At 40.2% G+C, this 203,565-nt stretch overlaps 9 protein-coding genes across 19 annotated transcripts; 6 read left to right on the top strand and 3 right to left on the bottom strand.

Moving 5' to 3' along the window:
• Positions 1–29,617: 29,617 nt before the first annotated feature.
• Positions 29,618–31,317, bottom strand: LOC130561618 (uncharacterized). Its single transcript, XM_057346061.1, has 3 exons — positions 31,157–31,317; positions 30,976–31,078; positions 29,618–30,383 (listed from the first exon to the last, which is right to left on the bottom strand). The coding sequence occupies exons 1-3, from the start codon at positions 31,315–31,317 to the stop codon at positions 29,856–29,858; spliced, it is 792 nt and encodes a 263-aa protein (XP_057202044.1). The 3' UTR covers positions 29,618–29,855.
• Positions 31,318–48,770: 17,453 nt separating this feature from the next.
• Positions 48,771–101,403, top strand: baiap2l1b (BAR/IMD domain containing adaptor protein 2 like 1b). 2 transcript variants are annotated; one of them, XM_057345422.1, is made up of 15 exons: positions 48,771–49,047; positions 53,427–53,502; positions 53,986–54,072; positions 72,823–72,884; positions 75,671–75,742; positions 82,581–82,715; positions 87,309–87,461; positions 87,565–87,720; positions 87,810–87,906; positions 88,225–88,266; positions 90,406–90,619; positions 93,084–93,143; positions 94,625–94,793; positions 99,730–99,770; positions 100,167–101,403. In XM_057345422.1, the coding sequence occupies exons 1-15, from the start codon at positions 48,997–48,999 to the stop codon at positions 100,237–100,239; spliced, it is 1,488 nt and encodes a 495-aa protein (XP_057201405.1). In that variant the 5' UTR covers positions 48,771–48,996; the 3' UTR covers positions 100,240–101,403. The 2 variants fall into 2 exon arrangements, with proteins under 2 accessions (XP_057201405.1, XP_057201406.1); XM_057345423.1 differs by lacking the exon at positions 88,225–88,266.
• A 1,113-nt stretch (positions 101,404–102,516) lies between these two features.
• Positions 102,517–108,123, bottom strand: bri3 (brain protein I3). The gene is made up of 3 exons (XM_057345425.1): positions 107,650–108,123; positions 106,723–106,891; positions 102,517–103,702 (listed from the first exon to the last, which is right to left on the bottom strand). The coding sequence occupies exons 1-3, from the start codon at positions 107,786–107,788 to the stop codon at positions 103,570–103,572; spliced, it is 441 nt and encodes a 146-aa protein (XP_057201408.1). The 5' UTR covers positions 107,789–108,123; the 3' UTR covers positions 102,517–103,569.
• A 1,641-nt stretch (positions 108,124–109,764) lies between these two features.
• Positions 109,765–166,545, top strand: tecpr1b (tectonin beta-propeller repeat containing 1b). 8 transcript variants are annotated; one of them, XM_057345100.1, is made up of 26 exons: positions 109,765–109,879; positions 110,348–110,569; positions 111,157–111,342; positions 111,832–111,954; positions 112,343–112,465; positions 112,889–113,063; positions 113,521–113,618; positions 114,605–114,706; positions 117,159–117,289; positions 117,394–117,824; positions 119,441–119,538; positions 120,272–120,427; positions 121,139–121,288; positions 121,454–121,611; positions 129,593–129,720; positions 129,848–129,941; positions 130,009–130,105; positions 130,188–130,267; positions 130,351–130,407; positions 131,082–131,256; positions 131,436–131,571; positions 131,916–132,008; positions 134,256–134,362; positions 137,080–137,199; positions 137,517–137,672; positions 166,289–166,545. In XM_057345100.1, exons 2-25 carry the CDS (start codon positions 110,354–110,356, stop codon positions 137,634–137,636), a joined length of 3,354 nt encoding a protein of 1,117 aa, XP_057201083.1. In that variant the 5' UTR covers positions 109,765–109,879; positions 110,348–110,353; the 3' UTR covers positions 137,637–137,672; positions 166,289–166,545. The 8 variants fall into 8 exon arrangements, 6 of the variants coding, with proteins under 6 accessions (XP_057201083.1, XP_057201082.1, XP_057201081.1 ...); XM_057345099.1 differs by lacking the exon at positions 166,289–166,545 and adding an exon at positions 146,003–147,203; XM_057345098.1 differs by lacking the exon at positions 166,289–166,545 and adding an exon at positions 145,800–147,203.
• On the bottom strand, positions 138,338–178,862 carry lmtk2 (lemur tyrosine kinase 2). Of its 2 annotated transcripts, none has more exons than XM_057345094.1 (14): positions 178,350–178,862; positions 157,243–157,373; positions 157,005–157,155; positions 153,435–153,511; positions 152,813–152,931; positions 152,414–152,501; positions 147,212–147,342; positions 144,570–144,654; positions 144,213–144,334; positions 143,952–144,101; positions 141,143–143,864; positions 140,901–141,033; positions 140,402–140,653; positions 138,338–140,311 (listed from the first exon to the last, which is right to left on the bottom strand). In XM_057345094.1, exons 1-14 carry the CDS (start codon positions 178,435–178,437, stop codon positions 140,283–140,285), a joined length of 4,278 nt encoding a protein of 1,425 aa, XP_057201077.1. In that variant the 5' UTR covers positions 178,438–178,862; the 3' UTR covers positions 138,338–140,282. The 2 variants fall into 2 exon arrangements, with proteins under 2 accessions (XP_057201077.1, XP_057201079.1); XM_057345096.1 differs by having other exon boundaries at positions 140,402–140,524.
• A 1,713-nt stretch (positions 178,863–180,575) lies between these two features.
• pvalb5 (parvalbumin 5) lies at positions 180,576–182,965 on the top strand. Of its 2 annotated transcripts, XM_057346904.1 has the most exons (5): positions 180,576–180,674; positions 181,002–181,083; positions 182,027–182,159; positions 182,315–182,424; positions 182,758–182,965. In XM_057346904.1, the coding sequence occupies exons 2-5, from the start codon at positions 181,023–181,025 to the stop codon at positions 182,778–182,780; spliced, it is 327 nt and encodes a 108-aa protein (XP_057202887.1). In that variant the 5' UTR covers positions 180,576–180,674; positions 181,002–181,022; the 3' UTR covers positions 182,781–182,965. The 2 variants fall into 2 exon arrangements, with proteins under 2 accessions (XP_057202887.1, XP_057202888.1); XM_057346905.1 differs by lacking the exon at positions 180,576–180,674 and having other exon boundaries at positions 180,933–181,083.
• A 1,240-nt stretch (positions 182,966–184,205) lies between these two features.
• LOC130562087 (parvalbumin beta-like) lies at positions 184,206–187,153 on the top strand. The gene is made up of 5 exons (XM_057346902.1): positions 184,206–184,317; positions 184,796–184,876; positions 185,778–185,910; positions 185,999–186,108; positions 186,873–187,153. Exons 2-5 carry the CDS (start codon positions 184,816–184,818, stop codon positions 186,896–186,898), a joined length of 330 nt encoding a protein of 109 aa, XP_057202885.1. The 5' UTR covers positions 184,206–184,317; positions 184,796–184,815; the 3' UTR covers positions 186,899–187,153.
• Positions 187,154–188,184: 1,031 nt separating this feature from the next.
• pvalb4 (parvalbumin 4) lies at positions 188,185–190,644 on the top strand. Its single transcript, XM_057347124.1, has 5 exons — positions 188,185–188,297; positions 188,787–188,853; positions 188,948–189,080; positions 190,106–190,215; positions 190,360–190,644. Exons 2-5 carry the CDS (start codon positions 188,793–188,795, stop codon positions 190,383–190,385), a joined length of 330 nt encoding a protein of 109 aa, XP_057203107.1. The 5' UTR covers positions 188,185–188,297; positions 188,787–188,792; the 3' UTR covers positions 190,386–190,644.
• Positions 190,645–194,045: 3,401 nt separating this feature from the next.
• On the top strand, positions 194,046–195,985 carry pvalb8 (parvalbumin 8). Its single transcript, XM_057345999.1, has 5 exons — positions 194,046–194,272; positions 194,673–194,737; positions 194,918–195,050; positions 195,214–195,323; positions 195,710–195,985. The coding sequence occupies exons 2-5, from the start codon at positions 194,677–194,679 to the stop codon at positions 195,733–195,735; spliced, it is 330 nt and encodes a 109-aa protein (XP_057201982.1). The 5' UTR covers positions 194,046–194,272; positions 194,673–194,676; the 3' UTR covers positions 195,736–195,985.
• Positions 195,986–203,565: the final 7,580 nt, after the last annotated feature.

Below are 203,565 nucleotides of genomic sequence, written 5' to 3'. Positions count from 1 at the left end.
TACATAACAATATATTGTATCGTGACCCATCTATCATGATACTGTATGTATCGCATCGGGAGGCACTTGCCAATACACAGTCCTATTGAAGAGGTGGTCTCGGTACGCTTTAAAAACGAACCCTGGAGCATTTTTCCTGAACACTCTTTTGTGCTGTGCTGTGCTGTACAGTATCAAAGATAATGTTGATTTTCAGTTAAGGCACACTTTCTTGGAAACACTTCAGCGACTTCGAAGTTGTCATCTGATTGGTTTAATTTCACAGGATTTCTGGGAGACGTGCGTGTCGCGTTCTTTAACGGTCTGCCTGGAAACAACACGAAGCCATCTGATCTAAGAAGTAAGCTGTCGTCTTTACATCGGATGCTAAATTCTTAAAAGTATGCGAGGTTCTCGGCATAAACCCATAATCGTACATCGGTCTGTTACTGCGGGGACATTTCCACGCCTCTAAACATGACAAGGCACAAAACAAACGTGATTGGTTGCTTTACCTGTGAGTCTAATGCCCTTTTGGGCGCGCCTTGGCCAACAAAAGCGGCCAAAGTTTCCTTCAGTATTGGAGGTCTGGCTACTTGAGACTTATTTTTAAGTACCTTAGCCCACCAAGGCCTATCTGAGTCTCCATAGGCGATATAGGGTTGCTTGTTGCATACATTTATACACAATACTATCCAAAATGCAAAAAAAAAACATAATTTTACTGTGCAACTTGTGAACCTTACATTAAATTCTCCATTTTGTTATGAAATTTCTTACCTTTGTATTTGCTGATTAATTGCTCTTGAAGCCCGTGCTTGTGTAACACAGAGTTCGTGATGCACACCTCACAGCTAACAGCGACACCAGTGGAACACTATTACCTATGGGAGAGTACTTGGACCAGAATCAGAAGGTAAGATTTGTCTCACTAGAGCAAAACGTTAGCAAAGTTAACAAGCAACATATAATGACTACTCAGACCACAGATATGAATTTAACCAGAGAGAGGGAATTTGTATTGTTCTGACATTGAGTTCTTTTAGATAAACTGGAATCAATATAAAAATGAAAGTTATAAGCAAATAAACCCAGATAAGTAAAATACAATGTTTTATAGAAAGGATTTAACAATAAGGACAAAATAAGAGAAAATTCAATTCAAAATCCCAAAATCAGTTCACCAGTGTTCTAAAACACAAAATGAGTTTTTAAATGCTGCTAATTTTCAATAGCAGATTTCAAATGAAATCAATGTTCAATGTCCCACTCCAAGAAAGCATAGATTCCAAGGAGAAAGTATATAGATAATCGTATTGTCTCTTAGTGGTGAAGGGAAAAAACGTCCGTTCATGTCCAGAGAAATCCAGGAAACTTGAGAAAAAAAACCTCAAGATATAAGCAACTTTTTTTCCTACCAGATCCTAAAATGTGTTTTCTCTGTTCCAGGTACTAACTGATGGGATGGCTCGCCAGTCCGAAACAGGAAGTAAATCCACAGCACGGACAAATTTCGGGATCACAGCGGCAGGGATGATTCAATCACACATGGAAAGAACACAACAACAACAACAAAAAACCCCGGCCTTGCAAAAACAAAGCCAAAACAATCATCAGTATTTGTTGCAATAAACCATTTTAAATGAAATAAAACGTCATTTTCTTCCATCAATCTGCACATATGCAACTCACAATGCTATTAACCATGCGCTCAATTTAGCAGATCTAGGCATAGCGCTAGCAAAGCTAGCATCACATGGTGCACGTTTTTTCAGCAAAAAAAATATTACATCCGATGAAATTATACATCTTTTAAACATTCTCAACTATATACACACACAGTGATAGTATTAGGATGTAAATAAAGCATTTTCTGTCATCCACTATAACTGTTTAAACTCACTATTTCCGCATTCACTCCTAAATAGTGACATCCAGCTCTCAGATAAAATAAAACATTCCTTATAAAGAAAATGGTACTCACCAAGGAGAAATGTAATACAAAAATTAAAAGAAATGAGGTATTTTCCGCGCAAAACTCAGGTTAGATTCTATTCCTTCGGTTTGTAAGCGCTAAATTTCTTCAACGTCATTTCCACCTATATCGTTTTTACAGCTGTCCATCTTTACCCGGAACTACTTTAGCAGGGGGCGGAGCTAACTTTTCACTTTCTCAGCACCTTCTTCCTTCGTTTAAATTAGTTATAATTAAAACAACAAACATTAATGTTCTTTTCTGACTTAGTGGTTTTTAGCAACACCCATAAAAATAATAAAATAAAAGTAATTACAATTATCTATGAACTAGGCTATTGACCTGTGCTACACTCCTCCTGCCTGAATGTATGCAGGTCCCTCTGCATGCTGGAAGTTAAATGATTTCAGTGGGACGGCATCTGCAAGGGGGGCTCGGATCTTCTAATGAGGTAGTAAATGCTGCGCTCAGACTTGAGAACAAGGATTGAACAACAAAACTAAGAGGATTTCCCAGTTGTGGGTAATGAAGTCTTTTGGGGGGTTCACATGGTCTTTCTGAACGTCGAATACCTCTTCCAACTTCAGTTATATCATTCTGGCTCCCTTGAGAGTCTCTGGCACTGGCACATTCTCTCGCTTCCTTACTTCCTTCATCTTCTTTGTGTTCAATCTCAGATAATTGTCCACTACTAGCATCAGGATTTTCATCATCTCTTATCTGTGCAATTTCTTTTCCAGACTGAACAGGTGAGCATACATCAAGGACTTCAACTTCAGACAGATCTGATTGACTCCTTTCTACTAACTCTCCAGAAGTAGTGTGGTCAGCTTCCTGCGGTTTAGTTGGTTCCACATCAGGTGAGTTTTCATTGTCAGCAAGTTCTTCCTGGATATAATCTTCAGCTTCATCCCTAACAGGTTCAACACCAGCTAAATGAGCTGTTCTTCCACTTCTGTCAGAAGGAATGGGTTTCGAAATGATTCTGCTTTCAACTTCAAAGGATCTTCCAGGGACATAATACTCAACTGGATCATCTTCAGATTCTGAATGTTCCCCCACACTTTCTGACTGAAGTTCCTGTGCAGCTCTGGCTCTGGTTCTCGGTTTCCGAGGAACTTCTCTGGAAACTGATTCATCAGGTATGCTCATCGGCAGGAACCCACAGGGCAGCAACAAATCCCTATGCAGCGTACGTAGGGGTCCTTCCTTTGCTTCGGGTTTAACCGTGTAGACGGGTAAGTCACCTGCCTTCTTGGTCACCACGTAAACATCAATTTCCCATTTATCAGCGAGTTTGTGCTTACCTCTTAAATGAACATTCCTCACTAGCACACGGTCACCAATTTCAAGAGGGGAGGCAATAACGTGTTTGTCAAACCTCTTCTTGTTCCGTGCAGCTACCTTTTCTGCATTTCCAATAGCAACCTTGTAGCTTTCTTCCAGTCTGTGCTTGAGATCTTGTACATATTTAGAGTGGGATCCTGACTGACCATCAACAGATAAACCAAAGGCAAGGTCGATTGGTAATCGAGGCTGTCTCCCAAACATTAGCACGTATGGTGAGTATCCAGTTACATCACTCTTTGTACAATTGTATGCGTGGACTAAAGGTTTGACGTAATCTTTCCAACTAGATTTAGCCTTGTCGCTTAGAGTTCCCAACATCTGAAGGAGTGTCCGGTTGAAACGTTCTACCGGATTGCCTCTTGGGTGATATGGGGTGGTTCTGACCTTGGATATTCCAGTGACTTTGCACAGCTCCTTAATGGTGTGCGACTCGAAGTCTGTACCTCGATCGCTATGGAGTCTTTCTGGAAATCCATAATGTACTAGAAAATTGTCCCATAGGCACTTGGCTACTGTCTTGGCTTTCTGATTCCGCGTCGGTACAGCCACAGCATATTTAGTGAAATGATCGGTTATCACCAATATGTCCTTTGTGTTACTCTGGTCAGGCTCTAGGGACAAAAAATCCATGCAGACTAACTCCAGTGGTCTGCTGGTTCGGATGTTCACCAATGGGGCAGCTTTATCTGGCAAAGTTTTTCGTCGAACACAACGCTCGCAGGTTTTAACCTTCTTTTCGACTGACAAAGACATCTTAGGCCAGAAAAATCTTGATCGAACAAGGTCGAGAGTTCGCTCGATGCCTAAGTGACCCATGTCATCATGAAGCTCTTTCAGAATCATAGCACGGAGATCAGCAGGCAATGCCAATTGGTAAGACAGGTTTCCTTGTTCTTGTCGCCTTCTAAACAACACTCCATTCCTCAGTTCTAGACGATTCCATTCTCTTAACCACAGTGTTAAGTCTCAGGGTGCAGAGTTTGAAAAACATGGCTTCCCATCAGATTCCAGGTGTCTAATGACTGTTCCAATTTCTGGATCGGCTCTCTGTATTCTTTGTAGGTCTTCCTCAGAGAAGTTGGAAATTTCTGTAGGCTGGTAAGTGTTTTCCTGTTGGAAAGCTTGAGGTAAAGCTTCTACACTGACAGCGAGAGATTCCACTAACGTCACTGAGGTAGGCAAGGGATCATGATCTTCACACAACTGATATATTTGATGGCGTTCACAGATAGCTCTTACTGCTTCAGAGGAAACAATTGCTGGTTGTGTGTCTGTCAAATGCTGGTGAGTAAACTGCCTAATCCGCTCTCTCTCTTTTTGTGTCTCCAGGTCATCTGGGATCTCATCTTGCGGCCGTCTAGACAGTCCGTCAGCATCCTGATTCCTACTTCCAGCTCGGTACTGTATCTTGAATGTGAATGTTGACAAACTTGATAACCACCTATAGCTGGTTGCATCCAGTTTTGCTGAGGTCAAGACATACGTCAATGGGTTACTATCAGTTACTACGGTGAAATCAGCCCCATACAAGTAGTCGTTGAACTTTGTGGTGACGGCCCATTTCAACGCCAAGAATTCTAACTTGTGGGCGGGGTACTTTGCTTCACTCCTGGTAAGTCCTCTACTTGCAAAGGCGATGACCCTCATCTGTCCGTCTTGCTCTTGGTATAAAGCTGCACCAAGACCGGTGGTACTGGCATCTGTGTGCAGCACATACGCAAGCTTGGGGTCGGCGAATCCCAATACTGGAGCAGAGGTTATTTTCTCGATGACAGTATCAAATGCACATTGACAATCATGTGTCCATCTTTCGCCAAACTGTTCTCTTGGGTCATAATACTGCTTTGTCTCATCAGTTTTCTTCTTGCGACCTTTATGCAGTGGAGGATACCCGGCAGTAAGATCATTAAGGGGCTTCACAGTTTTTGAATAATCTTGTACAAACCTTCGATAGTACCCAGAAAAACCGAGGAAAGATCTAAGCTCCTTAAGGTTCTTCGGCCTTGGCCAGGTTTTTAGGGCTTCAATTTTCGCTGGATCCGTTTCAACTCCGTTCTGGGATACTATATGACCCAAGTATCTAACAGACGTTTGACAAAACTTACACTTTTCAGGCGAAAGCTTAAATCCAAACTCCCTTAGTCTCTTGAGTACTTGCGTCAGGCGTATCTCATGCTCTTCCAGAGTTTTTGAAAAAATGATCAGATCGTCAATGAATACAAGCACTTCTTAATCATGTGCATCATGTTAAATTCCCAGAACCCTAATGGGCATACAAAGGCAGTTTTCTGCTTATCAGACTCTTCCATTTCAATTTGATAGTAGCCCGACTTCAGGTCGAGGACTGAAAACCATTTTGATCCGGTCAAGACTGAAAAGGTTTCTTCCAAGTTAGGAAGGGCATATGCGTCCTTGATTGTCTGGGAGTTTAATTTTCGGAAATCAATACACAAGCGCACAGAATTGTTCTTCTTGCGCACCACAACTATCGGAGATGAGAATGGAGATTCTGACTCTCTGATGACTCCAGTTTTAAGAAGCTCTTGTAGGTGCTTCCTGACAGCATCCACATCTTGAGGGTGAATCGGTCGAGCTCGATGCTTGAATGGCGTCTCATCACGGAGCTTTATCCGGTGTTTCACTTTGTCAGTGTGGCCATAATCAAGATCATGCAATGAGAACACATCGGGCATGGAATTCAACAAGGATGTTATTCTCTTCTTCCAATCTGGCGATAGAGGATAATCTCCAAAGTCAACTGGAATCTTTGCCGGAATCAGACCTTTTCCACTTTCGGCAGTTATGGAAAACTCTTTTTCCATCACTCTCTGGACTGAATGGACTTCTGCGATCATGGTCTTTGGGGGAATAACTAGGTCAGTCTGAGTGTCATTTCTTAACACAACTGGTAACTGCACATAGCGTTTCCTTGAGGGCAGACTATGCAGACAGCTTGCTACTAAAAGACCACCAGGTAAGGAAGACTCTGTAGGTGCCTCCACTGACACCCAATGCTCAGAGAGGGAGCCCTTCAGTTGAACAAGTCCATCAAGGACTACAGTGCAACCTGCAGGTACAACCTCTTGCTGGTTTCCTTTCAGCCTTACACATCCCACAGTTCCAACAGAAGCTTGCTGTTCCTTTTCTCCAGTACATTTATTACAGCTTGATAACCGTAGCAAAGTGACTTGAGAGGAGTTCCATTCCCTTGAGTACAGATGGAATACAACACATCAAGTGAATTGGTACCAATCAGGATTTGTGGTATGTTTGTCAGATCAGGGACTACTAAAGCTAAGGTAGGTACTTTTGCTTCCATACCCAGAAAGTCTTTGGGAAACTTCAAACTAAGCTCGACGTAGCCCAAATAGGGTACTGCCTGATCGTTGGCTCCTTCAACTTCTAGAAGATGCTCCAAAGATTTCATGGGGTGCTTGGACAAATATTTCTGATAGTAGGAGTCTTGAATTGTGGTTACTTGCGATCCTGTATCTAGGAGGCAGTTCACTTCTCTTCCTTCAATTTGGATTCTGGCAGTACATCTGGTTCCTACTAATCCAGTAGGTAATCCACAACAAGGAGATTTGGGGACATGCTGATGAAGCATATGGCCACTCTTCTTAGGGCATTGTTCTCTTCCTGTCTCTATCCGCCCTGCGACAGAAACAGATGTCAGTTTAAAAGCGTTGAATTGGATGTGTTCTGAAGGTCCCATTTGGCTTGTCGTTCTCTTAACTCACGACGTTTCTCTTCAACCTTGCGAGGGTTTGGAGCATTCTTACATGTAACAGCAAGATGTCCATCCTCTCCACAATGGAAACAATATCCTGGACGGTGTCTGGTAGGTAATGACGGGGTTCCTCTGGGACACCTATTCATGTCAGGGTCAGTCATCTTGGCTTGGTATTTGGCAGTGAAATCGCTCGAAGCTGGAGACTTCTCTTGAGGTTCTCTTTGAAATCTTGGGACAAGATGGGCTTGGAGCTCAGCTATCTGCTGCCTCAATTTAGAAAAATCATCTACACTAGGGCTGTTTTGTTTTTTACGAACAGGCTCTGTCTTCATCATGCTAATCTGAGCTTGAAGTTTTGCAATTTCATTTTTCAGACTTTCCACTTGAGACTTTTCATCTCTGCTTTTAGACTTTGCTGATTTCTGCTTTGCACTTGACTGACTTCGCACATCATCAGTGGACTCATCTGGTACATCGCTGAAGTGTACAGACTGTTGGTGAGTANCTCTGTAGGTGCCTCCACTGACACCCAATGCTCAGAGAGGGAGCCCTTCAGTTGAACAAGTCCATCAAGGACTACAGTGCAACCTGCAGGTACAACCTCTTGCTGGTTTCCTTTCAGCCTTACACATCCCACAGTTCCAACAGAAGCTTGCTGTTCCTTTTCTCCAGTACATTTATTACAGCTTGATAACCGTAGCAAAGTGACTTGAGAGGAGTTCCATTCCCTTGAGTACAGATGGAATACAACACATCAAGTGAATTGGTACCAATCAGGATTTGTGGTATGTTTGTCAGATCAGGGACTACTAAAGCTAAGGTAGGTACTTTTGCTTCCATACCCAGAAAGTCTTTGGGAAACTTCAAACTAAGCTCGACGTAGCCCAAATAGGGTACTGCCTGATCGTTGGCTCCTTCAACTTCTAGAAGATGCTCCAAAGATTTCATGGGGTGCTTGGACAAATATTTCTGATAGTAGGAGTCTTGAATTGTGGTTACTTGCGATCCTGTATCTAGGAGGCAGTTCACTTCTCTTCCTTCAATTTGGATTCTGGCAGTACATCTGGTTCCTACTAATCCAGTAGGTAATCCACAACAAGGAGATTTGGGGACACGCTGATGAAGCATATGGCCACTCTTCTTAGGGCATTGTTCTCTTCCTGTCTCTATCCGCCCTGCGACAGAAACAGATGTCAGTTTAAAAGCGTTGAATTGGATGTGTTCTGAAGGTCCCATTTGGCTTGTCGTTCTCTTAACTCACGACGTTTCTCTTCAACCTTGCGAGGGTTTGGAGCATTCTCACATGTAACAGCAAGATGTCCATCCTCTCCACAATGGAAACAATATCCTGGACGGAGTCTGGTAGGTAATGACGGGGTTCCTCTGGGACACCTATTCATGTCAGGGTCAGTCATCTTGGCTTGGTATTTGGCAGTGAAATCGCTCGAAGCTGGAGACTTCTCTTGAGGTTCTCTTTGAAATCTTGGGACAAGATGGGCTTGGAGCTCAGCTATCTGCTGCCTCAATTTAGAAAAATCATCTACACTAGGGCTGTTTTGTTTTTTACGAACAGGCTCTGTCTTCATCATGCTAATCTGAGCTTGAAGTTTTGCAATTTCATTTTTCAGACTTTCCACTTGAGACTTTTCATCTCTGCTTTTAGACTTTGCTGATTTCTGCTTTGCACTTGACTGACTTCGCACATCATCAGTGGACTCATCTGGTACATCGCTGAAGTGTACAGACTGTTGGTGAGTATCTGTCCTTAGCTTAGGTGGTACATGAGTATATTTATTTAATCCAAGATGTTTACTCATCCTTTCTTCTTTTAGAGACAGTTTGTCCTCTGCTGTGCGGACGAGCACCACAAGTTCAGCATAAGCAGGGGGTGTGGTTACTTTTCCTTCCAGCTGCAAATCAGCAATCAAGCCATTGTTCCAGCAACCTCTGCAGAATTGCTTGAGAAGACAACGATTCCGTTCAGCTTCAGCAACATCACCTCGTCTGATCGCGGCAGTTAGCATCACATGAAGACGGTGAAGGTAGGTGGAAGGTTTTTCTCCTTGATTTTGTAGAGCACCAATGAACTTTGCAAACAATTCATCTCCATCCTCTACTGAGCCATAAACCGACTCCAACAGCTTCAAACACTGTGCTGACGATGCATATGGATCAATGTGATTGACAATGTCTGAGGCTGGCGGCAGAAGGCTGTCGAGGATCTTTCCAGTCTTGTGTAAATCCGAGAGGGACTGATCGTTCAATAGGAAGTCAACACTAGCTCGCCAAGTGTCAAAATCAGGTTCATTACTTTGACGAGGGCTTCTTCCCGAAAAGGCTTTGAGATGAAAGGTAACATGTGAAGAGGATATGGAGTCACTAGTTCTTACTACGTGCTCCATCACTACTCGTTGTACTCCAGGTGGATTCAAAGCACTGGTAGGTATGTTTAAAGACATAGTCTCAGCAACACTGGAATCAGAGCTCACACGGTAATGCGACTTTGCCAATATGCTCTCCTTGACTGGGTTTTCAGGTTCTCGGATCGGTTCATTCGACAATGGTGAGGACAACACAGCTCTTCCTACTGGCCTCTGTTGTGCTGCACTGTCATACTCGGGCTGTACCAATCCTGACTCAGGACTTGTGGGTTCATTTTCTGAGAAAATTAGCACAGAAACCTTTTGCAGCTCCATCTGAAGCACCTCTTGTAGTGTCTTTCCGCTCTCTTGGGCAATGGTCTGCAGCATCTCCAGGTACCCTTCAGTAACACTGCTACTTGTTGCAGGTGTGTACACACTTCCCAAGCTGCGCACATAGAAGACAACATCAGCATCTAGAGTGCTCTTGATTCTCATTGGCAAAGAAGACTGCAAATTGTGCATAGCAGACTCATTAGAGAATTCCACAATGGCACTGCGATGATACTCTGAGCTAGGATCATCAATAATGAAGTTGTGGCTGATGGATCCATACTTCAACAAGCAGGCTTCTAATTCTTGATCTGGGTCAGAGGAGGTTAGGCCACTGACAATGACTGCTTTCTCAACATTAATATTCTCACGTTTCACTAGTTCCATATCTGATCAATTAATCGGGTGTCTTATGTTTTAACTACTTTGAGAGCGAAGGGTTAAACCTTTGTCAATTAAAATCTTTAGCTCCAGTAGTTATCAACTTTTGTATATGTCTATTGCACTTTGCTGCTATTTTTCTCCTGACTGGCTCGCCACTTTTTGTAACACAGAGTTCGTGATGCACACCTCACAGCTAACAGCGACACCAGTGGAACACTATTACCTATGGGAGAGTACTTGGACCAGAATCAGAAGGTAAGATTTGTCTCGCTAGAGCAAAACGTTAGCAAAGTTAACAAGCAACATATAATGACTACTCAGACCACAGATATGAATTTAACCAGGGAGAGGGAATATGTATCGTTCTGACATTTTGAGTTCTTTTAGATAAACTGGAATCAATATAAAAATGAAAGTTATAAGCAAATAAACCCAGATAAGTAAAATACAATGCTTTATAGAAAGGATTTAACAATAAGGACAAAATAAGAGAAAATTCCGAATGAAAAAAAAACAATTCAAAATCCCAAAATCAGTTCACCAGTGTTCTAAAACACAAAATGAGTTTCTAAATGCTGCTAATTTTCAATAGCAGATTTCAAATGAAATCAATGTTCAATGTCCCATTTCAAGAAAGCATAGATTCCAAGGAGAAAATATATAGATAATCGTATTGTCTCTTAGTGGTGAAGGGAAAAAAATTCCGTTCATGTCCAGAGAAATCCAGGAAACTTGAGAAAAAAAACTCAAGATATAAGCAACTTTTTTGTCCTAGCAGATCATAAAATGTGTTTTCTCTGTTCCAGGTACTAACTGATGGGATGGCTCGCCAGTCCGAAACAGGAAATAAATCCACAGCACGGACAAATTTCAGGATCACAGCAGCAGGGATAATTCAATCACACATGGAAAGAACACAACAACAACAACAACAAAAAACCCGGCCAAGGAGAAATGTAATACAAAAATTAAAAGAAATGAGGTATTTTCCCCGCAAAACTCAGGTTAGATTCTATTCCTTCGGTTTGTAAGCGCTAAATTTCTTCAACGTCATTTCCACCTATATCTACATGACACATTAACGTCCAAGTGGTAATACTTTTAATCTGATTAGTTTGTTAATAACTAAGATCAATAAATACTTTAGATCGCGCTAAAAATAACTCGCTGAGTACATTTTCTTCGGTTACATTTTCATACCATTTTTACAGCTGTCCATCTTTACCCGGAACTACTTTAGCAGGGGGCGGAGCTAACTTTTCACTTTCTCAGCACCGTCTTCCTTCGTTTAAATTAGTTATAATTAAAACAACAAACATTAATGTTCTTTTCTGACTTAGTGGTTTTTAGCAACACCCATAAACATAATAAAATAAAATTAATTACAATTATCTATGAACTAGGCTATTGACCTGTGCTACACCTCCCTTACCCTGAACTTAGTTAAATGCAAGTTCGCAAAAGCCGAGGTAACGTACCTAGGAAAGAAAGTAGGTAGAGGGTCTGTGAAACCGGTTGAAGCAAAGGTGTCTGCAATTCTAGACTTTCCTGCGCCAACGAATAAAAGAGAGTTAAGGCGATTTTTGGGAATGTGTGGTTACTATCGTGGCTTTTGCAGAAATTTCTCCACTATTGTTACTCCATTAACAGATCTTCTCAGTGATAAGAGATGCTTTGAATGGTCTGATTGTTGTGCAATTGCCTTTGTGGCAGCGAAAGATCTTCTTGCACATGCGCCCGTTTTGGCGGCCCCTGATTTTTCTCAACCTTTTAATTTAGAGGTAGATGCTAGCTTTTACTACGGGTAACGACTGAGGTGCCCTTGAGCAAGGCACCTTTCCCCCACTTGCTCCCCAGGTGCTGCAGTGATAGCTGCCCACTGCTCCGGGTGTACGTGTGTTCACGACTTGCTGTGCGTGTGTTCACTACTCTCTGGATGGGTTAAATGCAGAGGTCACATTTCAGGTATGGGTCACCATATCTGAAAAATAGGTCACTTTCACATCAGTGTAGAAAGAGAAAGAGGTCAGTAGGGTCTTTTGATTAGTGCCACCAGGGGGAGAAAGGGGCAGCACAGGCTGGTCTAGATGTAAGAGTGCATAAGCTGTCTAAGCATGATTTAAGTGTGGAACATAGAGTGTAGGTGGAGCTGTTAGTATTCAACAACGAGAGCTGCTCAGGGGGAGGGAGGGTTGAGAAGACCGCAGAGGATAAGCGGGAGGGAGACAGTATACCTATGTTACGCCGGAATGTGGCCAGTGGGGAAGCATGTGTAGTGTTTGGAGAAGTTGAGATCAAGTGTGATGAGGAAATGATAAGACGTGTGCAGCGGGGTGACCTGGGTGTGATGAGTGGAGCAAATGAGGTCAAATGACGCAGTCAGGTTGTTGAAGTCGACAGCCTGTGATTTTTCAAGATGGATGTTAAAGTCACCAAGTACCACCAGAGGAGTACCAAGTACATCCAACTCGACTTAATTAGATGACTACAGCTTATTGTTAAACATACTTTATTTAGTTCGCATAGACTACGAACACTTAATTTCAGTAATAGTAATGACCACTCCATAGAGATGAACTGACCAACATTACTTTTTGTAATGGCAGCTTTATATACAGTAAACATGCCATGGTTTCCTATGTAAACTTGGATAGAATAATCAGAGGATAAGGCTCACCCTATTTAGATTGATAAAACAAGACTTTGTTGCTCTAAACTGAAATTATTATCCTTCACAGTCTAAGTACACTTAAACTAATACCAAGTTTTATCCTCCAAAATTCTCAGCTGGCATGCTCCAATGCTGCACCTAGACAGGATTTTAGTCTGTCACTAACCTGTAAGTATATTTGCGGTAACATGGACTTAATGCAGTCTACCAAAGGTGATCATTTCAGAGGAATAAATTCAACCATAGCAATTTATTAGTCAGGGTAAATGTTTCATGGCAATTGCATAACACACACACACACAAATATATATATTTATATATACATGTATATATAAACAAAACATCAAACACTCAAAGATTTGTCTGAGAGTCTCATATGCATATGACCATAGAGAAATACTGGATTTAGACATTCTGATGGAATGTGGGCCTATCAAAGTGGAATGTGGTTTATCAGAGGTCTTCAAGGTCTTCAACCCTGCTCCTGGAGGCCCACTGTCCTGCAGAGGTTAGCTCCAACCCTAATCAAACACACCTGAACCAGCTGGTCAAGGTCTTCAGGATGATTAGAAAATTATAGACAGGTGTGTTGGAGAAAGTTGGACTTTGCAGGACAGGGAGCCTCTAGGACAGGAGTCTTCAACTAAAATCACTTGAGGTCAGGTAAACGAACCCTCCTTACCAGCCGAGGTCCAGACAATTAAATACCTAAAAACATGAATTGATGGTTTTTGGCAGACCAAAGAAATAAACATGTCTTTTTATATCTATACGATGGCATAACAATGTCTGACAACAATATAATGAAGGAAAATGTGCAAAATGCCCTAATCTCTAAACCTGAACTGAACACACATTCATTTCAACATTAACTACTTTAGAAGAAGACTAAAGTGTTGTTTTTGCTGAAATGAGATTAACAAATAGCAGATATAACATCCTCTGATAACATTTCAGCTCTTCTTGAGGCTGTTGCAGCTGAAAGGGGGGTTTGTTCAATATTTTATTTTAGTTCATATCTTTATTTTCCTTCTAAATGTGTTTCACACGCAGCCTTCATGCACTCTTTTACTATTTTCCCATCAGTAAAGGGCTTGTTATTTTTTCCTAACATCCACTGTATTCTTAGTGAACGTTCATTTATGCTGGTTGTTGGGCGGTAAGTGAGTGAGGGAGGACCTGTGTAGATCGCTACTACTGCGCTTTGAGCTAATATATTTTCCGCGTCCTTACCTCGCACTGCTGCGGGTAAGTTTCTTCATAGTGTCTATCTCTAGTTTCATAATGCCGTTTAATGTTTCCACTTTTGACAACCGCAACAGACTCCGAGCAAATGAGACAAACCGGCCTCATGCATGTCGATGCAGGAAGAATAAATGCAAATCTCTCGACCCATTCATCTCGGAAAACATGGTTTTCACCGTCAACTTTTCTAACTTTTGAAAAGGACATTGTTTTTCAGTCACTGACAGTTACATCTGTCTGCGCGCTGTGCAGCGAGTCTGTCTGAGCTCTCTTCACTCATCGACGTCGATGTCTGTACGTAGCAACAGTGCGCATATGTTAACTGTCCGTGGCGCCGTAGGACCCAGACTGCTACTGAGCGGACCTTGATGTGCCTGGTATAAATTTGATTGCATTAGAAAATAATGTTAGGCGTTCATTTATTTATTACGTCAAAAGGCTTTGGGTCCGGACGGACGCATCTCGCGGTCCGCATTCGGACCGGAATCCGCTAGTTGGTGACCCCTACTCTAGTAGCAGGGTTGAAGACCTAGGGCCTACATAATCCCACAGTAAGGGGAGAAAAACTAGTCAAAGAGACTAAGGGGTTAATCTGTATACAGAATGTCCTTAAACCCTTTGCCAGCTTCCCTTAAAATAGCCAGGCCAAAATACACTGTCTCCACATGGTGACATATTTTACATTAAAAATGACTCTGTCCTGGATCTGATCAGGTCACAAATGGTAATTTACATGAAAACCCCAGGAAGGACACCCACTCAGCAATGATCTGAATATCCTTCACACTTTGGAGTCATAAACATATTTATGCCTAAAGTCTCATTTCACTATATTGAGCACAAAGTGTGCTACAATTATATGAAGCCAATATGAGGCCAGTCAGGAGAGCATTTCAATAGTCCAGTCTGGATAGGACTAGACCTTGTACCAGGACTTGTGTAGCATGCTCTGATAGGAAACGTCTATTTTTCCTAATGTTGTACAGGACAAATCAACATTTAGTCATTTAGTGCTGTCATGTTGGCAACCGTGAAGCTTAGCTGATCATCAATTAATGTTGTGTGTAATGGTTGATGAACCTGGTTGAATGGAGAGGTTGTGATGAAACTTTGGATCAGCCGAGATCACAAGCAGTTCAGTCTTTGCAAGGTTCAGTTGCAAGTGATGGTCTTTCATCCAGAGTGAAATATCACGCAGGCATGCAGAGATGCGAGCAGATACTAATGGATCATCTGAATGCTGAAATGAAAAGTGAAGTTGTGTGTGTGCAGTGCAGTGATAGGAGAAGCCATGTTTCCAAATGACCGATCCTAGGGATGCCATATATAAGGAAAAGAGCAGTGGTGCCAAGCACCATGCCCTGGGGTACCCCAGTAGTGAGATGTTGAGGCTCAGAGACCTCACCCCTCCAGGATACCCTGAATGACCTACCTGAAAGGTAAGAGTCGAACCATTGGAGCGCAGTTCCCGAGACACCCATAGCCCTGAGGTTCAACAGGAGGATGTTGTGATTAACAGTATCAAATGCAGCAGATAGATCCAGCAGGATGAGTACCGATGATTAAGTGGCTGCCCTTGCCAGTCTCAGAGCTTTAATGACCGAAAGTAGGCAATGCTCACGGAGAACATCAGATAACCAGGGGACGGAAGGGCTGGTCTAGTTGTAAGAGGGCATAAGCTGTCTAAGCAAGATGTTAGAGTGGAGCATAGAGTGTCAGTAGCACTGTTAGCATCCAGTAATGAACTGTCACGAACCCGCCAACCACATCTCCCTCAGACACCAGATTTCCAGTTTCACGCATCCGTTCCAAGTCACCTGAATTCTAATTAACGACACCTGTTCCTCATCAGCCTACAAACATAAATATCTCGCCTCCAGGCTCACAGTCATCCGGTCTCAATGTGACATACCTCGCGTTCCTTGGACACTTGCTTCGTGGACTCGAAGGATTTTCTATGCGGATTACATTCTGGGATTCCTCCTCGGCAACCAGCTCTATGGATACGAGCTACCTAAAGATAAGACTGTTCGTTTTTGCCTTCTCTTGTCTGAGATTTTCCTGTGTTTATGCACCTATTGACCTTCCCGTGAAATCCTGAATAAACCTCTTGTTTTGTGAAATTTCCTGTTCTCGTTCTTCCGTGAGTCCGTGACAGAAGACCGGATCACCAAGAAAAATTTTCAGAGGATGGAATCCCAGGCCCCAGAAAATCTCGGACCGTTCTAGGAATTGGTCGACCTCCTCCGCTCATCGCTACAACCGCCATCACTGCTGTCTGCCCCTGTTTGTCCCATGGCCAAACCTACTACTTTCTCCGGTGATGTATCAGAATGTAGTGGCTTCCTGCTCCAATGCTCCTTATATTTCGAAATTCTTCCTCAACAATTTGCTAACGATCGCACTAAAATAGCGTTCATCATCTCGTTGCTGACCGGAAGGGCTCGCCAATGGGCACAGTCAGTATGGAACGCCGACAGTCCCATCACCCGATCCCTCGACAGGTTTCTTGCACATTTCAAGGAAGTGTTTGATACTTGTACCACATCCTTGTCGGTGCACGACGAACTTTTCAGAATACGCCAAGCTCAGCACACCGTTCACGAGTACACCCTACAGTTTCGCATGCTGGCGGCCACCAGTGTATGGAATGAGGCTGCGCTTCTCTCGGCATATCGACGAGGTCTCAATCCACGCATTCAACAGCAGATGGCCATTTATGATACCACCGTGGGATTGGAGAATTTTATGCAGAAAGCCCTACATATATCACAGAACCTCAATGCTGCACACCTGGAGTTTCAACCCGCGTTCCTTGCAGTATCAGATCCGATGTTCCCCGCACCTGAACCTATGCAGACGGACAGGTACCATCTTTCACGAGCGGAGAAGGACAGACGCAAATGGCTCAACCTGTGTCTATATTGTGGTGGTCAAGGACATGTCGTCAGCACCTGCCCTGTACGTCCTCCAACATCTGCGGTGAGTCCCATACATATACACAATATAGCCATGAATATTCCGCATAACGATGGTTTGTTGATTCTTGCTCAAAAATCTGTTCCAGTCAAGATTCTCCTGGATTCGGGATCCTCAGGCAACTTTATCTCCTCACGTATACTCAAGCCCCATAGTATCCCCAGTCTCAAAAGTCACACGACCTACCAAATCATCAATATTCAAGGAGAACCGCTAGCCCGGGGCATGGTAACTTCCTGTACTCCTCCATTAAAACTACGACTGCCTCATAATCATGAAGAGGAGATATCCTTTCTCGTGTTAGAGGCTGCCACCGTGGATATCGTCCTGGGACGTCCGTGGTTAGCTCAACATCAGCCGGTGATTGCATGGGGGACGAGCGACATCCAACAGTGGAGTGACTATTGCTTGAATCATTGCCAAAGGACGTTGCAGGAGAAGTTCACTCTCCTGGGATCTACTACATTGGAAAGTCCTCCTTCCTCGATATCTGTGGAGCTTCCACCTATCTACTGGGAGTTCCAGGACGTGTTCAGTAAGTCTGCGGCTACCAAACTACCTCCCCATCGGCCATGGGATTGTGCAATCAACCTGCTACCTGGAGCCTCACTGCCCAAAGGTCGTATATACCCCCTCTCAATCCCGGAGACGCGAGCTATGGAGGAGTACATCTCAGAAGCTCTCTCACAGGGGTTTATTCGCCCTTCGACCTCACCAGCCGCATCCAGTTTCTTTTTTGTAGGTAAGAAGGATGGAGGACTTCGACCCTGTATCGATTATCGCCATCTCAACTCGCAAACCGTAAAATTCGCCTATCCCCTTCCCCTGGTACCCGCCGCCTTAGAGGAGCTTCGAGGAGCTAAAATATTCTCCAAACTAGACCTCAGAAGTGCCTACAACCTGATCCGAATCCAGAAAGGTGACGAATGGAAGACGGCCTTCATTACTCCTACCGGTCACTATGAATACTACGTCATGCCTTATGGTCTAGCCAACAGCCCTTCTGTGTTCCAGAATTGCATGAACGAGATCTTCCGTTCGTAATAATATACATAGATGACTTCCTTATATACTCCCCGGATCTCGAGACTCACCAACATCATGTTCGGCAAGTACTCCAACGCCTCCGCAAGTATCACCTCTACCTAAAGAAGGAGAAGTGTGAGTTCCATCTAACATCTGTGCATTTCCTGGGTTATGTCATCACACCACAGGGGGTGTGCATGGACAGGGGAAAAGTAGAGGCAGTTCGCAACTGGCCACAACCTCAGACCCTCAAACAGCTCCAACAGTTCCTCGGTTTTGCAAATTTCTGCTGTCGTTTCATCGCTCAGTACAGCCAAATCGCAGCACCTCTCACATCCTTACTTAAGAAGAAACCCAGTAAACTCACCTGGAACCCCGCGGCAATCAAAGCGTTCCATTTTCTGAAAGAGGCCTTCTGTGTTGCTCCCACGCTTACCCATCCAGACCCCGATCTTCCGTTTGTGGTGGAGGTGGACGCCTCCATGGTGGGGGTAGGAGCGATTCTGTCGCAATATAGGGGAGAACCACCTGCACTCCATCCCTGTGCCTATTACTCCAAGAAGTTATCCCCGGCAGAACAGAATTATGATATTGGTAACCGTGAACTGCTTGCCATAAAATTAGCACTAGAAGAATGGCGGCACTGGTTGGAGGGAGCCAGACACCCCTTCAAGGTCATCACCGATCATAAGAACCTACAATACCTAAGAGAGGCCAAACGTTTAAACCCAAGACAAGCTCGCTGGTCATTATTTTTCACCCGTTTCAACTTTACCCTCACGTACAGACCAGGATTTAAGAACACCAAGGCCTACGCCCTATCCAGAATTCACTCACCCGATCCGCTCACGGAAGTCCCTGAGCCCGTCCTTCCTCCAGCTGTATTCGTTTGTCCTATCCTATGGGCCTTGGATGACGAGATCCACCAAGCTACCCTAAAGGAACCTGCTCCACCAGGAGGTCCGGAGGGAAAGGTATATGTGCCCACCTCTCTCCGACTCACCCTCCTGGACTCTGTACACACGTCCCCGGGATCTGGTCATCCAGGTCGTCAACGAACTATCTCCCTGCTTCAAGGTAAATACTGGTGGCCGCACATGCACCAGGATGTTCAATTTGTGCGATGTCCACCACACCGCGTCACCTCCTAGAGGGTAAGCTAATGCCTCTCTCGATACCACGAAGACCATGGTCACACGTAGGCATAGACTTTGCCACAGACCTACCCGGCTCCAAAGGTTTTACCACGATCCTAGTAGTCGTCGACCGGTTCTCGAAGGCATGTAAACTTATTCCTTTGAATGGTTTGCCCACAGCCCTGGAGACCGCCGAAGCTTTGTTTCATCAGGTATTCCGCAACTTTGGTTTCCCCGAGGACATAGTCTCCGACAGAGGTTCCCAGTTCACCTCACATGTGTGGAAAGCCTTCTTCCGACTGCTAGGAGTGTCTATTAGCCTCTCCTCGGGCTACCACCCTCAGACAAACGGCCAAACAGAACGCAAGATCCAAGAGATCGGACGTTATCTGCGTGCGTACTGTCATGACCATCAAGACCGCTGGAGTCAGTATCTGCCTTGGGCCGAATACGCCCAGAATTCACTCCGCCAGGAGGCCACGGGTCTTACGCCATTCCAGTGCGTGCTCGGCTTCCAACCACCACTGTTCCCCTGGACAGGAGACTCGTCGGAAGTTCCGGCCGTGGATGCCTGGTTTTGAGAGAGTGAGAGAGTCTGGGATTCTGCCCACTTTCATCTGCAACGAGCCAGACAAAGGCATAAGAAGAACGCTGATACTCGTCGACAGGACAACCCCACCTACCATCCAGGGGATCGAGTTTGGCTCTCTACCCGTAATATCCGTCTCCGTCTGCCTAGCAAGAAATTGAGCCCTCGCTATATTGGACCATTTACTATTGTGAGACAGATCAATGATGTGACCATGAGCTCCAACTACCCGCCCGATACTGTATCTCACCTTCCTTCCACATCTCACTGTTAAAACCATACACTGACCCTGTTCTTCCTCCTTCCACAGAACCTGAAGCACTCCCTCCTCCAGAGATCGACCCCGGAGGATCCATCTACATCGTCAACCAAATTCTAGACTCCCGGCGACGAGGCGGTCGGCTACAATACCTGATCGACTGGGAGGGGTATGGCCCAGAGGAGAGGTCATGGGTTGATCACCGTGACGTACTAGACCCAACCCTGTTATCTGACTTCCACCGTCTACACCCTGATCGTCCTGCCTCCCGAGGTCGTGGCCGTCCTCGTCATCAGTTGAGTGCGTCAGGAGACGCCCGTGGAGGAGGGGGTAATGTCACGAACCCGCCAACCACATCTCCCTCAGACACCAGATTTCCAGTTTCACGCACCCGTTCCAAGTCACCTGAATTCTAATTAACGACACCTGTTCCTCATCAGCCTACAAACATAAATATCTCGCCTCCAGGCTCACAGTCATCCGGTCTCAATGTGACATACCTCGCGTTCCTTGGACACTTGCTTCGTGGACTCGAAGGATTTTCTATGCGGATTACATTCTGGGATTCCTCCTCGGCAACCAGCTCTACGGATACGAGCTACCTAAAGATAAGACTGTTCGTTTTTGCCTTCTCTTGTTGGAGATTTCCGGTCCGGATGGGAGACGGGCGCTCTAACGAGGAGGCTAAAGACCGCAGTCTCTAGCTTCTGTCGCTAGAGCGTCTCTGTTGGTCGGGGAGTGAGGTTTACACACTGCACAGCTCTTCACTAGCTGGCCTCTGTTACACTCACCCCCCTAAACCTCACTCCCATCCGGGTCACGGCACCAATGTAACCGGCTCCACTTGCACCGCTCTGCACGGGCCTCGAACCGGCGACGGTCCGGATGGGAGACGGGCGCTCTAATGAGGAGGCTAAAGACCGCAGTCTCTAGCGTCTGTCCCTAGAGCGTCTCTGTTGGTCGGGGAGTGAGGTTTACACACTGCACAGCTCTTCACTAGCTGGCCTCCCTTACAGAAGTACATCCAACTCCTCTACAAAGTGTCCAAGCTGACCTGGGGGACGATAGATAAATATGTATACAGTATATAGTTCAGGCATGAAACTCTAAACTAATCGTTAATTGACTCATTTAAACGCGTCCCAAGCCAATCAGAAATACTTCCCTATTTACGTAACCATATTATAGCATTCTTACCTGTGCTCAGCATGCTGTGCGAATATGAAAACCTATTTTATCCCTCCTCCTCCCCAGCTCCACGGGTAGAGATCTGCTACGGGGTTCTACATTCTTGCAGCAGCCTTCCTTTGTTATTTTTTGACTAAGCTGAACTATTTTTGTATTATCGCAGATCTCGTCCACCAAAATCATGCTTATGTACATTTCATGTCTATGCTAATAAATGCTGGTTGAAATCATCACTCCGAGAGTTGTCATGACTGAACTATAAAGTGTATTTTTGCGGGGTGTATTATCGTAACGGCATGTGATTCAAATGAGGAGTTGTCGCACAAAGGTGGTAACACCTTGAATTTCCAGTTATTTGAGATAAGTAGGCCGGTTCCCCCACCTCTTCCTGATGTGCAAGGGGTGAGGGAGAAAACATAATTATTGTAAAGGGCAGAGGGTGTGACACTGTCCTGGTTTATTCCAGGTTTCAGTAAAGGCTAGAAGCTTAAGTCCGTAATGATTAGCAGTATCCATAATGAAATATGCTTTGTTTACAGCATAAGCCAATAGGAAAAGTAAGTGCTGCAATTTGGGACATGGAAAGAGAGCACAGATTTTCAGAGTTGATATATTAGATATTAGATTTACGAGATGTGGTGACAGGTGGGACTTGAAAACACATAGTCAAGAGTGGACAATAGGAGAGATAAGGGAAAATATAAAATAATCTAATAGTAATAGTAGAAAAAAAATAATAATAAAAGTGCAATAGTTAAGTGCCTCATCGGTGTCCTTGCTCGGTGGAGTCGCGCAGGTAGAGTCGCAGGTTTTTACACTCTTCGGTCTTTATGCAATGAGGGCTGCACACGATAAGGCTGCCACAGTGGACAAACTAATTACAAATGCTCTTGGTTGCGAGTGAATTCAGCAGGACCTGCCTTCTAGTTTAGCACAACAAATAGGCTAAGCTACCAGAACAAACGCGTAAAACAACGCGAGAATGCACGGACACAAACGCGACTTCAGTACGTGTTACAACAGTACACAAAAAACAGTGCTAACTAGAAACGATAGCTGCCCTAAAACAAACGAGACAGAAATAAAACACTTACCAGCTTCTGTTGACTTACGTTGTCAGACTGCTTGCCTCTTCAAACTCTTCATACAGTCTACATTATCAACATGAATGTTGGCCAAACTATTAATCTCGCATTCAAATCTCACTTAGTCTAACAAAACACTTTATCAACAATTCTATTTCAGAAAACATTTCATTCATAACACACTGACCTAAAAAAACACAAACAATTATACAGAATTATACAGTGTTTGAAAAGCATTATTTGTTTTTAAGTACAGATAAAATGGTTTTGAGGAGATTTTGCAAGATGAGTCAGAGGTGTCAGAGGTTTTGTAATAGTTTAAATATTTGGTTTTGTGTTTAAGGTTTTGAGAAAGTGGATAATGGTTTGAGGAAATTTGTTTTACCAAATGTGAAACCATCACTCACTTTCTGGATATGTTGTAGGCCATTAGACATTTGGTTTTTCAGAATTCAGAAAAAAACTGTATTTAACATTTAGCACAAGAATCTATGCAGTTCACTGACAAGCAGGCATGTAGGAGATGCATTACAGACCAGTTAAACTAGTTAAACAACATTTAGGTGTTCATGTCAGTGCAGTTTGGAAGATTTTTTTTACTTGGGGACTGAGCAAATGATTTCATCTCAGTTAGTTATTTTGCATAATTTGGGCTTTAACTGGTGCTCAAGTAGTTACTTTGAGTCATTTGGGCTAATGGTTTGCACTAAAATTAACTGTGTTAATTCGCTATTTGCTTCCATCCACTCACCTAATAATCATGCTCTCCACGTTTTGCTGTGTTTGCTAAGTGCAAGACTAGCTATACAAATAAATAACAAAACTAATCTGCCACATCTGAAAAAGTCAACAGGCATAGGATACTTACATTGTTTGGTTTTTGAAAAAACGAGGTGATTGTTTTTTGTCTCTTCATTGCCTTATGTGGCAGTTATGCAGAACATTTATTTCAGTTCACCAACTCATTAAAATCCCCAGCTCAGTCATAGACGATGGCATATGATCACTATGGTTACCGCTACTACAGGCACAATTGAGGCAGCTAACAGCTTATGGCGTTATTTTAATGACAAATGTCGTGAGCGCATTATTACAAGGCGAGAGCGCATTCTTGTCATACGAGCGCGCAAATCTCTCTGCTCGCACGCCGATTTCCTTTGCTCATGCACAAAACTGGACGCGTGCTTTCAATTATACGCTGCTCTCTTATGAATTTTCTCTCCTCTCGCTCAGTGAGCATGTGCGCAATCAAAATGCGTGCCGTGCATCCACGAATCCTTTGGTACTCTTGCTCTCGAGAGGTCCTCCTGTGTGTTCCAGGCATTATAGGCTGTCAAAAGTAGTCAACCAATCAGGGATAGGCTTCCACTGCGGGCCAATGAAAATGCGACCTCTTAACTACAGTAGGCCTAATTGTTAAAAATGCTTGATGAAAAGAGTTGTTTTTTGTGTTCTTTTCTACAAAAGTGTCATGTTAATGTGTAATTCTTGTAAAATAGTATATTGTAAATTGCTGAGTTTCATTCTTATAAAATCTTTTAATATATAAATCTTTTAATGAGTGGATTCTTGCATGTGGGTAGGTGGGTGGATGGGGGGCACCTCTGGGGCTGTTGCCCAGGGGCACCATGAGGTCTTAATACGCCTCTGGATCCACACGTTCTCAGGTAACAATTTTAATATATGTGACCCTGGATCACAAAACCAGTCTTAAGTAGCACGGGAACATTTTTAGTAAAAGACAAAAATACATTGTGTGGGTCAAAATTATCGATTTTTCTTTTATGCCAAAAATCATTAGGATATTAAGTAAAGATCATGTTCCATGAAGATATTTTGTAAATTTCCTACCTTAAATATATAAAAACTTTATTTTTGTGAGTGGATGGTCTGCCACAGTGCCCCTGATTAAAACTTCAAAGGCAATTTTCTCAATATTTTGATTTTTTGCGCTCTCAGATTCCGAGTTTTAAACGGTTGTATCTCAGCAGATATTGTCCTATTCTAACAACTCATATATCTATAGAAAGTTTATTTATTCAGCTTTCAGATTATGTAAAAATCTCAATTTCGAAAAATTGACCCATAAGACTGGTTTTGTTGTCCAGGGTCACATATTATTATCAACATTATTAATCAAGTATATTAAAATGAACGGTAAAGCCTGGCTCAGATTACAGGATTCTCGGCCAGATTTTACCCCGATTTCCCCTCCCGAGAATCTTTGAAAAAATCGGGTCCAGAACCTCGATCGGGTCCGAGGTTCGGCCCAGATTATCACGTAATGTGAGGCGTTCACAGATCGAATCTTACACCTCCCGATCTGCTCCGAGAGAAATCGGGGCCGCCCCGATCATATCAAACATGTTTGATATTTAGGATTTTAAATCGGGGTGATGACGTTGGTACTTTCGCAACAGCCAATGAGAGGCACATCTGCAAGGTGACGGAGGTGACTGACAGACCTTTAAAAATGTCGACCGCGAAAGCTCCTGCAAGGGAATGTTGGACAGCGGAGATGGAGGAACAACTTGTGGCAACAACATGATTGTCTATATAATGTATCCTCCAAAACATACCACAACCGCACAGATAAGGAAAAGAGCTGGGGAGAAGTCGCGTCGGTTTTAAATGTACCGGGTAAGTTAACTGCTAACGCGCAGCTTGTAGTTTCGTTCAACAGATTGTTATTTGGCTATAGGCATACAGATAACATGCGTTTATGTGTTTGTTTTTATGCTGTATCTTATAATCACATTGGCATTCATCTTTATTCTCGGCAGCAACTATTTTTTTTCTTCCGTTATTTATTAACATTAAACTTAAGCGGCTCGCCCAAAGCACAGTCATAACTTCAGCCCTAGCAAAAAGCATTATAGCACCCCCTGCTCAAAATACGTTCCCGCGGCTTTGGACAGACAGACAGAGAATCATTCAGAGAGCGACAAAGACGTTACACAACCGTTGCCAGGTGAGATCACGTGAAATTAACTTTGCGATGTCCCTTTGTTTACTTCTGTTTCCCGGTGAGATGACGTAAGAGGCGTCCTCTGGTATGATAATCTTAATATTATCCTGTAGTTTGGGTGTCTTAGGATGTCTTTTGATGTGCAATTATGAAATAAAAAAACTTCCAATCAAACTTTCTAAATTTTTATTTTTGCACTTGCTACCTTTAGTCTTATTTATAAACACAACTTTACCCCCCAACGTTTTCTTATCTGGACATTTCACATTCATAAATGCAAGTTTACAAAGGGCAAACCTATTTTTGTAGTGCTTGAAAAAGAGATTCAAATGTAGATGTGATGTCAACATCTAAAAATAGTAAACCCATTAAAACGGTTACTATTAGCTCCTTTTACAAAACTGCATATCCTATGGATATGTAAAATATGTGTAATTTAGTTGTACACTGATGAGTGTGAGCTTGTTTAAGATTTTAAATAAGAGAATCTGTCAAGATTCTCCTTATGTGTGTGCTGCAACCAGAATTTTTAATCTTTCCGGATTTTAAAACTCCTGTAGTCTGAGCCAGGTTTAAGATTTTAAATAAGAGAATCTGTTAAGATTCTCCTTATGTGTGTGCTGCAACCAGAATTTGAAATCTGTCAGGATTTTAAAGCTCCTGTAGTCTGAGCCAGGCTTAAGGGAGCGTTTGGTATATTGCATAGAAGATCAGTTTTATGCCCTGAACTTCTGGAACACTGAATGCAGAACACTTACAGTGTCTGTCTGCAAATGCATTAAATGCATAACCAAATAGGTATAGAATATTATATGATATTTCCAAATGCATTCCAAATCTGTTACTATAAAATAAAATGCTAAAATAATCTAAAATCGTCACCATGATAATTAAAGAGTGTGAAGCTGACGTCATGCCCTATGTTTCATGTTGCGCTGCCATCTTGGGAGGATCATACTCCACTGCTATTATTGTTTGATATGTACCGTTACTTGTAGTAAATATTATTTTAGAATAAAGCTAACTTAAGACACCAATCTAAATTGTTCGGTAATCAATTTAGTACTGTTTTGACAATACTATGTTTAGTGTACGACATGCATGAGGACCACATGAACTTGATGGTGTTGGCCTGTTTTGTCTGAATAACATGGTAGTTAAACTGACTAGGAAGTAGCCTACAAAGCATCCTAATGCCCCGTTCATTTCTAATATATATTTGATTAATAATGTTTCATCAAATATATTAATATTGTTACCTGAGAACGTGGTGGATCCATCTTGCTTCGTTGAATATGTCGAGTCACTTTCAACCAATAAGATGCCATGTAAGAGTTCGCATTTTCATTGGCCCGCCGGGAAGCCTATCCCTGATTGGCTGACTACTTTTGACAGCCTATAATGCCTGGAACACACAGGAGGACCTCTCGAGAGCAAGAGTACCAAAGGATTCGTGGACGCACGGCACGCATTTTGAGTGCGCACATGCTCACTGAGCGAGAGGAGAGAAAATTCATAAGAGAGCAGCGTATAATTGAAAGCTCGTATGACAAGAATGCGCTCTCGCCTTGTAATAATGCGTTCGCGACATTTGTCATTAAAATAACGCCATAACAGCTCATCATAGTACTATCTGCTGGGGTCAGGAGTCGTAGCAGGCTAGCAGCAGAGCACAGAGAGAGAACGTAAACGTCGGTGGCAGCACCATCGTGTGTTTTTACTGACAACAGAACAATGTGTAGTGAGAGATGCGTGGATCAACTTGAATGTCATCCGAATCCGCTGCTTTAAACAAATCATCCACCCGCACCTATAATTTTCTCTGATCTAGATATCCGCACCCGATCGTCACATTATTCATTCCAATTCTAATCCTTTGTTTTTAAGCGTGATGTCAGTGGATCATTTGTTTTTAACAGCAACTTCCGTGATGTTAGCGCAAATTTTCACATCTCTGATAAATAATACGCTGATCTTAGGCTGCTTTAAAAAAAAAACACTTTTATTTATTAAACAAAAGTTTGGCTTTGCCCAGATTTGCCTACATTTTTTTATAAAATAAACACTTTATTACTCCCTTCAGACTTTAATGAGAATATCGCTGTTTCTGTCGTTGCAGCACAGACACACAAAACAATGTTCAGCCCAAGCAATGACTGGATAAACTAATAAACATCGGAGCCAAGTACGGTGCAGTTGACACTGATTTTATTTAATCCTCCTTTTTTAAATTTCTCTCTGATCTGTTTCGCCTCCATTTCTTTAAAAGGATCCCTGGGTATAGAGCGATGGCTTAATATATGAACAATGGTATTGACTTTATAATTGTGAAATAAAAAAACAGTGTAACTGTCACAGTATTCATAAACTTTGAAAAAATATTTTTACTTGGAGGCCGCCATTTTTTTTGCGTCAGAATCGTGATGTCAAATGGTTGCGACCTAAACCTGTTCTCTTTCGCAATAGCGAAGCACACACGTTTTCCATCAGATCAGATATATAAATACACAGGGACAGTAGGTGGCGGTATGTCCTCTTGACACAAGCCAGCCTGCCAGCCATAAAAGAAGAACGCGTTCAGTAGACGTCTGTTCAAGGTGAGCGTGCATTAAATCATAGCTTTAAACTACCGCCTTTGAGACATTTAAGACTATTTAAGACATCAGCATCCACCATAATCGTATACTTTATACATTATGAGAATATACTGATAACACAATAATAATGCTTGCGGTTTGGTTATTTATTCTGTATTAGAGCACACGTGAATATTAGCCCCCGTCAGTTAATGACAGAGAGAGAGAGAAGACAATAACGTTAGGCTACTGATGTTGATAAATCAACATCAAATAGTCAAAATCTGGATAAAATGCATTGTATATTGGCTAAAACATCGTGTATATGATCAATTCGAAATGATTTTGGTTATTAATATGCATGTTTGTGTTGTTTCTGACAAACAATATTAAAATGTAGGAAAATACACCAAATAGCGTCTTTATTTTCTTTCTTTCCTCTTTTAGCATTATATAAAAGGATTAGTGACAACAGTAAAGGACGAGAGAGATCCAGGCCTGGACTTTATGTTATGTGTTATTATGTGTGACTGGCAGTCGACCGTGAGGGAGCTGCCGGCATTTTACTTTTGTTTTGTTGTTTGTTTATTTTATTAATATTATCCTACAGAACCTTATATTTACTGAAGAACTGATTAGTGTGTCGGTGTTTAGTTTGGCTGCCTAGCTGTGCGTGCAACCAGTTTACGTCATCGAAAAAGAACATGGCGGTTCTTATCCTTAGGTTAAAATGAGTAATACATTCAGGGTTTTTTTAAGAGTTGAAAACATTTGATGTGTTTCTAACAACAATTGCTAGTAGTGTAAGGCTATTACAACGCATTAAGCCATACATCTCTCTGTACACCGGGTTCCCTTTAAGAATGGACCTCCGTCCTCCTCGCGACGCACGTTTTTTTTAACTGAGGTCTGCAAATTAGTGCCTGTCTGCCTGATGAAAATGCATTTAAAACACGTTCATATTTTAGAGAATGTAGTTAATGTTTGCATAATTACTGACCGATCTTATCCACCCGCAATTAATCAGAATGTACTTTTTTACTACCTTATGAAGGTCAATTTATTCTTTTTTTTTAATTGTATTTTAAAATGTTTTATGGCATAGTTGTTTTTTATGAATGACTCAATCATTGGTGAGGAGGTAGAGTATGAGGAGGAAAAGTGCAAGGAATTTACATCATCTTCCTTTACGCTCTTCCTCCTCATCTCCCGTCTCTGTCACGTGTAGAGTATATAGAGAAGCGCACAACAACCGAGTATAATCCAACGGGTATCTTTTATTAGATCCTCGGGGAGACAGGAACAGAAAAACATGTTAACAAACAATACCAGAGACAGAACAAAGGAACAGATTGAATATATATAGTCCATGGGTGATGAGACTGATGACGGGCAGGTGCGGGAATTACAGACAGGAAACAGGTGCGGGGATTACAGACACGAAACAGGTGCGGGAGCGTGGAAAATCGTGGGTAATGAAGTCCGAGGGGGAACCACGGGGAGAAACAGAGGGAACCATGACACCATCATACACTTCCTTATGATCCTTCCTGCTTTCGCGTACTCTTCGTCTTCACCCCCAACTCTTCCTCGTACTCTTTTACGTTCTTTACAAATACTAAAGTCAGTGGTTGACAATCAAGAGGGTCTGGACTTGGAAGCACCTGATTTAGGAGCACCAGACTTGGCATGGCGGCCATGACAACTGGAGACTCAGGTGAGACAGCATGAACAGAAATTTGATTTAACTTTAAATACAGAACCTGATGGACAGTGGAGGCTGGTGCTAAAAATATTTGGGGGGGCGCAAACAACAACTGTCAGTAATGCAGGACTATAAATAGCCATTAATCAGGTGATGTATCATTATTACAGTCAATGTTAATACATGCAAATAAATGTACTATGAATCAGTGAATTTGAATTGAATGTGGGTTTATTATCAGTAATGAAGTAATCAAGGTAATCATTCAAAAAAAACACAACACACTATAGTTACCTAATCATTGGCCATTAACACTATTTGAAAATAAATTTTGCTCTCCTTTCTTTCTGACTTGCAAATTTCTCAATGACCTTCTGGTTAAAGTCAATGATCTCAGTCACCATTCTCTTCTCCATTGACAGCATGGCCAATGCATTTAGTCTCTCCTGGGTCATGCTATTTCTCAGAAAAGTCTTAACTCTTTTCAAAGTTGAGAAACACCTCTCAGCCTCTGCTGTGGTCATGGGTGTGGTGATGAGGATCTTTAGGAGAGTGACAGTCTCTGAAAAGACTTCTTCAAGATTGTTCTCCTTAAACAGCTGCAGTAGGTCCACAGCACCACAACAGGTTCTGAACTCTTCCTTGCAGTAGATGAGACTAAGCTCTGTCTTTAGCTTACTCCCATTGAGCACTGGATAGGCCTTCAAAGTCCTACTCAGTGCATCTTCAGGAAACGCCACTGTGTACTGTTCAAACCTGTCTGCTTGCAGCAGGGTGGCACTAACGAGGTGGCTTGTGAAGCAGAACCGTTCCATGGTGTGTTGGAGTATGGTGTCACAGACCTACAGAGTGAAGGACAAAAACAAAAATGATGTAGTGATGACAAAATGTCAATTTCAACTGCAACATGATCAGTTGTAAGTCATAGAGAGACGGAGACCAGTTTCAGTGTTTGAATCCCTGATTTATCCAAACTTCATACATATGGACTAGACAAACATGCCAAGTTTCATGAACTTCTGATGCTTAGGGCGCTAATAGCATTTTTTTATTATCAGCCATTTTCATATCAATCAGATAAAAAGGGCACACCACTAGAGGAAACCTAAGAATAACAAATCTATTTAGATCACTATTTAAAGACTATGAAAATGGTTAAATAGATTGACTTGTAGTAAAATATGCATTGCAAATAAATGTAGTATAGTTTCATAAAGTTTAATAAAGCCCAATATCAAAGGATCTACTCTTTGCTACAATATTTAAGCAAAAAAATTATAAACTCAAAGACATGAGAACACATTTAGTACCCAAAGAGGGTAAATGAAACCATGCCGTTTAACTTGTTGTTAATATTTACTTTCTTTTTGATAGCTTCCTTTGATAGCTTTTCTATGAAAAACTGCAGAGTAACAAGGACTACAATAAACTTACCTCTGTTGCAATCCGTTCATGGACGTCTGGACTAAGCAACCGCCGCCTCTTTGGTTGAGAAGCTCCTTCACTGCTTTGGTTAACCAGAGAATGGAGAGAATTTCTGCAAAGGATTAAGAAAATGTATGACTAATAACAATAATAATGATAACAAATTCAAAAGAAGGAATACAGCTGCTACCTGATCTTCTGTATGTCCTGCTGGAACTGCTGGATGCTCCCCTTAATGTGGACTGAATCTATGTCCTTCTTCTGGAGTTTGGCATAGAGGATGTCCACGTGTGGCATGATGTTGTGGAAAAGTTGCAGAAAAAAATTAAAATCCTGATCCTCCAGCAGCATGGCAAAGCCTCCTGCCTCTCTGGTGGTAACAGGGTCAAAGTCACCTGAGTCTCGAATAGTTTCAAAACAGCGAATGAGGCCCTCTCTGTGCTCAAACACTGTATTGATGGCACGGCTGTGGAAGTTCCATCTAACACTGCTTGATGTTGGTAGTCTATGGGCAACTACTTTATCAAGAACATCTGTGCGCTTGGGTGATCTTGAAAAAAAGCTGGCAAATCCTCCAAGGTTAGAAAAAAAATTCTAACTTTGGGTATGTGAGAAGTGGCCTTTTGCATTATTAGATTGAGCTGATGAGCATAGCAGTGGATGTAATGGGCATTTGGGTACACATCTTGAATCTTCCTTTGAACACCTGCAGTGGCACCTCTCATCACGCTGGCTCCATCATACGCTTGGGAGATGAGTTTACTCTTCTGATCTTCTGGAAGGATGACAGTAAGATGCTCTTTTAGTGCTGTAGCGATGGAATCAGCTGTAGTTGAATGCAGATGAATAAAAGCAAAAAACCTCTCCTGTACGTTGCTTTTGCCATCAATGTAGCGCAGCACAAGCACAAGTTGGCACTGTGTGGCAATATCGGTGGTCTCGTCGGCCTGGATTGATAGAAAATCGCTGTTTTGTGCTTCTTGGATTATGTGTTCCCTCATAACAGACAACATACAGTCCAACAGCTCGTTCTGCACGGTTTTCGAAGTTCCCTTAAACACAGAGGCATTCTCGAGGTGCTCTTTCAAAACTCCATCAAGAGAAGCAACAAAGTCGACCAAGCCACGGAATATCCCGGGGTTATCTGAGCTCTCGCTCTCATTGTGGCCACGCAAAGCCAGCTCAAATGCGCCACAAAATTTTACACAGTCTATTATTCTAGACAGGATGTGTCGATTTTTTGTGACCTCTTCATTGTGCCTTCTAATGCCAATCCTGTAGCCTTCATCTAGCTGTTCAGCAATGCTAAGCTTCCCAAAAAACTGGAGCCTCATAGCGTTGTCAAGATGGCTGCGGCTACTTTCATGTCGCTTGCACTTATCAGAGAGATGTTTTAAATCGCAAACCCCTGTTGTTGTCCACAACGTTTCGGTGCCAAGACTTTGAAACAGCAAACAGGGAAAACAATAAAAGGCATGACTTACATCGCATCCAGCTAGCCAACTCCGTTTTCCATAAGAAGTGCCGGAAAAGCACCGAGTGTAAGATCGACCGCGATCACTTGACTGCTGCTGAATTTGCAAGTTGGGTCGATCTGGTCCAAGCTCCTTGATCCGTTTTTTTTCTTCATCTGAACGCCTTTGGAACGGGTATTCTTGTAAAGATAAAACCGAATTTTCTTTCATCTCGAGATAATTTCGCTTGCTTCCACGTTAATCAGTACCTGTCAGTCAAATGACAATCTGCTGAGCGGTAATGAGAGGCGTTAAGAACGTTCCAATCACATAAGGCCAAAAATATAAAAACAATATTGATTCGCTTACAACAAAAGTGTGAGGGTTTGGGGCGCAGCACGATTTGAAACAAGCCAATTAGAGCTCAGCCTCAAATCACATGCTTTTCAAAAATGTTCGTGCCTACATACACACTCGTTTGTCCGGCGCCCCGCACACGTATGAACAAAATACAATTTTGATTTTTTGATTTTTTAATAAATTATAATATGACTAATGGTGGAATAGTACGACTAAATTATTTTATTACGTTATTAATTTGCGATATATATTAAACTTATTGTTGGCATATTAAAGTAGCTTTCTTCTCTGGATAACTTTAAGGGGGCGGCACCCCAGCGCCCCCTATTGACCGGCCGCCACTGCTGATGGATGATGCTGCTGTTGCAATAAGGAAAGCACACAATCATTTTTACTATTGTTCCAGTCTGTACAATCCTGAATTATATAATAATATAATTTCTGGGAGGATTCTGAAAGGTTTTGTCTGTACCTGCTGAAGTGTAGTTCTCACCCTATGATCAGACATCAAGAAGAGAGAACCTAAAATTAACACGCGCCAATTGGGAGTAAAAATTTGCGTTGGCAAGTATATGTAAAAGTGTCAATCGCCAGTTGAGGGGAATTTTTTTAATGAATTATAACAATACCATGTAGTGAGAATGACAGCCGGTTTTTATAGAGACTCACTATTTCTGAAGTAAGCTAATCAAATGATCATTTCAGAAGACGAGATTGTCATGATTGGTTAGCTGTTTTGTCATAAGCCAGCAGCCATATCACCCTGTAGATCAAGACTTGTTGCCCACTGAAGCTAAGCAGGGCTGAGCCCGGTCAGTGCCTGGATGGGAGACCTCCTGGAAAAGCTAGGTTGCTGCTGGAAGAGGTGTTAGTGAGACCAGCAGAGAGTGCTCACCCTGTGGTCTGTATGGGTCCTAATGCCCCAGTATTGTGATGGGGACACTATACTGTTAAAAGCACCGCCTTTCGGATTAGATGTTAAACTGAGGTCCTGAATCCCTGTGGTCATTAAAGATCCCATGGTACTTCTCGTAAAGAGTAGGGGTGTAACCCTGGTGTCCTGGCCAGATTTCCTCCACTGGCCCTTGTCAATCATGGCCTCTTAATAATCCCTAACACAATGTCGTTTGCCGGAATCATGCAACATTTACATAGTCATTTAGCAGACACTTTTATCCAAAGTGACTTACAGAGAGTTTAGGGAGCAATAAGCGATATGTCATACAGGAGCAATGATACAAAGTGCTAATACAAAGTTACTAGTTTCAACAAAAGCTAGACCACTACCTGTTGAGAGAAAGAGAGAGGGTTAGTGTATTTTTTTCTCTCATTTTTCTGTCAAGTATTCACAGAAGAGATGGGTTTTAAGTAGTTTTTTGAATGTTGTGAGAGATGTGGTTGACCGGACAGAGTTAGGAAGAATATTCCATAAGGAAGGAGTTGTGAAGGAGAATCCTTATATCAAAACAACTGCACTAAACATAACCATTTCAGTGTCCTTTTGGCACTGAGTAACTGTCAAAATTTATCGGGTTAAGGCACATTAACTTGCTCTTTATAGTTTATTTATAAGATTCTATATTTCTTTGAGTTATAGGGAAATTTGCATGAAAGAATGTTGTTAATAATGGCCCAAGCACCGAGTATGTGAGGAATTGCTCAGTTTGTTATAATCTTCAAATTTAATCACATTTTTGAGAGCCTAAACATGCTTGAAAACTCATGAAAGTTTGCATACATGTTAGAGGTGGTGAAAATTTATCTGATATGGGTTTCAGAAAAAAGTGTGGCAAAATGGCTCTATAGCGGCACCTACAATATTTGGTAAAAAATGTATGAAATTTGGTAGGCTCATGTAGCATTCGAAAAGCTACGAAAAGTCTCTTACAACAGTATCCTAAACCCAACAGGGGGTCTGCTATTTTAAAATTTATCTGCAATTTTTTGTAGTTTTTACGTTTTCTCTGCATCATACAACTCCTAGAGATTTCATTATATGAACCTCATATTTGTTCAGTCTAATCTACAGGCATTTGCCATGTTTAATTGCAATGCCTTAGGGTTTTTGGTCAATTGTGTGTCCATAGTGGCCCTAAAAAAAATTGATATTTTGCCATAAAACATGAAGAACTTGTTGTGAGGGTAGGGATGTTCAAACTTCACATCAGCATCCTCAATGTGCACCAAGATGTGAGGGCCTGATAAATGCTTTTTGCAGCTATAATTTAAATTGCTTCTGAAGCTACAATGAGTCTAAATATTTAGTATCATAACTAAGTTTCATGCCTGTTAGGGCAGTGTGGTAGGTCTCTTTATAAAAGCGTATTTGATAAACAAAGATTTGCCTGTTTAATTACATTTACATTAGTCATTTAGCAGACGCTTTTATCCAAATACGACTTACAGAGAGTTCAGGGAGCAATAAGCGATATGTCATACAGGAGCAATAATACAATAGCTGCTAATACAGAGTTACTAGTTTCAACAAAAGCTAGACCTGTTGTCGGAGCCAGGTGATCGAGTGGTTTGTATGGAGGACTAAACCTGCAAAAATTATAAATAAATTAATGTATAAATAAATAAATATATAAACGAATAAATGTAATAATATGAAAATAAATACAGGAATGAATGGTTTGATAAAACAAAATAATTCGTTTTAGCTATTATTGATCTTAGCTTTAACTTTTCTTTTCATTTTTTAAATTGATTTATTATTTTTTGTGTCCATTTTTAATTATTTTTAATTATTATTATTATTTATTTTTAGATTATTTTATTTATCATTTCCTTTTATTTTTACATTTATTTATTTATACGTTTATTTATTTTTATATTTATTTATTATCGCATGTATTTATTTCCACTTTTATTTATTTATTCTTGTATTTATTCTTACTTTTCTGTGTCTTGTATGATAATTAGATGGGTTGGTCTTGCCTACTATTGGTTCAGCGTAGATTGAAGCGTTTGATCGATTACTCTTGACTTGTTTTGGACTAACGTCACGTCACTCACTGATCGTTTGCTTCGTGTATAACGTTAAGTAACTATGGCGGGCGCACAATTAGCTAGAGAGTTACAGCATTTAGCCAATGAAGTCGATAACCATGCATCAAATGACTATGTGTCATTCAGATTAGATGCACTTATTGAGGATTTATTACAGATTGACGGAGAGATAAATGACAAAGTTCTTCAAAATCTGTGCGAGTCAGGGGGTGCTAAGGTGGTGACCAAGTTCCGGTTACAGGTCCTCTGCCAAAGAGGTGCATGAACGACCTCAGCAGATTCGTCGATTCTGAAAGCACAAGACGACTTGATATTAAGATGTCTAATAAACACAGACTTTCTTGTTACATGATTTTGACATTCTTGTTAAGATTGCAAATTATTGGTATGATCGCCCGTAACGGCTGAAGCGAGGTGAAAAAATAAATAAAGCGATTTGACACGGGATTCGTACCCATACAATAAAGCGAGGCAGCGTGTCACTACGGTAACAATCACACTAAGCTATTTCGCAATGCTAGCTGCTGCGGATCTTTGCAATAATATCAAGATGTCACACAACAATATGCAGCTGGATGAATCAAGGGAATATGCCCGTTTTAACTTGTGACCTCTGTGTTATTTATCTCTTATGGAATGTAGTTTACGAGTACCGTTTAGTAACCACGTCTTTTTAGAAGGAATGGTTTCCATTTGATGGCCCCTGTAGTGAAAGAACGATGCTCATTACTACCGTGTTAACTTGTGACTTAAGTTCACTATGTCTCAATTCATTTACATTATGTTACATCATGTTACATTAAATCTTTACGCTTTTTCTAACCGAAAGGCTGCTTATAACTATCACTTTGACAAAGCGTTAGCTTGCGACTTCGGTTTACAAGCTCATCTGTGTAGTTAAACCTTATTACATTTTGTGCTTTATGATTTTCACCAGTTGAACTGTAACACCACCATAGCACCCTCTGACTCGCACAGACTTTGAATGTGCTGCAAAGAGGCTAACAACCGAGGGAGAACTTTGTCATTTATCTCGCCGTCAATCTGTAATAAATCATCAATAAATGCATCTAATCTGAATGACACATAGTCATTTGATGCATGGTTATCGACTTCATTGGCTAAATGCTGTAACTCTCTAGCTAATTGTGCGCCCGCCATAGTTACTTAACGTTATACACGAAGCAAACGATCAGTGAGTGACGTGACGTTAGTCCAAAACAAGTCAAGAGTAATCGATCAAACGCTTCAATCTACGCTGAACCAATAGTAGGCAAGACCAACCCATCTAATTATCATACAAGACACAGAAAAGTAAGAATAAATACAAGAATAAATAAATAAAAGTGGAAATAAATACATGCGATAATAAATAAATATAAAAATAAATAAACGTATAAATAAATAAATGTAAAAATAAAAGGAAATGATAAATAAAATAATCTAAAAATAAAAAATTAAAATAATTAAAAATAATTAAAAATGGACACAAAAAATAATAAATCAATTTAAAAAATGAAAAGAAAAGTTAAAGCTAAGATCAATAATAGCTAAAACGAATTATTTTGTTTTATCAAACCATTCATTCCTGTATTTATTTTCATATTATTACATTTATTCGTTTATATATTTATTTATTTATACATTCATTTATTTATAATTTTTGCAGGTTTAGTCCTCCATAGGTTTGTGCTCCGACATGTGGCGCCGGTGCGTCCTGGGCGACCCGAGTTCGAGTCCCGGCTCGTGGTCCTTTCCCGACCCTACCCCCTCTCTCTCATCCACTTTGCTTCCTGTCCTCTCTGAAAAGAGTCTCTCTCTGTCAAATAAAGGCAAAACGCCAAAAAAATAAATCTTTAAAAGCTAGACCTGTTGTTAGGAAGAATGTTCGACCAGGAAGGAGTTGTGAAGGAGAATGAGCGGGAAAGCGATTTACTGCCCTTTTGAGAAGGCAATACAAGACGCCTGTCGTTTGCTGAAAGCAGGGTTCTTGATGGGGTGTAGGAGTGTAGGAGGGTGTGAAAGTATGCCGGTGCAGATCCAGTGATAGTCCTGTAGGCAAGCATTAGTGACTTGAATCTGATACGGGCTTCAACTGGTAGCCAGTGGAGAGAGATGAAAAGGGTTGTCACATGAGCCCTTTTGGGCTGTTGGAAGATGAGGCGTGCTGCTGCATTCTGAACGAGCTGGAGTGTTTTGATAGCCTTTGCAGGAAGACCAGCAAGGAGAGCATTGCAGTAGTCCAACCTTGACATTATCAGGGCCTGGACAAGGAGTTGTGCCGCATGCTCAGTGATATAGGGTCAGTAGTATATATGAGGGTCATTGTGTCAAAATGATTGATGGTGACCTTTGCCCTTTGCGGGGGGGTTGAATTACTTCCGGACCACCCACGTAGTGAGGGACCGCCCACATCGCGTTGACCTTTTGACCGTATCCGCCCACATCGCGTTGACCTTTTGACCGTATCCGCCCCAGTAGTGAGGGACCGCTCACGTCGCGTTGACCTTTTGACCGCATCCACCCCATAGTGAGGGACCGCCCACATTGCGTTGAACTTTTGACCGTATCCTCAAATATTGTAGGGACAGCCCATTTGTCTTTATTTTTCCGGGGGGCATGTCTGAGCATGATTTTATGAGGTTTTGACACGTATCATATGCATGAATAAATAAATACGGGTATTAAAGGAAATTATGAATAAATATAGCAATGATTAAATAAATAAAGCAGCGAATAAATAAGTGATTAAATAAATAAATTATTAATTAAATAAATAAGTAATTAAATAAAGCATTCGATATGTATATATACTGTATAGGATGTGATAAAACTTACGTTTTCGAGAGAGGAAAGACAGCATTCCTGACGTTATACTGAGAAGCCTCTGTTTCAGGGAGACATTCCTGAGCTGACCCAACCTGACATCTGTAAATCACCTCACACAATGCATGACGAATTGAGCTGTGGGGATCCATTGTGTGTTGCAAGAGTGTCCAATGCAGTCTAGGGTAAATGACAAGCTATAATCTCACTATATCTCACTAACTCATCAGAAAACAACTTATGCTTCTAATTTCCACAAACATTCAACATATCCAAGTGTAAAATGAAATACAAAGACACGCTTTATTCCTCATTATCTGTTAGTATCTTTTAGTATCTGATACTAACAGATACTAAAAAAGTATCACAATAATGGTGATTTTTGCAGGTACAAAAGTGATACCAATTCAATGCAATGAACATTGACAAATCATCAATTTTAACCTTGATTCATTGGTTGCTTGCTATCTTACTGCAGTCAAATCATTCAGCTCAGTTTATTTCAAAGAGTCTCACTTAATTTATTTCCATGTGTAAACTCAAAATTTCAACCAGTTTTTACTTTGTACAGACTGGACATCAATATTAGACAATCAGGAGACGCCATGAAAAGCTATAGAAACAACTTTCATTTTTGGCCCATAAAGGGACGTCTTTTCAATGTATTTAATATTTTTGCTGGGACTCGAGTGGACTCGGGCATAAGTCCAATTCCGAACATGTTCGAATACGAGTCGAGACCGAGTCAAAATGCACATAAGTCCATGACAAGACCAAGACCATTAAAATAGGGTCCCGAGTTCAAGACCGAGTCTGAGTCTCGAGACTTCAACACTGATTCATGCATATGATACGTGTCAAAACCTCATAAAATCATGCTCATACATGCCCCCCGGAAAAATGGAGACAAATGGGCTGTCCCTACAATATGGGAGGATACGGTGAAAAGTTCAACGCGACGTGGGCGGTCCCTCACTACGGGGCGGATGCGGTCAAAAGGTCAACGCGACGTGGGCGGTCCCTCACTACGGGGGCGGATACGGTCAAAAGGTCAACGCGATGTGGGCGGATACGGTCAAAAGGTCAACGCGATGTGGGCTGTCCCTCACTACATGGGTGGTCCGGAAGTAATTCAACCCCCCCCGCAAAGGTCAAAGGTCACCATCAATCATTTTGACACAATGACCCTCATATATACTACTAGGGTCTAACCTTTCTAATGTTGAATAAGGCATATCGGCATGACCATGCTGTCTTTGCAATGTGATCATTGAAGGTCAGCTGTTCATCAAATATGACACCGAGGTTCCTGGCTTTTTTGGAAGGAGTGATTGTGGTATTGTCAAGTTGGATGGTGATTATTTGAACTTTCCCTGCTTTCAAAATGTGAAGCCCAGCCAGACATACTAGATCAAACAGTATCCACTGCTATGGGTTATATTCATCAATATCACCTCAATCTTGAAAGATGATTTTCAACACTATTTTTCCAAATTATTCAAGTGGCCAGGACATGCTAATGAGTGCTGTATACCAGTCAGTCACATTCTATGTCAACCACCACTGGCCCACACAGCACGAGCGCTGCTTTATTGAAATTTTGTAGGTGGCGCTATACAGTCATTTTGCCACACTTCATTCTGACCCGTATCAGATATACATGACCCACACAGCATGAGCTCAGTGGTTAGAGCATGGCGCTAGCACACCAAGGTAATGGGTTCGATCCCAGGATTGCACATACTCAGAAACAAAGTCACTTTGGATAAAAGCGTCTGCCAAATGCATGAATGTAAATTTACATTTTCACCACTCTGACATGTATGTAAACTTTCATGAGTTTTCTCGAGCATGTTTAGGCTCTCAAAAATGTGATTATTTTGAAGAATATAAGTGTTACGGTCATCAGAAGGAGTGCCCTCAAGCTCAATAAGAAACGCAGCAATTTCTCACATCATTGGTGCTCGGGCCATAATTAACAACATCCCTTTATGCAAATTTCCCTGTAACTCAAAGAAATATAGAATCTTATAAACTATTCAGAGCAAGTTAATGTGCCTCAACCCCGATCATTTTTAACAGTAACTCAGTGCCAAAATGACACAGAAATGGTTATGTTTAGGGCAGTTGTTTTGATAGAAGGTAAAAAGATAAATTCCTAGTTTCAACATTATTTGTTCTCCAGACATTCCTCTTTAAAGAAATGAAGTACCAGATTTTTGAAAAATGACCCACATTTGGTTTTTGCTGTCTGAAATGTGTACATTTTAAGTTCTCATGAAGCCACATTTAGAGCCTTGTATTTGAAGACTGAAATTTGTAGGGCTTTAAAAATGTAGTGCCCAAAAGAAAGGTTGGTCAAGTACAAGAATCTAAAAGGATATTAACGGTTCTGGAGTTAAAAGGGCAATGCAAATTTAGTTTAAAAAAAAAGCCCCTTCTTCATTTGAGCTGTCACCATTGGCATAAAATGCATCAAGGATTGCTAAAATTAACAGCTATACCTAAAAAATAATACATTTTTACCCCCTCAAATATGGCTCCTAATTTCAGATGAAAATTGCCATTTTTATCTCCCTCTACAAATTAATTGATTACTTAACTTGTCATCGGTGGCATTTAATATTTTGGCTTTCATCACAACTGATGTTGGTCTTGCTTCTGTAAAATAGGAAAAAAAATTGAGTTGATTGACACAGAATGGCCCAACAGGGTTTCATCCCCTTTAGTTGAGCATCAACACATGTTTCTTTGGTCTTGAAACGTCACAGCACTAAAACCGCTGAAACTTCCGTTTCACGTTTCGGTTACAAAGTGGACTGCAGACTCCACATGGGCCCTGAAGAGGTTTTGTAAATACTTGAACTGGCCACCTGCGTTTCCCTGCCTTTGGCACATCCTGCAATCAATGGCACATATAAGATAACCCATATGTAACAGAACACTCCGAAGGCAGATGGTAAGTTTGCAACACTTTATTTATACATCACAGACTGAGTGCAGGTGAGTAATACTTGTATGACTATGAAGGATGAGGCTGATAGTTAAAACTGTCCTTGATGGTTGCAGGAGATTGTGAACGCAGGGCTGTTGAATCCGGGAGTGAAGGTGACGATGGTGACTTGAGGTGAGGATGGCTGGATCAGACGAACACACTAAAGACAACACAGATGAAGGAGGAAGACGATCAGGCTGAAGTCTTTCAACAAGGAATAATTCAGGTAGGTAACAAGGTGAGTATCACAGGTTTGAATCTATATACACAAGCAAGACCAGACGATGAGTGAGTGTTCGTGGAGTGTCTTTATGCTGGTGCTGATGAGTGGGGTAATGAGAGCCTGGTGGAGGTGTGGTGAGAGAGCCTGACGTCTCCGTCACACCATAAAGTTATCAAATGACAGTGTAATGATAATGAGATTTTAATATAATGATTTGCCTTTGGACTTGAGAGGTGCTTAACTGCCAAAAAAGAAATGTCATAATGGCCCATGAAGATGTGTTTATTGTTTTTGAGCAAAATATTTATGTTTATTTGATTTGGACAGCTTTACAATTCACACAAAAATTAAAATTTTCTCTAAAAAAAACGAATTTCTCTTTGTTCATGGGTACTGCTATTAGAGAATAGGCTTTGATACACACTATACACACAAACAGGAAAGCACATTAATTCCATGAATGGTTTTGAAATTTGTGAAAGGATTACAGCATCTACAATATGGTTAATATATAGATGTACATTTGAAGTGACTAACTGGTTGATTTGATGAACTCCATGTAAAGAGAGTGAGATGCCGCTCATATTTTGTTCACTGGCACTGGCTTATCATAGTTTGGATTTGGGTCCCCTCTAGTGGTAGACAAGGGAAACGCAAGTCCACAAACCGGCCCTATATCTCCTTGGCGTTGCTGTTGAAGGAAGGTGTATCCTCAGCAAGCAATTTCGCGTCTAAAAGACGTCTATAAACCGTCCAAACACAGCCCTGATGTCTAATCTAAAACAAGGTAAAATTTGGGCTGTCAGTGAAAATCTAATAGACGTCTAACTATAAACCAAGAATAGACTAGTCATCAATTAGACGGCTATTGAATGACTATGTCTACATGCATACGTCTAATAGACAGTGAATATGGGTCTAGGCTAAAACAAGACTGAATTTGGGCTGTCAGTGAAAATCTAATAGACGTCTAGCCCGGTGCGGTGTAGTCTGGGTCATACGCACGTATAGGCCTTATGCTTACTTTTTCTACAGCGCTGTTTGCGTATAATGACTTCTAAAGATCTATGTTAGCGTATACCCACTTGTTCTCCTGCTTAACGTCTCCCAGCTGCTTTGTGGTTGCTTTCCCTACTGTAGCCCTACTGAGACTTCTGGCAACGCAAGATTTGAAAGTTAGTAGGGATCACTGTTGCCAGATCTCGTGAAATGACAAGACGAAAGGGGGGGCACTACTGCATTGTTGCTGCTTTTAAATTTGATTTTTATAGCGTTAAAGCTAAGGGAATGAATAGACAGGTACAGTATATACAGTATCAACCCACAAAAGCCTGAACGTTCTACGATAACAGCAAAACTGATCAGCTGTTGCCCCTCAAGCCATCCTTATATAAATTCAGACAAAATCCCACTGCCTCAAGATTTCTATAGTTATTGGCTCTACATCATGTTGCCAAACAAATGAAATGACCGTCAAAAATGAAAACAAACCACAACCAATGCACACCTGTTTGCCATTTCACAACATACAAGTCGGTGCTAACCACAAAATAAATATTTCTTACCTTGACTCCACATTTACCAGTCGGACACCATACATAGTAACCCCCAAACGTTATCTCCAATTACACAACCGTTCCTGCCACACAACGTTACTTTAATTCTCTTGCATTTCGTGCAAACAAGTTTTGACCAACTTTACTGTTGTTGTTTTGAAGTATTTCTTCCGCCTACTAAATCAGCCCGCTATTCCCTTAAAAAACATTGTTTTAGTTCCAGTCCTTGATTCTGATTGGTCAATGACCACTGCACCCAAAGATTCTGTGCATCACTGCACAACACCCTTACTGATGTTACATTGTATAACCAGTTGAACTAGTAATATTTGCAGACAAAAAATGTGGTATTTACATCATGATTTGGTTCATTTTGTTTAATGTCCATCAAAAACACAACAAACACTCCTAGTGGTTACACATCATTCTTATATTAATAAAATAACATTTTCAGAATACCACAACAAAAAGGTGTACTATTTTAATATGCTATACTATTCGGGATGTAAGGACAGTCTTTTATGCAATCAGCATCATTTGGGTGAATACAAACATCAGATTTTGTTACAGGTTAGGCAGACATGCATGCAGCTAGTGGCCAGCAGCAAGTTCCCAGAAGTCGACATCGGTGAGGAGATCAGGAGACAGGCAGTGTTGGCACACAGACTGATGCATCTGATGACATACTTTGTAAAAAAGAATGACCATTTATATTGTACATCTGCGGAGGACCCCTCCTCAACTAGGGCATCATCATCTCTTCATCTTGACATTAGTGAGGGCTGTGAAGATTCTGAGGAAGAAAAATCAATGAGCGAGAGTGATGAAAGTATCAGTGATATTGAGGAACCAAAAGTCTCACAAGATAGGTAAAGTATTGTCTCTACAGAGGAATTACTGAAGCTGTTTTGTGTGTGCCATTGGAAAGGTTGTGGAAAATGTTTGGTGAGGCCACCAAGAGTCTTTGGATGTGGATTTGGCCTTAGGGTAACCACAGAATGTATTGATGGCCATAATTATATGTGGCATTCTCTGATATTAGTCGGAGGAATAATGGAATGGAATGTTTCTGTCCCTGCTGCTGTATTTGTCACTGGAAACGAGTGCAGTCCATTTATGGAGGTGTGTGAAACCATTGGTCTGACAAACATCTCTTAAAATACAGAAGACGTATGTCATCCCAGAGGTCAACAATGCCTGGACATTACACAACGAGGCAGTACTGAGCACTTTATCTGACGAGTCGATAGTTGTGTCAGGAGACTGCAGATATGACAGCCCAGGTCATAATGCTTCTTTTGGAACCTGCTCACTCATGGACGTTAACTCAAAGTTGGTGGTGGCCCAGGAAACTGTAAAAGTGACAGAGGTGAAGAACAGTTACTGGCTGGAGGTGAAGTCTTCACTCCCTCTACACAAAGTATTCCACAAAGAGGAAGAAATTTCTGTGGGGAAGTTTGGAGGCTATAGAAAAACCAAATAAAGCAGAGACTGTTGCCAAGCATCTAGGCAGATTTGCATCCTCGCAGCCCTGTTACACAGCTCACTGTGGATAAGCAAAAAGAACACAGATGATGATGAGTTGATAAACTGACAGAAAAGTTAAAGTGACAATTGATGAAACCATACATGGTTTCTTTACAGTTCCAAAAATTAAATTTCATGATTGTTCTATGACCATATAACATAATTTTGAATTCTCTGGATTCCATTACTGTAAGAACACTGTAGTATGTTCTTTCTAATAAGCATTCTTTTTTTGAGATCCACTCATCCTCTTTTTATTGTATAAAGCCCCCATGACCATTTAATTTATATTCTTGGGTAGTTTAGTCTCTCTCTCTCTGCCAACAGGAATTGCTTTATCTATTTATTAGTGTTCCTTATAATACTAGTACAACAGTTCTTTGTCAGAGAGTCTCATTACAGTAAAAACAATAAAAGTAATAATTGATTGATAGTAAACCTTCAAATGTACATTACACTTGATGAAATATTAAAGTTAATTACTGTAATAGCAAACTTTGTATGCTTAAAAAGCATCATACAGGTATGCATACTCAAATCCATGATAATCCACAGCCCTAATAGAGTTGACAGCACAGGCTGGAATAGGGATCCTGTTCTTCTTCCCCAAATGCCCTCTTGTCCAAAGTGTAAACTGTCTATATGCAGTCAACCTAAAGAGACTAATGAAAAAGCAATTTATTGGTTATTGCATTTATTATATTTGTATCACAATAGATAGTTTAAAACAGGTGATGTACATAATATCAAATAATATCGTAAATCTAATGTTTACTGTATACTGTATGGCTGTTTAATGTTTTACTTGATGACTGCTTTTTAATGTACTTCATTAAGTCAAATAAATATTTTTGGTGTTCGCCATAAGTAGATAAATCCTATCTGTATGTCTGTATGTATTTCACCATAGTGTAGAAAAACACCACACGAAATGATCCCAAACATTGATTTCATAACGTAAGGCACAACGTGGTGTAAACAACGCTTCATACAATTAGCGTTTATGTGGCATTATGACAGAATTTTCATACATATGTGCATTACACTGTGTCACTGGTTCAAAGCTACGAAACATATTTTATATTATGACAAACCAGCCATTATAGCGAACCAACCCGGTGATGTCACATGCCATGGCGCTGCAAGATGGCGGCGCCCTTGCTTCAAAAGGCATAACAAACCATCACGTTTTTTCTTAAATGCTTACATGTATCGAATCTGTTACTGTATGGGTTTTTTTATTTAAGTGAAAGTAAGTTTACTAAGTGATGTACATTTGGTTGAATGGTTCATTTCCCCTTTAAACTGTGTGCCCTTAAACTCTAATTACCTGAATTCAACATGTGCAACATTACAATTTGTTATGAAAGCCATCAATATATTTTGTTTAGATCATTATGAAATGAAAAAATTAGCTTTGATTTGGCAAGGTAAGTTTTGACAACAAGATGATCCAAAGTGCTTTGGATAAAACATAAAGCAATTTATGGCATTGCAGAAAAACAATATAGTAAGATTATTATTATAAGGAAGTTTTAAAAAGTTATATGTTGTACAGCCCTAGTGTGCCTCCAAGCTAAAGAGAATGACTCTAGTTTTGATTAGTGTTATTAAAGTGAAAAAGTCAAAAATAGTTTTCTCATGCATTTTTTTTCTTATGTGGCAGATGATGTGATGATCAACTTCCCAGCAAGCACCAGACAGAAGATGGGAGGCGATGTAGAAATAAACCAACTATTCATATTTTCCTTAAAGTTATTTCCATATTCCCCCCCAATCCCCCCCCCCCTCGTGGGTGTTTGTTTTGTATTTTGTATTTATATTTTATTAAATGTCTTGTTAACCCCTTAACCCGCTGTCTGCACCTGGGTCCTCTGTCCTTGTTCTCACCACCCACGTTCATGACAGAGATTGATTGAAAATTCCATTAAATATTCATTTTTGAACGGTTTCCAAAATACATGTATAAACACTAGTATTTAAGAGTGTGAATCTTTGGGCAGACAGTGGACCATTCAAAAAGTTTTCGATTTCATTCAAATCTAATTTCTGCAAACTCGGAATGATTCAACTGGGGTTCATTTAACAATGAAATTCTGTTAGATTTTATTATTTTGTAAAATATCGTTTGGATAAAATGACAACTGTATTGGAGAAACTAACATACAAGTTTTCCTGTAGCTCAGTGGTTAGAGCATGGCGCTAGCAACGCCAAGGTCATGGGTTTGATCCCAGGGATTGCACTCTGATACAAATGTATAGTATAATGCAATGTAAGTCGTGTTGGATAAAAGCATCTGCAAAATGCATAAATGTACATAAAACTGAAAATTTGGAATGATCTCTTGATTTTGTGTCTGTAGAAACATGCACTTTCTGTACAGTTGCTATGAAATTATATTAAATGATAAAATTAACTTTCATTTGGAGTTGTTGCTTTATTGCCTTTAACTCCAGTATTTTAGTTTTCTTGTGTAGGTCAGAACGCAGCTGAAATACTGAGGTAAAATCAAAACAGCGCATGCAAGTATACAGTACATAAGGGCACAACAGGGGGCCCAGGCAGCAGAACAGTTTCCTTTATGATTTTACTGAAATGGCTATTAAGTCTATTAAGAAGCAATAATGTATGCTCACAGACTTTTATATTAGTATTTAAATGAGTTCATTCAGTTCAGTGAATTTGACTATGTTGTTGATAAACTAGTCTGAATTTAACGCACTGATTCAATGATCCTTATATACATGTTTCTTTTAGAGCTGACCATCTAACTTGCTATTCACTCACTGAATAATTATTTACTGAATAGACCTAAAGTTTATAACTATTTGTGTACAGTTATAAATGCACAATTTTATTTCCTTTAATAAACTGTACAAATGTATTTCTTGTCTTTTACTGAATATGCAATAATTGCTATGCTGATTCATAATGGCACAGGTGGGATGTAACATTTGACTGGCGTACAAATTAGCAGCGCCCACCCGAGTGATCTGCCTTTTTTACATTAAAGGGATAGTTCATCCAAACATCTGTCTATCATTTACTCACCCTCAGGTTGTTTCAAACCTGTATCAATGTCTTTGTTCCAATCAACACAGAGAAAGATATTTGGAAGAATGTTAGCAATTTTCAGTTCTGGGACATCATCCACTACCATAGTAGGAAAAAAAATGTTTTTGTTCTGTTGAACACATAATGAGATAGTAGTCAATGATGTCCCGGAACTGAAAATGACTAACATTCTTCCAAATATATTTCTTTGTGTTCATCGGAACAAAGTAATTTATACAGGTATAAAATGGCATGAGAGTGAGTAAACGATGACAGAAATTTTCATTTTTGGATGAACTATCCCTTTAATTCCATGAACAGGTTTAATACAATAAGGAACATTTAAAGAAATACAATGAGGAAAATGTTGGTTTAGAGTCAGACACTTCAGTTTCCTCCTGATGAATCAATACCCTGTGTTATTAATAAAACATCAGCATTGTTTATTAGCTCACCATCTATTATACTATATATATTCCATTGATAAAAATTATTTTCTTGTACACAATGTTCTAGGGATAACTTTAACATTTGCTTAAATCATTGGAAAATTAGGTCGAAATAAAGTCTTTATTCTTTAAATATTGAATAATCCATTATTAAAAACATGGCATTGGCAAGTAAACCGACTTGCATTGAAAGGGACTTTGGTAGATGATTGCATTAACGACAATGAACAGTAGATGGCGTCGTTTATGCTCGTTCTGCCTGAATTCCACCTGTCAGCGCTGCCCGTGTGTGACGTCGATCACCTCACCTATCTTACAAGCACACACACTCACGCGCACTCATGAGCTCTCTCACACGCTCTTTTCTGAGCTCAGTTCCACCTGCCAGTTATTGAGGAACACCGCCCGGAGCCACTTTCCAACACCGGCAGTCCTGCTATGCGGATTTATTGGAGGCGATAAGCGTGCCGTCCTGCGCGAGGCGTTTTGGACTAATCGATCGGTCGGAGAATTTTGACAAATCTTGATTATTTGCTTTTGAGTGCGTGCTCTCGTCACGAGAAGGGCTGAAGAATGTCGCGCGACCCAGAGGAGGTGACTAAACTCACAGAGAGCACTTACAAGGTGAGAGAACGGACACTTTTAAGACATTCAAAACTAATGTATACCACCTGTTGAGTCCAGAACGGTCAGGTTAAGCGTACAATCACCAAATATGTGGCGGAATCCCAAACATAGGGCCGCTGGTTGACAGATGGGAGGTCGTTGTGTTGGTTGATGATCTTCTGATCTGGTCAGGAAACTTTATCTGAGGTCAAATGTTTGTGGATTTGGCTCATTTGATGTTTGAGGTGGTGAAGTTGGAAAGAAATTGAGTTCTCTTCACTTTATTTGGATGTCATTGAGTGTAAGGGTCGATCTTCACCACATTATTTGATTTATTGACACACCCAGAAGATTTTTTTTAGAAAAGATTTTTCTTTTCTTTTGCCTCATGGCAAGGTACTCAGTCCTTGTGTAAAATCACGTTTTATATGTTTAAAATTTGCCAAAAAGCAGACTTTTAAAGGGGTACTTAACACAAAAATGAAAATTCTGTCAACGTTGACTCACCTGCCAGTTGTTCCATATCTGTATAAATGTCTTTGTTCTGATGAACACTGAGAAAGATATTTGGAAGAATGCGTATAACCAGACAGATTTTGCCCCCCATTGAGACCCACAACGTTAGTAGGAAAAATTACTTAATATTTTGTTTTGTTTTGTTGAACACAAAAGAAAACATTTTGATGAATGTAGGACAGCAAACAGTTCTGGGGCACTTTTGACTATCATTGTATTTTTTCCTGGGAGTCAATGGGGTGCAAAATCTGTCTGGTTATAAGCATTCTTTGAAATATCCTTCTCTGTATTCATCAGAACAAAGACATTTATACAGATTTGGAACAACTCGAAGGTGGGTAAACCATGACAGAATTTTCATTTTTGGGTGAAGTATCCCTTTAATATTACCACAACCAGGTCTGGAAAAGTAGACACGTAGGAATCACAACATTTGTTTTTACCCCAAGATCCTAAATTCATTACTGTAACGCGTCTAAAGGTTATTTTAGGAAGTTTATACAGTCAGTGTTCAATCAGTAATAATGAAAATAATAATAAAAATACTAATGAGGCAAGTTCCTCATTTTGGTTATCTCAAATGAGATCCTACACTCCTGGTTGTACTGTGAGATGTTTTCAATGGAAGAGGGTTTACAGTATTATGAGAGAGACCTGCTCCCACGCCCTTTCTCACCATGAGAACGTCATTCCTGTACTTCCATTCCAGTGTAATATCAGTTGCTTCCGTCTCTGATGGTTCATTATTACGTGTTGGGGAGTGGAGAGGATGAGTGGGCTATCTTCATGGTTTGAGGATTAGTAAGCATTAAGCACATGTATGCAGACAAAGTAAATATAACCAAGCCCAAGTGTTTTCTAGTGACTCATTCAAATCTCCGCTTCTTGCTTCAAAGTTCAAAGTGCAGAGAAAAGAAACCGGAAACTAGCGGAGAGTGTTGCCAACTATTATACACACGCATCATATGTTTGGTAGAGTTTCTGAGTTTTCCTTTAAACTTTCTTAGTTCGAGTGTTTCTGAATACTGACACGGAGAGATGCGCATATGAATTTTAACATAAGATATTGTTATTCCACACACTTCTTGATGGTGGAAAAACAGGCACCCATAACCTCTGAAATGTGTGACCTGTGCTAAGATCTAGTTTGATGCTGGAGACTGACAGATGTCACATGTTTGTGTTGGAGTACAGTATATAAATGAAGGTATCTCTGTTTCACCCTATAGCAGAATGTGTCTGTAATATGGATCTTATGAGACAAGATTCTGCTTTTTAGAAAAAGTAATTGTATAATAACTGAGTTTGACCCATATGGAAATAGCTGCTACGATATTTTTATAACACCATGATTAATAGCTCAGTAGGAGTGTTATGTTAAAGGGATAGTTCACCCAAAAATGAAAATTCTGTCATCATTTGCTCACCCTCAGATTGTGCCAAACCTACATCAATTTATTTGTTTTGCTAAACACAAAGGAAGATTTTGAGAAGAATGTCAATAACCAAACAAATCTCATCTCCCATTGACTCCCATAGTGTTTACTGTATTTTCCCTACTATGGCAGTAAATGGGGGATGAGATCTGTTTGCTTACTGACATTTTTCCAAATACCTTCTTTTGTGTTTAGCAGAATGAAGAAACTTATATAGGTTTGAAACAACCCGAGTGTGTCTCTTTAATAAAGTATTTTTTTATTATGACATGGAACACATTACAAGAAAATAGTAATTTATGGCAATTGATGTACTTTATTTATGGCAATTTATGTACAGTCGTGGCCAAAAGTTTTGAGAATGACACATATATTAATTTTCACAAAGTCAGTTTTTATGATGGCGAATTGCATATACTCCAGAATGTTATGAAGAGTGATCAGATTAATTAAATTTTATTGTGAAGTACCTCTTTGCCATGAAAATGAACTTAGTCCAAAAAAAACATGTACATTCCATTTCAACCCTGCCACAAAAAGACCAGCTGACATCATGTCAGTGATTCTCTGGTTAGCACAGGTGAGAGTGTTGAGGAGGACAAGGCTGGAGATCACTCTGTAATGCTGATTGAATTACTGTAGAGTAACAGACTGGAAGCTTTAAAAGGAGGGTGGTGCTGGAAATCATTCTTCTTCCTCTGTTAACCATGCTTATCTGCAAGGAAACACGGGCAGTCATCATTGCTTTGCACAAAAAATGGATTCACAGGCAAGGCTATTGCTGCTAGTAAGACTGCACCTACATCAACCATTTATTGGATCATCAAAAACTTTAAGGAGAGAGGTTCAATTGTTGTGAAGAAGGCTTCAGGGCGCCCAAGAAAGTCCAGCAAGAGCCAGGATGGTCTTCTACAGTTGATTCAGATGTGAGATCGGGGCACCACCAGTGCAGAGCTTGCTCAGGAATGGCAGCAGGCTGGTGTGAGTGCATCTGCACGCACAGTGAGGCCAAGACTTTTTGAGGATGGCCTGGTGTCAAGAAGGGCAGCAAAGAAGCCACTTCTCTCTAGGAAAAACATCAGGGACAGACTGATATTCTGCAAAAGGTACAGGGATTGGACTGCTGAGGACTGGGGTAAAGTCGTTTTCTCTGATGAATCCCCTTTCCCATTGTTTGGGGCATCCAGAAAAAAGATTGTCCGGAGAAGAAAAGGTGAGCACTACAATCAGTCCTGTGTCATGCCAACAGTAAAGCATCCTGAGACCATTCATGTGTGGGGTTGCTTCTCAGCCAAGGGAGAGGGCTCACTCACAATTTTGCCTAAGAACACAGCCATGAACAAAGAATTGTACAAAAACATCCTCAGAGAGCAACTTCTCCCAACCATCCAAGAACAGTTTGGTGATGAACAATGCCTTTTCCAGCATGATGGAGCACCTTGCCATAAGGCAAAAGTAATAACTAAGTGGCTCGGGGACCAAAACATCAACATTTTGGGTCCATGGCAAAGAAACTCCCCAGAATGGGCTGCCATCAGTGAGGATGTGGCCCAGAAATTGATTGACAGCATGCCCGGGCAAATTGCAGAGGTCTTGAAAAAGAAGGGTCAACACTGCAAATATTGAGTCTTCTCGTAAACTTAATGTAATTGTCAATAAAGGCCTCTCACACTTATGAAATGCTTGTAATTATACTTCAGTATACCATAGTAACATCTGACAAAAACATATAAAAATCACTGAAGCAGTAGACTTGGTGAAAATTAATATTTGTGTCATTCTCAAAACTTTTGGCCACAGCTGTACTTTATGTACATATGTTTATGTTATTTATGTACACATACACTGTATACTTCATAGCTAAATAAAAGTTTCATCTAGAGATCTGCACAGGCATTAAGTTGAAGCCAAAACCTTGACTGCAGATTCCTGACCCAAGCGAAACTCGTAGATTTTAAGAACAAACCTGAAATGGCTTGCAAACAGCTTTCTTAGGTCAGACTCAAAGATAGAAGAATGAGTGTGTGCCTGTGCACACAATAAATAAGACTTCATTAAGTACATATACTATTTATTAGGGGTGTAAATCGGACGTCTTGTCACCATAAGATCTAATATTGATTCTCTGATACAAGACACTCACAGCATCTCTGAAGGTGCTCAGACTGCCGTCCGCTTGTAATACGTGTTGTTGAGTGTTGTCCACTAAGCACACATTTAGATTACTAATAATAGGTCATTTTTTAATAGGTAGTCTTTGTAATCATCAGATGGATGTATTTGGCTGTCGTGTCTAGTTTCAGGTTTTTTTATTTACATCACTGTTAGTTGGATTTGAGATTATGTGCACATTTACTTAGAAGAAACTGAAAAGTTTATTTCAAGGAAGGAAGTATGTCTTTTTCACAAACATCCACTAATACTCACATTTGATTTCTTTTTCAGAATGTTATGGAACAGTTTAACCCGGGGCTGCGTAACCTCGTAAACCTGGGGAAGAGCTATGAGAAAGCTGTTTCAGGTGAGCGTCGCATTTCCATGTTCTGACATTTGCGCATGCAGAATTAATTCATATTTACATGTTTAAAATTTGCATTTATTTTTATTTTGTTGTATCTCTTTGCATTTGTCTTACCGGTTTAACTAAAAACAAGAATCATTATGGTTACATAAATCCCAAAAAAGAATAATCATTAAGTACATTTACACACATTTCTTGGTTTGATATTTAAGACTGAATTTAGGCTTCTTGTGGCCTTTGATTTAAAGATTTATGCTACAATGTAGATAGTAGTGAATGGCCAATAATAGTGTTTTTTGAATGAATGTCTTCACAAAATATTTATAATGTGTATTACGTACTATAGAACTGAACTATATTAACTAGTTTGGTTAATATATTAGCACTCCTGTTTATTGTACACCACGTTCTAATTTAGATAAATCACATTTACAGAATACTGCACCTTGCTAAATCTTCCATGTTCTTATCACTGTCTTGCAGCCATGGCCCTGGCTGGGAAGCAGTACTTTGATGCTGTATCGAAGATCGGAGAGAACGCAGCCGTATCTCCAGTGTCCAGAGAACTGGGTGAGTCACAGATAATGTACCCGCTGTCCTTTTCAATCAGACCTGCGTGCACATTTTTCCATTTACACTTCCCGTAGCGTCGATATATTAAAGTGAGTACTGCATGCTCTCTGCAATCGCAAAGACAAAGAGCTTTGTAGAGTTCACAAAGGACATCTGCAAAAAAAAATTTAACTTATCAGTAATAAGATTTTATTCCCAGCAAATTGCAGTTTGGTCGTCATTAGCACGAAACGAATACACTTTTAATCTTTCATTATCATCATTTTCTATATCGCGTTTAAGATATCATGAGTTATAATCTTTGATGATATGATAAATGTGTCATAAAAACACAGTACTGTTTAAGGTTGGTCATAGAGAGCGTGTTCAAAAATGTGCGACGCAGCGCTCGGAACAGAGCAGGAGAGAAACGGAGAGGACGCTTTTATGGGATTTGCTTTATTAAAAGGCATGACTGAAATAAGCAAACAGCAATCTTGAAGCCATCTGTTTTTTAAAAAAGAGAAATATAAATGCTTCAGCTATTCGACCAGTCGCTTTTGTAAACACCCGCCCCTGGCTTCTGATTGGTTCACTGTTGAGATGGACATACAGCTGTGCTCATGCGTGATAAGTTAAAAAGAAACGAGACACAGGTGTGACGTCCAAAACATCCATTTAGTGCTTGTGTACATAGAAAAACAATTGAAAAGCAGCACTGTGGAATGCAAAACGTGTTATGCGTGAAATGGCCCTTGTGCAGTCATAGTTGTCACAAAAAAGGATCGCAGACAGAAGCAAAAAAAAGTGTATTCATTAATCGAGAAAAACAAATTATTTTACAAATAAAATTACATGAAAACAGGAAACGTATTCAATATTTTTGTGGTCAAGTCAAATGGTGTACGCTCAATCAAACCTACTGGCTTGAAAACGGAATAAATGAATGTAGCGAGGAAGGCGGGATGAGAGCCGTGGGGCAGGAAGACAGGGCCGGTGGCGTGAGTGATTATGAGTATCAGCTGTACGCGCACCGGTCCCGCATGCCTCACGGGGAGCTATAAGAGGACGAGCGACGGGACTGCCGACGAGAGAGGACCGGGCCCGGAAATGTTAAGTTTTATTTATGTTTGTGTGGCCGGCAGTCGACCGTGAGGTGGCTGCCGGCCTTTTACTTCCGTGTTTTTGTTTGTTTATTTTTGATTAAAGTTTATTGTTTAAATGTTAAAAAAAAAAAAAAATAATAGTCCGGTTCCCCGACACGCCGTCGCTCGAACCTCAGCCAGCCGAGAGGCTCTTCCTCGCGGTGCTATGCTGTGGTGCTGGACGTTCGGTGGACGGCCCGATCCGCCTCCTGGCGGCCTGCGATGGCTCCTGGCTGAGGGCAGCCGGCATTCCCGAGCTCCCTCCATGGCCGCCATCCCACCTCCGTCCCCACCGAATCCCATCGTTCCAGCACCACGATCTCGGGCAGCCGCTGGCGGACGCCCTCGTCCGCGCTGCCCGAACTCCTCAGCACCGCGAGGCCGCTCGGCTGCGAGGGCTCTTTGACAGCATGTCCCTCCTTCCTCCCGCCTTCCTGCCCCACGGCTCTCGTCCCGCCTTCCTCGCTACAATGAAATTTACGTTTAAACACCTTTAAACTTTCAGTCAGTTCATGGTTTTTATGTGTGCTACTAAACGTGAACTATACTGTATGTAATTTTTGTCCTGTGGAGCTTTTGATGCTTTCATTGTTTCACATCTATTGGACAAATGCTGCTTTTCTTTTCTTAATAAAGAAAATGTATTTAGAGTAATTGATTGACTTGTTCCTTTCCTCTGAATTTTTTAGCAAAGCCGTATTTTCCCTGTAAGGGTGTGTGCTTGAAGATTAAGTAGCATTCATACTTCAAAGTGATGGATTTGATTTTCTTCACGTTTAAGTATTGTAGCGTGGGTGACCTTTCCTTGACCTTTTCTTTGGAGGGCCGTAACATTTGGCATCGCCTCAGAGGTTAACACAATGCCCTTCCTATCCATAGGCGATAAAAGCAGAAACCTGCCTCTGTTTGGGCAGATAACGTCCGAGCACAACCCTTGCGTTCCACATCACTGGCCGTTCCTCAGCGAGTGGAGCCTCTTGAGTTCTGGGTGCTCAGCTTGACTGAAACCAGAGCCGATCTCAGGCGGATGAGCCGACATCGGATAGTCTTGAGAGTCACGGACAGATTGACACACCTGAACCCCCCTCCCCTTTTATGAGGTCAGGTATCAGTGTGACGGAGATCCTTTCATTTTTAACCTGACCCACCAAAGACAACGCATTAAGTTAAGCCCACACGGTTGTCCCCTGTGTTTAAATTCCAGCAAGGTTTTCTTGTTTCACGCTGATGTGACGTTGCACGTTTCAAGAATGTGAATGCAGTCTTGATTACAGTAAAAGAATTCACTGGAATATCATTCAAATACGTGCGACTGCCATAGAGGCGTTCTGGTACCGTGGAAGAGCGGAGTAATGCATGAATGCACATGTGCAACTGGAAAATTCCTCCCCCTCTGAAAGGAACTGTGCACCTTATTGAATAACACACACGTCCTCATCTCACAAAGTCAGATAAGAGTAGGTCATTTGGTTGTGATTGTGATTGTTATCCCGTCACCATGTCAATTCAGGTACGAACTAAAAATGTGGGCAAAGGTGGATTACACAGTGGCTTGCAAAAGTATTCATCCCCTTCATTTTATTCACATTTTGTTATGCTGCTGCCTTATCTTAAACTACTTTAAATGATTATTTTTTTACATTAATCTACACTCCATGCACAATAATGACAAAACAAAAAACTGATTTTTGACAGCTTTGCAAATTTATTAAAAATAAAAAACAAAAATAAGTACATTGCATAAGTATTCACACCCTTTTCTGGGACACTTGAAATTTAGCTCAGAAGCATTAGTTTTGCTTGTTGATGTTTATACACTTCGAGTGGAGTTAACCTGTGCCAAATTCAATTGAATAAGTATGATTTGGAGCGGCACATACCTCTCTATAAAGGGTGCAACAGCTGAAAATGCATATCAAAGTAAAAACCAAGACATGAGGTCAAAAGAACTGCCAGTAGAGCTTTGAGACAGGATTGTATCAAGGCACAGATCTGGGGAAGACTTCTGAAAAAAATCTGCTGTATTGAAGGTTCACAGAAGCATGTAGCCTCCATTTATCCTCAATGAAAGAGGTTTGGAACCACCAGATCTCTTACTTGAGCTGACCTCCTGTCCAAACTGAGCCATCGATGGAGAAGGTCTTGGTAGAAGCGAACAAGAAGCTGAATGGAGATGGGAGAAACTTACACAAGGACAAACATCACTGCAACACTCCACCAATCTGGGCTTTATGGCTTAGTGGCCAGACTCAAACCTTTGCTCAGTGAAGACACATGGAAACTTGAAATATGCAAAAACGTACTTCAGCTAATCTTTCAAACCGTCAGAAACAAGATACTCTGGTCTGATGAATCTCAGATTCATGCATCATGTCTGGAGAAAAACAAGCACTGCTCGGATCTGCCTCAGGATCTGAGGAGAAGAATGACAGAAAATTGCCAAATGCAGATGTGTAAAGCTTTTCACATCATACCCAAAAAGATTTGAGTCTGTAAAGGCGCTATAACCATTTTCTGAGTTGAGGGTATGAATACTTATGCAATGTACTTATTTTTGTTTTTTATTTTTAATAAATTTGCAAAGCTATCAAAAATCAGTTTTTTGTTTTGTGCATGGAGTGTAGATTAATGTAAAAAAAATAATCATTTAAAGTAGTTTAAGATAAGGCAGTATCATAACAAAATGTGAATAAAATGAAGGGGGATGAATACTTTTGCAAGCCACTGTAGACGTTACTTTGACATGGGTTTGAATGAAACCTATTAGTGCAACCGATACCTAACAAGTAATTGCATAAGAAGAAATATTTGTCACCTCAAATCGCCAGCTTCTCGTTGAAAAGCGTCTTTGGTGGCTTTGTTGCTGTTGTTAACGTGTGTTTAGCGCTCAGGTCGCAGTCAGTCCCAGCCAAATACCATTTGACCACAATAATAGCCAGATGTAAATGCACCTAGGAAGTATTGTGATCCAACACTTGAAACCATGTTCTATCACATTGCAAGATAAATCATCACACTGCAGGATTCAAGATCTTAGGATAGATAAAGAATGCTATCCTATGTAAGGGATAATGTACAGGCAGCCGGTTGTTATCGCAGAAATAAGGCCCGAAAGTGTGATCGGGACCCTACGAGAAGCGGAGGGTCTTGTATCACACTGAAGGGGCTTATTTCTGCGATAACAATCGGTTGCCTGTACATTATCCCGCTTATTACACGCCTACTTGCCACATGAGAAAAAAACTGGACATTTATAAGCTCATTTTTTACCGAATGCAGACCTTCCACGAGGAAAAGCCGCTTACTTTCAGTTTTAAGGTAAGAAATGGCGTTCAAGTGTCACGAACAGGTAATTTGGTTGAATCACTTGTAAATATAATGTCATACATGTTATTAAAAGACATATTTATTTATTTTTTGTGTAATATTAAACTGTACCTATCAAAAGGATATACGAAATATCCAAAATGAATAACGAACCTGCAAATGTCGCGACTGGCCAATCAGAACCGGGCATTCCAACGAGCCGTGTAATAACTAGATATAAAGCATATATGAGTGCATCCGACCAAATTGAGTTCCTTCTGTGCTTCCCATCTGGCTTTGATGTCTGGACACGTCATCCAAGCATGTTTGTTGGAATATGATTCCACCTGTCCCTTTTTTAGTGACTTAGAGAGTCTCTGTGAGCGTGAGAGACAGAGATGTGAATTTGTATACTTGTCTGCTGTGGTTTCTGAATTGCCTCTGGCAGCTCCCTGAAAACTTCCTCGAGACGTAGCGTGACATAACTCAGCTCGCTCCTGTTGCACTCTTAAATGATAGTTTACAGCACGAAAAAACTCTCTTTGCATTATATTTCTCATTTTCATTATTTACAGGGTATATCTCCCCTCATTCATCTATGCCAGTGGTGGTATTGTCAGACATTCTTCACTTTGTTAGGAGCGTTCGGTTTAGTTTATCTCACCTGTTGCCAGGTATCATGTTGTTCTGTGGGAAGAACACATAAACAAAGCAGGATTGAACCGCAGCAAGAGAAGATGCAAATCAGCCGCTGTGTTTCTGGTGTGACGTGTCCATCTGCTTATCCTGGTGCATCAGGGCACTAGACTTCAAGTCAGTTCAGTTTATCATTGGTGATCTCTATAACTGTGGTTGGGGAAAAAATGTGTGATTCATATGAAGAAGTTTGATTTTATTATGTTTCTTACTCGTCTATTGGCATAATAGAGCTTCCCAGGCGATACAAAATATATGCATTCCAATGTTATTGTTAGGGATGCACCGATACCATTTTTAAAGACAGAGTACGAGTACCGATATTTTTTATTTATTTTTTTGGACTCGCCGATACCTATAACCGATGCCTGTATAATGTACAATAATGTTAATAAACCAGTATCTTACTGGTACATTTTCTTTTTTTCTTTTGTTTTTAGGTCTACTTAAATTTAAGTACTACTTTTTAATCAAGTTCTATTTTTTATGATAAGTAGCACAATTTTACTAGCACATTTACTTCAGTTTACTAAAGTAAACAATATACTCTGTGGTCAAATTATAAAAAATTTAAGGGGGGTGGTGTGGTAAAATGTGAGTGTATTATAACTTGTTCAAGTCAACCGGACTTTTATTTTGACGGGACGCCGCAAAGAGCGTTAACCGGACTTTTATTTTGACGGATCGCCTCAAATGGTGTTTGTTTATGTGTTCGTGTCCTCGTGCAGTGAAACGCTGGCACTGAAAGCTCCACAAGCACAATGCGTTCAGTACACGCAACCGCACCACTCTTTCACACACAGTCATGCAAAACAAGCAGAATACATATTTAAACAGTATCTGAATTGCGTTAGCTGTTAGCTGTTCAGCGCTAATTTCTTGTTAGGAAATGCCTGGATTCTGTCCGCGTTTTGCGCATTGCGGAAATCATAGGGCTCTATGTATGTCACGTGAGGTATCGGTCTTTGGTATCGGTGTGTCATTACGAGTACATGAGCTTGGTATGGCGTTTATTTAACAGTAAGCAAACCCTAGAAGAAGAAGAGACTCCCAGTGGCTCACAATCAGGCAGGCGAAACAAAATATTACATTTTTTTGAAATCCTCTATATCCTACTAAAGTATAAACAATGTCAAGTAAATACTGTTACATAGCAAGTATGATAAGTATGTACAGGCAGCTGGTTGTTATCGCAGAAATAAGGCCAGACAGTATCACACTGAAGGGGCTTATTTCGCAATAACAGCCGGCTGCTTGTACATTATTCCGACTATTACATGGCTTCTTGCCACATGTGAAAAAAACTGGACATGAAATGTGAATTTGAAATATTTTATTAGCTCATTTTTACCAAATGCAGAGGAAAAGCCTTTTACTTTTGGTTTTAAGTTCAGAAACGACGTTCAAATGTCACAAACAGGCAATTTGGTTTAATCATTTGTAAATATAATCTCATATATGTTATTAAAAGACATATTTACATTTAATTTGTAAAAAAAAACTGACAAAAAACATTTGCTGCATCCGGGTTACCGTGTGTTATTTGTTTTGAGCGGTTGTTATCTGGGAATAACGAACCTGCAAGTGTCGCGACTGGCCAATCAGAATCAAGCATTACAACGAGCCATGTAATAAGAGCATTTATTCATCAACAGTTGCTCGTCATAAATGTCAAGTCCAGGATTTGTATTAAAACAGATTTTTCCCTTTTCTCTAGTGACAGTATCAGATAAAGTCAACATGAAGTCAACAAACAATAAGGCTTATATAAACAGACTTCAGATAATGGCCAAACTCCTCATGCAAGCATGCACTGCTATTAATATCAGTCAATAAACAGTGAACAAAAGTAAGTGAGTATAACTCACTGTTGTAGTTATTTGTATTCAACGTTTGAGACACATATGCGCATGTTTTTATATGCTAGCATTTTTCCGGGCATGCTGTCAGTGAAGAAATATCTAATCAAAGCATCATAAGCTTGGAAGTGATGGTTAAAATAAGTTTATACTTTCAATAACAACAGACTTCAACCCAGCAAGCTTTTACGAAAAGCTGTTGTTTGTGTTCATACTCCAGAACCCTCTAGCACCACCTACAGGGAGAAAAAAATGCATTATTTTAGACAATAAACACTGTTTTCGGCATAAGTAAATCTCTTACTTTCTGTCTAAATGCTTGCATGATTACATTGAATACAAATTGTCACACATTTAAGAGTGCCATAAAAAGAATATGTTCTTATTTGATCTTGTTTATTTGACACGTGCTGTCGTGTCACCTGCTTTAGTGTCTACCCCCCTCTGGCCTGATTTGTGTAACTGTGGCTGTCCAACACACATACACAAACACACACACTCCCTCGCTGGTGCCACAAAGGAAGCTTTTTACCAGAGCGTTCTGGTGACCTTTATCTTCATGTGTTGTTTGAACTGTGCTTAGCAAGGCTGTCCACAGAGCAGCAGTCAAAACACACACACATTAACAGCCATATCAGCCTTGGGTTAGAGAGTGGATTGTGGAGGAGGTCAGTTGCTGTCAGTGATCTCTAATACGCACATCCATACGTTCATCATCTTTGACGTCTTTTGTTTATAAAATGGTTAGTTCAGACTAAATTCTGATTCTGAATGATTTCTTGAATAGCTGAGTCTCAGGAACCTACCCATATTGCAGTGCGCATTGAGATGAATCTGTGAGATTCAATGCATTGTGATGAATCGCAATGGCACTGATTGTATAATATCTGTTGCATACTAGCTAGTATAGATATGATGAAGATGCACAACTACCATTACTATGAATGGTGAGAGAATGCAACGCTCCGGGTGGCCGCTCTTGCGAAGGAACTCCCACATTATAGTTAAAAGAGCCAATCATCAGTCGATAAAGACTTCAGGTTTCAGGTTCGATGTCAGGTTTGTTTGTTGGTTAAAGATATGCTATTTTATTGTGATTTTAGAAATACCTGTCAGGGCTATACGTTAACTTTTTTTTACAGAGGTTTAAAGTTTTGTAGCACAGGCAAAAAGTATAAAACTGCTGTTATATTAGAAAAAATATACACATAAAAATATTTATGCGTAGTTTATCACATAAATAGTCAGGTAACGGATGAAGGACATTAATGTTACAGTTGGGCAAATTAGGGCTGTTTTTCCCAAGTTCCTTTTTTCCGTTTAAATTTTTCGGAGTTCTATGTTTTCCATTCTTTTACTATACAGTAGGGCTGCAGCTATCGATTATTTTAGTAATCAAGTATTCTACTGATTTTCCATCGATTAATCGGGTATTCGGATAATAAGTACTTTTTCTTTATTAAAGAGCAATACTAAATATACAAGAGAAAATAAGACGGGTCTCTTAAAATGAACAACTAATTTGATTCCTTTTTAGAAAAATGTACATTTATTGCTGAAATTGCATACATTAATATCTGTGAAAACTAAACCCATTTAGTACATTCCATTGCCATATTACATTCAAAATGCAATATAGGCCTAATACAAATGTATAAATAAGAAACATTAATAAAAATAGAAAGAATAATTTCAAAGGTAAACAACTAATTTCAGTTTATGCATCATGCATTTAGTTTATCTAAATTAGTAATATATTTGTCCACATAAAAATACAGAGTTAACCAGACTTTTATTTTGGCAGGTCGTCGGAAGACGCTTATTTTTTAGTGTGTTAGCTTCACTCAGCAAAATGTTCTGAAATAAACTCTCAGAGCAACTCTGGAGATGAAGTTCATGTGTTCATGTCCTCATAAAGTGCAGACGCAGACAAATGTATGAGCATCACTCGTGTAGCACGTTAAACTGTGCAGTTCATTCACTCAGACACGCAGAACAGCCAGATGACATGTGTAAATAACAGGATTTGGCATCCACTAGTCTGAATCTAGTTTTATGGACTCAATGCAGCCTGAAAACAAGTTTCACTCGCAAAATAGACTAAAACCAAGTAAAATAGCAGTTCACCATTTCAATAAGCTATCACTTATATATCAGCATGAGAAATACGTGTGAATGTGTGAACAGACTAAAATGCGTGTGTCTCACGGTGAATGCGTGAGACTTGAGAGCCCTGTAACATGAATAGAGTTTAGCGGGCTGTGCGTTAGTAATAATGGTCCATGGGGAAACGCAGTGCTCCGTGTGTATTGTAGTTAAATGGATTAAACGCCTCGATGATTTTTTGTATTCGAATTACTCGAGTTACTCGAGGAATCGTTTCAGCCCTACTATACAGTAATTATATATTTGTCCACATACTGTAGTATGCAGTATTTTATTTACTATGCTAAACTGCAGTAAAATTCGGTGTTTTTTTATATATTATTTTATACTATATACTGTATATTAAATATTACTTTAGTAAATATAAATATAAATATACTCTTATATATAGTGTTTATAGTTTATCAATTTACTGCTAGAATACTATTTATTATAGTAAATATTATAATACAATATAGTGTTTTTAATCTGGATGTTCAAGTTTATCAGACTTTTATTTTGACGAGTCGTCGCAAAGTTTGTGTGGTTGATGATATCTTTTCTCTAACAGTGAAATGCTTATGAAATAAACTCTCAGATCAGCTCGAGGAGTTCATGTGTTCATATCCTCACACAGAGAAGCAGACAAATGCATGCAGCTCATTCAAGCAAAACAAGCAGGTGACATCACAGGGATCTAAATATGGACTCAGTGCAGCAGGAAAACGCAAGTTGTAAACGCAAAAACCAGTGAAAAAATAGAGGTGCACCATTGATTTACACCTCACACAAACAAGCGGCTCTGTCTAAAACATGTGCAAAACTGTATCGCACGCATGCTACACTGGCACAGACAGATTTTTTGTTGCATGTGCAGCACTGTACAGTCCTGCCTGTCTTTCCCAATTCAATGAGACATGACTGTGGTCTTGCTATGACAAATAAATGCCCAGAGGCGTTGCAAACATGGCCGCTAAGTGGCACAACATCCATAAAACAGACTTTGGTGTACCTTGTGTGTATAAACTATGGTATACTATGCATGTTTTTTGTCAGATTTAATTCAAGTATCGGAATCCCCCAATAGTTTATATTAATATATACAGTGTTTCCCACTGAATTTTTTGAGACTATGGGGGCTAAACATATTTTCCTCTAGGGGGGTCCGGGGACATGCTCCCCCGTAAGAAAATGTAGCATATTTTAAAGGTAAATGCTGCAATCTGGTGCATTTTAAGAGCAAAATTAAGTGACTCAATCTATAAGAATACAATAGCTGTAGTAGTAATTTAATCATTGGCACCATAGATATAAATAGGGACAACACATGGTAAAATGAGAGTTCACAAACAAAAAAAGTCAAAAACATGTAGAGCATGAGCCATCAAAAAATGAAGCAAAAAAGTGTTTAACAGTTGAACTAATTTATATATTGCCATATATTAAAACGCAGGCTGGGCATCAGGCCTTTTTCACAGTGCCATTGTCCCACTCCCCCGCATGGCAGTAGGCCTATCACTTTACTATCCGGACCAGAGCATTCATACATTATTATGATGCGGCGACTGTTTAGCGTTAACCCGTAAGAAAAGCGCACACTCTCTCAGCACAACAGAGTAATGTTAAGTTTGTGATTTATTATGTTTTCAACTTTATGCGTGCATTGCGCAGACCTAACACGAGAGCAATTAATGACAGACGCTTTCTCCTGCGGTACACGCCTACCGGTCTGAGCAGCGCTGCTTGATGTCCGACAAACCAAATATATTGACAAGTTTTGGACACGGTGACACACAGGGCAGCAGTAATCGTGTGTGGCGCGCCCCCGTATAATTTATTTTTCTTACGGCGACAGCCGAAGCTAAAGGAGGAATTTAAGCAGACTCATGCCCATCATGCATTCAAATCATTAAAATTGGCGGTTGGCAATCAAACTACGTTCTGTGCCTGAGCAACGAACAAATATACTCAAAACATTTTTCTAACCTAATAAAGCAACGAAACGAAATATAACTTTTTAACTGTTTATTTATTCTAAACTATTTTAACAATTTAAACAGTGTCATTCACATCATTAATTCAAATTCGTGCTCCAGCACATTTGGCTATCAAACTATGCATTCTGCACGTGAGCCACAAACAAAAAATACTCCAAACATTTTTCTAAATTAACTTAATATCGAAATGAAACGAAACCTGAATAATTTGCCATTAAAAACAAAACGGAACTATTTTGGCGATTTGGAAAAGGTTAAACGAAGTGCTTTTGGCGCTAAATAAGGACGGATATTAGAGATATAGCGGCAAAAGATGCGCGTGCTGCGTACAGCTCCGTTGTGTAGACGCGCTGCTCATTTTAAATGACAGAAATGGTGTATGTCAAATGTCCCTATATGCAGACTGCTATTTTAGCTGGAAATAATATGATGCTGAAGCTAAACATAATGATGTTAACGCCATGAGGTAATGCTATCTGTTTGCTCTGTCGTACACTGATAAAATCATGTTTGTACTGTGGATAACTGCAGTGAATACTGAAACATTAGATTTTAATTCCCTCAAACGATGTTGTATTCCGTATGGCTTGGCGACGTCTTAAATCCTGGCCAGTTCACGTGTCTGTGTTTCAACCGCGAAAGCTGAAACAGTAGCGAGCGAGCGTGCGTTCGTGTGTACAGTATGTGTCTGTGTGTGTGCTGCGCACATTGCGCTGAAGCAACAGAGAGGGGGACGCATTTTTAGAAGTGAACAATGGCACAACAACGAAACAGCGGTGCAGAATTCAACGTTACAAAATTATGTTGTTGTAAGAAAAACAATTTGGCTCGTTTTAAGACTGTGGCGGAACAAAATAGTCTATGGCGGGTCGCCATAGTCTCGTCAATGATTGGGAAACACTGATATAGCATGTAGAATATGGCTTTGCACATTCAATTATCACTAGTAGCAGTTTAATACAATTACTTTCTTTTAATGTCATTTTTTAAAACGTTGCTGTTAATGCATTCTAGGTCAGTCTCTCATGGCTCATGCTACTGTATATTGTCCTAGTACTCTGTGCTGATTCTGTGCTATGAAAATCAACGTAGAAGTGGTGTGGCTGAAGGCAGTGACTTTTGATTCATTGCAGACGCACCAGTTTTCTGTTTCATGCTCATTGTATAGTTGGAATGTTTGCTGTTGTTGTCTTTGATAATAGCGAAGCGTTGGGTGATCTATTGTATCACAGAGTAACTGAGTACTGTAAAGCTTTGCTCATGTCACTGTAATATCTCTGTAGTCATTGTCCACCGCACCCTGCCTGCAGCTTTTGTTCTTAGCAGTGGACGTTTCTGTGACTGACTGGGTGGCACCTACAGCAGCTCCGCGATCAAACACTGTCCTCCCATCACATCACATCCCATCACAGCTTCAACTCAGCTTCTACTGCCACAGCTGAATGCAAAAACAGCTAAACAAAGTTTAGAGGACTGTATATTAGGGATGCAGGGCTCAATGCTATGGATTTTTTTTACTGGCCCTGCTAAAATTTTCACTGTCCCCACCTGAAAAGTAATAAATAAATAATATTGTCTAGTTATTTGTTTGTTTGTTGTTTTTTCTCAATAAATAAGATAATGATATAAAAACTATTAGCCTAACTGAAATTTCAAATACTGTTGAAGACTAATCAGTAAGTATTCAAATAAAAAAGTTTTATGTGAAAAAATGTTTAGGTCATTTGACCCATCTCATACTAGAACTCATACCTCTAAGCAACAGTTATGATTAGAGGATAAAGAAAAGAGGATGCTTATGGCACGTTTCCAAGTCATCATTTGTAATCTCAAATATCGCAATAAACATTCGTACCGTGAGCTTTATACCGAGGTATTATCGTACAGTGAGATTTTTATATTGTTACATCCCTAATCTATATTATACTAAATAAAGGATTTGTGGAGTAATTATTTGCGGTTGTGTCAGCTGGTGTTTGATCAAATAAAAAAACATTGGCACATTGGATATACAGTAGCATGAAAAAGGCAGATAAAACAAATCAACAGTTTATTTATTAACTAAGTGAGGCACCGAGTCATATAATGTGTGTAATTTTTTTATCTGGGATAATTAAATCAGTATCTTACTTATCCTTTTGACTTGAATGTTTAATGGCTCCAATTCATGTTCAGTGAATATGATTTGATGATGCAGGAATAAACTAGCTATTATACCTTAAAGCGATACTTCAGCCATGAATCAAAATTGCCCCATGTTTTACTCACCCTCAAGGCATCCTAAGTTAATAATCTTCTGAAGCGAATCGAAGCGAAGCCTCTCGTTGGCGTGTAGCTGAAGAATACTGAATGTTAGACATTATCGTTAATAGCGCTGTCAATATGGATATTTCTCTTAAACAAACGCATGGATTCGCTTCAGAAGACCTTTGATAAGACCACGGAGCCGCGTCGAGCCGTTCTTTGATCGATGGATGCACTTTTTGTAGCTTCAAAAAATTGCCCCCCATTCACTCCCATTCTACCGTTTGGAAGTAAAAGGATACGTGGTATTATAACTCCGACTGCATTATTCTTCAAGAAGAAAGTCACATTCACTTAGGATGCCTTGAGGGTGAGTAAAACATGGGGAAATTTAGATTCATGGCTGAAGTATCGCTTTAATGAATGCGTTATTGAACTTTAATCGATCATTTAAAACATGGCAAAATATTTATAGTTTATTGGCAAAAACAGCTTTTTATTAAAGAGTAAATATTATAATGTCCTTAAAAAGACATTTCATGCAGTGTGTAATGTTGCTGTGTGTGAATGTAAGCAGTCTGCCAAGTTGTAAAGCCGAAAGTGAACGAATAACTTGGGAAAAATGGAGTCGACTCAAAAATGGACAGATTTGCGTCACTCAGTGTAATGTCCACCTACGTTCCATTTGCGACACTGCACGCGGTAGACCAATCACAGCAGACTAGACCATCTGACCAATCAGATCAGAGTAGGCTGACAGAAAGGAGGGGATTAGACAGATGATTCCTTGAACGAATCACTTGAGAGTCAGTCAAGAAATAAGGTAATAATAACTGCCTATTATTAGAAAACGAAAGTGTTTTTACACCATGTATGTACGTAAACTTGTTGTTGGGCACTCCATAAACCAAAGTTGAAAAATCACAAATTATTTACTCTAAGGCAAACGCTGAAAATCCTTATCCTGTAAGATTTTTTTTCAAAAATAGAATAGAATTAGGATGATGCAAGCAGGTTTATTGAACCCTCCACGTGAGCGTCACCATAAGGCAATAACCCGGCCCAAAATAGCGTTTTTATTAGTAGGAAAATGTTGGATGGACAGGGCTCAGTGCTTCATGCTTCACATGCCCTAATCTTTCTTTTATGGCATTGCTATAAAGACACGTAAACAAAAGTCCTTTAAACATGCCTGAACTGAAGCTGTGGATAAGACTGAATCAGGGTCAGAGAGCAGATAATATTCAAGTACTGTAGGTCCGCTCAGGTAGAGAACTCACATCTGCTGTTCTCATTTAACCTTGTGACTTGTGATCAGAAGTTTACTTTTATTTATAAACATACTATATTTGCCCTCTTGAGTTTATTTTGAAGGGCATTTATCTTAATAAACACTTTTACGTTAAAAACTCTTGTAAGCGCACGAACACCATTTTTTACATTTGTATTTATTTTCATTTATTTATCAAATGACAGCTTGGTGCTCCCTGCCTGTTTCTCCATGCCTCAGAACCAGTTGTAAATTCACTTTTCTGTGAGATTTAAAGAAAAGGTTTAACTAAAAAGAGCTATGTGGCCTTCTACTAACTTATCAGAAACATCTCTAAGTAGCATAGGATCGAATTGAAATATAGCTGGGGCATTTTTGGTGGATTGACTGGGTTCTTGTTATCTGTAAAAAAGCAAGGTCCCAGTTCCCCAGTCATTTTATTTTGTCAGAATCATAATTTCCCAATACAGTATGTTTAGCACAACCAGTTCCTAAACTCTGATAGACATGAAGAGTCAGTCAGTCAGTAAGGTAGTAGATTGCTTTTGTTTATTTAATATACATATCTTGTTTTAACATGCAACTTCACAGCTTTTGCGTGCTATTGGCATGCCATGCTTCAGTGCCTAAAACTAACCATCTTCCAAAACTGCACACATAAATAAATACCATTTATAGCTTCGCTACAGCAAAAATAGCACTTTTATAACAAATTCACTGCCATTAACCATAAACGTTTACTTTTACTGTCAGACTTGTCAGAATTGCTGAGCAATTTCGGTTTTTATGCATAATCTATGAGTCTGTGTGTGTGAGTGTTATTCATGTGATAAAAGGTTTTGTTAAAGCGGCAGTCCGTAGGATTGGCCTCTTTGTCGCCATCTCAGTTTGTAATTTCTACTGCAGGTGATGTGCGGAGATATTTCTTTACGTGAGTTGTGATTCGGCACTGCTCAACTGCGCGGATGAGTCTGATGTTTTGAGTCGTGGCCTGTGACAGTGCAGCGGTGAGAATCTTCACTGTACATCAGTAGGGCATAATAAACACAGATAACATGGCAGATGAATGATATAACACGAAACAAATAAGAACATAAACGGACACAAATAGCGCAAATGGAGGCTGTGTTGAAGTGTTTTGATATTATTTCGGGTGCTGGGTCATTTTGTTATTTCTCATGGAAACTCCTGTAACGCGAACCTGACAGAAGATCCCCGAACGCGGGTCTCAAATGCTGGTCATAAATCATTGTACATGATACAACTATATATACTATATGCAAAGTCATCTTTATCCGGGATATAAGTCCGTAAATTTGAGTAAAATCACAGGCTTCACTTGTCCGTGCTAATGAAATACAGATGTGGGGAGGTAATTTCTAAATCACACCAGATAACACTAATCCCGGGCGAATAGGGCTTAAATTACATTTATCATAATGAACATAAAGAGAGAAAGAACAACCGATGAAACTGTACCCGTCTATATTAACACAACAAGTGCACTACGGTTTTTGTGTTATCTATTGAAATATTAAAAATGTGTCTTACCTGTTCAGAAGAAATAAAGCCATGTCTGCATCCGTTTACAATCCTTTCAGATCACGGAGTTCACGCCACCTTTGAAATGCCTTGCCAATATTAATTTTCGCACGAGTCCGATCACATTCCCTGTTTCTTTGTAAACCGTCTTCAGTTCATTCTTTCTTGTTTTTCACAAATGATGAATTCCCAGATGTCAACACTGCTTGGCGTTTAAAAGTAAAAGTACTAAACGCCACCATAAATAATACTAAACGTTGTATGAAATCCTACCCAACAGTTGTGAGTACACGCTATAAACCGCCTGTCACTTGCAGCATCCACGCGCGGGCTAGCAGCCGGATTCTCTTCGTTCTGTGTACGAATGTGACCAAATGACGCACAGACGAAAGACACCATATAAGGATCTCCGGAAAAGTCGACCCGACAGGGCAAATTACAAACCATTATTACAAGCGTTCCGTGGTGAATCCAGCAAGGGTAGTGACACAGTTTTAAACACTGTTCTTTCATGTACTTGCTCAACAATTGGTTTTAGCTAATTTTTACTCCAAATAACTTGCGGACTGCCGCTTTAAAGGGTTACTCCTCGCAAAAATGAAAATTCTGTCATCGTTTACTCACCCTCAAGTTGTTCCAAACATATACTGTATATATAATTTGTTATTCTGCTAAACACAAAGAAAGTTATTTGGAGGAATGCTTGTACCCCAACAGTTCTGGGGCACTGTTGACTACTACAGTAGGAAAATACTATGGTAGTCAATGGTGACCCAGAACTGTTTGGTTACAAACAGTCTTCTAAATATCTCTCTTTGTGTTCAACAGAACAAAGAAAAATAATACAGATTTGGAACAACTCGAGAGTAAATGTGGAGCATCTGGAACAAAGTAAATCTGAAACAATGGTGAGATTTTCATTTTTGGGCGAACTATCCCTACAAAAATCATATAAGTTACGTATCATTTCTGTATGTGCGCCCACTTACCCTGCTAACCAGTGGGGCTGGGGCGTTCTGATTAAATGAATAGTTAATCCTTATCATTTACTTAACCTCATGTCTAAAATTCCCACATACCAGATGCATATGACACGTGCCCTGTATATGTGAAAACAATCATCATATACATCTGTGAAGGCATTACTTTTCATTTGAACCTATTCATTTAAGTTACAGAAATATAACCAAAGCTTTCAAAAACATTAAAAAAAATTATGTGAAGGGAGCGGTACTGTCTGGACCGATTATAGAGACAAAGGTTAGTGAGTCAGGGAGAGACTGTACTATTGTTTTTATGGAAAATGTTGTTATTTTCTTCCATATCCACGCTCAGTTTTTCCCCAGGGCAGAGCTAAGATCTTTCCGCAGATGTCAGAGTAATTGGTCTCTTGAACAGGAACTCGTTGTCTGTCTCTTTATCTATCTACATTTACATTCATGCATTTGACAAACGTATTTTATCCAAAGCAACTTATATTGCATTCAAGGTATACTGTACACTTCATGACTTGTGTGTTTCTTGGGGAATCGAATCCGCACCTTTGCTCTGCTAACACAATGCATTCCATATTAATTTATTAAAGCATGTCTGAGAATCATTTCTCAGAAAATCACAGTGTCGACTATGGGCAGATTCTTTATATAAGGCCCTGCTGTAATCCCTGTTTGATTGTGGTGGGTAGGTGCATGCTGGGAGATATATCACCGAGCGTGTTTTAATTACAGTAGATGCTCTTAGGGACGATTGTTCTTGGAAAACAAGTCTGTGGGGGTTCGGTAGTCCGGGGAATTCTGCGCACTAATATAATAAAAACAACACGTGTGTTAATGCCCTTCGTGTTGGTGTGAGATGTTGATAATAGGGATGCACTGATATGTAAATTTTGGCTGATAATGATAACCGATAATTATTTATCACTGGAAGCCGATAATCGATATATTGGCCGATATATAGTATCTAAATATTAATATAACATTTTCTGAGACCGAAACAAAAGGCTAAAAGTGGACAACTGCTTTTATTTGAAAACATTCACCATGGAAAACAAGGTAACCATTAGTTCTCTTTTTTCCCAGAAAATCATGTACCAAGCCTACTTTACACTAGTTAAAGATTCTTTAACTTTCAAACTTTTCTGGTATGTTTATTTAATAATTTAATTATAGATGTTCTTCCAGAGCAACCCAGAAAAGTGTTCTTAATAGCCACATGTCTAACTGGTAATCGGCTTTAAAAAATGTGCTTTTGTTCCTATAACTTACACATTCATAAATATGTACACACTGTACCTACATTAACAATGTTTTGCTAATAACAGTAAGTGAATGATCATGACAGAAAGACAGTACTGTACTGGGTTTTAACTGTGAGCAGCGTGCAGCTGAGGTGGTTTAACCAGATAAAATGATTTATCATTTATCGGCTTCAATTTATCGGCCTAAATTTTATTATCGGCCGATACCGATAACACTAAAAATGACCATTTATCGGCCGATACCGATATGGCCGATAATTTATCGTGCATCCCTAGTTGATAAGTGTTTCTCTCTCTCTCTCCTCAGGGGTTGTTCTGATGGAGATCTCAGACGTCCACCGAAAAGTCAATCTGGAGCTGGAAGAAAATGTGAGTTTGTCCCTGTTAAGAAAGAACAGTGTGTGTGTTTCCTTCTGTAAACATAAACCTCAGGCTGCCTAAAAACACAGACTCGCACACACCCAAACAAGTTATCCCCATCCACATAATCTCATAATTGTATATCAAACGTATCTCATTTGCCGTAAACCTGACGGATGCAGATCTCATTCCTGGCAGTTCTATTGGAGTACACAGAGAAATGAGCTGGACACACATACTGTGTGTTGGACTGTATTTTTGACGGGCGCAGGTTTGAACATGCCCGCTCCTGCACCTGAGCCCTGCGCCTAATGATGACACGGCCGTTCCTGCTAATGCAACACTCGCATGCACATCCAACGCTGCAGACTGCTGGCCTGTACATTCAAAAAAGACTGCATGACAGAAAACCCTCTCTTTCAAGAAATAGTAAGGGATAATGTACAGTAGGCTTGTGCCGGTGTCGGGTAATACGGTACACCACGGTAGTGAAAATGCACGGTATAGTGTTATCGCGGGCACGTCAAATCACCATGAAGTGGATACAGGGGCGGACTTACCCATTAGGCAAAGGTAGGCAATCGCCTGGGGCCCGAGCTACAAGGGGCCTCCAAAAGGAAGGGGTGGACTTAACCAATAAGCCATTTCAGCAGCCACGTAGAGCCCCAAGGAATCATCAGAATAGTCGGGATATCCCTGTTAACGTTTTAGGTTGTTACATCTGTACGAAGGCACTCCCCCCCCCCCCTTATAGATTACAGTAGACCATTCCATTAGCACCATATATGCATTAGCACCGTTTTTTTTCACCTAAGGTGAAATATGAGTTATGTCACGCCACTTCTCATATTTACGTGTTTCTGAATACCACATAGAAACAAATAGCCGAACTAAAGCGCCAAAATTGCATGGATTATATTTCCATTTGCATTCCTGACAGTTGAAGAGTAAGCTTGGTCTGCTAGCTACGCTGAAGTTTGCATCTCGTAATTTAACAAATAAAATACAGTAATTCGCTAATCGTAGTTATCTAGTTAATAATGGCAGTGTGGCAGAACAATTATTTTGATTTGAAGTTGAAGATGAAACGCAACACAATCGTATCTTGCCACAGAGGCAAGATATAAACTATATAAGCTAACCTACTGCTTGCTATCCAGACAAAAAACATGAATTAGCACTATTGTTGTACTGACACTGACAAGTAATTATTTATAATGAATTGATGTGTCAGTAAAAATGACCATTTAAATATTAAGCCATGAATATTATGTTACATATGTATTTGACTATGTGTGTTAAATACACTATTGTACAGCAAGTAAAGTGAGCATCTTTAGCTTAATCATCACCATTACATGAGTTCACTTACTAAAATCTAGTATGGAGTAAAATATGTTTTTATCATATTTAATTAAACACCTGACAAATTAGCAATAAGCTGTACTTTTTTATTTCTTATTATTGGTTGATATTTGAAAAAGTTTTTAAACTTGTTTTTAACACTATAAAACTGATATTGGCTTATGTTTTTGACCGGTTTTTGTAATGCATTTCATCACCGTGATACTACCGTCTACCGTTATAAAAGCTTTATCAATTACGCCACATAAAAATGTGCTACCGGCACAAGCCTAATGTACAGGCAGCCAGTGTGACCAGGGTCTTGTTTCACACTGAAGGGGCTTATTTTGGCTGCGTGTACATTATCCTGCTTATTACACGACTACTTGCCACATGAGAAAAAACTGGACATGAAATCAGATCATTTTTACCGAATGCAGACCTTCCGCGAGGAAAAGCCGTTTACTTTCGGTTTTAAGGTAAGAAACGATGTTCAAATGTCACGAACAGGCAATTTGGTTTATTCATTTGTAAATATAATGTCATATATTTACATTTACCTTTACATGTATGCATTTGGCAGACGCTTTTATCCAAAGCGACTTACAATGCATTATACTACACATTTGTTTCTAAGTATCTGCAATCCCAGGGATCGTACCCATGACCTTGGTGTTGCTAACGCCATGCTCTAACCACTGAGCTACAGGAAAGCTAATATATATATATATATGTTAAAATGATTTGCTGCATCCGGGTTACCGTGTGTTATTTGTTTTGAGAGGTTGTTATCTTAGAATAACGAACCTGCAAATGTCACGACTGGCCAATCAGAATCAAGCATTTCTACGAGCCATATAATAAACAACACTTAAACGCTTTCGGTTGCAGAACTTCAGAGTACCATGTTGCACTAAAATATTCTTGAAGATCAATGCAGCCATTAAACAAAAAACCTGTAATATCTGCGAGTCGCATCTGAACCAGCATCTCCATTCCTGCGGATTTATCCAGCAATGTGAGTTTTCTCTTTAGGAATAAATCAGGAGTTTCTGAATGAATAAACGCATTACTGAAGATGTCAGGACGTGTAGGCGAACACTGCGAGTGTGGGATCTCATTCTAAAAACAGATGACTGGCCCATAAAGACAGAGAAAGGGGTGTGTGGGGGCACTTGTGTTTTGATGTAGGCACTCTCGTTCATTAGGTTGATGGGTTAGCGTGTGTGGGTATCCCTGGGTTTCTCTCTGACTCATCTCCTCGATATAAGCACTTAAGCTTACACAACAACAGTAAACAACCTGTCGACTCTTCAAGGGCTTTATTTCTGCCTTTCTTTATGTACAGTATGTGTGTTGTTATGTATATGTGGGCCAACGGCTTCACTTATTATTTATTTATATGTTGAGGAGTTACAGTTTTCATTTTTGATCTCTTTCTGTCTGTACAGTTTAAACGCTTTCATCGGGAGGTTATAGCGGAGTTGGAGAAGAAAACGGACATGGATGTGAAATACATGACGGTGAGCTTCATCACTGGTGGAGAATACAGTAGGGATGTAACAATATTATGGATATCGTGTTATCGCAATAGCAAAATTGTCTCAATATTATTGGGGTCACATGACTGTATGAACCGATAGGTCTTCCGGCAGGGCTCTATGGTAACTTATTTTTTTGGGAGCACTTGTGCTCTTTGGAGCGCAGTCAAAAATGTAGGCGCACAGACACGTTTTTTTAAGAAACATTCATTTGGCACCATATAGACCCCTTTTGCGCCGACGTCACGGCCTTAGCTGGAGGCAAAACAAAGGGAAAATTGGAGGCGGCCAATACAAACCAGCACAGATTCGGCTACATAAGGAGTTTAAAATATCATCTTGTTGTGTTGTTTAGTGCCACAATCGACAGAACACAGTCTCCAATTTTATATTTTAACATGTACCTGCTGCCATTGCCAAACAAAACCACTGACGACAGCTGTAGTTAAACAACAAAACGAGCGGACTGAACAGAAACAATCATCAAAAATGCTTGCGTTTCATTTCATAACACTTGAGATTAAAAAACTACTGTCTTTTGTTGTTGTGGATTATGATTTGGGTATGTGTCTAAAAATATCTCACGTACGTTATGCCCAAATCAGAAACTGGGGAACAAAGTTATTTTTCACGTAGCGTTAACTTTTGAACACATAGGGTATGCTAGCTAACTTTGTTAGTTATACAACTAGCAGTTAAAGGTACAGTGCGGGATGTTTTGTATGATCTATTAACAGAAATGCAATATAACATACAAAACTGTGTCTTTACATGTGTATAAAAACCTTACGTAATGAAAAGTTATGTTTTTATTACCTTAGAATAAACCAGTTGTATCTACATAGGGAGCGGGCCTATCTACATCGAATTTGTTATGTTGCTCAGCCATGTTTTGTACAGTAAGCTCTAACGGACAAGCAGCTCTACAGAGCGCGTTTCGTATATGTTGGTCTTCGTGTGTGTTTTTAGACGCAGCTTGCTTCATCACTGAGTTGAAGACGCACAAAGTAGTAAGTCGTAGTACGGAGAGGAGGAGGAGTAGTCGTCGTCTAGCTGAAGCAATTGATTGTTCTGTCTTAGAAGTTTTGATAAAATGGAGGACCATGCGTATTGTGCACAAGCGCCGACAGAGCGTGAATCTCCGTCATCAAAGACGCGCAAACGTGATGCTGCCAGATGAATTAGAGACAAACGGCGGCAGAAATCCAGGATAAACATCGGTGTATCTATTACCAGATGGAAGGCACTGTTGAAAGACAAATGTTTTCAAGGCGATGCCGAAGTTGCCTGTTTTCTGCTAGACTGGTAAGATAATTCAACATTTTCAATGTTTCCACTTTTTCAATGTTTACCAAACAAAAGTTTTGTTGAAATGGTAACGTTAGCATTTTATACAAATGGCCATATAACCTCCGAATAATAATGTTTTTCCGTCCCTGCGGTACGTACTCCGGTTGTTCCTGACTTTACAAAGGGGGAGACAAACGTCTACTAACTTACACCTAACTGCCTATGTCGCTGTCAGATCAAACGCTTTGAACAGCGTTGCTATTTACGATTAGCTAACTTTAGTTACTTCACTACTCTCAGCGTGTACTAGATAGCACGCAAGAAATATATCTACTTATAGAATTGTAACAGTAACTTTCGCAATAGAATACATGTTAAATGATTAATTACGTTCATATATTGCCTTACCTGCTTGTATCACTACTATCCGCTGTCTCAGTAGACGACATCTTTTTTTACTGTTGCGGCCACCGTCGTAATTCGAAAGGGGGGGTGGGCAAATGACTCAGAGATTCGTTGCAAAACTATAATACAAAGCTAGTGGCCGCTGATTTTCAAGAACTGCGCCTTTAACTACTGGCCAGAAACTAAACATAATGGAAACGGTTTGTCATCTCTTTTTCTTTAGTCATCACAAGTGCATTAGTATAAAGGGAGAGGATGTTATGTGTCAGGTTTGTGTTCAAGTAAATGCATTTGCTAACGTTTGCCACTGTTAGTACACGCAGACATGTATAGATGTATACGCTCTCAGTTTATCTAATATGCATATGCCTAATTAATAACATTTGATTTGAGATTTACAAACGATGAAATTGCACAATAGTCTCGTGTGAACTTTGTGTCTTGCCTTGGATACAGTCAGCTCTCAAACTGCGACAAAAGAGGGAGATCAGACGCAGCACTTTAATAAATTGTTTCTGTAATAACTCGTTGGGAATATTTATCATATATAGTGGGCGGTCCATTGGCTACTCCGCTTTTCGACTCCAGCTCTCACAGTTGGGTCATTTGGGGAAGGTCACTTGGCTGTTGCGGTGCATTACACTTAAAAAAAGTTTATTCCAATGACTAAAAATGTCATGTGCGGATGATGCACGCATCCGGAGTCTCGGCTCTCTGTCTTCCGCAAATATATCTCGAGTGTGAGCAACAGGACATGGTGAGAAAGTGGCGCATCCTGCATTTTCTATGTTAATGGCCCCTAAACAATACACACCTTCTGCAAGCATTTGTTAATTTCTTCCAAAAAGTGGTGGGGACATGTTCCATTACGCCAACGCAACCAAACATTTATTTATTAGCACCAAAAGCAACATCATATAACTAAAAAAAGTGTGTTGGGCTCAGCTGGCGTTCGCTCAAAGAAACGCCACACAGAAACATAATAAAACATAATGATAAAACACTCACGCACACTCACACAGCCACAGACTGAGGACATCAGCTCAGAACCGAAAGTAGAAAGCAAAGCAGTAAATGGCGCGTAAGCGTATTATCCTTTCTCACAACGGGAAAAGCCGCTCAGTTGACTAGCATGAAATGCAGACGATCACAATGCATAATGTCATGTAATATAAATGGAGGCACATTTGGGAGTCGTAGTTTCATAATTTGATTGTATTTAAATGGGTTATGAATTTAGATCGGGTCAGTCGCACCAATATTTTTTCACGGTCACACAGACTAATTTCCAGCCGCAAATGCGACTGAAATGGTCGCAGTGTAGAGCCCTGTCTGGGCCTAACATAGACAATGTTAAAAAAAAGAATAGATGTTAGCTTTGTCAAGGTCCATCTGGTGCAGTTATTTTATTTTATAAAAGGGATTTTTAGGTCATTTGACCCATCTCATACTATAACTCATACCTCTAAGCAACAGTTATGATTGGAGGATAAAGAAAAGAGGATGCTTATGGCACGTTTCCAAGTCATCATTTGTCACTTTAAATATTGCAATAAATATTGTACCGTGGACTTTATACAGAGGTATTATCATACAGTAAGATTTATATATTTTTACATCCCTAGTTGAGAAGCTACTTTATAATTGAAATCTAGCTTGAAATCAACATGACATTGAACCTTAAAGCTTTCTTAATGCATGTTGTTGTTGTTGTGGGTGAATTATCAGTGCATGTTATTTTTAAGACAACAACTTTTGTTTGTTTTGGTAATGTCTGATTGATTATGAGGGATGAGAAGATGTCTCACAACCTGTCCATGTTGGCATTTGCTTACTATAATTTGGCTAGGTTTAACCGAGTAACAGATAAATCTGCCAAAATATCATGGACACACGTCAACATTAAAGAAGCAAGGAGTGTTTTCTCCTCTTTTTTACAAGGCTTCTTATTTATATAAAAGCTTACTTATTTCCCTATCTTAACTATGCAATGCTTTATGGTTGTTTACAAGCAAACTGTTTACATTACTGTACACATCAACATTACATAAAAATAAAAATAAATGAGAATTTTTTTTCAAAAAATGCTGTTAAAAACAGGCTGGTCTGGAAGAACTCAAACGAATGACTTTTGTCATTCATTGTTTATTTTATACAATTTATTGCACACCTTTCTGTTCAAATGAGTCAAACTTTACACGGAATGTTTGCTAATTGCTTGGTTATACGGCTGCGTGTGTAGTTTGCGATAGAGCATAAAACACACCTATATAGAGTTGAATCACGCTGCATTGCTGTTTGTTTGCAAACATGTTGCAAATGCAGACAATGCATTTTCATCACAAATGAATTAGGGGTGACCCCGAATAGTCGAAGATTCGAAGCTTCGATAGGAGGAGCCTGATTTGACTAGCAATGTCACAGTCAAACCTCCGCAGGGGTGTTATGCAATGGGCATCATGCCATTTTGGTTATATGGACAGTGGCGTAGCAGACGGGCACGCACTGCGCTACCAAACATATTATTTATGATGTAAAGAAATGGGACGTTTTTTGGGGTTTGGTACCGAAACCCCCGGCGCATATGAGCGCGAGGTCTGGCTATGACCCAGCGCAGGATCGCATCTCTCCGCATCTTCTGTGCTGTGAGACCGGTAAAGAGAAGCAGCACGTTCCGCACGCACCCGCAGATGACTCGCAAATGAATGTGTACACCGTTTTCAAACATTTGTCACTTACTGAATGTCTGGGCATATAAATATGACTGAACACTTTGTCTGTACACTGCGTTCCAAATTATTATGCAAATTGGATTTAAGTGTCGTAAACATTTAATTTTATATTGTTCAATTAAACTTATGGATGGTATTGTGTCTCAGTGCTCTTTGGATCACTGAAATCAATCTCAGACACCTGTGATAAGTAGTTTGCCAGGTGAGCCCAATTAAAGGAAAACTACTTAAGAAGGACGTTCCACATTATTAAGCAGGCCACAGGTTTCAAGCAATATGGGAAAGAAAAAGGATCTGTCTGCTGCCGAAAAGCGTCAAATAGAGCAATGTCTTGGACAAGGTATGAAAACATTAGATATTTCACGAAAACTTAAGCGAGATCATCGTACTGTGAAGACATTTGTGGCTGATTCAGAGCACAGAAGGGTTCGTGCAGATAAAGGCAGAATGAGGAAGGTTTCTTCCAGACAAATTCATCGGATTAAGAGAGCAGCTGCAAAAATGCCATTGCAAAGCAGCAAACAGGTATTTGAAGCTGCTGGTGCCTCGGGAGTCCCGAAAACCTCAAGGTGTAGGATCCTCCAGATGCTTGCAGTTGTGCATAAACCTACTATTCGGCCACCCCTAACCAATGCTCACAAGCAGAAACGGTTGCAGTGGGCCCACACATACATGAAGACTAATTTTCAAACAGTCTTGTTTACTGATGAGTGCCGTGCAACCCTGGATGGTCCAGATGGATGGAGTAGTGGATGGTTGGTGGATGGCCACCATGTCCCAACAAGGCTGCGACGTCAGCAAGGAGGTGGCGGAGTCATGTTTTGGGCTGGAATCATGGGGAGACAGCTGGTGGGCCCCTTTAGGGTCCCTGAAGGTGTGAAAATGAACTCTGCAAGGTATGTAGAGTTTCTGACTGAGCACTTTCTTCCATGGTACAAAAAGAAGAACCATGCCTTCCGTAGCAAAATCATCTTCATGCATGACAATGCACCATCTCATGCTGCAAAGAATACCTCTGTGTCATTGGCTGCTATGGGCATAAAAGGAGAGAAACTCATGGTGTGGCCACCATCCTCCCCTGACCTCAACCCTATTGAGAACCTTTGGAGCATCCTCAAGCGAAAGATCTATGATGGTGGGAGGCAGTTAGCATCAAAACAGCAGCTCTGGGAGGCTATTCTGACATCCTGCAAAGAAATTCAATCAGAAACTATCCAAAAACTCACAAGTTCAATGGATGCAAGAATTGTGAAGGTGATATCAAAGAAGGGGTCCTATGTTAACATGTAACTTGCCCTGTTAGGATGTTTTTGATTGAAATAGCTTTTGATTTCAGTAAATATGACCTCCTAATGCTGCAAATTCAACAAATGACCATTTTCAGTTTTTTACAACCTATGAAATGTTTTCAAACTCTGTTGTGCATAATAATTTGGAACAGTGCATTTTGAGTTTTTCATTTTTTAAATAAATACTGTTGTCAGTGGGAGGTTTGTTCAATAAAATTCCAAATGTACCCTAACTGTTGATTACTTGAAAATTATACTGACTGTCATTTGCATCGACAAATTAGGAAAACCAGAGAAAGATATCATTTGCATAATAATTTGGAACCCAGTGTAAATGCACGTAGTTCGTTACTTGGACTGAACTTTGCGCTGCATAGTACAAAAAAATAATAAAGGAACATAACCAAAATCACGTCATATAGCAATCACAGCGCAGACTTTCTGAACTTGTCATTCTCTGCACGGAAAGCATGTCAGGGGGATGGAGAACCTTTACATGCGGTAAATAAAGTGACTTTATTGTGTTGTATTCCCGTTTGTAAAGAATAGTTAATTATTATAGAGTAGTTTTAGAAATAGTTTTGAGGTGAGATCTGGTCTAGTAATGGCACAGCATTGTTATGTGATGTTTAAGGAAAATGTCCATTCATTTTACTATTTGTGGCTTGTGTTTTGAATATACTGTATGTTCCCCTGCATTTCAGACATTTTGCCAAAACGCATTTATTTTTCACATTGTAACTTGAATCATCTGGCTTTTTTCGTTTTTATTTGTATTTATTATAAAGGTATATTCTGTTCTAAACAAATTCTGTAAATGAATGTTTGATTGTTTTTTTGTGTATTAATGTTGCGCTGCACTTTGGTGTTTGGTGGTGTGTTGTCCACACATGCACGCACGCATGCGATTCGACTATCAGTCGAATATATGCAAGACGGTTAAACTATGTAAATCCTTAGTCGAGGACACCCCTAAAATGAATGTCAGACAGGCTCATCATGTCACACTGTCTTGTTTCCCGTCTGCGCCGGCACAGTAAATCAAACTCGCGTAGACACGTCCTTGTCCCCGAGAGGCGCTGATCTAGTGTTGTCTGTCCACAGGCCACGTTCAAGAGATACCAGACAGAGCACAGAATGAAGCAGGACTCGCTGGAGAGATCACAGTCAGACCTGAAGAAACTCAGGAGGAAAAGTCAAGGGAAGAACGCCTCCAAGTACGAGAGCAAAGAGAACGAGGTATGCGTGTTTGTACATTTACAATTCATTACACAGGACCGCACCCTGCCCCAATAGTAAAATATTTCACTTAATAAAATCAGATAGAAGGTTGTTTTTCACATGCAACTCTTTTCTAAGAAGGAACTGTTGCTTATCCTGTAGCAGTGAATGAGGGCGAAACCTGTCGCAGTCACACAGGCATACCTCACAAACATACACATGCATGACCGCCTTCATATGCACCGTACGGTTCAGTGTTGTCCTGCTGGATGATGTCTTAAAATTCACTGTGAAATCTGATCTGGATTTTACAGTGAAAGCAACAAGTCACCTTAAATATCAAGAGTCACATGATGCGCTGTTCATCAGGGTAAAGGCTGAAATATAGACGGTTTCATCTTAACAACATAAACAAACAGTACTGCGCATGCGCACTTTTGTGACCCCAACTGAACTTCCGGTACACATTCACAAACAATAGAGTGCCTGTAGGTTATTTCTGATAACAATCAATAGAAACCGAAATGAACCGTAACTTGGCTAAACTAGTCTCTCCAACATTTTGAATTTAGACTGCAATACCAAGCTCAACCACTAGATGTCAATGTACTAAACGTTTTCTTTAAATGCGACCAAACTGCAGGACGCATTCAACAAATTGTTTATTTAATAAAATTAACAGACAACAAAATTCAACAAATCATTTATTTAAAACAATTATTATTAAGTAAAATAATAATATAAATCAATAGTAACATAAATTCAATAAAATATAAATTGTTATATTATTAGACACTAGCCAAACACAAACCGGAAGTTAACTGGGGGTCAGGCCTGATGAAACAGTCTACAGTTCCATTTTTACGTGTACGCGAGGGACAGCGTACAGTGCACGTGACGCAAATTTAGTCATCACAATAGTATGCACGTACTGTACGCGCACCCCCTGAATTTTGTTACCTCTTGTACAAAGTACGCCCAGGTCGTCGCGTATGTGCATTCCATTTCTTGCAGTAATTAGTTTAACCACCAGGTGGCAACCGCGTCCTGGGAGCATCGATTCAAGGTAGTAGAAGAAAACCTGACCTCTGTAGGCCCGGAGAAGTATTGCAATATGTCGCAATGCGCGCGTGTCAATACCCGTGTGTGCACGCGTACCAGTGGAAAGCAGTGCAGTATACTTTGCGAGGCTGTGCATTCGGCTGTACACGTAAAAAAAGAAGTATGCCACAGGCTTTACTTGCAGTGATTCATTTCTTTTCTCTGCACGTGTCGACGCTAATGGCTAATGTCTCACCTCAGCGTGGAGGTTATTGAAAGAAGGCTCTCGCCGTTGATGGATGGATGTGTCAGCAACAGTGTCGTCTGTGATAAGAAACATAGCTCTTTTCTTTCATCCAGACAGCACACCATTGACACCTTGACATTTAACTGCTCTCGCACTTTTCCTGATCTCACCCCTTTCATCTCCACAAGCCTTCGTTGTGGTTGCACGCTAAAAACTGCCTGTAACATAGAAAACGGCAGGCTTATTGTGATATTTCACGTCACATTATAGATGATTGACCATCTTTCAAAGCAAAACTGTGGGAAGGTAAAACATACGAGGGGCTAGTGCACAGGAAAGAGAAACAAGTAGCATACGTATTAGATAGCAATTCAGTAATTTATCTGCAGTATTCTTGTCTCATCGATATATTGAGGTGGCATGATGATGAAGATGTGGTCTCGAAAGGCAGCTCCATGTATAGACAGTAGCGTGAGTCTGTCTTTCGGAGGTTTTCCCATTTAGGTGAGAATTGTGTGTTTCTCGTGTCTTCCTCCTCTTTTCTTTTACTTTTCTCCACGGGGGAGAGTGAAGGTGTCCATAGCAACAGGTTTCAGCACTAGCAGGGGTCTGTCATGAGAAACAGGACAAACGACTCTCTCGCACCACTGTCCATCTCTCACGCTTACATCACAGAACACACAGATGTGGACACTGCATACATTGAAAACGGATCAGACAGTAAGGTTTCTGAATCACTGCACACCCCTGTGTAATTAGAATGGATTAAGGTCATGTAACCAACGTTGGAGTTTATTTCGGTATGAGCGTGTGTTTCACGCTGCGTTGGCACACAAAGGAGGAAGTGGATTAAATGGATCCTGGGTCTTTCCCTGACTGCTGATGTAGAGGGACTGCCCCCCAGACCCGCCGTCACCCGGCCCTTCCTGCACCACCAGCCTTTGTTTTCATTTGTCATTTATAGCCGGCACCTGTGCTTATAAACAACAGAATAACAGGCTGGACCTTCCTCTGAATTAACAATCCATGCAGAGGTTCAGCTGGAGATGGGAAATGGGGTGCCAGGTGTGATGTGTAGATTAAAGTCAGCAGCTGTGAGTGAGGACTGGGATGTTTTGTGTTAAATGGGGATCACACGTTTAACCCCGAGCGACTCGAGGGAGGAGCTAGAGGTGTAAGATTTGTTCGGATTGGACAGCTTTAAAGGGATAGTTCACCTAAAATAAAAATCATTTATTCACTCTCATGTCATTCAAAACCTGCTATGACTCATTCGTCAGTGGAACACAAAAGGAGATAGTTTGAGAAATGTCACAGTGGTTTTGTGTTCATACAGTGGAAGTCAATGGGGGATGATGTTGTTTGGTTACCAAAATTCTTCAAAATATCTTTGGCTGAAGAAAGAAAGTCGTACAGGTCTGGAATGACACACACAGTTTGAAACGAGGACGAGGAAATGAAAGAATTACAATTTCTTGGTGAACTGTCCCTTTATTAAAGGAGTAGTTCACTTAAAAATGATCATGTTGTCATCGTTAACACACCTTCTCATCATTTCAAATGTGTATGACTTTCTTTATTCTGCAGAACACAACAGAAGATATTTTGAAGAATGTTGGTTGCAAAAAAAACATTGATTCTCATTGACTTCTATTGAATGCACACACAACCAATGCTAGTCAATGGGCACCAACGGTGCTTGGTAACCAACATTTTTCAAAATATCTTTTGTGTTCTGCAGAAGAAAGTAAGACAGGTTTGACAGTCAGACTCGTTCTCTTTCATTTTGGGGTAATTACTCCTTTAAAAGGAAAATTCTGTCATCATTTACTCACCCTAAACACAAAGGAAGATATTTGGAAGAATGTCAGTAAACAAGCAGATCTCGTCCCCCATTGACTCCCATGGTATTTATTTTCCCTACTATGGCAGTAAACGGGGGACGAGATCTGCTTGGTTCTTCCAAATATCTTCGTTTGTGTTTAGCAGAACAAAGAAATGTATACAGGTTTAGAACAATCTGAGGGTGAGTAAATTCATTTTCATTTTTGGGTGTACTGTCCCTTTGACTTTCCCCAATATTGCCTATCCACACTACCCCGAAAACAAGTGAAGAGGTGTGAAAGAAAAAAGTGGCAGGTAATCATTTTTTTATTTGTATCCTAAAATGAGTACATTTTCTTTTAAAAACACTTGCACTTGCACATAATACAGACTAAAGAGGGTCACGACTCCTAAAAGACTATTAAATAGTACAGTATCAATTGAAGTATTGTGACTTCACCTATGTAAACATTTAAAATATGCATAGTTTCGTTTTGACTACAAGAAATATGTCGCTCATTTGCCTGTAATTCATATGTACTGGAAAATCGTCTTCACACTATTGGGAGAGGCTTTACGCAAGTTGTCCAAACATGATGAACAAAAGGTTTAGTAGGAACTTGAAGTCGATTGAGTCATACTTGTCTCACCAGTCTGTGGGTGGGAGGAGTTCAATCAGAGAGACACACACAGACAGATAGAGACGCAGGAAGCCATAGCACTTTACAGCACCGAACCAGCAAATCTCCTTTTTTCATGACAACCAGTGAGAGGAGGAGGAGGAGGAGGAGGAGGGTAAACAGTGATCAGAGAGATCACAGTCAAGACTATAGACATGATGAAACCGGCTCGCTTACATCACCTGCCAGGCGGGTGTGTCGTGTGAACACACCTGAATGAAACAGCTTCCAATGACCACATGTTTAGCATGATGTGCACCTGCCAGAACTTTCCGAACCTTTTCAAGGGATTGTCATTCCAAAACTTCCTCTTCTGTCGTCGTTTACAGTTCATTTATAACAATCCAAACCCACGTTTTCCTTCTGTGGAACATCAAAGAAATCAAGCAGAAGCTCAAAGTGGTTTTTATCCATACAGAGAAAGTGAACGTGGCTAAAAAGATTCAAATTCAACCATCATATAAAGAAGTTCAATGGGCAGTCTTTTATTTGATGTCAAACTAATCCGAGCCGACTCTTCCAGTGAATGTTTTATCACTGACATCATTTGCTAGTGTTAAATCATGACGAACAGCTGCTTAACTGAACTGATAGAAACCCATCTCCCTTTAACACAATGTGTGACATTTAAGCTGGACTATCTTTACTTGGTCCCGTTGTTTCCTCACAATGCCTTTACATCTTTACTGCGGAGAGCAAGATGATGTCAGCATTCTTCACAATCACATGTTCGTCTGTGGGACAGCTGATAAGACCATTGTGACCTCTCTCTCTCTCTCTCTCTCTCTCTCTCTCTCTCTCTCTCTCTCTCTCTTGCAGTGTATAGAGACTCTCACTCACCGTCAGATGGACATGCAGAAGTTCATCGCTGACGGCTGTCGCGAGGCTCTGTTGGAGGAGAAGAGACGCTTCTGTTTCCTGGTGGACAAACACTGCAACTTCTCGAATCAGCTGGGAGGTTTCCACGACAAGGTTTATGATGTTATTTCAAAAACACAAATGTCTCCGTTTACAATGTTAAGCTGGATTTGTTTAGTTTTTCTATAAATGCGGTCACTTTCTTGTCTTCTCAAAGGCTCGAGAGATTCTCATGGAGAACATTAACAGCTGGCAGGACAAATGCACTGATGCCTCTAATGTTCCAGAGAGCATCATGTCCATGATCGAAGGTCTGCGCACTCCAGTGTCCATCACTCCTCAGGCGTCTCCAGCTCTCCCGCGTCACAGCAGGGTGAAGACACTGCCCTCTTATACCACACAGACCTCAGTGTGCTCATCTGTAGTAGTCCATTCTTATCTGTGTTTTTTGTACCTGTACAGATCAACTCCGAAGCAATGATCCCACCTCCAGCGCCTCCTCAGACGAGTCCACTGGCCAACATGTTCAATCAAGACACCAGACAGCAGAGAGAGTCTGGTGAATAACATTACTTACACAGATGTGTTCTACCTGTCCCTGCAACTCAATAGAGCATTGCATTTACTGCACACGGGTTATGGGTTCAAACCCCTGGGTACACATCTGCTCCTAAAACATATCCCTTGGGTCAAATGTGTAAATGTAGTGTAGACAAATCTGGTGCAACTTAAAGGGGCCGTTCCCCGTGATGCCAATTTTTGAACTTTAGTTAGTGTGTAATGTTGCTGTTAGAGCATAAATAATACCTGCAAAATGATAAAGCTCAAAGTTCAATGCCAAGCGAGATATTGTCTTTAACACAATTTGCTTTTGAAGGACTACAGAGAACGGCTGGAACCGGACTACAGCCCTTCCCGGGTACGTGATGTCACTATTCCGAGTTTTTGAATAACCTCCGCCCGAAGGAATATGCCAAAAAAGGGGCGAGGCCTTCCTTGGAGAAGAGGAAGAGCCGCTGGAGTAGTGTTTGGTCACCATTGTAAACATTTGACTGAGCATGAGACTAAGCGAGTATCTAGCAAACGCGAGTGTCTCTTTTATTAAAAACCCTTTCGACGCGTATTTTGACATGACGCGCCACACACATGATGGGCTAAATACATGTTTTGGCGAGCTTCGCATTACTGCTTCCCCTGAAGAGGAGTCATGGATCGCCACTGATACACCGTTGGTCCCCTCGCATGGAATTCACCGTGTTGTTTCTACAGTAGCCCTAAACGGACAAACTGCTCTACAGAACGTGTTTCATAAATACTTTATCTCCTTCTGCAAAGAAGCGAAAATGTGACGACTGCGAGAGTCCACCGTAGTGCTTCGAAAGGGAGATGGGAGGGGTGGAGTGAGCCGTTGGTTTCAATTCGGTACACCTTCTCCAAAAATATAATTTTCATAATTTATTCAAATGTAATGAATTGCTCAACATCTGAAACTGCTTACTTTTCACCTGCTGTTACTGTAAGTGATAGTTCACCCACAAAAATCAAAACAATACAAATTTTGTAATCATTTATTTACTCTTATGAGGTTGTAAGCCTGTATGTGACTCTTTCTTCCTGGAAACACAAAGAATATATTTTGAGAAATGTTTCAGTGGTTTTGTGTCTGAAAAATGAAAGTTGTTTGGTTACCCACATTCTTCAAAAGATCGTCTTTTGTGTTCTGCAGAAGAAAGAAAGTCATACAGGTTTGACATGACATGAGGGTGATAATTAGGGCTGAACGATTAATCGAAATCGCGATGTGAGACGTTGCGATTTGCTAATCGCAAGAGGCTGCGATGTGGAAGCGATGTGAAAAATAGGAAACGCGTCTGATCCAAGCCCGCTTGAGTCAGATTGATCATTAGGCAAATAAATACTAAAGAACCGTCCAATTCAGAAGACCGCACACACAGCCTGTGTCATACTCGCGCGACTCTTCCCCGCGTTGTGCGTCTCGCGGACGAGCCGTTTAAACTTGACGCGCACACACAGCCTGTTTCGTAATGACGTTTATAGTACTTGAGTCCGGCTCGGGCATCTGGCAATATGGACGAGGCTTGACGCATGCGCGCACCCTGTGTTAACTCACTCCTAGCTCCGCGTTTCAAACAAATGTAAATTCTATCTAACTGTTTTGCTAATTTCACTTGGATGAAATTAAACATTCAGCACATTTTGTACTTGTTTTAATACACAAGTAATACACTTGTTAATAAATTAATACAGTAATACACCACATACTTAAACAATAATAAATCAGCCTATGTAAACTATGAACTATTTTAATAATTCACTAACACAATAGAAAATGTTATGGATTTAAGGGTTACAATGGGAGTTGTATTTGTTTTAATGGAAACTATAATAGTGTACACTGGTATTTGGATTCTATTGGTGTGATGTAATCTGGAAGTTGGGAACTAATTGAACAACAGTAAGCCCTATTTGAATAATGCCCAAAACACACTACAAAAATGAATTTTGTAATGGTTTTAATGGAAACAATTAAATGTTTTTATTTTTGTTGTTTTCTTTCAGGGTAACTATACCCATACTGTGCTCCACACAACAATATTGAATTGAAGCTTGAATTAGAAAAGTTAAAATCGCAAATCAAATCGCAATCGCAATGTCTGTCAAAAATATCGCAATTAGATATTTTCCCCAAATCGCACAGCCCTAGTGATAATGTATTTGGATTTATTTTAATTTGGGGGTAAACTGCCCCTTTAAGTGGTGTGCATAGATTTGACGTGCAGGAAGGCAAATTAAATTAAACTTTGAAAGCTTTCAAAAGATTTAATCAAAATGGAAGTTGCTAAATGAGGATCACAGCTACAGCAAGGGTGTAAGTTTATGTGCTTGACGAGTTGGACTTTCTTTATAAACCTTATCGACCTTATATACTGGGTTAGTCTTTCACTACAAATTGACATCATGACTGCTCATTGCGCCAATATTAGCATTCAAAGAAAGTTTTATATCAGTTGATGAATGTCCGTCTTGTCTTCTCTAGACTACAACAATGAAGACAATGGACTGTCCAGGTCTGTGTCGATGGCCACTGGCCTCAATCACGTCGACAAAAGACCTAAAGTGCGCACCATATTCCCCCACAAATCTGGAAACAACGACACGCTGCTAAGCTTCGAGGAGAGTGATATCATCACACTGCTGATCCCGGAAGAGAGAGACGGCTGGCTGTACGGAGAACTGCAGAAGAACAAACTGTGAGTGCAACTCTTTGAATGATTGAAGCTGAACCGCTGTTGATGGTATTTCATTCAGTTTCATACATAAACACAATTTCCTTTCTCAGTTTCACAATCACAACGCCTAAATTTGAGTTCTTGGAAAGGCCATGTGATCTGTGTAATAAATTGAAACACCTTCGCACACAGATATAGTTTGGCTAGCCGACATAAAAACATCGGTCAGTCAGTTCAGCTGTACAGAAGCAGGAGAGTACTCATGTGTACACAGCTGTTGGTGTTGTTTCTCTATCGCAGCTGCGATGAAGATCTCTCGCATCATTGCGTTGTCAATCAAATCGACATGAAGGCCGGTTAAAGACAACAGCTTATCTGAGATAAAGAACACAAACTCCCCAAGGGCTCGAGGACTTTCAGCAGGTGGAGAAGCTGTCCTCTAACACAGTTATGGTGGTGAAAATGCTCTGAACACGCCGGCGTTCCTGCCAAAAACGGATGATGTTGATTCGAACGAATCCAACCAGATGGCAGAAGCAGACAGAGCGTGTTCTGTGGCTGCATCGCTTCGCCACAAGAGTAAAGTGAGAGCTTGAAGTTAGTTGGAACGGACTGCTGATGTGATGCATCTAAGTGCATCAGATAAGAAGCACGGTTTAAAGTTAAGGTCAACTAAAAATGACTAAACATCTGCCATTTCAAACCCGCTTGACTGACTTTATTTTGTCGAACACTGTTCTGATCCAGAAGTGAGCAAAATATAACTCACACAATTGCAACATACTAAAGCCACGTTCTAGGTTTGTGCGAAAAGCCAAACATTGTATTATTTTCATTTTTTTTCGATTAACTATCCGTTTAATCTCTATTTTCACCGTCTCTCTTATTTGTTGTTATGTTGGTGGTGTTCTGCCTTAAAAAACAACATCAGATGTGTTCAAATCCCATAGGGAACGATTTACGAAGTCAGACCGTCACCTAGCAACCCATTGATATGTGCCAAATAATGTGTGAGCACTATTTGCTACACGGGGTATTTCAGAGCATTACAGCGACCTGTTCAGACACACTGAGTGCTTCTAGTTAAAGGAAATCTCAGACTCATTGACTGTCATTATGAGTAATACATCTCAAGATGAATTAAAGCGATACTTCACCCGAAAATGAAAATTCTGTCATCATTTACTCACCTCCGAGTTGTTCCAAATGTGTATACAGTAAATGTCTTTGTTCTGATGAACACAGAGAAAGATATTTGGAAGAATGCTTATAACCAAACAGATCTTGCCCCCCATTGACTCCCATAGTAGGAAAAATTACTTGATCATTTTGTTTGTTCAGTTGAACACAGAAGACATATTGAAGAATGTATGACAGCAAACTGTTCTGGGGCACTTTTGACTACCTTTGTTTTTTTCCTACTATGGGAGTCAATGGGGGGCAAAATCTGTCTGGTTATAAGCATTCTTCCAAATATCTTTCTCTGTGTTCTTCAGAACAAAGGCATTTACACAGATTTGGAACAACTTGGGGGGAAATGATGACAGAATTTTCCTTTTTGGGTGAAGTATCCCTTTAAAGCATTCTGTTGTGTTCCTGAACGGCAAATCACAGGTGAAACTTTCCAATGTGTACAGATCCTTGTCGCACGACTATCACGACTCCTTCAATGGCTCTTTACGTCGGTTTATGTAAAGTAAATAGTTAAGCACACAAAAGCACAGATAGACAAATATTAACATTTCTTTGGATCGCTTATTATTAAACATGTTCTGGAACAAAGAACAAAGACTTGAGTCGTTTCTTTAACAGCGAGAGATTGGCTGGCAAAATAAAGAGTGCTCTTTTGGCCACTACTGTAGTTTTGCATTACAGATGCGCTAAATGAAACACAAAATGACATGTTTTTTGTCTTTTCATGTTTCTCTTGGGTAGTAATTGTATATGCCATTAATATTTACATTCCTCTGTAGAACAAAACTTTCCTTTTTTTTACAGCTTTCCTGTAGCTCAGTGGTTAGAGTATGGCGTTAGCAACAACAAGGTCATCGATACGATCCCAGGGATTGCACATAGTTAGAAACAAGTGTATAGTATAATGCAATGTAAGTCGCGTTGGATAAAAGCGTCTGCCAAATGCATAAATGTAAATGTAAAATGGCACACCAAGGCACCACTGTCCTGAGGAAAATGCCACACCAAAACAAACACCGGCATTGTGTTTTATGTAATGACAGATCGTCCTGTGTGGATCTGATATAATGTCAACAACAGTGAGCTTACGCCGCTCCACATACAGGTGACGGAAACGGCAGGTGGAACAGATCTCCGTTTGCCATCCGACTCTCCAAAATGCTGTCCCACAGTTTTAGACAGGCCTCGGCAGACGTCGAGTAAACATCAATGCAGACGTTTCTACGAGGCTTTAGCCCTGATAAAAGCTCTTCGTGCCTGTAATTGCCTTGTGCTGTCTGTGTTTTCTCAGGCGGGGCTGGTTTCCATCATCTTACTGCCGTGCATACACAGAGCCAGCGGTAAATAACAGGTAATGAGACACCGCACACACACTAACACGGCTCTTTGTTGCCCTGATGAGCTGTGATACCATCGCCGCACCTCTGAAGGAAACACAAGCTCACTCAGGCCTTATTTTACCACTGTTACCACCCTTATCAAAGCATCCCCCCCTACCGGAACTGCATTTATTGCACTGTTCAAAATCAACAGACGTTGGCAGATGTTGAATTAATGCTGGTTTAATGAAATGATTGAAAGATTAGAGTTGTGATGTTAATAGTCACAGTAGAGTTCAGAGTGCAGACCTGGATACAAGACTTACCTATAGTGACCCAGCCAAATCCCACATGCTGATATACATACGTCTCGTGTTATTCAAAGAATAACCGGCTTCAAATAATGTATGCTTGAGGAACAGTCAAATGCTTTAACAGGACTATAGCATAAGGTACATTCTGTCTTTTTGTGATTATGTCTAAACCTGGGTTCAGCAAGTTCGCGTCTATACGCGTCTTTGCATTGACTTCGTATGTAATTTACTCGCGCAAAACTCTTAATTCGCGTTTGGTGTGAACCCAGTGTAATGCTGGGCTCACACCAAACGCAAACAATCACGTTCCACGCTCTTTATTACTCCTTGGAAAAGTTCGTTATTTTCACGTGGGTGACGCGATCTGACAAATATTTTCAACCTTCGCAGAAGACGAGATTGACGCGCAATCGCGACGCATGATTCCCGTCATTCGCACCGCCTGCTGCGAGTTCGCATCTATACGCCTCTTTGCATTGACTTTGTATGTAATTTACTTGCGCCAAACGCTTAATTCGCGTTTGGTGTGAACCCCGTGTTATACTACATGCCCACATGAGCTGTATGTCCTTTGATCATTTAACATCATTATATAATTTGTATGATATTTATAATTTAATCAAATGGTTCTTAAAATAAATGTAGTAAACTAAATGTTGACTGCATTGTTTTTGTAGAATACTATTAGCTTGCTAATGCTAAATGACAACAAACAGATTTTTAAATCAGTAAGTAATGTCATTCTTATAGCTCATATTTCCTATACGATCTCACAATTCTTTTTTACAATTAGTATGTATGTAAATGTATCCATTTTTATCATTTATTAATGTATAAAAATGTAACAGTCCGATAACAAACCTACAGACTATGATTTTCAAGGCATCACCAACGTACATCTTATGGCAATAAAATTGCAATAAAACCATTTGTTTCATAAAACACATAACAATTCATCATTTCAACACATCAATTCGTAAACTCTGCTGCCTCTGCTAATATTTTTTACTGTAACGCTGCTGGTTTGCATTAATGCAAAATGAAAAGCACTTTAGAAATAAATATAAATACATTTGAATTGAAAAACAAAATCCAGTGGAATCATTTCTGCCATATGTAAAGTCAATATTTCAAATCTAGGTTTGTTGTGCTGAAAAGATGGAGTTGATGTTTAAGGGTGATGTGATTGTGTGTTGTAGTTTTGCTAGCAATCCTCCCATGCGCAGTAAGAGTGTGGTGAACCTCATTCAGCAGAACACAGACGACGACATGATGGCCCTGCCTCCGGCCGACTACAGCGACTCTCCCGTCAGGAGAAACTCCACCAAGAGTCTCAACCAAACATACACAGCGGCATATGAGAAACCGGTCAGTCTCTATCATCAGAACTCTCCTTCTGCCACACTTTAACACTCCTGACTCATGGGGTTTTCATCTTACATTCATGTAAACATTAGGTTATGTCAGCAGCCCTATGGGATAAAATGAACTATTAGTGTATTAACTCATTTTAAAAGTAAAAAATCGTATTAGTAAATGTTGAAGTGAACATGACTTTAGATGAATGAATGCTAGCATTAAAACTAGTTTGTTTTTATATTTGGCTTAATTTATCCTCCTGTATAAGTTCACGTGAGGTCCTTGCACAGGGGTGCGTGTGTGTCAGCGTGCTGTACAGTGACGTGTATGCAGTTGCAGTCCGTGTGTGTGAGTGAATCAGGGTCATTTTAAAGTGGATTGTCAGTTGAGCAATGCTAAATCCAAACAGATAGACGGCAGGCAAGTGTCAGCTATCAAATCTGTTTATTTCAGCTTTTTGCCTAAAAGTTTTGCACATGTATGCTTTTTAGACTTAGTCATTGTTGGTCAAGTGGATTTTTAAAACGTTCTACCCCGTTTCACAACGGAAAGCTTAAAGTAATGGTTTATATGTTGAGGAAATGTCAGTTTGTTGTTTTTTGATTTGAAGCCATGTAAATGTAAGTATTTGAGAAACCTGCAAAACAGGGATGGCGATAATTATAGTTGTTCATAAGTGCTGTTCCAAGAGTGCTAACATTTCTCATAACGTCAGCGTATCGATCAATGCATTCAAGACACAATAATCTTGTGAGCAGAATTGTGGTTTAAAAGCAGCTTTATGCTGAATATCAGTGTGGGCTCGTGCCTCACAGCTTTTCAGAATTATAGATCTATTATAGATGGTATGGTGTTAGTGACATCACTGTATATTGTGAAACATCCCAGCCTTGGTGCTCTCGTCATCTTTATTTACATGCATTCAAAAACACAAGCCAAAACCTATCAATGTATGTAAATGACAGGATTTTGTTTATTCCCAGAAGGGCCCGCCCCGCGTTCTGTTGCACGTACAGAGATTTTCGCCACCGAGCAGGGCGTTTGGTAAAGCCTCTCGTCAGGCAACGCAATACCAAAACTCCGTACCGCTCCACGTCTGCTGTATTGAGCCCATGCTAATGTTTGTGGAAGGGCTAGTCTGATGGGTTACGTGATCTCGATCCCAGCCTTCCTTTTAACATAATGAGCTCTAATTCTGTTTGAATGAACCAACTGGCTATCTAGCATTAGCACAGAGCGCACGTGTTGTTTGCAGGAGCCCTGATTTGTGTTATTTGCGGGGTAGCAGAGCTGAATTGCCGGCCTGTGAAAGAGGATACTCCTCTCTAGGCACAGTGAAATATTCATGGCTCACCAAACACACCGACGAGCCCCCGCCTCCCGTCACACGTACACATCCGGGCCACGGCTCAACCTTTCCGATGGAATTCCACACGGACTTCAACCTGAAACCGGCTCACAGCTCCAGACAGATCGTACCACAAGCACCCGCCCATTTGTTTACGCTGCCGTGCACCGGCGACTGCACCTCCCTGGCGATATCCTGCCCTTCTTATTTTGCACACGACAGAGGCACTCGAGCCAAATTTCTAGGTGTAAAACCCTGTTGTTTGGCACCTGTCTTCCCCACCGAGAGTGGGTTCATGGCTGTGGCGAGCCTGGGACCCGTGCCATTGGATGACTCCAGCAAAGCTTGGCTCTCCGCGTGGACGCTCTTCATAAAACCTGCCTGGCCGTCAGGCAGGAGGGGCTGTACTTTTCCCCGAACAGTGAAGGTCAGGGGTTTTGAGCACTCGCCGTTGAAAGCTTTGGGTGAAAAATGCTCCCTGCCTGGTTTTCTGTTTGCACGATAGCAAAAGGAAGGAAAGAGAAAGCAAGACAGATAACAGATGAGCATTTGCATTCTTTTGAGATTATCATCTGTCAGTTTGAATCGCAGTGTGCAGTCTAAAAGCAAGAATGATAACTCCGTGAAGATAACTTTATTGGGATCCACACCGACGAAAGATGGTTTTATAACAATTGTATAGTTAGCGTTCTTGGTGTGAACGAACCTTAAGTCCAGTTTAGAAAATGACTGATATTTTACATGACAAAGTTACTGTTTAGTTATCTTTGGCACATTTTGAGTAGATGGTTATGTGGGCACGGTGAAAAGTTTTGGGAGTAATGTGCACTGGACAATAGCAGTGCATGTGTCAGCTGACCACTATATGAATGAAAAGTTGTGTTGAGTTACAGTACACTACTGCTCTCTAGTGGACAGACAGAGTCAGTACTCGTGATCTCAGCCTGACAGTGTTCAGTGGCATCACTGTTCATATTGAGTTACGCAACTTACATTTGTCTTGTAAAACATTTGTGCATCTGTACAGATTCATTTCAGTCATAGAATATAATGCCTGTAGGAAAAGGATTGAGCCTAACCTTTACATTTATGCAATGTGGTACCACAAATGACACATGTTGATATGGGGTGTGCTAGTACTTTTTATGTGATCAGACGTTTTAAAGTGGTTGAAAAAGAATGCCAATGATTTGCATTAAAAGAGGGATTGTTAGGGTAAATAGGCAGCCAGTGAGGCATCGAGTCAGGATATAAACTCCGCTGCTGCTTAATCCCAAAGTAAAATGTGGACACCTCTGTGGAAAAAAATGGATATAAATATACAGTATTTACAGTTCACACCATGGCCAACTACAAACTTCGGTTACGTGGAGCCTCCTTTTGTAGTCCTCCCTCCTGAAGAAATACTTGATTTCTTTGCCATGCAGATGTGTATGATTTATGATAATATTTCAAATAATTTGATATAAATAACACTGTTTTTTGTTTTTGTTGAAGCTCGAAAAAGCACACCCATCATCGTTAAAGTAATCCAAATGTCTACAGCGGGTAAATAAACATATTCTGAAGTGAAACGGTTTTATCTGTTTATAACAGAGAGAGCACACATTTTATTCCTTGAAATTGGTACCAAAACAAACACAGTAAATGTGAAATATGGGGGGACGGGAGAAACGTCAAATCTGGTCACTCAAGACTCGAAGGACCCATTGAGAGTCACATTTTTGTGTTATTTTGCTTGCTATGACCACCTGTTATGTGCTATGTGTTTGCATGTGCATATACATATTTATCATGAATCTGAATAAAAAGCATTTTGGTTTGAACTTTTACATGTTAACAGATTAACTGCTTCCTGCTGAAGAAATCAGATGATGTGGGCTGTCATGCATCACAGTGTTCAATGTCTTGAACATATATACTCTGACAAGCATTTCCTGCAGGACTACATTCCACACCTTGACTGCCATCAGACCTGTATGACTGCTGCATGTTAGCAACATTTCACCACAGCTGCAGCTGAACAGCTGAACAGCTGAACAGCTGCTGTCATGTTCTTTCATGTTGAAATGTTTTGAGATCATTTCAACATCTGACTGATGTTTCATGAGACTTTCGAGGTTCAATTCGGTTTTTACTGACTGTGTAGTATGAACTGCGCAGCGGGCAACCAGCGAACAATGGCTCTTCCCAATTATAGCTCTATAGCCCTATTCGGACGGTAATTGTGTCTCATAGGGACGCAGAGATGGGCACAAATACACCAAAAAGCATTTAGTTACAAATTACAAATACTTACTCATAAAATGTATTTAATTAAAATACAAGTAATTTGTCATTTGAAAATACAGAAATACAATCATTTTTACAATCAATCATTTAAAGTGCGAGTTAGATACACAGAAGAAAGAGAGAGGTTTTCTAAACAGAAGTCTATCAAACACTCAGATTTTAGCAACACACTTACATTAACATGTAGGCCTTCACGTCAGGGGCGGACTGGCCATGTGGCGTACCGGGCGTTTTCCCGGTGGGCCGCTAACGTATGGGGCCGTAACGGACATGTTTGCCGCTAACGTATGGGGCCGTAACGGAGGCGTTGGCCACTTAGACGGACGTATTATAAATGCGAATGCATGCAACGCGAATGCAAAAGACACGTACGCATGCATCCCCCACCCAATCCAGCATGAGCGACCGAAGCGAGTGACGTCATCCGCCAGCTCGCTGCCGCCAGGCGCCATACCACTGCCGTATTTATAGTGCCGAATGGCCAAGGCAGTTTCAGTGACGGTATGGTCCAAAATAATTTAATTAAAACTGCGATTTGCGGGTCCAAAACGGTTCATTATACACATTATTGCCCAAATCGGAACTCGTGAGACAATTCTTTTCTGATTGCCTACTAAAAATATCACCAAACAGCACCTCGCCAGACCCAGGAGAGCGCCGCCTCCTTAGCTAGTCAAGCAATGAGCCAATGGGAAGACACCATGGGCAGATCAAGCAATACGATCATAATTTATATATTGTTCGGAGTGTTTTTGCAAACAATCACACAAGAACCTATTTTGACATTACAACGTCAAATGTGGAGGAGTCTGAATGAGCTTGAAGTTTCATAAACATAAGGCAGCGCTGAATTGAATGGGCCGACACTTTGTTCGTTCGTTTGTTTGTTTTTCAGCGCTTTTACTAAACCGTCCAATGGCGTGACTTGGGAATGATTAAGAGAAAAGTGTCTCGATCGAAAATCGTTTTTATTCCATTATAATTATTAAATACGTGCGAATTGCCATGCGACTGAACACGTGAGAAGTGCATTTTCCGGGTTCACGGGATTACAAACTCACACCTACACCGTGAATTTATGTTTGTCCGAATCCATAAGTTTCATCAACAAGGAGCCATGCAGATTTATTTTTACAGACGTCCTTATGAGAAACAATCCGAACTATCCGAATAGGGCTTTAAATGTTTTACTGTGTATTCACCTGCTGAACTGAACACATTTCTGCGATTCCAGACTGTCTGATGAAAGCAGCACTGTCATCTGCTCTGTAGATTTGTAACATTTCTGTTTTTTGTTTCTTGTAGGTGTCTCAGTCAAACGGGCTGCCGAAGCATCCTGTTTTAGGGTGAGTATGAATCAAACAGTTGCTGTAATCGGTGAGTTAAAAAATCAAAGTTTGCTGAACCTGCGAGTACATAAATCCGATCAAAAGAAGTGCACAGTGACACAGATTCTTGACAGACGGTCAGACAAGGACGAATTTTTGATTTGGATAGTTTTACATCAGGAAACATCTTAAGAAGAATACAGACGTCAGAGAGAATCTCAACGGTTTGCAAACTGTAGATGATGATATGTTTTTAAAATGTAGAAGTGGTGCTTGTGCCAAGTCAACCATCACTATTACCATTGGAACAAAATAAGGATTATAAATTGGCACATAACCTGTCCTGTAACGTTTGTGCTGCACATCATGCGACTTGTTTGAGGCGTGTGATTGACATTTTTTTGATGTCTTTAGGGGAGGAAATCCATTTGCTACAGTGAAACTCCGACCCACAGTGACCAATGACAGATCAGCTCCCAACATCTGATCATCACCACAGACGGCCTTCATGCATTCACAGTGCATATTACAGTCAACTGGACGCCCTCATACATGCATCTCTGCAGGGCTGGGACTGGACCACGTCTCCTCTGAGGATGCTGTGTTTATAATGCACACATGCACCATATACTGTTGAACCACTTTATTTATGTTTCTTGCTTTTAGAGCTAGGCCTTTCTCTCTATATATGTGTGTGTGTGCGAGAAAATGTGTACATAGAGATGAAATCAATTGTGAGGATCGCTAGAGTCAGATGTTCCACTTCCAGTTGTTGGAGGTATCATTGGGTAAATAGTAGGAGAGTGAATGTGGTCTTAAAGGGATAGTTCATCCAAAAAACATCTCATCATTTACTCACAAATGTCCAAAATAATGTCCCGACAGTTTTTATCCCATACAGTGAAAGTGAATGGTGACTTTAGATGTTCCTAGTCCCCATCCACTTTCATCGTGTGGGGAAAAATCTGTATGGTGTTACATCAAAGGGTTGGAACGATGTGAGGATGAAGAGAGTTTTGGGTGAGCTAGCCTTTTTTATTTTTTTTAATCATTGTCAAGAGCTTGTACACGACTAGATGGGAATCTACAGAAAATTCCTGATGATAGTGATGTGAACTGAAATCCCGACATGAGTTCTGATGGAAAATGATGCTTATGGTGTATGCTGTCTGAATATTAATCCGGACACTACTCTTTAAACTCTTCGTGAACTTGGGCTTGGCTTGAGCCGATGGATATGTGAGAACGTTGAAGTATTTGGAAGTGAATTAAAGCGCTATGATCCAGATATAATGTAAAGCTTGGGAACAGTAAGTAGAAAAGCACAGCCATGTTTTGAGTAATGCCGTTTACTAGAGTTAGCTGGCTAACTCGGTCAGCTGGCCCTCACTAATACAAGTTTTGCTTCCAAAGAGTTTTTAGCTGAAATTGTCTTTTAGCAAGTGATCAAATTCTTTTAGAAAAAAAACTGCTTTTATCAAGTTTGTCTCAAAACTGAGTTGATTGTTGGTTAATGGACAGCGGTTTATTTCTCTTAATGCTTCGGGGAAACTGTTATTTGGCTTTGATTGTAGCAATGCACCTTCCTGTTGATATTGACCTAATCTTCTACATCACTGCTGTATAAAAATAAAAAATATTTTATGTCTAATTATGTTTTGCTTAGAATCAATGATTTACATAAGTCATTTAAAGTTGGAATTATAGGAATAATAGTGGAATAATAGGTGCAAGTATCACTGTGTGGTTATCAAACCTTGTATCTACAAGGCTTTTATCTGCGAGGTCAATATTTAAATAGGCTGTTTTTTCCTTGTACTTATGCTGAAATTATAAAGCACAAACTAGGTTGTAAAATGATCAAGATTTTGCATAGTTAACGTGTAAAGATAACAATATGTAACAAAAGCTGCAGTCTCAAGTGGGCGCTCGGTGGTGCAATTCCTGTTCTTAATGAACTTTGCATGTTGCGCCTACATTTTGTTTTATTTTACATGTTAATTGTTTACTTAACGCAGCTCCCAATGAAGCATACAGAGCCCAAAAACAGCTACTAGGTAACCATCAGAACCCAAAAATTAATATAGCTTTTTCCATTTTTGAGTTTGAATAGAGCTAGTTTTAAAAATAAGGATGTTTATGCATAATGTTGTTGTGTGGGTTTTCAAAGGAAAAATTTCAGCCATTTTTAATGATATACAGGAACACATGCTTTGAAAAGACTTTACAGTAAGCTCAGCTTTCCCAAACAAACTGCAACTCGCTTACACATTAGACCACACGACACATTACAAAGAATATTTCATAAAGGTTCAGTTAATCCAAATGGAAATTATTTGATCATTTACGCATCCTCTGCAAAACACAAAAGATATTATAAAAACACCATTGACTTCCATTGTATAAACACAAAACCACGGAGACATTTCTCAAAATATCTTCTTTTGTGTTCCACTGAAGAAAGAGTCATACAGGTTTGGAACCACATGAGGGTGAATAAATGATGACTGAACTTTAATTTTGGGTTGAACTGTCCCTTTAAGCCTACTGTTGAATGTTGCTGGAATGATCGTTTTATTTACTGAAAATTGGAATTGAAAAAAATGTCTGTTAGGTTTACCAAAATGGTATTAAAAAAATCAGCATTTGTTGCCGTGGTATTGGCCCTTAAACATATTCCATACGCATGGAAATTCAACACAATTATTGAATTGGCTTTTGAAAGAAATCCATTACTATTATCATCAACACAGAGACAAAGGGCAACACTTGTAGGATTTATTCACAATCTCTTAATGTAAAAAAAGTTAGAAGCGATTATAACAGCATGCCAACTGTGCGGTGCGACTCGACCTACATCATGAAGAAAATCCCACTGGTTTGAACACGGCCGAGACTGATTGTCGGTCACTGGAAGAAAAACAATTCCATTGTCAGAGTAACTCTACGTGTCCTCGGGTGACACGTTATATATTTAGGTGCCACCTTGACTTGTTTATTGCAGGTTTCATTTTTAACTAGACGGAGGACCTCGAGTGAATCTGCACAACTTTCTTTCAATAGACCTCAACTGGTATGACATTGAAAATCAGTGCAGTACAAGAAAAACATGGCCCCCAAAACAACAGACGGCATGAAGAAAGAAATCCAAGATATACAAATACCACAGTGTCTACTGAAAGCACAAAGTACGAATAAAAGAGAAGTTAAATGTGACGTTTTGATCTTATCAAGACTAAGACATGTGATGTGATGTGATGTGATGTGATGTGATGAGACACATGGCTGGAACACTCAACAAAAATATGAGGAAGAAAACGGGTGATGCAAAGTTTGAACATATTCTCGTAAGCCTGAAACATTCAGTGATGAAACTGAAAATCACCCAAGGAAATAAATCATCCGGCTCGGTTTCATTTATGTGACGCACACATTACTGGAAAGCGAGTCTGTTGTGATCCAGAGCTGTGTGGGAATTACTCCCAGCGAGTCCACCTCATTCGCTTCATGGTTTCTCTGCCATCACGAAGGCACTAGTGAATCGATGACTGGCTTTAATATGATCCAAAGTTTTATATAAAGAAAAGAAAAACAAAAATCAGCAAATAGTGCTTGCAAGGCATATTAAAGTTAAAAATGAGGATGAGCAGCGTGTCACATCTTCTTGACAGGCTGCTTACTCTTGTGATGGTTCGATTATCATAGTACGAAAGCGACATTTGGCATTATAGATGTGCGGTGATTACATATACAGTAAATGACGCTGATGCTTAAAACTGAACTCTAAAAAAAGACGAGGACTGGGTTTTTGGTCCCTTCAGCCAAATGTGGCTCCACAGTTTGGACATCTCCTCTGACGCAGGGCCAGACAGAAGAGAATTCCCAGAGGAAAGAAGAATATGGCACACATGATTCCCAGACAGGTGAAATCATCCTCCAGCACACCGACCCTGCACAGACCACACATCACATCAGTCATTTATCAACAACACACTGACAAACAAATCCAGCTTTGATTGGGAAAATGTGAAAAAAAACAGTGAGATGTATTGCCAGACAAGGTCAAAAGTCATTCTCTGTCGAAAAACTCTTCTCCGGATAACTCAGAAATGACTGTCAGCCTGTGGAGTCCTGTTTATGAAGTATCCCTTTAAGACAATTCTGACCATTCAGTTTATTCATGAGATGAGAACATGAAACACTTTGTTAAACCCTAAAATGAGATATTTTAAGAGCACAATGTGTTGTTTTTGCGAAGACGTTTGCTGTAACCGGTCATTACACTGATCTGAAGAATGAGGCAAAGTTCATGGTGAAATCACTGCAGTCATAAGCCTGACCGTGACTCTTGTTATGTGACCGGACTCTCTCTCTCTCTCTCTCTCTCTCTCTCTCTCTCTCTCTCTCTCTCTCTCTCTCTGTGTGCGTCTGTGGTTTGGACAGAATCAGCGTGCTGCTGCTTTTACCTTCCTGTTGTGTTTGTTTATCTCACAAAAGCACAAACACTCTAAAACATCAGCAAAAACACATTTTTTGTCATCAGGACACTTTCTTCTAAAACTCATTACACAAAAAGTCAGTTTACAGAAAGAGTAGAATGCTATAAAGAATGATGTCAATCAAACGTTTGTTCCTCAGCAGTAAGTCTCAATTTGCTCTCCATTCAAACTCTTTCTTAAAGATATAATTGAAATATTAAAGAGGTCTCATATGTGATTCTCTTCTCTGCCAAGCACTCCATGTTTTTCCTCAGAAATTCTGCCAACATCTTTCCACAGAGTCCAGAACAGGCCTTCAATTCTCTCTCTCTCTCTCTCTCTCTCTCTGTCTCTCTCTCTCTCTCTCTCTCTCTCTGTCTCTCTCTCTCTCTCTCTCTCTCACATGCCCAAGCAGGAACTGATTGTATATTAAAACTGTGTCAACATCTCTCAACAGGTCAAAGTCCAGTTTAAGGCCAGAGACATGAACAAACAGCTTCAGTACTTTAAAATACTGTCCTTAAAACACAAGTTACATATATTTATATTAGGGCTGTCAAAATTAACAGCACGTTAACGCAAATTCCTTTTAACGGCACTAATTTTATTAACGTGCGATTAACGCAGCGCGCATTTTCTGTTTGAGCCTTGGCCTTGCCCGTAGTTTGAGAAAGTAAACGATGCAGCAGCAAATAGAAATGGAGAAATAAATAGGTCTTCTGAACGTAAAATTCATATATAAAACGATGTCTGATGGTTCTGTCGACAAGACTAAAGTGATCTGCATTTATTGTCGATGTGAATTAAGTTATCTCCGCAGCACGTCGAGTTTAAAATATCACTTGATGGCGAAGCATACAACTGACGCAGAGAGCTCTCCTCCTCGCGGCAGACCACACTAGATTGTTTTCAGCAGAGACGGATGGACAACTCCACAAGCAACAGACTCACCACATAGATAGCTAAATGGGTGGCTACAGCATGTAGGCCAGTTAATGTAGTGGAGGACGAGGGTCTACTTGAAATTATTCGCATCGCATCTAACGATTACACATATGAACTACCTTCGAGAGCCACTGTTACAAGCAAGATTCACGACTCTTACGAAGAGGAGAAAGCGAAAGTCGCGGAGGCGATAAGACAGACAAACACGGTTGCGCTCACCAGAGATTACTGGACTTCCCTCAGTAACCATAGCTACCTGGGGGTCACGGCTCATTATTTTGACACACACTGGAAACTACGGTCGTACGCTTTGACCGTCATGAAGACAGACGAGAGGCACTATTCAAAATTAGCCCACTGACCACCGATAGTGCACACAACATGATTGCCGCGGCCAGGCAGCTTCCGTTTGAACATATGCCTTGCATTGCACACAGCCTCCACCGAGCTATCACAGTTGCGAAAATGTAAACATGCTTGTGTAAGAAAATAGCTCAGTGCAAAGAAAGAAGTAATGGGAACATGTGTTTCTCCAGTTTTTTTTCATGTGTTTAATAGACATGTACAAGTTCTTTGAAAAACATCTATGACCTTTGAAACATGTCTAGTCTTCATGCTCTATGTTGAGTATGGTTTCACTAATAATAAACAATATACATTTGCATAAAGCATCAATATTTGTCCATGCCCATGTTAATTAGAGTATTAAAAACTTGAAAAGTATTCATTTAAGGTACATTTATAACGGATAAAAATGTGCGATTAAGTTGCGATTAATCACGAGTTAACTCAATACAATCATGCGATTAATCGCGATTGAATATTTTAATCGATTGACAGCCCTAATTTATATACATATTTTGGTTTATACACACCGTACAGTATATAATCCAAATTGTAAATATCACATTGTCATTCTTTTGATTTTAGTCACCTAGGCATCAATAAAGCCTGTCTTTATTTTGTGATATGCCTGCATCTTCCTGAAACTAATGCAAAACAGAGTGTTATTTATGGTTTGGCAGGAAAGAGAAAAAAAGCTTGTGAACTTCCAGGAGCGAGTTAGCAACCGTTATGTCTCAGCCAGTGATCTGTCATGTGCTTAAAGAAGAACAGAGAAGATCAGGCGGAAACTAGCGCGGTCACAGTCAATTCTCTAGAAACGGCTTCTACTGCATTTATGGATTTCCCTGCCTTCACACAAAACATGCATGATGTAAAGTTTCACTGTCAAATACTGTTGACATGTGTCTCTTATAGTAGAAATACTGATTAACAGAGGCACATCCTGTTGAAAAAAACTGCATATGCTGGTTTGTGCTGGTTTAAGCTGGTCATGTGCTGGTCCTCAGCTGGTTTAAACTGGTCAAACCAGCATCAAAACATGCCTAACCCAGCATATGCTGTTTTTTAAAAAAAAATTAGGGCATTTTGACGTATGCCTTGATGGTATTTTAAACAGTCTATCTTAAACTTACACAACACCGGGACAAAGTGAAACAGATTTTGTTTTCATGACGACTTATACTGAATTGTTACAAGCTCACCTGCAGGCCGGACATCCACCCACCACCACCACAGAGGGCTGGACGATGGTGTACGTGCTGGTGTAGGCCGTCTGAGCTGCTACTGCCGCTGGCTGACCCGGAGCTGCCGGATAACCTGCCGCTGGCTGACCCGGAGCTGCAGGAAAACCTGCCGCTGCACCTGGAAAACCTGCGCGAGACAATAATACACCCGTTTTACATGCATCCTCATGAATTCTCACGTCAGGTGCCAGTCACACACCCCAATGTTTTCGAATATGAAATGGATCAAAATTGATGTGAATGTTATTCTGAGTAAAACGTGTCGATTCAATCAAATGTTGAATTTGGAAATGGATTCAATCCATGTTCAGATAAAATAATCTGATTATGCAGCAATAAACTAGCCAGTATAGATGAACACTTTCTTTTACATTTGCATACACCATGGTAATTATCCGACATGAAAAACTTTACTATAGTAAACTGCAAAACGGTGTTTTTGAATCTTGCTATAGTACATTGTATAGTATTTCCACTTTCTATAGTCAATACTACAAGTACAAAATACTAAAGTCTTAGATGTGATTAGTGATTACAATAATAGTATACTACAATTTACAACAGTTTGCTATAGTAAATATTCGCATTATAGTAAAATCATTACGTTACCCAATCAAATTCAGAAATCTCTTCAGTGCAGTGTAACACTATTACGTACACTAATTTATGCAACGCAACAGCTCACTGACATACGTTATAAAATACAGTGCGTGCTCGACTTCATGCAGCGCTGCGCAGACCGATCGACGTATGACTTCGAAGTGCCGCGAGACCGATTAAAAATAAGTGCTTCTGAATCGCTCTCGCGATACTTTAATGTCATTCGCCGATAGGTCTGCGCAGCGCCGTGCGAAGTCCGTCACACCGTATGTGTGCTTCTCTTGCCTTGATAGGGCGGCGGGGGCGCTGGAGGCTGGAAGCCCGCCGCGGGTGGAGCGGCCGCGGGGATCGCGCCGTACGCGTACGCTCCCGGGACTGCGTTATACGCCGGGGGTCTGGCCTGGAGAAGAGGTTTATTATCCATGTCCGATGTCACGTCACCAAACTGACATCAAATCCTCTTCAGCGTTGTTCGCGCGAGCCGTCAGTAAAGTTCACGCACGAAGGAAAACAAATGCGAGATAGAAAAGTTCTCTCTCTCCATGCGACTTCAGCCTACGCCGAAAGCGTGCGTGTCAGGGACCGGAAGGGTTATTTACACGACTGAGTGTCCTAAAAATGCGCCATCGCTGTTTCTTCCCGATCGCTCTCGTTTTTGAGTGAGAATTCTGATGTATTACGCAAGTAAAACTCCTCGAACTCAAAGCGACGATTTTCCTGCCAGTAGCTGGCTGCACTGTCACGAGACTCGTGTCATGTGATTGAGTTGAGTGGGACGCACCTGCGGAGGCGGAGGGGCGGGGTGACGTCTTAAAGAGACAAGTGCTCGTTTTAAAGATATGCGCATACAAATATCTCAAATCAACTAAACACATTAAAATAAAGACTAAAAAGGGGAAACCCAAGATAGAAGTTAGTAGCAGTTGTAACAAAGGTCACAGTGTAGATGAAAATAGAGAGATGTCTGCCTCTCCTTTAGTAAGAGATTCACAGATTCACAATGATCAAAGAAACACGCAAAATCACTCAAGCGAAAACGTTCCCTTTAACCTAATCATTCAGCTGATACTATCATGTTCATTCAATGCTCACATAGCCTACTTTTATACTGGTATTTCACAGCAGGTTATGGGAAAGACAGAGATCAGTTGATAGGAAGAGAAATCGGGAATAGACAATCCAGCAAATGGCAACATATACTGCTGTGTCGTGTATTAACTGCTTTGTCAGTGATGCCCTGGGAGTTAAAATCACCATGAAATCAAAACTGAAAATTTTCTTGCAGTGTATAATAATCTTTAATTGTTGTAAGTTAACACATTTTACTCTACAATGAGGCAGAGATAAAGAGATGGATGGGAAGAAGAGCAGGCAGGAGATAAAGTGCTAAAACAGTGTGTGAAGTAATGACTTTGACTAGAACTAGATTCAACAGGTGTTATTATAACTCATTCATGACCACCTATGCATCTGGATAAAATGTTCCGGCTCTTGTTAAGAAATGATTCGAGTGACTGGAATGAATTGAAATCCTCAATGTGCTGTAGTGCAGCTGATGATTTATTAGAGTTATTGAGTTCTATTTGTTATCACAGATGCTTTCTGGATCATCATACATCATTTTCTTGTTGTTTGGTTACTGTGATAAGTGGTGTGTAACCACTTAAAATGATGAGAGATAAACACTTATGCCCTTGGATGAATGAAAACATGTTATTCAATGCGTAGGCCTATATTGTGTCAAACTGCAAACCCTTGGTAAAATAGATTATGGTTTTATTAAAATAACACTGTTGTAACCATGTTTTAGACATTTGTATTAGCATAGGTTTACGACAAATAGTAAGTGGTAACTATGACTATAAAAAATAGCCTATAGTTATAACATGTGTGATTTCCATAAGAGATGCTCAATACACAGTTATATACCTTCTAACTTTTTAATAAACGAGAAGACATTCTTATAACTTCATATAAAACCACAGATAAATATATGTGAATGCGACAATTACTGACGAAATGTATCATATAACTTTATTATTAAATTCATAACAGGGTTTATTAATATGAAGCGTTAATAATTTATACAAGCGTGAGACATATCAGCTGTTAGATAAACATTGTTAGATAAAAATAAATGTTATATGTATATGTGACATTTTAAGACATCGTCAGTTTGAAGTAACAGGTTAAGAATAAAGTTAGTAGGCTACTCGTGTATCACCCTTGAGTTTTAATAATTGAAAGTGCATTGAATAATTGATCGTGTAAAGTGTATGAGAGCGCCGTCCGACGGAAAAACATACGTGCGCTCGCTGTCTGTCCAATCAGAAGCTTGGGATGCTACACTTCCGTGAGCACTGACCAATCAGAGCGCAAATACCCTGAACTTCCGGCTCTGAGACTCTGAGCCCTTGGGATGTGATAGAATAATGAAGGGAATGATAATAAACGTCTGACTCGTGTTTATAATGCGCGGAATATATGAAGACTCGCATCACACGAGAGTATAAAGGTAGGTTTTCATGGCAAAAGAGGTTAAGTGTCGGAATTTATATTCGTCAGGTCTCTTTTCATATTTGTAAAATTAACATGACATTTAAAAAAGAACAACATGCGTAAATATTTTTACATTTAGTTTACATTTATTAGAGAATAATACAGCTGCAATCAGAAGTCTTTTTAGCAACGTGCAAATAAATGTCCAGTTGCACGTAACACCCGTGAGAAAATTACTAGCCATAGTAATTTAGTAAGCATATTTTTGGCAGATTGATTACCATCAATATGACAATATAGTTTTACTTCACATGTCATGGTTAAACTAGGGTTTATTCAATGAGACCATTGTAAATTATTGGTGGTGTTACTATAGTTGCATATAGTTTTATATACGTATATACATTGCATTTTGTATTTTGTAAGTGTAAATTGTTGCTAGTATTAGGTAAAGATGTGTAGTTCTGCTCTGTGTAATCTACAGGGGTTGATGATGCTGTGTGCAGTGGATGTGTACGGGCGAGTGTTCAGTCTGTCTGCCGTCAGAGGGCGCTGGACACGCGCATCTGATCTGCTGCTCGAGCTGAAGCGCGTGTCAGGCTGCCAGCACTGCTGCTGGGGAGTTGGCTGCGACCATCAGCTTTATCTCAATGTCTACCCCTCTGATGTGCCTATCCGACACCTGCAAGAGACCTATGAAAACCAGGCATGTGCGAAATATGTGAAAATATATTGCAAAGTACTATAATAGCCTCATACGTCAATAAATTAAAAGATTAAAATGAATATTTAACATATTATTGCTAATATTGAACTAAAAAAGGTAAAATAATAGTGGTGCAAAGAAAGACAGTAACAATCAACACATTAAAATACCGTAGTATATTAAAATATTTACTTACTAAATATTTACTTTTATTTAGAAATTCCCAAATAGACAAATTATAGTAAACATTCAGTACACACTACTATAATACAATATTTAATACTTACTACATACTAAATACACCAAATTTAGGATAGTATTATTGGTAACACTTTACAATAAGGTTTATTTGTTAACATTATTTACCTGCATTAGTTAAGAAACCAACAATGAACAACACTCTTTACTAATAATCTGAGTTAATATTCATTTCAGAATTTACTAATATTATTTTAAAGTGTTCTCATAGTAATCAACATAAATGTGGTGATAAACACAAGGTCATGTCAGATCATATGTTGTGCTTCTACTACACTCCAGTATCTACTGTCCTGTTGAGCATCACTTCATGTCTGTCTGTTTTACAGAGATGGAACCCAGTTGAAGGTTACACAGACACACTTCTGCCGACAGATCGCTGGCAGTGGACAGATGAGTCGGGCTTGAATCAACAGCCTCTTCACAGCTTTGTGTTGCCTTCTGCTAACTGGGAGTGGGAGGGTGACTGGTATGTGGATGATGAAAGCTGTGGAAGAGAATCCACTGAGACTGGGGTGAGTGACACAATCCAAAAACTCAACCCATCCCAAACTTGAAGAGATGAAAATTCTGTCATCATTTACTCACCCTCAAGTTGTTCCAAATCTGTATACATTTCTTTGTTGTGATGAACACAGAGAAAGATATTTGGAAGAATGCTTGTAACCACCATTGACTACCACAGTAGGAAAACATTTCTTTGTTCTGTTGAACACAAAAGAAGATATTTTGAAAAATGTAGAAAAGCAACCCTCTTTGAAGCACCTTGGACAACAATGGTCATTTTTCCTATTATGGTAGTCAATAGTGCCCCAGATCTGTTTGGTTACAAGCATTCTTCCAAATATCTTTCTCTCTGTTCATCACAACAAAGACATTTATACAGATTTGGAACAACTTGAGGGTGAGTAAATGATGACAGAATTTTCATTGTTGAGGGCTGTGTTAAACTAGTCCTGTGCTGTCAGAATAAATTTGAGTTTGGTGGATCTAATGCACTGTAGGGATGGCAGTATGCAGTGGACTTTCCTGCCACCTTCACCAAAGAGAAGAAATGGAACTCATGTGTCCGTCGCAGGCGATGGCTTCGCTACAGGAGATATAAAGCGCTGGGATCATGGGCCAAGGTATAACAGCTAAACACCAGCTGACTTGTTGAAGTTCTAAGCAATGAAAATGAAAATTCTGTCATCATTTACTCACCTTCGAGTTGTTCCGAATCTGTATAAATGTCTTTGTTCTGATGAAACACAGAGAGAGATATTTGGAAGAATGCTCATAACCAAACAGATCTTGCCCCCCATTGACTCCCGTAGTAGGAAAAAATACTTTATCATTTTTTTGTTCTGTTGAACACAAAAGACATTTTGAAGAATGTAGGACAGCAAACACATCAATGGGGGGCAAAATCTGCATTCTTCCAAATATCATACATTATATTACTGTAATGTATTTTACACCTGATTTCATTGTCATCTATGTTGGGTCATTCAGAAGGTGTGTTTTTTGGTGCAGGTGCCTTTGGACAGAGGCAGACCCCCTCCAGAACCCTTCATTGACATCAGCTGTGGAGGATGGGACATGAGTGACAGTCCTGAAAAACACATTTATCTGTGGGCCGTGTCCCAACAAGGGAAGGTGAGAGGAAGCATTTCATCTGTTGATCCGCTTGTTCAGCTTACGGGTCCAAACACTCTATCAGATGCCAAAGCCAAACAACAAACACTGTTAATGTACATTGTATATATTTTGTAAGAGAGATTTTGTGAGCCTGGGGGACCTTAGTGTACTACTTTTATGTGTTTTGCTTTTTTAGTTTAAAAGCTAATGATCACAATAAACTTTAAGATGAAATTACAGTTACAGTACACATTTCTGACCACTAGAGTTCAGTGTTGTTCTCCGAAGTGCTCCAGTCCTGCCGTCTTATATTTGGGTTCGACCACCCCCCACCACCTCCTTATGGATCAACCACTTGCTCACAAGAATGTGAGCGCCCATCCCAAAGGTCACTGAATCTGTTTGTGATGTATGTTATACAGATTCAAAGTGTGTTCGCAGGTGTGGTTCTGCAAGGGAATCAGGCACCAGAGCCCTGAGGGTTCCGGCTGGGAGTCTGTCCAGGTGCCCAGAGAGGTGGCTCAGGTCAGCGCGGGGCCAAAAGACCTGCTGTGGGTCGTCCTCTGGGATGGACAACTGCTGGTCAGAACGGGCGTCAGCAAAGACTGCCCTAAAGGTCTGACACCGACAGATTTATTCCTGGACTTGAAATTCCTGCGTTGAATTCACACATACAGTACATGTTTGAAATGTCTCAAAGCTCGATGTTATTTATGGTGAAACCTTCATGCCAATATCATGACAGAGGCATGAACATACAACCTGATTTGGACACCAAAGTCGCACTTGTGAATGCCATTGATTTCACCATGAGTAACTCGACAACTCTAAATGTGTCTATTGATTCATATCATTTCTAAGCATAGTAAACTCTTTTTTGTTGGGTGAAATGTTGTACTTGAGAGCGTGCTTGTACTGGCTTTAGCTAGAAATGCCTCTTGGTTTGATGTTTCATTATATAAAGCAGTAGTGACTTGCACATTTATCGGTGTGGTTTGGGTGTAAAAAGGTGTGTCTTATCTTGTATCTTGTCAAGATTTTCTTTAAGCTTTAAAAGGTTTTGATGTTCTCAGGTTCATCGTGGGAGGTGGTAGAGTCCCCGAATCAGAAAGGAGTTGTTCATGTCGCAGTGGGTGTCAGTGTGGTTTGGGCTGTTACTAAGGACAACAAAGTAAGATGATACATGACAGTTTTGTTTAGTAAGACTTCACAGTAAGGTTATTTTGAATGCATTAACTAACATGATCTAACAGTAATACAGTTTTCTAGCATGTATTAATCTTTGTAAATTTAGTTCATGTCAACACAATTATTCTCGTTAGTTCATGGTGCATTAATTAATGTTAACAGATACAACGTTTGATTTAAAAAATGTATTAGTAAATGTTGAAGTTAACATGAAGTATATACTAAGTAGTATTGGTCACTGTTAGTTCATGTTATACACGGCTGGTTGGAATGCTTGATTCTGATTGGCCAGTCGCGACATTTGCAGGTTCGTTATTCCCAGATAACAACCACTCAAAACTAATAACACACGGTAACCGGGATGCAGCAAATCATTTTGACATGTTTTTCTTTGACAAATTGAATATAAATATGTCTTGTAATAAGATACAGTATATGACATTATATTTACAAATTATTAAACCAAATTGCCTGTTCGTGACATTTGAACGTCGTTTCTCACCTTAAAACCGAAAGTAAACAACTTTTCCTCGCAGAAGGTCTGCATTCGGTAAAAATGAGCTAATAAAATATTCAAATTTCAATCCAGTTTTTTTCTCATGTGGCAAGTAGCCGTGTAATAAGCGAGATAATGTACAAGCAGCTGGTTGAAATAAGCCCCTTCAGTGTGATATAAGACCCTCCAGTTTGCATCGCGTCCTGATCACACTGTTGGGGCTTATTTTTGCAATAACAACCGGCTGCCTGTACATTATCCCTTACTTAGTCAATGTACAGTATTAACTCATGTTAACAAATACAACCTTATTGTGAAGTGTTACCAAAATGTTTTATCAAAACGGTGCTTCTGCATACTAAAACGAGCATACTACTGTTTACAGTATACAGTATGGTGCACTGTGCAGTAACCACTACATGAGTATTCCATTCTGAACATATCCATTTCATGTGTGTATTTGTGTGTGATAGGTTTGGTTCAGGAGGGGAGTGGATTCCCACAATCCCACTGGCTCAGGCTGGATCAGTATTGGTGGAGAGATGGTGATGCTAAGTGTGGGGCCCAATGACCAAGTGAGATCAAATACTTCCCTATGGCATATACTGTATCAGTGTACCGTATTGTTTTCATTCAAGCAATACAAAAATATTTTCTTTGGACTCTCCTTAACAATCCGCTTGGTTTTAGGAATCATTGATTAATTCACAAAAGGTGCAGGACACAGTTACACACCAAAGTTTCTTTCAAATCCTTCAGCCTAAATATTAGCAATAGGGTAGTGCTGCTTGCCTTATAAAACACCACTAACCAGTGATGAATGAACCTGGATAAGTTTATAACATTGACACTATGCTCTAATCGCTCTCGCTGATATCGTATTTCATCTGGAATAATAATTTTCTCCTGCATGGACAACTCTAGTGGCCTTAGTACTGGCCCTTGGGGAACGCCCATCCACAGTAGGGTGGGGACAGACAGTTCTGATTACACTCGCGTTCTCATATGCAACTTTGGGGATTAACCATCATTAGATCCTGAGTCCCACAGACCAATATATTCATCCAGCACCAGAGGCAGTGTATCCACTGTCCATGTTTATGTGCACAAACACCCGCCATCCAATCGCCATCTCCAGCTCACACTGGCCCCTCCCCTCACACCGCCAGGACCGGCATGTACTGTAAGGTCTGGAGGAGTCGGATTGCCGTGGGTGTTGATTTTTAGAGTCTCTGTGTGGAGTTTGCAAGCGGTGCAAACTTCTTCTCTCTCTCTCTCTCTCTCTCTCTCTCTCTCTCTCTCTGCAATTTGACCTCCAACCCCCGTTCTGCCCAACCATATATATACACCTTCAATTCTCACTGTCCAACGCACAGCCATTTGGGAGCACATCTAATTTGAGTTTGGCTGCATTCCATCATTCCATTCTTTACATTTTAGTTCTGACCGCCCGGGCTGTGTGTTGAACTCAGCTGCGCTGCTTATATTTGATCTTCTTTAATTTGGGCTAATCAGAAAGAAAATTCTCTACATGACAACTACACTACCAGTCATTCAACACATTTCAGAATAGTTGTCAATTCATCAAAACTTTAGGATAACTTGCATTAATCTCAAGAATGATGTCGTTACTAAGGAAATTCCAAATCATTAAAACTGTTATATTTGATCTGTTATATTTGTCTCTGTAATAAAGCTCAATAAAACTGAAGGAAGGAGGCGGGAACCGGCGAACATTCAAACACTTTAATCAAAAATAAATAAACAATAAACAGCAGTAAAAACAGGACATAAACAAAACTTAACATTTCCAGGCCCGGTCCTCTCTCGTCGGCAGTCCCGTCGCTCATCCTCTTATGCTCCCTAGCTCCCCGTGAGGCATGCGGGACCGGTGCGCGTACAGCTGATACTCATTATCACTCACGCCACCGGCCCCGCCTTCCTGCCCCATGGCTCTCGTCCCGCCTTCCTCGCTACAGTCTCTTTGTTTACTTGTTTAAATTTTTTTTGTTTCTCTTGTCGTTTTATGAAGCAGCTTCTGAAGGTCTTAGAATTTACAACAATTCCAAGCTGTTATTGGCTGGTTTTTCCTCATTATTTCAATACATGCATTTTAAAAGCAAAAATTGTAGTTTTCTAATTAAAGAAACTAATATGTTTGCACAGTTATAGTTTTGTCTGCAGATGTCTACATTTAAGCAGATGCCTTCAAATAAAAAAATATTTACCCTGAACTTTTAACAGGTGGTGTTACATGATCATTAACAGATGTCAACTTTAATTTCCAAAAGCGTTACTACGATGTCATTGACATCACCTACTTAAAACATATTTCCAAGCAACTGATTTTCTACACAGTTTAATGTATTTGAAGCAATAGAGTTACCCAAAAACAAAAATTCATATATTTATCCTCATGTTGTTCAAAACATGTACAGTACTGTATATGACTCTTTCAGTATATGACATGTCTCATGGTTTTGGTTTTAATATATTCAGAACATCTTCTGAGACATGAGAGTGAATAAATGATGAAAGAATTTTCATTGATCATTCATTTGATCATGTTTATGCTTTTAGTATTCAGAAAAAGTATGTTAGTGGTTTAAAGAGAGTCTATTTCTATCATTCTGACCAATTATATGTGTTTTGTAAGGACTATAAAGAGCAAGAATACTTGGAATAAACAAACATTTTACAACGTTTAAAACAAATCCTCCCAATCACTTCAGTGTAATACAGAAGTTGACGTACGTGAGTACTTTACAGCCCTGGACAGCTGAAGGAAGCTATTTAAAAACATAAATCTAAATACTCATGTGATGCTAGTTTGACCTGCAGTAAATGTCTGTTGTTGTTTATGCTCATAAATCAGTTCACATCAATAAATCTAAAACTAATGACCCAACTGTTCTTTAACACTATTATAAATTATTTTTAACATTTTGTCATTAGAATATGAATAGGCTTATAGTATATGAAAAAAGAAATCGTATAATAGATATGATAAGGTTTGTTGTAACACAGGTATGGGGGGTTGGTAGCGATGACCGGATGGTGTATTTTCGTCATGGTGTGACGGCCACCGAGGTGACGGGCAGGTCATGGGTCGCTATGTCTGCTCAGCTCGACTGCGGTGGAATCACAAGCCAATCCAGGTGTGAAGTTTTCTCATGTGTCTTGCGATATCATCTCGCATTTTCATTTCCAACCAATAGATGGCGTCGTAGTTCTGAAAGCCTCTATTTCACATTACGTTCAGTGCCTGCACGCTCAATGATGCTAGTGAGGTCACGGCTCCTTCCCAGGGTTCAGTTCTGGACACGGACGTTCCAAAGCCACGAGTCCCCAAGATCACAAGTGACAGCTTCATCTCTGCCCTAGTGTCTGATCGCTCAGACTCTACTGTACCTGAGGGAAACCAGTTGACGAGTCAAGGGCCAGATTCCTCTATCATGACACCGACACTTCCGTGCAGCCAGGCGGATGGCGCTGATACACCGTGGAGTAATGTTGACTTGGAGGAGATGAAGGGATCCGTACCCAGCACCGCCCGGAGCTCTGTGGCCACGTACCCCTTTGAGCTGGAGCAGAAGACGGTGGAGCAGGAGGACGTGCCTCCCTGGGCCTGGGTCACCGGAGGAGGATGTGACATCGACTCCAGCTCACCCATCAGCTGGCTGAACACCTCAGGTGTTAATATTGTATAACATCACAGATGTCACACATTACATTTACATTTAGTCATTTAGCAGACGCTTTTATCCAAAGCAACTTACAGAGAATTCAGGGAGCAATAAAGCGACATGTCACACAGGAGCAATAATACAATAAGTGCTAATACCAAGTTACTAGTTTCCACAAAAGCCAGAACAATACCTGCTGAGAGAAAGAGACTCAACAACAACAACTCAAATACATTCCGTTTATAGACGGTTTCAGCGACAACAACATAAACAAATGTTATGTGGCCCAAACTTAACTTCCGGTAGACCTCCGCAAAGAATAACTAATCAGTAATTTTTATTTAATTTAATACAATAAAATATCAATATAATTAATAGCAGTGTAAATTAAATATAAAACAAATTGTTAAATAGCCAGACCGAAGTTAACTTTGGGCAAAGTCCTTTTACGGAAGTCGTGCCACTTGGTGGCCATGTTTGCAATGCTTCTGGGCAGCTATTTACGTCATAGCAAATCCACAGTCCTATCTACTTATATAATATTTTCTACTATAATTTATACTTATATTTTTTAAATTGCTGACAAAAATCACAATTAAATATCAAATAATAATACCTGACATGAACTGTATCATAACTTGGGTTTGCTAAGCTGAAATTGCACTAGAAATTACCTTTTTCAAGATCGCTTCATCTACTCTGCATGTGCACAAGCTGGCAAGCGCCTCACGAGAGCCCCGCTCCAGAGAATTGTCAGTCAATATTGATTGACGATTGGCTCGTTTTACTGGAAGGCGGGACTTCCTTCGCTACAGCGGCCATATTGAGCGTTGCATTCCTCCCTATTCATTGTAATGGCAGAGGCGCATCTTGTTAAAATTGCGATAATTTTTACTTCCGTATTTTGATGCATTTCTGAGTGAAATGGAATTTCTAATTAGAAAAAATTGTGGCCGTGGCTTTCGTCTTTCCCTGCGATTTGATTGGATGTATAAAAACAGCCGTTGCATTTTGAAATGGAACTGGCAGCAGACTGACTGTTGAAGGGGAGGAGTTAACGGATGCTCCGCCCAAGCCGATAGTCATTACAGGGCAGAGGTGCATTTTCAGATTTTAACTGAAGATTATGAGGGCACACGAGAGAATGACCCACATTGATAAACTATTTACAATAAATGCTGCAATATTTCATGAATAAATAGGCATTGTCATTTTTCATTTCACGGGGACTTTAATATTAACATCTTTGCTTTGGGCCAGGCGCTTCCGTTTTACATTTTAGCAGATAGATAAAAGTAAGCAAAAGAACAAAAAATAAGCAAAAGAAGTGAAATAAAACAGGACAGTTATAAAATGCAATATATTAAGATGGCATACTTGCACATTTTCCGTAAGATGATGGACTACTAAATGTAAAAATTAAAATTGCCTACGGGATTGTAATATTCAGTCATTATCATTTTATAAATTAAATGAAGTATTTTTATGTTTTTTTTTAATAAATAACTTTCCAGCAATGTGACAAAGTTAATGATTAGCTCTTTTAGCACACGAACGTGATTGCTTAAGTTCAAGTATTAGATGTTTGTTTCCTCATCGTTTGTATTTGTGTGTGTGATTCAGATGCAGGGCCCATTTCTCCATCCATCACACCTGCTCTCAGTGTTACACACACACCCACAGAGAAAACTTCACAGGACAGAGACTCATCAGGAGACACGGTACTGTTTAACACATCTAATGCATTTACCACACTACAGGAAACAAAAACAATTCATGTGTAAAATGTTTAATACTCCCTTATTCACAAGTTGTTTGCTGAGTGAATAAATGAAGTGTTTATTTCCTAAATGTATTTTATTTTTTGAGTTATTATGGCTTAAATCAAAGCAAACCAACTGCAGTTTGATTGACATTAATTGGAAGGCACAATAAAAAAACATGATTTTGGAAAAAAAAACAGACTGATCTCTTTTTGGAAATAAACTCTTCAAATGTAGAAAAGCACTTTGTTTTACACATAAACTCTGACACTACACTGAAAATATGATATTTCATTTCATGTAACCCTGAAAGCAAATGTAAAAGACTTTAACAAAAAGTTGAAATGAAAAAGAATTTTTCAGAACCGTCATACCCAAAATCACATCACTCATGTTTCTCTTTCAAGTAAAAGGGGGGATTTCATGACTCCCATTAAAGATGGGATGAGATTATTCTCAACACCAGCTCCATACGAACATTAAAACAACTTTAGCAATTCTTCACATTTTAAAATCATTAAATTTATAAATGTTACATTTTCCCTTGTGGTCTTAGACTTTTTATATATATTTGGTAGTTTGAAACCAGATTTTTGTTCATATGTAGAAATGCTTGTGATTAGAGCGTTGTAATTTTAAATACAGTTGCTTGACTCAGGAGGTGAAGGACTTGTATGTGTGTGTGTGTCAGTGTGTGCGTGTGATCAGAGGATGTATGTGTTGGTGGAGAGACTGGTCTCCTCATCAGTGGGAGGATGTGAGTTTGATGCTGGAGCAGGTGAGAGGTGCTGGAGATCAGACAGAGCACATCCTTTACTTCTACTACACTCACAACCACCAGAAGAAGGTAAACATGTGCAATCACACGTTAGCTTCTGGTATATAAGCAGTCCAATGCTTTGTGCGTTCGTTAAATGGGACATATAATGAAAACTGGGTTTCTGGACATACTCCTAACGTCACACCACAAAGCATACTCCTCAAACCACTCTGACACTGTGGTGACCAGTGTTAGGTGTAACTAGTTACTGAGTAATTAGTTACTGTAATTTAATTACTTTTCCCATGAAAAAGTAAAGTAAGGGATTACTCTTATTTTTTCTGTAATTTAATTACAGTTACTTCTGATGTAATTAAACTAAATACTTTGTGTAATATATGTGTGTGTGTAATAGTGGAATTGCAATCAAAATTCAAAGTCTAACTTTAAAATCCATGCTTTAATGTATAATTCTCACATTTGTAATACTTTGATCAGTTAATAATACCACTCTATGTAGTTTTATATTATTCATTTGAATGAATTAAAAGAGCCCTTTCATGCCTATCCTTGAATCACTTAACATATCAAGGTTGATATAGGATATAGAAAGTAATTAGTAATAAGTAATTAAATACTTTTTGGAGAGAGTAATTTGTACAGTAATCTAATTACACTATTGAATATGTAATTAGTAACTAGTAATTAATTACTTTTTCAGAGTAACTTACCCAACACTGGTGGTGACTGACACTAAAAACAAGCAGAAACAGGCTTTTTTTGTATCGTGTGTTTCAGTACGTGCACGCGTTGATAAAGGAAGTGACAGCGCTGGTGCCTGTGTTCAGAGACTCTCTCTACACGACGGCTGTGTACACGGCTGAACGCACTCGACAGAGACGTCCCATTTTACTGGCAACTCACTCTCAACAAGACTTCAATACTTGGGTAAAATAAATTTACACAGTCATTCAATAATCCTTTGTTTTAAAGACAATCACACTGTAAACAAAATGATGTTCAGGAATCAGGAACGTGTCCGTGATTGATGTGTAGATCTACACACTCGGCTGCTACATGTTGTTGGTGTTGTTTTGTTCGTAATGTGTGCAGCTTTCTCTGTTGCATGAGTCGTGCTGTGAATCCAGAGGTCTGGGACATCATCTGTCTAAACAGGCCCTGTGGGCTGTGACCTCTAAAGGTGACATCATGGTCCATGAGCCGTCCCCCAGCCTGGAGGCTTCAGCTCAGTATTTACCCTGTGAACAGATGTAAGAACATCATCATCTCACTTTTCTCGGTGGTCTTATCAGAGCTCTGTTCCATACCCTGGTGAGCTGTTAAAGCAATAAGCCCCACGAAGCAGTGGGTTACAGTGCCTTTTATAACAGCTCAGGTAGGGCTGTCACGATTATTAAATAATCGTCTCATCGCGATTGTTTGACCTCATCGCGATGGTTTCAGATCATCGCAATTATTGCACATCTCTATAGAAGACACTAGGGGGAGCTGTAGTGCATCTGCATATTGCATATTTTAGTGTATGTATTGTAACTGAAGCATGGCAATACTTGTAAAATGTACCACCACAACACAATCACTTAAAAAAAACACTAAAACATATACAAATTACCTGCAGTACAATTTAATATCATTTAAGCAAATCTCAGTGTGAAAACCAGTCTACCAAAATTTCATTAACACACAAGTAAAATTTTATTGTAGTCTTGCAAGTGAGAAAAAAACAGACTAGAAGCTTTTCTATGACTGATAGTATTTTAATGGTGGCTTCAATTTACACCTGATCAATTTACTTAATTTACAAGTATTTGGCGGTTGTATTATTGACAGGTAAAAGCCTAAACCTTAAATATATGATGACCCAATTTTTTCCAAGAAAAAAAACTTGGAAATTCAGAACTTGTATTCAGAACAATATGGTCGTTTCAATCGCTGAGTCAATAATGTATGAGAATTAAATGTCAAAGCTCAAAAACAGACAATTAATCGTCGTAATCGTCAAAGCCCTAAAACAGACAATTAATCGTCATAATCGTAATGATTTATTAGACAATTAATCGTCAGTCAAATTTCATAATCGTGACAGCCCTAAGCTCAGGGCGTTGTGTCACGATAAAATGCACTGTAACCCACTACTTCGCGGAGCTTATTGCTTTTATAAAATGGCTATTCCATATGCGCAGCAAGGTTTCATCAAATAAAATGATATTTAGGCTATGTAATGCAGTCAGCCGTTATAAATCGGGGTATTTTATTACTGCTTTGTAGCAAAGCTCAATAAAACGGAAGGAAGGAGGCGGGAACCGGCATCATTCAAACAATAAACTTTAATCGTGAAAGTAAATAAACAATAATAAAACAGGCCGGCAGCCCCTCGCGGCCGACTGCCGGCCAAACAAACACAAACAAACTCCACTTAACTTCCAGGCCCGGGTCCTCTCTCTCGATGGTCCGGTCGCTCGTCCTCTTATGCTCCCGAGCTCCCCCGTGAGGCATGTGGGGACCGGCCCCGCCTTACCCGCCCCACGGCTCTTGCCCCGCCTTCCTCGCTACATACCCCCATCACCCCTCACAGGCCAGGGGGCAGCACCGAGCCTGTGCTTACTCCCCCCCCGGGGGGCCTTCTCCCATGAGGGCCCCAGTGACTGGGACATGCACGGACGAGGCGAGAGAACGGAGCCGGGAGCATCCCGAGCGACTGGAACGAGAGAGGGGAGAGAGGACAAAACAAAAAACAAAAAAACAAACAAAAAGAAAATGTGGTCCGGTTCCCTGACACACTGCCACTCGGTCCTCAGCCCAGCCGAGGCTCCTCCTCGCGGCGCTAGGTTGTGGTGCTGGACGTCCCGCGGACGGCCCGAACCCCCGGCCGCCTCCATGGTTCTCGTACCGCCTTCCTCGCTACAGGCTTACTCGGCTCAGCCAATCAGAATCAAGGACCAGAACTGACTGGTTTATAATTTAATGTAGACTTCATAGACAGCGCATGTTTTTACTGAGATGTGAGCTCATACCGTACATAACAAACATTTTGTTACTAGTTCACATTCAGAATTTAAAAAGAAAAAGGTGATCATGTATACAGTTGCGGAAAAAATTAGGAGACCATTTGAAAATTGTTTTCAATTTGTCTGACGTTACTCTTTAGAGGTGTGTGTTTAGGTAAAATGATTCTTTTTGTTTCTTTCTGTAAACTACTGACAACATTTCTGCCAAATTTCAAATAAAATTATTGTTTCTATTTGCATTTATTTGCAGAAAATGAAAACTGGAGAAACAGGCGAAAATAACTGAAAAGATGCTCTGTGTATTTTTTCAGACCTCAAATGCTGCAAAGAAAACAAGTCAGACCTCAGATTCACTTTTAAGCAATACAACAGTCAGACACTGAACAAAATTATAAACGCCACACTTTAATTGTTTTTGCCCCCATTTTTCATGAGCTGAACTCAAAGTTCTATGTACACAAAAGGCCTATTCTCTCAAATATTGTTCACAAATCTGTCTAAATCTGTGTTAGTGAGCACTTCTCCTTTGCCGAGAGAATCCATCCACCTCACAGGTGTGGCATATCAAGATGCTGATTAGACAGCATGATTATTGCACAGGTGTGCCTTAGGCTGGCCACAATAAAAGGCCACTCTAAAATGTGCAGTTTTACCACACAGCACAATGCCACAGATGTCGCAAGTTTTGAGGGAGCATGCAATTGGCATGCTGACTGCAGGAATGTCCACCAGAGCGGTTGCCCGTGAATTGAATGTTCATTTTTCTACCATAAGCCGTCTCCAAAGGCGTTTTAGAGAATTTGACAGTACATCCAACCGGTAGGGGTGGACTGGGAGGCGAAAACGGCCTATGGAGTTTTCGGTCCTCATCGGCTCTCCTCCATTACTGTCGACGGGGGGGGGGGGGGTTGATTGCATCGGCCCTCCACCATTTCTGTTCACGGGGGGTGGGGGGTGTATGTAACGTGTGTGCATTTGCGTCTGTCCGGTCCAAGCGTCCATTCTGACCCCTTACATTAGCGGCCCACCGGGAAAAGTTCCGATACTCCAGATGGCCATTCTGTCCCTGGTCACGGCCGTAGGCTGTCGGTGGGATGGCCGTTCTGGACTTTGACAGAATGTCCTACTGGTCAGTCTGCCCCTGCCAACCGGCCTCACAACCGCAGACCACGTGTAACCACACCAGCCCAGGACCTCCACATCCAGCATCTTCACCTCCAGGATCGTCTGAGACCAGCCACCCGGACAGTTGCTGCAACAGTCGGTTTGCATAACCAAAGAATTTCTGAACAAACTGTCAGAAACCGTCTGAGGGAAGCTCATCTGCATGCTCGTCGTCCTCATCGGTGTCTCGACCTGACTGCAGTTCGTCATCGTAACCGACTTGAGTGGGCAAATGCTCACATTCGATGGCGTCTGGCACTTTAGAGAGCTGTTCTCTTCAATCCTGGTTCCCTTTCTATCGGTCTCTCGACGTTGTGTTGAGCCAACAGATGGGGTTTGACTTGAGAACCTATCATCTTCTGATTATTTTGAAAAGGCCAATGAAAATTGGCGAATGAAATTTGCATGCCGGACTCCGCCCCGGACATCCGGGTATAAAAGGAACACGACATGCAGCATTCATTCACCTTTTGGTCTTCAGAGCCTAAGCATCTGATGATCTTCTGCGGATCTTCGTTGATCTACCTGCGATCTCACGATCTACCTTCCTGCTGGAATCTACGACGTGGTGCAGCGGACAGTCCCTTCCTGCAGCTACTCTCCCCTGGGCGTCTCGGCAGTTCCGGAGGTGGCAAAGAGCAAATTTCCTTCTAAAAGAGCAAATTTCTCCAGCGTGGCATGGCCCGCTGCTCTCGTGGGTGCAACGCGCTCATCGAGGAGGGGGACGGACACGATGTCTGCCTCAGGTGTTTGGGTCTCCGTCACGCTGAGGCAGCTTTTGTGGATACGTCCTGCCTGCAGTGCGGGCGGATGGCAATCCAGACATTGCGGTCACGGGTGGCTGTGTTCTTTATGGACACGCGGACTCCGAGGATTCGTCGACACCCCGACGAATCCTCGGAGCTCCCTCCCTCGGGGGGTCGAGCCCAGGAGGAAGCGGACGTCGAGATGTCATCCATGCTATTCCGGGCCACCGCGAGCATTGGGTTGCAGTGTACCACACTGCCTCCTCCCCAGCACTTGCGGCTGGATACGTGGTACCTCGGGTCTGATACGTGGTACCTCGGGGACCTCGGCCCCGGTCCCGTTCTTCCCGGAGGTGCATGAGGAGCTCAGTAAGTCGTGGAACGCCCCCCTCACGGCCCGTTCCCGTCAGACAGGCTCTGTCGCCCTTACCTCCCTCGATGGTGGGTCAGCCAGAGGCTATGTCGAGCTTCCCCAGGTGGAGCGTGCTGTCGCAGTGCACCTGTGCCCGCAGACGGCGGCCACCTGGAGGGCTCGGCCTAGACTCCCTTCCAAGGCGTGTAAGTTTTTGGCATCCCTGGTGTCGAAGGCTTACACTGCTGCAGGACAGGCTGCCTCCTCCCTCCACGCCATGGCCATCCTGCAAGTTCACCAGGCCAAGGCGTTGAAGGAGCTCCACGAGGGTAGGACCGACCCAGTGGCAATGCAGGAACTCCGCACCGCCACTGACCTCGCTCTACGGGTGACTAAGGTGACGGCACGGGCCCTGGGTCGGGCGATGTCCACCATGGTGGTCCAGGAGAGGCACCTCTAGCTAAACCTTGCGCAGATGAGGGACTCTGAGAAAGCTGCCCCCATCTCGCAGGGTGGGCTGTTTGGTGACACCATCGAAGATTTCTCCCAACAGTTTTCGACGGTGAAGAAGCAGACGGAGGCGATCAAACACATCCTGCCCCACCGCGACTCGGCCGCCTCCAGGCCTTCGAGATCCCAAGCGGAATCTGCTTCCCAGCAGCCCCGGTCCTCCTCGACTCCGGGTCCGGTTCCAGGGCCCCCTTCTCAGGCTGCCTCCCGGAAAAGGACATAGAAGAGGAAACCGCCACCCCGCCAGCAGCCGTCGCGGAAGCAGAAGCAGCCTGATGGGGTGGACCCCAGGGAGATCGAGCTACCATCTGGCCCGACCCCAGCAACATCGCTGGGGGATCAGACAGGGACGGTTCCTGCCCCGTCTCACCATCTGCTGGCCTCCTCCGGGGGGCCAGCGCCCACTTTCTCACAAAAAGAGTTTCCTCTCTCTCTAGGTCGTTACAGCCACTCCCACTCTCGACACGACAGTGGACGGCAACTCGACGTTGCGTCATGGCGAAGCGCAATGTTGAGTATAAACACCAGCCCTCAGCACTCTCAGTCAGACAGTTCGTTGAGCTGCACAAACGCCAGGCAGGAAAAACAGCACAGCCGTTCTCCTCCCCGGGGCTCTCCCCCGGCAAGGGATCCGCATTGCTGGCCATCGAACCACCCCCTGCAGGGGCAATGAGGCAGATCGTACCCCTAGTCCCCCGTCTCGGTTCCTGGGAGCCTGGCTTCGGCTTCCCAGGCCGTCAGGTTGGCTGAGGAGGACGAGGACGGCCGCCCAAGTTTCGGCGCATCCTCTCTACCTCAGTCAGAGGCAAGGATGCTCCCGTGCTTCGGGCCGAGGTCGCCACCCTTCTGGCGAAGGGAGCGATCGAGCCCGTCCTACCAGCCGAGATGTCCAACGGGTTCTACAGCCCGTACTTCATTGTCCCCAAGAAAGACGGGGGGGCTGCACCCCATCCTGGATCTGCATGTCCTGAACAAGCACCTACACAAGCTGCCATTCAGGATGTTCACGCAGAAGCGCATCCTGTCATCCGTCAGATGTCAGGATTGGTTCATGGCAATCAACCTGTAGGACGCGTACTTTCATGTCTCGATCCTCCCTCGTCATCGGCCGTTCCTACGGTTCGCTTTCGAGGGGCGGTCATATCAGTACAGTGTCCTCCCCTTCGGTCTGTCCCTGTCTCCACGTGTCTTCACGAAGATCGTGGAAGCCGCCCTCCTTCCCCTCAGGGAAAGAGGTGTGCGGGTACTGAACTATCTCGACGACTGGCTAATCTTGGCACACTCGCGAGATCTGTTGTGTACACACAGGGACCTGGTGCTCCGGCACCTAGATCGGTTGGGGCTACAGGTCAACTGGGAAAAGAGCAAGCTCTCCCCTGTGCAGAGCATCCTCTTTCTCGGTATGGAACTCGACTCTGTCTCCATGACAGCGCGACTGACTACAGAGCGTGCCCAGTCAGTGTTGAATTGCCTGAAGCTTATCAGACAATCAGCGGTCCCCCTGAAACAATTTCAGAGGCTCCTGGGTTACATGGCATCCTCGGCGGGGGTGGTCCCCCTCGGGTTAATGCACATGTGACTGCTCCAGCACTGGCTACAGAGTCGAGTTCCTTGGAGAGCGTGGCACACCGGCAGCAGGCGTATGGTCATCACGCCTTTCTGCCGGCACACCCTAACCCCCTGGTCTTCCATGACCTTTTTGCGGACAGGAGTCCCCCTGGGGCAGGTGTCAAGGCACGTAGTAGTGATGACGGATGCCTCCCTGCAGGGTTGGGGTGCCGTGTGCAAGGGGCACGCAGTGTCGGGGCGATGGACGGGCCCCCGCCTGCGTTGGCATATCAACTGCCTAGAGTTGTTGGCTGTGCTACTTGCACTGAGGAGGCTACAACCTCTCGTGCAGGGCAGGCACGTGCTGGTCCGGTCGGACAGCACAGCTGCCGTGGCGTATATCAATCGTCAGGGTGGCATTTGCTCATGGCAGCTAACACGACTCGCCCGACGCCTCCTCCTCTGGAGTCAGCAGGTGATCAGCTCCCTGCGAGCCACACACATCCCGGGCGTCTTGAACCAGACAGCAGATGCGCTCTCTCGTCAGTCGACGCCTCGCGGAGAGTGGCGACTCCATCCCTGTGCAGTCCAGCTCATTTGGGAGCAGTTCAGATGCTCAGGCTCCTCAGACCAAGAGGTGAATGAATGCTGCATGCTGTGTTCCTTTTATACCTGGATGTCCGGGGCAGAGTCCGGCATGCAAATTTCATTTGCCAATTTTCATTGGCCTTTTCAAAATAATCAGAAGATGATAGGTTCTCAAGTCAAACCCCATCTGTCGGCTCGACACAACGTCTCGTTCCCTCCATCAGGGAACTGAGGTTACATCCGTAACCAAGACGTTTTCACTGTACAGGGCAGATGGCAGAGGCGTCGTGTGGGTGAGCCATAACCCTAACCCAGCCATTGAAGAGGAGTGGACCAACATTCCACAGGCCACAATCAACAACCTGATCAACTCTATGCGAAGGAGATGTGTTGCACTGCGTGAGGCAAATGGTGGTCACACCAGATACTGACTGGTTCTCGGATCCCCCGGACCCGGATCCCCCCAGATCCCCAATACAGTAAAACTGCACATTTTAGAGTGGCCTTTTATTGTGGCCAGCCTAAGGCACACCTGTGCAATAATCATGCTGTCTAATCAGCATCTTGATATGCCACACCTGTGAGGTGGATGCATTCTCTCGGAAAAGGAGAAGTGCTCACTAACACAGATTTAGACAGATTTGTGAACAATATTTGAGAGAAATAGGCCTTTTGTGTACATAGAAAAAGTCTTAGATCTTTGAGTTCAGCTCATGAAAAATGGGTGCTAAAACAAAAGTGTTGCGTTTATAATTTTGTTCAGTGTATTTCTACATGTGTTTAGGAAAAGTTCAAACATTCTTTTTTATGTGATGACCTTGATTTTCATCACGTTCTGTTGGATGAATCCTGATGTTTGTTGAAATTCAACAGACACTGGACTGGACGCAATACATCTAAAATACTGAATAAATGAAACTTTGGAATAGTCTCTTAATTTTTTCCGCGGCTGTGTATTTAGCCGACATCGCATTTGATTCAATCCACGTGCTGCATTGCATTCTGGGATTCGAGGACACACGCAAATCTTCTCGAATCCTACAAAGCAAAATAACGCCTTTCTTCTTTCACACTGCACTGATATCGCATTAAAATGCACTTTAGTTAGACATCTTTCTGGTTGTTGGAACAGAGCTGATCTCTTGCTTATCTCTGATCTTTTAATTCTTTACCCATGTGTTGGCTCGCATGTCCATGGAAGTGCTCTTCGTTTACTTTTCTTCAAAGCTGTGTGTGCATTGGGTTTGTTATTGTAATGTTGTATCATGATTGTGTGTTTGTTATGCGTCATGAGCATCTGTGTGATGGCTGTCAGGTTCTGGCGTCAGGTTGCGGGTCACCTGCTCTGTGTGGAGTCTAACAGTCTGGGTGTGGTGTGGGGTATCGGTCATGATCACACTGCCTGGGTCTACACGGGGGGCTTCAGGGGAGACTCGCCTCAGGGTAAAGTTGATGTTTTTGCATCATGTGGCTCACACTGCATTACTCTCGCCTGCGTCTAGTCCTGCTTTAAGATCACTCGTCACTGTTTCAAACAATAATATCAACGTTTAAAGTTCTCTCATTTCAGGAAATGAAAATATTGACCAGACAATAACGGACGTAAGGGGCGTCTACGTCTATGAGAACCAGCGGTGGAACCCGATGACAGGATACACAGATAAGTGAGTGTCCATTAACTCACGTGTGACCTTCAGACAATGTCTTACAAACGTCCCCTCTCTCTCTCAGGGGTCTTCCAACAGATCGCTACATGTGGAGCGATGCGTCAGGTCTAAGAGAGTGTACCAAAGAGAACACCAACCCTCCCTCACCGCAGTGGATATGGGTACGCTGTTTGTGTAAATGCTAGTTTGTTGTATTTTTCTTTTGCACTGTCTCTGAATGATGGCGGAACGTGATTTTCGCAGGTGTCTGATTGGGCCGTAGACTACGATGTACCCGGAGGGTCAGATAAAGAAGGCTGGCAGTATGCTGCAGATTTCTCTGTGTATGTTGTGTCAGTATGATCATATAAACAGAAGTACTTCTGATCCAAACTGAGAGCTAGATTTCTTTCTCTTGATCGTACAGGACCTTCCACGGTTATAAGACGATGAAGGACTTTGTGCGACGCAGGCGGTGGGTGAGGTCAGTTTTGAGCAAAAACAAACCAAAAAAGGCCAACAACAAGTTTGTTTCCAAAACGAGATAACGAAATGTTTTAAAAAATGTTTTTATGTTATCATGTTTTTATTGTGTTTTATGGTGTTAGTTAGCTGTATTTTTTGAGTTATTACGGTTTAAATCAAAACAAACCAACTGCAATTTGATTGACATTAATTGGAATGATTTTGACATGATTTTTGAAACATTGAGTTGTCTCATTTTGGAAATAAACTCTTCAAATATACATTTTTTTTTTTTTTTAGAAAATAGCAACATCCATATCAAAACTTTAACAATAACAAGAATGATATTGTTGCGATGACTTTTATGCTGGGTTCACACCAAACACGAACAATCGCGTTCCACGCTCTTTATAACTCGAGGGAAAAGTTTGTTATTTCACGTGAGTGACACGAAATGACAAATATTTTCAACCTTCGCGGCAATCGCGCCGCCTGATTCGCGTCGTTCGCACCGCCTGCTGTACGCGTCTTTGCATTGACTTTGTATGTAGTTTACTCGCGCAAAACGCTTAATTCGCATTTGGTGTGAACCCGGTGTTTTTTTTTTCAATTAGAATCCATTTAGATTTAAAGGACTTCAGCTCTACAGCATCTGCACAGGAAATGATGTAGAACACATGTCGTGTCTTACAGGAAGTGTCAGGTCGCTCTCACTGGACCTTGGCAGAAAGTTCCTCCCATCCCTCTGAGTGACATCACCATCCTGCCGTGTCTGACTCAGTGCAGCGTGGAGCAGGTTCCTCTGTGGGCCATCAGTGAGAAGGGAGATGTGCTGTGTCGTCTGGGGGTCACAGCTGATAACCCTGCCGTGAGGATCGAGCTCACACATTCTGTTATTTAGGAATGCACTGTAAAATTGTTTAGAATTGACAAACTGTAAGGCTTACACATTGGGGACCATCAGGGGGGGACGCAGTCAGTTTTTCAAGATTGAGTGTTCAGGGCGTACGGCACGTCCTCTAACCAGAAGTCTCTGTGAAACCACAGGGTAACTCCTGGCTTCATGTAGGGACAGATCAGCCCTGTAAGTCCATCTCCATAGGTGGAGGTCATCAGGTGTGGGCCGTTGCCAGGGATGGTGCCATCTTCTACAGGGGCTCTGTGTCTGCCCACAACCCAGCGGGTGAGAGCACAGAATCCTGCTGATGAAGAGACCTGTTCACACCTAGAATGATACCTATATTAGCTTTCACACCACAGGACGATCATGTTATGTTTATTCTTCTAAGCTCACACCACTTGAATTTGAATGAATTTTGATTGGCTGTTTCATCGTTCAAAAAAAGAAAAACTCTAGTCATATCATTCCTCTGTTTTGTTCCACCTGCTCGCCTCTCTACCCTCGCCCTGCCATGGCGTTAAGTCTCCCGTTCCAACCCTTTTCAAATTAGAAATGTGACCAGGGATTTCATGACTCTTAATGCCATTATACATTAGAAGTCACATTACCCATCATTTTTTTCACAGGTGAATGCTGGTACCACATTCCCTCTCCACCGAGACAAACCCTCAAACAGGTGTGTGTGGGCCGGACCTCTGTTTATGCTGTGGATGAAAACAGTGAGTCCGGTTTTTACTCGAATTACGTTTTATTGTAAAATATATATATATTTAGAATAACATTTGACCATATTGTTTGTATTTATTCTGCAGTATATTGTTTCTATGAAATGCCCTACTACATTTATGTGTGAATGTTAGGGCTGTCACGATGAAGAAATTTGGCTGACGATTGATTGTCTATTAAATAATTGCGATTATGGCGATTAATTGTCTGTTTTAAGGCTTTGACAATACATTTTTTCAATGAAGATCAAATATTTACTTTAGAAATGTGAAAATGTTGTAAATAGGGCTGTCACAGTTATGAAATTTTGCTGACAATTAATTGTCTATTAAATAATTATGGAGTGATTTTAGTCTCATTAATTATTCACGCGTAAAACAGATACACACATGCGTAAACAGTTTCACATCAATAAAACCTTATGATAAAAATTTATGTCCACAAAGTATAAATATACATTTACAAAAAGATATTCACGTCCGTAAAACAAAACTATTTTCTCATAAAGTACGTTTCGCAAACATACGACTGTGCACAAATATTTCGAAAGTTTAAAATGTACATGTTTATCGTGTTATGTGAATGTGCAAATCGTCACTCACGTGTGAATGGCCTTGGATGTGTGTGTGTGTTTTTTGAGACTCTCCTGGCAGCGCATCCCCCTCCCACATGGGTTGTCATACTCTTTAGCCAATCAGATTCAACCTTACCATTCAACCAATCATAAACGCGGAGAGCACAGGACTCAAGGAAAACGGCTCTGCGCACCTTTTGCGCAGTTTGACTCACTTCCTGTGTTGCCAATTTAGTGATTTTTCAGCCCCCTTAAGCGAGATATTTTCCAAAAGGCGGCTAGCTACAAATCTATGCGCCCATACAAAACAATGTTTCCAAGAACTAGTCATTTATTGTCCTTGTTTGCCCTTGTTCATTTAAAACATACATTGTATGGACATACAAACATGACCACATCTCATCTATCAGGAACAGTTTGTTACCCAGACGGATTTTAGCAGTTCAGTGGAAGTGACTGCTGGTTGTGTAGTTTTAAGTGGTCATGTTCACTCACTATTTCATACTTTTTTTCTACAAAATAAGTTAATAAAAACAGATTTATTGTATTATGTTTTAATACAGCATCACAGCTCAGAGAGTAGATTAGGGAAGCTGTACAAACGAGCCTTTAGTGCTAACATTAGTGCTCCTTGAGTTCTGTGCTCTCCACGATTATGATTGGTTGAATGGTAAGGTTGAATCTGATTGGCTAAACAGGATGACAACTCAAGTGGGAGGGACAGCGCTGCCAAGACAGTCACAAAATACACACAAACAAATCCAGGGCGATTCACACGTGAGTGACGATTTGCACATTCACATTCAATGATAAACTTGTACATTTTAAACTTTCTAAATATTTGTGCACAGTTGTACGTCTGTGAATTGTATTAAGCGTTTGTGAAACATATTTTATGAGGATATAATTTTATTTTATGAACGTGAATTGTTTTTTTGTGAATGTATATATATAATTTTTGCACGTGAATTAGGTTTCATTCACGTGAAACTGGCTACGCAAGTGTACATCGTGTTTTATGTGTGAATAATTAATGAGACTAAAATCGCTCCATAAATAATTGCGATTATGGCGATTAATTGTCTGTTTTAAGGCTTTGACAATGTAACTATACATTTTTTATTCAATGAAGAAACTAGATATTTTAAACATGTGATTTAAAAAAACCCCGAATATTATTTACTATAGAGTGACCTTAACGTTGAAGACTGTCATGAGCACTTAAACTAGATATGAGGGTCTTGCTGTGTAGATACAGCAAGTCTGGAAAAAAACTAATAAAAAATACAAAGCTAATACAAGTCAAATGATGGAGTAATGTCATTTGAATGTAACAGTGAGTGCAGATCAAGGACAGTGGATGTAAAATACAGCAGATACTGCAGATCACCCTTGTTTTCTAAAGATTCACAATAATTGCGGTTATCTGAAATAATTGCGATGATTTCAAATAATTGGGATGAGCGATTATTTAATAGTTGTGACAGCCCTAGTGAATGTAGTGCCATGTTTGCATACTGCACAGAACACTGTATCCCACAATGCAATGCGCTCGACTTGACCTCCATTTCCAGTGACAAAAGAACTGAGCAATATCACCTGGGAAGTTTATCACGTGTTTCACTGCGAAGACATTTCGACAGGAGCTGTGGTTGTGTTTGTGCAGGTAATCTGTGGTACAGACAGGGTTTGACACCCAGCTATCCTCAGGGCTCTGCATGGGAACTCATCTCCAGCAATGTGTGTAAGGTGTCTGTTGGACCGCTGGACCAGGTCTGAAAGCTTTTACACTAATATGGCAATAAAATAGTTTCAGGTTTTGTCAGTTTCATATACTCCAGGAGTACCTGCCCATATAGCAAAGATAATTGATGGAATATATGCATTGTATTTTTTAACATTGAATCAACATTAAATCAATACTCTAAAATCAATCAAAATCAATACTCTATACATCATGTCCTCCTAATCCTAATCATCCCCATATGGACTAATTGGCATCGTAACTCTGTCTCCTCTCCACCAATGAGCTGGTGTGGGGTGGGCGTTCTGGCGCATTACTGTAGGTTCACACCGCCACCACCGTTGAGGGCGTCGAGTAGAGTTGAAATCAGGTCAACTTTATGGTTAATGAGCTATGATGCGGTTCGGCGGCAACCAATCGGAACGTAGAAATGCACCGCTTGTGAGGAATTAGAGAACGCAGCCCTGTAAACTTTGGTCTACGTCAGAGCGCCAGAGCGTCCAAGAATATTTCTACAGCGTTGATGGTAGGACGGCCAGAGTGATTTTTGACGCTCTCGACAGCGGCGGTGTGAACGTGCCTTATGGCTGTCGTCGCATCATCCAGGTGGATGCTGCACATTGGTGGTGCTTGAGGAGATTCCCCCTTCCATGTAAAGTGCTTTGAGTACCCAGAGAAGCGCTAGATAAAAATGTAACTAATTAATTAAATCTTTGCTTTCTGGGGTGGCATGGGCTGTTTCCCGACAAGATATTCAAATGCTTCTCATTATGGCCTCATTACCACCTCAAATGTGTTTTTCTTCAGTAATTCAGTGGTTTGTATTGTAAACAAACCCTTTAGACTGTAAAGTGCATGTAAAACAAACTGCTTAATAGAGCTCCGGAGGTTGTCGTCACGCAATCTGATCTCATTCAGGAGAGCTAGAGCGGCCGTAGCATTGATATTGACAGTGGTCAAACAATAATTTAGCTGTTTTGCCTTTACAAATCGGAGTAGGATGATGAAAAGTTGATGAGGTAGTTGTAGATATTAGGATCCTGCAGGTCAGGAAATGTATCCATTTCTTTATTGATACACGTTAAAAGCACCCCGGCCCGGGGGCATTACATGCATCTGTTATGTTTAATCTATTAAGTTTTGCTATGCACAGGCAATGGTGTAACTTTGGTTTGAGAAGTGGGGGGGACACAAAAAGGGGGAAAATGTTTTTGATTTGAATCCCATTTCCTGCATTTACATACGTTTAGGCACTACGGTGATACAAAATCCATGAAATAATGGATTTACTGCATGAAGTGAGGGAAGTATGGATGGAGGGCAGCAAGTGATTTTCTCCATAGGGAATTCACTATCACAAACTCAAAATACCTTTGTTTTGCATCGTTTTTGATTGTTTAAATTGATTAAACCATGAAACCACACAGTGTTTTTATTGTGTAGCAAAACGTTGATGTTTATGAAGGGGGAAAATGCGAATATTGACTGAGAAACGGAGGAAAAAATGGCTTGTAAACCTGAATCTGCAGTCAGGAGGAGACAAGACGAATGACTTTCTAAAACGCTTAACGAGGTTTAACGTAACGTTACCTAAACAACGACCAGAGAAGCCCACGTTTCTGTCAAGCCTTGTCGTAAACACTAACTGCTGTTAAATGAACGAGTCTAATCTTCCATTATAAGAAAACAGCTTAACATTCTACCGAAACAACGACTACACAAAACCAAATTTCTATTAAACCTTAATTGTAACAAACACTAGCTACTGTTAAAATCGACACAGACAGACTGCTCGGTCCTACTTCAATTCAATTCAATTTTTTTCATATAGCGCTTTTCACAATGTGGATTGTTTCAAAGAAGCTTTACAGGAAAAACACAGAAATGTAAAACACAGCAGAGTGCATGGTGTTTATAGAACAAGCAAGATCAAGCCAGCCAACACGGCCTTGTGGCGAGGAACCCAAACTCCGATGATAAATAAATGGAGAAAAAAAACCCTTGTGAGAAACCAGTCTCAGCCGGGAGGGCCAAATCTCCTCTGACGTGTCACAGCTGCACTCAGTGACTTTGATTAAAAGTTACTGAGTAAATGTTTATGAAGAATAGGGAGAGTTTATTGGTTGTGATTTAGGAAGTTTCATTTGTTGAAACTGTTTGGGTCTAATTTGGTCTTATTTTTTATCAATATCAGGCAACAGAGGAATGTTATAAGCAGGGAAAATAATAATGGCATAATGTAACAGCTATAACTTCAGACTGCAGTCATGTGATGTAAGTTTAGCATCATTGTAAATTTAGCATTAATGTGAAAAGTAGTCCATCTTTGCTCTTGGTTGGGGATGGAATTGCCTGAGCGCGTTCATACGTTGATGTCATTATCTACTTCTCCGTGGCGATAACGGCGTGCGGTTAAAAATCATAACAAACCAATTTGAAAGTGGGGGGGACACGAACGGGATTTTGAAAAGTGGAGGGGGGACATGTCCCCCTTGTCCCCAGTGGAAATGACGCCCCTGTGCGCAGGTCTATGTCTTTTGAATTAAAGTACGCAGTGAACTCTGTTGCCTTGAAACACATGCTGGCGCCATTCATTTCATATTCGCTCCCGTCTGTCCTTGCCTGCCAGTATGGCGGTGTAAACAGAATAGGTCACGTGACTGCCGGAGCTCTATACTGTGCCACCATAACGTTTCAGTAAATTAGTTGCTGAATGTAAAGTGGACTTTGTGTTTTATTTGTCCAGGTGTGGGTAATCGCTGATAAAATGCCAGGTTTTCCATCAGAGAGTTCAGGAACTGTGTGCCACAGGCTGGGAGTGAAACCCATGCACCCAAAAGGCCTGAGCTGGGACTTTGGCATAGGAGTAAGTCCTTTCATTTCCCTGTAGTCGATTCATATAGAAACTATTTGTGAAGACAAACATTAATTCACACTGCCCTCTAAAAACTGGTGAATCTACTATCTGCATGCATATCTGTGATTTGCAATATAATAAAAATAAATACACAGATACTGCAGAATGACCATGTATAAGAAATCACGGTTCTTAGAACCAATAACGGTGTAGTGTTGATATCTAACAGCAGGGTTGAACCAGTGAAACATGGCAAACCTTGGACTAAACATTTTTTGGCAACAATTTGTGACTGAGTCACTACTATGTCAAATGTTATTGAACAGGGTGGATGGGAGCACCTGTCCGTGAGGGGAAACCCCACAGAAGCCCAGCGCATGCTTCCCCGCAGTCCACTTCCCTGCCGGACACAGAGCCAGGTGAACGGGAATGCCATGAGCCGCTAGACATCGTGCACACACAGCATCATCTTCACATAGACCGTACGTCCCCGTGTCCTTTAACCACATGTGACTTGTTTCTTTTCTCAGTCCACTTGCCTGCACAACAAACCTTGTTTTTTTGAGTTGTGAATCTGAATGGTGTACATTTATGATTTAAGTAGCCTGGTCAAAGTAAACTGTTGTTTTGTCATTTTTAATGTTATGAGCACGTCACATTTTTCTAGTGGTGTGTCATATTTCTGTTACTGTCATCTGTGTTTGTGATTTTGGTTGCATGAAACAACATTTGCATCCCATTTAACGTTCATACTGTGATGTCATTATTTGCAGTTATGACATTAAGCACTAAGTAAATGTGTTGAGATTTTAGAAACGCTGCATTACCTACAACAGTAGCCTAAAAAGCTACTTGGCCTGGACTGTTTCAATAACCCGATAACTGCCGGTGATATCAGCAAAACATAAAAATTGTGTCAGAGATGCAGAGCGACTTACAAGATTATGGATGAAAATATTACGAGGCAGGGACTCGTGAATCCTGCACAAAACATAAATGTTGGTCAAATTGAATCTAAGTTAACAAACAGGATCTTGCCATTTTGTTTTTGTTTTTCAATAAAGATCTGTTGATGACCACCTGCTAGTTGCTGAATTAAACAAAGCATCCATAAAAACATAGAAATGAATTCATACAAGGAGCCATAGAAGTTGATTTTCATTTAATTCCATAATAAACAGGGTAATTCATTATAAACCATTCCTTCAATGACACCAAGCATGATCATCATCAATATGAAGTAAAAATATCACCATTTTTAAAATGTACAAATTATAACAACATGATGACCTGCATTTCCCCATTTATTTCAATCATCTCACACCCATGATATGTCTCATTTTAGCTTTAAATTACTAAATGAACCCTCGTACCTGTACGTCTTACGTCGTTCCCAATTTACAGACAAAAATTAAACATTTATATACATCAGTACAATTCAACATTAAGTTACACTTTAAAGATGTGCAAGATTAAGCAAAATATACTGTCAAATAAAACCAACAAATTTACTTCCATAAAATCTCAAACTGAAGTGAAATTGCGTGCTGGTAATACAGAGAGTCAACTCCTCTAAAACATACAGCATTAATGTACTGAATTACAACAGGACGCCGATGTATCCCATCATTCCAGAAAGACACAATACAATCTGCTGTTGCACCAAAATCAGTGTTCTTCATTATCGAATCAAGAAAACATCAGTGGTATCAAAAGTTATTCTTGCTCAATCTGTCGTTTTCTCGTGATTTGATGCGTCTATGTACATTGGTTTTGATCTTTTCATCTTTGCTATTATCAAACCAAAAAAGCATCTGAGCAGATTGGCAAATATGATTCACATCACCTAGGAAAATTACCTTTGAGGTTGACTGAAAAAAGACTTCCTATCTCATTTTGAAATCAGGAATTTAAAGAGTTTTGTTTTTCTTTTAGTGGTTTTTCGAAGTAACGCCACAAGCAGCCGTCACCTTTGGATCCTATAAATTTCTGCTTGTTATGAAATATTTGGGTCGTATTTAAATATACCACAAAATAAAAATATATTTCACATAGACATGATTTCTGTATTTCAGTACCATAATGTACAAATACTTGAGAATTTATTATCATTATTTGTTTTTATATTACAGTAATGATAAAGTCATGAAAATTATATCACATAGCAAAAATCCTAATTAATTTTTTTCATGCATTACTACGCTGAAATTCGTAAGATTTACCGTTGTACTGAATCTTTCAGACACACACCTGAAGTTCAGAGAGGATTCAGAGGATGGGTCTGAATCTTTGCTAATGGGAGCATTGGGCGTCCTAATGTGATCTTGATCAAGGGCTCTTGCAGGCACTGATGATAATGATCCATTCACCATACAAGCAGACAATGCATCACATGAACGCTCTGATGTGCTGTTCGTCAGATAAAAATAATCCTTAGAAATAAACTGCCATGAGGAAAAAACCCGCTCGCTTTAAGACTTCTTAGCGTTTCATCTCCCAAATCCTCAGCTGCCCACATGCTGACTTCTACATCTTATATAAAACATTAAAACTATGCATGTTTTTGTTTGGGTAAATGTGACGCAAACACTGTACAAACATATCCATGGAGAGGCATACTGACATGACTATCTAAACCATCACGTGATCATATAAATAAGCATCACACTAGATTTTACCTTAAAAAATTAAAATCCAGTGTGTTAAAGTAAAATGCAAGTGTCTTTTGATTTAAATTGCACGAATGAGCCCGTGGGCTCTGTAGCTTTTAAGAGAGGGTCCTCCGGTTGAACCGTGAACTTCAGCTCCATTGCTCAAGACTAAAATGAACAGCGAGGAGATCTGCGTACAATTACAAACAACAAAAGTGAGGCAGGACACTTGGGAAGCGTGTGAAGCAAAGTTCCTCCAAACAGCACAAATGAAAAACATTGCAAATGAAAGTTGACTTGGCTGGAACTCATCTGCTGAATAAAGGAAGCGGTCATGGACACCGACAGCTCGGTCTGTGCAGTCCCCTTCCTTTTCTCAAATAAATACTCCTCAAAAGCCTTCAAACCACATGTCTATTTCTTCAACATAAAAATGTCCATCTAATCTTTTTCTCCATCTTCACCGCTTCCTAGAAAAGATAAGAGCAGAAATGAAGTTCTTGTGGTCTGGTTTTATTTCATGTAAAGCGTTTGCTTATGTCTTGCTATGTTTGACTCACCTCCTTGTTCAATGTCCGAGTCTGTGAGGTGGGTAAGGGAGAAGCTAGCCATGCTGGCCGGGGAGATGGAGAAGCGGGAGTAGTTGGAGGGGCTGTTCCAGCTCTGTTCCAGGGTGCGGTTCACTGGGGGTGGAGAGAAATACTTTGAAGCTGCAGAGGACGCGCTTGTCTGAACAGAATGATCACTGGTTGACTTTGAGAGGAAATTGGGCTCTGGAGATGGGAAGTCATCATCCCACTCAAATGCACCACCTGTCACACACAGGTTTAAAGCCAGTTTAGTTTAAATGCAGTTGAGGGGGGACGGTTATGAAGACAAAACGTGTTACAGAGAGGACAGGTGGTCGAGGTTTAATGGTACCTTAAGCTAAATTCCATTAACACAATAATCATGGGTTCGGACTAAACAGTATTTCAAATTTGGTACAATCCATTGGACTAAAACGAACAAAATGAAAGAATTTGACTGATTGCATAGTACAATTTCAGAACGTCTCACCTTCTTCGTCTGTGGAGCTCTCGGAGTTTGTAAATCTATTAAGGTAGCTGGAAGAAGCCACTGGACTGCTGAAATCAGACACTTGGCTACTGGGGTCAAGGGCATGTTCGCCAAGTTCCTTTGTTGGGGTTTCCTGTTTGAATAAATGCAGGGATTCTTAAAAAAACAGATTCTCCCAATACACATCAAGGTGTTTAAAAAAAGATGAAATGTTTAATATAGACACAAGGAAAATATCAGACCTGGTCGAAAAGGTAGACCGTTACATCATCAAAGAAAGACACTCCACGTCTGTCACTGCCCTCTTCTGTTGTTGCTTTAGCATTCTGGGAGGATCTGGGCTTCAGCAAGCTTTTGAGGTTGAGGGAACTACTGTCGTCCGAAATGATAACAGGGACCGGGTGCGCGACATCGTCCTCGCTACACTCAGAGCTGGAACTGTGCAACCGGTAAGCACGCACGTCATCATCAGATTCATCACTGTTCTCGTCTTCTTCATCGGCGTCCATCCCATCCTCTGGCCCGTATTCCAGCGAGGATCCATCGAGCTTGCCTAGATACCTCCCCTCCATATCCGACTCCTTCTTCTTCGTTCCCTCTCCAGCATAGGTTCTTGTTAGCTTCGCATGGACCCGGAGATCTGCGGAGGGCTGCGTTGAGGTAGAGAAGGTCGCTGCATGTTCTGGGTCTTCATGGGAATGAGTTTGGTCTGATAGAAGATCAGGAAACTCAGAGCCAGACAACAGTTTATCCTGGCTCCAGTCCTCCTCGGTGCCGAGAACCAACTCGGGAAGAGGAGTCCTCTGTGCATCACCATTTGCTGATTCTGGAGTAGGGTCTTCAGATGAAGTCTCGGACGCAGAATGCTCCTCGATAACAAGAGCTTCATCTGCCGGAGCACTTCCATTGACGTCATCACTCTTCCTATCGAGCTCTTCATTGTCTGAGAAGTAAGCAGAGTCCCTGTAGTTTCCACTCAAGGGCACGTCACCAGGCTGTCGCTGGTCATCACCATTAACCTGAACATCAGGTACACTATCCACCTCAAACACGACAATTTCTGGAGGTACCAGTGCTGTAGGTTCCACAGCAACACCTACTGAACTCTCTTCAGACGAATCCCTCACGCCAATCTGAGAGTTCCACTCGGGTGATTCCAAGTTTTCAGTTTCATACCCACTGTCAGCAGCTTTGTACGGTGGTTGAAGCTTATTAACAGGAGTTGCCAAGGATTGCACCACGTCCCTATGAATGTCCAAAGAATCCAACGAATCGGGTGTTTCGGCCGAGTTCTCAATGGTTGGAAGAGTGGATAAGGTGCTATCCTCCAGTAGGCTGTCCTGACTTAATTGGTCGAGAGACGATTCGGACATCAACACTGAGGACATGTCCTGAGTTACACGGTTGGCCAGTAAAGTTTCATCTTGATGGATGGATTCTGGTGGTGGAATATCCTTGCTCATCGTCTTGTCCAGTTCCATTATGATATCACTCATCAATTCATTACTTAGACCATCAGTGAGGCCACTTTCAGTAGCAGTAAAGCTAAGCTGACTCGACTCAACAATTCCTAAATCCTGTCCATTTTCGTTTGAGGTTTCAAAACATTCTTCAAAGCTGGGAGGTTTGGCATCTATGCACAAAGTAACTGTAGTGGCACTTTCAAGGGATTGATTACTGTCGGATGGACTGTCAACAATGACCTCGACACTCTCAGAGGTAGATTCGGAAGAAGAAGCTTTTGGAGAAAGCAAAGAGCCATTTGTATGTGGCAGCAGGTTGCTACAGGTTTCTCCTGTTATGAATCTGTCTAAAGGCACTGTTGATTCATTTCCTTTCAAAGGCGACAGAAAATCTTCTAGAATTGGGCTGACTAAGTCCAAGAATTCATCTTTAAGCTGCATACAATTCTCAGCGGATTTCAAAGACGCACCTGTAAGGTTTACGCTATCTGAGACATGGGTCTCTATGATGGGCCCGGGGAGAGACGAAGCAGATTGGTCCTTTAGCAAGCCGTTATCTTTGAGGAACAAAAAGTTTTCGGTTAGTTTGTCAGTGTTCAGAAGCTTCATCACATCTGCACTCTCTTGATCAGACACCTCCAAATGAATGGCTTCTGGTCCAAACCCTAAAAAAGAATTGTGAAATGTATTGCTCGCCTCTGTACCGTTTGTTTCTCCTTCAGGATCTGTCTTCATCTCCATAAAACCTCCCCTGAATGAATGAGAATCTTCCAATTTCGAATCACCCTCGCCAAAAATGTTTGTATGGTAAGGGCTTTCATGTTCGCTTGAGGACCAGATGTGGCTATCCTGAAGGTATGAGTCTTTTGAGTCAATGCTTTGATGAAAGAAATCTGCATCTGTGCTGGACTCATCCAGCCTGACATCCCGTAAGACCATGTACTGTTGCTGCTCCGATGGGTTTGTACCCTCAGCACCTTGACTTTCATCCATCCCAACGTCGCTCTCGTCCAGTTCCTCTAACTTAATAAAGTACTCATCTCCAGAGGATGCTTTATGTGGATCAAACACTGGCAACGTCCCTGGGACTTTAGCTTCAGTGTCAGGGAACTGAGCATGAATATCCTGCTGTGGCACTGGAAAGAACATGCTGTGATAATTCAGAGTGGTGTCCATGGAGGACCGACTGTGACTCTCGTAATGGTCGTGCTTGGCCGCCTCCCACACGTATTCGAAACTCAGTCCTCGACTTGTTTCGGTGACTGTGAGCACCTCGTCTGGTTCTCGGCCGTCATCGAACTGCTCCAGGATGGGGAAGGAGGAGTGACTGATGGTGGCTTGTCGAGTGGTGGGATTGGGTTTTAGAGAGCTCCAGCGCTGCTCGAAGTCATCCTCCACGTCTTTCTGGCCCTGCATACGGAGGTAAGTGAGCAGACGGTGGACCTCTTCAGCAGTGGCTCTCTTATCTACAGGCAGCCAGCAAAACTGCAGGACCTCATACCTGTAGACCAGAGCACTAAGTTAAACTGTTTGACAAACAAAACAGATCTTGTATATAAAATATGGATGTTTCCTACGAAGGACTAACCATCTTTCCGAGTAGGGTAAATCCAGCTGTGGCTTGAGAAGTCTGATTTGTTGATCTTTGAGCACATGGTGGAGCACTTCTCTATCTGACAGGTGAGGATACGGCTGCTTTGCACTATCAAACAGCTCCCATAATGTCACTCCCAATGCCCTGAAACACAAATTGAAATGTTACGGATATGTTGATGCGCACACTTCCGCTTCCTAATCTTCGAGTTTAACTGATCATTTGACCCATTTCAAAAGCTCTTCAGATACCTACCAAACATTGCTGGGTTTAGTCTGTTCTGATGTAATCAGGCCTCCATGCAGCTCACCAATCAGCTCAGGGGCAAGCCAGCGCAGAGCCACGCATTGGTCATCTTCTGTGGTGATGTAATCCTCCTATGGAAAACAATGCATGCAAGAGTTTGTTAAATCTATCTTTTATGAAATGTGATTCAGTTTTTAAAAAAATCTGATTTCACCTGCTGCTCAGACCAGAAGCTATAAATATTCTGTATGTGAAACAACTGCCATGTCCTGAGCTGCTGAACCTTACTTATTTACCACATTAATGCTACACGACAATACTTAAGCTAAATTATGCTTTTGTCTAGTAGTATGTTGTAGAATGTACCTTAAAACTTGTAGGGCCGATCCCATAGTCTCCCACTTTGACAGTAATGTCTGTTGTGAGATAGCAGTTTCTCAAAGCCAAATCACTGTAAAGAAAGATTGAACCAAAATATGAAAATGCATGCATCTCAAAAACACATTAATATGGGTGGGTTGCACCAACAAGGATTAAAGTAACTGGGGTTTGTTGATCCTAGTTTTATTTTAATTAGAGTTGTGTTGCATCACTTAAATTTAAACAAAGATTAACAAATCGTGGATTAAATCTTTAACCTGTATTTAAACCGTCATCTACGATTAATTTTGTCCGCCATGATGGATGAGGTACGCCTGTTCGGGATTCCCGTAGAACGGACTGGACCACAACTTAGACAGGGCACCCAGAATAGATACCGGTGCCGCTAAAACAACTTTTCTCTTCTCAGGATATCGGTCTTTTCTCGTTAAATCACAGGCGTTGTGCTTGTATGTATTGGATAAGAAAGCAGGGCATCTTTAATTTGACGCTTCACAGCCGACCACCCAGTTATCAAACTGTGCTGAAGCAGCACTTTTGATTCTGACTACACCAGTGACCGCTGACTAATTTGTAGTATTATTTAATAGGTAAGTATTATTTAATGTTTAGTCACTATTTTTATACTTGTTTCATTTCTGACACAGAAACATAAAATAGGTCCATGAGGACAACTGTATTAGGCAATCAGTTGTATTAAAATACAGTATAGGACAGTAGAAGTGAAACAAATCTGAAATGTCAACATTAGTCTGAACACAAATTTGTTAATTAGCATGTGATGTAATCAAGCACCATAGTCTTACAAAACCCACAAAAACTGCTTAGTATTTTTATAGTTTTGATGTGCATTCCCCTGTTGTCTTACACTTAGAATGATTTCTACAATTTTATATAGTTAAAACATAAATGCTGGCTAACAGAATGCATGACAAAATATTGCTATATTAATAAACAGCAGTGAGTGCAGTTTTGTTTATTAGTTTAATTTGGTTTCACAATTTAAACTAGCATAAATCCTGACTCGGAAACAAAAGGCAATTACAAGCAATCGTGTTTTTGTTTTTTACACTTGCTTAATGCGACCGATTATCTACAGACTCATAATAAAGATGTCATCACTTACATTAGCATCCAAGCAGTATAAATGCCCGCTGACACATTATTCACTGGTGATTGAGTGAGTGTGTTTTGTGTTGTGGTTACTGTGAACAGATGAGCAGATGTGTGCGTGTGGCTTCAGCTCACCCTAACAACAAAATCACTGATGCCAAAGGTTTTCCCGACACACTCCCACAGCATCAAGATATTGTTCCCAGAGAAGAACAAAATGCCCACTGGGGCAGGAAGTGACACGAGTGGACATCTGGTGTGTCATTCAGACCGAGCTCTGATTTCAGCTGTGCCACTCTTTTCAGAGCTCGTCTCTCTTACCCCCTCTCCCGGGACATCGCTGACACCAGAGCTGTTTGGTCTACTGTCATGCTCAATAAAACCATCTCAAGATAAACGGACAGACATCTGAGACCCTGCGCCCAGCCCCTGGCAAAAGTGGGCAAATACAGTACTGTTGGGGGTCACAGAGGAGGGGAGCTCAAGTTTTGGCCGTACATGGAAAATTTGCGAGTGTGGACGCTGCGTGTGGGAATACTTTAAGAGAAACAACCAAAGCTCTGCGAAAATAAACCGGCGGAAGAAAAATGTATAAGCCTGTTCACATATTTATTACAATTTAATAACATAAGGATTGCTGTTTTCCATATTATTGAGCATTAAACATTTTAAATCAACAGAAATTTGATCTATTGAAGGCACTCTAGACTAAAGGATACTCGGTGACGCCCATGAAAATTAGGGATATACTGAGTATTTTTGTACATGTTAGTAATAAAAAAAATCTGATATATGCTTCTAGATTATTTATACTATCTTACTGTGTTTATGTTATTATCACTTTCTGTCATACCTGATATGAACCAAATAAAAGCAAAAAATGAAATAAAATCTGATATTAAACTGTCCGCCCTACTAACAAAAGTTAATTTGGCTTTCACAAGCAAAGCTGATGAAATGCCCATATTTCCTTTCTTCAATGACACTCGTGTAAACTTGCTCAAACAGATGGTTATTGTGGGAGTGGCAAACAAGATTTCGCATTAAATCAACGAAAATCCAAGAGCCAAACAATTTTCATCAAGGCACGGAATACCACCCACCTCCCCGCCTGCTCGGCGAGGATCCTCTTACGCTCAAACCGCAGAATCATCATATCCCAGTGGCGGAGGACAGCCAGCACCCCATAATCCAAGGGAGCTGTGCAATCGGACACCTTTCGGCATATTCTGAGCGCGCGGGAGGGTACGGGCGAGCTCAGCATGGCAAGACACTACATAACCCAGCCTAGCTCCATAAGACTGGAAGGGTGAGAATGAAAGTTTGCCGTTCTCACACCCGTGGCCTTTTTTGGAAAAACGAAAGAGTGGCAGAGAGCAAAGCTGAACAAAGGCGCTCGCGCGTGCAGGCTGCAGTGGGCACTGCGGCTTTAACCTTGTTTATTTGCATGAAGTGTCAAATGGCACCGGTGAACAGCATGGAAAATGAAAAGTGTTTTTTTTTGGAGGGCTAACCTGTGCAGGAAGTTGTGTTTGTGCATATGGGTGACCCCAGCGGCGATCTCGCAGGCCATTTTCTGCAGCTGCAGGAGTTCTCCATTCCTGTACAGCCAATCGTGTTGAGACACGTAACTCTTCAGATCACCCTGCACAACAACAAAACACACGCGTGTGTTAAAGCCACAGTGAATAACAGAATAAAGACTACATGATCAGGTGAAACATGTTTATCATGTTCTTGTGTGAAGCACATAATAGAAAACACACTGCGTTTAGATGACAACAGCGATGGAGTTTTTGATGCGGTTTGCATACGGAGGCGGCCACAGGGGGGCAGTACTCTCTCGGTGTACAGATCCTTTACTGTCAACCCAGGGACTCGACCAAATAAGGGAAAGGCTGTTTAATAGAGACTGCTATATGCTGTGTCACATTAATTTAAAAATAAAAAAGCAGCGGTCAGACACGCAGACCAGGGCTGGCTGTGTTGGGTTTCTGGACCCAAGGACTACAGCCAAGCTGTCCCTGTTTGAGACCACTTTGAACAGGAGGGTTGGGTAAATTCAACTGCTCGAAACAGAAAATCGTACAGCTCTGCCTAGAGAAAATAATGGGAAAATGCATTTGGAGACATAATGCAGTGTATTTTCAATTCTGTTAAAGGTGCATTAAAAACACATTTACATTTATGCATTTGGCATTAAGGCAAAAATACACTACAAGACTTTTGCTCAGATTTTGCCCAGGTTTTCAGTCTGGACTTGTTGCAGAAAGTCTGTGCCAGTCTGCAGAGTTGATCAGTTGGTGTGTTTCTATCTGAAACGTTCAAAAAGTCTGCAAGTGTGTGATGTCTAGTTTAAAAAAATCTGTTCAGATTTTAAAAGTCTTTAAAACTGCAGTCTGAAAACTGCATTATACTACATTTATTTCTGAGTATGGGCAATCCTTGGGACCGAACCCATGACCTTGGCGTTGCTAACGCCATGCTCTAATCACTGAACTACAAGAAAGCTTTAAAACAGTTTAATAACAAAATGGATAGAAAAATGTATGTAACTTATATGCATAAAAGTTAAAGATTAGTAGGAGGATTTGCTCGACCTTTCCTAGGATTTCAAGAGCACTCGCTCAACGACTGAGTTTCATTACATGAGTCTCAGAGGGAAGGTTCAAGCTGGGTCTCAGAGGATATGGATATCTGTGACTCCTAGCGACACGAGGCAAAGCATTCCCTCTGGAGAAACCACTACAGTTAACTACTGCCAGACACATTATTCACTTCTAGTAAAATCACGCCATCTGATATGCAAATGCACTTATGTACATGTACAAGGGGAAATGATGCGTTTCATAAACACGTTAAACTTGACATGATAAACTACCCTCCATATTACAGACTCCTTGTCCCTTGCAATGACTCCTATACACATGTGTACTAAATGTAAGTGTGCCTGATGCTGCAACCTATCAGTGCTTCAGCGCTTAAAAATAAAGACGCAACTAGTAAATTGAATCATAATTTCATTAAACAAACTGTCACGTTTGAATGATTTTCTTGTTTTATAAAAGCTATTGGAAGCATATGAATAAAGACTTATACAGTCTCATTAAACCCACCCAGGTCATATTTCACCCACCAAATCAAAAGAAAAACGATATTTTGTCTGAATAAAATGAAATGCATAATAAACATGTTCGTAGTGACATTATTTCAATGATGCTTAATCACATACATGCAATACACATTAATAGAGTCACTGTCATCAGAAGGGTTTTGCTTTAACGTTTGACATAAGTTGTGTAGTTTTCCTTTAGTCTTTCCAGCATTTAAATTCCACTTTATCTTACAGATATATTTTGCCTTCACACACACACACACACACACACACACACACACACACACACACACACACACACACACACACACACACACACACACACACACACACACGCTTTGGTTGAGCTCTCTGGTGACTTATCCCGTTGGGGACAGTCCTCCCCCACTATCCCCGTGGGGACAGTCCATAGGCGTAATGTTTTTTATACTGTACAAACTGTATATTCTATCCCCTATCCCTAACCCTATCCCTAAACCTAAAGATCATAGAACACTTTTTGCATTTTTAGATTTGTAAAAAATATTGTTCTGTACAATTTATTAGCTGTTTTGCCCCTGGGGACCTCAATTTTGGTCCCCACAGTGACACGAGTCCCCATGTGTTGGTGTGTATTCAGGTTTAGGTCCCCACCGGGATATACAAACATGACCACACACACACACACACACACACTGGTGGTCTCTCCCTGAAGACAGCCCTTACAGAAGAGACTGTCATTCACTCCGGGAGCAACTGGCATTCTGTAAACCAGCTCCAGTTGCACCCCGCAGCTATATTTCTGTCTAATATGCACTGTGTCAGGGTTACCATTGGTCACGAGTCATACACAATGAACACCAGCTATCTGAAGACCTACTACACTGAAACATGACACGCGATGCCTTTTTATATAAAGTGAACGATAAAAACCAAAATCTAGATGGCGATGCGATTTCTTCCTCCTGCATGACACTGCATTTTATTAGAGAAGCTTTTATTAGTGCTGACCACTAGACTACTTCTTACTACACAGTGTATACTACTTAGACATGTGCACGGTTAATCGCGGTCACCACTAAATCCTGCTGAAACCGTGCTGGCTGCGATAATGCAAGGTATCGATTATTTTATTGATGCGTAGCTTGTCTGTGAAGCACGGCTCTGGGATCAGTAGAAATGCTGCTCGATCTAAAAGCAGTGCGAGTTTGAGTCGCTTAACGTGCATTTGAAAAAGCAACACCCATCAAACATGATCATTATAAATATACTTTATTATCATAAAAATACCTGATGAGGCTTGAGGATCGGTGATAAAAACATGTCCTTAGGCATTTCCTAGAACTACGTGTGTTATGGTCTTCTTCTGCAGTGCGTATTTGGAGTTTCTGCATGAGAGCGCCCTCTGGCTTTCGGATGCAGCAGCATTTTACCGTACTTCACTCACAAGTTGTGCATAAATCACGTGATATATATTTTTGGTTAATCGGGCAGAAGTCTACTAGCGTTTTTCTTGTTATTGTTAGTATTCCTTATTTTGTCAGCCTGATGCGTTAAATAATACCAAGATTGTAAAAATCACAACTGATATTCATTCGGATTAACACATTCTCACTCCCGACTCGTCAAATAGCGCCCCTCAGCGTCACTTTTTAACGTGCAAGGTACCCCTTTGGCGTCGTTTTTCGCTGTGCAGGGCACGCAAATTTCTGAGCAAAGGTGCTCCAAAATATTAAAACCACAAATAATTCTGAAATGCTAAGAATTGCATGCATCTCGGTTCTGGGGTATTTAGTTTAACAGCAACGCAGTTCCCCGCTCGTCGAAAAACGACACCAAAGGGGTACCCTGCGCGTTCAAAAGTGACGCAGAGGGGCGCTGACCGAGTTGGGAGTGAGAACGGGTTGTAACATCAGATGTGGAGTGTGGACTTTGTATTAAGGTCTGTTGTATACTTCGCATTTTGTCCACTCCATACAGTACATACGGAAAACCTATGCATAGTACACACAAAGAGCACTTGTTCTGGAATGTTTACATCAAAATCAAAACTGAACCTGAAGTCAAACAGCCGCCATCGAATCATCCAGGCTTCTCTTTTACTCCTGTAAGAATGTCTCTTTGTCTATCCTGTGGTTCTCATGAAGCTACGCTTTAACTCGTAGAGGATCGGCTCGGGTCGAAACCCGAGCAGTAACACAGACTAAGGAAAGGCCCAGACTGCATTACGCAACAGCGGGCCGCGGTGAGCTCACGCTCTCTGGAGACTTCTCGGCGGTATGGCTCGAAGCCATCCACCTGCTCGGGCCCAGAGGACTCCACAGACCACAGGCATTGTTACCAACAACTGGTCAGGTGTGCAGTGTGTTCCTACCTGCTAGCGTTGTGGGATTAGCATACAACAAACTCATTACCGAGCACGGTCGACATCAGCACAAACTCCAACAGCTGTGAACTATCAGGCTTCATCATCCTTTTCTTAACAGTTTGAAAAGAAATAAAACACACCTTTTTAAGCATCTGTAAGCTTAGCGTGCCTGACTCTCATGGCGAGGAACTTATCTGATAATGATGACGGCCGTTTTTGTTTCACTTTGCGACTTGTTACAACACGCATGTACACAAACATATCTATTATAGAGATACCAGTGATATTATTAGAACGAATTACAGCTCTTGATATGTGAATTTAAAGGGACACCAAAAGTTGACCGACTGCATTTATGTTCATCCTGAAAACGTTATATTGGACCCAACAATAGTTTAAACCATCTCATCATTTTGGGTTGAAACAACCCACCGTGGGTTAAATTTCAACCCAACGGTTGGCTTCGTCCTTTTTGACCCAACGCTGAGTTGAAAATAACCCAGCATTTTTTAGAGTGCTCTTTTCCTCGCAGTACCGTTTGCAGCATGCTGATAAAATGCACCAACGCAGCGAGATGTGAGAGTGACGGTGTTAGTAAAAGAATCCTGTTGCTTTATTGGGATATGAGGGAACTGGAGAGCCACCTACTGCAAGCTGTTATGCCGCTCGTATCCTTCTCAGGCACAAGTGGCGCTCCCGAAATAGATCAAGAAAAACAGAAAGTAAATCAAAGGGCAGACAGCGACTCGATCACTTATGACGAACGCAGCACTAATTGAAGCTCTAGGAACAAACGAAGAAGTGAGGTGTGGTGGGGTTATCTGTGCTTTCATCAGACTTGTATGATACAAATTTGACATGCCGGACATGGCCGTGAAACAAAAACAAGATCCCAGGATCCGATTCAGCCGCTTGGTAGGATGTCATTTGATGTCTGGCGAGTGTTTGTTTCAGGCCAGTGATGAGTGAGGTTTATGTTTAATGATAGGGAAATAAAACACTGCATTCAACGCTCTTTCAGTAATCTACATTGGGGTACTTCTCTCTAAATGTGCATATGTGATTCGTCACTTTTCAAATGACAAAATGTTTTGTTCATTTAGAGTCAAAGTGGACCTTTTAATTTGATGTGAACATAGACCAAGCTTTCAGGGAAAGACGAAGTTATGTTCAATAAGTGCATCAAACACGGCCTCCACTCTGGCGATTTTTTGATGCTTTTAGAAGCCTAATGGCACAAATTGATGATCTCACCAATTCACAGTTCTCAAACACGAGTAGGAAAGGGATGGCCTCCACACACTGACCAAGACACTGCAATATATTAGGATGCTGAAGAACCCTGTGAAGACACAAACGATGTCAATGACAACAAAATAAAGTCCACAAACTAAGCCCCTGTCCAAATACCCACACTTTCAACTTGACCTCTTGTCCACTTACACAAGGTATTTCCTGTATTTGCCCCAAGTGTTTCAATGGGTGTTGCATGCGCATGCTCTCAAGTGGCCAAGATCAGAGGTGCCAGTATTTGGACAGGCCTTAAATCTCTATTATGTGACTCCAAAGACAAGTATACGCTTACGGGATGTCTTAAATCTACTGTAATAAAACTTTATAACCAATCACAAGTCACATTACTCAAGTATTTACCTGAACGGGTCTCCCTGCTGAAGGAACTCATTCTGCTCTTTGGAGCTGGCGTTGGCCTTCAGCTCTTTGACGATCACTCGGGCGAATCCAGGTTCAGCATAGATCTCACTGAGCAGAACCTGTCAGACAGACAAACAGATCGGATAAACAGAGAACACTACACTTGACCAATGCTGAAAAGTGCTTCAGACAGAAACAAAGTCCTGGAAAACAAGGTCTAAACACGACGCAGCAGGTGGCTCAGATGAGGATGTTCCCGTGGCTCAGCCGGGCAGGAAAAAGAACCAGGAAACAAGTTTTCCCTTAAGCCCTAATCTTAGTAAACACATCCACACACCCACAGCATAAGGGTAGCTGGAGTGCCACATTACACTCCCTTATACACGTCAAAGCCTGACCCCTGAGGACCTCGACCGTCGGCATAGAGACTAGAGCAAGTACCAACAAGAACAATAGCTACGATTTTCAGATGAATCCTCGGGAGAAATTGTAGATTTGTCCCAAACAAACACTTCAGAGAGAGGTCAGGGCTCTGCTTTCACACGATGCAATTGAGCGACTGCCACATTAGTCTATCAGTACGCTTTCGCACTTTCGGTGTGAAACAGAAACACAGACTTACCTTTCCAAACCAGCCGCTCCCGATCTCCTGAATGTAGCTGAGAGAGTGTCGCGCCACGTGAGGACCCGATGAGACGTCTGCAAGAGCAAACATCCGACTGGATTAATGCATGCAAAAGTCAAGGCAAATAAACAGCAAATACAAAATGAAACTCGATGTAAAGCTGTAGTCTGAATATAGTGCTGCTTATAAAAATGCAAAACATACAGAGGAACAACAATGTCCATAGAAAATCTATGACTCCTAAAGAGGTTACGTAAGTCAAACCTTTGTTTCAGTACAATACTTCACTTCCTTTAGAAATATGCTTGCATTTTCAAAGCACTCAAATCTACTTTGTCCAGTGGCTGTTCAACGCCGTGCGTTTATGGCCAGTCAATTCAAGCTGGTTTAATACGACGCAGTGTTTACTGCCTGTAAAACATGCCAGACCACACAGTCATCGGTCGCTTCAAACAGCACAATACAGTCTTTTACAATTAAACATTGACTTTTTCACAGGACACCTCCATGTAAGACAAATTCTGATGTCTGAAGCCATATAAATTCATGAAGCCACTGATCTATAATAAAGAACTGGACTGCTATTGACATCATAACATTGACGTCCATCATGTTGCCATATAGAGTACCTCAGTATGCAAACCCCAGAAGCGAGTGAGCATTTTAGCACTTCCAGTTCTAATGCCACAAAGTCTGAGTTTTTTAATGGGGTTTTTGGTAAATTGGCTAAAATAAGCTCTGTGGTTAAGAAATCCGCTAAACATTTTCACATTTTAATCTATGACATTAAACACACCAGTTGTAACCCACTTCTGCATTTATTTATTTATTCATTTATTTATTAGATATTATTTATTATAATGATCTTGCTTGGTCTATAAACACCATGCACTGTGCTGTGTTTTACCTTTCTGTGTTTTTCTTATTTGCTCCTGTAAAGCTGCTTTGGAACAATGCACATTGTGAAAAGCGCTATATAAATAAAATTGAATTGAATTGAATTGAACTTCTGATTTTCAAACCTTTCTTGTGTCTTTAAAAAGGCGGTTGCAAACAAGTTGCTAAAAGCAACTACTTCCTTTGGCGGGGACTTTAGACACCATCGCGCATATACAGTAAATCTCACCAATAATGCAACATGGGCGCAAATTTCTAAAATCATTGTTGGGGATTCATTCACGGAGTAATTACTTACATGGCAACACGTTTTTAATAAAGTTTGAGAAAGTTGTCGGAGGCTTGGTGGTGGTGACGTTGATATCCAGCGACCGTAGTGTAGTCTGTTTAAAGCCACAGGTTTACGTTTACTTGTTGTATTTCGGCTTCAAAAATAGCAAATATTGTGTAAATCTGTAAAGATTATCTTGATAGATATTTTTTGCGATCTTCCAAAAGTTTATGGGAAAAATGCATAGGCTTTCGGTGGAGGGAACCAACGCGACGCTTACTTCCGGTGTCATGAAAAATTCAGCCCCTGTGTGAATTGTGTCCGCTTAGGACACAATCTAGTAGGCAGTTGTAATACCTGATCACAAAGTTGTTATCTCGATATGTTGTTGTATAGCTAACCGAAGCTGCGTTAGCTTCTAACTAGCTTAATACGCAGGGTAAAATAAAAGCATTAAAATGAAATGTTAAAATTGAAGTTTACGAAAAACATATGACCATACAAGCTTGATGTAACATACAAGCCTGGGTCAACATCTGCTTAACAAACAAAAAACAAATTGAATTAAACACAACACAAGATATAGAGTAAAAACATTGAATTGTTAATAATTATATCTAATTGTGTTATCTTTACAGTGTTTCCCATAGAATTTTGACAGACTTGTGGCGCTGGTGACGTCACAAACTAATTAGCATATTTGAGACGTCATCCCGTCGTGTTAGCACTTATCTGTTTTTCTTCTACTGGCTTATCTGTCACATATTTTTACAATGGGATGCCACCAGCAGTCACTTTAACCGCTGCTAAAATCCTGATTTATAAACGCAACATCATCGGACAAAATCACAATACAGTACATCTACATTAAAGAGCGGCTATATGCTGTTTGCCCTTTCTCCACAATGTGTTGCTGTATTACGAACGCTTCTTTGATTTTAAATGCAAGTGACAGATAAATATGAGAGGACGAGGGCTCGCGCACACACATGGAGCTCATCCAAAGAGAGAGAGTATGCGAACACGCAAGAGGACGCGCACGCGGCCACGCTCCACTCACACCAGAGCATGCGAGCGAGGCGGAGCGGTGTGTCTCAATATTTCGCTCAATGACTGTGCGCTTCGCTCAGTCGCTCATGGACGAAGCAAAAGCTCCGCTCACATTACGCTCACGCTCACCGGTAAACCAAATCCCGCTCCGACATAAAATGTGTCTAGTAAGCCTAGTTGTTTTCAGTTTATAATAAACATCTTGAATAAATGGCTCAGTTTAAGTAGTAGGCTGAAAAAGAGCAGTTATGTTTCAGCCCGACATTCTGTGACATTACAGACAATATTTTTTGTCATTTTTTATTTAAAGAGTGCCTAAAATAACTGTATAATAACTGATAAAGTATATTTGATTTTCGTTACTTTATTTCTGTGAACATATAGCTGCCATAGTGCAACATTCAAAATAAACGCACAAAAGATGAAATGCACTATTGACACCTTTATTATTACTGGGGTTAATAAAAGAAACAGGCTCTAAAGAAAAATAGACCAAAACAAGGAGAAATGTGGTCTTAAAACGTCAAACCTCAATCCTTACAGCATTTTAGAATGTAGCCTACTTTTAGAAACTTGGACAAAGTAGCTGCGTCTTCGAAGGCTGCATGCGTCCTCCGGAGATCACATTTGTCGGCTGAGGCCGGAGGTTTATTCAGGTTTTATTTCAGAAAAGCAACATTGTTACATTGGGTAAGTGACACAATGTCTTTAGAGAAATAAATATAAATTTTATAATGTTTTTTTAACTGAAACGAGCCTGTATCAAACCTCTTGTCGCCCGCGCACCTCCGCAAATGGATGAGACATTTGTAGTTGACGCGCATGCTGTTGCCGTTTTGCTATTATTCAGGCTCATGCGGTGTACATGGGACAATAATCCAGCAGCAAAAAAGTAAATCACCAAGAGGGCAGAGCGAGCGACTGAGCGTATATTGAGCGAGCGGAGTGGAATTTCAGAAAGGCGCTCTCCGCTCCACGAGAAATATTAACGCTTCGCTCACATGCTGTGACTCACACCAAACAAGTCAGGAAGTAGAGAAGACGCGTAAGCGCTGTTTATTCGATCACAGATACAGTCATTAGCACGGATGGATAAAAAACATTTTGACGCCAAATATACTTGGGCGGCCATAAATATACCTGGGCGGGCCGCCCAAGTAAATGCATTGTATGGGAAAAGCTGCTTTACTATGCACCATTATGCGTTTTGATTGCATTTCCTTACATGTATTTAGCACCTTTCCCAGGTGCTTGTGACCCAGTCAGTTTTAGCATAGTTAGAGCAACAAGAGACGAGCAGATTTATTTTTATACAGTGAGCGACGGGATGCAGCTGTGATGTTTCTGACCTGCCATACGGGGCAGCTGGAGGTGAGGGGGTCCAGGGAGGGGAACGGGTGGAACAGCCAGAGTGTAAACCTCTGCAGGTGACTGCATAGAGGGCGTGTCCTCCGCTGGGGGTGTGAAATCAACCTCATCCTCAAAGTGGTCTTCAAACTCCTATACAACATATACAGTAGAAATGAGATTTCGGATACTACACGCAATGAAGAAATGCTCTTAAATTATAGAACGTATAAACTTCACCTTAAAGTTGATCTCTTGCTCTTTGCAGCAGGAAACACAGTTGAGCAGCAACACGACGAGGGCCAGCAGCACAGCCAGAGACGAGAGCAGCAGGACACTCAGAGAGAGATCCGCGTCTCCAGCAGACACTCCTGGACACACAAACACAAGATTATAACCTAATGTGTTATATACCGGCTGGATGACGATATATTAGTAATCCCTTGTGTGTAGCAGCGGTGTTCTCACTCATCCAGACCGCACATCAATTTAATCCTTTGTGTGCTTAGGACACTGAGCTGCTTAGTCTTAATAGACAAAACAAAACAAAACAAAACAAAACAAAAAAACAAAGATGGTCTATTTACAGCAACAGTGTGGCAACAAAACAATGCTATTTGGCAACACAAAAACAAAGATTCAAAGTCAAACGTATTCAAACCAAAACTGTCATCAACACTGAGCCTTGTTTAAGCATTTTTTTACCATTCTAAGTGGCCATTCAGACAGAATGCATTTTTCCATTCCAATGCGCTACTTTCCCATTGTTTTTCTATGTAAACACGTGTTTGACGGACGTGCATGACCGTTAAAAAAGTTTTTAAAAATGCAGCGCTGCTCATCAATGTCAGTTCCAAAAGCAGTGAACCAATCAGAAGAATTCAGAGCGGCAAGCGTTGCGAGCTGTTTACAGTAGCAAGTTGGCATGACAACGGTTTTATTTGACGGTAACATGGCGGAGGAGGCGCATAGTGGCTGTATCCGGATACCCGCGTCTCGAGACCCTCGCGTTCTGGGCTGCGCTTTTTAAAACACCATATCTGAGTGCTGTGTCTCGCGTTTTAAAATGCAGAGACGCGTTCTGTCTGAATGGCCCCTAAATCCACCAGCAGCGTAACCACAGACGAGACACTGAACGTTTATTCCACGCTGAATTAAAAAAATGTTTTCGCAGCATCCAATCTCAAGGGTGGACCAATACCAAACCATCACATCATGCTTGCACAACAATGAAGTAACACTGCTGTTATATATACTGTGTATATCCTATAGTCTCAGAAAAACCTTTTACAATGATACCATGTATTGTATTGTATTCTCTGTGTATTCTAGGGGTGTAACGGTTCAAATTATTCACAGTTCGGTTTGTGACGCGGTTTTAGGGCCACAGTTTCGGTTCGGTTTGTGCTATGTTCAGGGAAAAGGGACTACTGACAAATAAAAATAAGAACAAATAATCAAGCTACAAGTAACAGCACTAATAAAACAACAGAGCAAAGTAGAAAATAAAATAAGATACTGTATATATATACCTTTTAAGGTAGAAATGGATTAAAGTAATCAAATAAAACATAACATTGCATATGTACAAATGAAATAAAGATGAATCATAATTTTAACAGACGGAATATGCTGCTGTCGCTTTAAGAGGAATAAAACCGATCCAGTACACTGATACTGTACACATGCGTTGTTTTTTGTCTGTTTTGTCCATTCACTTAAGACAAGATACTCGACTTGTCTGAGACTTATGATATGATTATGATTATGTGCGCTTCGGATCTTCTCACAGCACGCAAGCAAGTTTTCTTGTGCATCATCTTGCACTTAAATGTTTAAATTGGCAAGGCTTGAATGAGTGTCGTTTAAATAGCAACATGTGCTGTTCAAGGTCACCTGCACTCGCGCGCTCACAACACCCGGGTGACAAAAGCATAAATGACTGGTCATATTACAGCATACGTCAATCCTATTGAAATTTGTCTACGTTATTTGACTTGTTGAAGGTTTTAAATGTGTATCCATCGACAAACATACATTAGCTGAACTTTGTCAATCTGTTTTACGCATTATAATTTCTAACGAACCCTATTATAAATGCGGCGTGCCGAACCGTTGGTGATGAACCGTGCGGTTCAATTTTTTACCGAGAACCATTACACCCCTAGTGTATTCTATATATTTAATCATTTTACTCTTTTGTTTTGTTCACGTAAAGCTTCTCCGAAGCAACATTTTAAAACGGGCTATATGACTAAACCTGAATTAAAACAAATCTTCGCTTTTAAAAAAATCTATTGTACGAAAAACACATATTTCGAAGTAATTTTTTGCACTCATTAAGAAGGATTTCAAAGGGACACTTTATTTCCCACTGTTAATTTGTCACAACACTTAGTATAAATGATAGAAAAAAGCTAACTTTATAGCTTTCTTTCAAACGAAAAAGGCACTAAAAACTTTGGAAATTTGTAATTTCTTTAATATTTTATTGTAAACTCCTCCTGTTGTTTATGTCTCTGTTATATTGTTGTTACTGTCAATAAAAAAGTAAAACAACAACCTTATACTTGTTTTCCTTTAAAGGATAACAGGATTCTCATCTCTCAGCAGCCTACAGCCAAACCGCTTGTTGAACATTCAGCTTTGGACGGTTCAGACAACAGTTTAGATCTCAGTGTTGAAAGGTGGGATGTGTATCAGCACCTGTTCTGTCACCACACTACCATTAACACTGCTCTCCATTCCACTCATCAAAACAAAACAAATTCTCTGGGGTTCACAACAGCAGCCGGTATAATTGGCGGAGGGAAACAAAAACTCGAGTCACGAGGGGTCGGTAACAGATCTGAGATCAGATGAGATGTGATATACGTGCTGGGTGTGTGCGCGAGTGTTTGGGGTGTTGCTAACAGTAGTTTGTCTTGCGCAATTAGCTGTCATGGATGCATGCCATAATCTCCAGCCATAGTAAATGTCACATCACTAACACTAGCAATGATAGGACTAGGGCTGGGTATCGATTCTGATGTTCCGATTCGATTCTTGTCAATAATCACAGATTTAATACAAATCCTATAGATATTTCTAAAAAAGATCGGTAAACATCAGATTACAATGGTGAATTAAAAAAAGAAATGAAGAGCCACAAACCTGTATATTAAACGTTATTTTTGGGTATTCATGAAACAGAACAGTCACATACCTTGATCAAACAGGGTCAGGTTATTCTACATTTAAGATATGACAAACAAAATTTCACAATTTCCGTTACCGCGGAATAAAATGTCAACCGAAAGAGATTTTTCTATACCTTGTATTCCGCGGAATGTAAATAAGTAAACGTGGTTAACTTGCAAGTTGGCCGTTACGATGAAAAAAACATCAAATAATGCACCCATAACAAAGTAACAAATCAAATACTCTTTTGACCTTCTTTCAGACTGTAGTTTCGTGATCCGCTCCAGTCCGCCGATTTCTCTCTCACCCGCAGTGATATTGTTTTTCTCTTTTATAAGATGTGATTGTGATAAACCCCAGATTTAATATGGGATTTTGACAGTGATGCGAGGACAGATGTGAGAACAGACAGGCTTCTTCATGGAAATGGATTTGGAAGCCTTCAATACAAGTTTAGAAGGAGCCATACTGATGGATGACCTTGAAAACCTTCCAGATATGATGATATACAGCAAAATCTGTTATATTATGTTACAAATATATGTCTATTTCAAATGTTTGGTACCAGAGGCGGACGTAAAACGATTCTGCATCGATGCATATAATGAAATAATCGATTCTTAAAAATGTAAATAAAATATAACACCACACATTGTTGTTTCTGTTAATAATAAAGTACTTTTAAAATATTAATAAAAATGGCCTTTGACCTTCGGAAGTAAACGGCACATACGTCAGATGTGCGTATACACACAGTAGGAGACATAGCAGCGACCGGTGCTAAAAAATGCGCCCGCCGTTTTAAAAGCTGACATTTGGACTAGAGCTGTTATCGGGCCTTAAAAGTTAGGCCCGACAGGGTCCGAGCCCGACAGAATTCGGCCCGAGCCCGACAAGTACATTTTGATTGACAGCTTTTTAAAAGCCCGAACCTGTTTACAGCCCGACATTAGGCTATTCAAATGTACGCACACACACAGCTTTTGTCAAGAATGCGTCATTTATATACGTTTTAACATAATTTATTAATGACTAACGTAGGCTATAGGCCACTTGGAAGTTGGAACAAAGAAATAAAATAAGTCCTCTGTAACATCGTAACATCTCACATATCCCACTGGCTCATTATTCTCATTATGCACATGGTCAAAACTTTTCCACACCTCAGACTTTGCTTTAGTTGCTGGTGCAACCAAAACATAATCGCCAGAGGCAAGCCTCCGTTTCACGTCGGGTCCGTCGGGTTCGGGCAAAGATCTTCAGCTCTAATTTGGACACATTTCCGATTTTATGAAAACGAGAAAGGTTACTTGATAAAAGGTATGCAGTGTGCAAGAAATGTCTAACCAGGATTAAATACGTTGGAAACACAACAAATATGAGTAATCACATCTCCCGTTTTCACTCAGAGCTATTAGCAACCCCGCAAAACAGAGCTGTGCAGCCAACAATAAAGCAAGCAATAGAGACAGCATTAACTGGAAGAACATGACTGTGACAAGCAGAGCGGGACGAGGGCTGTGAGGGAACGGCACGAGGGCTGTGAGGGAACGGCGCGAGGCCGGTGATGCGAGCGTCAGCTGCACGTTGCACCGGTCTCGCATCTCACGGCCCTCGTCCCGCTCTGCTTGTCACAGTCATGTTCTTCCAGTTAATGCAATGCATTGCACTATATTGCTAGTTGTCTTTTCAGGAAAAAAGCAGCCTGTTAAGTTATTTTATATTTGAATTAACCTTACTCTAAGTGATTTAGAGTGCTATAGAATTGTATGTTCATTAGGTTGAAACCTCTTGATAATATATTTACTTTGCACTATAAAGGGGTTTTGTGTTTACATACTGTTACAGACAAGTTGTCGAAAAAAAATGGCAAACAAGATGCATCGAATCGTGACCCTCTGAATCGTAATCGAATCGAATGGTGAGGCAGGTGAAGATTCACAGCTCTTGCACCAGTAGTGCGATTATTTCCAATAACCAGAGGAAGGACTTAATCGTTATTTGCTATAATACACAGCACAAAGGTGTGTATTATAGCAAACTTCTCCTTTATATGTTAACTGACTGTTTTTTTTGTAATTGTATATCTTTATCTATTTGTGTGATCTATTGTCTGTCAATTATTTGTAGATATTTGTCTTGACCTTGTCTGTCTGAATGTTCCTTTTTGTGAAGCGTCCTTGGGTTCTTGAAAGGCGCTATATTATTATTATTATTATTATTATTATTAATAATTCTATTACAATATAAAAAAGTTGGTGTACTGTTTAACGTTCTGTATTTAAATTGATCAAAACTTAATAGATTTGTCCATGCAAAATTGTCCACGAAAAAGTGGATTTTTCATACAAAATTAAAATGAGAGTGAGAGTACAGAAGAAAAGGGTTACGATCTCTAGCCGTGCCCCTTGCACACCTAAACTATTAGGAGACCTTAGGATCTAACCCTTCTACTTTCTTGTTAAGCTTGGGGATGTACATAAGAAACCTGTTGCTAAACAACCAGTGGAGATGTGACCCACTCAAATAAGACAAACCTGAGGAAAGATCACGGCAGCAACAAACAATTTCCAGTGTGAAAGGAATATTTTATCTCACGTATGAGGCATGAAGTGAAAACCACATTTTATGTAAACCATAAACAAAACAACCATAAACAAAGAATGATGCAAAACAGTGGAAAGTTGGTCACAAACATCTGTCCGCCCTATTAACACTGATGTGTAATGCTAATAAACCTGCCAGACAATGCCAGCAATACCTGGCAGGTGTTGACCATCCATCAATAGGGCATTACAGGTTGGTTAAATGGTCAAGACTAGGCCAAAGAAACTTCTTTAAATTGAATATATGCATTCCTTATGCTTGTAACATGTATAGTAGCAGTACCCGATTTGCAAATTTAATGACACATGAAAGATTCAGACGTTCAGAGGCTTAGGTGTCAAGAATACTTGGCCAGATCAATAACTGAGGTTGATGGTCAGGTATCAACAACTGACGATGATGAACAGACCGTTTCATCGGATGCGCGCCTGACCTCCAGTTAACTTCCGGTTTGTGTTTGGCTAGTGTCTAATAATATGAGTAATAATATGTAATTTAATTTATGTTAATATTCATTTGTATTTTTTATCGTATAATAATTGTATTAAATAAACGATTTGTTGCAGGGCTCGACAGTAAGGCTTGTCCGGGACAAGTAAATGGTTTGTGTGGGCAAGTGAGAGAGAAGTTCACAAAAAACAGTGCTACGAAAAAAAACAGTCTGTGCTAAGAATGGGTGCTCTAGCGATCTCTAACGTTTTTTGTGGCGTTGTTTCTAGATCTGATTCTGCAAAGGGTGCATCTGTCATTCAATAAGACCCTCTCGTCGCATGCTCTTATACACACACAGGCGCACACAAACCAGTGGTGTTTACAGAATTGTTTCCTTCAGAGAGTGAAAGCGACTAGCATCATTTTGGATAAACTTTAACTTTCAGTGAGTGGAGAAAAGTCTCCCTACATGCGTCTTCTCCTTTCATGACCTAACAGCAGCTCAAAGTTACTTGTAAGTGAATAAATGAATTATTACAAAACAGCGTGCACACGCACCTGTCATTGTTACTGACTGGACATGAACATTTGTCTGTAATTATTATTTTATGTCTGACAACAGAAACATTAAATATGTAAACGACTTTGGCTTCATTGGGTATTAAAATACAGTAAGTTCAAATAACGCATGTACGTCGCGATGATGTCACAAACATGCTAATTGGCACGTAATATCACCTTGCACCATTGTGACGGGTAAAAATAGATTATGACGGATTTTTACGAGCCTAGCGCAACCTCTGAGTAAACCTTCTCTGGATCGGTTCCCCATTTGTGGAATGATCTGCCCGCTGCTACAAGATCAGCAGATTCTGTAGCCATCTTTAAGAATCGGCTGAAAACACATCTCTTCCATCAGCACCTGACGATTAGATCTCTTTTCTACTCTTTCTATCAAAAAAAAAGAAAAAATATCCTTAGCTTTGTATACTGTGGTGGGCTATATGAGACTAGTTCTATTGCACTTATGCTTTTTGTTGTCCTCGTGTTGTTCCGACTGCTTCCATTGTTTACCTCATTTGTAAGTCGCTTTGGATAAAAGCGTCGGCTAAATGACTAAATGTAATGTAAATGTAAACCTCAAGCGTCTTCCCAATGACCCGTCAAAATAAATGTCCCGTTAACTTGAACACTCAGACAAATAAATACTGTAGTATTTGTTAAAGGAAATTGTAGTACCCTTGTAGTAAATTGATAAACTGTAGCAAACACTGTAGTATACTATAGTAAGGTTAAAAAAATTGTATCTAGGAATTTTACTGCAGTTTACTATAGTATAAATATCACTACAGTATACTACAGTAATTTATGTGGACAAATATACCTCTAGTAGAAAAATGAATACACAAAACTTGAAAAAATGAAACAAATTTAGATAAACTAAAAATTATATGGCCCCAATTTATCCATCTGTATGTAACAATGTAATTTGCAAGTTATCTGCCTATTCATGTGATGAACTGCACTTGCATATTTTTATAATGATGACAACAGATGTTTTATACTTGTGCTACAACAGTTTGGCCTCTGTAGCACCAGTGCTATGTGCAAAAAAGGTTAACGTACAGCCTAATAATAATTACTGCTTGCCTTTATTCTATAGCAATCATGGAGAGTAGGGCCTATTAACAATAATTAACGGACACTAGGTAAAACGCTTATAAGCAAACTTGACCAATCAGGATCTGAAACAATTATTTTGACTCTTCAAATGAAATATAATTGTTTATCTTCTAACTTCTGAATTATCCGTTTGAAGCATTATTTTTGTCATGTTGCACTTTTTTTAATTTAGACTTGCATTTTCTGTGTATATATTCCATAACTACTAAAATAATTGTGCAAGGGATTGTTAAATTACTGTAGATTAAATGGATGAGCCAGGGATGTGTTGATCATCACTGCTGGGCAGTGCTGAAGCATCAGACTGAACTGATGCTTGTGATGAGTGACAAACAAACCGTGGGCAGTGGCACAATCACCTCCCCGTTTGTTCTTCTTATCTGACTCGGGCCTTTATATCAAGACTTGGCAAGTGGCAGAAATGATTCAAATCCTTCTCAGGCCAATAAACACCAAGCCGCCAGCTCTTATTTCTGTTCTCTTGCATAATGAAGTGAACTTCACTCACACACCGGTGATGGGGATGACCCAATTGGACCGGGTGTTGTATTCTCAATGTGGCATGTGTGTGGACAGATTCAGGTAGAAATTTAAACCATCCGGCTAGTGTTGTCAAAAGTACCGGTACTTCGGGTCCAAGTCGGTACCTAAATATAAAAAAGTTGTCGGTACCTAATTTTCACAAGACCCGGTAGTACCGACGTACCGGGTCAACCGGGTACTGATGCTCTGTCTGACAGGTTGTTAGTCGGAAACTTTTTATAGACGCAATGAGCGGATAAGCGCGGCTCCGATCCACAAGAGATGCGGACAGAAATACTTCAGATTAAAGTCATATCACGAAGAAAACGAACAGTTTTGTGGTGAAACGAGGAAGCATCCGGATTTAAATTAACAAGTTCAAGCGCTAAGTTTCAAATTATGTTCGCGTTTGCATTATGAATGTTGTAGCATATGTTAAGTTAAAGGTTACGTCAAAATAAACATCCCTGTTTGCGTGTTAATTTGTTAGCGCCAATGCTAGTCAAGTGTACTTATTAACCATTTAATGCTTTTATAACTGTAATGGAGTAAAATTAATGGGAGGACATGGTGGGGTTTACAGTACCTAGTATTTTATTTAGGCCTATCTGCAATCTATGTGCTAGAAAACTATCATACTAACTGCATGACTAGCAATGTGTATGTCTTGGATAGATAACTCTATTAGGTTTAAAAAGCCACATTTAAACTAAAGAAAAATATATCTGTTGCATTTATTATTTTAATATACAGTTACCTTAATGCAAGTAACACTGTAAATGCAGTATAAAAACTGAGGTTGTGTGTGCATGTTTGTTCAGTCAGTTGACTTACTGAAGTTTATTCTATTTGTCTTATACAGCAGCAGACTGAGGAGGATGTTCATCAGCATGAAAGACCCCAGAGAGCACACAACAGTTTCAGCAACAATTAACTTATACTTCATGTATACAAAATGGCATTGCTTTCTATACATTTATATTAACAATGAGCTTTATTAATAAAATTGTGTTTCAATTAGCATGTACTTGTGTTTTGCTTTGGTACCGAAATTGGTACCGAGAACCGTGGAATTTTACTGGTATTGGTACCGACTACTGAAATTTTGGTACCGTGACAACACTACATCCGGCTAAAGACAAGACTGGTAAGTGAGGCAGACTAGACAGACAGGTTATCCAAATAATAAACACCACAAACTCAAGTGTTTTGTGTTTTTGGTCTGTAATCTGTGCTAGTGTACTCCAGAAAGTTGACAAAACAACTTCAAGGAAAATGAACTAAAAATAGAAATATTTGTTGACTCCCTGCCATCAAAGATGATAGAAAAGTGCTATGTGGGTACAATTTTAACAAAGTGAAAAATTACATTGAACAAGATAAGGCTAGGCCGTCTGAAAATGTATCCTCTTTAAAGGAGACATCAGATGAAAACCCCACTTTTTCTGTGTTTAAGTGCTATAATCGGGTCCCCGGTGCATCCAGCAACCCAGAAAACGTGAAAAATAAGAACCCAGTAAGTTTGTTTTGGTGTGCCTTTCCCTGCAAGCATGTGAGAAATCGAGCCGTTCAGATTTCGCTCCAATTGTGACATCCAAAGCAGATTTTATTATAATGTTACCACCCCTTAATCTACACAGTTCCACCCACCGCGCTCCACCATTGTTGTTTTCACAAGCGACAGTGGTGTACTCACGTGACGCCATGGCTAAAGTTCGTGGACAACATGCAATGTAGTCACTGCACAGAGTCCAAACCTTGGAAGAGACAGGAGTGGATTTATTTGTAGTGGAAATCCATTAGAAACCAAGTAAAAACCTGCTTGTTTGCGCGAATCAATTCAAGCCGGAGTGCTTTATCAACCTGGGACAGTACAAGCAGGATTAGATTCAAAGTTGTTCCTCAAGAGGGATCGAGACCGACGGAACGAGACAAAGCTGCCGATGTAAGTAATATTTATCAACAGTCTGAACTGACGTACATGTACCGTATATATAGGAGGATAACATTAGCATATGATAGCGAAGGGAGCTAAGTCACATGCTAAATAGAACATTCAAAGCCAGTGTTAAACTTACTGTATATAAGTGCAGATGGACACTTGGAGTTTAGCTGTATGCATGTTAATACATTATGTGCGTTAGTATGTTTAGCTGCGGCAAGCTGTTTGTTTTGCTAATGAACAGGGGCAAACACTGGGGTTAGTTTCGTTTTACATGTCTCAAATCATTCGTGCTTAGGCTGAAAAATCTGTCACAGCAAACTAGCTCTCACGTTGTGTGTGTAACGTTATAACTTGTCAATGACAAGCGCTAAAATCCATGTAATTCCGCTGAGATCTGCAGTGGATTCCGTGGATTTTAGGTAAGCATACACACGCACAACGCAAGCTCATTAGGATGCACTGTTTGCTGTGACTCCGGACAAATGATTTGAGACGTTTAAGACGAAACTAACCGCAGAGGAATTCAGGAAATATCATTTAGCTAAACCATTGCCATGGCAGTTACTACACGTGTGTTGTGTTGACACGCCGGATAGAAGGGGGGTGGGGTTCGCTGCAACTCATTATCAGTTAAAGAGACATGCACCAAAACGGGTTGCTGTGAGCATAGCTGTTTTTGACGAGTCAAGAAGGGTTTTGTTTACACAGCCATTGAGTGTTTTTAAGCAAAATTATGTTCCAGACATTTCATGAAGACCCTAATAAATCATACCAACTTGTTGAAAGTGCTCGTCTGAGGAGACCTTTAAAACACCACCGCCACAAGCATCAAAGCACAAATTATCCACTTTCAACAATAAACTATTAGTGTGTGACTTTAAATCTCCTGCTCTAAACAATGTTGCTGCAATTCTGAATAATCCGTTTTGTTGTAAGAACTATAATCGCTTTGTGCAGTTAAAAGTTATACTAATTCAGACAATTTATTTGTTGTACATCTGTCAGTTAACATATAGGAGGGCTGTGCTGTAGCATTCATATATTGCTCAGAAATGCACCAGATTAAGATCTGAAAGACATGACTCCACTTCCAAATCACCTTCCATTTCAAACATTTCTATGGCTGGATTTGGGCTTGTTTCCTCTAAAGTGACTGTTGGTCAGGATCAGGACTAGTGCTAGATTGCTCATGAAATAATGCCAGTATGACAGTAACAGCCCAACTGACAATAAACAATAAAGATGATTAAATCAGCACGTTTTTGTGTGTATGCTTACTTTATATACCACCTTTCAAACTAAAGGGCGTTTGAAAAGAAGGCTTGGTCACCTTGATTTCTGAGTCTGTTATTGAGGATTAATGTCAAAGGAGTAAGTTAAAATGTAGTCAAGTCGGCTATCAGTAGCGTTTCTTCAACATTTAGGTAATCTACGTGGAACAATGCACCACGGCAGCCACAAACACAACCAGGTGCAGAAATAAAAATAGTGTACTCACACTTTACCCAAGGGATGCTCCGATACCATTTTTTCCTTTCCCGATCCGATTTCGATACCTGAATTCTGAGTATCGGCCGATACTGATCCCGATCCGATACTAGCACTGCTTTTTCCTGATCAATGTAGAATTACATATCTTTTAGGGGTGGGAGAAAAAAATCGATTCACATATGAAATCGATTCAATCAGCTAGCAATTCGAATCGATTCACAAATTTCTAAAATAGATTTTTTTCAACTTTATTAAATATAATAACGTGACATCTTTGGAACAAATAAGGCAGAACTCAACTGCAAGAGCGGTTCAGCACCCGGACCTTTTACAGAGTGCACATCTCACACGCAAACATAGCGGAGCTTACACGAGCAGTAGAGAAAGAGAGAAAACCAAATACACAGCTCAAAAAATTAAGGGAACACTTGATCATCCTAGCATAACACCAAGTCAGTTAACTTTAACCTTCAACCTGGTAAGGAAGCATAAGTGATTGTGAACCATTTTTACTTGTTTTGGTGCAAATGAAAGTGACAACAGGTACACTGAAGAAGCAACAGCAAGGGTGGTCTGGGAGGGACCAGAGGGTCTTACAGACCTCCACGTGCTATTAAGTATCGCGATGAAATCCTCAGATCTTTTCAAAACTATCACTGTATAAAAAGTCTCAAGTGCAGAGAGGCACAAAATTGCTCATGCGCATCCTGGACACAGAATGATGTGTTTAATGCATGCGCTTCTATACTCTTTACAGTTATGCTCATCGCGGACATGAGCGGAGGCTTAATGCATCCGCTCCTTAGTTAAGATCATCCCGGACGAAGAATGATGTGCTTAAAGCATCTTGTCCTCCTGAAGTATCTGGGATCTTTGCTCCCCATGTTCATAACATTTTAAACGCAAAGAAAAGATATGTTATGTGTTTAACACATCGTGCATTGTATTCTTACAACAGTTTACACAGCCTTTTATAATCTGAGGTTTAAAAAGAGAATGACGCACAATATTCAGACCGCTTCCAGTGCTTTGAACTAACGTTAATGACACTCATCAGCGAGTACTGGCTCCAGCAAAATATAGTAATTTAAAACAAAACTACAGACTAGGGCTGTCACGATTATTAAATAATCGTCTCATCGCGATTGTTTGACCTCATCGCGATGGTTTCAGATCATCGCAATTATTTCACATCTCTATAGAAGACACTAGGGGGAGCTGTAGTGCATCTGCATATTGCATATTTTAGTGTATATATTGTTACTAAAGCATGGTAATACTTGTAAAATGTACCACCACAACACAATCACTTAAAAAAAAAAAAAACTAAAACATATACAAATTACCTGCAGTACAATTTAATATTATTTAAGCAAATCTCAGTGTGAAAACCAGTCTACCAAAATTTCATTAACACACAAGTAAAAGTTTATTGTAGTCTTGCAAGTGAGAAAAAAACAGACTAGAAGCTTTTCTATGACTGATAGTATTTTAATGGTGGCTTCAATTCACACCTGATCAATTTACTTAATGTACAAGTATTTGGTGGTTGTATTATTGACAGGTAAAAGCCTAAACCTTAAATATATGATGACCCAATTTTTTCCGATGTATTTCCAAGAAAAAAACATAGTCTTGTATTCAGAACAATATGGTCGTTTCAATCGCTGAATCAAAAATGTCAAAGCCCTAAAACAGACAATTAATCGGCATAATCGCAATGATTTATTAGACAATTAATCGTCAATCAAATTTCATAATCGTGACAGCCCTACTACACACTATTATCTATTGATTATGAAGAACAACAGAAACATTGGAACATCTTGGAAAGAGTAACGTCCTGACTAGGGATGCACCGATATGTACATTTTGCCGATAACCGATAATTCTTTAACATTGGAAGCCGATAACCAATATATTGGCCGATAAACAGTATCTAAATATTAATATAAAATTCCCTGAATTTTTAAGACTGAAACAAAAGGCAAAAAGTGGACAACTGCTTTTATTTGAAAACATTCACCACGGAAAACAAGGTAACCATTAGTTCTCTTTTTTCCCTTGAAAATCATGTACCAAGCCTACTTTACACTAGTTAACGATTCTTTAACCTTCAAACTTTCCTGGTATATTTAATAAACAAATTAAAGATGTTCTACAAGAAAAATGTTTCAATGTTTTAATAGCAGTAAGTTAATGATCACGACAGAAAGACAGTACTGTACTGTATTTTAACTGCGAGCAGCGTGCAGAGGAAGTAATAATCGGCCGATACCGATATGGCCAATAATTTATCGTGCATCCCTAGTAGGGTTGGGAATCGAAAATCAATTCCAATTTGGAATCGGCTAGGAATTGGATCGGAATCGAAAGGAATAGGAATCGGATACTTGAGATTAAAATTGGAATTCCTCTCATCAATTCCTGTGTGCATATTTTCAGAAAAGTACATGCGTTGCATGATCTGCTGATATCTCAATAAAAGCCCTTATGAAAATTATCGATATTTTTTACTATAGTAAGCATAGTTTAGCTATAGAATTTGCATTAATGCACAGGAATCACAAATTAACCATAGTTGCATTATAGTAACTGCAATTTAACCATGATGTAGTTCAACTATGATAATACAAATTGTAATAAATCAGAAAAGGTGTGTTTCTATGTTTAAATATACACAAAACGGTGCTCATAAATATATATATATATATTTTGCAAACAAGTCAATAAGCAGGCTAAATGACCATACAGGTTGATATCTAAATGTTTTACTTCAACTGTGGAATCGAAACTGGGAATCGATAAGAATCGAAATCGATAAGCAGAATCAGAATTGGAATCGATAAAATTGAAACGATTCCCAACCCTAATCCCTAGTCCTGACTATCATCGAACACTTTCGCATGCTGACTGGATATTGACAGATGACAGCACCAGCGGAGGTCAGAGTTTCCCTGACTAATTATGCTATGTTGGTTTGTTCCACATAACCCTATCGAATATCAAAGACTTTTACGGTGGTTTCATAATAGTTAGTCCCTTTTGAAGCTTTGTGAGTAACATCTGCGGCCAACGCACAGGATCGGATTTGGATCAGTCCAATATTGATCAATACCCAATCCAGCAAAAAGGTCTGTATCGACCCCGATCAAAATATCCGATCGGCGCATCCCAACAAAAACAGGATGCAAGCATTAGTCGCAAACTAATGATGGAAATTAAACAAACAATTACAAAATCATATAACTAACTATAATAATGCTTAACTAGATAGTAAAGTTTGAGTACAAACTTTATGTTGGCTTGACAAAGCCTGTCCTGAAGAGTTTGAAATAGTTTGAAAGGTTTTATTGTTAAACTTTTTCGAACATGATGGAAAAAATAATGTGACCCCAGTGTGTAAAAACCGGGCTTAGTATGTTTTTAGCATGATTAGCATGTTCGCTAGCATGAATAGCATGTTTGGTAACATGATTAGCATGTTACTAACATGTCTGCTAGCATGAATAGCATGTTTGCTAACATGAATAGCATGTTTTCTAGCAAGATGCTTACACAATTAACATGATACTAGCATGATTAGCATGTTTGCTAGCATTATGCTAACGCGATTAGCATGTTGCTAGCCTAATGCTAACGAGATTAGCATGTTTGCTAGCATGATGCTAACATGATTCGCATTTTGCCATGATGCTTACACTGTAAGCATGTTAACAAGTATGATGCTAACACGATTAGCATGTTTGCTAACACGATTAGCATGTTGCTAGTATGATACTCCAAGTCATGAGTGAAACGAACCAACCCCCATGTCTGTACCACGCCCATAGCAACCAAACACATTAGCCTAGCAACCGTATAGCAAGACCTTTATTTCTGCATCAGAACATTGTAGAGACATGGGAGTTGGTTCATTTCACTCGTGGCTTACAGTATTATCAATTGGCAGATAGGGCTGTCACGATTATTAAATAATCGTCTCATCGCGATTGTTTGACCTCATCGCGATGATTTCAGATCATCGCAATTATCGCACTTCTCTATAGAAGACACTAGGGGGAGCTGTAGTGCATCTGCATATTGCATATTTTAGTGTATATATTGTTACTAAAGCATGGTAATACTTGTAAAATGTTCCACCACAACACAATCAAAAAAAAAAAAACTAAAACATATACAAATTACCTGCAGTACAATTTAATATTATTTAAGCAAATCTCAGTGTGAAAACCAGTCTACCAAAATTTCATTAACACACAAGTAAAATTTTATTGTAGTCTTGCAAGTGAGAAAAAAACAGACTAGAAGCTTTTCTATGACTGATAGTATTTTAATGGTGGCTTCAATTCACACCTGATCAATTTACTTCATTTACAAGTATTTGGTGGTTGTATTATTGACAGGTAAAAGCCTAAACCTTAAATATATGATGACCCAATTTTTTCCGATGTATTTCCAAGAAAAAAACATAGCTTGTATTCAGAACAATATGGTCGTTTCAATCGCTGAATCAAAAATGAATGAGAATTAAATGTCAAAGCTCAAAAACAGACAATTAATCGTCATAATCGCCAAAGCCCTAAAACAGACAATTAATCGCCATAATCACAATGATTTATTAGACAATTAATCGTCAATCAAATTTCATAATCGTGACAGCCCTATTGGCAGATGCCAAGCCACGCCCATAGCAACCAAACACATTAGCCTAGCAACCGTTTAGCAAATCTCTGCATCAGAACATCGTAGAGACATGGGGATTGGTTAGATTAATTCGTGGCTTAAAGTGTTATCACCCTAGTGACTGCCCAGTGCCGCGGTTTGCCACAAAGCATCACTCACATTTTCTTCAGAAAATGTACCTATCTACTTCTTGTTCCACTTTTTTTTCAGCACGCAACTTGTCCCGCAGCTTTTGATGTAGACCCATGATTGAGGGCTCAAATCGAGCGGCCCATTGAGGAATGGTGTGCTATGACTTTTAGAAGCGATCGGGTGGGGAGTGTTCGATAGGGGGCAAATAAAAACCCGAAAAATCCCATTGACTTAACATTGCGCCGAACTTTGACGGGTCGTAGCTCCGAGCGAGGATTTCGTAGAAACGTGCGGGTTACCACATTTGAAGAGACTATCAGGCTCTGTACGAACATACCTCACAATGGGGTGTAAGTTGCACCCCTGGAGTGTAAGAGACACCCAAAATTCCCCATTGACAGGAAACATGCCCATATAAGGCGTAAAACTGTCCTGTGTTGAATATCAATATCAGTACAACCACTTAGAGACAAGGGGGTGGGCTCATTTTACTCAGGCAACCAATCAGTGTCACATGATCATCATGAAGCTATTAAGTCACGCCCATAGCAACCATTTACAGCAACCTAGCAACCGATCCCATAGACTCCCATTATAAAAAGTCCAGGTGGATATCTTTGCAAAACAGTGTCATAGAGACAAGGGGGTGGGCTCGTTTTACTCAGGCAACCAATCAGTGTCCCAGGAACTTCATTAAGCTACGAAACCACACCCATAGCAACAAAACATGTTAACTTAGCAACCGATTAACAAGACATATTTATTTTAACAAGACCTATATTTCTGTATCAGATCATCGTAGAGACATGCGGGTTGGTTCATTTCACTCGTGGCTTTGTCACTCGAGTATTATCAATTGTAAAATGCCAAGCCACGCCCATAGCAACCAAACACATTAGCCTAGCAACCGTTTAGCCAGATGTATATCTTTGCATCAGAATATTGTAGAGACATGGGGATTCGTTCATTTCACACGTGGTTAGGCGTATCATGCTAGCCAAATGCTAGTCATGCTAGCGACATGTTAATCATGTTAACATCATGTTAGCGACATGCTAATTATGTTACCATAATGCAAGTAACATGCTAATGTTGTTAGCATCATGCTAATCGTGTTAGCATAATGCTAGCAACATGCTAATCGTGTTAGTATCATGGTATCAAAATGCTAATCATGTTAGCAAACATGCTAGCAACATGCTAATCATGTTAGAAAACATGCTAGCAAACATGCTAGCAACATGCTAATCGTGTTAGCATTATGCTAGCAACATGTTAATCATGTTAGCAAACAAGCTAGCAACATGCTAATTATGCTAGCAAAAATGCAAACATGCTAGCAACATGCTAATTGTGTTACTATCATGCTAGCAAAATGCTAATTGTGTTAGCATCATGCTATTAACATGCTAATCGTGTTAACAGAATGTTAGCAACATGCTAATTGTGTTAACCTCATGTTATTAACATGCATATCATGTTAAGATCATGCTAATACATGTTAACATCATGGTTAATCATGATAATTTGATGTTTTAACTTGATATTAGCGTTCGCGGTTTTCCACAAAGCATCACTCACATTTTCTTCAGAAAATGTACCTATCTAGTAGGGCTGTGTATTGGCAAGTGCCTCCCGATACGATACATATCACAATAGATGGGTCACGATACAATATATTGCTATGTATTTCGATACACATCTGCGATATATTGCAATACCTTAAATAGAAAATGTAAAAAGTAGAGCTAGAAATGCAACATGCTGTGCACCACCGGGGGTTTTCTGTAAGGATAAGTGTAAAAACATCCCTTACCTCTGCTGAGTGGCCATGACGTGCGATGCATGGACCTTTAGATCAGAGGTTTGGGTTCTCAAACTGTGGATTGCGCCCCTCAAGTGGGTAGCACAGGGGAATACGGTGGGTCACGCAAGTCACTTGGCTGTTGTGGTGCATTACAGTTAAAACAATGAACATGGGCAGTATAAAACCAGAGGTGGACGAAGTACACAACTTCCTTACTTGAGTGAAAGTACAGATACTACTGGTCAAATATTACTTCACTACAAGTAAAAGTTGTAAAGACAGATTCTTACTTAAGTAAAAGTACAGAAGTACGTGCTTTTAAAAGTACTCAAGTATTAAAAGTAAATTTCCTTTATGTCAGTTGTGCATTGTTTTATTGTCGTATACCTTATGCCTCTGAAGCAACCTACTGAATACACTGAGTAGCTCACAGTATCAGTGGTATTAAAGGAGTAGTTCACTTCAAAATTTGCCCCCATTGACTTTCCATAGTAATTTTTATTCCTACTATGGAAAGTCAATGGGGGCAAATTTTTCAGTGAGCAACTCCTTTAAGAGTTTTATATGTTTAGCATATATATGTTTAGTTTAGATATAATTCTGTATTATCATTTAGCCTAATTATCCTCATTAGCCCCCTAGGCCTATATGTATTTATGAGCAGTGTTCTTTTATTTTGTATATTCCCTTTACCAATTTTAGCAGCAATTTACCAGTAAGTAGTAAGGTTCTTGTAAATAGTAAAGTGTAGAAGCCATGTGTTTGTTGGATTTAGTACCATTTGTATTACCATAATTTAACTACAAACATAAACTATAGCTAGTATAATGAAACTATGGTATGTTTAGTTGCTGTGGTTTTACTAAAGTTTATTAATTGGAGTATGGTTCCTATATATAGAAAATGGTAAATTTGTGGATACTGTGGTTTTACTGCAAATACCATCCCTGCTGAAAAAAACAATGAATTTTTAACTAGAATGAGATTTTTAAATTAAATTCCTGTTTGTAGTGTGTTTTGGGTTTTATTTCAATAGGATACCATCCCACCAATAGAATCCATCACATACAAGTAGACAAGTATCCATAGTACAATTCCCATTATAACCATTAAATCCATTACATTTTCTGTTGTATTTTGCGCAGGGTTCTATTGTTTTTATTTCAACAGGAATACTTCAACTATAGTTACTTCAGTAAAAACATCATTCATTTTCCAAATCGCTTTAAATGATATAGCAGCTAATCAGAAGTTAACACGCACGCGTAGCTCAAGGTGTATGTGATGCTTATTTACCGTTTAGCCGTTATGCCGATCATTTTCATGACGATGTTTCTATGTTCTTTGACTGATCGTAACCCACAGATGCTTACACCACACTTTAACATGTGCCTTTTTCGTCTTTTATTGTTCTATTTGCCTTTTTAGAGCGCTATGAATGGTGTAGCAGCGCCTACGTTTACATTAGTTTAGCGGGGAAGATCCCAGAGTTGCCAGATTTGCGTTAAAAAATCTGCCAAATGGCCATTCAAAGCTTGCCGGAAAACTGCGTGCTTAGAAAAACTGAAATACTTGGCAACATTAAAAGGTCCTGGCAGTTCGCAAGCCAGATTAATTGCGCACACAGGAAACCCCGCTGCATAGAACCCAATTTCTACTTTTGGACCTTTTTATAAATGTAGTGGAGTAAAAAGTATGATATTTGTCTTTCAAATGTAGTGAAGTTAAAGTACAAGTACTCAGAAAAAGTAATACTCAAGTAAAGTACAGATACTCAAAAAGTGTACTTAAGTACAGTACTCAGGTAAATTTACTTCGTTACTGTCCACCTCTGTATAAAACCCCTGGTTCATCCGTGCTGTAAATGTGCTGGTGTCACATCCGTGAAAGCACAATAAATGTCATTGTTACTTTTCTTAATAAACTTTTTGTCTAATGCACTGCAGTAGCCAAGTGACTTTTGTCATGACTTGCGAAGCCTACAAACAGCATTATTTTATATAACTCATTACTCCATTACTTATTTTGAAAACCAAAGCCCACCCACACATCAGCTCTGAGAGCTCCAAGCGTTCTTATATTTTCCGCCATGCTCGCTTCCACTTACTTACAAGATCAGGAAACCAAAGCAACGACATTGCTCCATTTGGCTTACAGCTAGCTATTAGCCAGGACTGCTTCCCTGACAGCTGCCCTAAATGATCGAGACCATCAGTAAATACTCAGAAAAAATGTGTTTAGTGTAAGACAAAGCCAAATGGACCTTGACGGTGATTTTAATAAAACTCATCACATGACCATGATCCCTTTGTTATCAACTATGAGTATAAAGAGCCTGTGATCAGAAAATGACCCGGATGAAAGACCTTTTTACAGAGTAAATCATTTACCACTGATAAGAAGTGGAATGCTTGGGTTTATGATTTGCCTTACTGTAACTTTTCTAAGTGTAATGAGGAAACAGGCCACCAGAAAAATCACTCAAAAGTCACCTATAAACACAATGGGGTTAAGCATATAAGGCCATTTCTTCCTATTCAGAGCTATAATATGATAAGTCATTTGTTGATTGTTTCATAGATTTGGACACAATGTGGTTTGTTTACTGGGAGGTCAACTTTCAATTCACCTGCTGACATTATTAACAAATAAAAGTACCATGATTTATTTTCTATTTTTATTTATTTACATTGGTGAATGTTTTTTGAGGTAGGCAGTGCACCTTTATCCTCAGCTGTCAACACAAACACAGCTGTCGAAGCAGGTTAGGCAGACAGCATATACACAGATTTCCTATCTAGGTAGGCAGCTCCCTTTCGAGACAACATGAGTGAAAGCAGCAGACACACGTTGTCATCTTACCTGAGTGTTCATATGAGACTGGAGCAGCTTGTGCGAGTGTGGCAAATCCCAGTAAACACACACACACCCCTCCACGGAGAGCCTCCATCCTCAGCACTGCGGCTAATCCGCTACCTCAACCACCTACGACGAGCTTTTACACCTCGATAAATAACGCAAACGACGCATGAACTCGTTCGTCTATATCTTTACACATCTATATATCTACATCGGTTTTGTCAAAGACACATTTTGCCTCGTGCGTCTCATATGTTGTGTCATCAGCTTTAGCTAGCACGACAGTCCTGTGATGTTCGTGAAACTAAGCTAATGCTAACCGCTTCCGGGCGTCTTATTTGCGGCGATTTGTCATCGTTTAAACTCTCTCGTGTGTTCACTACCTCTCTAGGACGATTAAATGTGCCGATGTGTCGTTCACCGGCATTGTAAAGCTCGGAGGTTGATGGAGAAATCAAAAGCGCAGTAAACACAGTGCTCCAGCATCACCTTTCCGTACGAGCGCCATGTTTCCTGACGTCAAACGTCGCGTCGCGTCATGCGCGCCGCACGCGCGGGCGAAGGTGACGGAAGCCGACACATCGCCTGCTCGAGTTATTCATGGTAGTTTATTTCATTATGAGAGAAAATCTGCTTTAAACTGTTATAATGTGCTGTCATACAGAGATGAACAGTCTCATAAGCATTTACCGGCTTGTTTTTTCTCAACTCGATATTAATCGATATTAATAATTATTCTTATTCTTATTACATTGCCAAAATAATGTTCAGTGTAGATTTGTCTTTGTCTATAATTTTCAGAAATGTTATGTCATCATCAAGCAGGTTGTTGGGGTAGACTATCATCCTAAAATCTATTTTTGGCTCTTATTGGCTGTTTTTTCTGTCTAGTCTAATCCATTTAAAAATGTCAAAATAAAATGTAGAAATAATTTTATTATTTAGAATAATTATAACATTTAGAATTTTCCAATGTTTTTAAATAAAATTTGAGCTTTCTAATGAAAGAAATGAATTGGTTGGTAAAAAAGCTATTTTTTTCTTCAAATATAATTTCAAACATTTAAGCATCCTATTTGAGAATAAAATATTTTTAAGATTATAAAAAGCATGCCAGTCAATGTGTTTTCTAATAGTTATAGTGTCTAATAATATTATAATCGATACTATGCAATTGGTCGCATGTGTCCATTCTCCAGACACACCCATTCCCCTTTTTGTGTACTGTACCGGTCAATAGCTGCTCTTATACAAGCACATTTTATACATTTCATTATTTCTTAATATGTTACAATTGGTCTAGTAATGGCATACACTCATGCACGAACTATACCAGCAAATCTGACCGTCTGTACAAATGATTTAACACAGATTTGTTCATTTGAATGGTTATATAAAAATCTTAAAACATTTAGGCGTTGTAAAGTTTCTATATCTTTCGGTTTGTTTTCTATTAATTTCATTGCATTAAACACTAAAAAAATCAAGCAAAGCGGTATGTGTTCATTACTTTTCAGCACCAACTTCACTTCTGAGCATTTCTCCAACTACTTTCAACTAGTGTTAATGTGACTTTTATGTATGAAGTTAGTATCTTTCACACAGGTGCCCCAGCAAAGTGCAGTGTATTACAAAAACAATGGACAAACATTAGGGAATGCTATTCTTCAAGATCACTTGATTTCATATTTGTTCTGTCATTAACATATATGTGGATTAAGTGTTTAAATATTTTTAAAGTCTGCTTATTTTTGTGCCATTTATATATTAGTATTTAACATTTAGACCCGTTATAAGGAAAATCCTTTGAAAACCTAGTTTTGTGGAAATGTTCCGAGAAAAAATAGGAGTGGCTACCATTATAGCCATCAAATTTATCTTAAAGGCAAGATCACTTTCAGTTTGTATAACATTGACAACACTTATTGTGATGATTTTATTTTATGTGCTATTATCTCTCCTCCACAATGCAGAACAAAGGCAGTCAAGCTGTTTGCATCCTGCCAGCATCACTCTATGTCCCAGTAGTACCTGATAGCCAATGACCTTAGAGCTCACCTGAGTCCTTCAAGGGTATATGCAAAAATCTCATCCTTTCAGACCAATAGTTGTCAGAAATGATCCCCTCGGATTAGTTAATGAGGAGGGAGGTGTTTTGGCATAAGGAAGACCTCCGTGGGTTTAAGGGCACGAACCTCGCGGTCTCTGCGCACTTTCGATCACAGAAGTAAAGGAGAGGGTCTCTGAGTTTTCCTTGTTCCAGAGGATACAGACATTCACACATCACTTCCACAACCTTCCACAACCGGTTCGTTTCCACAAACGAAGGTCAGTACCTTTTTCTAACACGTGAACCCGCTTGCTGGCATTGTCAGGTAGACTAGTGGATTTCATGTCTGCGGAAATTATGTTTTTCATTACTTGATGTTTTCTGGGAGGTTCTAGGTTGAGGAGGTGTATTTTGACATCTATATGTTTCTTATCTGATCCTTTCTTCGTGTAATATTTCTTTGTATAAGGTTGGACTAAAACTGGGATTTCATTCATTTTTGTAGAGTGTTTGCTGATGCTATTAAAAAAATGCAAGTACAGCGGGCAGATATAAAACATGTGGTCCTGATGTGGTGACTTTTTTATTTTACTGTTTGTTTGAAGCATTTATAGTTTTGGAGAAGCATGGCACTTTCCGGAATTCTGAAACAAGAGAACATCTCCGCTGCTATCCAGGCTTGCCAATGTGAGTTAAAGCAGCCACACACACAGCACTATCAACACACTAAATTTGTATTCATCTACAACTGCATCGGACACACTCATGCGTGCTTGAGTGTGTCCGACACGCAATACAGTTGTGCTATTGTCAGTAACAGCAGAGACACATTTGCAGCCTCAGAAGTTACAGCTGCAGATAGAGAGCGATCCCACAGGCCCGTGCATTGGGGATGGATGGATCCAGGTATCCAGGCAGCCAGGGGGCTGGGGAACAGTTGCCACCAGGATACCAACGTGTTTGTGCCGAGCATCCAAGACCACACACACGCACCACTCATGCAAATTTCCCATAGCAATCGTGCTTAATTGTCATTTCCAAAACATGATGTCCAATTTAGCACACCATCTAGACCAGTGGTTCTCGAACTGGGGACCGTGGCCCCCTGGGGGGCCCCAAGATGGATCCAGGGGGGCCACAGATTTTGTGGCATTTTATGAAATATAGAAATTTATCATAGATTTTATGCAATCAAACATCAGAAAAATGACACCACTAACCAAAAGAATTGAGGTTCCAGCATTGTATAACTGAATGTTTTTGGTTTAATTAAAATTCTAAGTTTAAGATTATACGTCTTTATATGGGGGGCCGCAAAGCGATGCACTTAACACAAAGGGGGCCTTACAACGAAAAAGTTTGAGAACCACTAGTCTAGACAAATGCAAATATCTGTGGTTTTATTCAAACACTTCATCACATGTCAAATTTGCTACATTTCTATACAAGGACACAAAGACCTCACTTTTAAATGTTTCACTTATATTTGGGATTAACTGTGCAACTATTAAAATGAGTCAAAACGGGTTATTTTTTTATTAGTTCAATTTTCCAAGAAATATTTAGTTGATAGTTTGTTTTGGTTGAAGTCTCTCTCATTCTCTCAATCTCTGTATTTTGTTGCCTTCAGCTCCTGGAAGTTTCAACTACAAGTCATTCTTTGATCAAGTTGGACTGAAGGGTAAAGGCGGTTCAGATGGGGAGAAGGTTTTCAAGGCTCTGGACCAAGACAAGAGTGGATATATTGAAAAGGAAGAGCTGAAGTAAACTTTTACCACTTTTACATTGCAGTTTGGGGCTTTTCTTTTTTGTGTTATGTTTAGGTACAATACTGCATCTCTATTAGATGAGACTGAAAGCACACAGCGAACCTCCGTGTGATTATTTGTATTTGTCTGTTCTTTGATTGTGTCTCCAGACGCTTCCTCCAGAACTTCTGCTCAGGGGCCCGAGAGCTCAGCGAGGCTGAGACCAACACTCTCCTGGCAGCTGGAGATTGTGATGGAGATGGCAAAATTGGGATGGAAGGTAAGCCGAATCAGCACAAGGCCCTCCTCAATAGGCCTTGGGGGCTGTACTCCTATAGAAACCTGCCGGGCCGCTCCTTAACTGTCTGGCTCCTGTTGATCCTTTGGGATTGATCAGCACAGTACATATGAGATTTAGATCAATTCAAGACACTTAAACACACACAGACATACTGATTGCCTTGAAAGACTATGAATTCTCTGATGGGAATCTCTTCCTCCCCAGTCAAATTAACACCTCTGTCATTATAGGTCTTTGAGTCTTTGATATTTATGACTGCCAGATCTGCTCTGACAGTATGAATGAAGTCTACGTTTTCTCTCTCTTTCACAGAATTCTGCGCCTTGCTGAAATGAAAATGCGGCCTGAGCTTCCAGGCGGATTCATTTCACGCGTTTCTCTTATTTATTTCGCATGTATCATCGGTGTTGCTTTTCGATGTGTGTCGGTCTGCATAGAAAGTCATTGTCGTGACTGTTCAAATCTTGTTTGGGATTAAAAATAAATCAATTGAAATTTTCATCTGTAACTGTTGATTAGAAACTGCTCAATAAAACTTTCACCAACTATTGTTTTGTGTGGTCTTTTGTATAGAAAAACAACATTACAAAAAACGCAAAAAGGGAAAGCAAGTTTAATTAATAAAAAAACTGAATCAATGAAAAAGGCCGGTTTCACAGACGAGGTTTAAGGCTAATCCCAGACTAAAATGAATGTTTGACCTGTCATAACTGAAAATATCTTGCCCAGAAATATCTTAAAATATGTCAGTGCCGTTGTTTTGTCTCGAGATGCACACCAGTAATGTATTCTTCTAAGGCATTGTTGTAAAAGCAACATAATATCTTAATTCAACTAAGGCGTAGTCCTGGCTTAAGCCAAACCGCGTCTGTGAAACCGGGCCTTAAAGTGATAGTTCACCCAAAAATAAAAATGTTGTCATCATTTGCTCACCCTCGTGTCATTTCAAACATGCTTGACTTTCTTTCTTCCACTGAATACAAAAGAAGATATTTTGAAGAACGTTGTTAACCGGCACCCATTCACTTGCATTGGTTTTGTGTCCATACAATAGATGTGAATGGTTGCCGGCGCTGTTCGGTTACCAACTTTCTTCAAGATATCTACTTTTGTGTTCTGTGAAAGAAAGAAAGTCATACGGGTTTGTAATGACAAGTAAATAATGACTTGGTGAACTATCGCTTTAAGCTTTAGGGTTGTTGAATCAGTCTAATATATCATGTAAAGAGTGTTATAAAGGTTTCATTCATAATAATTCACAAACATCATGATATCATCAACACAATATAATCCAACGTAAGTCAAACATACTCGTGCTAAAGTGTAAAAGTGTTCACAAAGTGTTCATGTGGGAATTATTCATATCTCCATGACATGATTTACGGCTTTGAGGCACACGTTGCACCACGGCTCTCCGTGCAAAGTTTCTAACCTGGAAAAGAAACACGATCCACGCAATCAGACGTACATCAGCAATACATCTGTTATACTGCACAACCCGTGTTTATTCCAAATTGAGGTTTTAAAGTAAGACGGAACGGACGCAAACACGTGGACATCTTACAAAATGTCGAGTGGTATGAAAAGGTGTGAATGGACGCTTGGTTCACCCGAGCTGGCTCTGGGAGGGGGGCCTTATGTGATGTCTATAGGGTCCCACACATGGTTCTGAACTTCGTTTGTGCCACTAAAAATAGCCCAACTTGACTACTGGACACATTTTTTCGAGCTAACCTAGTCCTACACGCAGTATCCGTTACTGAGCATCAAATTCCTGTAAATGGTCTAGAGTATATAAGCAGGGTCCCACATGAGTGTTGGTCACACCTCGACTAACTCCTTCGGTTTTCACTCGCCTTTGAAAAGCACAAGGTGAGTCTGGATCAAGTCATGCTAATTCTTTATGACGGTCTTCTCAGAGAAACATCCTCACAGCACTCTTTGGAATATGTTATATTGGCGATGGAGAGGCATGGATGCTTTGGGTCGGCACTAAAGACCGGAGACTTTGGAAAATACTTGTTGATGGGCGGGATCACTGAGGATAACTAGCTGTTTGAGTAAAACATAAGGGCTGATTTGATTTGTTTTACTGTAAGAATGCATCAGCGGTGCTTCTGGCTTTTCCAGGGCAGGCATCTCTCACCTGTCTGATGCGACTCAATCAGGGTAGATGTATCCGATGTGAGCTACGGTTTAGAGGGCTTTAGACAGCACAGTCCATGATGTGTGATGCAAATTGTAGGCACTATAAAGAGGAAATGCAGATTTTGACGTGTGCTTCTCTATGTGTATGTCATTGCATGGATCGAGATCATTGAAGTTTGAAGGGTCATCTTGGTTTTTTCAGCTTCATCAGAACCAATTAAGATGGCTGTTGCTGCTTTGCTCGCTGCCGCTGATGTGGACGCAGCTCTTGCTGCCTGCCAGGGTAAGAGACCAAGTGATTATTAAATGCAACAAACTTTCATTAAAACTTTATTGGCAAACAAAGATTTTTTTTAAATACTCAGATCAGTAGTCAGTCTACTCTATTTATATATTTATATTTAAGATTTTAAATTATTTTGAATTTAACACAAGACCAAGCGGTAATACAGACAATAGTAAAATATTTGAGATTTTTTTTTTTTAAGTGAGATGCTTAGAAATTATATTTAAAATGGCTTTTAGGAAATAATTCAATTTTATAGATGTGTAATTATATATTCAGTCTAAGATAAAATTCACGAAACTTTTTGTGAAAAAAAACACAATTATGATAGTATCACAATATTTTAAACTAAATAAAAAAAGAAACTGAAATTTCATCTGATTTTTCCCAAAACATAAAGAAAATGTATAAACAACTTGTTATAGAATTGACAGGTTTAATTGAGCTTTCTGCATGTAAACGAATACAAATTGAATAGGTATGGCATTGGAAAATAAAATGAACTTTAACAAAAAACTAAGAAATGTATACGAAAGCTAAGCCTTAAGAGCGAACCCTAAGAAAAGCACACAAATAAAACAACAAAACATTAAATATAATAGTTTTAGTGTTGCAGGTCACATGTTGGCAGCTCAACAATATAGGATCGAGTAGATGTCAATTTTGTAAAAAAAATCTACAATACGCCTCTACAATACATATTAATTTGTTGTATCACAATATTATGCCACAGAATATCTTTACACCAATAATTTTTACAAATAAAACCTGAAGAATGTACATTGCAAAGTTGTAAATGTATGTAAATCTTGCATTCTATTTGATAAATGTTCTCTTTGTTTTCTTTTGTAATGTGTCATCGGTAAATAACATCTATTGTGGCACTCTCCCCACACAGCCGCTGACTCCTTCAGCTACAAGGCCTTCTTCGCCAAGGTCGGCCTTTCCGCCAAGTCCTCCGATGAGGTCAAGAAGGCTTTCGCCATCATTGACCAGGACAACAGTGGCTTCATTGAGGAGGAGGAGCTGAAGTAAGACCCAAGTCAATCATGTGCTTTTCAGAAATCATGTTGGTTATACTAGGCTAATCTAAGTCACATGGCTCTGCTCTTCCTACAGGCTGTTCCTGCAGAACTTCAAGGCTAATGCCAGGGTTCTGACAGACAAAGAGACCCAGGCCTTCCTCGCCGCTGGTGACAGTGATGGTGATGGCAAAATTGGAGCTGACGGTACGAGAAATCAGATCTTACTTGCATGAGGTCCAGCAAGTGACCGAGATCTTGTCTTGGCTAAACTATGGACAAATCTGCCAGTATTAAAGTAACAGTTCACCCAAAAAATCTGCATTTATTCAGCCTCATGTCATTCAAAACCTGTATGTGACTCTTTCTTCAGTGGAACACAAAAGAAGATATTTTGTAAAATGTCGCAGTGGTTTTGTGTTCATGCAATGGAAGTCAATGGGGGCCAATCTTGTTTGCTTTGGATACTGACAATTTTTAAAATTTCTTGGGGTCTGCCAAAGAAAGAAAGTCACACAAGTTTAAAATGACATGAGAGTTTCAACCCAGCATGGGCTCAAAAAAGTAAAACCCAATCTTGGGGTTGTAATTTAACCTACGTTGGGTTGTTTCAATCCAAAATGCTAAGTTATTTTAACCCATTGTTGGGTCAGTAATATAAGTAAATATATTTGGTTGCGTTTGTCCCTTTTTGACCTAACGCTATAGTTGAAAATGAGTTACCAAGCATTTTTTAGAGTGTGATAAAACAGCGAAATGCAAAAATGTCAGAACGTTGATTTTAAAGAGAACCCGGCCTCCACAAAAGTGATAACCTAACAAAAGCTCAATCTTTCAGTTTACTGTAAACCTTGCTTGTGTGTTTTTTTACCTTTATCCAAATATGATGACATTGAAATTTTAGTTTTACAGTTGACTCTGCTGTACCTTATAGATCATTCACTAATCTTAATCTCATCTTTGTCTCACAGAGTTTGCTGCTCTTGTAAAGGCTTAAACATTCATCTGACCAAGACCCTTCCGTATGCAAGGAACCAGAACTCACGACAGCTCTCACCTTTCTCAGCTCGACTTTTTTATACATATGTCTTATTTATGAATGACGTTTAGGCGGTTTACTCGATTTCGAGTAGGCTGTCTAGATAGGCTGTTGCTTGTGTTAGTTGGATGTTTTTCAAGCCCACTGGCTTGTGCAAATGAACAATCTTGAATGCACGAGTGAAAACAAGGAATAAATCTAGTTTTGGTGTAATATGTCGTTGCAGCAAACTTCTTACTCTTTCTGGCTTGCGCTGTTGGCGTTAACGGAGGGTTCTCCGATAGTCAGGGATGTCCTGCAGGAAGTGGCCGCTCTTGGCACATGGCGGGGTGAGGGAAGGCCCGGAAGGGATTTGCAGGGGATAGTTTTTGCATGCCCAATTAGAGTCCACGGCAGCTTCCTAAATGCTCAGAATAGCTCCCCGAGCACAGGAACAAAGTTTAGCCCTGGCCAAGTTTAGCCCTCCAAAACCTGTTAAACGTTTGCCACCGGGTGTGATTTTATTAAGGTAACTGGCAAGCGCTGCTAACTATAATTATAAAACCGCTGAAATGTACTTATCAGAGAGTAGAACTGATAGTCTGCTGCATCTCTCCTGTTCCTTAAACAAAAAGTAAAATACAGAGAACTGTGCTTCCACCTGCTGTTTGAAACCAGCATCTCTCAGGTCAACGGCATACTCAGTTCAACTTGAATGTTTTATTCAAACATACACATAAATAGCTATAAATACTGAAGCAAAACATAGTGATATAATGAAAACAATTGTATCATGCAGCCCTAAAAACCAAGAGAACATTCAATCCAAAAGTGAAGAATTAAAAGCTGGGGCTAATTCTGATAACATTTTAATAGTGAAATCTAGATTGATATACTTTAGCTTTCCAAATGAATTTACTCAAAATATCATGTGCAATCTCTGCAACAAAACAGTTGCGCTAAATATTTCAAAACATGTGGAAAAGATTTAAAAGCAGTCTTTTAAGATATCGACAACAAAAGTCCACACCCAGAACTAAACAACACTTTTCTTTAGAGCAGACTGGAAAAGAAGTTTCTTCATGAAGTCCTTCCAACCGAGTGACCATGTCCAAGCAGCGGGTATTATTAGCATTCAAGTATATGATGGACTTTTTTCAAGCGCACCTTTTAAGCATCATCACTTTTGAAGATAAATATAGTACAGGGTGTCTGCTGGGCGCATGTCAATGGCCCCTTGTCCGGCGGGTGTCCGTTACATTATGATTCATATTTAGAGTCACTGGAGGTATATAAGGAAGAGATCGGGGGCCGGAGACCACTGCAGTTCACAGCTCGAGTCTTCTGAAACTACCTTCAGCACCAAAAGACGACAGAGGTGAGTTTACACTGGGACACAGTCTATCCACGGACACAAAGGACCACCGACACATCCTGAGTTTCACACTGGAGCAATGAGAACTAGCAGAATTGGAACCTGGTGTTAAACACTTCTTTACAGCATCTTTAAATTTCTCATCATCAAAATGCGAATCTGCTCTGGACTTTCTTAGCCCGGTGATTATTTTTAAGAGGACCTCATGGTCACATGCTGGACCCTTTGGGATTTAACATCCTCATAAATCACATCCACATGTGACATTGCTGTCCTATTTACGGGGTTTTACGGGTCATCCTATTGCATGACAGAAAAGTGCTCAGATGATGGCAAAATCAAATGCATGCTTATGTATATGTAAATGAAGGACACATCAGACCAGTTGGATTAAGGTATTGGAGAAAAGTAATGATGTAGTAAATTAGGAAGTTTTTTGATGTGTGGTGTCATGTGTCGTTTTCTGTTTTAATGAGACGTTTTACCGTTTAGCAAAAGATGGCATTCGCCGCAGTCCTGAACGCCGCTGACATCACTGCAGCACTGGAGGCATGCAAGGGTGAGTCATTTAACACCTGCACTTAGATGTTTAACAGTCTGTCTTCCTTTTAAGCGGGGTGTCTATTTACCTCTTTTCTATATTTCACGCACAGCCGCTGACTCCTTCAACCACAAGGCATTCTTCGCCAAGGTCGGCCTGACCAGCAAGTCCTCTGACGACGTCAAGAAGGCTTTCGCAATCATTGATCAAGACAAGAGTGGCTTCATTGAGGAGGATGAACTCAAGTAACAATTCACATTATTCATAAATAATAATAGCTTTTATTCATAGGGAAATAGACACGTTATATAAGTCCAAACAAATAAAAAAATAATGATATCATGCAATGCAAATCCAGCAGTTGAGCATCGCGATGCTCAGCATCCTTCAGGGGTTTGTTTTGCTAACAATTAGCTAGATGTAAGTTACATGATCTCGTTTATTACACGGCTATTTGCCACATGACGAGTAAGTTATTGGAAACGAAATATGTGTAACAAATTCAGACCTGGCACGAGAAAAGAAACAGCAGAGTGATACATTAAATATACTACCAGAAAAATTACTTAATAGCGTTATCTGTTTTAGCGGTTGTCTTCGGAAAACAGACATCAGCATGTCGTCACTGACCAATGAGAATCAAGTATTGAAGATCGCGGTGGAATAAATTATTATATTATATATTATTATATTATATTATATTATATTATTAATTTAAAAAGCTGCACTGTACCAATTTCCAGCTGGGAACCATAGTTTTTATAGTTTTGATTTTAGTTTTATTTAGTTTATAATATTTTAAAGTAGCTTTTATTTTTAGATGTTTTATTTATTCGATTTTTATGTTAATTTTAGTTAAAGTTTTACCAATTTTGGTGTATGCGTTTGTCATTTTATAATTTATTTATTTATTTTTTATGTTGCGATATAAGATTAATTAATTTTTGTTTTATTTTAGTTTTTGTTTATTATTATAATTTTAGTGCTTTAAACTTATTTCAGTTTATTTTTGAGGCAACATTTCAATTTTTCATTAAGTTTAAGTTTTATTCAATAATTTTTAGGTCGATATTTGATTTGATTTCAATGAACAGAAATACGTTTTCAAAATTTTAATTTAGTAAACCAAAATAACCTTGTTGGGAACTGTAACTTGTAGCGGAAGGATTACACATTTGACCAAGCGAGCAAAACTGGTTTATACATGGCATGATTCAAAATGTTATTCATGCAGTCTGGATAAAATCTGAATAAACTGTGTGTTTGACAGACTGTTCCTGCAGAACTTCAACGCTGGTGCCAGGGCACTGACTGACGCTGAGACCAAGATCTTCCTCAAGGCTGGAGATTCTGACGGTGACGGCAAGATTGGAGTTGATGGTCAGTGATTTCAACTGTTGTCTTGAAGCTTTCCACATACTAGAATCCCCTTTATGGCATGTTGTTAACTGTAAGCAACAGAAAGTTAACCCAAGATTTCTAGGTTCAGAAGTTAAATGTCGTCTTGTTTTTCCCTCCTGACAGAGTTTGCTGTCTTGGTTAAGGCATAAATGGCTTCTGACCAACAACACCTCTTGCTCTGAAGGAACAACTTTGCCCAAGACCTCCCATTTTCAACTTATTATAAATAATTTTTATACTCATGATGCTTATGAGAAGTTTCCTCCCATGCAGCACACTGTCAAAAACGATGACTGTGAATGTAGCGGTTGTGTCTCCTGTCTTAAATATGAATTTTGCTTACTGTAAAATCTGATGCACTTTTACGGGAACGAACGATCAGAAAAGAATAAATATTCTTTTGCAATATCCACTTCTTTTCCTTGCTTTTTCAAGATCAGAAACGTCCACATGAAACATTGTGGGTTCTCACTTAAAATTCAGCAGATACATACTACTACTATCAACAGATACATCACCATCATCACAAATAATGACAACCTTTGTTGACAGTTGTTGTTGGTTTATTGTTCAATGTGTTTGTTTACGTAATTAAGAATGGATTAATAAACTTTAACAATTAAATTCATTAAATAATGTCTTTGTTCTAACACACTCATACATACATGTATAGATATGTATAGATAGATTCTACATATGAAGAGTTTGGTTCCAAAATGAGATAACTCCATTTTTTTATTCGAAAAACATGTTTTTAGTGTGTTTTATTGTGTTAGTTAGCTGTATTTTTTGAGTTACTATGGCTTACAGTAAATCAAAACAAACCAGCTGCAGTTTGATTTATTTTAAATGGAACGCACAATAAAAAAACATGATTTTAGATTATTATAACTCTTCATATACATAGACAGACAGACAGACAGACAGACAGACAGACAGACAAGATAGATAGATAGAGAGCAGACAAGATAGATAGATAGAGAGAGAGAGAGAGAGAGAGAGAGAGAGAGAGAGAGAGAGAGAGAGAGAGAGAGAGAGAGAGAGTTTTTGTTATATTATTAAAGTCTTGCCTGCATTTGGGTTATTTCCTGCCGTCAGCTGTGACAGAGAGAAAGAGAGAGAGAGATTCTAAGAACTATACAGTATACTAGATAGAGACTGTCACTTGTCCACTAGATGGCGATATTTTACAATGGTAGTGCGCTCCAAGCATTCTTATTACAATCCTTTTTAGACATGCAGATTGCTTTGAAATAAATGTACACACTAAACATGAACAATGAAACAACTGATTACCTCTTAACAGTTTAACAGTTACATTATATTACATTTTTACATTACATTACATACCGTCTCTTATATCACCATACTTAAGAAATTTAGCACGACTACCCTAAAGGTGCCCATCTGAACAGAAACAGAACGACACCTTAGAGGTCAGTGTAGTGTAACTGTGTGCTTGCAAACAATATAAGCAAACGTGAATGAATAAATGATTGCTCAGTAACCGTATAGGATATGCGGTATCATCATAGCCCATGACATCAGTGCTGCTGGGTAAGTAGCACCTCTGTATCCGGTGTCCTTAAACCCCGGGTTCTTGGGTTTCTGCGCGCATCACATTGGGTTATCCCACACATGGAGTGTCCCAGAACATGTCACAGCGGGTGTTCGATCCTAATCAATTTACATGACCCACATGTGCCAAGCTAAGATCTTTCGTGATGTTCTCGAACATGTAAATGTGTAAAATGCTGACACTCACTAACAGGCATGCTGACTTTGCTGTATAAAACTTGACGATTATTGCAGTTTTGGAAGATATTATACATAAAAACTTAATATACTTGTACCGGCAATAACCGTGATATTTATATGCCTGATTATTGTGATAACAGTATGTGAGAATCTCATACATAATCCAGCGCCAGTATTTAACACTGTAGACTACAGTTTTGCATCGCATGATTAAAAACATTAGAAAACAAAAAAGTCTAAAGAAAATATTCCCTGTTCACTGAACAAATGAAAGTTTGATTAAGAGCATTATTTTTTCTCTCCAAATAATCCAATTCTTATTGCATATTGTTTTGGCCACAATAAACAGTGAAATGTATTAATTTTATTTACACCATGGTCTGTTTAAATACTCGATTCTGATTGGCTGGAAGGTGTGCGTTAAAACCGTTTAACGCACAGGTAGCTCTAGTCAGTTTGATTACATTTCAAATTAACTGAAGAAAATAACATTCATTTTCACCTGCTTGATCTAAAATTACACTGTAAACATCAATAAAAGCTTTAACTTGGCAAATAACCATGGTATAAACGGGATAATCCACAGCTAGCCATGTGTTAAATAAAGGATAATCCACGGCTAGCTGTGGATTATCCCGCTTATACCATGGTTATTTCCCAAGTTAAAGCTTTTATTGATGTTTACAGTGTCATTTTAGATCAAACCGGTGAAAATGTTGGTTATTTTGTCAGTTGATTTTAAATGTAATCAAACTGACTGGAGCTACCCGTGCATTAAAGGCTTTTAATGCACACCTTCCAGCCAATCAGAATCCAGTATTCAAACAGACCATGGTATAAAGGATTTTAATGCACTTCGCGGAGGCAACCTCTTGGTCTCCACGTCGTGCATTAAAACCCTTTAACGCACGGCTAGCTGTGGATTATCCCTTACTAATTTTATTTTATTATTTTATTAATATTTTTCATTTAAATGTATTGTTGTTACACCCAGACATATTTATGTATGCACAACTCAAAAGCAAAGGTTTTCTTTTTAAATTGGGTTCAGTTGCACCTTAAAGTCTTTTAACTCAAGAAAAGAAGTTTGCAGACATGGTGCATCAGCTAAATAGATGCAAATTTTGAAGATTGTAAAAACATTCAGTCGCCCCAGTTTATTTGTGCCTTTAAAAAGATTAAAACACAAAAATGTCAATATAAATCACGTTCAGTCATTTAGAATTGCAGCTATATCTGTTATACACACATGAAGGATGTGTTGCCTGTTACTCCACAGTGGCTCACTTGAGAAAAAAAGACGTTGGTGACAAAGTTAAGCGGTATGGGTTTTTATCCTGCACTTGAAACCATAAAGAAAAGACATATTGCACCCTCCTCCATAATACTAGCAGATGCGTTTTAAACATTGATCACCGGGTGCTTAAGCGCTGCTATTGGGCACTGACCAAAAGGTGACCTTGCATCCCTGAATCAGCACCCTTCGAAGAAAAAATGATACCCCGGTGTTCGGCCGCCTATGGAGGGTGCAATGAGAAAGGATAAGCTATCCTGACATTCTCAACGTCTGCGTCTGTGTGTGCCGGGTGTCCATGACCATGCCTATGAATTAGTTTTGCATCTGGTGAGCAGTGGATTATGGTGCCCATCTGTTCAAAGACCCAAGAGAGACAATATAAAAAAAGAGATTACGGGCCAGATTAAAGGGTTCGTAAAGTCTCTGTAAATCTGAAAAAACAATAAAGCGAAGTGAACATAAAGGTGGGACTCCACATATGCATTCACCTGCCAATGCAAACTCTTTTAGTAATTACGTAATATTACAACGAGGCATTTAGAGTGACCTCATGTAAAGCAGGTGGAAAAAGGGAGTGTAGAGGCTTTTCTGAAAAGAGGGATGGGATGTGAATGAGCGTGTGGGTTGCTTTGTGATGTCTGTATTAGGATATGTAGGATGGGAGGGCCGTGATGCGGCAGGACAAGAGGTAGACAGCAAAGCATTTCTTACAGTAATTTGCCTTTTACAAGGGCGTCACAGATGTCTGAGGGCTGGCCCATACACACACACACACAAGTCAAACGGATATAAATAGTACAGGTTAATTAGTTAGGTAAGTAATTTGAGCTCGGGCCTGGCAGAATTTGATCCACAGACGGGTAACTCAAGAATTGCCCATTGTCACTGCATACAAATCTATATAAATCGCACCTGGACGGACTCGCACTCACCACTCAGCCTTACTTCTGTTGATTCACCTGCCAGGAGAACATCACCGAGGTAAGTGCACGCACTCTCGGAGCAGATAAATACTTTTTTAGAATAGTGCCTTGAAATGGCGTGCTTTAAATGACAAATGTGTTGACATTGCATGCATTTTCTTTCAAAACGAAATGCATGCGGATGTTTTTTTATGAAATAACAGCATGCGCTAGAACATTTCTCTTTCAACTGAAAGTTACATTCACAGCATGCATCTTACGAATGACACATTTGTGTCGCCCTGTAACTTTAGTTTGGTGGTGACCATAGCAAAGTGTACAATTGAACTTGGTTTATTTGAATCTAGCCCGATCTGATTTGTGCATGCAAATGAATGGTGCATTAGTGGATTATCAGAGGCGATATTACACAGCTGCTGGCTAAAATGAGTTAATTATTTAAAACCGTGTCTCCTCAGCACCATGTCTCTCACATCTATCCTTTCCGCTGATGCCATCGACAGCGCACTCAAGGACTGCCAAGGTAAGTGACACTGCCTCTCCTGTATCAGCGGCTTTCTGCCCCATCAGCAGCTGAATGTCTAAATGCATTCCAGAACTAATTCCCCGGTTAAGGTGTTGGGAATGGTGTGGCTCAGTCATCTGTGAGGCGTTTGCAACGCACGGCGACATTGAATATTTCATTGTCTTTTTGCCCCGACAGCGCCAGACTCCTTCAGTCCCAAAAAGTTCTTCCAGCTGTGTGGCATGACAAAGAAAAGCCCTCAGGAGGTGAAGAGCATCTTTAACATCCTGGACAACGATGCCAGTGGATTTATTGAGGAGGAGGAACTCAAGTAAGAGTTTTCTCATAGCAGGAAGTCGACAGAATCGATAGCAGAACAATGCACTTCCTTTTCTGTCGCACGAGTTGTTATATCAGACTGTCCATGCACATGAATTATTAAGCATTTGGAAATGGTGTGCAAATGCGAAAGGCAGTTGTTGTTTTTTTCGCAGGTTTTTCTTGCAGAGGTTCTCAGCTGGTGCTCGCGTGCTGACCGATAAAGAGACTAAGGCTTTCCTGGCAGTGGCTGATGATGATAGTGATGGCAAGATTGGGGTCGATGGTAATGATCGCTGAACCTCTTTTGTTGTGGTTTATAGTGTTGTATTGTATAGTATCGTTGTACATTGAAGGAAAAACATCCAACAGGTGTCCAGTAAACTTCAGTTCAAAAGCATGCAAGCATGTGTGCGGAGCTGTGGTCTTAGTGAGGATCACTGGAAGTAGCTCAAATATAAAATAAGTGGTTTGTCTCATTGCATTATAAAAGTCGGTCAGTTATGTTTTTCGTAGTTTGATGCAATATTATTTCTATGGCCTCAACAATGGTTATAAGAAAGAATGGACTTGTAGTTTGCAATGTAAATCTACCACACTAATTGATAAGAGAATAGTTTGCCATTGTGCATTTTTCATTCATACATGCATCTTTCCTCTGTTCTCTTGCAGAATTCCAGGCAATGGTTCTGCCTTGAGCGACCAGGCCATTCGCATTTCTCCCCTCTCTTGTACTCAGACATCAGTTCAGCGGGCCCGCTTCTTACAACACAGGTTTATTTGTTCTCGGGGATCCCCTGCTCAGTAGAATCACCACTCATATACACACACTCCAAAGTTTTCATGTCATTTTTGAATCTATGTTTAGAGGGGCGCAAAATGAGATTGACCAAATGTACAACTTACAGATATTTATTGAAGTGAATAAAAATGGCTGAAATATTGAAACCATTGTCTGTGGTTCATGATTGCTGTAATGCAATGAAATATGGAAACCATGAGATTTACTGTCTGCAAATAATCAGGCACATCTTGAAAACTGGGTTACATGTACATTTATGCATTTGGCAGAAAAGCGACGTACATTACATTGCATTATACATTTGTTTCTGACTATGTGCAATCCCCTGGGATCCAACCCATGACCTTGGCGTTGCTAGTGCCTTGCTCTAACCACTGAGCCACAGGAAAGCTAAAAGACTGGTGGTCATAGAACCTGCTAAAATGAATGTAAATCAATATTGACATGAAAAAATATTCTTTATCAATGTTCATACAATATAAACTATTCAAATAATTGTTCAGGTCCATTAACCACTATTGAAGTTTACATTAGCTTAATGTGCTTGGTGATGTAATGTACTTGGTGATGTCATATGGGTTAGGTACACAATGCAGAAGGACATTGTGTGTCTGAGCAAATATTAATATGAGAAATCTGATCACTGTCAATCATCATAGCTTTCAGATTTCCGACCCCTGCATTAAAACCAGTTTATTCTGAACCTGCATAATATCAAGTTATAGATATACCATTGATTCAGAGCGATTGTCTCTGTGAAAAAAAGAGCTGCTGCATGTTGCTTTGGATGAAAACATCTGCTGCACGACTGGTTACTCTCGAGTAAACTGTTGTCCTCTAGCCCGTGTTTAGCTTGTTGTTATATGAAAGCTTGCTGTCGCTATTCTTCTGGCTCCACACATACTGTAATTCCACCCGCAGTATAAATGCATTTTCTACACAAATGCATGTTTGCCAAACAACCACCTCGTTGTTGACTTTAATACCTGAGAATTACAAAACAGTGCCTAGAATTAGACCAGACAAGTTGGCCACTAGACACCCCACCCTGATATTACACGAGGACGACATGCAAACTCAAACACCAGAAGTCCAGAGAAAATGATGGTTAATAAAAAGCAAAAGGTTTTTGGTTTTGGATGAATCAGAGAAGTGCATGTAAATGTGTTAAGAATGTCGGTGTAAGGACACTTATGAGTTATGATGACAGGATGCTGAAGTGATATGATTTGCATTGTAAATGTAAATAACATGCACCTCGTACCACCATATGTGGGATCTCTCAGAGGATTTCTTCAGAATTTACATCAACGTTCAGCTGGTCTGGTGTGGTTTAACCGACACTGCAGTACCTCTCATGCATTTTATAATTGAATAATCGACAAACTCTTTTAAGGTTAAAACTTACTACACGCTGTAATGTAAAAATAATGTAAAAATGTTACAGTAAAAGTACATTACATAGTAAGATCTACCATACACAAAAAAGTTGATAGTTTAATATAGTATTTACTATAGTACTATTCTCTACAGTTGTCATGTTTTCGAACTTTACCACAGTAAATAACACAGTACCACAGTTTACCCATTTACTATAGTAAATAGGCCTACTTTAAAGTACTACACTGTAAAAATGTATTTGTTGTTTCAACTTCAAAATTAAGTTACCCGGCTGCCTTAAAATTTGTAGTTAATTAAAGTAAAAATATTAGTTATTACATGAATTTGGAGCAAAATTGTTATGTTAACTAATATTTAATTTAATTAAGTTTAACTAACTAAAAAATTTAAGGCAGCCTGGTAACTTAATTGTTTAAGTTAAAACAACTTTTCTTTTACAGTGGTATAGTATAGTAATTGTACGATACTTTAATACTGTATCTTTACTGTAATATACCACAATATACTACAATTTACAATTTCAATTACATATTTTTCATGGGCATGTTTTTGTAATTAATTGTTATCATAAATGATTGTGCATTTCAAAGGTAAAATTTATTAAAAAGGTATAAATCACACTATAACTTACAGTAGTCATACAGCATATATTTAAGAAATCAATAACTAATCATTTTAAAAATGATTGTTTTAGGCGAAAAGGCCCCTTGCTGTAAAAGGACATTCTCAGAAGTCTCTGATATCCATGATACATTTGAGTACATTTTGATCATTTAGTTTTTAGCTATCCCCAAATTATAAGGCTTTTTTTACTTTATTGTAGTATCATGATTACAGTTCATAAACGGATCGAAGCTGGACAGTAAAGACAGAGACATAAAATGAAACGTGAATAACAATCTAAAGGCAGTGCAAAACTGAATGGGCTTTTGGTATATGTTGAGTTGGGAAAGCCAATGACATCACTGAACGGGGACACAATAGATCCATGACCCCTAAGGGGTCAGAAACAGTCAGTTGTGAACAGGAAAGAAATTGGAGATGTCAGATCTAAGCTGACTCTTTGGACGGGAGAATGAGATCATGTGACAAGGGCAGGTGAGCAGGACAGCTGTGACGGTGCAATATTCTCAACTCTACAGACCGTCTGAATGAAATATACAGCATACATGACTCCAAGAACAAACAAGTTTGGTTTTAGACTCATGTGCACCCTGATTTGGTGATATTGAATGAATGATTATTATTAATAATTTACATAAATGACATTAATAATTCAACAGTGGAATTAAGAAAACAATTGAGGGATTTCTGAAAAGCCGCTTACACATAGATAGAATGGTTACTCACTGACAATATGGTTTATTTAGTTAAAAGTATAGTTCACCCCTCCCAAAAATCCCATCATTTATTTATCCTCATGTCATTCAGACCTGACTTTTTCTTCTGTGGAACACAAAAGAAGATATTTTGAGAATATTACCCACAATGGAAGTCAATGGGATCCAGTGTTGTTTGGTTCGCAACGTTCTTCAAAATATCTTCTTTTGTGTTCTGCAGAAGAATGAAAGTCATGCGGGTTTGAAACGATGTGGAATGAGGGTGAGTAACGGGTGAATATGCCTTTCTGATCAAATAACGTGCAACGTAATAAATATAGCACCTGTGTCACCTCAGGTCAGTTGGACTACACGCGTTGAATGTGTAATCCCATGTAGTTGACTTACTGTAAACACTATCAAATGCATTTTTATCAATAGATGCTGCCCAAACACTTGACATCTTAGTCAAGCATGGACACAAGAAGAAACCTCGAGAAAGAGGTGAGATCGGATCCCCTCGATCCGAGTCGACGTACGCAGGGCGGAGTTATGGACATGGAACTCTACCAGGTCTCCCAAACATGATTTAACGAGCATCTCTAATCAAAGCATCAAAAGAATGACCTGAATAAATAATGTCTGCCGAATTTCTTTTGTCCTCCCGCGACAATTACCAGGTCTGGTGGTGGTGACGGAGCTCGCGATAGACCGTGGATACACGCACCGGGTCCAGCGTCTTGTGCCAGCTGTCTCTCTGCCGGTCAATAATTGATGCACCTCGCTTCATTGTCACCAAAAACTCATAGCGAGGAAGAAGTGTCAGGGTCGTCTTACTTATTAAAGGTCTCTGAATCTTTAATGGGCACCTCATCCTCCATGATAACACACCGCTACAGGCCGGTTCACAACTTCAGGGTGTGGGTTTCAGCGGGATGGTGTATGAAGTGAGATAATAATGATTACAGGTTTGGAGAAAGGGGATTACCTGCTGCACAAGGAGTTGTTGTTTATGAGGTCAACTGAGTTCTGAAAAATCATGAAAGTTTTAATGGTTGTGCATGTAAGATGAGGTTGGCTGAATGGCCGAGGTTCATGTATAATGCAGGGTGGGCCTCTGTCCAGCGAGTCAGCTGCTATTGTTTAATCTGTGCGTAGGGTTTCATACTGGCACTCGTACTTTATGAGAAATCTCAGCCAAGGTTGAGAATGACATCAGCTCTGATATAGTTTACGTTTTTGTGCCAGCTAGAGAACAGCGTGATCCTCGTGACGAAGAACGCCAGACATCATCTACTGCAGAGCTAGTAAGCAAATACCCTAGAATTTGCATTTGGACACTGAAGCTGCATTAAAAAATGAATGAATCTTACTGTATTACAAGAACAAACATACTTTTGAGATCATACATCACTCTTTTCAAATACATTTCACAAAAAGAGGTTTGTTGTTTTTTTAGTAAGAAGAGTAAATGTATTGTTTCGTGTATACTGAGTGTACTCAACATGTTAACGATTATTTTGTTTGTATAAACACTGTTACGTTCGAAAGTTCCCAGCATGCACTGCAGCATGTAATAATTAGTATTAATAAATAGAGTGTTTGCTGGCATTACATATGCTGCTGTTGTGTCATTACTTTTGGCTGTTTGTGGTATTTAGTAGAGATGTAGCAATATCAAAATCTCACTGGACGGTAATCAGTGTTGGGTAAGTTACTCTGAAAAAGTAATTAATTACTAAATACTAATTACATATTCAATAGTGTAATTAGATTACTGTGCAAATTACTCTCTCCAAAAAGTATTTATTACTTATTACTAATTACTTTTTATAACCTATATCAACCTTGATTAGTTAAGTGATTCAAGGATAGACATGAAACGGCTCTTTTAATTCATTCAAATAAATAATATAAAACTACATAAAGTGGTATTATTAACTGACCAAAGTATTACAAATGTGAGAATTATACATTGAAGCATGGATTTTAAAGTTAGACTTTGAATTTTGATGTCAGTTCCACTATTGCACACACATATATTACACAAAATATTTAGTTTAATTACATCAGAAGTAACTAATTAAATTACAGAAAAAATAAGAGTAATCCCTTACTTTACTTTTTCAAGGGAAATGTAATTAAATTACAGTAACTAATTACTTAGTAACTAGTTACACCCAACACTGACGGTAATACCTCGGTATAAAACCACTGTACGGTATTTGTACTGACAAATGATGACTTGGAAACGTGCCATAAGCATCCTCTTTTCTTTATCCTCCAATCATAACTGTTGCTTAGAGGAATGAGTTATAGTATGAGATGGGTCAAATGACCTAAAAATCTCTTTTATAAAATAAAATAATTGCACCAGATGGACCTTGACAAAGGAAACATCTATTCTTTCTTCGAACATTCTCCATGTTAGGCCCAGAAGACCTATCGATTCATACAGTCATGTGACCACCATAATATTCAGACAATTTTGCATTGCGATAACACGATATCGATAATATTGTTACATCCCTACTGTATTTAGAGTTGTATTTTAACTCAAGATGTTTGGTGATTTGTGCGTTCAGTCAGTGTTGAGATCTAACTGCATGATACAGTGTCTCCTATAGTGAAAATGCATTCAACTGTTTGTACAGCTACCTGACCAATGTTTTGGTCTGAAAAGTTGATTCAAAGCTTAAGTTTTGAAGTTGTATGTGCTACTTAAAAGACATGTGACATTACTTACCACAGTACAGTACTTACCCATTCACTACAGTAAATACTTAAGGGATAGTCCGCCAAAAAATGCCAATTCTGTCATCATTTACTCCCCTTATAAGGTCTTTTCAAACCTGTATATATTGATTTTGTTCTGTTGAACACAAAGGAAGATATTTGCAAGAATGTTGGGAAAATAAACCCTATGGGAGACAAAGGGGGGTGAGAGCTGTTTTTCCTTTGTGTTTAGCAGAACAAAGACCCGAATATAGGTTTGGCACAATCTGAGGGTGAGTAAATGATGTCAGAATTTGCATTTTTGGGTGAACTATCCCTTTAACTAAATAATTTTTGGGTGACATTTGGATTACTCTGCTACCTGTATGAAACTCTTTATACATCCAATAAAAAAAACGGATTTTACAAAGAGATACAAACATACTAGAAACACTAGAAAAAGCCCAAACCCAAACCATAACTTATGAATAACAATGGTCTATAAGCACCAATACCCAGCCTGTATAAACTTCACATGAACTGTAAACTTAACCCTCAAATCTGACTGAATGATTTGAATGAGTGTTAAACTTGTCCAGTGTCCAGAATGATGTTGACCCAAGAACATCACTCACTTGACAAAAGTGAGTATCACTGCGGAACCAACCGAAAAATATCTTTGCAACAAGTATCATTTGTCTGCAGATTCCACTTGGTTGAATATTTTGTATTTCACATTAAAATGTTTGATTTCCCCATGTTGTGATTATTTTTGCTGTGAAGAATCACTCTCAAAGCTGTGAGTTCCATTGCCAAAGGAAGACTTTAATATCAAAGATAAAAAGCCGAGTTGCCTGCAGAGCAACTGAACAACTCTGGTTGGGGGAAGACCTTTATAGTGGTTCTCCCACACACACACATACGTCAACCTAAGTTATTTGGGGTTACCATTATCACTTGAAACAGATATCTGACCTCAGCAGTCCTAGCTGGTGAGGTGGCAATGATAACAAGGACTCTGGTACTTACGACTAGAGATGAACTAACAAAGACCAGACCTTACTATGCAGAGATAAACTTATAATAGTAAAATAATGGGTACATGATTCCTTTATATTTTGGTTAACAAAATCTTCAACACTCGCAATACTGTATGAAAGTGTATATTTTGTCAGACTTGGTATTGTTTGTGCTTTGGTTTTGAAGTCCTTAGCAGGGCTGGATTATCCAATGGGCATTATGGGCACAGGCCCAGGGTCCCATGCGCGCTTGGGGCCCAGGCAAGGGGAAGAAATTTCACATAACAGCGTTTACACCATATTCATTTGTGTGCGCACATGGAGGTGCACACACAATACATTGTTTCTAAATTAGAAAATCTGTCTTTTCACACTGTGAGTGGCAGGAAGAAGTAGCACCGTACGACAGGTGACTCGTGAATAAAATGAGTACAAAACAGCGTTTCCAACAACCTGTCACTGTTATCGACTGTTTGGATATATAAATGTGAACAAATTTCATCTGTACATATGCACATGGTTACCATGAGGCTGTGTGAAAGAACATATAGCCGGAATCACCGCTTTTTATTGTGAGTTGTTAGATGATGTCGCGTCATGAACTGACAACAGAAACTAAACATATGTCAATGAGAATGGTTTTATTGTTGTAAACAGGGGCGGACTGGCCATCTGGCGTACAGGGCATTTTCCCGGTGGGCCGCTAACGTATGGGGCCGGAACGGACGCGATTGCTGCTTAGACGGACGTATTAAAAATGCGAATACACGCAACGCGAATTCAAAAGACACGTATAAAAGTTTAACAAATGGACAAATTACTCTTATATTATAATCATTGACAAAGACTGCCCATTTATTCTTTGAAAAATGAAGATGAAAATATGTTAGAATTGCACTTAAGAATATTCTGAAGAACTTTCTGTAATTTATCTTAAAGTTCTTATATTTTCTCTGAAGAACAGTTTTGTGAATCCGGCGTGTTTGTGTTGAATTATGGAAGAATCTGATAGAACTGAATTGAAAGGTTGAGGTGTTGAACATGCCAGTGAGTTACAGTATTCAGGGATATTTCTTAATATTGTTGTTGTTGCTGGTCCAGGAAAGTTTTGTTGTAATCATGAGGTGTAAATCCTGTATGATGGAGGATGTGTACAGGTGTTTATATTGTCCTTCAGGTTGTGATCATAGTTTGTAACTTGTCAATGTAATCCTGTAATCCTGAAACATAGAGGTGTTTCATACACATAGTACCCTAGGCTAATTTAAAACT

Source organism: Triplophysa rosa, linkage group LG11 (genome assembly GCF_024868665.1).
Source record: "Triplophysa rosa linkage group LG11, Trosa_1v2, whole genome shotgun sequence".
NCBI classification, from domain to species: Eukaryota; Metazoa; Chordata; class Actinopteri; order Cypriniformes; family Nemacheilidae; genus Triplophysa; species Triplophysa rosa.
The sequence above is the reverse complement of the archived record's forward strand: the minus strand, read 5'-3'. Positions and strand labels throughout refer to the sequence as shown.

Coding starts and splice junctions, on each gene's coding strand:
- tecpr1b (XM_057345100.1), top strand. CDS start 110,354: ATGATGCTGTGTGCAGTGGATGTGTACGGGCGAGTGTTCAGTCTGTCT. Junction 110,570..111,156: donor AAGAGACCTATGAAAACCAG/GCATGTGCGAAA, acceptor TCTGTTTTACAG/AGATGGAACCCAGTTGAAGG. Junction 121,612..129,592: donor TATTTACCCTGTGAACAGAT/GTAAGAACATCA, acceptor GATGGCTGTCAG/GTTCTGGCGTCAGGTTGCGG.
- lmtk2 (XM_057345094.1), bottom strand. CDS start 178,437: ATGGAGGCTCTCCGTGGAGGGGTGTGTGTGTGTTTACTGGGATTTGCC. Junction 152,932..153,434: donor GGAGCGGCTGGTTTGGAAAG/GTAAGTCTGTGT, acceptor TCTGTCTGACAG/GTTCTGCTCAGTGAGATCTA. Junction 152,502..152,812: donor CAGCAGGGAGACCCGTTCAG/GTAAATACTTGA, acceptor GTGTCTTCACAG/GGTTCTTCAGCATCCTAATA.
- LOC130562087 (XM_057346902.1), top strand. CDS start 184,816: ATGGCTGTTGCTGCTTTGCTCGCTGCCGCTGATGTGGACGCAGCTCTT. Junction 184,877..185,777: donor AGCTCTTGCTGCCTGCCAGG/GTAAGAGACCAA, acceptor CTCCCCACACAG/CCGCTGACTCCTTCAGCTAC. Junction 185,911..185,998: donor ATTGAGGAGGAGGAGCTGAA/GTAAGACCCAAG, acceptor CTCTTCCTACAG/GCTGTTCCTGCAGAACTTCA.
- bri3 (XM_057345425.1), bottom strand. CDS start 107,788: ATGGATAATAAACCTCTTCTCCAGGCCAGACCCCCGGCGTATAACGCA. Junction 106,892..107,649: donor GCCCCCGCCGCCCTATCAAG/GCAAGAGAAGCA, acceptor TGTCTCGCGCAG/GTTTTCCAGGTGCAGCGGCA. Junction 103,703..106,722: donor GGTGGATGTCCGGCCTGCAG/GTGAGCTTGTAA, acceptor TGGTCTGTGCAG/GGTCGGTGTGCTGGAGGATG.
- LOC130561618 (XM_057346061.1), bottom strand. CDS start 31,317: ATGCTGCTGGAGGATCAGGATTTTAATTTTTTTCTGCAACTTTTCCAC. Junction 31,079..31,156: donor CAGGACATACAGAAGATCAG/GTAGCAGCTGTA, acceptor AATCCTTTGCAG/AAATTCTCTCCATTCTCTGG. Junction 30,384..30,975: donor ATGAACGGATTGCAACAGAG/GTAAGTTTATTG, acceptor TTCACTCTGTAG/GTCTGTGACACCATACTCCA.
- pvalb5 (XM_057346904.1), top strand. CDS start 181,023: ATGGCACTTTCCGGAATTCTGAAACAAGAGAACATCTCCGCTGCTATC. Junction 182,160..182,314: donor ATTGAAAAGGAAGAGCTGAA/GTAAACTTTTAC, acceptor TTGTGTCTCCAG/ACGCTTCCTCCAGAACTTCT. Junction 182,425..182,757: donor TGGCAAAATTGGGATGGAAG/GTAAGCCGAATC, acceptor TCTCTTTCACAG/AATTCTGCGCCTTGCTGAAA.
- pvalb4 (XM_057347124.1), top strand. CDS start 188,793: ATGGCATTCGCCGCAGTCCTGAACGCCGCTGACATCACTGCAGCACTG. Junction 188,854..188,947: donor AGCACTGGAGGCATGCAAGG/GTGAGTCATTTA, acceptor TTTCACGCACAG/CCGCTGACTCCTTCAACCAC. Junction 189,081..190,105: donor ATTGAGGAGGATGAACTCAA/GTAACAATTCAC, acceptor TGTGTTTGACAG/ACTGTTCCTGCAGAACTTCA.
- pvalb8 (XM_057345999.1), top strand. CDS start 194,677: ATGTCTCTCACATCTATCCTTTCCGCTGATGCCATCGACAGCGCACTC. Junction 194,738..194,917: donor CGCACTCAAGGACTGCCAAG/GTAAGTGACACT, acceptor TTGCCCCGACAG/CGCCAGACTCCTTCAGTCCC. Junction 195,324..195,709: donor TGGCAAGATTGGGGTCGATG/GTAATGATCGCT, acceptor GTTCTCTTGCAG/AATTCCAGGCAATGGTTCTG.
- baiap2l1b (XM_057345422.1), top strand. CDS start 48,997: ATGTCGCGCGACCCAGAGGAGGTGACTAAACTCACAGAGAGCACTTAC. Junction 54,073..72,822: donor TCCAGTGTCCAGAGAACTGG/GTGAGTCACAGA, acceptor CTCTCTCCTCAG/GGGTTGTTCTGATGGAGATC. Junction 82,716..87,308: donor ACGAGAGCAAAGAGAACGAG/GTATGCGTGTTT, acceptor TCTCTCTTGCAG/TGTATAGAGACTCTCACTCA.